General features: G+C 31.2%; 5 protein-coding genes across 41 annotated transcripts in view; 3 read left to right on the forward strand and 2 right to left on the reverse strand.

Moving 5' to 3' along the window:
- Positions 1–9,048: 9,048 nt before the first annotated feature.
- Positions 9,049–56,250, forward strand: LOC143068420 (spectrin beta chain-like). Of its 15 annotated transcripts, none has more exons than XM_076242444.1 (50): positions 9,049–9,189; positions 12,970–13,123; positions 15,178–15,329; positions 15,642–15,815; positions 16,196–16,371; positions 22,016–22,131; positions 22,896–23,008; positions 24,554–24,741; positions 25,170–25,352; positions 25,724–25,981; positions 26,660–26,964; positions 27,345–27,589; positions 27,822–28,022; positions 28,373–28,489; positions 28,764–28,841; positions 29,124–29,288; positions 30,018–30,220; positions 30,635–30,731; positions 31,323–31,451; positions 31,786–31,902; positions 32,094–32,369; positions 32,615–32,704; positions 33,047–33,124; positions 34,862–35,034; positions 35,951–36,041; positions 36,359–36,505; positions 36,918–37,181; positions 37,775–37,905; positions 38,313–38,499; positions 38,765–38,788; positions 39,915–40,115; positions 41,631–41,839; positions 42,155–42,359; positions 43,163–43,426; positions 44,136–44,246; positions 44,671–44,915; positions 45,378–45,516; positions 45,850–45,934; positions 46,362–46,453; positions 47,106–47,210; positions 47,645–47,754; positions 48,967–49,088; positions 49,686–49,748; positions 50,807–50,911; positions 51,458–51,550; positions 53,566–53,658; positions 54,065–54,158; positions 54,599–54,674; positions 55,005–55,151; positions 55,506–56,250. In XM_076242444.1, the coding sequence occupies exons 2-50, from the start codon at positions 12,994–12,996 to the stop codon at positions 55,662–55,664; spliced, it is 7,326 nt and encodes a 2,441-aa protein (XP_076098559.1). In that variant the 5' UTR covers positions 9,049–9,189; positions 12,970–12,993; the 3' UTR covers positions 55,665–56,250. The 15 variants fall into 15 exon arrangements, with proteins under 15 accessions (XP_076098559.1, XP_076098564.1, XP_076098565.1 ...); XM_076242446.1 differs by lacking the exon at positions 9,049–9,189 and adding an exon at positions 9,341–9,361; XM_076242445.1 differs by lacking the exon at positions 9,049–9,189 and adding an exon at positions 9,651–9,759.
- A 6,348-nt stretch (positions 56,251–62,598) lies between these two features.
- On the forward strand, positions 62,599–103,956 carry LOC143068422 (uncharacterized). Of its 4 annotated transcripts, none has more exons than XM_076242460.1 (29): positions 62,599–62,739; positions 63,546–63,640; positions 64,325–64,447; positions 65,347–65,420; positions 67,557–67,713; positions 69,560–69,774; positions 71,243–71,342; positions 72,252–72,317; positions 72,900–72,965; positions 75,543–75,722; positions 76,500–76,560; positions 78,675–78,708; positions 80,860–81,021; positions 82,284–82,382; positions 83,291–83,428; positions 84,113–84,223; positions 85,198–85,302; positions 89,145–89,234; positions 89,924–90,025; positions 90,962–91,060; positions 92,522–92,620; positions 93,250–93,354; positions 95,092–95,193; positions 98,281–98,352; positions 98,845–98,971; positions 99,174–99,246; positions 99,646–99,712; positions 100,767–100,925; positions 102,207–103,956. In XM_076242460.1, exons 2-29 carry the CDS (start codon positions 63,559–63,561, stop codon positions 102,300–102,302), a joined length of 2,964 nt encoding a protein of 987 aa, XP_076098575.1. In that variant the 5' UTR covers positions 62,599–62,739; positions 63,546–63,558; the 3' UTR covers positions 102,303–103,956. The 4 variants fall into 4 exon arrangements, with proteins under 4 accessions (XP_076098575.1, XP_076098578.1, XP_076098576.1 ...); XM_076242463.1 differs by having other exon boundaries at positions 100,767–100,896; XM_076242461.1 differs by having other exon boundaries at positions 83,291–83,413.
- A 2,177-nt stretch (positions 103,957–106,133) lies between these two features.
- LOC143068423 (apoptosis-stimulating of p53 protein 1-like) lies at positions 106,134–169,113 on the reverse strand. Of its 11 annotated transcripts, none has more exons than XM_076242466.1 (11): positions 169,009–169,113; positions 147,174–147,321; positions 146,256–146,453; positions 136,425–136,480; positions 115,292–115,565; positions 114,387–114,571; positions 112,011–113,771; positions 110,338–110,471; positions 109,034–109,200; positions 108,237–108,436; positions 106,134–107,867 (listed from the first exon to the last, which is right to left on the reverse strand). In XM_076242466.1, the coding sequence occupies exons 1-11, from the start codon at positions 169,033–169,035 to the stop codon at positions 107,823–107,825; spliced, it is 3,195 nt and encodes a 1,064-aa protein (XP_076098581.1). In that variant the 5' UTR covers positions 169,036–169,113; the 3' UTR covers positions 106,134–107,822. The 11 variants fall into 11 exon arrangements, with proteins under 11 accessions (XP_076098581.1, XP_076098580.1, XP_076098583.1 ...); XM_076242465.1 differs by lacking the exon at positions 169,009–169,113 and adding an exon at positions 162,482–162,830; XM_076242468.1 differs by lacking the exons at positions 146,256–146,453; positions 147,174–147,321; positions 169,009–169,113 and adding an exon at positions 140,077–140,589.
- Positions 169,114–176,338: 7,225 nt separating this feature from the next.
- Positions 176,339–193,118, forward strand: LOC143068425 (DNA polymerase eta-like). Of its 2 annotated transcripts, none has more exons than XM_076242476.1 (11): positions 176,339–176,428; positions 179,852–179,991; positions 180,543–180,677; positions 181,084–181,262; positions 182,715–182,884; positions 183,448–183,551; positions 184,186–184,305; positions 186,434–186,557; positions 187,715–187,780; positions 189,535–189,707; positions 190,570–193,118. In XM_076242476.1, exons 2-11 carry the CDS (start codon positions 179,867–179,869, stop codon positions 191,678–191,680), a joined length of 2,307 nt encoding a protein of 768 aa, XP_076098591.1. In that variant the 5' UTR covers positions 176,339–176,428; positions 179,852–179,866; the 3' UTR covers positions 191,681–193,118. The 2 variants fall into 2 exon arrangements, with proteins under 2 accessions (XP_076098591.1, XP_076098592.1); XM_076242477.1 differs by having other exon boundaries at positions 176,345–176,428; positions 179,864–179,991.
- Positions 193,119–199,597: 6,479 nt separating this feature from the next.
- LOC143068427 (ras guanyl-releasing protein 3-like) overlaps positions 199,598–288,358 on the reverse strand; it is a 102,167-nt gene continuing 13,406 nt past the window's right edge. Inside the window, exons 2-22 of one of the 9 annotated variants that reach the window (XM_076242482.1) lie at positions 282,885–282,978; positions 276,382–276,454; positions 268,870–268,923; positions 267,404–267,614; positions 242,440–242,616; positions 237,817–237,922; positions 235,111–235,224; positions 233,028–233,159; positions 231,468–231,618; positions 224,592–224,765; positions 220,001–220,117; positions 217,629–217,726; positions 216,440–216,617; positions 214,179–214,259; positions 213,318–213,419; positions 212,386–212,501; positions 211,166–211,304; positions 210,657–210,693; positions 208,378–208,482; positions 207,771–207,958; positions 199,598–201,954 (exon numbers count right to left, since the gene is read on the reverse strand). In XM_076242482.1, coding sequence (XP_076098597.1) covers positions 201,784–201,954; positions 207,771–207,958; positions 208,378–208,482; positions 210,657–210,693; positions 211,166–211,304; positions 212,386–212,501; positions 213,318–213,419; positions 214,179–214,259; positions 216,440–216,617; positions 217,629–217,726; positions 220,001–220,117; positions 224,592–224,765; positions 231,468–231,618; positions 233,028–233,159; positions 235,111–235,224; positions 237,817–237,922; positions 242,440–242,616; positions 267,404–267,458 — 2,241 coding nt within the window. In that variant the 5' untranslated portion in view covers positions 267,459–267,614; positions 268,870–268,923; positions 276,382–276,454; positions 282,885–282,978 and the 3' untranslated portion in view covers positions 199,598–201,783. The other 8 variants (XM_076242483.1, XM_076242486.1, XM_076242481.1 and 5 more) reach the window with 8 other exon arrangements.

A 288,358-nucleotide genomic window follows, 5' to 3' on the forward strand; every position in this document is an offset into this window, starting at 1 on the left:
ATTGAGGACCGATAGTTCATAAACAGCACCACAAACAGTGAAAACAAACCCTTTGTTGGATGGTACCATTGAGGATTGATAGTTCACCACAGCACCACAACATATTTGAAACAAGCTATTGTTTGCATGGTTCCATTGAGGATTGATAGTTCACCAGCAGCATCAGAACCCAGTGGAAACAAGCTGTTGGATGGATGGTAACATTGAGGACTGATAGTTTAACAGCAGCATCAGAACTTAGTGGAAACTACTGGTAGCTGTTGGTTGAAGGGTACCATTGAGGACTGAAAGTTTACCAGCAGCATCAGAACCCAGTGGAAACAAGCTGTTTGTTGAATAGTACCATTGAATACTTGTAGTTCACCAGCAACACCACAACAATTTTGAAACAAGCTTTTTGTTGAATGGTACCATTGAGGACTAACAGTTTATCAGCAGCACCAAAACCCAGTGGATGTGTAGAGATTGTATAATACTTATTTCAATATGCATAACATGTTTCTGTAATTACACACATAAGCTAAGCCCAATAAATTGAATAGAAGCAAAGCACAAAGGACATAAACTGAGCAGCAAAACTTGTAGGAAGCTGGAATGTGGTTAATATATAAATACAAGACGATTAGTTTCAAATGACTCTGTGGTTTTAGTTAAAAAAAAAAAAGGAGAAAAGATCCATGGGGTAATAAAATAAAATAAATAGCATGACCAAAAGAAGAAAAACAGATGAACAAAGAATTACAGCCACAATTTTTACACAGAGAAATAAATATCAAGCAAAATGTGGGAGTTCTGGAAGTGTAGCAAATTATAAAAGTTTGGTATGGGTGATCTAGAATGTATAGAATAATTCTTGCAGATTAATCATTGATTTACACCCAGTGGCAAGTATTTCGTGTATTATTCAGGACAAGGACAAGTTAAGATGGAGAGACCATTAGTCACTGGGTACTTCTTGAAATATAACAGCACCTCCATTAAATCAACTTCCTGGATGTCCTGAAATACTTCAGGACCTCCATTATTCGATTTTGAAATTTTTTTAATGGCCGACTTTCAAGGGTAGTCAAGGTCGCTAAACACCATCGGTCTTTGAAATATCTTGTAATATTTTAGGATCTCCGCAAATGATTAATCAATATAATTAGCAAAAAATTCAATGTCATGATATCCTTAAATGTGCATGGAGGTCTGTTGTATTAAATATAAGGATATTAAATGACGGAGGACCTCCACAATTCAACTAAAGGACCTTAAAAATGGCTTTAAAACATTTAAGGAGATCATAAATTAAATCGAATTATGGGGTCCTCCATAGTTTATTATCCTTATATCCAATGCTTTTGACTAAATCTGTGCCTCATCAATTCAGTCAAATCAACTATGTAATTACGTGATTGAATGCCTTCACAGTTTACATGTATAGTCAATAGACTGGAAAAACCATGATGGCAAAACACTTGCGATAGTCACGAACATTTTACGAGAAAGCTAAGTATGTTGTGCCACCTAAACATTTTTTAAACCTCTATCAAGCATGCTTACCTGAAACAACTTTCACAAACGTTTTACTACTTGACTAGACACTCTAGTTTGATAAATATAAAAAAGAAGATGTGGTATTATTGCCAATGAGACAACTCTCCATAAATACAAATGACACAAAAATTTACAACTATAGGTCACCGTACGGCCTTCAACAATGAGCAAAGCCCATACCCCATAGTCAGCTATAAAAGGCCCCGAAAAAACAAATGTAAAACAATTCAAACAAAAAAAATAACGGCCTAGTTTATGTTCAAAAAATGAACGAAAAACAAATATGTAACACATAAACAATCGACAACCACTGAATTACAGGCTCCTGACTTTTGACAGGCACATACATACAGAATGTGGCGGGATCCCAACTCTCCCCTAACCTTGGACAGTGGTGTTACAGTATACAACATAAGAACGAACTATAAAAATCAGTTGAAAAAGGCTCAACTCATCAGATGGGTAAAAATAAAAATACTACAAATACAACTGGACGTGGCCAGGTACTTGTATATCGCAACAACAAAAAGACACTAAGTACAACTCTGAGAGTACTCGCTGTTAGTTACTGACAGCTAGTTCAAAGCCACAAACAACTTATTAAAAAAATTATGCATCTAAGACTAAATTATCACTCAGTACACATCCAACATCCAATTGATTTAGTGTTAAGACGCCATAAACAGTCAAAGAAAACATTACTTTGTGCAATGCCAAGTATCGACAGATTGTAGATCCATGAATCTATAAGGGAGCTACCATTTGATTTTTATGGGGGGCTAGGATGAAATTTGAAAAAAATAGGCAGGACAGGAGTTTTGAGTAAAAAAAAAAGGCAGGATGAGCAACTTGGTAAAAAAAAAAGGCAGGATGACAATTTGTGTAAAAAAAGTCAGGATAAACTAGCAAAAAAAAAGGCAGGACCGAATAGAGTAAAAAATAAAAAGGCAGGACAGAGATTACAACTAAAAAAAAAAGCAGGACAAAATTTTTCATCCTAGCCCCCCCCCCCCCCCCCCCCCATAAAAATCAAATGGTAGCTCCCTAATACTAAAATTACGAGGTCCAATTTGTCAGCCGTCATCACGTAAAAACGACGAATCACAGAATTCAACTTTATATATAACTAATATAGTACAAAGGTTTAGATTAAAAATTACACACCTCCAGGCCCTTTTGTTTTCCACGTAATTAAGATTGCCAATAATTAAGAAGTTCCGTGTCGAGTCCGCTACCGATACCAATAGTATATTCACCTGTTAACTATTACCTTATCTGTACGTTCCGCATCTGAAGCGCACCACCAAACGTTGTATTCAGGATTAATATGCTATATACACGGGTCATAACCACAGGGTTGACACTACTAAATTGTCAAATAATTTTATTGTTACCTATTGTAGTATTTTAATCAGTAAGACTTTCTAAGATAACAATACGAATACTATAAATCTGGACTAAAAATAAGGCGTATAGGTACAGTTTTCTATTTGTTAGTGGGCATGACGTAAAACAGCGAAGCAAAGAATTCAACTTTATTTATAACTTATATAGGACAATGCTGTTGATTAAAAAAATAGTTCATTCCAGGACCTTTTGTTTTCCAAATAATTAATATTATTGTTTCAGTTCGACGGGTTCAAACAGAAAGACTTGAAAGCAGAGAAAAACTGTGTATCTTATAATCGACATGACTTTATCAGATGACAATACTAATACTAAAATAAGGCTTGCACATAGTTATATACTTTAATTCAGTCACGGACCTGTGATATCACGGGTGTGTTCTAGTGTATATAATTTTTATGTATATAACAATGATAAACCCAATCCTCCTATCTTACAAAGTAACGTCATTTTTTTATCATCTATATGCATGGCTTTTTCAAAATCAAATCCCTAATTCTATATCAGAGAACGTAACGTTGCAGAATTTGTTTCTCTATTTCTATACCGAAAACTGTAACTAGTAACTAATTAACAGCGCATCAAATATAAATGTGACAACTGGGACTAATACATTATACACGATAACAGAATGCAGTCTGGTCACTCTGGTGTCAGCTAAAATTAAGTCCCACACCTATTAGAGCTGATTTTCAAATGTTTGTAAAGTAGGACTTGGTTAGCTCGCTTGCTTTTTTGTACAAGTGTTTGCCCAAGCACTGTAAATAAGATTGACATCTTCAAACAATAAACATATGCAGATATATGCAGAGTTTTAAAACTTGTACTAGTATACATTATTCTTAATTTGATCGGATGTTTACTGAAGGTTAAGAATCTAAATATATAGTAATAACCATGTAAGAATAAGAGAATAACCCTAATCATTTGCTCAACAAAATGTAAGAAGCATCCGAACAATTACACATTTTAAGAGATCCAAGTACTAAGAAATGCTAGACAATCTATCCTGTCGTTATGCATTGGATGCAATCAACTATAATTAAACATAAAACATTAGATAACATTTTACTGTATACAATACACACTTTATCGTTATAATACCGACAGTATATATATATATATATATATATATATTCGTTGAATTAGTGCATACATTTTTCTTGAAATCCACCAAAATTCACGTCGATTGCAGTATTTTCAAAACATTTGTGATCATTTATGTTGTTCTACGGATTTAACAAACGAACATGATGTTATCGCAGAGAAAATTTACAGTTTTGATCTTCTCATCACAGTTCTTATAAGTGCATCGAACATATTTATCTTTCTCAGTTCAAAGAAAGGCTTCATATGAGTTACAAATCATAGGAATTTTTTGGCCATGGATAACCGGAGACCAAGTTTATCGGCATCGGTGATGCCTCTCAAAGAGAGTATATACCGCACACTGCACGTTAAAAAAACATTGCAACAATCGTTGAAGGGTTCTTGTGTGGCCTGATGCAATGCAACATATTTCTGCCTTTATAACATATACAATAATTTTCCAGTGTCAGTCCAACTTTTCTCTGTCCTCCATCCCGGACGGCCTTTGTTTAAGTAACTACCTATTGTATTTATTGTTAATGTATTATCGTCTTTGACATGCATGAAAGAAATATTTGCCCCTGGACGTTAAACAACCAACAATCAATAAATTTCGGCAATAAAGTTAATTGACAGTTGTATACAAACAATAGGTATTCCCATTGGTACTTAATGTGTCCCTTTAATAACCGACTTTATTCTGTATTGTTACGAATCACAGCATATGACCAAACTCGATGAAGGTCCGTCTAAATCTATTTGAATAAAACAAACTGGAAGATGCCCGCGAAATCGCGGTACAATTGTGTAAGTCACACTGTGTTGAAAAAAATGTAGACACAGTAAGGTTTTGGACATGGTAATGAATGCATTTGATTCTCTTTCTTTACAGAGAAAAAGAAAAAAATAATAACACTTGATGATATCAAGGATTTGTATAGTGTCACTATACAAATCCTTGATGATATTTTGGTTTTAAAAAGACCCGAGATGACAAATGCAAAACAATTCAAACGATAAAACAATAAGCCTTACAGTTCTTTTATAAAAGCATGCAAAACAAACAATTCATTAACTTGCTTGCTATATTTGTTAGGATGTTTGTAAACAACAGGTGGGTAGTCTATTTCAGTCTGTTTACTATTTACTGGAATATGATTGGACAATAAACATTAAATCAATTCATGTCAATTCTTATTGTCCAATCAAATCCCAGTATATATAAAAACAGACAGAAACTCCGCCTACCTATTGTTTGCAAACAACCAAGCAAACATAGCAAGCAAGTTGATCAATGCTTTGTTTTGCATGCTTTTATAGAAGAACTGTAATTGTTTTAGGAAAATTGTTGTTTTATTGAATAAAAAGAAATCATTAAACAACAACATTATGATTATATATTATATAGTCTTTGTCAATACCTCCCAAGGTTTGAATGGGGAATTGAAGTCTTCCCTTGGTCTTCTTCCAACCGACAGTAAAACGCTTTCCAAAGTGTGGCGTCCGTTTGCCGGCTGTGTTCGGTCAGAACATGAACGTTAAATCCGTGATGCCTCGTGTAGTGTGAAAGAGAGTGTGTACGGAAGACTGTAAACAACATTTGAGTGCCATGGTGTGTAGGTTGCCTGTTAGTGTAAACATATTTATTTATAGTGGATTGGGAAACAAGTTTTGCAATTTATATTTATCCCTTTCCACTTTGCGGGTGCGAGTTCTGCCTTGTAGCGGCATTAGCCTACTCTTTTCGAAATCTACATGGGTGTCTTTTACGTGCAAGAGATATGGCGCTCTCTTAACGCGGGTCAGCCATTTATCGTCCCCTTCCGACGGACTATCACCGTTTCCTCAAGACCATACTCGCAAATGGTGTCAAGGGAGAGCCGAAAATTCAGTTTCTGAAACTTTCATCCCGGAACGGGAATCGAACCAGGAACCTTTGTGTTAGTAGTCCGATGCACTAACCAAGGTTGCCTGTTGCAAGACTGCATTCCTATCCAATGTACCCTCATTGTCAATATTTGACATTGGACTCTAAAGCAAACTCGTGAAACTTGCAACACTAAACCTTCATCATGCAGGAAGTCTATTAAAGTCAACAGGAAAGATTTAACAGACAATTGTTAAAATGGTTGGCATTTTTTCTTTTAAATCCTGAATTATTTCAAGACTTAGATCTATTTTTTAAAAGTTGAGCGACACTTCCTTAAAAGGGGCATTAGCTACGTGAAATATAAAATATCACAATATGATTTTTGTTATTTGTTTGTTCAATCATTAATGAAAGTGAAATAATAATTCGCCTTTAGCATTCGATTAAGTTCAATTTCGTCAAAATAAGCTAAAAAAAAAAACCAGCACTATTGAATTTTTCACTTGCATAGAATCCGTATTCATGTGACCTTCAATGTAATCTCATAGCTGTAGGTGGTTACGCGTGTATTCAGCTATTTGAAGTTAAAAAAATGTCAACATTGAAAGTGAAACGATGAACCATTTAATTTACTAATTAAATCGACAAAATGTCATTTTCATATACAGGTGAAATTAATAAAAATAGATGTTAAATTAAGGCACAGTAGTATACCGCTGTTCAAAAGTCATAAAACGATTGAGAGAAAACAAATCTCGGTTACAAACTAAAACCGGTGGAAACACCTCAACTATAAGAGGAAAACAACGAAACAATAGAACACTGAGGTGCAACAAAATACAAACAACAATGCAACATACATAGAAACGAACCATTACATAACAACTGCCATATTCCTGACCTGGTACAGGACATTTTAAGAAAAAATGGTGGGTTGAACCTGGTTTTGTGGTTAGTCAAACCTCCGCGCTTTATGACAATGATGAATATACTGCTAACCTATATAAAATCAAACAGACGTAGAAAAGTTCAATTGCACGTAGTGGCTATCCGGACATATTATGTTTATATCGGCTTATATGTCCGTCGGCAGTCATTTCGATGTTCCATTAGATGACGTCTAGACAAAAATACACGGCGAAATGTTAATACATATAATCGATTCCATGCGTTTTTAATTTGTTATTTTAGACATTGTTACTTTAGACGTTTTGTAAAATGAGCTCGTAAAATTGGATATATAGTACAGTACGTTTTAGTAGTGTTATAAATAAAATATATGAGAATTTGAGTGAAATCGTTGAACATGACATCACTGTATGGAAACATAAACTGCATAAGTGTCCTTACAAACAACGGTATATTTCTGGGTCTTCCAAGTGCTCCACGAAACCTCTTTCTAAATTATTAACATCTATTTTATCAGCAATCAAAGACGGGTTTCAAAGTTATTGCGAAACTGCCTATTCTAGAGGTGGCGTGAATCAGATGTGGATACTTAAAAATTCCAAAGATCGTTTAGAGTACAATCTAGCTCTCTTTCATCTTGTAATAGTATTAAAACATTTGACTTTTCTACACTTTATACAAGTATTCCACATTCCAAACTAAAAGACAAATGGAAAAAGTTGGAATTGCTTTGTTTCATAAAAAAGAATGGCCAACGAAGATACAAGTATCTTGTCTTAGGAAGCGATAAATCCTACTTTGTAATGGATCACTCTGATTCAAACAAAAAAAATCTCTGAAATTGACATTATCAAGATGCTTGATTTTTTGATTGACAACATATTTGATACGTTCGGAGGACGTGTTTTTCAAACAGACTATCGGCATTCCAATGGGAACGAATTGTGCCCCTCTTCTTGTCGACTTGTTTCTTTATTATTATGAGGCTGACTTCATACAGAAACTTCTTAGGAAGAAAGATAAGAAGTTAGAAATATCCTTTAACTCTACTTTGCGCTAAATATATGATGTTCTTTCACTAAATAATTCAAAATTTGGTGACTATGTTGAACGCATCTATCCCATTGAACTAGAGATAAAGGATACAACAGATACAGTTAAGTCGGCCTCATATCTTGACTAACATCTAGAAATTGACAATAAGGGTCGATTGAAAACAAAACTAAATTTACGACAAAAGAGATGATTTCAGCTTTCCAATTGTGAACTTTCCCTTTCTAAGTAGCAACATTCCAGCAGCACCTGCATACAGTGTATATATCTCCCAATTGATACGATATTACCGTGCTTGCATTTCCTATCATGATTTTCTTGATAGAGGGTTGTTGCTCACATTACACAAGGAAGCTTTTAAATCAAGAGTTCCAAATGGTGAAGATAAAATCACCCTTTCGGAGCACCTGACATCACCCCTAGTTTTTTGATGGGGTTCGTGTTGTTTATTCTTTAGTTTTCTATGTTGTGTCATGTGAACTATTGTTTGTCTGTTTTCCCTTTTCATTTTTAGCAATGGCGTTGTCAGTTTATTTTCGATTTATAAGTTTCACTGTCCCTCTTGTGTCTTTCGTCCCGCTTTTAAGGATTTACCATACAAGTCATACAAATTCTTGACAACTAGTGCCCCCCCCCTTTTTTTTTACTAAAACTGCGCCGTATAGTTATATCTCTGTTTGATTCGAGAATTTTAATAGTAAAAATTCGTGTTTGTCACGTATTCAGTATGAAAATGTAAAAAATTTTGCGCAGGCATGTGAAATCTCGCTATTTATGGATCTATATGATATGGTAAAGGGAAAAGAACAAACGGTCTTTACGAAAATAAGAGACAGCAATAAGTATTTAAAGTTTATAAATTTAATGATATAAAAAAGATCAGAAAAGGACCGTTAGAGAACAAAATTAAATTCGCGTCATTCATATAATGTTCTCTTTTTACTACAAATACGGTAACAACCCATAATGTTATGAGATCATCCAGACGAACTATTTGTTATATTAATGCGCGCATAAACAAACTTACCTGTAAAGTGCATAAAATATTTCGACACAAAATATCTATCTTAAAAAAGTTTAAATATGCATATCTACACAGATTATACTGAAACTAGAGATTTGTACTAGTAGATTAAGAAAATGTAGTGAAATATCGAATTACAACTAACGCCGATCACGCACTATATTTCATTTAATCGGAAATTACAGAGTCGGTTCCCGCAAATCTTCAGCAGCCAAAAGCCGGTTGTGTTTACCTTGCTCTTGCGTATATTGAAAGGGATTTAAATTTTGCTAGAAGGGGACTTAGACAGATTATTCAGGTAATGTATAATGTCTTCTGTCAATTGAATTTTGCATCGTGGCTTGAATATGAAACTTGCAGCAGTGGGAAAACCGGTGCCAATATTTTCAACATGGCGGTGATGTATCGATGAAAAATGATAAACATGTTGACCCGAATAGTAGATCTTTGATCAGTTTTTCAGGAAGCAGGTAAAATTCACCCATATTTAATAGCTATACTGGATAGTAATTAAATGTGCATATTGCGTTTAATTAACGTAATCAACAAGTTGCATTCCGATACTTCCATCACATCACAGTATGTAAGATGTTGAATCAGCTTCACAATCAATGATTTAGTGGATGTAAGCTTCTGAATAGATAAAGTGTTAATCATAATTGAACCAGTCATTGTTACTAGTAATGTTGAGTGATCATATGCAAAAGGACTAACAATATTTTCGTGTTGTGATGGGTTTCTTTATTTCAACATCTGCTTCTGTGTTTTGATAGCTGGAAGAACTTCAGGATACCACTACCAGCGATTTATCTTTTGGATTGCATTAACTCTGGATATATTTTATCTTCTACATATAATCACCAAACGTGTGAGTGAAACTTCACTTTTGCAGTTGCATATCTTGTATTCATCTTGACCAAATCAGTTCAGTTTAGATCTCAATTAATTTATTATAATTGTAACATAAGATTAACAGTAGTCTCGGTCTTTGCCATATATTATAGTAATATGCATAATATATAGAGTAATCTGAAATACCATTTTAATTATTGTAAGTTTGTGGGTTGAACTAAGCATTTCGTTTACCTATAATGTTTAAGAAGGGCAGCAAAAATTGAAAATAAGAAACCTTGTAATATATCTAAAGCAAAATAATCTGAATCCAAAGAAGATACTAATCAGTTAAAGTAGATTGTAATCTTTAATAAAATAGTTAAATTGTAATTATTTTAAGCTGTGAGAAAAGAGCCTTCCATTTTAAGAGTAAAAAGAATTGTGTATTCAAGATTCAAGATGCAAGATCTGTATCGGTTTTAAACAAACTGGTGATTCCCAAACTTCCTGACAACACAAAGTAGCACGGAGTTTTGTCTGATTTTGTTAGTGAATTATGGACCCAGGATAAGTTTTTCAATGTGATTGGACTATTGAGGGCTTTGTTACAATAATGTACAAATGTATATTTAATAGTACATGTGCATTGGTACTTTACATCGCAATAATTACTGAAATATATTAGTAAATCGTTGTTTGTTTTCTTCAGCATCTGACAGTGAAGTATAGAGTTAATGAGTACTGACAGAACAATTATTACACCATGTACATGTACTTATTTAAAACCAAATATACATCTACATACAAGCATTTATTATTATAAGTGACTTGTTTTCTGTTTGATTGTTATTTTTAAGTCAAATCAACTGATCTTCTCCCTAAAATAGTAGAAATTTTATAAACTTTTACAACCTTTTTATACTGTGATTTTAAAGATATCATCTGCTTAATTACTTGCCTATTTTTGAAGACCCTACATGTAAATGTATGTTGAGCTCTAGACATGTTGTGTACATTTATCTCTCATGTTGGGTTGCTACATGTATATATGTTTAGATTTAATAATTGTATAATGTTGCCTTTATCAACATGTATACTTTGTAAGCATGAATAACAATACCTGAACTTGGTGTAAATTTTGTCACTTCATTTGTAAGAAATATATTTAACATATTTGGGGTCACCTTGACCTACCTTTAACTCCAAAACTTCTTTCTTTGCATTCGTGTTTAAATTAAAAGCAGACACCCTTAGAAGTAAAAATAGTGCAATAATTGATGTGTGTCTACAAGTACATTATCTTGCCTGAAATTTCATCTGAAACCTGAGCTGATGAAGTATTTTTGGTTTCCATAAATTTATGATAATTATATGATAAACTAATTCCGGGCTGCACTAAAAACTATTTTTAGCTACTGGTCCAATAAAAATTGGTTCAAATTTTTTTTATGTATATGCACAATGTATATTTATGTATTAAGGCTTGTTGTAATTACTTGTCTTTCAAAAATCTTGTTACTGGCTACAATAAGTTCACTGTCATTAACAAGTCAGCTCTTGTGTTTGGCTATTCAAGGAAGGATGCTAACTATTCATAATACTGCTACTATTGTTGTCATACTCAATTGTATATACAAAACGTACATGTATATGAAATACAATGGAGGTTCTTAATGGTGATGTCAGATGTATCTAAAAATAATTCCTTTTAGAATCAAGTGCTTTACTATCTTTTTTGCACTTGCATGTAGCTATACTGCTACAGCTAATAAGATTTGGATAACAATCCAATATTCCATTATTCAATGATCATATAATTTTTTGAGCTGCCTGTTCTGTTAGTATGAGTTAAGTGAAGAATATTTATGCAAGTTCTATCAAAAAGTCGGTGTTGAATTTCATATTAATATTTTATATTAAGGACATTTCTTTGAGAGGAAATTGAATTACAATCAAACATGTAATAGGTTACTTAATGTACTTTATCAGTAGATTTCCTGAAGTACTAGACATTTCCTGTGATGTAGTGTTCATAATTAGCTCCCTATAACTTTGATCTGAAGATTAAAGGCTAAACCATTTGATAATGAATTAATGTGTCACTACAAAGTATAAAGAACAAATTTTGTTAAAAAAGAAAAATGCTGTTTTTCTTTAAAGACAGAAAAAAAAAAATGGGTATGCATGTAAACTATACATATATATCTGCCATTTTCCATCCTGTATATATCATCATATCCTAGGTAATTTTACATTTTGTTCAAGATGGGATGGTTATAACCAGGTAATTTTACCTGCCTGGAATTAATGTTAGATGAACATAAAGATGATATTACGGTCCTAAAGTCATTCAGTTGCATATTATTGAAATTATCTCCTGAACAAGTTAAGATTGCAAATGACTTAACATACATTTTTATTTTGAAACACATTCACATGCATATAGATACATTGTATAAGAAAATGTGGTTAGAGTGCCAATGAGACAACTCTCCATCCAAGTAAGTTTTTAAATTAATTGTATAGATGTGTATGTTGTTAAACTTGATTGGGACATCATCACATGTACAATAAGTTGAGTCCATACAATTTGACTCCTTTTACACTGTGTTTAATTCTTGCCACAATAGAAGAAATCTAAAATAGTCAGTAACATGTACTCTGGTGAAAAATTTAGTCATTCAAATAAATACAGGTACTTTAACACTGAACAAGCAGACTGCTGTTTGGGTATATCAATATTACAGCTGAGTATATTTGATAAATGTATATGTACAGTACAGTACTTAAGGACAAATGTTAATGAGTTTCAATAATAAGTTGTACTGCACAAAAACAAAATGAATGTACAAATGTAAGTGTAAATGGTTGTGTACACATGTATATGTAGTATGTTTCAATTTCAATTTTGTGATTTCTATCAACAAAGTTTTATTTTGATATTTAACAGTTCATTTAACAACAAAGTCTCAGTTACATACTAATTTGAACTCGGAATAAAAGGTTCTGATTATGATCTAGATATACTGATCATTCATTATTTTGGCATATTTGACATTTTAAATTGTTTAAAAATTGATGTGTTTAATTAGGACACATACATGTAAAGTGTTATTTAAAATTTCATTCAATTGTTAACAAATTGTGAAGGATTTGAGTGAAGCAGATCTATGGGACACCTCAATTTAGTTAGATAAACTTAATTATAATTGATTTTGTCTAGATCATATGATTTTATTTTCAGGGAGTTGTGGCACCTTAAGCCACCATGACTGAAATAGAGTCCTACCAGAATAACACTGGTGTACGGTGGGACCCAGGCCAGATAGAAGATGACTTTGATGCTGCAAGTAATTCAGCAAAGTTGTTTGAGAGGTCCAGAATTAAAGCTCTAGCAGGTAACCTATTATTTATGATAAACTGATAAATGTTAAAATTCAAGAGATTTGTAGCAATACATATTATGTATGAGTTGTGGTACTGTTTTAATCTTACATGTAAAGTGCAAGGAAGTATTCTATTACAAGTCGTGTGACTTGTGTTGAATAAACTTTTGGAAAAAAATTATAGCTACAATGTATTTACATTCTGATTTGAATTTATAGGTGAACTTAAAACAATAAGTTGAATACCATTTGTATTTATGAATATTGTGTACACTTCATTGGCTGTTATTATGGTCTTCATAAAAAATCTCATTCATAAATTTAAAAGACCATTTACGATAACATTTACAAACAGGTAGTACTGATTACACTGTTGTATTTATAGTTATCGACAAAGGTGACTTTTCAGGTGTTCCTCCATGCAGAAAGGCTTGTGTTGTCAACTTACAAAATGTATTTTCAACAAGTCAAATGTCATTGTGTCTAGATCTGTAAAAGGAAAATTTGACCTTCAAAAATAAGTGTTTTTTTGATTGATATTTTTCTGTAATTCTACAATTTTAAAGTAGTTTAAATGTATGTATAGCGTTCCCTTGAACAAATTGTCCCAAGAAAGGAACAAAACATACTTTTATTTTGTTTTGATTTTTTATGGATCATTTAAAAAACATTTAAAATTTAATACTGAAGGATTTCGTTTTAACTTCGTCCTTTAACTGATGTTATAATTGAAGTAGTTTATGGGCCATTGCCTTTTTTTCAAGGTGCATATTTCTCACTTACTTCAATAATCATTTACATATTATAATAAACAAAAAAGCTCTCAAAATGTTCATTTGACATCTTAGTTAAATTTTTAATTTGTAGCAAAAACTTGCTTCTTGAAATATTTTAAGGTTAAATTTATGAAAAATATATAGCAAATCTGTAAAAAAAAAAAAATGATTTAGTTTTTTCCCCTTATGGATAAATCCATTTTGCTTTCATTTTTGTTGAAAGGTCCATGTGCACTGAATAAAATTATCATAATATAGCTTCATTATCAGGCCTTTCATTTAAAGGTGCTACCCATAACTTTACCAGTACCCCTTTCTAAACTTAAAAGTTACATTGTAAACCAAAATCAAAGAATTTTTTTAAAACAAAAAGTACCATCTACAGATATTAGAATATCTATAACCAGTCAACATAAAAGACATATAAGATGACGAAACCCTTTGTACACACAGACTAAAAATCCTAAATGTCACAGGATGTACTGTATTGTAGACCTGACTGCTTCTTCAAATGACGAAAACCATTATAAACAGATCAGTTACATTTGGTCTTTATTCACATGCTTATCCAAAACTCTGATAAGGGACATATTGACATGCATACATGTACATCCAAAATTGTGTACTTTGTATTTGTGTGAATTTTAATTTGTGTATCTACAGTAATAGGAAATGACTTGAGGAAAGTACTTGTATTATAATTTCCTTTTCCCACTGTCTAGGAGTTGTCCCTGATTTATATTAAGTAACTACACTTCAAAATTTGTAAATAGTACACTGACAGTAGCATATTGTATGGAGAAATACAAATGTCAGGTCAAATTATATCTGGGTTCCAGGAAAAGGAATATATCAGCAAGATCCGTCAATTATCAGGTAAATGTACATGTATACTTGTGTTCAAAGATTTTCCAAGTCTTTCAGATTTTGATAAATGCAGTTACTCATCCACTGTATACTTGGTCATTGGACACTTGAGGTCAAGGTCATTCAAGAAGATTTGAATTGTTTGTGTTAGATTATGTCTCATTGAGTTTTCCCACAAATATCTTTGTATTTATATGTAAATTTTATCTGAATTACTTTTAACCATGATTGGTCAATGAAGTTGTTTCTGAAATGCTCTTGAAATTTTTCTGCAATCCTGCAAGACATATATATGTTACTGCAAGATTTCTCTCCACTCCATTATACCCACCTTTGGTGCGTTTTAACATAACTGAAGAACATTTTCAAATTTTGCATTTAAATTTGAAATTGAAATTAATAAAAAAAACAAATTGTATTTAGATGAAAGAGAATCTGTACAGAAGAAAACTTTCACAAAATGGGTAAATTCCCACCTGATCAGAACAGGCTGCAGGATAGCAGATCTGTATATAGACTTGCGAGATGGAAAGATGCTGATGAAATTGCTGGAAGTGCTTTCTGGAGAAAGACTGGTAAGTTTGTACAGTCTACTGATAATATGTGCTAGTTTAAGAAAATGTGATTCTTCTCAGTATCTTACTGTAAAACCTTTTCCTTTCTGAAATGTCTTAACAGAAAGAAATGTTTTGCTTGTTTAAACCGCCATACTACAGTAAAAAAAAAAGATAACTATTGTTTATTTTTGACCACTACAGTAAAAAAAAAAGATAACTATTGTTTATTTTTGACCGTAACTTTCATTTAATTATTCACATTTTCTTGACAAAATTTGTATTGAATTGAATCTCTTTTGCTATTGCTTTTAATTATAACCTTTTTTGTAGCCAAAACAAACCAAGGGAAAGATGAGAATTCATTGTTTAGAAAATGTGGACAAAGCCCTACAGTTTCTGTATGAACAGAAAGTTCACTTGGAAAATTTAGGTGCTCATGACATTGTAGATGGAAGTTCTAGATTAACTCTAGGTTTAATATGGACCATAATTCTTAGATTCCAGGTATGTACTTATATAGACAATACTTAAAATAATGATGTGAACTCCAGTATAATATGTGGAGGCAGATATGTGATAACTAACTAGTGGAACATTGCATGTTATTTCTTGATGAATTATCATTTTACCTGTAAAATATTTTCATTGAACGCAGGGACCAAAGTCATTATTCAAATTAAAGCTTTTCATTTCTCGTTTAATATTTTATACAATAAAGTTTAAAACTAAAGCATAATTTAATTTATTTGCATCTTACAGAGTACATAACATTTTCAGTCACAGGGCCTTTTCAGACTATAATTGGTCAAATTACTAAAACGGTACCCAGCCATTCATAAACTTTATGGGTTTTCAATGCTGACTTTTAAATATTGTGTGTTTAGATCCAAGACATTACAGTAGAAGATGCTGGAGATACGAGTGAGACAAGGTCAGCTAAAGATGCCTTATTGCTGTGGTGTCAGATGAAAACTGCAGGATATCCCAATGTTAATGTCAGAAACTTTACAACAAGCTGGAGGGATGGTTTGGCATTTAATGCTATCATCCACAAACACAGGTAAATATGATTTCTATATTATGTTTCAAACACTTTCTTAGATGAAATATGATAAAAACAAAGTAAATGACAGTTCCCATTTGCCATCCATATAGGGACAGATAAACAGATCTGTTTCAACAGATGTCCTTTATTTGCATTGGCAATCAAATGAACTTGTCTGCCCATCTTTCCAGAATTCATTTTCACAGCGTGAGTCTTTAAAACAATGTAGTAAATTACTCAGGTGCTACTTGTAAAGGATTTTCTCTAATTCTTAGTGGATTTTTCATTTTTCTACCTGTCGATTATTTTTATGACCAATCTATGAGCATTATGTTTTCTGGTCTGTATTCATTCATTTGTCTGTCCCGCTTCAGATTCAAGTTTTTGGTCAAGGTAGTTTTTGATGAAGTTGAAGTCCTATCAACTATAAACTTAGTACACGTGTTCCATATGATATGATCTTTCGAAATTTCAATGCCCACTAAGGAGTTTTACCCAAATTTCATAATCCACTAAACATAGAAAATAATATGTTATTTAATCAACAGGTGGTTCATTTTGGTAAAATTTCAATTATGACTTCAAATATTCTTGCTTTCCTCTGAAATTCAGATGGGTTATGAAGTAATGGCGTCCATGCTAACTATTCAATGATTGTAATCTCCCCTGGGGCCATTTAGTATCATGTAAATATGATGCAACAGAAAATTAATTTTGTAAAGATTGTGCTATAATTTCTAGAAAAGACATTTATTTCATATTTACCCTGTTTACTGAGATGCTATATGAAATGTGTGTGTTTGAAGAACGCTACTATACATTAGCCAAACAAATAATTTGGATTGGATGTGCAAAATACCATTAGGTTTTTCAAATTCCCAGAAAATTTTAGATATTTAAACCAAATTGTGGTTCAGGGATCAGTGTCGAGATTTTGTGAAATACAAAAAATGATATCTTTTGAAATCAGATTAGATTTCAACTTAGTTGATAAGAAAAATAGCATGGAAAAACATAGTTCTTCAGTTCACCTGAAAGTAAAACATTTGGTTTGAACTTGTCAGTAAATGAGGAATATAAGGTCCCAGTTATGTAAAAAGTATTCTATTACTGTATTTCCCTAGACAATTGTTACATTGATCAATATGTTTTCCATGTATTGGATTTTTCTCCTTACTGTTAGTACAGTTGATGGGTTTTGTGATACATTTGATAGATGATAGGCTTGATCAGTGGGTTTATTACACATAAAGGAAATATCAACATAGGAGTTGTTGTTGAAGAGGGAAATCTTTGTTTTATCATCATTGTACTGACTCTTATAACTGTGATCTAATTCTGACATGGGTAATTAGTGATCTTTGTAAACATGGACAGGAGCCATTAATTGAATTGGAAATAGCAACATACTAATTTGCCTTTTCTCTGACAGTGTATTTTGAAATGCATTTATGAACATGTTGAAATATTGTAACCCCTTGAGCCTTTTCTACGAAAATTTGTTAAAAAATAATTTATCCAACAATCTTGATGAGCTAGGTAAAGGGGTATCTGTGTTGTGTTATAAATCTTTTGTAACATTTTTTTTCTAACTCTTTCACACATCTAAGAATGTTGGAGATGTGCCAACATTTTTGTGTACACATTTGAAGAAAATCTTCAGATGGTGAATAACACTGTAAATAAATTGAATGAATATTTTTCAGCAACCCTTTGAACTGAGGATACCCTTGTTATCGTAAAATTTTCAAACCAGATTCTTGATAATATTCTTTTTAAAGGGTACTTACAAGCATTTAAAGAGAAACTTCTGAACCCAAAGCAAATGCCTTTTTCATCATGACCTTCTCTTATACTGGTATTGCCTTTTAGATTACAGTGCACAAATTTTGCAACTTTGTCATTTTTTGTCTATGATCAATTTCATGTAACATTGGCAAACGGACATGGGAGAAAAGATATATGTGGGTGTTTGCATTAAGGGTAGCTTTATATTGATTTGAGTTTTGTTGAAACAGAATTAATCATCATGATCAGTGGGACAATGTACATGTAAATTCATGCAGGATGATTAAAAACGATTTTTGCAAATAAATCAGTATTGCAAGATTGAATGCTTTAATACATGTTGGACTTGAAAACTAGTTTTATTACTGTATGAAATTTAGAGCACCAGGATTAATTGTAAACTCTCACATTCCTTCCAATTTCTAGCAGACAGTCGGTAAACATGTTCAATATTTATAGATGTTTATAAACATGAGGAGTTGGCTACAGATTTGAGAGGTGAATTACAGAATGCCAAAAAGACGCTTTCAAATTATAACAGAAAAATCAATATTCTCGTAGAACAACAGTCAGATAATAGACTAACATACAATATTGATCATCTGGGCATATTCCCCTCGCTATTTTAGTCAGAGAGAAAATTATTGCTGACTAACTGAATTACAAATGAAGTGGAGGTTGTTTACTGTATAATCCTGTATGACTGTGCACTAGACTGTACATAGGCGTGGCTTATTGAAGCATGGAATCGATGTGCAATATTGACCTTGAATAAAGTACAGGAATATTATGAAATGATGATAGCTAAACAATTAGTTTAGCATTCGTAAATAATTCTGTTCATGTAAAGGTGTGGTCTGTTGAAGCGTGAAAATTTCAATGGTTGTTAGTATGCAAGTTGTCGATCACTTCAATACATAGAAATGTAAATTTGAATCTATTTCCTATACAGGATAAACTGTTCATTTATCACTTTGTATCTACAAAGATCACTGCATTTTTATTTCTATCTGTTTGTGTGTGTATGCCAGAGAGGTTGGGTTTTAAGATACTGTGGAATCATTTAGCTTTGTGGAGACTTGATTTCTAATGTGTTGTACATACAAGCGTTCAAAATGTACTGTGTAAAACATTAAAATTGGTTGTTCACCTGTACGCATGAAATCCATGAATATTAGTATCCCATAAATAATGATGAAACCATAATAGTGAAAGGTCATTTCCTACTGGTATTCAAGTCAGTCACCTGATCAAAAACCACTAAATGTTGTTTTATAAAAAGTGAATGGATGAATGGCCTGGGAGTATTTGAAGTGACAGGATAATTGTCAGCATAACATCTTAGACATTCATTTACCTTGTTCTATGACCTTATTTTACCTATAAACAATATATGTAGGTGTTAACTTATATTGATAGAATTTTTGTTGTAAGAGTCCAAATAAAAACTGGTTGATATACTTTACTTTGATTCTTATGTTTCAGGCATTTTCATACATGAGATAAAAATATATCTCAAGGGTTCATTTGTTGAATTTCCATCAAAACATTTCAAATAAATTTTTTTTGTAAGAGTCCAAATAAAACTGGTTGATATACTTTACTTTGATTCTTATGATTCAGGCATTTTCATACATGAGATAAAAAAATATCTCAAGGGTTCATTTGTTGAATTTCCATCAAAACATTTCATATATCCTTCCTGTTTGTAATTGTTTGTAAAGGATAATCTTGCAGCTGAAATAGACATTGTCTATTTCCCAAGTTACCATTCTTTTCAAGGATAAAAAAAGTATTAAGAGAAAAACATTTATTAAGTTATCCATAGCCTAGATAAACCTGTTACTGTAGAAGTAATTGTGAAGCACCTGATACTCTTATTAAAGTATGTAACATAACTCCACCCTTAAAACTTGTTCATAAGTCATTATTTACCATAAGTTAAGATATAAAAATATAGTTACTCCTAATATTTTGTTACAGAATGAATTATGATAGAAAGGTTCAACTAAAAATGTGCATCAGATTTTTGTAACCAATCCATTCGCCTAAAATAGTGTTTACATCTTCTAATTGTTGTATTAGAAATCAGTTTAAATGAATTTTTATCTTCTTTTCTTGAAGTCCACTTGTGATCCCATTCTTCTCTGATAAAGGGGTAAATCTGGAATCTATAAAGTAAACATATGCAAATCTAGCTAATAAAACAGTGATTTCCTAAGAGATTTAACCAAAGGTCAGCTTAAGTCTTGATCTTTATCTTGATGATTGACTAAAAGAATGATTCATTATTCAGTATTGATAGCTAGAACATTACATTCTACAACTATCCATGATCCCATGTGACCTGCTGAGCTCATAGTTGGAGTTTGACAACTTATGCCATGCCCCTTTAATTAACCTTGGCATGTAGCCCATATTTTCTCAAACTGAAGCCACCTGGTGGGGGATGCTACTGATAGATATCTGTGGAATGCTTCTTACTGTTTTGTAATTTAGTTTCCATGGTAACTGAATCATCCAGAGGGATGTGTCAATTACCAGAAATAGATGATTGTATCTTGTCTTGATACATGCCATCAGATTGTGTGCCAGATGTGGAGCTTTTATTTGATCTAATTATTTATCTTCCACATAACACCCAATAATAACACATAACTTTACTGATCATATATAATACCATAGTTGTGGTAATAAACTTATTAAAGGATTAGACATCATTTATTCAAGGAGTATTAATGAATAATGATATTAGAAATAAACCCTTGAAAGTTTCAATCTCTAAACCAAACATATTACATGTATCTAGTGGGTGAATAATTCACACTGTATAAATACACTGAATTTAGTAGTGTTTAATGGACTGAGACTACCCACTGGTGCAGAAATTTGACAAGTTGACGTGAAATATCAGATTTGTTATTTTGTAAATTTAAGAATGACATGTCAGTAGTGATGTATTTCTTTAGATGGAAGATTAAAATTAGAATTGTATAATTGAAATGAACATAAAAATGACAATGCTTTAGTTGCCAATTTAAGTTATTTTTTCATAACTTCACAATGCTTGAAAAACTGTGGAGGGATACCCATATGAAAAAGTTTATTTCATATATCTTGGTCTAATATCAGTGCTAAAAACATTTTGTTAAAGTTAAAAATACACCCACTTTTGTTAAGATCTAATAATTTCAGTTACAAAAAGATTGCTTTCTGAGATATTTATGATTTACTGATTACTAATAAATGCTGTGTACTGATTTACCACTTGTATGATTTCACATATTGTCAGCAGAACCTGTTACTGACTTAGAGGAGAAATATTGATAAATAACAGTTGTGATTCACTGCTAGGTTAATACAGAAATCATGTTGCTCAATTAACTTAATTTTAGAGAACTGAAGAAGGGTTTACAAGCAAGCCATTGATGATTTCCTTTGAAATAGATAAAATATATTGCCTTTACACACTGTTTCTATGATAATTTATTTTGGTTTGTAGATAAAAATCTATTGATAATGAGAATTAACTCTATGATATTTATGGAATGCTAACAATTAAATGTATAAAAAATCAGTTATGAGTGAGTTAGTTACACTGTTTGATTTATTACAATATGTTATTTAGATTTAAGAATATAAAAAAAAACAGTGTGTGATGCTTCAAAGAAGAAACAATAGGTTTTCTTTCTTTATGAGGTTGTAAAATCAATCAATGTGTCAGGCAACAAACTATACTGATGAATGAATCTTGGTAAGCAATTAAAATGATTAAATGTAAACAAAAAGGTGAGAGCAGAAAAATATACAGAAAGTAGACTACACAATTTAAATAAATTAGTGATTAATGTAAAATTTCTTTTATTTTCAGACCTGACTTAATCCAGTATGAAAAACTACAGAAATCTAATGCCTTGTACAACCTTAACAATTCTTTTGAAGTGGCTGAGGACAAACTTGGTCTTACAAGACTTCTTGACCCAGAAGGTAATTCAAAGTACACACTAGATAATACCTTCATGACAATAAATACATCTGGCCTAAATCCAGGGTTTATAAAATTATGACAGTTTGTAGTATAAGCAGATAGCGCTGTTTGATTTGACTGCAGATAGTCAATGTTGAGAATTTCAGATAAGCTGTATCTGTTGGAAAGGATTATAATGGTTAAATTTTCACCTTGAAATCATTTATCTTCAAATCAAAAGATTAATATACGAGTTCAATGCTCAATATTTCCGCATGAGGAGATTATATACATTTTCTATTACAATAAGTTGTAACAAGTTTATATACATCATGCAACCTGGTGCAGAAATCTGTGTATGCTGTAAAAAGCATTTACAAGTTTTTGCAGTGTAACAGGTGTTCAAAAATGTCCTTGAAATCAAGTTGGTGTATGAGTGTTCGTTTACTACACAATATATGTGAACAAGTAGCCAATAAAAATTTTAAAAAATATTTGTGCAGACACGAGATTGCTACTGTTTGACTTCTAAAATTGATTGATTGATAATTGTTGTTTAATGATACTCTCAGCACACATGGCTACATCATGAAGGTCATGTTTGCCTTTAAGAAGTTTTGTTATAATCCCAGATCTAATATTGATTGATTGTTGGTTGCTTAACATCCAGTGGCAAATATTTCATGCATGTTCTGGACGACCCAGATCTAATACATTACCATGCTAGTAGTTATATTTAAAAAAAAATTAACAGAAAAAATATAAATATTTAATTTCATTTCAGATATCAATGTTGAATTTCCTGATGAAAAGTCTATTATTACTTATGTTGTCACATATTACCATTACTTCTCTAAGATGAAGGCTGAATCTGTCCAAGGAAAGAGAATAGGAAAGGTGTGTGTCTACAGGAAGTGCAATACTTATTAGATTTAATCACCACTTGAGGTCTAGTTGAGATTTGCAGAATGATAAATTCAAATATAATACAGTGGAAATAAAGAGCGCCCCACCTTCCCCCAAAATAAACCAAAATTAAAAATATTGCATCATATTCATAAAAATTGTTAATGTAAATCACTAAATAAAATACTTAGTCACTGTAACACCACAGTCAAGATAAGAACTTTAATTGCAAATACCTCTGTTGTAGCAAAATCCAAGATAGTTCTAATGTCAAACGGAAATCACTTCTTAACATTTAATTAACTAACGGGAAGCGTAATATGGTTATCAATATTATGTAAAAAGGAGTCTTAACCAAAAGCATGATAAAGTTATTGATATAACATTATAAGGGGACTTAACCAAAAGCATGATGCAGTTATTACTATAAAATTAAAAGGGAACTATACCAAAATCATAATACAGTTACAAACATCACATAAAAGGTGGAATAAACCAAAATCATAATACAGTTACAAATATCACATAAAAGGTGGAATAAACCAAAATCATAATACAGTTACAAATATCACATAAAAGGTGGAATAAACCAAAAGCATAATACAGTTACAAATATCACATAAAAGATGGAATAAACCAAAAGCATAATACAGTTACAAATATCACATAAAAGGTGGAATAAACCAAAAGCATAATACAGTTACAAATATCACATAAAAGGTGGAATAAACCAAAATCATAATACAGTTACAAATATCACATAAAAGGTGGAATAAACCAAAATCATAATACAGTTACAAATATCACATAAAAGGTGGAATAAACCAAAAGCATAATACAGTTACAAATATCACATAAAAGGTGGAATAAACCAAAATCATAATACAGTTACAAATATCACATAAAAGGTGGAATAAACCAAAAGCATAATACAGTTACAAATATCACATAAAATGGGGACTAAACCAAAAGCATAATACAGTTACAAATATCACATAAAATGGGGACTAAACCAAAAGCATAATACAGTTACAAATATCACATAAAATGGGGACTAAACCAAAAGCATAATACAGTTACAAATATCACATAAAAGGTGGAATAAACCAAAATCATAATAAAGTTACAAATATCACATAAAATGGGGACTAAACCAAAAGCATAATACAGTTATCAATATTCATTAAAAGAGGACTACACCAAAACAAAACACAGATTTTTTTAATATTACATAAAAACGAATAACAGGAATCAACAAACAAAAATCACAGTATAAGAATTAGTCAACCACCACTACTCAACTCCTCAGGAAAAATAATGAACAGCACATGATCAAGGTACTAGCCTGACTTCGTGCATGCTCACAATTTGTTGTCGAACAATTTTAAGTAAACTATTAATTTACCTCATTGTTTATTAAGGATAGAATTAAAAAAAAAAATTAAAAAAAAATCATAGAATGAATTCCCTTTCCTATTTCACTTCTAAATTTGTTCAGCATTTAATAAATTTTCTGAACACTTTTTTTTTTTACAGGTAATTGATAATGCACTGGATTCTGACAGATCTGTCCAAGAGTATCAAACCTTCACCTCTGATCTCCTGGACTGGATAGAACAGACCATTGTTATTCTGAATGACCGACAGTTTGCCAATTCTATGTATGGTGTTCAACAGCAGTTGGCAGCCTTTAATACCTACAGAACCAGAGAAAAACCAAAGAAGTAAGAATGGTGTGAAGAGATGAAATTTATTAAAGCATAACTTTGTTTTACACATATTTATATTTAATAACAGCAGAAGTTAGTCATATAAACAAATCCTAACTATATTTTTGATTAGGTTATAATAGTATATGATTGGGAAAGCATCACATATGATTTTTAATTGTCCTCAAATATACTGTCTTGTTTATCAGTGCATCTGGTATTTAATTTACTTTGCCTGTGTTTTCTTTAGGAAACCAAAATACCAAATAAAAGAATGTTTATACTTGTAGTAGCAACAACTGGGTCACTGATCAAATTTGGTTAGTCCAAATTTTGAGATCTGACTTCCTTGGCTTACTAAATGGCATCAATTGACTGACATCAGTCACTTTTTGTTGACTTGTAAACAAAATTTAATGCATTTTCTCACTTTGTTCTTTTAGGTTTGATGAAAAGGGAAACTTGGAAATAATGTTGTTTACTATCCAAAGTAAAATGAGAGCAAACAATCAGAAACCTTACCTTCCCAAAGAAGGTAAACTGATCTCTGATATCAACAAAGCCTGGGACCGACTAGAAAAATCAGAACATGAAAGAGAACTGGCCTTGAGAGAAGAATTGATCAGGTAAATATTCATCTCTAGATTAAAATTTTTACATAATATATGTTTCTGAGCCTTGAATTCATATAAAAATATAGAGATTTGGTATGATTGCCAATGAGACAACTGTCCACCATAGTTCTAATGAAGTGGATAGTTGTTAGTGTGGAGATTATGTTATGGTTATAGGAAAACTCACTGAAGGATGGTTATAGTCTGCAAATTAGAATTGTGCCTTGGATCAAAGGTATCTAAGAATTACTCTTATTTACCATTAGACTTATTAGTGACGCTTCTAAGATGACATATAAGAAATTGATGAAGTTTTTGCTGAATGCAATCATTTAATGAATTTTTATCTTGAAAATTTAAATGAATTTGATTATATTTTTTAGACAAGAGAAATTGGAACAGTTGGCTGCCAGATTTGACAGAAAAGCTGGTATGCGTGAAACATGGCTTAGTGAAAATCAACGTCTGGTGTCACAAGATAACTTTGGCTTTGATTTGGCTGCTGTAGAGGCTGCGACAAAGAAACATGAGGCTATAGAGACTGACATTTATGCTTATGAAGAACGGGTTCAAGCAGTTGTGTCTGTGGCTAGTGACTTACAACAAGAAACCTACCATGATATTGACAGAATCAATTCAAGGTATATTACATGATGATAAATAGATATAGGAAGATGTGGTATGAGTTCCAATTAGACAACTCTCCATCCAAGTCATAATTTATAAAAGTAATCCCTAATTTAAAGTACGGTCTTCAACACAGAGGATTTGCTCACACCGACAGCAAGCTGTCAAGAGTCTAAAAATGACGTGTAAAAATTCAAACAGGAAAACCAACAGTCTAATCTAGATAAAGAAACGAGAAACACTTATGAACCACATCAACAAACGACAATTACTGAACATCAGATTCTTGACTTAGGACAGGAGCAAATAAATGCAGCGGGTTTAAATGTTTTAATAGGTACCAACCTTCTCCCTTATCTAAAATAGTAGTATAACATCACAACATAGAAAGATACTACACTATGAAATATCAATTGAAATGGCCTAAGTCAATCAACAGGTGCCATGTACAGTATTCAAACTGACACAATTACATTGTGCTGTTCCTCAAATATCAAGTATATGAAAATTCAAATTATATTACTCAAATGCTTTTTACTGAACCATTACAATTTTTTCTTTTGCGTAAGAGGCATTGGAAGAGCAGAACCGTTGTGATTGGAATTGAGCTACAATAGAGAGTTTATAGCTTTAGTGTATAAATTGACAAGAATCTATTGTTTTATGACCATTATTTTGAATTGCTTTTTCAGAAAGGACAATGTACTGAAATTATGGAACTACTTGATAGAACTTCTCAAAGCCAGACGTCTCCGTCTGGAACTTTCGCTTGGCATACAGAGAATCTTCCAAGAAATGTTATATATTTTGGACTGGATGGAAGAAATTAAGGCAAGGTTGTTATCTGAGGACTATGGTAAACATTTGATGGGTGTGGATGATCTGTTACAAAAACACAGTTTGATTGAAGCAGACATTCATGTTCTAGGAGAAAGAGTTAAAACAGTCAACACACAAGCTGACAGATTTGTTGATGGGGACTTCTCAGATGTTGGAGGTAAAAACTTTATTAGGTGTAGCTTAAATATGGAAATCCCTTTGTTTGATCCAAGTTGAATAAAAAATGAATATTCAATTTAGAAGCTTAAACTGAATACATTTCACAAGTTAAGGAGTAAGAGGAAAGAATTTAGGATAAAGCTCCTTATCATACCAGCATGATCGGAAAATAAAAGAAATGTTTCAGTATTCTACACATTTGATGATTGTTACAAATGAATAAAGCTAAAAAGATTAGAGAGGTAATTTCAATGCTAGGTTCATACAGAAAGACAATGAGCTGTTGAATTTAGTCACATATATCACTATTTGCCTTATTCTTCTATTCCATGAAAAATTGTTTAGACTGACATGAAATTTAAAAATATCTTTTTATAGGCTATCGTCCCTGTGAACAAGAAGTAATTAAGGAACGTATGAACACCTTAGACACTGCATATGATGAACTGATAGCCTTAGCTGCTGAACGTAGAGCTCGCCTGGAGGAATCAAGAAGATTATGGCAATTTTATTGGGATATGGAAGATGAAGAGGGATGGATCAGAGAAAAGGAACATCTCATGTCATCACCTGATCTGGGTCATGACCTCACCAGTGTTCATCTTCTTCTCAATAAACATAAGGTATAGTCAAGTTTTTGAATCAGAATGGAAAAATTATATAAGAGAAGAAAAAAATAGACACAATTTATTCAGCCAAAACTTAAGTGAAGTTTTCTTTTGATTTTGTTTTCAGTTTAAAATAATGATTGTAAAACAATTACTATAAATAAAATTTGAGAGTTAAGATGGAAATTTGTTTTTACTGGTACATAAGTATTTCAAGAAATTTTTAAATTTTGTTGTTTGATTTCAGGCCCTGGAAGATGAGATGACTGCCAGACATACCCACTTGGAATCTGTCTTACAAATTGGCAATGATCTCATCAACGCAGGAAATTTCGGAGCTGATAAGGTACAGCAGCGTATTGATGAGATCAACCAACAGTGGGATAGTCTGATGGATCTAGCTGCATTCCGTAAGAAGAGGCTTCATGAGGCTGTCGACTTCTACCAGGTAGGAATCAAGATGATAGAATTTAGGAAATTTGCATGTTCAATTACAGAACAAATACAAAAATTTACAACTATTTTCCTGACTATTTATTGATTGAAATCTTATGAATAAGTCTTGTTCACAGATAAGTTTGATAAGGTCAGGAGTAGTGTTATTCATAAAAGAAATATACAAAGAAATAATTAAGCTTTGATCTGCAATACATCATTGAGATCCCATGGTAGTAATCCTTTCATTTTCACGAAAAATTTAGGTTCAGGGGCTGTATTACATTATTTCAATAACATACCTCCCACCAAATCATTTGATAACTTGTTGCATCATTCAATTCCTGGATTCTTGTTTTGTAGTTCTTTGCTGATGCAGATGATGTTGATGCCTGGATGATGGATACACTAAGATTAGTATCCAGTGAAGATGTTGGCAAGGATGAAGCCAGTGTTCAGTCATTACTGAAGAAACATAAGGTTTGCTATTACTAAAGGATTTAATAAAAGTAACATATACATTTGTAAAAGATTGAGAACAGTACATTCTAACCATGTTAAATAGAATAAAACTTTTCAGTTGCTTATCTAAAATGAAATATAAGAATGATTAATACCTTTGTGTCCTAAAATCCATTTAAAGAATCTTTCTTGTCTGAAAAATAGGAGTCATCTTTATAAATGAATAATTTTATTCATGGTTATATATAGCATTCATATCATATGAATTCTAAGATAATATGTTTACTTTTAGGAAGTGACAGATGAGCTTAAGAATTATGAATCTACAATACAAGCCTTACATGAACAGGCAGCAAGTCTTGGTGAAGAGGTAGGTCTTATAACTAGAGTTATGAGTTGTCATCATTTCCCGTGTCTTAAAATGTTTAATGATTTTATTGGACAGATTTCTTACAAAATAAATACTTTTTAAAATTGAAAGCCACTTGCTTCTTATTGATATTAGAAAGCTTTAAAAGGAGTTTTTAAAAACTGACCAAAATAAATCGTTTGTAGATAATCCATTTTGGATTTTTTTCATGTAACTTCCATTGTTTATTGTATCTTAATATGTTTGCCTTGTGACTACATGCTAAAATACTAACTTTTGTAGGACTTGGAGAATCCTGAAGTACCAGCTAGATTAAGCCAGGTTGACAAACGATACCAAGAACTACTAGAACTGGCTAAACTACGTAAACAGAGACTACTAGATGCTTTGTCCTTGTACAAACTCTTCAATGAATCTGATGGTGTGGAAACATGGATAGATGAAAAGGTTTGATATGATTTGATCTATATTATTATATATTTTGATTTGGAACTGTTTAGTTAGGCTTTAAGCTTTATACAGTTGAGTATAACTTTCTTAGCGCCATAAAACTCCATCAATACTGTTGATTCATTAATATTTATTGGATATCAATTTTCTTGAATTTCCTGGGTACAGAAGAACCCAGATTTTAATGTTCAATGTATTACAATTCTTCTAAAGGAATGTATGCAAACTTTGCCAAAACCACGAAATTAAATATGGACGAATATGCAAGTTTTCCTCAAACCACGAAGATTGGTACCCACAAAGTTAAATGAATCCACAGTACACCAAAATGTCTACAAAGTATGTTGACAACATCAGTAATGTCTACAAAGTATGTTGACAACATCAGTAATGTTTACAAAGTATGTTGACAACATCAGTAATGTTTACAAAGTATGTTGACATCAGTAATGTTTACAAAGTATGTTGACATCAGTAATGTTTCCAATGTTTTGTGTAAACTTAATTCCTTATTACATAAGTGTCTAAAATACAGTAAAAGATCCAGTGAACAGTAAAACATATAGTCAAAAATAAAAACATAAAAATAGTTGTTAAATTTGTTAAAATCAGACTTTTTACCAATTTGAATAAGTTAAGTGTATTAATTGAATATTTATTTTTTTTTCCAGGAGAAATTCTTGACCACTATAATTGTTACAGATTTGATATTTATTTTTTTTCCAGGAGAAATTCTTGACCACTATAATTGTTACAGATGACATTGAGGAGCTGGCAATAATGAAGCATCGCTTTGATAGTTTCGAACATGAGATGAATGCTAATGCATCAAAGGTTGCTGTAGTTAACCAGCTCGCTCGTCAACTTCTCCAAGTGGAACATCCAAACGCTGCTGAGGTTATTGAGAAACAGAATGAGCTTAATGACAGGTTGGTTTATAGATAGTTCAATGAGATATATTTTCAGAGTTATGCAAATTAGAAATTCTTAGATGAATTTTATAGGGCAGATAATTTGAAAAAAGATAATTACACTATATATCATAAAAAGTAATTAGTGTTTAAGTAACTTGAAAATTTGTAATTCTAAAAGAGATGCCCTGAGACAAAACATATTTATTGTGAAATTGTTGGAATGCTTCAGATTTCTTAAATGGAAAATGTCTTTAATTTTGTAGCATATTAATGCATTGTTATTTCTAAATGATAAGGTATAGAAAGAGAGACCATCTTTTTCTAGTGGTTATATTATGTTGTTATTTTTTCATCATGAAATATTTGATCTTTTGTGAATCACAATAGTAATGCCAATCAACAATGACTAAGTTATGTATTTGTTAACAGTTGGAATGAGTTGAGAGATCTTGTTGACCAGAAACGTGAAGACATCAACTTAGCCCATGGTCTACAGAACTTCCACATTGAATGTAATGAAACTATTGTAAGTATAACATTTTTCAATCATTGATTTTGGTATAATTCTTATTTTCTTCAGAACTGATTTTGAACTGATCAATTTTGTTTAATTTTGACTGTCTTAGTTGTTTTCTTTTATTGCTAAAGTTAATTCAGTATTGTGAAATTAATCTTAATCAATTCATAGTTCTAGACAAGATATTAAATTCTCTATCAAGTAGAATTTTATCTTTTATTCACAAATCATTACTTTATTTGTCTGATGTAGTATTCTTTATCTACTTATCTACTAAAAAATTGTTACGTCAATCACAGAATGAATGAAAAATAAGCCTGGTAAAACTTCAGGTTTTGTTTACCTTTTTGATTTGTTGTTGTATTATATTTGATTGGCATATGTGTAAACAATTCTATGTATCTGTACTTTAGATTTGTCTGATGTTTTAATTAAATGATCTTCACAAAGTGTGATCTTTATGTTTCAAACAAGATACATATATACAAATTATCTTGTACCTGTGATGTCTGAAATAACATTGGAACTTAGGTCAACAGATGTACTGTGTTTTGGTACAAATTTACAAATGTTACTAATTAATGTGGTTGTCCTTTGCAGAGCTGGATCCATGAGAAATCTAAGGTTATTGAATCTACAGATGAACTTGGAAATGATTTGTCTGGTGTTATGACATTACAGAGACGTCTCAGTGGCATGGAGAGAGATTTAGCAGCCATTCAGGCTAAGGTATAGTTACTGACTTTGATACACATTAAAATAGCATGATTTTTTTAGCAGGTAAATACTTGCTTTTAAATATAAAAGATGAGGTTCTCAATATTCAAACAAAGGGAAATCCAGCAAAAGTCCTAGGATTTTGTTGTTATTGAAATTAAACTTAATGCTTAACAACATTTCTTCAACATTAGGACAGTTTTATGTAAACATATATGTAACCAATAGGTGTCACTTTAAAAATATGGTAACCATATAGGAATTTCTCTTTGCCCTTGGAAAACATGTTTAAAAATGCATTTTTTTGGAATAACATTTTAAAACCTTTTATTTTTACTTTTAACAGCTCGAGTCCCTTCAGAATGAGGCTGATAAGTTACAGGATGAGAAACCAGAGGAAGCTCAAGCCATCAGAGAAAAGATTTCTGAAATCAACAATGTCTGGATGGACCTCAAGGAAATGGTAAGTACTATCTTTTTCCTTTCTTTTGTTTCTGTCTTTATTAAGAAGTATTTTTTTATAAGTTCAAATTTCGTTCAAAAGAAGAAAAAAAAATTTTAAATGTTCTGGATGCTTTAAAGTTTCCAACAATTTGTATTTGTAATAACAAGTATATAATTAATCACTAATAATAATTACTTTGCATTTTCCAGTTGAAAGAACGTGATGAGAAACTTGGAGAGGCTGGTGAATTACAGCGTTTCTTGGGTAACTTGGACCACTTCCAACAATGGTTGTCGCGTACACAGACAACTGTGGCCTCTGAAGACATTCCTAACAGTTTATCTGACGCTGAAAAATTACTGAACCAACATCAACAGTTGAAAGACGAAATTGATGCTTACTCTCCAGAACACGCCAAAATGAAAGAATTTGGTGACAAAATCACTGAGGGACAAGAAGATCCACAATATATGTTCCTCAGACAGGTTCAAATTTTATTATTATTTGATAAAATTTAAGGAATCTTTGTTATTTGCAAACAATGAATATTAATATGAAAATTTTTTTAGTTAAATTTTAAGTTTCATATCAAAATGACAAGATTAGTTTACTTTGAAACAGGATTTCATCAAAATGGGAAATTTGTATTGTTAATAGTAATGGAAAACTGAAACAGCTAGAAATACTAATACTCAAATGATTGAAGTTTGAATGTTTATATTGTTTGTAGAGAATACAAGCCCTTGACAATGGATGGGAAGAACTTCTACAGATGTGGGAAAATAGACAAAATCTTCTGTCACAAAGTCTTAACTTACAGGTAATTATCAGTGTTACATTTTCAATTTATATATACGATGTTAATGTTTTGTTGTTTATTTAGACTTGAGACAGTTCCTCGTGTCGTATGCTTTTTAAGACAATGAAAAATTGTTCTTTACGGTACCCCATGTCATTGCAAGATTGTAGTTTATGAGAAACTTTCACTTAAAGGTAAAGACGATCTCAAAAATAAAAAAAATAAAACCAATCTAATCAGATCCTAATACATGATTATTAACCAATTTCTGATAATTTGTTTATTAGATCATTATAGATCTACACAAGGTATCATTTACTGACGTATATGCACCAACTTATATGTTGTGAATTTATTTTCTAGATGTACTTACGTGATGCCAAACAAGCTGAAGTCTTACTTAACCAACAAGAAAATTTCTTATCAAAAGAAGAAGTTCCTGTAAGTAGATCACCTTCAGTAATGCATGTATACCCCTTGTCAATGTCTCATCATATATCATTGAAGAGAAATTTGCTTGTCTACAAATATTAATTTAAATGAAAACTGATCTAATTTAATCTTAAGCTGGGGTCACACATTCACGATTTTTACTGCCGTCCTTGACAGGACCATTCCCGATTAAAATTTGTCAAAAGTCTGATCAAGATCCTGTGAATCGTGGATGGAAGTTCGATTTGTATCTTTCGCCAGGTAAAATTCGACCGAGTCTGTCACGACTGCGTCCCGATTCTACCGAATGTAATCCGACAGAGATCAGATAGTGGCAAGACAGTGAACTGACGCTGACGGAAGTTATCCGTTCGAAAACTGTCGGCATAATCGGGATGATCAGGTACTGTCGGAACGTAATCCTATCACGGTCCGCTCTATCGCATTGCAAACGGCTTTGTCTGGTCTCAGTCGTATTGTATTCTGTTATTGTCGGGACTTCTCCAGATCATTCCCGTTCTACAGGACACCGTCCCGAATACACAGAACATTGTTAGGAATTCGATCCGATACAGCAGAATCTGTCACGACATAGGCACGATTGTAATCCGACTAGACAAAATCGGCTGAGTTTCCCCGAATGTTACGGGACGCACCTAACTGTCGGGGTGCTTTGCCGAACTATTTGGACCCTTCCCGACCAGTAGGAATCTGTTACGAACTAAAACGACTGCGTTCAGACAATAATAGGACATTCCAGATAATTGAGGATACTAATCCGACTTTTTCACTTTTCGTGTTGTATCGCTATCTGATCTCAAACGGGAGCAATAATCGGCAATGTGTGAACCCCGCATTAGATTATAACCAGTATTATCCTACACAATTTTGTATTTCATAGGAGAAATGGACAAGGTTTCATCTGAAGTATTAGACAAATTATATGTATTGAAATATTAGAAAAGTTTTTTTGCTCAATTTTGTTTTCATCAGTTAAAAGTTTCAGACTTAAATTAAAGATTTAATATTTTTTACATTCTGTGATAAATTCATTCATGTTTCATGATCATTACATGTGAAGTAAATGTCTCTCATGTTCATTTCTCATAGACAACACTTGGATTGTTTGATCATCAGGTAATGAAGGTGTTGTCATCATATACATGTGTCTACATTTCTGTTGTTATTTTTGTCATATTCCCCCGTTAGAATTTAAGTATGAATAGTTACATGTACTGTAACATCTAAAGTGAATTGAGGGACTTCAGAATACATTAGTAAATGTAATTGTTTCAGAAATTATGAAGTTTGGAAATTCCCAATTTAATTATTTATTGGTGAAGGTTTTAAACTTTCCCTCATCCTGTTAATAAGTGCCTTCATTTTTACCAACTCCCTGTTGCTAAGTTCAGAGGACTGGAATTTGGTTTCATGATTCAAAATTTTAAAACTTTTTAATAGCTATTACTAGAATTGAGTACATGTGTAAGCACATTTTAAGAATTGCAAGTTGGAGAAAAGAAATACTCAGGATATTAGATAAGAGTATCAATCCATAAATGAAATCAGCTTGAAATTATATTGAAAAATACTTTTCAGAGTGAATAGTACATGCAACAGCTAATTTTAGGAAGCATAATTAAATTTTATGGCTGTTTAAGAAAATTTTAAAAATCTATTAGGTTATTTACAATCGGTATGTACAAAGGCAGTTAAAAAATTTATGTATTGTCCATGTTTTAACAGAATACACTTGAAGCAGCAGAAAACCTGATCAAACAACATGAAGCTTTCATCACTACAACTGATGCTAATGATGAGAAGATTAATGCAGTACTACAGTTTGCTAATCGTCTCATTGAAGACAATCACTATGCTGCTGACAAAATACACAAAAAAGCTGAAAACATCAATGAAAGGTGAGTTACAATGGGATTTTTGCCATATTTTGACTAAAATTCTGGCAATATTTGTGATATTTTAGATACTGTGGATTCATTTTTATGCCCCACCTACGATAGTAGAGGGGCATTATGTTTTCTGGTCTGTGGCTCCGTTCGTCCGTCCGTCCGTCCGTCCAGGTTACAGTTTTTGGTCAAGGTAGTTTTTGATGAAGCTGAAGTCCAATCAACTTGAAACTTAGTACACTTGTTGCTTATGAGATGATCTTTCTAATTTTTAAGCCAAATTAGACTTTTGACCCCAATTTCACGGTCCACTGAACATAGAAAATGAAAGTGGGAGTTTCAGGTTAAAGTTTTTGGTCAAGGTAGTTTTTGATGAAGCTGAAGTCCAAACAACTTGAAACTTAGTACACTTGTTGCTTATGATATGATCTTTCTAATTTTAATGCCAAATTAGATAATTACCCAATTTCACGGTCCATGTAATATGGAAAAGGATAGTGCGAGTGGGGCATCCGTGTACTTTGGACACATTCTTGTTTTTAGTGGGATATCAATTTTCGTGGTAAAAGGTGAACCAGGAATTCAAATGTTCAACGAAATACAAGTGTTTTATTGGCTTGTATGCAGAATTTGACCAATCCACGAAATAAGATATCCATGAAAAAGCAATTTTTACTGTATCCACGAAAATCCACAGTATATTACAGTTTAAATTTTGCACTTCTTCAATGATTCTTTTTCTCTCGGATAAATCACCAAAACTTCATTTTTGTAGTCAAAAAGGGCCCTTCTTGCACCTTCTCTTTTAGTGCTTACAAGTTTTAAAATGTAACTCTACTTAGAAAAATTATTATATTATGGTCATTATGTTATAAGAATTAATGCTTAGATAAATTTCATTAAATAAAATGAAGATTTAATATTTCAGACGAGATGTTAATAGAAATAGAGCTGGTGATCAGCTTGACAAATTACGTGACCAGTTGTTGCTGCAACAGTTCTTACAAGAATGTGATGAGGTATGTTAAATAAAAGCTTATATATATATATATACACAAATGTATACTCTAAATGCCATAAATTCCCTTTGAATATGCATGTAATATTTTCCTCTTGATAGTAGTCAAACATAATTCAATAACTTCATGAAATTTAATTTTTAAAAATCCACTTATATTGTTCAGGTCCATTACTTGCAAATTTAATCCAGTGGAATGCAAAAGTATCAACAAATATGTAGTCCTTGAAAAATACTTATTTGACCAATTTACTGCTGCTGAAAAAAGTATTTTTGAAGTTGTAGTTCATAGTAAAACATAGAATGTTGTTTTTACAGTTGAGAGACTGGTTACATGATAAGATGGCTGCAGCTCAGGACGAGACATACAGAGATGCTAAGAATCTACACAGTAAATATGTCAGACATCAAGCCTTTGAAAAGGAAATAGCTGCTAACAAAGACAGACTTATGAGACTGATGAAGGTAAATACAGTAAATCATTACTAATCATGGATTTTTTGGGGAAAGGGTTAATTATTTTAACAATACATTATAAGTTAGATTAATTAACCAGTATCATATAAATCTGGTATGTGAGATTTTAGATTAAAGATTCAATATTTTATTATAGTCTTACTACATACAACTACATATAGTTACACAATAAAATATTCATACAGGTACATATAACAAACATGCATAACAACACACTTTTAAATTAACATTGTATGTGCCAATCTTCAATCGGTCTTTAATAAAAAAAAAAAAATACAGGTTGGACTTTTTGATCATTATTAAGTAAAATGAAAGGCACCTCGTAGAGAAAGGATTATCTAAAATAAAAAATTACTGTCTTGCGTTAAATTATAAAACTTACAATAATTATGATTTCTAGGCTGGAGAAGATCTGTTACAAGATAAACCAGAAACACGAGAACAGATAGAACCAATTCTAGCCAGTCTAAATGAGCAGTGGGAGGAACTTGAACGTACAACAAAGGCTAAAGGAGAGAAATTGTTTGATTCTAACAGATCAGTACTGTATGAACAGAGTTGTGATGATATTGATGGATGGATGGACCAACTAGAATCACAGATTGTCACAGAGGAGGCAGCTAAAGATCTGACAACAGTTAATCTTCTCATGCAGAAACAAAATGTAAGTCTACTGGAGTGTTAGGTGTCACTGAATCCTCATTAAAAGAAATAATTGTCATATTTGTAGTTAAAATTGTTTCACTCAACTAGTACACGTTTTTGTTAAGGGGCCAGCTGAACCCCGCCTCTTGGTGCGGGATTTTCTTTCTGTGTTGAAGACCCATTGGGGACCTTGACCGTTTTCTGCTCTTTGGTGGGGTTGTTGTCTCTTTGACACATTCCACATTTCTAATTTCAATTTTATTGAAATAAGCAAAAACTTTCATGCAAATATTTGAAATGGAGAAGACTTCTGATGGACAAAAAACTTTTTTTCTCAAATTTCTATATTACATATTTTTGCACCATTGGTCAGCTTCTTTCTGGATTCATACCGGTATTTAAAAATAGTGACTGAACAAGCACATCATTCCATAAACAAAACATTCATTTGAAAGCTTTTAATAATACAAATATGACCATTTCATAATAAAAAATGAGAAAGTTTATTCTGACCTGTAAGTCCTTCCTATCGTTATTCTTATCATATGGAGTAACATTTTAATGTCTTGTTGGGAATGAAAGTTAATAAACTGTTTTATATATTGTCTACAGCTTTTGGAGTCACAAATGAAAATGAAAGAACAACAGGTGACAGAGTTAGATGAACAGGCTGTAATACTGAGAAAGATTGACCCTAAACAGGAAGCCATCATTGAAAAGAGAAAAGCTTTGGTTGCTGAAAGGTATGTTGGAGAGTTTTGATATTTCTGATCATACATTAATTTTGTGAAAGGTGTAACATAACTATTAATTTTACTTCCTTGTGTTCATAATCGTGTCAAAATTTTAGGTTTTTACTTCATACATAAGAAAAAATATTTTCTGAAATAGAATTTGGTTAAAAGGCTTTTAATATACAAAAATAAAGAGATGTGGTAGGATTGCTAATGAGACAACTGTCCACTGGTTACCAAAGGATGACTATGTTAAAACACTGTATGGACTTCATGACCACTTGAAGAATCTTCCAGTAATATTGCCCATTTTCTGAAGTAATTTAGGATTTTACCCAGACATAAATGTTTACAGATGCAATTTGTTAGTTATTTTACAATTGAAAAAAATATGAATATATGCTTTTTAAATTCAGATTTGCTAAGATACAGCAGCCATTAGTTCAACGTAGAGAGCAGTTACAGAAAGTCAAACGTATTCATCAGTTTGTTAGAGATGTAGAAGATGAAAAATTGTGGATCAATGAAAAAATGCCACAAGCCACATCCAGCCAGTTTGGCAATAGTTTGCTTACAGTTCAAATGCATGTGACTAAAAATCAGGTATGAGTAGTGGATTGAAAATGAATGTAATTCAAATATTTGTATCTCATTTGTTTGTATGTGGTTTATACATAAAATTTAAATTATGAATTTAATTTTGGAATCTCAGATATTAATAATTTATAAATAATTGATATAGTATTTGAAATTAAAAGAAAAAGAAAAATGTATTCTAGAAGGCAAAAAAAAAAAAAAAAGTTAAAATTTTATTGTAGGCTGTTTAAATTATATTGTTCTTGAATATTTATTATTATATTGTGTGTAGAACCAAAAACCAGGCGACAGAAAGGTAGTTCATTCAAGCTGCTATAGAAATATGTAGATATATATGGGACTTTTTATTTGAATCTTGAATTATAAATTATTAAACATTTCAAGTCTTCTAATACCAGAATGAAACATATCAGACACTTGTGTATTACATATAACTATGCAGAATGTGGTTACACAGGGCACAGATTTATAAATATATTTATATATAGTAATCTTTGAAAGAAAAAAAATAATACTGCTGCTAAACTGATAAATCTTGGGAAAATGATAATACATAATTGCTTATCCAAATAGATAAGTGAAGCTTCTTTGCTTTTTCAGCATGATTTTTAAAATGATTTATATGACAAAAGTAAATAGTAACCTTGCTGACCCAACTTTTTATTGCCAATCATCAAAGAAGAAAAAAAACGTTTGTTTTGCCCTACTCTTGTCACTAAACAGGATTTTAAAGAAACAAAAGTTTTAGATCTGGTAGACCGTCCTTGTCCGCAATTGATAGAAAACACTTGCTTCATATTTATTGCATACATTTTTATTTTACACTAGATATACACAAACATTGTGCATATATTCAGTTCCTATAATAAAATATGAGCAATTAATCCTAACCGATTTAAGGCTGCAATAATATATTTTTTCTGTGATTTATATAATATTTTACAATTTACATCTGTAGCTTTAAACACATCATTTTTTTGCTTGACTGTGATGCACTTATTAATTTTTCATTTAACAAAGAATGTTATTCATGAAAACTCAGTTAAGGTATATCCTGAAAGTTGCTATAGGCACAGACATCATATGACAACTATATAAAACTATTTACTCATATATCTTTATACTCATATGTGGGTTATATTTATGTATATCTTTCTTTTTGGCTTTTTTTGCACACACAGAAAAAACATCTTCATTTTCTGAAACAAAATGAATTAATACATTATTTTATTAAAAAAAAATCGGTGTTAAAAGTTGTTTTTATTTTCATAGACAAAAGAATGTTAGTTAGATTAAATCCGTTTGTCCTGTGTTTACATGAATATTTGTTATAATTCGAGTTTTGTTTAAGTGTTATATTAATAGAATAATGCTAACTAAAAAATGTATGATGTGAGATTAATTTGATCATTCAATTACAGTCATTACAAACAGAGATTGAAAATCATGAACCTAGAATTAAGACAGTGGTGGATGTTGGACAAGAACTGATTGATGAAGGACACCCACAGTCGGAGGAATTCAAGGCTCTTATTGAGGACCTATTGAATCACTGGCAAGATCTGAAGGATGCTGTTGTTAAACGTAATGAAAGAATCCACTTATCTGATATTGCACAACAGGTATGTAGATTTAGGCTTGACTTCAGAAAAAAAAATGTTTAGATATTTGGTTCTATGCCAAAGTGACCACCTTCTGATGACATCTAAACAATTTTTTTTATGCCCCATTTATGGGTATTATATTTTCTGGTCTGTGCATCCATTTGTCCGTTCGTTCTATCATCCTTCCGTCTGTCCCGCTTCAGGTTAAAGTTTTTGGTTGATGTAGTTTTTGATGAAGTTGAAGTCCAATCAACTTGAAACTTAGTACACATGTTCCTTATGATATGACCTTTCTAATTTTAATGCCAAGTTAGAGCTTTTTCCCCATTTTTACAGTCCATTGAACAAAGAAATGATAGTGCGGATAGGTCATCTGTGTACTTTGGACACATTCTTGTTTATCTCTTTACTGAAGTTAATGTTTGAACTAAAAAGGAGTTTCATTCATTATACTCTTGGGATCTAAAGATATGAAATAAGAAGATCTTGTATAATTGCCAATGAGACACCTCTCCACTAGAGAATGAATAACCTAGAAGTTTACAACTAAAGGTCACTGTATAACCTTCAACAATGAGCAAACCCATACGGCATAGTCAGCTATTGACAAATGTAAAATACTCAAACTTAAAAAAACTAACGGCCTAATTATGTTTTGTATGACCTGAATTTGAATATGAGTTATTATTATACCCCCGCTTTAAAAAAGGGGGGGTATACTGTTTTACCTCTGTCTGTCAGTCCGTCCGTCCGTCCGTCCGTCCATCAGTCCGTCCGTCCGTCAGTCAGTCAGTCCGTCCCATGAAACTTTCGTCACATTTTTCTCAGGAACTACACATCCACCCTTTCTGTAATTTGGTATCAACATTTATATATGTCAGCCACACCGTGTGATGCGTTTTCAGATTCATCACTTGACAACTTCCTGTTTACCGAACACTTGTCTGATTTTACACATGATAGCCAAGTTGAAAATTTTCGTCACATTTTTCTCAGGAACTACAATACAAGGATTTCTGAAATTTGGTTTCAGGATTTATATAAGTCAGCTATACCGTGTGATGCGTTTTCAGATTCATCACTCGACAACTTCCTGTTTACCGAACACTTGTATGATTTTACACATGATAGCCAAGTTGAAAATTTTCGTCACATTTTTCTCAGGAACTACAATACAAGGATTTCTGAAATTTGGTTTCAGGATTTATATAAGTCAGCTATACCGTGTGATGCGTTTTCAGATTCATCACTCGACTACTTCCTGTTTACCGAACACTTGTATGATTTTACACATGATAACCAAGTTAAAAATTTTCGTCACATTTTTCTCAGGAACTACAATACAAGGATTTCTGAAATTTGGTTTCAGGATTTTTATAAGTCAGCTATACCGTGTGATGCGTTTTCAGATTCATCACTCGACAACTTCCTGTTTACCGAACACTTGCATATTTTTACACTATTAATATTATCCACTTGCGGCGGGGGTATCATCAGTGAGCAGTAGCTCGCAGTTTCACTTGTTTCTTTCAGTATTATTATGATGCCTCAGAAGCTGAAGCTTGGATGAGTGAACAAGAACTTTACATGATGGGTGATGAACGTGCTAAGGATGAAATTGGTGCTCAGAACTTTATGAAGAAACATCAAGTATTAGAAAATGCTGTAGAAGATTATGCTGATGTTGTCCGACAACTTGGTGAAAAAAGCCGAGCACTTATTGATACAGACCATCCTGAAAGGTATTTAAAATCATTGTCATTTAATGAAATTGTTGAGTGCAAGTCTTTATATCCACGAATGACAAGTAGTTTTCCTATCTTATAAGTGTTGGTTGCTTAACATGACAAAGCCTGTAACTTCTTGTTCAACATGTGGTATGTTAATAAACAAGGCCTTTAAATGGGTTCAATTTTCATTGTTCATGTACTTTTGTATCTGCTTGTGAAGACAACCTTAAAACAAATGTCATGAATTGATTCAAGTCTGATCAATGCAAACCCTTGCTACTTTGAAAATCTTGTCTTTGTTTAAGTTACTTCTTTTCTCTTTTATAGTGACCAAATAGCAGTAAGACAGTCCCAAGTAGATAAATTATATGCTGGTTTGAAGGACTTATCCAGAGAAAGGAAGAGTAAATTAGAAGAAGTGTTGAAATTATATGTACTGAATAGAGAAATTGATGACTTAATGCAATGGATAGCAGAAAGAGAAATTGTTGCAGGATCACATGAATTAGGCCAGGATTTCGAACATGTCACAGTATGTATTTAATTTTTTATTGTACATTACAAAATTATTAAAAGAAAATGAATCAGAATGCATGCATTCAGTTAGAAGAAAGATTTGTTTCTCTAACCTGATTTAACTAATGTACACTAAATGTATTTGATGAACACACGATTTACCAAAAAAATGCTAGGAAAGGAGAATAATAACATCACCATCTTCTAGAGACTGTGGAGGGGGGGCTTCATTATTTATCAGATATATACTGCTCTGTACATAAATATAAAAAAAGAGTAGATATGGTATTATAGCCAATAAGACAACTCTCAACAAGGGAACAAATGACACAGAAATTAACAGCTATAGGTCACTGTATGACCTTCTTCAATAATGAGCAAAGTCAATGTTATACAGTCACCTGTAGAAGGCCACAAAATCACAAATGTTAAACAATTCAAAAGAGAAAACTTATCGCCTAATTAATGTACAAAAAAAAGAATGAAAAACAAATATGAATAGATATAGGAAGATGTGGTGTAAGTGCCAATGAGACAACTCTCCATCCAAATAACAATTTAAAAAAAAAAGGTAAACCATTATAGGTCAATGAAACATATATATACAAACAATAACCACTGAATAACATGGCTCATGACATGGACTGATAAAGCATTGATATAAAGTATTTTAATGATAATTAAACAAAGAAGATTGTCCAAAAGAAGTATTTTGTTCAGTTAGGGGAATCAATTTCACTATGAAATCCATTACTTGCAAAATTTTAATCCATGATATATGTTTATATTCCTATTAACAAGGTAATTTATTAATTTCAGATGTTAAAGGAAAGATTCAAGGAATTTGCTCGTGAAACAGAAAGTGTAGGTTCTGAACGTGTACAAGCTGCATATGACAATTGTGATCAGTTAATAGCTGCCGAACATTCTGATGCAGCTGCTATAGCTGAATGGAAAGACAATTTAAATGAAGCATGGAATGATTTACTGGAATTAATAGATACACGAACACAACAATTACAAGCCTCATGGGAATTACATAAATTTTATCACGATTGTAAAGATCTTTTAGAAAGAATATTAGTAAGTATTTATAATGTTATTTATAGGATGGATGAAGTGATATTAAACATTCAGTGGCAAATATCATATGCATATACATGATGGCAACATGGTAATGTATGAATATGAACTCTTCTCTAGACCTACTCAATAATCTGGAATTTTGAATTGATCCATTCTCAAGATGACTTCCCTCAGAAATGCAGAAACATGGCCTTACCTAAAAACTTTATTCTGACTCAGTTTTTCAACCTGGTTATACTCTTACTCCTAAACACGTTGTGCATATGAGAGAAGCAAAAAATACCAATTTTTAAAATTTGGTTTGTCACAGCTTAGGATTGAATCCATGACTTTCACACTGATTTTAAGTATTACTATAAATCAACAAAAAATGATAATAACCTTCAGGGACAGCTCAAAAATGATAATTGAAAGAGAAGACAGAAATATATATATTCTAGATTAAATACCACTCATGAAATAGAATTAGATGTAGATCTTTCTGATGAAAATTTACTCGGAAAGTTTGAAAAATGAATTGAAAGGATTATATGGAAATTTTAAAAATGGACAACTACTAGTCAGTGTTTGTTGGAATGTACCTCAGGGAAATATACATTTTGATTTTATTTATTGACAATTGTTCAAAAATTATTTAATTAATATTAGATTGGGATTACTTTGTGTTGTTACATGTCATGAATCAAGTAATTTCTTTTTTTCATAGGAAAAACAAAATTACATCCCAGATGAGTTGGGCAGAGATGCTCAGAGTGTTGCAGCACTACAGAGGAAACATGCTAACTTTGAAAATGATTTAGTAACATTAGGAACACAAGTAAGTTACCATGATACTAATTTGTGCATGTAGTTACAGAAAGAATGTTGTTAAATTATAGATTTATAGATAATATAGCCTATAAATCCAATATAAAATGGAATTTAGTTAGAGGGGAAGTATGTGTGTTACAGAATATCAAAGGAGTGTTTTACATGTTCAATATTACAATTGCAGTTGTATTGGGGGCATCACATTTTAAAGTACACAATGTAATAGTTGTTAAGTAGGTATTACTGACTTTCGATCACTTGCATGTACAAGTCTGTGATTTCACAATCTCTTGTTTAAACTGTTCTAATAATTGATACATTTTCTATTACTGTATGTTCCAAAGGAACCCCTTCAGTTTAAGAAAAAAATTGTTGAAATAATTGTCTAATAAGAATTAAAATAATTTATATGTCATATTCTCTTGTTTTAGGTGCAGTCAATACAAGAAGAATCGGTAAAATTACAAACAGGATATGCCGGTGATAGATGTAAAGAAATCAACTATCGTGAAGAAGAAGTTGTGAATGCATGGAAAAATCTTCAACTTAATGTTACATCACGTAAAAATAAACTTGCTGATGCTAGTGACTTGTATAGATTCTTTAATCTTGTTAGAGACTTGTTATTATGGATGGAAGATATCATCAGACAAATTACTACACAAGAAAAACCAAGGTAAACCATTTTTGCATCAGAAAAAATTCAAACAAAAATCAAGTGGTTGATTCAAATATAATAACAAGACCTCTTTTAAAGCAATGTTTGCTGTTTAAATCAAAGTTGGTCATATTGAACTGTTTTGAAAATTTTATGCAATAATGAAAATCGACAAATTAGATACTAACAAGCACAATGGTTAACAAAAGAACAATTGTAGTTTTCCTCCAAAATATTTACTAAGTACTATATAGTTATATGTTTTGACCTGTATATCCAACATTGTAACCATTCCTTCTCCTACGAAAATAGAAAAAAAAACATCAAAAGAGCAGTAGAATTCAAGGGAGGATAACATCAACAAAATATTGAAATCTTGTACAATTTCAACTGTTGATGAAAGGTAACACAATGAAAAAGTAGAACTTGACAGTCTGATTTTCATTACATAACTTCAAATATTTTATCTCACTTATTTAGAGATGTGTCTGGTGTAGAATTATTAATGAACAACCATCAAAGTTTAAAGGCAGAGATAGATGCTAGAGAAGAAAACTTTGCCATCTGTTTGAACTTAGGCAGAGATTTACTGGACAGAAAACATTACAGATCTGATGAGGTAAGACACAATTAAGGATTCTCTTAATCCAACAGAAGGTCTAATCGAAATTGTCTAAAAGCCTCATCGAAGATACATAGGCAAATATGGTGTTTTATTTGCATCTGTGCATGAATAAAATCATTTTGAAAGCCAAATCAAGTTCAAAGTTGTGGAGCTCTAAAAAAAAACATAAAATCTAAAACTCAGAGTTAACAATGTTGAAGTTTTGGATTGATTACATTCTAATCGGATAGGTAATACAAGAAAAGTGTACCTTAAAAATAAATGGTAATTGAATTTTTTTTATTTTTTTTAACATACACAAAATTAGACTTATTGTTTCACCTTCAGGTTAGAGAAAAATTAATTGCATTGACCACAAGAAGAGAGGATATGTCTGATAACTGGTCAGAAAGATGGGAATATTTACAACTTAGTAAGTATTGTCTCAAAAAATAATGTTAATATCATAATCTGCACTTAGTTTTAAAGCACATTTTCAATTTCCAAATACCCCTCAGTTATCCATACATTTGCAAACTTGTGAATAACCTCCCCATATCAATGTCACTAAAAAAGTCTGTTTATCCTTATCAAGCACTTTAACTATGTTCTGTTGTTGCAAGTGATTTAAAATTGTAATCAAAACAGACATTTCATTGATCCAAAATTACTTTGTGGTTTTGTGGAACACTGTTTTTAAACTTTTAATAAAGTCATCTTAATCAAACTCTTTACTGGACAATTTTGATTTCAACAACTCCCAATATTTTCAATAAAATTGGTTTAAGTAAAACAGATTTATTGAAATTTCTTTAACTGTAAAAGTTTATTATTTAAGTTTGTTATGTGTTTTTATTCAGTTTTGGAAGTATACCAGTTTGCCAGAGATGCATCAGTGGCTGAAGCATGGTTGATGGCACAAGATACATACTTAAATAACCAAGATCTAGGTGTAAGTTTACCATTACTCATCAACATGAGAGATTATATGTATTGTCTATACTAATGAGTTGGACATTGTTTGCTGTTGAAGAGAAAAATAAGGAGATGTGGTATGATTGTCAATGAGACAACTATTGACCAAAGTTCAAAAGAATTGGATATAAGCAATTATAGTCACATGAACAGCTTTCATGAACTTCAAAAATTTATTTTACTAGTATACTCCATTTATGGGCATTATGTTTCCTGGACTCTGCGTCCGTCCGTTCGTCATCTGTCCTGCCTCGGGTTAAAGTTATTGGTCGAGGTAGTTTTTGATGAAGTTGAAGTCCAATCAACTTAACTTAGTACACATGTTCCCAATGATATGATCTTCCTAATTTTAATGCCAAATTAGAGATTTTCCCCCATTGTCAAGGTCCACTGAACATAGAAAATGATAGTGCCGATGGGGCATCCATGTACTGGGGACACATTCTTGTTTGTTTCAAATTCTGTTAACGAACCGATTTGGAATTTGTAATTTAATGTAAACAGAAAATTATGGTTAAACACGCAAGTAGATAAGTACTCACAATATATTTACAGACATTAAGACATGTATTTTTTTTTTATACATTTAAATTTTGATTTCTATTATTTATTTATTTTTATTTATACAGCAAAATCTAGATGAAGTAGAGATCTTGATAAAGAAACATGAGGCATTTGAAAAAGCAGCAGCCACCCAAGAGGAGAGGTTTATAGCCTTAGAAAGATTAACCACAGTAAGTGTTCAATAACAAGAAGGCATTCAGACATGTGCAGATCCCTATGACTAGTTTCACAATTATACTGTTGGGTAGATGAATATTGCAACTCAGCGGTCCAAATATTTGGTATTAAAAAAAATGTGTGATCCTAAGCCTGGTAACTTTGAAAACTATTTACAGCAAGAATTTCCTTAACTTTTAGATGTGGTTTATCTTGTTAACTTGTACCTGTTATTCCTTACTTTATAAATAAATAATTTATTGTCAGAGTAAAAATCCTGAAATTCATAATAGAAATTAGAACTTTTTTTTTTTTAATTTATTTTGAGAATGTGCTAACTACTGGATACAGAGTATGAATCAGAACCAGTTTAAAAAACACAGTGACACTTACAAATCTGGTATAATTTGATAAATCAGTTTGAAAAATGTTTTGTGTTTCATTGTAGTTTGAAATGAAAGAGAGGGCAAAAGAAAAAGATGACCCAGAGAAATACAGATTAGAAAAGGAAGAAAGAAGAAGGAAGTTGATTGCAGAATTTTTACCACCACCAAAACCGTAAGTTGTCTTTATATTAAATGTTTTGTTCATTTAACTAATTTTATATAACTAGGAAGTCTAAACAAAGCAGTTGTTTTAAAAAAATATCTAAAACTAACAGTTTAACAATTACACCTGATTCCCAAGAATGACAATCTGGAAATGTATTACTAATGAAGAGAATAAGTTGCAAAATTTGTTATACATTTGCATTCTGAACAATAGCTTAATGCTCCTTCAAATACTGTGAAAGAAATTTAATTCGCTGGTATCAATTTTCGTGGTTTAAGCAACATTTACATGTTCCTGGGTTTTTAAATTCATGGATTTTAAGACATTATAAACAAAGGTTACAAATTTAATTAAGCCATAAACATGTCACCTAAAGAAAACAGTTGCATAAACAAATGCTATAAACGTCTCTTGAATGTTAAAATAATTCTTATAAACAGCAAGCCCAGCATGAAAATAGAATTGAATTATTATATCCCATACGTACGAAATTTATGAGGACATAAATGGGCACTTTTTCACAGCATATCAATACCAGAAATCTGACTCATATCGATCATTTTTATGATAAGATCAAAAGTGGTACAGTTTAGGTTTTTAAAGATTAAATGGTTATAATCCTGCCTGCAGTTGTATTTCATGGTGCGTTTGGCCTGTGACTACAATTATAGTATTCTCAAATTTGCGATATTCAATATATTCTCTAGATCATATCAGTAGCCATGAGAATCTTTCCATTTCTTATTTTGACAACGGTTGTTTTATTTCGTTGGACACTTAGATTTGTGGATAAGGTCATCCACGAAAACCACGAAAATTGGTTCCCAACAAATAAAAGTACTTTCACAGTAGATGGTATTTCCAGTTGTAATTCCTGGTTTCATCCAAAGTTCTTGTAAATTTTAAAATGTCTTATAATTAATAAGTTTTTATTGATCAAATTATTACTGATTTAAAAGTTATGTGAGGTATAAATGCCAATGAGACAGCAACCAAACAAGACATCTAGAGTTCAACATATACATGTAGTTTTCAAGAATAGAAAAGTATTGACAATATGTCAAGAACTTTACCAAGTGGAAATAGTTGTAGATGAATGTTAACACAGACAATCAAAGATCTACCAGCACCCTGAAATTCTTTTAAGTATTAAACTACCATTAAGATATGACCCACAAGATGCCTGATTTTAAGTTAATTTCATTTGACATCTTGCAGACCAACTCCAGAACCAATAGTAGAACCTGTAGTCACTGCTCCAGTAGAAAGTGAAATTCAAGCTGTATCAGATGAACATATTGCTAAAGCAGATGAACTAGATGGAGCTAAAGCTGAACCAGGTAAAATATTTAAGCATGTAAAATATTTGATGTGGCTTCTTGTATAGCATTGAGATTTGAGGGAAAAAAATGTTAATAAGAAAGAAGGAAAACATTTAGTAAAATATTACAGGTGGCATTATGACAGGAAAAGTGCCATCAACAGGAAACCATTCACCAAGAGGACTGGAATTTATATTAAAGAAGCATGATCTGTGAACAGGGGACCAGTTAGATTATCATTATTTTGTCCAAGCAATTTAGTAATTGCTGGTAAATGGTTGGAATTTAGATATTCTAGATGAATAGCCAAAAAAACAAAAATACCAGAGATTTCAGTGACAGATTGGATTCATTTATAATTCCCCATTCTGATATTTACACTTTAATTACAATCTTAAACTCTGTCTATTGTTCTCTTGCTTTTACTAACATTGGTCTTTATACTCTATACAATAAATGAAGGCGTTCATTTTATATAGTCTTTTTCTGCTATAATGTATATAAAGTTCATATATATGGCATTCATATACCCTTCTATGATGATCTAATGGATATGGTGATAACAAAGGGACTTGGAAATTGCTTATTAACCTTATAACAATTTGCCTTGTACAGGGCCTTCAAGGGAGCCACCAAAACAGACCTCTACTCTACCTAGAGGGTCTACTATTCCAAGAGGTGAAATAGCATAGTTATTAGTTTCCCCATCTATTTTTCAGACCCTTTGGGACTTGCATGAACTTACTTCTTGACAAACACTTCTATCTGAGATTTGGTACTTTTATCTTCGTGTGAATTTTACTTTGAGAATGTACTTTTTCTATGCATTAAAAACTAATTCTTTAATGAACAATTTGCTGGCTGGTTGGAGCATGTTGAATATTTAAGGCTGCTTGTTTGTTGAATGTGTTTCTTTTTTTTTGTATCATATTATTTTCTTTTCATAGTAAAATAAAACAATGTCATCATAGAAACGTTACATAATTACTCAATTTTGGAAGCACTGATAACTGACTATACAAATGACCTTGTTTTATTTATACTTGATGTTTTTATTAATTTGGTGGTTAGAGTGTCTCTTTAGCTTAGAGGTGTTGAAGCACATTGGGAATTATTCCTACAATTTTCAGTAATTTGAAGGGATTATGACTTTGTATCTGATTGATTCCCTGTAGTACAAATATATATGTTATGTTCTAATTTGTGTGCATTTAAACAGGTATCGCAAGAATATATAAGTAAATTTAAAATCTTACCATATACCTTTAGGATACATGAAAATATCTTCTGACAGATAATTGAAAGAACCAAATTTTTGTCATATTGAAAAAAGAAAAGAAAATGCAAAGGAAATTTGGTGTAGAGATAGATAGTTGTAATCTTGCAGACCTGTATTTGTGTTTTCTTAACTATGTTTTAAATGTGTTCTTTGTATTAATATTTGTTTGTTGTTCTAATCAACATGTTGTTAAAACCACATATGTGTTAAATATTTCTTAAAAATAATAAATTCTTGCATTTTAACATCTTTCAGAAGCTATGGAAATAAAATTGGCAAAATACGAGTTAATAAAAAAAAGAGAAGAAAATAAAACAGATTTTTATTTTAGCAATTGCTTTTGTGAGCATAGCTTCTGAGATGTTAACTTCACTGTCTGTTAATTGTTAAGCACTTTTGGGTTATGGTTGATGTAGTAGATTTTAGTTGTTGCATGAATGTTTGTTTGTGTCTATAGATGAAGTAGCCTTAAATTCAGAGGCCAAGAAACCTACTGTTGTCATATCAGAACCGGATATGCCAATGTCACGTACCGGTGAAGACCAACCACCAGTAGAACAGAGTATGTTTTACATAATATATTTCTTCCCTTACTTATATATTAACTTACTATTTAACCTTCCTCTTTTATTCTTTTATTTTCTTCTTCAAAACTATTTTCATCAGTCTTTTGATACATAATGTGTTGATCTGAAATACTACAAGTCAAAGAATATTACCAGCATTGTTTTCTAGGGGTGAATGCTATATGAAAATAAAGTTTCATGAAGCATTTTGCAGAGGTTAAAGTAAAAGAGGAAATGAAAGCAACTCAAATATAGATGTTGGTTGTAATGAAAATAACTCTTTTTATCTATGGTAATTATTTGAAGCGCTTAAACTGTTTCAAATAGGTTTACATATGATAGTAAAAAAAGTTGATAAAACAGTATTATGGTCTCAGTGTTGTTAATAAATATTTTCTTTTGAAACTTGTTAATGAAAGTTAGCTTTAAATGTTTGTCTCTTGTAAAATATAACTATGTTTACTTGATTCTTCATCTTTTTCTGTTTTTCTTTATTTAATTTGTTGTCCGTTTAGTTTGCATGCTTTGATTTGATGTTTCAGTACCAGTTACTGTTGTCTCCTCAAATCTCCAAGGAGAACCACGTCGTGCTGGAAGGGCGAGTTCAAAAGCAAGCCCAAAACCAAGTCCTAGTAGTAAGACTCCTAATACACAACCTATAACATATATAACCAGAGCTAGTATTGTAGTGGTGTATTATTGGTCTTAAACACAGTTCTAATCATTTTGAAGTGTTTTAATGAAGGAAATAAAACTTTTTTACAAAGTTAAAACTGTGTGCATGGGGGTCAATGTTAAAGAATATTCAAGTAAATATTTTGAATTTTTTTAAATACAAATATTTCTGTCTGGTCAAGACTATCAAATAAAAAGATGATACCTCTTAAAGTATAACCTGAAGTTTTTGATATCAAGAAACTTTATTAAGAACCTGAAAGATGCCAATACTTTTGGTAGCACAAAGTACCTGAACATTGCCTATACTATCGGTAGCACACTAAATTTCCCTTATCACATCACAGCTTTTTGTAAATACCCAAATGAACATGTTTGATAGGGTTGCCAATAACATTTTAGTTTCAGGGAGCTAATTTTCATAGCACATTTTTTAATAATTTTAGTTTTGACAAATGAATTAACACAACATATAACCATAACCTTTTATATAGTTATTTCATACAAATAGTTTATACTTTTGTTCAAAAACTAATAACATTATTAAAGTAATCGTTTACATTTGATTTTGCTTTAATTTTTACTAAGTTCTTTTCTATAGAATTAAATTTTAGTTTCCGAAACCAGAAAATTATCTTGGAGTATTTTAATTTAATTTTAGCTGCATAAGAAAAGTTTAAATTTGTTCATTTTTTAATGTATTGAACCATTTATGTTTGTAAGATATATATTTTCTTCTTTATATCTTTCAGTCAAACTTATATGTGTTTAAATGCTTGTATAATTTTATTTATTAGCTTCCTGCGTTTATAGGCTGATATATATTTTCCTTATTTTTATTTTAATTAACATTCAAATAAGAAACAGTTTTCTATAACAAACTTTGTTTCTTTATATTAATACTTTTATTTTGAGAAGGGAAGTTTTATATTAGAACTGCATGTTCACCAGTAATATGAATGAATTTTATCCCATTAAATAAGCAGCAATTAATTATAATCCAGCTTGTTTAGCTATAAAATATAAAATAGAAATTTTCATACTTTTAAAGGGTTTGGTAATTATATCTTCTAAATGGAATACAAATGCTTGGTTTTTTTTACACTTTTAAGAAAACTAGTGTGTTGAAAACTCAAACATTGTACATTTGTACCTGACTTAATTAGTGAAATAAAGCCCTTCTGCACTCTTGAATAATAACACAAAATTCCTCTGAGATTGATATTTTTTTTTGGTAATTCCATCTATCACATCTTGAATACTAAAAACAAAGCCTATGTTTTGATAATAAATAAATAATGAAATAGCATAGAACATATGATATACAATAATTTCTTTAAATCAAAATATGTTGAAGTGTCTGTGTTGTTCTGAAGATGTCTTCTCTTCTTTTTGTGTGCCATTGGGGTTCTCTGAAAACAAACATTGCCATTTATCAATATTTCGAATTAAAAAAAAACAAACAGTGTAAACAGGAGAGGCAATAGTTGTCAAAAAATAATAGCTCACTAAAAAAGAGGAACAGAAAAACCTGAAATAACCACATTCCAACTTTAATTGATAAAGGACTAATTATTTAAAATATGTCCACCAGTTTGATTTTAATAAGGGAAAAATGGGGTAATTTCGTCTGAAGACTTCTCTATGTAAATTTATCAACCTTTTGTTTCTTAGCTTGAAAGGAAATATGTAATGAAGCAAATGTTGACTGTTGAAAGATATTATGAAAAGCTCATCCTAGTTTCAATTTACCAAAAAAGAGTCCGATTTTATTGAAAAAGAACACATATTTTGGCAATAAAATCATAAACTGAAAGGCTTACGTAGATATTAGCTTTTATTACACAAAGCTTTTATTATTATACAACGACCAAAGCATGACAGGGTGACAGTTAGCTTAGGTTAGTGGCTTTATTGCTGGCACTGGCTGCATGATCTTGCATTTCATGCTGATAAATGTCAGTTTCTATGATAGAGCCAGAGAAGAAACGATCACGTTCCAAATCACCATTTGGGAAACTGTTTTCTCGTAAAAAAGATGATCCTTTGCCAGCTTTCCTAGGACAAGGTAAAGCGTCCACACTAAAAGTTGTTAAAAATAAATTTGCATGAGTTAAGGTTTATATAACCAAGAATACTTCTAAAGCAGATATTGTAGTTGCTAGATATCTAATGTAAATGTGTCTTTGTTGTTTGAAATGAATTCTTTCTATACATTACTTTTGTTTGCACTGTAAAATTCCTTTCTATATTCTTTGTTCTTCAAACACACACTTATGTATATGTGTGCAGTATAGATCTGCATGATCTTGTAAAGTATTGTCATGTTAGCAGTGTAGTCGTGCATTTTGTCTTTCTAAATGTAAAATGTGAATTATTTTTATAGCTGAAGAAATATTCAGGTAAATTTTACAATTCTTGTGTTCCTTTTAATTGATTTTATGTTAATATTTTTTTCTTCTGAACATTTACAGAACCATCAGCTAGTGCTAGTGAGGCTGTACACCAAGAGGGTACATTAACACGTAAACATGATTGGATAGCAGAAGGCAAAAGATCCCAGAGCAGGTAGGAATAATTTAATGGTGTATTTTGACATACATGTATATTGTTTGTTTGGATAATGTATCAGGAATTGCAGAACAAATAAACCAAATGTTCATTGAGCAAAAAATCATTATTTAATACATAAGAAATGCAATTTAAAAAAATTATATTTCTATAAGCATTTCTGTTTGTTAAGGCTACACCATAAAGAATATATTGAAGGAGGATGGGGAAAGTACTCTTAAAATCTGATGCTTGATGGTGATTACTCAAATACCTTTAGAAATAAAGAAAGTAACAAAAGAATGTTAGTATTAGAATTGAAAGCATATTAGATTATATTTTTAATATTTTTTATCTGGAAAAGCCATTATCATAATAATCTTTGCATTTGTACATTTGCATTGATTTGATTTTATTAACTATGAAAAAGAAATGACATATCTTTTGATGTTTTTCAGATCCTGGGACAAAGTACATGTGGTGCTACATGGTAATACAATATCCTGTTACAAAGACAAGAAGATTGCCAAACAGGTCAGTACATGCTTAGATAATACTTAGGCAATTTTCAGATGGTCAAACTAAATCTAGTATGCTTCAAACATGTCGTTGGGATTGATGATGTTTAAACTTTTCTGATTTGGCTGACTGCCAAATTTAAGAGAATTTGTACATGCCCAAGAATAGCCTCTTGCAAGTTGTTATTACTTTCAGATTGAATGGCTATGATATTTCAATTCATTCTTGCAACCCTCTCAATATGTATACATTTGTGAATCTTACACTTCTAGTGCAGCTGTTAAATTTATGTTCTACATCGCCTGTTAAATAGCACAGTAATAATTACATACTTATTTATTTCAGGACCCTGAAAATAGAGTTCATCATGAATCAGCAATACTTTTAAATGATGCTACATGTAATAGGGCTATGGATTACACCAAACGACCATTTGTCTTACGTGTCCACCTTCCAAATGGTGGTGAATATCTCTTCCAAGCTAAAGATGAGGTATTTAATTTACTATAATGTTGAATTGATAAAATAGTGCCTAAGAATTTTCTCTGCAGACATTATTTTACAGCTTGAAGAAACAGTTGTATTTTCAATACTTTCTACACAGTTTATGTTACATATCTGCAATAAAAAAAAAAAATGGTTATAAACATGGCATTCTACAAACCACTCAATTTGTGACTAGTGTGATAAGAAAAAAAAAACACAAATTTGAATTATAGGGAATGTGTGAAACTTGGATTTTCCTGTCTTAAAATATATCAAGAAAATTAGGAATTAGAAATAAAAAAAAAAATGATGAGAAATAAAATATGCATGCAAATAATTTTGTTTACTTGTTATTTTCAGGTTGAAATGGAACAATGGATACAGATGATAAGCCAAGGAACTGGTGCAGAAGGAACTTCCAGAATGCCATCTAAGTCTCAAACACTACCAGCTAGAATGGAAACAGAGAAGAAAGAAGAACATAAGAAGAAAGGAATATTTACATTAAAACGCAAATAAATTGAACATTTTGTTAACCGCTTTGTTAGGAATCTCACATCTTAATTGTTTATTCATAATTATGTTATAGGAGAATTAATAGGATCGGACCCAGAGAGATTGAGCCAGTAAATTTTAATATGTTATCCAAGAATGAAATTAAGAATAAATAAATTTAAGTAAATGTCTTTGCTCAAGATTTAAAGTTCCTATAAATGTTTATCTCTATAAATAGTAAAGTCCTAAGATGAGATTCCTGCCAAAGTAATGTGGTGGCCTTGTATGTAACGCTGATGTGGGATAGAACAATATCAAAACATAGTTTCTACATTTTCATGTTGATTGTTGTCTTTACAGAGTAGCTCTGTGCTTACGTTGTATGGAAGAGTGAGTAATTCACCCACATCATAAAGATCAAAAACTTGGAATAAATGTGAACAAATATTAGAGACTTGTCAAATCTTCAAGTGAATATGGGGACAAAGTGCATTATTTAGTTTTTGTATATAAAGCTTTTTTTATTTGTTTTGTATGTAGACGATGTAAATTAGTGTCCACTTTTAAGTTAAACTTGTTTTTATTGACCGTAGTGATCCCCCTTTTTAAAGATCCTAGATCCATCATTAAACCAATTTGTTATGTTTTTATTACTATTAAAATTTTTTAAAATCTATTTTTTTTTTCTGCTCTTTGCTTTAAGCCATAATAAATAATATATATAATTGTTAAACAAATTGTTAAATCATTATCATTTATATGTTAATCAGCTTATCAGATATGAAACCAAGTGTTGTGTCCTCTATCACTTGTGCAGCTAGTATGTCACGTTGTAGTCTGCTGTTTTTTTCTTCATTGGTGATTTTGTTTTTCTTTAAAATAAATTATTTAAATAAATTACTTTATAATTAATTCAGCAAAAACTTAACTTTTTACATGTAGCTGGGCATTTAGCAAACTATAATTGTAGTTCTATTATAATATGAATGTAATTGCTAGACCCCTATAGTGGCATGCTAAAATATAACTTGTTAACTTTTGGTAGGTTGTTTTGAGCAAAAATATTGTAATAGGATGAAATTAACAATTTTGAGGCATTTATAAATTTATGAATTATGAATTAGTAACTTTTACATAACAAAATGTTCTTTTTTTACAAAGTGAGTGTGTTCATATTAGGTGCACAATACAGAAATGTTTTTCCCCCCAAACTAAACAAGAAATATGTAAACAAGATGCTTTCCTGGGATGGGATGGATTCATTGCATTATTTATAGTTAAAAGGTTGTATTTGTAATACTAATCCTACATCACAGAAGGATGCCAGCTTCATGGGGTTTTGTATTGCTTGAATCATGAAAAAATAAAAGAATTACAATATACATTTTGTTCTTTGTATTTATTTTTTACACAGGCATTTAATTTCCCCTTGTGTTACATTGATGATATATTAAAAAGTGCCGAAGGTCATGGGTTTTTACAAACCAAATTCTTGAAAATAGGTATTTGCTGCATCTCCACTAACCACACAGTATTAAACTTTGAATTCCATGTGAAATGAGGAAAGGCCTTCCAGTCATGAAAAATATCAATTATAAGAGTAACCTTATTACTCCTCATGCAACCATTTCTTCAATGACATACTAAAGAATTGCATAACATTGGTGATGAGATTCGTTAAGTTTAGCATGGTCTTTTCAGAAAGTTGTTCCAAACTTTCGCAGTAATTCATTTTTGTTGCACAAAACTGAGGATTGCAATTAGAGTACTGTTTTGTAATACTGTGCAATTTTTGGCAACAGTAGCAGCATTAGTACCTTTGTGATAGAAATGAATGCGCCAATACAAAGTTTTCTGTATTTTAAAAAATCTCTTGTGGTATTCCTTTAGCTAACATCTAAAACATTGAAAGATTTAAACTGCATAGTTGGCGTCTGTTGCATTGAAGTATCTATCCACTAGAGACCAAAGGACGTGGATGTAAGAAACTAATAGGTCAACTACATGTATTTGTTACATTGACAATAGATATAGGAAGATGTATGATTGCTAATGAGACAACTCTCCATCCAAGTAACAATTTATAAAAGTAAACGTCTATAGGTCAAGGTACAACCTTCAACATGGAGCCTTGGCTCACACCAAACAGCAAGCTTTAAAGGGCCCCAAAAATTACTAGTTGAAAACCATTCAAACGGGAAAATCAACGGTTTAACTATATTAAAACAAGAAACACTTATGAACTACATAAACATACTACAACCACTGTCCATCAGATTCCTGACTTGAGACAGGTGCAAACATTTGCAGCTGTATCAAATTTTTAAGTGGCAACAAACCTTCTCCCTTTTCTGAAACAATAGTATAACATCACAACGTTAAAAGACCCACTATAAAATATCAATCGGAAGGCTTAACTCAATAAAAAAAAAAAAAACGCAAATTAAGGTAGTTTTTGAGGAAGTTGAAGTCCAATCAACTTAAAACTTGGTACACATGTTCCCTATGGTAGAATCTTTCTAATTTCAATGCCAAATTAGAGTTTTGGCCCCAGTTTCACGGTCCTCTGAACATAGAAAATGATAGTGTGAATCTTGTCACAAACTCAAGTACATACATGACACTGTGGAACTGTAACATTGAGTGAATACGGAGACTATGTGTCTCGGGTAAAGATTACATTGCCCTCTGAAAATGGCCCTAGCGTCAAATTCATTAAAGGGAAATTAGCACTTTATTTCAGTGGACAAAATGTCTTAATTGAACCTGTTTAATGATGCAGCAACCTGTAATTTCAGCTAAATTATGTTCGGTGTGTTATGATAAGAAGTCCTGAATTCAGCGTTCTCCCAATGACATTTTAGAATCATGTTCATGTGATTATATCTGAAATTCTTTACTCATAGATAGTGTTATGAAGTGATTCTATAGTTTATAGAACCAAGATAGTATTTAATCATTTCCTGTTTGCTATGATGATATAAGAAATTTCTAATCCAAAGGAGTACACAGGAATTCCAATATTTATTTCAAGTTCAACTCTCCTCAGAGCAAATCTCGATCAAAATCAAGACGGTAACCTACATAATTGAGCATCCTTGAGCAAATTCCAGCTCCAAACAAACAACTGGTAAACCAAATTTAACATAAGGCATATCTGTGTGTAAACTAAAACACAATCTTTGCAAGCCATACTTGAGTAGCAGGGGTCCATCGAACTTGGCGCTGGGATAAATTTGATAAAAGTTTGTCCCCAAATTGCTTGAGATGAATGACAAGTGGTAAAATTCCATCAAGGTCAAAACTCATGGCACATCTGAGTGCTCCAATGATTAAGGAGTGTGGATTAATTCACCTTCAATAAAGTCGTGAGAAAAAAATTGTATACAAAAATATACACCTGTTTATAAATTAACTGTTAACTTTTTCAACCAAAAGTTAAACTAACACAAAATAATTAGTAATTGTACATCATGTTATACAGAAAAGTTGACTTGGACTAGAAGAGATGGGGAAAACTTGAAACGCGTCGGATATATCGTATTTACATAGCCACGAATAGCCCCCTTAACGCAAAAGTATATCAATAGTTTCATCAATCTAAACATAGAAAACTGAACGATATTTTTTATTGATTAAATCATTTATGCTTTTATGTTCATCATGATTGTGAGGGGAAGACGAATCTAATATCAATCGTTTATTGCTTAAGCATAACCCCTCTATTTCTATGCCTTTTGGACTAACTCTGTAATACTGAAAGCGAATGTGTTAAATGGCCCATGTATGTAAAATTGAGAATGGAAATGGGGAATGTGCCAAAGAGACAACAACCCGACCATAGAGCAGAATATATCCATTTTAACCTCAACTGATATTCAATAATTGTAATTTTGGGCTGAAATCTATTTCTGCATTCCTGTGTATGTAAATTTAAATCTGATATCATTGTATCAAAACCTTGTAGTAGATTATTGCATAAGTGTATGCATAAAACGGCAACTTGATATAAACATCCCCTGACACCATTAAAATTGTTGCAGATCCCTACCCCTTTCTAAATATAAATGGATTCTGATAACAATGTCTGTCTTGTCAGATGTATGAACTGAATCAATGGTAGCTTCAAACTGCCTTGTATTTTTGTTAGAATATGGCTTATTATATGCTTTACTACAGATTTTGCAGATGTTTATATTAGCCCCAGCTGTAACCAAATTAAAAATATCGCGATCCGTCTTGCTCCAATCTATTTTTACAACCTCTTCTCTATACCAAGTTGCAGCTTTTTGCAGAAAACATGTTATGATAGTCGTAAAATTTATCTCCAAAAGGTTGCAGATATTAATGATGCCATCTTGATAGTCGTCCAATTCGGCACATCTTGAAAGGTAGTTGGTATGACCCTTTTATATTTTCCAAAAGACATGATGAATTCCAGCAAAGACAGTTTTCTGTTCAAAGGTGTATATTATATATCATTAGCCCAAGTATTATTATTTGTTTGGGGACATTCATATTTTGGTATAAACAGAGATACCAAGAAAAATCATTACCCTCGATGATCTGTTTTTGAAAAGTGAGAGAAATGATGTCCACATTGGAAAAAGAATCAGAACGTACTCCTTGGGGGTCCATGTTGAAAAGATGAGGCTCGAGAATCAAATTGGTGTAGGTGGAAGATGGATTCACTGAATCGTTTTGTGATCCTGTTTGGACCATAGGATTAATATTCCTAACTTGATCCATTTGATTAGATGTAGAGCTGTCACCTGTGTGTTTTATACCACTGCCTAAGGTTAAATCCACTGCTGCCAGTACAAAACCGATATAAACTTTGTTCAAAACCACTAAAACAATGTACCAACATGGTTGACATTGTAGCCATACTGTTGAAAAGGAGTGTTGATTAAATTATAATCCTGGCACCTTTGATACCTATTTGCATTGGAATGTCACTGTGAAGTGCACCTGGATTACTGCTTGTTGCTTGTTGATCAACGCTAATTGTGTCCTGTTCTGTAAAGGAAATATTGTTTATATCCATTGAAGATAATGGTGGCCCATTTAACGTACTCTCTGTAGTAACAACATGACCCGCACACAAAGGACCAAGGGCAAAGGGGATTGTTTCAATTATTTTGTACTTTTTTTTCAATATTTAAATATGTTTCTAAACGTCATTCTCTCTAGAAATATGAAAAAAATCACAAGAATGTTTATATCAACAAGTTTCAATTGAACCCCTTCCTGTGTATGATGTTTTCATCTTAATCTATTTGGTCAAGTTGAATCAACCTTGATATAAAAATGTTTAGGGGTTCGTAGTTCGGCTAACCAACATTCATGCACATTTTCAATTTGCAGCCCATTTCCAAAGCCCTTCACCCCGTTCGAACTATGATTTTTTTTAAATAATTGCTACTGGATTTATGGCAAACTTCAATTAATCAATCAATATAAGTGTGTAACAAGCAAATACATATTGTTCTATTATTGCGTTGACACAAAAGGCTTGGGAATTTCGGATTTCATATGGGCAAGCAGATGTCCAAGCAGGAGAGCAGGCATACTCAACTGTTGGTTTAACAAGGGAGATATCAGCCTTTTCTTTGATATCGCTGTTAGAGATATTGAGTTTTTTTTTGAGAAATCTGATTGTTTTAATTGCCTTGATACAGATGTTTCTGATATGGTTTTCCCATTTAAGGTCTGATGTTAAAGCTATCCCTAATTACTTTTGCAGATATTACGTGCTCCAAAGTGTGGCTATGTCAAATGTAATCCTTTATAATAGGTGTTCTGTTCTTTGTTACTGATAGTACCTGGCATTTATCTGGATGGAATTTCATCATCTATTTTTCTTCCCAGGCAGCCAACTTCTTGAAATCTTCCTGGAGGGTATTATCATCTGATGTCTATTGTCACAGTGGTGTATGCATGGTGTCATCTGCAAATAGCCTCACGGTCGATTTAATGTTTTCTGGCTTTTCGTGTATATAGAAGAGGAATTAAGAAGCTGAGTCCTATAGCACATATCCTTGTGGTATCCCAGACTCTACATCAATGGAGTCAGATGTTTCCCATTCTATAAGTACTCGCTGGGTTCTCTCACATAGGTATCTTTTAATCCAGTTGTTTGTTTTTCCTGTTATTCCATGGTGTTGAAGCTTGTGTGCGAGTAGACTATGGCTGACCATGCCTTCGCAAAGTCAATGATTATGCAGTCAGTTTGTTTGCCACTCATGATAAGTTTTTTTGTGATGTCGTCGGTGAATTCTATCAGCTGGGTTTCACGTGATAGTTTCTTCCGAAATCCATGTTGGAGGTCATAAAGGATGCTGTTGTTATCTGCATGGGCCTTTCTTCTTATAAGTCTTCTCATGTCTGTATACCATGGGAAAACCATCCCTTTTACGAGCTGTCTTAGTTGGTATATTTTTATTAACGCTATCTTCTAGTTTTGTTACAAAACTTTGATAGGTTCCAGATTTCATCATAGTTCACAGAGATGATTTGTTATCATAAAGTGGTTTGGATCTGGTATTGACAATCACGATCTCAATGACATTCTTACATATACTGCCCACATTGGCATATTTAATAATCTTCCATTATCATATACTAAGACTGCCATAAACGAAATTACCAAGATCAGAGACATATACTATTTGTATTCAGTATATGTCTTTGCCAAGATTCAAAATTCAACTCAGATTTTATTATCCAACGATGGATATTACCATATTCTATTACCATACCACAGTATTATGGTAATATCAGTTTACAATAGCGAAACTAACTATATCAGACACATTGAGTTCATTTTATGATATGTCTCTCACTTTATCAGATTCGGATTCATGTTTTTGAGAGTGTATCGTGATCTATCGTGTATATACCAAATTACGGAATTTGTACTATTCTGCGCCTGATTTGCATCTTTTTCTATTATATCTACTTTCGATTTGGCCTTTGTTTTGTTATTTCGAAACTATTTTGTGTATAAAAATATGTCTTATTCTAAAGAAATATTTGGAAATCTTTACAGCACACACAACGACAACGAGCAAAGACAGATATATGTTAGGAATTGCAGGTAGTAGATCAAATACAAAGTAAAACAAGCAACGTAAAATCTAGTTGATCATCTCTAAGGACCCCAGTGGAAATAAGTTTCTATAACGTTGTGGGTCATCCTAGGGTATTAGGTTGTGGTGAAAATCTAATATGTATAATAACTTATTAAAATCTAGTCTCATATCAAAATATCATGACAATTTCCATAATTTTATTCTTTAAACTACAATTATTAGTATAAACTGTATTTTAAATCATTTAAGTATCTGTAACTATTTATGCCTCAGTAGTACTATATATATTTATGCCATTTTAATTTCTTGTGTCTGTCAAAATTCATGCCTTTTATCTTGAAAAAAATATATATAGGCTAATTTGAATTATGTCTTAACCAAACATTCAGCTTAACTATTATAGTGTGTGAACCGAGATGTGAACATGTATTACACATTTACATTATATTTTTACCCATTGTTATGTTATTTTCTTGAACATGAACCCCTTTGATATATTTGCCCTTAAAAAAGTGAGTCATACCATCGGCTTGTCAGTGAAAAAATATGAATATTGAAAAAGACCCCCTTCCCCTGTGAATATTATAGGAAGAGATGTCCCTTTCCCCTGTTAAATAACAGATCATGTCAGAGTTTTATGGAGAACTGCACATGGAAAGTTTTAAATAAAAATATAAATAGATAACTGATTTACCATTTTTGTGGACTTTCAGTAGTTCAATTTTTCTTAAAATGGTCATTTCTGGGACTTTATATATTTAAGCAGTTTGTTTCATTTATATATAATTTAAATTATTTTTTTTTTTTACAGCATTTGATTATTCATGGCAACATCAAACCTATCACATTCTAGAATATCCAGTAGAGTAGGCCAGTATGAGAGACTTAGCAATACACATTCTAACTGTAAGTACATGCAACATACCAATCACGTTCCTACTTTAGGTAAGTGTTAATTACATATCAAAACACGTTCCTAATGTACATACAACAACTTCAGTCTAAATTGTTTGTTGGTAATGCCTTAAATTTGAAAGTTATAGTTTCCCATGTCCCAAATTGAGTATGAAATTAAAACTTAATAAGAGTTATTGATCTTTCTTGATATAACTGGTTTTCTGCAACAAAGAGTTAGTGATAAGAAGATTTCAATCTTGTGACTTTTTATTTTTGTTTGTATAAATTTGTTTTATTTTGCATCTGACATACTTGAACCATTCATCAAACTTCAAACTTATCCAGCTGGAAAAACCTTTATACATGTAAATTATTTAGATAACCACAATACTTTATCTCAATTAAAATATTTCACTACTGGTATATTTTTAATTTTTGTTTACATATTCATGTTATGCTGTTGTGACTTCACAAATAAAGGTAGTCATTCCTGATGACTTATCATGGGAAGAGCAATATTTTTAGAACACAGATAAGAAACTAAAATTTGCCTATGTTTTGTGTAAAAATCATTGGATAAACAGGATCCTTCACTTTATCTCTTCAATAAGGTATTTTATGCAATAATTTTATGATAATATAGAAATATGAATGTACCTTATTATAGAGCATTTCTATCATATTTATTTGTAGTACCAAGTAGAGGCAACAATAGCAGGCAGACTGGTCAGCGGGTTAATGGCAGACCGTCACAATCATGGTCACATAACTGGCTGAGTTATCACAAACCTGAGAATCAGAATGATATGCTTTCAGGTGATTATTTACTGGAATTACTTCTATAAATCTGTTGTAACTTCTTTGAGTGTCAAATGTTTTATTGTTACCAAGTTTAATACCTTGAACAGTTGTTAATTCAATACAAGAACCAAACTAATTTGACATTTTCTTTACATTTTGTCAAATTGATGTTTTTTTGTCATCCCACTTTTTACTTTTCCGTTAAAACATATAAATAATAACAAACACATGTGGTACATTTTTTTCCAAAAATGTTGATTCCTGTCATTTTTCAGTTTTTGCAATAAATGTTGACAAATGTTTCAAATGAAGTAAAGCAGATGTTTATATCTGCCATTGGAAAAGTACTCCAGTAATTCATAGTGTCAGATACTGCTTGTCTGTTCCTTCAGTTTAATTTGATATGTCATATAAATGAAGTTTAAAAAAATATATTCAAATGCCAACTTAGGGTTTTGATCCTGATTTTACAGTTCATCGATCTTGGACTTCTTTGTTTAATGTGAAATATCAAGAATTGTTTTACACATTACAATGTAGATAAGAAGGTGTGGTATGAGTGCCAATGAGACAAATATCGATCCACTAAGTCACAATTTATAAAAAAGATATCAATTATAGGTCAAAGCACAGCCTTCAAAACCAAGCAAGCTATAAAGGTCCCCCAAATGACTTGTGTAAAACAATTTCGGACAGGAAAACCAACAGCATAATCTATGTAAAAATGAGAAACATCTATGAACCACACCAACAAACTATGATCACTGAACAACAGGCTCCTGCATAAATATATTCTGGACCTTCAATTTTTTACAATTTCAACCAGTATCTTCTGATTTTAAAGGGTACAACAGGACGAACTACTGATAAATAAAAAAAAAAATAAAATAATTACAAATGTTATCTAATTTTAGTTGATACAATTGAAGAGGCTAGATTGCAGTCAATGCATATACCTATACATGCAGCTGTTTATGAAGGGAATGTGGTAAGTTTTCTGTTCAGTGTAAAGCTTCTCATATAACATAGCCTATGAATAAGATTAGATGAGTGATATACAATAGCAACCCATCAGATCAAATTTCAAAAGAATTTGTCTTCAACAATAGGCAAATATACATACTAGATGCAAAAAAGGTTATAAATAGGAGATACACGTACCAGTGTGGCAGTCAAAATACAGCTTAATCATAGAAGAAAGACATAAAGACAAACAACAGCCATATCACACAACACGGAAACTGATCAAACAATGTGAAGGGGTCAACAGTCCAATAGACCACTTTCGAGTTCATCCGTCACCGGAAAAAACTCGTCAATTATACGCGCCATTGTGACGTCATTTACCAGATAGAGGGGCTCACCTGTATCCCTGCACTATAAACGTTCATCAAGCGTCTTAGTGATCATCGTTGTGCAGGATTAACAAGAAATAAAGTTTGTTCAGTAGGTACTTAATCACATTTCCCTAATGACAGCGGTGCAGATTGTCAATTATGAGAATTTAATTTGCCGAATAATTCATGCAGTATAGCTTTATAGTTTTTCAACCACTCTCTCAACATTGAAACGGAAGGCATGAGTGACGTTCACTAAAACCAAATTTTTTGAAGGAAATGCATCGAGCTCGAAAGTTGTCTATAGGAGTAAGTTCACAAAGATTTTGATGCAGGTCATAATACTACAAATTTCACTAAGAAATATTAATGATATTACTATCAATACAAAATAATATCATTTTGGCACATCATATAAAAAATGATGAAGTTTTGACTCATAACGTATGCATTGTTTGCTTTGAAACATCAGTTTTGGGTAAATTTTGAATAATTCTTATAAACAGTTTTTCACATAATAAGTTTTGGGTAAATTATGAATAATTCTGAACAGTTTTTCACATTATAAGTGTGGGGTAAATTTGGAATAATTCTGAACAGTTTTTCACATGGTAAGTCTGGGGTAAATTTGGAATAATTCTGAACAGTTTTTCACACAATTTTATCACTAATGACATACCTAATAAAATTGAGAATGGAAATGGGGAATGTGTCAAAGAGACAACAACCCGACCAAATAAAAAACAACAGCAGAGGGTCACCAACAGGTCTTCAATGTAGTGAGAAATTCCCGCACCCGGAGGTGTCCTTCAGCTGGCCCCTAAACAAATATATACTAGTCCAGTGATAATGAACGCCATACTAATTTCCAAATTGTACACAAGAAACTAAAATTAAAATAATACAAGACTAACAAAGGCCAGAGGCTCCTGACTTGGGACAGGCGCAAAAATGCGGCGGGGTTAAACATGTTTGTGAGATCTCAACCCTCCCCCTATACCTCTAACCAATGTAGAAAAGTAAACGTATAACAATACGCACATTAAAATTCAGTTCAAGAGAAGTCCAAGTCTGATGTCAGAAGATGTAACCAAAGAAAATAAACAAAATGACAATAATACATAAATAACAACAGACTACTAGCAGTTAACTGACATGCCAGCTCCAGACTTTAATTAAACTGACTGAAAGGTTATGATTTCATCATATGAACATCAGGCACAATCCTTCCCGTTAGGGGTTTAGTATCATACCATCATAACATATATGAGAAGAACATAACCCGTGTCATGCCAACAACTGTTTTTAGAATAAATGTGTTTAGTTCCGATGCAAAGACCTTATCAGTGACTCAATATTAACGCCAACATATGCAATCTTTAATGACTTGACAACAGTATCGTAATTATAACCCTTCTTAATAAGTCTATTCAAAGGTTTTGTAAGTTTCTGAGGTGAATACTGACACCTTTGTGCTTTATAAAGAATATTACCATAAAAAATTGGATGTGAAATACCTGAACGTATTAGAAGTTATTTTGCACAACATAGAACAGACTCATAATATGCAGAAATTTTGATGCTATTGTAAATTTAGAAATTATTGGGAGCATTTATTATTTCAATTTCGGCATATTAAACAAAAATCAAGATAAAATATTGGAATTTCAGGAAAAGGTTTGATATTCATCTACATATGTCTTCAGGGTGTATTTTCATATTGGTTTTTGATATTGCCTTATTTTGCAAAACTATGCATCAATATGAATTACATAAGAACATTTCAGGAACGTTTGGAAGCACTAATAAATACAGGCGTTCATATCAACTTTCAAGCAAGTCAGCACAAATATAAAATAACACCATTAATGATAGCAGCTAGTAGAGGCCTTTTAGAAGTTGTGAGGTTGCTCATACAGAAAGGAGCTAAAATAGACCAGTTAGGTATATGGTTTATCTCTTTTTTTTCTGATTTAGATGGAAGTTTTCTGTCTATTTTCAAATTTTATCTAGAAATTGTCTATTTATGATAGAGGGACATGAGGGATAACAGTCACTGCTGTAATTGATGGAGAGGCACACACCATCTATTTTGTTTGACTGTGTAATTTCAACTCAATGTCATAACGTATTACATTAAAATTAATATAACAAGGTTTACAATAGATATTGTGTTGTTAACAATGGTAAAAAACTTGACAACTCTTAACATAGATTTAATGTTTGAAGTAAATTAAACTGTCTCTAAATTAATGGCTGCAATTATATAAGTATTGTTGCTGAATACAAAAATGTTTATATTCTAACAATTTTGCAAGATCAAAAATATAGAGAACCTACTTTTTGTAAGCACCAACATTTCTATGATGTGACAAACAAAATTACTTTGTTCCATGAAACAAAGTTTAAAATATGAAAATGATTACTGGATGATTGATTGACTGGTGTTTAACACTAATGTGCTATTTCTTGGTCCCAAATGATCAATGTAAACACAGCATGTTTCACATTAAACTTCCTGGTATTAAGTGTAGTATATATATATATATATTCTGAATGTAAATGTGTGCTATAATGTAATAAAAAGTTAAAGTCATATTTAGACATAGACTTTTTTTCAATACAATATTGTTTCTATAAAGGATTTTACCAGAGTCAAAATATTTTATGTAGGATTATTATGAAAACTGGCTTACAGTAAAATCTTAATATGCTTAAAGTCATATGAAACGAGTGAGTGGTGAAAAATAATGTTTATCCAATTCTTGAACCAATGCATGTATATGTGACGGGATTGCTTCCCTTAGAACATTTGGTAGATACTTAGTCAGCCATAAGCGGTTGAGCTAAGGAAGTACTTCTTGAGCTCAGTCGGTATACGCGCTGCCTTGTAACACAGAGGTCCCGGGTTCGAGTTCCGGTGGAGACAAGCAATTTTGTAATGAAATACGTGCTCTCCGGTTACATTGGCGCCCAACTAAAAACCCACGGTAGAGGAATTCAAGCTAGGGTATGTTTGTGTGAGAGTCATAATGGTATGATGACTCTTGAGGTGGGGGAAGTGTGACAGGATTGCTTCCCTTAGAACATTTGGTAGATACTTAGTCAGCCGTAAGCGGTTGAGCTAAGGAAGTACTTCTTTAGCTCAGTCGGTATACGCGCTGCCTTGTAACACAGAGGTCCCGGGTTCGAGTCCCGGTGGAGATAATCAATTTTGTAATGAAATACGTGCTCTCTGGTTACATATATATCATAAACTTAGTCCTCTGTGCACGAATTTCTCATTTTTTACGCAAATATATCGTTTAATCGTCAATTTTTTTTCTCTCTGTCTGTTATGATTTAACAAATATGGCTGCTCATTAAATGCCGTGTTTTGAAGCCGAAGTTTACCAATTGTCACCTTATAGTAAAGAAATAACAAAAAGCATGGGTATTGAGCACGTGATAAACATGTACAATCAGATAATTGTTTATTTTAATGACAGATTCATGCTTATTGCGACCACCAGATTTTTACGAGGAGGGTTACGCTCAGGTCACTATGCATACAGAAAATATGTCGGCGAATTGCTTCTGGGAAGGAAGCAATGAAAAATAAGTAAACTTCTTCTAAATGTGAACAAATTAAAGAATTTTCCTCAGAAAAAAGTATATGTACATAAGTTGTATAATGAAAACTATCCATTTAGTTATAAAAAACATATGCATAATTTTTTTTGATTTGAGGTTTCTTATGACTTTAATCTTTACATAAAAGAATTATGAATAACATAACATCTATTTGCAGACAATTTTAAGAGACCGGCTTTGATGTATGCTGTATTCAGTGGTAGTTTGCCTGTTGCATATTATCTTATACTTCACGGATCAGATGTAAACCATGTGGACAGTTCTGGATGTGCCCCAATACATTATGCTGCAATAAGTGGACATCTTCAGATTTTAAAGCTACTATTTCAAGAAGGAGGTGCTTGCAAATATATTCCTAGTCAGATCAATATGGTAAAGTTGTTTTTGATATAAACATAAAATGTTTTACCATTATTAAAAATCTAAATATTATAGATGGCAAGGTCTTTCAATTTCTTAAGATTTGACCTTGACTGCTGAAATGGACGAGGAAAAGCAATTTAAATACATGCTGAAATGACACATTTGTTTAATGTATTTTAATCTTCAAGGCATTCTTAGCATAATTTATGAAAGTGAAAGAAAAAAAACCCCAAATAGTTAAAATAATCTGCTTTCCTATTATTAAAGCTGGAAACTAATTTTTCCCATAAAGTGACATCCACAGACAAACATTTGTTTGAAGCGATTGATTCAAACTGCAACTTGTTAAAGAAGTTCAGAAAAATTGGTGTTGCGAAAGGACAAAGTCTTGGTTTTGAATGATCAAAACACAAAGAATTTCACAGGAAATATATTTGAATGTTATCCTGAAGCGCAGCAACATCGTTGTCCTAAAAAATATTTTGGCACCTTTATGATGCAATTTTGTACTTGAATTATGTAAATATGAGCTGTAGTTGTTGTTTGTTGATGTGGTTCATAAGTGTTTCTCATTTCTTGTTATGGCCCCGCAACGAAGTTGTCAGTGCCATATAGTTTTACCCTTGTCCGTAATTCTGAAATTCCGTAATTCCATCATTCCGTTATTCCGTCATTCCGCAATTCCGTCATTCCGCAACAAACAATTATACAGAGTTTTTTTCTAAACGCCTTCAGATATTGGGCTTATTTTTGGTATGTGAGTTAACCATGATGAGTTACAGAACAAGTTTAAGTTTTGTTCTGCTCGGCTAATTTTTGCCGAAATTACAGGCTATGGACTTTCATAAATTGTTGAAAATCATAGTTATATAGACTTTTTTTCTAAACGCTTTCAGATATTGGGCTGATTTTTGGTATGTGAGTTACTCATGATGAGTTACAGATCAAGTTTAAGTCTTGTTTCGCTCCACTAGTTTTTCCCAAAATTAAGGGTTTACAACTTTGAAAATTGTTGAAAGTCACAGATATACAGACTTTTTTTCTATACGCCTCCAAATTTTAAGTTGATTTTTGATATGTGAGACTACCATCATGTTTGAGTCCACATGTGTTATTGAAACTGCAGATTTTTCAACTTTTTGAGACGGGGCCATTCATGTCGCTTTGACACATCTAGTTTTTTATATAGATTAGACTGTTGGTTTTCCCGTTTGAATGGTTTTACACTAGTAAGTTTATATAGCTTGCTGTTCGGTGTGAGCCAAGGCTCTGTGTTGAAGACTGTACTTTGACCCGTAATGGTTTACTTTTATAAATTGTAACTTGGATGGAGAGTTGTCTCATTGGCATTCATACCACATCTTCTTATATCTATGTACTTTTTTTTTTGTTTTTATCAATTTTCCCTTAATTAGCATGGATATGATATGTATAAGATAATATTATTTTGTCAAATTAAAGTAACTATATTTTATAGGGTAGTCCACTAATGATTGCAAGGACAAGAGGTCACCAAGATATAGTAGATTTTCTTATGAAAGACGATACATCTGACAGAAATCCTACAACAAATAGCGGTAAGATTAATTTAATTCATAATGCTACGTGTTGAATATTGATATTAATTTAATTGAGTGATTGATTGATTGATTGATTGATGTTTAACGCCCATTTACAATTCTTTTATGCTATTTCTAATGGTAAGTCAATGATATGTTGTAGACTGACTCATAACTATTAGCTCTTCTCATTTCCATGTAGAATTTTGGCAGCACCCCAAAATTCAGGGGTTGATCCATAATTTTTTTAAAGGGGGGGGGGGGGGGGGGTAATTTAAAAAAAAACGAAAGAAATACTGGTGAGCATAGGAAGGAAAAATTTTTGGACAAATTTTTGTGGAAAATTTGATGCAAAAAAGATGACATATTTTCCATTCAAACAGGGGGTATGTCCCCATGAAGCCATCATTACCCTAATTTTTAAATATAAGCAAGATAATCTTGGTTTTAATTAATTTCAGTTTGAATAAAAATAGAACTAAAAATGTAAATGCCTAGGTAAATAGATCACAAGATATTTCTGGAGAGAAAATTCAGAATTTACTCAAATTTGAACTCTATTGTTTCCATAGTACTACATTTCGAGTGAGTTTATGTTTACTAGTAATCTAATTGATAAAGGGGAGAGATGTGTTCACTAATGAACTCAGAGTACCTACTACAGATTTATTTTTATTGTGGGTACAAATTTTCGTGGACAGAGAGAAAATTGGTATTTTCATGGATATTTGATTTATATTGATTTTTCAAAAAAATCTGGTTATCAGGTTACGGTATAGAAAATTTAACTTCATTTAACATTTAAATTTGATGTTCACTAATACCCACGACCACATAATCAACAAATGTCATCATAGAAATGATACTAAATGCACAGTATACATAAACATATACAATTTTTATGGTGTGTTTATTCTTTATTTGCAGCTTTACCTAGTGCTCCTCCGATTGACTCTGGAATGTCAAATGGCCATATTGAAGAAAATATACCAAGTGAGTAAATTATTGAATGGAAAAATATGACTTCTAGGTTGCACTTTGTAAATACAGCTGTTTCTCAAACCATGCCTTTTTTGGGGAGATATAATATTCATAGATAATTTGTTTTTTTGACATACTGGTTCCCAGATATAATCTCTATTCATCTAATAGAGACATATAACTTGGGAATGTTACCAGTATTCTGAAGTAAGCAAAAAGTAAAGGTAGGGGTAGCACATTATTTTAGTATAAGTTTAAACTCTAACAAGTTTGGAGCATATAAATGTTGAAAATATGCCTCACACCCCTACGTTTTGACCTTTGAATATAATAGTAGTGCATATCAACTTTCCCTTCTAGGATATAATTTTTTATGAAACTTCATAGTATAAGTGGCATAGGTTTTAGCCACAAATGAGAGTTCCTATGGGAAATTGCATTGTCTATATTTACAGAAATGCAACCTCTAGACTCAAAGGAAATTTACCTTGTGTTTTACATTATTCATCATTATTGAAATTGAAAAATATGACCTCTAGGAATAATGAATCCACAGTATACTGAAGAATATTGTATGTTTTCTTTTATTTGCAGCTTTACCTAGTGCTCCTCCGATTGACTCTGGAATGTCACATGGTCATGTTGAAGAAAATGTACCAGGTGAGTAAATTATTGAATGGAAAAATATGACCTCTAGGTTTAAAGGAAACTTACCTGGTGGGATACAATTTTTGTTAAACCCCCCGCCCCCTTTAAAAAAGTGGCTGTCTACTGTTTTACCTCTATTTACCTCTGTCTGTTTGTCCATTCATCCATCCATCAGATTGTCAGTCTGTCTGTCCATCCGTCTGCCCATGAATATTTTTCGTAGCATCTTTCTCAAGAAGTATGTTACAAAGATTTCTGAATTTTTGTTTCAGGGTTTATATAAGTCAGCTATACATTGTAATGGGTTTTTAGATTCAACACTCAACAACTATCTGTTTACCGTATATTTTTAGCGGGGTGGGGTATCATTAGTCAGCAGTAACTCACAGGTTCACTTGTTATTATTGTAATTGAATAACTGGATCTCTAGGTTAAAAGGAAACTTGAATTGAGGGTTTACATTATTCATTATTATTATAATGGAAAATATTACTACTAGGTTTAAAAGAAATTGAATACTGATACACATTATTCATCATCTAGCACATTGCTTATCAGTTAAAGAAAACCCAGTTTGCTTTGAAAAAAAGGTAGTTTACCTTTGTTTCTCAACTAGAGAGTGAATAGCTTCCTATTGGAGGTGATGACTAACTGTAACAACAATAAATGTAAAATAGAGAGTTATTTGGAAAACAATTTCCTTGTTTTGATGGTAGCATGTTCAAGGATTTTGTCTCATCCTCATTGGATATTGACAGAAAGCAAGACATACATAAGGCTTTTCTGACATCATTGGTATCAAGAATAAACTGCTGGTAAGAGCAACAAGTAACACATTCTGAGAATTGAAATTTTTTTTGGTAATAATAGCAGAATCTTTTCTGTTTTGAAAGGGAATAATTTTTAATGACATGAGGAAGTAATAGCACAGTTCTTTTTAGCTCACCTGGCCCGAAGGGCCAAGTGAGCTTTTCTCATCACTTGGCGTCCGTCGTCCGTCGTCCGTCGTCCGTCGTCGTCGTCCGTCGTCGTTAACTTTTACAAAAATCTTCTCCTCTGAAACTACTCGGCCAAATTAAACCAAACTTGGCCACAATCATCATTGGAGTATCTAGTTTAAAAAATGTGTGGCGTGACCCGGCCAACCAACCAAGATGGCCGCCATGGCTAAAAATAGAAATTAGGGGTAAAATGCAGTTTTTGGCTTATAACTCAAAAACCAAAGCATTTAGAGCAAATCTGACATGGGGTAAAATTGTTTATCAGGTCAAGATCTATCTGCCCTGAAATTTTCAGATGAATCGAACAACCCGTTATTGGGTTGCTGCCCCTGAATTGGTAATTTTAAGGAAATTTTGCTGTTTTTGGTTATTATCTTGAATATTATTATAGATAAAGATAAACTGTAAACAGCAATAATGTTCAGCAAAGTAAGATTTACAAATAAGTCAACATGACTGAAATGGTCAGTTGACTCCTTTAGGAGTTATTGCCCTTTATAGTCAATTTTTAACCATTTTTCGTAAATCTTAGTTATCTTTTACAAAAATCTTCTCCTCTGAAACTAAAGGTCCAAATTAAACCAAACTTGGCCACAATCATTGGGGTATCTTGTTTAAAAAATGTGTGGCGTGACCCGGCCAACCAACCAAGATGGCTGCCACGGCTAAAACTAGAACATAGGGGTAAAATTCAGTTTTTGGCTTATAACTCAAAAACCAAGCATTTAAAGTAAATCTGACAGAGGTTAAATTGTTTATCAGGTCAAGATCTATCTGCCGTGAAATTTTCAGATGAATCAGACAACCCGTTGTTGGGTTGCTGCCCCTGAATTGGTAATTTTAAGGAAATTTTGCTGTTTTTGGTTATTATCTTGAATATTATTATAGATAGAGATAAACTATAAAAAGCAATAAATGTCGGCAAAGTAAGATCTACAAATAAGTCAACATGACCGAAATGGTCAGTTGACCCCTTTAGGAGTTATTGCCCTTTATAGTCAATTTTTAACCATTTTTCGTAAATCTTAGTTATCTTTTACAAAAATCTCCTCTGAAACTAGTACTGGGCCAAGTTCATTATAGATAGAGTAATAATTGTAAGCAGCAAGAATGTTCAGTAAAGTAAGATGTACAAACACATCACCATCACCAAAACACAATTTTGTCATGAATCCATCTGCGTCCTAAAGTTTAATATTCACATAGACCAAGGTGAGCGACACAGGCTCTTTAGAGCCTCTAGTTTAAATATTGTTTGTCCTTTAGACATGAAAAAGACATAGTTGGGAGAGATAGTAGGATGACCCAAAGTTTATGAAATAGGAATAGTGATAAGTATGTATCAGTAGATTAGATTAAAGCTTTTCGCGGTTTTACATTTATAAATTAGTAGTAAAATTACTTTTGACGATAAGTAATGCAGCAAGGTAAGGATTCACAAGTCCAAACTTAAGTAGAAAAGGTTTGATGAGAGAAACTCATCTTCCCCTTCATAAGTAAATGTAGATGTTTTTGCCACAATGAGGTTTATTTTTGTGATTTTTAACATTAAATTCACATAAGGGCAATTAGTATTTTCTTTCTGTAGGTATGACAAGACCAAGTGCGCCACCTTTTGCAGAAGTATCACAGACATCACTGACTGCACCAGTTCATGATGGAATTACACCATCAGAGTTACCAACATACAATCAAGTTGTTTCTCCTAGAATGCCACAGGGAGTATTGAGTGGTCAGAATGTGCCAACTGCCAGTTTACTTGTCACTGGTAACTTAGAATTTTTTTTATAATTATGAGACATATTCCTTTTGATAAAAACAGATATCTTTAGACGGGGAGATTTTCATTTACATTATTAGGGTTATCTGTTGTTTTTTTCTTGATTATTAAGTTAAAAAATAAAGTTGACCTAGAGTGATTTGCAGTGATATCCTGTTGAATTATCTCCTCCTGAATAATAAAAGGCTGAATTTAAATAATTGTGCAATATTTCCCCTTGTACAATCACAAATTTTTGGATACATTCTTATTTATTACTTAAATTTATCATTAGAAAATCATATTTTAGTTATATTATAAGCAGTTGCATCTCCAAGAAAAATGATAAAAACGTTTTCAAATGCTGTTGATTCTAGGCAACTAAAAACATGATGAGGTGGAAATAAAGTTCAACTGAAATAGGAAACTCATAAATGCACAGTTAAGCACTGAATTGAAAGTGATTTATTAACTTTAAGGAAAGAAATCTTAGATTTCAGGCAATAACTTTTAAATGCATAAATGGATCTTGTGGTCATTTACTTGAATGGTTTCATATTTAAGTTGTAATTTGTGATTATTGTTTGGCAGTCAGATAACTATTTTCTGTTTTCCGATATTTTGTAAATTCTGGATCATACTTTATTACAAAATGATATCTGACTAGATGTGTAATGTCGCAATTATGCAAACTCAGATTTATTTAGATATATTTTTGTGCATTTTCTAACTATTTGATCAGACTTATGCCACGCCTAATACATGTATATATATAAATTATTATAGGTTATTTGCCACCACCCCCTACATACCAGGAAGCAATAACCAACAGAGTAACTTATGGAATGTAAGTTTTATTTTTTTTAAAGAATGTTCAATAACTTGTAAAAAAGAATATAACAGTTTTTTTTTCATGATGTACTTAGGTGAAATTAAAAATCCAAGAATTTAAAGTTGATGCTATAAGTTGGAAGTTATAAGTTAAGGAAAAAAATAAGCAAAAAATATTGATAGGTTACGGAACTCCTTTTAGTGATATTTGTTTTTTTTTTAAATGGTGCGACTCAGACTTTAATCTTTTATTTGCATTTGTATTATTTTGGTCACAAATTGAAAGAATAGAAATCAAGAATCTGCTTAAATTTTGGTTTATGACCTTTGAAGAGCTTTTTGTCGAGCCTTCGACTTTAGTCGAAAAAGCGAGACATAGCGATCCTACATTCCGTCGGCGTCGTCGGCGGCGGCGGCGTCCACAAATATTCACTCTGTGGTTAAAGTTTTTGAAATTTTAATAACTTTCTTAGACTATCCTTGAATTGTACGAAACTTGGACAGAAGCTTGTTTATGTTCATAAGATAGTATCCAGAAGTAAATTTTGTAAAAATAAAATTCCATTTTTTCCGTATTTTACTTATAAATGGACTTAGTTTTTTCTGCCAGGAAACATTACATTCACTCTGTGGTTAAAGTTTTGGAAATTTTAATAACTTTCTTAAACTATCCTGGAAATGTACAAAACTTGGCCAGAAGCTTGTTTATGATCAGGAGATAGTATCCAGAAGTAAATTTTGTAAAAATAAAATTCCATTTTTTCCGTATTTTACTTATAAATGGACTTAGTTTTTTCTGCCAGGAAACATTACATTTACTCTGTGGTTAAAGTTTTTAAAATTTTAATAACTTTCTTAAACTATCCTGGAATTGGAAGAAACTTGGCCAGAAGCTTGTTTATGATCAGAAGATAGTATCCAGAAGTAAATTTTGTAAAAATAAAATTCCATTTTTCCCGTATTTTACTTATAAATGGACTTAGTTTTTCTTCCAGTTAACATTACATACAGTCTGCAGTTAAAGTATTTAAAACATTTTTAAGATTCTTAAACTAGCCTGGATTTTTACCAAACTTGGACAGAAGCTTCTGACAATCAAAAGATAGTATCGAGAGGAATAATTTTATTGATTTTTTTCATTATTTTTGATGAGTGTGTGATTAACAGCAAAAGTAGGCGAGACACTAGGTTCCGCAGAACCCTTACAAATTTTTTATGAAAAGAAAAATGGGAGTTTTGGGGCAAATTATTTTTACCCTGTATTGCAGGAAAAAAAGCAAAAAAATGACACAAATTCCTAAACCTCACCTAAGTACATCCTCAATATCACTTTTAAAAATCAAGCATTATGGAGTGATATATTCACAGTCAGGATCTTGTGGTCTGTTACTTGAATGATTTCTATTTGGCCAGCAGCTTGACAATGATGAGTTTTAATGTGTGATTATTTTTTAGACAGTAAGATATCATTTCTTGTTTGCCGATATTTTAAATTTTGAAATTATTAATAAACTCTTAATTTTGGTCACATATTTTTCCAATATTATTTAAGAGTTTGATAAGCAGCTCAACAGTGCTGAGTTGTAATGTTGTTTGCTTTTAGATCAGTTAGACACCTGCTTCTTAGAAATACTAATAAAACTGAGAATGGAAATGAGGAATGTGTCAAAGAGACAACAACCCGACCATAGGCCAGTCAACAATCGAAGGCCACCAATGGGTCTTCAATGCAGCGAGAAACTCCAGCAACTGGAGGAGTCTTTCAGCTAGCCCTTAAACAAATATGTATACTAGTTCAGTGATAATGGACGTCATACTAAACTCCGAATTAAACACAAGAAACTAAAATTAAGAATCATACAAGACTAACAAAGGCCAGAAGCTCCTGACTTGGGACAGACGCAAAAATGCGGCGGAATTTAACATGTTTTAAGCATGAAACAGAGTGTGTTCTTGTTTGAAATTTCTTTATTTTCAATTTGAAAGATAAACAGTTATCCAGTTATCTGTGCTGTTATTTGATAACTTCCCTAAGTAAGCCACTTGATTATTATAGAAGTACCATGTACCATACTTAATATTTATTTGTTTATAAATGTTTAGCTATTTTGTGTATCCTTATTTTGCCAGAACTCCCTGGATTGGTGAAGAAGAATCTAATTCAGTAAGTAATAATATTTGACAATTATATTCGAAATACAAATTATCACTACTTTTGAAATTGTGCATCTCTTGATTCATCAATATAATATAAATGTTCTTGGTGATCAAATTAAAACAGAAGAAAAGAAATAAGTACAGTCACCGATATTACAGTGTAGGATGATGTGATTTCTAATCAGCATGTTATTAAATTACTTTGAGTGTACTTTATGCTCTTTTATAATGTTTATGTATCTGTTGATTGAGGTTTATAAACGAAAGGCTGAGATAAAAAAAACCATGTTTAATCCCACTGCATATTCATGTACCTGTTCTCATTATTTGGAAATTTGGGTACTTATTACAGATCTCCTGTCGTTTCTGTTGAATCTGTTCACAGCTTTTATAAACCTGTAATGATTAAAAGCTAGACATATGATATAGACAACTGTCTATTGTTGGCGACTTTATGTTGCCCTCAAGAAGTGGTGGATCCAGAACTTCTCATAAGGAGGGGGGAAAGGGCACTGATTGACCGAAAGGGGGTCCTGCTCCAGTCATGCTTCAGGGATTTTCTAGATAAGCAGTAAAGCAACCAAATATTGCCCACAAAAAAGGAAAAAAAGGGGGAGGGGCTCCAAGTAATCCCCTGAATCTGCCTATGCTAGGGTATGGTTTCAATATTTTTGTCTTTTGGCCAATGTCTCTTTGACATATACCCAGTATCTCCTTTTATTAGCTCACCTGGCCCAAAGGGCCAAGTGAGCTTTTCTCATCACTTGGCGTCCGTCGTCCGTCGTCCATCGTCGTTGTCGTCGTCCGTCGTCGTTAACTTTTACAAAAATCTTCTCCTCTGAAACTACTAGGCCAAATTAAACTAAACTTGGCAACAATCATCATTGGGGTATCTAGTTTAAAAAATGTGTGGCGTGACCCGGCCAACCAACCAAGATGGCCACCATGGCTAAAAATAGAACATAGGGGTAAAATGCAGTTTTTGGCTTATAACTCAAAAACCAAAGCATTTAGAGCAAATCTGACATGGGGTAAAATTGTTTATTTTAATATTATCCAGCTACATGTATACATGTGTCAATGAAACAACGGCAATCGTATCCTTCAGAGCAATCTGCTCTTTGATTGGTTATTATCTTGAATATTATTATAGATAGAGATAAACTGTAAACAGCAATAATGTTCAGCAAAGTAAGATTTACAAATAAGTCAACATGACCGAAATGGTCAGTTGACCCCTTTAGGAGTTATTGCCCTTTATAGTCAATTTTTAAACATTTTTAACTCACCTGGCCCAAAGGGCCAAGTGAGCTTTTCCCATCACTTTGGGTCCGGCGTCCGTCGTCCGTCGTCCGTCGTCCGTCGTCGTCCGTCGTCGTTAACTTTTACAAAAATCTTCTTCTCTGAAACTACTGGGCCAAATTAAACCAAACTTGGCCACAATCATCATTGGGGTTTTTAGTTTAAAAAATATGTGGCGTGACCCGGCCAACCAACCAAGATGGCCGCCACAGCTAAAAATAGAACATAGGGGTAAAATGCAGTTTTTGGCTTATAACTCAAAAACCAAAGCATTTAGAGCAAACCTGACATGGGTAAAATTGTTTATCAGGTCAAAATCTATCTGCCCTGAAATTTTCAGATGAATCGGACAACCCGTTGTTTGGTTGCTGCCCCTAAATTGGTAATTTTAAGGAAATTTTACTGTTTTGGGTTATTATCTTGAATATTATTATAAATAGAGATAAACTTTAAACAGCAATAATGTACAGCAAAGTAAGATTTACAAATAAGTCAACATTACTGAAATGGTCAATTGACCCCTAAGGAGTTATTGTCCTTTATAGTCAATTTTTAACAATTTTTATAAAATTTGTAAATTTTTACTTACATTTTCCACTGAAACTACTGGGCAAAGTTCATTATAGATAGAGATAACTGTAAGCAGCAAGAATGTTCAGTAAAGTAAGACGTACAAACACATCACCATCACCAAAACACAATTTTGTCATGAATCCATCTGCTTCCTTTGTTTAATATTCACATAGACCAAGGTGAGCGACACAGGCTCTTTAGAGCCTGTAGTTCATATTTAATTTCTTGTTTTTAGCTACATGTACATTACAGTTTGTATTCTGTGTATACTATATGTTTTTAGTCACATAATGCCCAGAAACAGGAGAGATTTGATAGGTTTATGAGAAGATTTGATGAGTTGATGAACTTTGTAGCCAGCATGTTAAGAGAAATAGAAGATGACTTTATCCCCACAGATTTACATGTAGCTGAAACCTTAGTTAAAACACATTTTGAAAGAAAGGTTTGTTATTCAAAATAGATTTTTGTAATAATTTCTTGGGTGAAAGATTTTCCATAAAAATTAGTACATTCCTTTCAAAAATGTCCACCAAAATATAAAGCATTTTGATTTCGACAAAACTTACGGTAATATTTATTGAAAGCACAACCTGAATTATAACCCCAAACCAAGGGTCCGGAAACGGTCATATATGCCAGACATGACTGATTTGGAAACTCAAAAGTCCTAAATCATTTATTGGGATTTAGGTCAAATTTTATTTTTCAACAGAAATAATTTCGGTCATTTCGTTGAGATTGAGTTTCAGATCGCCATTTTAAACATATTTTGTTTTGTTATCGATTTTATGTAATTAAACTGCCACTCCAGTAAAGTGTTATAATCCTGAGGGCCCTTCTTAATGCTATATTAGTGCCTCGGGGAGCTATTGGCTAATGATCGCTAATCTTTTTACCTGTGTTTTTAATTCACACCTGGCTATTAATCACAAGCTCCGGACTAATATTATAAAGAAATTAAAATTCAATACCAACTGTCTTCATTATTTAATTACTTTTCAGCTAAGACAATTGTCAACTTGGTTTAATTTACGCAGAAAAAAGTTTTTTTCACTACTAACACACGTGCTTTGTTTACTATGATACGCATGCCTAAAATTCTCTTCCGCAGATTTGACACTAAATCGTAAATTTAAAATGATTTCTTGCTAAATTAAGCAAGTGCAACTATTTTCATTAATATTCTTACACTATTAAAGGTAAAATATTAAAAAAAAACGATGTTTTTCCTGTGAATTTGATTTATAAACAAAACTAATCCCGGGAATAAGTCCGGAATTGTTCGTTTTAGTATTGTCGCATTACATGGCCCGCATTACATCCGGTTTGAATTTCGACTTCAGAATCGAAAGAAACGTAAGCGATGACTGAGAAAATTACGATTTTGAGTCATTAAAATCATTTTATTCTTAAACTGTTGCCTTCCCAAAATTGCTCTTGATCGATTTTAGGAAAATGGTAGGATAAATCATGAAGTAAACGCGATGCAACAGTTAAACAAGTTCGTTGATTCTTCGAGTAGGAGCATACTAATGCAGTCATGAGATTTTGACAATCTGTTTTTGAAAAGGGGCACCAACTTTTAAGTTATATGAAAATGACCGAAATTAGGTGAAAAAATTTCCGGATCCTTGCCCCAAACTGACACATCAATCATTATTTTAAAGGCAATGGCTGCTTTTAACTTAATATTTTATTTTTCAGGTGAAGATAGAGAAAAATTTTCACAGATTCAAAGAACATCATAATGAATATATCACCAGTGGCAGTGGTAATATACCGGTAGATGATATAAACAAAAAAGTATGTTGTATTTACTTTGGGTCTGTGTCCTTACATTCATTTTGACAGAATCTTCAAGTTTGAAAATGATTGAGTATCTACTGACGTCATATATTATTTAGTTTTAGAAGTGTTATTATGGATACATTGTCTGTTTTGATAAATTCTATTTCATACTTTGTTGAATTAGCTGTGTGTACTACCCCTGCATGCAATGTATTCTTCCCAATATTTTAAAGGTGAATCTGTTAGTAAAAGTTTATTTCAAGAAAGGACAAATTAACATACTGTAAAGCAGCTTTTTTTTTTTTAAAGCATTTAAACTTTAATAGTCAAAGTGAAAATATGAAAATAAGACATGTGGTATAATTGCAAAGGAGACAACTATCCCCCAAGGACTAAAGAAGTAGATGCCAGCAACTATAGGTAACATATGACAATCAACAATGAGCAAAACTCATACTACATAGCAAGTTTTAACGGTCAATTACATTGTGAAATGTAAAATAATTCACACAAGAATAAACCAGCATCCTGATTTATGTACAGAAAAGGAATAAAAAAAAAAATACAGAAAAAAATGACAACCTATGAATAGAATATTTTTATTTATGTATTTGAGAGGGTGGTAAAGCCAAAAAGGGTTATTTTCGTGCAATGTGTTTTGACATTTTTATTTTACATGCAGCTGTGAAAAAGATTCGTTATTCACTGTGATTCGTGAAATTGGTAAAAAGATCAACATGCAAGACATTTTTAATTGTTCGTTCATCATGAAATGGCAATTTTATTTCACGTTCTTTCGTGAAGATACCCCCCCTTTTACCCCCCTCATTTGAGGCTCCTGTTTGTGAGATGTTGTTTGTAGCTTGTGCTTTTGAATACAGTTTTATTCTATCACACAGTACAAATATAAAATATTTTTGTAGTTGAATGCTGTTGCAGAAGTAGAGATTACTATGATGAAAATGTTTACAGTTTACATGTATGAATATGATATTTGTGTGAAATGTCACAGAATGTGGATAACAATAGATACCTTACTAGAAAAGGTAGAAAAATTTGAGGTTTGTTTTTGTCTCAACCTACTGTATAACAATTTTCAAAATAAAGTTTTGAATATTTTTTGAATTTACAGAACATTTCAGACAATAAAAGATTAATAGTATAAGATTAAAAACATTTACTGAAATGTAAACTGGACTAATAAAGAGATATTTAGAGACCTCCTATGTTAGTATACAATTAATCTAAACTTATCTGATCTTTTCCACTTACAAAAGAATCCTTGCTAATACCTGAACTTGATGAGCATATGTAATACCTGAATTACATACCAAAGATGTCTAAATTCTTTAACACTGATGATTAACTTTTAAAAGAAAGTATGGAAGACTTAAATAAAGTCATGTAAGAGTTACTAATTGTAAAACGATTAATAGAGAAAACTCATGAAAAGGTACTCACTACAACTGACCAAAGTTGTGAATAATAGAAGTTCACCAGTTATTCAATCAATCAAATTCATGTTTGGTTTTTATTTTATTTTTATTTTTCTGCCAATCATACAAGACTTATCTTATGAAAATGTTGATTTGAAATATATAAAAACAGATATCTAGAGTTAGTGTAAAATTAAATAAACAACCACCACAAACAAAAAGTAAGTAAAATTGAACATCTTCGGATCAAGCTTAACAGTTATTAAAATGTGTCATTCATATATTCATTTAATGTAGTTATATTTGCAGAAGTTATTTACCTCTATAGTTCTTGGTAAAACAGGTAATGCATTACTGGGCCAGAGACAAATAATAGCTGAGCTTGATGAAAAATTTATTTCATTAAAAAATGAAGAAAAGGTTTGATTTCAATTTATGATATTTTATCAAGTCAAATGTAGATATGCTGGTGGTATTCTTATAGTTAATGGTTTTATGGGGAAAAAAAGGTAATAAATAATGTCATCCATTGGGTAAGCCTTTATTAACATGATTAAAAAGAGTTATGGGGTATATTTAAATAAATCAATGTGATTGCAACCCTAAAGATAATTAAACCAGAAAATACATTTAGAGGGCATCATACAGTCTGCAACCTCTAAAGTTAGTCGCATTGGGGTTTAAGCATGATGATGGATTGACTGATTTTTTGTAAGCATGAGACATTATTTTACATGAAAACAAAGTCAGATGGGACACAGAAAATTACAAGCACTATTATTACAAGGATAAGCAGGATTCAGGATTCTGACAAAACAATAAGTGGAATACAAAAGAAGAAGAATTAACAAGTATCAATTCCTCAAAATATGTCACACTTATCCTAAAATAGAATTAAGATAACAGATAATAAACAATGAAAAGCAGACATCAGTATCAAAAGACTCAAAACAGAGGCAAAAGATACCAAGTGGGACATTTAAAGCCATAAGTAAAAAAAAATGAGAATGTCATGGCATAAAAACCAACGACACAAAACACCACATAGAAAACTGAAGACTAACTCTGAAGGACAAAAATGAAAGAGATACATGTATAGACAAAAACTGATGACTTGTTGTTGTTTTAGAACTGCACAGTTCAAATTGCTTTTCTAGATTCTGCTGGTTTTCTTCTTATATGTCAATGTTAAATTTTCTACAGATGACATTTAAATGGGAAAAAAATTGAGTGACTTTTTACATGATATATGCATTTTAAGAGTAACTGTGTTTGTGGGATTGAAGAAAACACAGGAGTCCTCTTATTGTGTTAAAAATAATCATTTTTTTTAAATTGTGATAATATTTCAAAAGATACTTGTTTTAAAGAACATACTGGTATTTCTATTTTAGTTACTAAACGAAAATTTTCAACAAATAAACCGAATCTTGGATTATAAAACTAGGAAAATCGACTTTGATGTGTTGTCATCACAAATAAGTAGTCAGCTTCATCAGGTAATTATTTTAAAATAACTATGTCAATTAGTAAATGCCTCAATCTAGAAATTTTTCTTTATGCCCGCGTCACACTATCCCGATTTTTACGCCGATGGCAACACGATTATGGAAATTTTCAAAATCGGGACTGATCGTATCCAGATCGGGCTATTCGTAGTGCCATCTTTAACCATCGTAGAACCATCGGCCACTTTTTCTAGCCTTCTGGGACAACTTCGGGAAGGGTTCTAAATTTTTCAACATGTTAAAAAATCCCCGAAGGTGCGTCCGATGTTGAGGGTTTGTATTGAGTTCGTATCACCATCCTCACCATCGTAATGTCACCGGGAATGCATCTTTGAACATCGTATTGCATTCGTGTTTCCATCGTTTCCATCGGGCAGTTTTGACATTACGATGTCTACACGAATGAATCACGAAGCTACCCGAAGGTCTTACGATGGCAACAGGACTTCGTGAAGACCTCGTAATCCCGTCATGATGCCATCGAATAAAAGTACGAAGGTGACAAGATGGAACTACGACGGCAATAAATCCAGCTAAATGTAAGTTAATTTTCGCGCTTAAATACATTTAAAGTGCCATGCGCGATATGCACTGGTCAGTCTAATACGACAGTTAAGAAAGACGTTCACAAAACATGGAGCTCATATCATATGATTCTATGAGAACAAGAAAGGCGACAGCGTTGTTTCTATTAATTCAAATGGAACAAGAAGAGCAGGTATTACAGGCTCAGGATTTACTTTTACAAATAAAATATTATTTTTTGTCAATTTTTCATATCAAATAACATAATGAAAATCATAAACGCGCCTCTTAAACCAACACTGCAGGTACACGTATATAGGGAAACCAACTTTTTCATCATTATTCTGATTTTTTATGTATTGTCTGAGATGTTGTCACACGAATGTTTACTCCATAAACAGTTTTCTATTTCAGTTTTTGTTTGATAGTTTATTAGAGAAAACTCAGCCGCAGAAGACTGCGTAACAGGAGCATATTTATATACACAATATTAATTACAACATAGTTCATAATACAAACAGAATACATTTTTAAATTATACATCTTCAGAAATAAGTTTGTGTTTATAACAGTTTTAAATTAGACAAGCATCTTTTCTACCTTTTGAATAAAAATTGACAGCTTAGACAGCACATTACTATTACTATATTTAAGCATGCCAAGTACTTTTTTTTCATTTGGATATTTTAAATAATATGGAGGTATGAACTTCCCCCTTAATTCCTTAACTTCACAGTTGGTACATTTACATATATAGTGGTATACATCTCCAAGACCAGCTTTACAGAGTGGACAAATCCTATCATTTCGTGGTACATTTCTCCATCTTCCTGTTTTGATGGGAAACTTTGTATTACATACCCTTAATTTACATATGTTTACTCTATGACCCCGTCTTAATTTTAACCGATATGTTTCTAAGCAAAACTCTTCTTTAAAGTGTAGATACCCCCCCCCCCCCCCCTTGATGAATTGTTTATATCTGAGAACCATTTTTGAATAAACTGGCCCTGGAGACGCTGCCTTACATTAATTTTAATATAATTATAATCAACTTGCTCCGGAAAATTATATAGTTCGCAAAAGCCACAATCATTAAACACAGATTTTACATAGTTAAACCACTTAAAATTACTACCTTCATGCTCATGCATGTACCAAAGTAACTTATAAAGTTTACCCGATAGTTTTTTATCATTTGTTGCTAGCTTGTGCCAAAAGCATACCATTTTTAACTTGATCTGCAGTTCAAGTGGAAATGTTGCTTTCCCCACATCCTTCCTTTAGTCTATATTATTATGATATTCTCCTGGAAAGAGCTCTTTTTGAATAAAAGGGATCAACGAACCCATTACCTTACCTTTAAGATAGATCAGTAAACATGGGCATAATTATGGGTGATTATTCAGACTAGTGCACACATATTACAGTTCAAACAAGGCAAAGCCGAGCGTGGCATCCCCTCGTATGTAACATATTGGGGACAAATATGGACACTATATTTGTATATGACACATGCAGAAAATGGTAAATTGAATACGCATATTTGATACATAAACTATTTTTTTAGAAATCAACCAAATTATTCAGTAACTGGAAATACCCACGGTCTTCCGTCTTATGATTAAACCAAAAATTAAATGTACAATATAATATATATTCAATATTGATCAAACAATTTAAAACGCGTGATGCCTTCGGCATATAATTTAAATGCATCGTAAGCTGTACAGACATCGTATGGCCATCGCGCCATCATCGTAATCCATCGTGTAGCCTTCGTGATCCATCTTGTAGGCTTTGGCTGAGATATGAAGCTTAAATACCGTCTTCGGTTAACCTTCGTATGTCCATCTTTTGCTATCGTATATACTTTCGGCACCCTCGTATAGACTTCGTTATTCTTCGTACTTGCTTCGGTCACTTTTTGGTATTTTAACGAGATCGGGACCAACTTCGTACGAACTTACAATTTTCGCATTCGGGTGTCCATCGTATATAAAAATCGGGACAGTGTGACGCGGGCATAAGCAAATTTGTGTTCACTATGAATAATTGTTACATAGATAACATGTTTGGAGGAAAGATTTTGAACTCCAGGGGTTGAAGTCATAAAACCATGAAAAAAAATCATGCTCCAAACGTTAAATCAAGCATTTTGATTGTTTGAATCTTGAGTCTGAGTACAAAAATCGTACTCAAAAGTTTTATGACCGCAAGGCCTGTTTACTAATAAATTTTAATGCTAAACAGAAACAGATGCACAAATGCGTTTTTTGCTGAAGAAGACATTAATTTAGACATCAATACCAAATTGAAAAAAGATGTGGTATGATTGTCAATGAGACAACTCTCCACAAGAGACCAAAATAACACAGAAATTAACAACTATAGGTCACTGTATGGCCTTCAACAATGAGCAAAACCCACACTGCGTAGTCAGCTATAAAACGCCCCTAAATGACAATGTAAAACAATTCAAACGAGAAAACTAACAGCCTAATTTATGTACGAAAATTGAACGAAAAACAAATATGTAACTCATAAACAAACGACAACCACTGAATTACAGGCTTCTGACTTGGGACAGGCACATACAAACAGAATGTGGCGGGGTTAGAAATGCTTGGAATTTCAATATTGTCACGGCCCTTACAATTTGTGAAACTTCATTTAGGTAAATATCAATGAATTATAACTTGATAGAAAATATATTTGGTTAGTAACCCCTAACCAGACTACTTTTTATACGCCTGTTTACAGGACGTATTATAGTAAACCGATTACATCTGTCTGTCCGTCTGTTTGTTTGTTGGTCTGTCTGTCCCGCTTCAGGTTAAAGTTTTTGGTCAAGGTAGATTTTGATGAAGTTGAACTTGAAACTTTGTACAAATGTTTCCTATGATATGATCTTTTTAATTTTAATGCCAAATTAGAGTTTTTATCCCAATTTCACGGTCCACTGAACATGGAAAATAATAGTGCAGTTGAGGCATCTGTGTACTATTGACACATTCTTGTTTAATCATGAAATGGTTTTGTTTTTCCAGAATGATTTTTGCTTCATTCAATCACAACAGCTGGTCTTAGTACATGTAGTATAGGTTTGCTTTGATTAAAAAATGTCCTGAATTTCCAAATAATTCCTAACATAGGAAGGCATTACAACTGTACAACTTTTAAAAGATATTGACAAATATAAATCCTTCCTATGTTTAATAAAACAAGCAGAGAGCATGACATAAAGAAATATTTCTTCTATTGGTATTGCATGTAATACATGAAACTTTATATTTTTTATATTTAAGGTAGCTGACTATTTTGAAGATATACAGAAAAAATTAAAAGAAAAGCAATTGCTGTTTGAAGCCAAAATAAAAGCATTCACTCAAAATAAGGTACAGTAGGGCTTTTTTAGATACACTTGAAAATAAAAGGATGTGGCTATGAGACTACTATACACTACAATGTAAAAGGCATGTATGTTTATCATTGCGAGTAACTGTACATCTTACAACAATGACCAAAACCTGTATAGGATACCTGTAGTAAGCTATATAAGGCACCTGAAAATGCTTTTATTTAGTAGTAGTTTACTAGTCATCACTATGTACAATACAAAAAAAGGACATGTGGTATGATTGCGATGAGACAACTGTCCATCAAAGTTCAAAGAAGTAGATGTATGCAATTATAGGCAACAGTACAGCCTTCAACAATGAGAAAATCCATACTGTATCGTTGGCTATAATTGGCCCTGACATTAAAAATATGAAACAATTTAATTGAGAAAAATATGGACACATTCTTGTTTCCTATTATCTCAAAAATTAGATAAGATATGTAGATACTGTTTAAGAAAAAAATGTCAGCAATACAAGATTAACAAAACATCTCTTATGGCTTAAATCATAATGTAAGAAAAAAAATGAATAAACAAGTATTAGATTTAGCACACATATTCTGAAAGTTCTTTCTGCACATTGATTTGCATGTGATTTCTACATTTTCTATATTCTATTTGGTACATGAAGTGAGCTATTCTTACAGTAAGTAAATTTTGAATATTTTCTTTCTTTATTTTCAGACATGGGTTCATGGATATTTCTGCACCACTGCTGAAACAGGTTTTTGTGATCAAATTCAGATGTGCATAGACAGTGGTGTTGACATAAATTTACCAAATCAGGTTTGTTTTATTTTTCTTAATTCTGATACCTTCCCTGACCAGATGATTTTTTTTTCTTTAATCAATGAGTGGTTTTTTGAAAACCAGCAAAATGAGCTTTATCGCTTCTTGGACAATATACTTTTAGTAAAAGTCACAGATATTATATGATGGAATTCTCGACTGTCATACAAGTGAGATGTTTAGAAAGCTATAAAATAAGGTTTTATTCACCATTTTCTACGTAAGGAAATGCCTGTACCAAGATCATTTTGTTTGATGTGATAAACTTTGCAATTATTTGGAAAACAAAAGGGAGTGGAATGGAGTAATTTTAAATAAACAACATTATACTATATAATTTATAAATAAAGTTGAATTCTTTAATTCGCCGTTTTTACGTAATGTCGGCTAACAAATTGGAAACTGTACCTATGCCTTATTTAAAGACTAGATTTTTAGTATTCCTATTGTCATTTTATAAAGTCTTGCTGATTCAAATACTACAATAGAAACAATGTGACAATGATTGAATTTAGTCGTGTCAACCCTGTGATTATGACCCGTGTATATATAAAGCAAATCCCAAATACACCGTTTGGTGGTGTGCTTGACAGATTCGGAATGTACAGATAAGGTAATAGGTAACACGTGACATATAATGACATGACTAAAAGGAAATCGCATCGGAGAGTTCCAGAACTTATTAATTTGTCTAATTGCTTATTGTTTGAAACAGTAATCAATGTAAAAGGGTAAAATTTTCAGTATACCATATCAAGTTTATATACCCTTATATAAGTTTAACTTGTAGGTTTCTTCGGTGATACGTTTATTAGGTGAACAAAAAAAACATTCTTTAGATTTAGTAGTATGGATTTCAATGAGAAAAATTGTCATCATAATTGACATGTATGTTATTGTGATATACATATTTTCATTTGTATCATTTTGCAGAAGGGGATGGCAGCATTACATATAGCAGCATCAAAAGGTCATCTTAATTTTGTCAGAGAACTTTTGGATCAAAGAGCTGACATCAACTCAGAAACAACAGTTAGTCCTTTTTACAAATCTTAATATTTTTGAAAGACAGCATTTGAAGTTCAAAATTCTATCTTTTGATTTGATTTTTCAAAGACTTACAACATATCATAGTCCTACTGTCAATATTTCTCTGGGCACTCTGGGTTTCTCCACAAAAATGGTCACAATAACAGATCTAATAGTGCTTAAAGTGGCATTAAAACACCAAAAATTGATATGCTCAATGATTTTAGATTTTTACTTTCACATTTCTCCATTACTACTTGACATTAAGATCTCATATTTGGCTAGCAGCTCAACATTGATAAGTTGTAATATGTATGTCCTTTTCAGTTTTGTCATACAATGATTTTCAATACTTTGAAGTCTGTGTTGGATAGGCTTAGCACAACAACACATGCATTCTTGTTGAATAAAACTTTTTTTATACTGGTTATACTAAAATTTATCATTGGAACACAAGAATAATTTGTCACCCTAAGAACAGTTTTATTTTACCTCATTTAAAAATCTATTTTTTTTTATGCTAGTATTATTGTCGAGCCTGCAACTTTTGTTGCAGAAAGCTCGACATAGGGATAGTGATCTGGCGTCTGCGGCGTTAGCTAACTTTCTAAAAGCTTTATATTTTAGAAGGTGGAAGACCTGGATGCTTCATACTTTGTATATAGATGCCTCATGTTACGAAGTTTCCGTCAGTCACATGTCCAATGTCCTTGACCTCATTTTCATGGTTCAGTGACCACTTGAAAAAAAGTTCAGATTTTTTGTGATGTTGAATTCTCTCTTATTATAAGTAATAAGATAACTATATTTGATATGTGGGTACCTTGCAAGGTCCTCATGTCTGTCAGACAGTTTTCACTTGACCTCGACCTCATTTCATGGATCAGTGAACAAGGTTAAGTTTTGGTGGTCAAGTCCATATCTCATATTCTATAAGCAATAGGGCTAGTATATTCGGTGTATGGAAGGACTGTAAGGTGTACATGCCCAACTGGCAGGTGTCATCTGACCTTGACCTCATTTTCATGGTTCAGTGGTTATAGTTAAGTTTTTGTGTTTTGGTCTGTTTTTCTCATACTATATGCAATAGGTCTACCTGTTTGTTGTATGGAATGATTGTAAGGTGTACATGTCTAGCGGGCAGATGTCATATGACCTTGACCTCATTTTCATGGTTCAGTGGTTAAAGTTTAGTTTTTGAGTTATGGTCTTTTTATCTAATACTATATGCCATAGGTCAACTATATTTGGTGTATGGAAATAGTTTATGGTCTTAATGTCAGTCGCGCAGGTTTTATTTGACCTTGACATCATTTTCACGGTTCATTGGTCTTTGTTTAGTTATCTAATGTTAAGTTTATGTGACAGTTGAAATAAAGCTTTATACTTAGGACTATCAACATAATATCAATGATTAGTATAGAAGGCGAGACATTTCAGCATGTGCACTCTTGTGTTTTATAGTATGGTTCTTCAGTGTTGTGTGAGGCTTCGAAAAAAAACCAGATAGATGTGGTCAAACTTTTACTGGATAGAGGAGCTGAAATATCAGCAAAATATAAAGTAAGTTAATATGACTCAAAACAGGTTTTGATGTAAATGTTGCATGATAGAAAATAAAAAGTAGATGTTGATGAAATTATTATTGAAAAAAAGAAATTACCAAATGTTTGTCTGGCGTACTGAATTAAAAGCCTGGAATCGAGGATGACTATACACGAAATTAAGAAATTTAAAAGTAAAGGGTAAAGCAGCATTTTGTAAAAAATCAACAAGAAAAACTGTTACGTCATTTTAAGTGTCATATCTCATATTAAAACTGATGTCATTTCAGTTTGATTTGATTGAATCTGAATCATTTGTATATATTTATTGAATATTCTAGTAATTAACAAATACTGTAAAAGCAGAAATTTTTGTGGAGAATTAAATTTCTTTTATTTGGTGGAAAGAATATATCCACAAAATTAAAAACCCCACGAGAAGTAAACCTACATATAATATCCCTTCCATATAATGGAAACAATGAGATTGAATCCCCATGAAATTTTATAGAGACAAAACCACAAAATTTTAACCCTACAAAATTTTATGTTTCTACAGAAGTTCATTAAAACTCCTTGCATCTTTTGTTTTATTTGGTATAAATTCCATATGCTTTTATGAAATTATATGAAATATTTTTTCAACAGATGACTGGAAAATCAGCTTTACATATAGCTTGCCTAAATGGATACTGGGATATTGTGAAATTAATGGTGGAAAAAGATAAATCAGTTATAAATGATGCACCAATTGTAAGTTTTTATGCCCCACCTAGGGGCATTATATTTTTTCGTTTGTGCGTATTTTCATCCAATTGTCCCAATTCAGGTTAAAGTTTTTGGTCATGGCAGTTTTGAAGAAGTTGTTGTCCAATCAACTAGAAACTATGAACACATTCTTGTTGTTAAATATTTTAGGAAATATAAATTATTCTGGATTGTAACATGTTATATTGCTATAATCAAGAATCCTGTCCGATTATTTACATGCTAGGGGTAAAGTAGCATAGGTAGACATGTCACCTTACCTAAACACATAAATTTGGTTCTGAGCTGACCAATCTTAGCTCTTACTCATAAATAAAAAATCTAATTATGAAGTCTTTGGTTTGACTTTGATGGAAATCAAAGACCTAATACCTATGATATTACCCTGGTATTGTCGAGCCTGCAACTTTTGTTGCAGAAAGCTCGACATAGGGATAGTGATCCGGCGGCGGCGGCGGCGGCTACGGCGGCGGCGTTAGCTCACTTCTTAAAAGCTTTATATTTTAGAAGGTGGAAGACCTGGATGCTTCATACTTTGTATACAGATGCTTCATGTTACGAAGTTTCCGTCAGTCACATGTCCAATGTCCTTGACCTCATTTTCATGGTTCAGTGACCACTTGGAAAAAAAGTTCAAATTTTTTGTAATGTTGAATTCTCTCTTATTATAAGTAATAGGATAACTATATTTGATATGTGCATACCTTGCAAGGTCCTTATGTCTGTCAGACAGTTTTCACTTGACCTCAACCTCATTTCATGGATCAGTGAACAAGGTTAAGTTTTGGTGGTCAAGTCCATATCTCAGATACTATAACCAATAGGGCTAGTATATTCGGTGTATGGAAGGACTGTAAGGTGTACATGTCCAACTGGCAGGTGTCATCTGACCTTGACCTCATTTTCATGGTTCAGTGGTTATAGTTAAATTTTTGTGTTTTGGTCTGTTTTTCTCATACTATATGCAATAGGTCTACTATATTTGTTGTATGGAATGATTGTAAGGTGTACATGTCTAGCGGGCAGATGTCATGTGACCTTGACCTCATTTTCATGGTTCAGTGGTCAAAGTTAAGTTTTTGAGTTATGGTCTTTTTATCTAATACTATATGCCATAGGTCAACTATATTTGGTGTATGGAAATATTTTATGATCTTTATGTCAGTCGCCCAGGTTTTATTTGACCTTGACCTCATTTTCACGGTTCATTGCACAGTGTTAAGTTTTTGTGTTTTGGGCTATTTTTCTTAAACTATAAGTAATGGGTCAACTATATATGTTGTATAGAAGCATTGTTAGCTGTACATGTCTGCCTGGCATGGTTCATCTGACCTTGACCTCATTTTCAAGGTTCATTGGTCTTTGTTTAGTTATCTTGGTTAATGTTAAGTTTATGTGACAGTTGTAATAAAGCTTAGCTTTATACTTAGGACTATCAACATGATATCAATGATTAGTATAGAAGGCGAGACATTTCAGCGTGTGCACTCTTGTTTTAAATCATGTACTATTTTCACTGAATGAATGATAGAGTTCTCAAATAAAAAAAATCCAACTACCTGGTATAAATTAATTGGTTTGACCTCATGGACCCTCATTTCTTTGATAAATCATGCACTATTTCTACTGAATGAGTTATGGAATCTGCAAAACAGATAACTCGTATCGGAATAAATCACAAAGTTTATTATCACAAAAGCAATAACATAGATTTTTTTACAGAATGGAAATACACCTTTACATTATGCAGCTGAAGAAGGAAATATAGCTATGATGAAATATTTGCTAGATAATGGTGCAGATGAAAATTTACTTAAAAATTTTGTAAGTTTTTTATTTATTATGCAGATCAATTACGTTTTAGTGATACTTTAATAAGAAATTTATTTTACTTATATGGTCATAGTTATTCTGAATGAATAATTTATTATCTTACCTCCTAGACATTTCTAGAAATATGATTGGTTAAAAGTAACAGTGTGGAGACTGTATATATTCCATAATAGGTTAGTAGGCGGGGCTTATTTCAATACACAGTAAGTAGAGGTGTTATGTCCCTTTATACAAACAACGAAGTGTTGAGGAAAAATCTTAAAAGTTTCAACAAACAATGAAATTAATAATGAGCGATTGAAATAAATTCATAAAACAGATTTAAAGCTAACAAGTTGTTATTGTTGACATTTGTTTTTGTATAGACCAATGGAAGAAGGTTGCTAATACTAACAGTATTAAACAAATACCACATGTTAAGATAGTCGGTAAGTTAAATTCGTTATGTAGTGTGCTAGTGACCTAATATGATATATATGGGGTCAGTTAGTTCCATATGGGGATTTGAGCTTTGCTCTCACCTCATACGGAATTTACTGACCCCATATGTAATGGTATTAGGTCACTAGCACACTATGTAACCAATAATATCTGAATGTTATAAATACGTTCTTTGATTATTAGCCCATTTATACTATTCATGATAAGGTTAATAATTTTTTTTTTTTATTGTGATGTTTAGTTGATATCAGTTGTTCATTGGTCAAAATTCAATAATGACATAGATATTTTTTTAGTTCCTCTGATTTCTGATTTTGCTTTTGTGATTCCAGAAAATTTTGTACTATGTCTGTTGATGCTGCATAGAATGAACATGATCTTTTTTCATATCATTGCATACATATTATATACCGGTAGTAATCATTAGAAAAATATAGATTCTAACACTGCATCTAGTGCAATACAATTTGTCTCCACTCAAGCAAGTTAGAATTTAAAATCAATCATGCTAGGCTTGATGAGTGATTTTAATATTTAAGATGAAAATTTCCAAGTCAGGATACATATCTTATTGCATGAAATATGGTTGTGGAATCAGTTTCTCTATGATTTTTAACCGGATTTTTGTGACAAAAATGTCGGTTATTGAATTGGGGATGTACGGCGGGCGGGTGGGCGGGCGGTCAGGCGGGCGGCAATCAAATGTTGTCCGTGCATTAACTCATGAACCGTTCAACCAAAGCTTTTAAAATTTTAATATGTTGTTACTGACAACTAAATGAAGGTCAAGTTCAATAATGGCGATTTTGTGACTTTTACCGTTCAGGAGTTATGGTTCTTGAAAGATTGAAAAATGGAGTTTCCAGTCGTGTCCGTGCATTTACGCATGAACTGTTCTACCAAAGCTTCCCAAATTTTAATATGTTGTTACTGACAACTAAATGAAGGTCAAGTTCAATAATGGCGATTTTGACTTTTACCGTTCAGGAGTTATGGTTCTTGAAAGATTGAAAAATGGAGTTTCCAGCCGTGTCCGTGCATTTACGCATGAACTGTTCTACCAAAGCTTCCCAAATTTTAATATGTTGTTACTGACAACTAAATGAAGGTCAAGTTCAATAATGGCGATTTTGACTTTTACCGTTCAGGAGTTATAGTTCTTAAAAGATTGAAAAATGGAGTTTCCAGTCGTGTCCGTGCATTTACGCATGAACTGTTCTACCAAAGCTTCCCAAATTTTAATATGTTGTTACTGATGACAAAATGGAGGTCAAGTTCAATAATGACGATTGTGACTTTTACCGTTCAGGAGTTATGGTTCTTGAAAGATTGAAAAATGGAGTTTCCAGTCATGTCCGTGCATTTACGCATGAACTGTTCTACCAAAGCTTCCCTAATTTTAATATGTTGTTACTAATGACAAAATAGAGGTCAAGTTCAATAATGACGACTTTGACTTGTACCGTTCAGGAGTTATGGTTCTTGAAAGATTGAAAAATGGTGTTTCCAGTCGTGTCCGTGCATTTTCTCATGAACTATTCAACCAAAGCTTTTAAAATTTTAATATGTTGTTACTGATGACAAAATAGAGGTCAAGTTCAATAATGACGATTTTGACTTTTACCATTCAGGAGTTATGGTTCTTGAAACATTGTAAAATGGCGTTTCCATTCACGTTGTTGCATTTACTCATGAACCATTCAATCTAAGCTTTTCAAATTTTAATATGTTGATACTGATGACAAAATGGAGGTCAAATTTGATATTGACGATTTTCACTTTCACCATTCATCAGTAATGGTTCTTGTGATATTGCCACGACACAAATAAATGTTAATAAATCCGGTTTGCTGTCGTTGTGACAGCCTCTTGTTAGAGGATATACTGTAGATTCATTTATTTTCGTGGGTACCAATTTTTGTTGATTAAGCAAAATTTACATGTTCGTGGATATTTAATTTCATGGTCTTGTCAAAATCTACATACACGTCTTTAGGTGTAACACCACTAATTCGGGCCCGGCCAGAAAGCACATACCAGAAAGTAGTACATATTTAACACAAAATAGTTCCTACGCATGAGTGTAGCTTTCAAAATATGTAGAATATTTAGGTATTTTTGGTATCAAATGAAAGCTGAGGGACTGGTGATCATTTTAGAACACTTATGGACTTTTAATTTTGAATATTGAAAAAACTGCACCAAATTTTAAAAAGAGGGTACATTTTATCTGTTTGTCAGATCTGAAGTACCTGTTTTGGTACATCAGAAGTTCCGGGAACCAGTTCTTTCTTATATGCCATTAAAGGTATGTTGATTTTTTTGTGTACAATACACCATAAAGTGTTGCTTTGAAATGCAATGATTGCCACTTTATTTGAACTTGAAACAAAAGAGGTGTGCCTGCTTGAAATGGAGGAATTGAACATAGAAAGCAATGGGACCATGAATTATTGGTGTACTTCCTTTAGAAAATTGTTATTGTTGAACATTTGATTTCATGGTTCTCCTGTACCCACGAAATCCAAGAAGATTGGTATCCAACGAATGATTATGAATCCTCAGTATACGGAAAATTTTATCTTTCTTTTTCAATTATCTGCGAAAAGACGTGTTCTTTATAATTTTTTCTTTCAGAATGGCGAATTTCCTTATGAGGAGGATATTGTTAGTTGTTTATGTATCAATCAATCAGAAGATAAGGATGATGTGAGTAGAAAATTTAGATTTTGCAGATAGCTTACAATGCAGTATGGCATTTGCTCCTTGTTAAAGTCTGTACAGTGACCTTTAGTTACTTTCTTCTTTGTAATTTGCTCTAGGATGGAGAGTTGACTAATCAGCAATCATACAACATCTTCTTATATTTATGTGTTATATAATCTGGAATTCTGAAATGGGTACATAGTTCAGAGGAGTAATTTCTAAGCTTCCAGTTTGTTTGACTACAGGACATTTATATTTTTAAAAGATCTCATTTTTATTTCACCCAAATTTTATTTATCTCTCAAGTCTTTCCATACATTTCTCTCTATCTTCTTACTAATCTAAGAAATCTGGCAAACTTGTTAAATTGATTGTCCTTTTTGGTGGGGATATAGCTGAATACCAAGAAGTTAAGTGTCATTGTATTTCTGTATTATAATTCAAATGTAATTCATTATGTTATTTTTGTAAAAAAAAAAAAATCATATTTGATAGGCTGATTCTGACGGTGCAAGAGGAACCTCTTTAAGCCATGATAGAAATACCCATCAAAGTTCAAAAAGTGCAGTGGGACAAATAAAACCTGTATCTTTACTTCTCAGTTCCAGTCCTCTGAAATCAGGTATATAATGATATATGTTTATTATTGCAAGTAGTGGTATGCTTAACACAATGAAGTGAACATTCTTGTTGAAAACGACTGTTTTTATATCACCAGTATGCTAAAGTTTACAATTGGAACCCCAGAACGATTGGTCATCATTACCACCATTTTGTTTTACTTCATTTAAAAGTATAACTCTAATTTGTATTAATGTTTTTAGACGAAGTGATTCATAAAGGAATACTACAAAGGAAACATGATATGAAAAGTAAAACTGTGAAATCTCTTGCAAGGTAAGCTAAGATTAGATTTCTACTTTATATGCAGAATACATCAGGCTATGCTTCATACATTAGAAATAAATTGTTTATGCTTTTTATTGAAACCTCAATTAGATTAAAGTTTTTTTTTTTGTTTTTTTTTTTAATAGTTTTTGGAAAAATCATCGAATTTAAATTTGTTGTGTCAGATCTTGCAAATCATACTAGTAGGATTTTTATTGGTTAAAATTGTGTTTTTCAATAATCATGAAATATATAAAATTATGGTACCAATGAAAACAGTTTTTTTTACTATAAGCTGCCATCCAAGAGTACATTTGAGTTATGGATAGATATATCTTTTCATTTTACAAATATTTTTTGCATGTTACTGAACGATGAATAAAATATAAAATGTCTATATTTTTGTAGGAACTGGGTTCCAATGTATGGTAGACTTATAGGACATGAGATGTATTGCAGGTCTTATGAGATTTGTGTAAGCATACTTTATTAAAGAATTTGTAATGTATACAAGAATGAATAAAGTATACAAGTTATTCAAACATAGGATTAGGAAACAAGAACAGTGTTCTTATATGAGGGTCGTAAAAGAGGTACATTCATGAGAATAACAGTAAAAATTCTTGCCAAATGACGTTAACAGTAGATTTTGGTTGATGATGATAAAATGTTATAACAATTTTTAAACAATAAAAGAATTGACTGATTTTGATGAATCACGTTAATTTTTTTCCAAAAATAACAGTAACGATAATTATTTGAGACCTCTGACGAATCATGATAAGATTACTTTGATGCATCACGGTAAAGTTTTGACAAAATGTCAAACGATGGCATATTGTTTGACGCCTGACAGTAAAGGGCATTCCTACCCTCTTCTATGTATTCAATTTTCTAACTTCGAAAATGAAACTACAAATGTATATTTAAATGCCAATAGGCAGATGAATGTATATAAAAAATTCAAATACATGTATTTAATTATTTAAACTAATATAAGATCATAATTGGATGTTATATACTGTGGATTTATGTATTTTCATGGGTATCAATTTTCATGGGTTGCTGAAAACTTGCATATTCGTGGATATTTGATTTCATGGTTTTGCCAATCTATGTATGCAAAGCCTGTAGAAAATAAGATATTTGTTGAACATTTATACCCACGAAACCCACGAAAATTGGTATCTAACGAATAATAATGAATCCATAGTATATGTATGATTATATATCTCAAAAATTTTGGTGAGGGGGGAAGGAGAAAAGTGTTTAAAAAAGTGACAGTGTCATTACAGAAGGGACAACATTTCTTTTGAAGGGATAGGTAAATAGAGCCCATCATCTTGAACAGTACTAATGTGTTAAAGTATAACAAGTATTTACATTCATGGTTTCCCACATTCAAATAAAATTAAAAGTCCATGAAAGTTGAGATATCTCAAATATTAATGAATCCTATGTTGGATTTCATCATGCATGTAGTGGATACATCTATTCCATTAACTGTGTAATGTTTTTATGTTTTGTAGGACTTAGGAATATATGAAAAACTGATGTTACCTCATCATCCAGTAATATCATTGAAAAATGCTTATGTACATCATGTAGATAATTATAAGAAGAAAAAATATGTGTTCAGAATTATACTGGAAAATGGTGGTGTGTTCATGTTTAAAACACATAGTCTGGTTTGTTTATTCATTATTTTTTTTAAATAGTTATAGTTCTAATGAATTCATAAAGTGTTGTTTTTTACCTCACTTTCAATTCATTCTTTTAAAATCCTGGAACAGCTTTGTTGGTTTTATGTTATAAAAATAAGAAGATAAGGTATTATTTGCTAATGAAATAACTCTCCATCAGAGACCAAAATGACATAGGTCACTGTATGACCTTGAACAATGAGCAAAACCCATACTGCAAAGTAAGCTTTAAAATATATACCTTGAACTGACAAATGTTGAACAATTCAAACTGTAAGATAACTAACATGATTTAAGAAAAAAAACAAATACAATATACAGCAACAATGACAACCACAGAATTGCAGGCACCTGACTTGGGATTCAAGAATGCGGTGGGATTAAACATGTTTGCATGTGCCAAACTCTCCCTTTTTACCAGGGACAGTTGTGGAACAGTAGCACATAAGAACAAACTTTGTAAAAAAATAAAAATAAAAAGCTTTAACTCCTTCTTGCAATGTTGACATCAGATTGATATGACTATTTATGATGTCCCTTCTGGGCATATAGCTCTTCAACTGTTTCTGTTTTTATACATCTTTGGCTTTCTAATTTTTGGCACCGACTGTGTGAGGGCTGTATAGCCAGTCAAGGTCGTTAAACACTTCCATATATATAATTTTTGGCTTTGAGCTATCCTGATGAAGGTACATCCAGAAAAGTGCCTTAGCACATGAAATTTAGAAAGTGTTTGAAAAAAAAGGAGAAATTTACATAAGAGTTATTCTTTTAAAATTGTCATAATGCATAAATGAAGCAGCTAGAAATTCCTTCTATGATTGATCATTGTGTATTGTAATGCAAAGTTTGGGAAGACAATGTATTAGAAATTTTAGAATTATTGAAATGGCCATCATATTCAGTGGAAAGAAGTGGAAGGAAGTAAGTTTTTTCTGAAATTGTTTATTAAAATAATTGAAAATATAACAAATAAGACTCTATAGTTCAGTTTTGAGCTTATTTGGACCCCCTTTTATTTTGACGATCAATGCATTTGAATGGGGACATATTATTGAAACCCCCTTTTATCCTGGGTTGGGAACCCCCTTTTTTCAACGGCTGGGTCTGCCTCTGTAATCTCTACTGTTTAAACATCATTGGACGTAATAAGAATTGACAATGCTTACTATAATTACATGATAATTTAATGTTATAATTTGAAACAGTTATTAAAGTGTCATTCATAATCTAACTAAAGAATGATAAAAGAATTATTTTTTACAGGATGATATGAAATTATGGTTGAAAAAGATTCAGGAAGCTATAGATTTTTCATGTATCAACAGTGGAAAGTATAACATTAAACCAGACATGAATTAGCATTGTGAAGGACAGAATGTTCAAGGACAGGTTATAACAATATAATATCATATCAGTGATAGAGTAATGACAAGAGCTGATCCATGCATATACTGGTCAACATTTCATGTCCTAATTGAACAGTTAATCTAGTTGTGTTCAAATTTATCTACACTATCACGTTAGATGTTAGATGTTTTACATGTAGCAATTCCCCTTTTTAGAATCTAAAGGACTATGGGTAATCTCATTGTTCCTACACCAAAATGAAAATAACATTACGTCATTGGTTGAATTTCTATTGCGTATCACGTTTTCAACCATCACAGCGTTTTAATGTTCACTTTTGAAAATATTACCGGTATCCAGAATGCATTAGATTATGAAACAGCAAATTAGCAGTATCGTTGACAATGAATAAAGACAGAAACTCTTTTTTATTGTCATAACAATTGTACAAGCTAAAGCTAAGCCAGTGTATCTGAACCGTATGTTGTTTGTTGTTGTTGATCTAAGTTTGTATGTTTATTTTTTCTTGAGGGAGCAAGTTATTGTGAGGGCCTGAAGCCCATAACATATAGATTTGGGGTACAGACATTCAGCTGGGGTTAAAATCCATCCCTTTCGTAAATTGAATTATGCAAAAATCCCTATTCATTAATATATTTCATAAAAAAAAATCACAAACCATTTGTATATTTTCCTGTCTATCATGACATTTAATTAGATGTCAACCACATGGAATCATTCATAGTATTCAAGAAAATGATCAGAACACAATATTTATCAACATCTTAACTGAAGAAGAACAGTTATGACCAATTGACATATATTTCCAGCCATTGTTATATTACCTTTGTGAAATACATCCTGTTGATATATTTGACATTCCAAAAAGGGACCCATACCAGCAGCACATCCATGTTTACCTTTATGTAAAAGGAGCCTCCCCCTCGTGTTTGTACTTTCCAATATTTTTAATAATTCCAGTTATCCTTTTTATGGATAACTTGTTTACTGAATGAGATTGGTTAAGATGATTCAAAGTAGATCAATTTGTTGTTACAATGTATCAGTAATAAGGAATGGGAATATTTTTATACATGTATATCGGTATCATATTTTTTTGAAAATTTATTATGTTTATACATCTGCAATTTTTTCACTGCTGACTATTTATTTTTAACTAACTTTGTCATAATAAGCAGGGAATGCATATGAAAAACATGTATTTTTATACATAAAACTCAATATATCTGTGATATTTACAATGTACTATTACTTTATTTTCTTGTTGAATTGTTAGATTGGTATTTATGATATACCTTGTATGTATTTTTTGATAAATGTTTGTTTTAATGATGCCTTTACCTTTTACAACAACAAAAGCTGAGCGGAAAATTTATTTTCTTATTTTTTTTTTACATTATTTGCATTTAATAGGTAGTTCATCTGAGACTTGATGGAAATTTGAGGTTTCCAAAATTTTGCATTGACCACTAGATATTTAATAAGTAGCTACTTGCATTTTTTTTTACTATATATTATTCTCTTGCTCACTGTTATTTTTATTGTTGTGTATTTTGATTTTTATTTATGCTATACATGTATTATTTTAATAAGAGTTTGTTATGAATGATGCTTTTACCTTTAACAATAAAGACATAGAAAGTTGTGTTTTTGTGTATATATGGAAGTGTATACCTAAATAATACAGACTTATAATGTTACAAAATCTGCATAAAAAAAGACATATATTGCACCTGATACATCAATTAAATTTCTGGTGAAATAAATTTCAGAGGTTCCTGCATATACCTCCTAAAAACTATCAATTTCATTTATTTCAGAGATACTTTTTTATGTGGAGATTGTTTGACAATAAATTGAATAAATACATTTGTACAGGCATGAGTTGAGTTGCATGAACCTTTGTATGAAAAGTCAAGATATCTATAGCTTAACTGGTTTTCTTAACATTTTCAAAATCTTCTGCCGTTTTAATATATAACTGAAAAAAAGTAAACAATACCTATAAACAAGGACATAGTATTTGTGATAGTAAGTTATATAAAAAGAAATAATTTTGACCCAGAAAAAAGTTTACATGCACTTCCTACAGTCCTACAAAGGATTATGTTCGAATGTTGTATACATCTTTGATAGACATCATAATCATTATTTCTAACAAGGACCATATCTGAACATCAAACATGAACTACTTAGTCAAGTATAAATAGCTTATTATGGCAGATGTTTCCTTTAGAATTAAGGTACAATATTCAGATTGGTCAATTGAAGCTTATTTTTAGTAATTGCTGGCATACTTAAACAGTTTTTCAAGTAATGATTTTCTTGCCGCTATTTTTGTCTCCTAATTTAATATCTTAGTTCAATACTTTTTTTGTTTATAGTTCATGTTTATAGGTGTAATTATTGTGGATCCCTCCAATATATTGGTAAATTTGCATTTTTTGTGGTGGCTCTTTGACATTCACTCCACATCTCACTGAAATAATATTATCAGTATTAAAAAAAAAAGATTTGTATGATTGCCAATGGGACAACTCTCCACAAGAGACCAAAACAAACTATAGATCACTCTTTTGGCCTTCAACAATGTGCAAAACCCATACTGAATAGTGGGCAACAAAAGGTCCAGGAATGACAAATGTCAAAACAATTCAAAAGAATAAACAAATGGCCTAACTTATGTATAAAATAAAGAATGAAAAATACATATGATATACAGCAACAAACTATCACCACAGAATTAAAGGTATCAAATCTTCAAGCATGGCAAAAAAAAGTGAGGAAACTGATTATTTGAGTTAATTTTTTAAGTCCAAGGACCATAACTCTGCACAATATCATCAGATTGGAACAAAATTTGAACTTGATCTGTAACTTGTCAAGATAAAGCTATAAACCTATTATTAAATCAATATCTGCAAGCATGACAAAAAAGTGTGGAAAACTGATTATTAGAGTAAATTTTCTAAGTGCAAGGACCATAACTCTGCACAAAATCAACAGAACAAAACAAAATTCAAACTTGATCTGTAACTTGTCACGATAAAACCATACATCGAATATCAAATCAATATCTTCAAGCATGGAGAAAAAAGTGGAAAACTTATTTGCCTTACTGAAAGATGGACAGACAGACGGAATGTAAACCTAAAGTCCCCATGGACTTCTTTGTTAGGGGACTAAAAAACTATGGTGAAAAGTACACATAAGCTGTTTATTTGTACTATTGGTTTTATATTAATAACGTGACCAAGTGATGAAAATATTTCATCATTTAAGTAATTGCAAATTCCATGCCTCTCTTACAATGCTCTTAATTGCAATCAACCACAATAATTGGTATGAGCATGATGTCTCACTCTTGTCTTTTTACAAAAAATATCTGAGGAATTTGCAATGTTGTGACCTTTAGTCTTTTTACCAGGCAATCTACTGGAAAGATGATATCTGATATGTTCCTAGTGTCATAGCTACAATCACGTTCCCTCTTCCAGAACATATCAAATAAGACTATTTACCAGATTTGTAATAACATGAGGAACACAACAGTGCCACATGTGGAGCAAGATCTGCTTAACCTTCCTGAGCACCTGAGATCACCCCCAGTTTTTGGTGTGGTTTGTGTTGCTTATTTTTTAGTTTTTTATGTTGTGTTATGTGTACTATTATTTGTCTGTTTTTTTCATTTTTAGCCATGGCATTGTCAGTTTATTTTCAATCTATGAGTTTGACTCTCCCTCCTGTCTCTCTGGTATCTTTTACCCTTCTTTCTTGATCATAGGACAATTCAAAATAAATTGAAAAAAACACAAGATAAAAATATTTTCATAAATCTATTCTGACCAATAAAAATCTGGCACTTTTCTGACAATCAATAACAACCTAACAATATGTTCTATTGCATAGACAATATGATGATCCTTTGGTTACGTTGATAACCCTGAGTATGATAATGATATACATGATATAGATATCTTGGTTACTATCACACCTGTCCTGTTACAGCTTATTTCTTAATGCTTTCAGAGTAAAACTTTGGTTGGCTTGCTTGCTTGCTTGTATAAGCGTTAACTCAAGCTTCATGATTAAGAATGACATCTTCAAACAATATATAGTGGCATAAATAAATCATATATTTTATATTTAAATTTGATTGAACCTTATACCAATTACAATTGTACAATACACAAACAAAGCCAGCAAGTTAACCAAAGTCTTGTTCTACATGCATTAGGAAATTACCTCTAAAATGAATGTCACACTATATGTTCCAAAATACAATTGTTTTTATAAAAAGTATGTTGAACCTCTGTGTATCAAAGTGACATATTTACTTTCATTGTCTATTTAAAATATTACTGAAGATATGTTTTCTTAATATTTTTTTGTTTATTACAAACGGCACTGCATAAATATTTGAAATAAAAAATTATAAAAGTATTAATTTATTCAATATCCAATTTATACAGTTTTGTTTGTCAAGAAATGAGGATCTTTTTTTCACACATACCACAAAAAAAAAACCAAAAAGATTAGTTCTATGAAAAAAAAATGATACTCCTCCAGGAAGTTTAAAAACCAACACAGTGGATTGCTTTACTTGAATGGATAACACGTTTCTGTTATTGTATCAATACACTTATTATTAATAATATATTTTATCTACCAAGTTTTTGCATCTGTAGTTTTATTAATTTTACTGTCAAAATTCAACCTTGATATGCAATAATAATGAAAATTCACAATTTATAAAAACTCTGAACACACTAAAATAAAAGTTGTGTTTACGTAAATGTTTTATGCAACAATATAGAAGATCCAAGATACCTGAAGATGTGACAGTTGTAACCTACATGTTTTGTTATATTTAAGTACAATTATAGAAAGGTTTCAATATGACTTAATTTCAGTTTGAGTTACTTCCCTTGGTCACCTTTTTTGGGGGGTAAATGGTTTATTTTCATATTTACCCAAATGAAAATATGGGTTACAACAAAGTCTGATAGGAGATCATAACTATAAATCCAGCAAGACTAAAAGAAATTAAATTGTTCAGAAAACAGCATTTCTTTTTTTAAAACTAGCGGTCAGTATAACATGTTAAAATTGGCTGATTTATGAGTGAATTTGTGCATGTAGACCTCCAACATGGTGACAAAAGGGAAATAACTCTTGCTTAAATTCTGTCAACAGAAACCCATCTACTAAGGAACAATGAATAAATGATTAATGTTTCACTCAAGAAATGATTTGACATACAAAATGATACAAACATAATGTAAAGTATATAAAACAATGATATATAAAAATCTATTTTACAATGCCTGTGTATACAAATTTGATCGTTATTGCACAATATTTTCAACATCCATTCGTCACTGTCTCTCATCAATAAATACACTCTCTCACATGGAAATCAGATCTACTAAGTCTCTGGAGCACCGTTTATAAATCTGATAAGGCCCTATTGAATAGCACTTTTTTTCTGTCTGATAAATTCTACAAATCTCAGCTATCTGAAGAGGACTGGTCTGGTAATACTCTTGGGTATAACTGAAAATATTAAAAAAAAATCAATAAGCAAATAAAACAAGTACAATGTTTCAAATAAAGAAAAGATTTCTTAATATAATTGAAATTTAACAATCTCATGGTAAATGGTGATGATTGTTAAAAGCATGTAAATTTCTCCTATGGCTATACAGCTAAAAACAACTGTATGTGATAAAAAATACATCTACTAGCTTTGACAGATATTTACATACAGTAATAAGATGCACTTTAATTAACAATGCATGGTAGTTTATAGTCAGTAGCTTTCTTGGCATATTATAGAAAAATTTTAAACAGATTTTTTCATCAATACTATTAAAAAAAATTTAAAGAGATAATCATATTGTAAGGAAACTGAATGGTACCTACCCCTACTAAATTCCTGGGTATATATCCTTCCATTTTTGAGATTTTGGACCACCACCATTCCTTTTCATGTTCATCTCCCTTTTTGAGGACTGTTATTTCATCTCCAATAGTAAAGCTAAGTTCATCTGAATTTAGGCCATCATAGTCAAAAACAGCATACACTGCACCGTTATTTAGGATACCCAGTTTTTCTTGTATACCTACAATATCAATAAATATTAAATTATAAAGGGAAATAACTCTTGTATACTTCAACAATCAAATATCTTTACATTTGAACTGTTTTGCTTAAAAAAAAGTGTGCATATTTTTAAATAAATGACCAACCAGACCTAGACAAAATGTCTTCATGTATTTTTTGGAATAAATATAAATGTCCAAACCTAGAGTGCATGTGTTCACATTTCAAACTCTTCTATGCTTTATTCAAAGCAACAGTTAACTGTACATGTATTAATGTATTGTTTTAGACGAATCACTATAAAACAAAATAATTTAACCAGATCATGTGTATACTTGTGTCAATGTCTCTCAATCTGTCTCCATGTTTGACATTTTAATTTGATTTCCCAGTAACTGTTTTGAGTATATTGTGATGTTGAAAAAGCACATTCAAAATATCTTTGTTGTTAAAAACATTTTTAAAATTACCTAGAAAAACTAATTAGACATACGGTAGTAATAAGAATTTTCGATGTGATGTTTATCGCCACCCTGTCACTTTCCTCATACAAATTTTTGTACTCATGGAATGTAACCCCCCCCCCCCCCCCCACATATACTTAGTGAATACATACTATAAAGATAATCAGAACAGTTATCAAATCCTTCCTCTTCCTCTTCACATTTCTCAGCTGCCGTCTCCTGGTCACTGATTGTTGTGGCGAAAATACATGCTCCATGCTCCACTAAGAATTTAACCATCGGTAAATTGTTACATGAAGCTGCACAATGTAAGGGAGTCCTGAAAAAAAGTAGGTTTAATTGATAAAAAGGGAAAGGAATTTAAAAGTATTGGCCCATTCAGTACCTAATTTCATAAAAACAATATCTATTTTAAAAGCCTAATTTCTAAAATAAGAAAATTAATGAGAAAACTTCTGAAAGGTAACATCTTAATGAACAAATATTTCAATTCAAGTATTTAACATTCATGTACAAATGCTAAGATGGATTGTAATTTATATTTAAGAATACATATTTGATCATGTTGTACTAGTATACCTCCCAAAATCATATTTTATGAATGAAACAATTGTTTCAAGATTAGCGATCAATCACTTCATTTTTTTCCTCGAACAGTACCATGCATACTTAGTACAGCTGTTTATTTGTTATTATGTTTAAAACTTTTATCAAATCAATCATAATTACTAGATGTTATAATTTTTTGTCAGTTTCGTAATATTATGATAAATATATTTTTTCTGTTTTGATCTTCAGCAAAAAAATACAACCCAAAAAACTTATATATAAACAAATTTCTGGCCGCATGGATTGAATTTCTTTTCAGACTGATGAACTGTTACAGTTGCAGTATAAAGCTTAAATATCCACAATGAAAAGAAAGGCACAAAAGAGTTTATCATACCTGAAACTGCCACACAAGCCATAAATAAATTGATTGCAATTTTCAAGAGTTACAACTCCTAAGCACTAGCAATCATCAGCTTATGTATATATTATGTTACTTTTTGCCTATTACAAAGTTATTGGATAATGCTTACAGCTAATTTCCTAATGCTTGTAGAGTAAAACTTTGGTAGGCTTGCTTGCTCTGTTTGTATTAACGTTAATTCAAGCTTTGTAATTTACATATACATCTCAAACAATATATATAGGCATATTTTTAACCTGTATATATTATATTCAAATTTGATGGGATGTTATCCCAATTACAATTGTACAAAATACAAACAAAGCTAGCCAGCTAACCATAATCTTGCTGTACATTAATTAGGAAATTAGCTGTATAAGAGCAAAAAAAAGTTTTCTTTGGTAAATATTCATTAATTATGGGAAGTCTGACAAAAAGTATGAAATTTTCTTGTGGAATATACAAATAAGTTTTGTGTAGTGCAGCTGTACATCAATAGCTTACCATCCATCACTATCAGGAGAATTAACATCACAACCAAACTCCACTAAGAAAGTGACAATATCATAATGACCAGCACATATAGCATTATGTAATGCTGTTATCCCCTCATCATTTGACTCACTAACATTAGCTACCTGTAAATAGAAAACAATTATAGACTTGATGTCCAGTGACAAATATTACATGCATATTTAGGGTATGACAAAATTTATTAAATTCCAAAATAAATGGTACAAGGGGTATTCATTGTGTAACAAGTGATATGACGTCAGGCAAAGTTAGGTTATAAACTCTCTAAGAAGTAACACTGTACTATCAACCCATCTACCACTTTTACCATCAACTTTACACTGAGTGGAATGAGGATTATTTTCAATTTCTAGATATAACATAGAATCTTAAATGCATACTTAAGTTTCAATTAGGAATCTACTTTCACTGTTAGAAATATTAGTCGGAAAGTAGTGTGGTATTTCCCCCATCTTAAACTTGAATCAGGAAATTCATATTTAAACATCAAGGTTCATGAGTGGAAGTAAGTGGAAGTAAGAAAATATTTTTTATCAACCAGAAAAGCCAGACTCGTGGCAATAGTTCTCTTTATATGGTTTGCTGTTTTTTCCATGTGTCTACTTAAAGGAAGAAGTTGTAACTAGTATTTACTAGTTTTGTGCACATCACATTAAAGTTATTACAAAGTTTCTGTTCAATAAAAGGCTTTAAACAAATGTACTTCACAAAATCTGAATTTTAAAATATGAATTTCAAAACTTTACTAGTTAAATTCATTCAATTAGGCATGCAAAATTAGAAACTTTATTTAAAACTCCTTTTAAACTTTAATTGGTTGAAACATTTTGCAAAGATGAAAATATTACAATTTTAATCATTAAATCATGCTTTAAGGGCCTGGGGAAGCATTGTAAAATGAAATGCCTTCATTGAAATATATCCTTCTGTGTGAGAATAAAATGTTGAATGTGAGAAATAAAATTATTATACAAATGTAATGTTTGTAGATTCAATTTAATATATAAATCCAGGAGATTAAGTGCTTTGAACTCCATCGAGTTACTGCAACATTGCACAAGATAATTAAAAAAACTCTCTGCCCTACTTATGTCAGGAAAACTATGACAATGCAGAAAATCTTTAGTGTTTATACATGTAATACTTTATATAATACAAGTATGACATAATTGCTTCTGGTAATTTTAATGGGTGTAACTGTATAACCTAACTTTTACACTAAAATTCAATTTTCAGAAACTCCTGAACTTGACCTTTTTTTTTGGATAAATTAAAGAAAAACTTTAATATGTTCTAAAGAATAAGTGATTTTACAGCAACTCATCACTGTGATTAGTGGAGTAAAATTTTGCAGTTGTCTGTGAAATTTATGACATCAGCAAATAGTGAAGTATAGAAGAATGTATATATTATACATGTATACAAAAAAAAGCGTATCCGTTAAATGTCAATTCATATTTATATTAGTTGAATGGGCATGGCAGATATAAACAATATCTTATACAACAAATAAAGAAAAAGAAAGAAGCTGAATTTTAATACAATATCAATTGAAACCAACATGGTCATTTCTTGCATATATATGTAGATTCCAATGATTACATTGAATTTCATACTATACGGGAATAAAATAATGTACAAACCTGACTAGCACATCTTTTCACCAATTCTAATTCTCCTTCCAAAGAAGCATCTAACAACAAGGCTAATGGATCAAAACTAACACGGTTTGAATTTTTTATAGAATTAGCATGTTTCAAATTTGTTTTCTTCCTCCTAACAACTGTGGTTTGTTCTATTTTTGGACTTTCTACTGGCGAAATGGAGGAAGAAGTATTTGAATCACTATTCTTTTCATCAGTCATTTGAACATCCACTAAATTTCCTAAATCATCGACAGGCACTTTTTCTGGAATTTGATCCATAAATGAAGTAGCCTGTGTTTCATGCTGCATATTATTGAAATTAAATGCATTTTGTTGATGTTGTGGAGAATGAACATTATATTTATGAAGTAATTTAGTCATATCTTCATTTTCACTGTCAGAATGTCTCCGTCTTATAGTCCTTGGTGTATTCCGATTGTGACTGACTTTATCTGATGCAATGTCTGTGTAATGTGGAGATCCTGGAGAATGTAATCCTTGTGGATGTTGATGCCCATGCCGTGTTGGTGATAGTGGACTGCCCTGTGACGTAACATTGTCATTTTTATTTTGATCCTTTGTTTCTGAATCTTTTTTATTGTCTGTTTTCTCACTTGTATCACCACTATATAACATATTAAAATTTTGTTGATATTTTTTCATGGCTTCAGGTCCTAAACGACCCATGTAAGTGTTAGCTATAAGATTCTTGGATGCATACCTTAGCGGTTGTTTTGAGATATTCGTTGATGTGCCACCATTATTCAATGAATTGTCTGAGCCACCAGAGTTTGAATTCGGTGGTGAATCTTTTGATGATGAATGTCCATTTTCTACCTTATTTTTAGTACTGATAACACGAGAAGAATCTACTTGATCATGTGATTTTTGCTGAGAATTATTTTCCTGTCCATGTTTAACATAGACAGTGGGAGCACCAGTTGGTTGTAAAGGATCATTTATTAACGTTCCATGCATATCATGTGGTAATTCTTTCTGAGAACCTTCACTCGATGCTGGTGAACTTTGTCCACTACCACTTGTTCGTACTTCCTCATTTACATTGACGGAAGACACAGGGGCATGTATCCTGTTTGTTAACACATTTGTACTGTAAGTTGTACCAAATGGTCTGGGTGCTAAGTATGTCAGATTTGTTGTAGCTGCTCTAGCGGGTATCGGTGGGGGAGCAGAATACGATTGTGAAATACTGTTTGTTGTTGACGTTGTTGACATGCTCTGATGACGCTTAGCAGCTTTTATTATAGAACTTGATAACTGATTTTGAGAAAATCCATTTTGCACAGATTTGGAGTCTGAATTAACATTTACACTTAATGGAATTCTCATCTGTTCTTGTTTTGTTGTATTATTATTTTGTTCTTTGCTCTCGTTGTCTTTTGAAATTTTCGACTTTTCAGGTAAAGCAAACTTTGTATTTGTTGGAAGAGTTTGATATTTTGGATCTTGCTTTGCAAATTCTGATTTTAAATCAATATCACAATTTTCTTGCTTGTTTGAGTATTGTAAGTATGGCTCAATGGCCGCAATATTTGATCCAATTGGTCGATTTGATCCTTTGTTTTGATTGGCCATTTGTTTATGTTGTTCTGCTTGCTGTGCTTTCTTTTTCTTTAATCTTTGCTGAAGTTCTTGAATTCTGTTATCCATTTTGGATACTTCGTCCTTTCTTTTACTTAACATTTCCCTGTGAGCATTCAACTTAGAATTCTGTTGTTCATTCATTTTATTTCTCAGCTGAAAATAAAATACAAAAACAAAATTTATTACTAGAATATTTCATAAAACTCTGTATGCATGCATTAATAGATTTTTTTTGTGTATTTTTTTGTAATGCCTTCAAGAAGTTTTATGGAAAATGAAAATTAAATTTTGATTAAATACAGTGTCATCATATTATCTGTATTCTTAATCAATATATACTGTTTTAATTATATGACTTACAAATTCAAACAAGTTTTTTTAACTTGTGTATAAATAATATAGTGTTTTTTTTAATTCAATGATGAAGGTACTACATTGTATTTTGTCTATGTATGTATGTTTACAACTCTTGCAGAAACATATTTAAATATCAATATTTTCCTATTATAAATAAGAGATGATTGTATGAAATGTGACAATTTTCACAGCTTGAGCGAGGTATCCTAGTCATAGTCACAGTTTTTTTTTAACACATTCTAAAGTTGTACTATGCCATATATGAAAAAAGAATAATTGATTTTATTAAAGGTACATGGAAAATGAAACTTTGAAGATGATGAATTGATATGTTATGTCCAGTGGCAAACATCACATGCATATAAGGACAAGAACATGTTATTAGATTGATTGAAGTATAGTCTCACTTACCATCAATTCTTGCTTCAGTTTTTCTAATTCAATTGCAGCAGCACTTTTTTCTCCATTTTTCTGATTTGCTCTTTCTTTTTTTATTTCTTCTAATTGTTGTGTTAATTGTTCCACTTTGGCTACTGCCATCACTAATTCTTTTTCTTTTTCTGTAAACAATGCTTTAACACTATCCAGCTCTGAATCTGAAGTAATTAAATTTAATACCTCTAAAAATACTTATAGAAATTTCTTATATATATATGAGAATATCAAATGATTTTGAATCATGTCAAGTGAATTCTATATTTAAAATATAAGAAAGTTTACTCTCTATATATAGAAATGCTAACGAAATTTGTCTACACTATAAAAAAATGTTTCCGCTAAACATGACAATAATGATAATCCTACTTTACAACGTAACATCCTATTGGATTACTATATTCAGTCTGTTTTTAGGAAAGTTAGTGGGTAAATAAATAACACCACACAACGGAAGTTATAAATTTGAAATCATAATATATCCTGATTTTTTGCACATTCAGGTTAAATCCAAATAACTACTTCACACCTATTTTTCCTGCTAAAGGAATGATATGATATTCGTTGATCAGTGCTTAAATAAATTTCAAATTGAAAAGTTCTATTTTTGGAAAGCCTGCATGTATAACATCTGCTGAAAGCTCTTGACAACTGGCTTTTGTTTCAAAGTAAACTAGATGCACCAGAACAACAAATTTGGTAATTTAGTTCATCAAAAACAAAACTTTTGGATTTCCGAAAGACCAAGATTTTTTAATAAATAATATGCCCAGCAATTGACTGAACTAGCCAGGGGTTCCATGCCAAAGCAGAGTAAGACTAAGAAAATAAGATCAAATAAGATTCAATTAGTTTCAGATTGTCCCTTAGTCTGTACTTACTTAAATTTCCATTGTTACTTTGCTGTTTTTCAACCTCTCCTCTCAGCTCTCTCAACTTTCTGAGTTTCATTTCTTGTGTTTCAATCTTGTCTCGTAACTTTTTCAATCGTTCATTTTCTACTGTTATTTGCTGTTGTTTTTGTTCTTGTTGTTTCAAAAATTTAAGTCTTTGCTCCTTAGCAACCAGGACTTGCTGCTGACTTTCAATCTGATGTTGTTGTCGAGCAGCCATGTCCTGGAGCTCTGTCAAGGTCAGATCTACTCCACCTGGTAACTGAAATGACAGAAACAGAAAAAATATTATTAAATATGTACTAACAGTACCAAATTCTTAGATATTTTATCTGTTATACATGTATCTGTATCCTGAAAAAAAGGTGCTCTGAATACAAATATTGATTCAAACTTTTAAAATCCAGTCATGACAATCAGCGTTCTTTACTGTTAAGAGAGTGACACTCTCCTTGCACTTGGCATTGAATTTAGTCCCCATTCTGACTGAATGTAGCAGTTTATTGGTACATCCTACATAAAATGAAGACAAAAGCCCTTTGAAATTAATCTAACTACCTGAAGAGAGATATCCAGGTGAAAAACATCCCAATACATGTAACAACAGTTAGGTTCACTTTTGAATCCAGCATTTCAAATTTCGACAAATAACAACAATAGCCAGTTTAAATATTTCAAATATTATTACAATGCCTCTTTTATCAGAACATGCCATTTATTAAGACTATGAGGGGAAGCAGATTTTTTTACAAAGCATGATACAATATACATAGAAAACACTTAGTCTAGTATATTGTCCTTTCTTCACAAATACAGAAACTTAATCAATTATTACAACTTTTTAGAATGGCTGAACAAGTTGAACAATGAATTCTTTCACAAATACAGAAACATATTCAAATATTAAATGTTTTAAAAAATGTTGGCAATTATAATTTTAATAATACATTTCATATAAGCCAAAAATCTAGATGAGATAGAAATCAAACAGTTAAAATATTTGGCCTTATAAAAATTCTTAAAATAACACATTATATAAGTCACGCAACACTTACGTCAAGAATATTCATAACAATCTATGTGCCAAATACAGAATATATAAAGGTGACAACTCAGGCTGTCACCGCATACAAAATCTTAACAAAAAACATAAACACGGATTATAGAATTCTTGTGTCATAAAACTACAATCATAAGAAATAAATCACAAATGTAAATATCTGCGTCTTTTCATAATACAATAGGAACATTGCTTATCCTGTTTATGGAAGAAAAGTTGACTAGACCTACAATAATAAAAATCTGAATTGGTTATCAATTTTGAAAAATACGCCCATTAAATGCACAAATATAAAACGAATGTCTTTCGGTGATAGTACATAGACAGCTCTAAGGTTGGTGACTCCTTCGTCATTTAAAATCGTTTATATAAAATATCAGTCTTCAACTTTTTACCCTAGACATCCAATTTAAATGGATATATATTCTCAAATTTCAATCATATATGAATAAGAACACAAGAACTATATAAGAAACAATGCTTCATTCCTTGTTATATTTAAATTATAACAACATTTAAACAAAATAACATTTATGTTTATCCCATGAACAAAAGAGAAATAAAACACCAACCTTTCTCCTCATTGTCATGAGCAAGTATAAACAAAGTTATCTTTCCAAATAGCTTTATCACAAACAAGTCATTGTCTATACACTCCAAAATATCTAAGAAGATTAGCCCCCTTCAAGTGGTTTTCACAGGTTTAAGATAATGTGAGGAATATTGACATTCTAATTATAATTACACACCTTCCTTTGTTACCTGAACACACCTGTCTATAATCAATAATCAATCCATCTTGTAGGGGGTTATGCTACATTTACTTTTGGTAATTAGCATTAAGGATATCTTTGATCTACACCTGCAACCATCAGGTATAATCAGGTAAAATCATTGTTAAATATTGACATTATTTAAGTATATGTAAGTATTATATAACAGGTAATCATCTTCAAAAATCAAAAGTGCAAATAGGATAGATCTAACCATTCTTCTTTTTGAGAGGCTACATTCACAAAGTGTGCAATGCAGTGTTAATTTCCTGTTGGAAGATCAAACAAGAATCATACAATGAAACCAGCAAACTTCAAATTACCAATCATAGTTAAAAGTACAGGTACTTAACACTACACATGACCTAGCTCATTCACTTTCGATATCAATAGTATTTATAATTTGTACAAAATCCTAGACATTTCCTTGATTCTTTTTACTTCCATGATCAAACACTGAACCATTTTAATTGTCAAAAGTAGGTTAAACTTGGTAAAGAGTAGGTTAAACTTTCCCAATTGATAGCTTTTAAATGTTTGCAATATTGTATACAGGAGATTGTCATATTTATTGTTTTGTACAAATCAGTTAGCTGATAATAAAATAGTTTAGGCTATACAACAATATGTATGAGGAGATCTCCACAAAGTGTGTCCAAAAATCTATAAATAAGCATCAAAGTAGGTTAAACATACCCAAGTACAAATCAATATAGACAGTTAGCTGATGATAAAATAGTATAGGCTATACAACAATATGTAGGAGGAGATCTCAACAAAGTGTGTCCAAAAATCTATAAAATGACCATCAAAGTAGGTTAAACAAACCCAAGTACAAATCAGTTAGCTGGTAATAAAATAGTATAGGGTATACAACAACATGTAGGGGGAGATCTCCACAAAGTGTGTCCAAAAATCTATAAATGACCATCAAAACTACAGTTTCTAACTATAAATCAGTATATTATGTACTACCTCCATACACCTACAACCTCAGGCTGATTTATGTCCATAAACATTGTGACATTATGTCAATTAGTATATTCCCTGTAGATATGTAATGGTCAAAGTCAATTTAGCCACAAGTAGGTCATACTATATACATACAAAACAGTCCACCAATACACAAATTATAATGTTCAATTGCTTCAATTAGGCAAAAGGGAAAACACATGATTGTGTCCATTTGCAAATTTCCAACTGTCCCTATATACATTTATACATACAAAATTTTCCACTGACCCTCATCCGTAAATATTTTTTTCAAATAGCAAGCAAAGTCTGATACTAAATAAATAAATACAATATTTAGTACTTAGTAAATGGACTTATTACATTTGAAAGGAGTGGAAATCATAGTTCAGCCAAAGGATAAATTCGAAGACATAATAAAATTTCAAAAATGCAACCAATAACATATTTGTTTATCAACACTAGCATTAGGAACACCATCCCACCTTATTAAGGTACCAATGCCAAATTTTTATTTCAGATTAACATTTCTTATACACCTTAAAAGTCTGACCTTGTTTGTTTAACCATTTTTAAAAAAGTTTGAAAGACCATATTTCATATCAAGAAAAAACAAAATTAAAAGAAATGAACCTTTTCCCAAATCTTCTAGTCAACATTTAATGAATCTTTTTCAAACATTATTTGTTTAGCCTCCATAGAATGAATTTCTTTTTTGTTCAAACATATAAATATAATCTAAAACTTTTTAATTACACAAAATCTTTAGAAATCTAAAATTAAATATTCTAACTTCAACTTCTTACCCCATTGAGTAAATATTAGCTCAAGAAATTGGAGTGTTGACACCAGTTTTAAATTTACTGGTATCTATAATGGGGTGATTACTTTTACATCAAATACATTAAAGATATGTGATATTTATTTATCTATTTATAAAGGATTTGATGCACTCCAACTAAAGAATTTGATGAATTTAGATTTCCTTTATGGTGTCATTGCCTTAGTAATAAACGAATGTTTCAACTTGAATTTAAAAATTTCCTCATCATTTGACTGCCATAAAACCCTAATCTTCAATTTTAACCCACTTGTCTCTTGTAAGTCTTGACAAGAAATCTTGACCTATCTTTCTCCTGTCCAAAAATATCTCTGTATAATGTTAGGTTATAGTTACCTGCGGCAAGTCTTCAGGAATATCTTATGGCTTTCAGTTAAAAAGTAGACACTTTAATTTTCTTAATCAAACAAGACTTAATTCCCATTCTTCTTCCTTTCTATGTATATGATAATAAAGAAAATGTGGCCATTTGGGATTAATATATACCAGACAATTACCAAACAAAACGGGTTTTCAAAACCTTCTTACATCCAGACATTTAGTACCAGACTCACACCATGTATGTAAGTAAAATATCTGAGGTTGATTGTTAATCTGATCAACACAATACATGTTCCACTGCTTCCGTAGAGCGAAATAGCATTGCTTGTAAAAATATCTAGAGACATAGTCAGTCATTGGATTGATTGTTGGTTGCTTAACATCCAGTGGCAAATATTTCAGGCATGTTCATTGGAATTGCTACAGGTATATATAAGCACAAAACCTTTCTCTAGCAATGGGCTGAAATGTTGATGTTTAATACGAAAAATTAATTCACAAAGTCACTTGAATTTTGTTCTAGAACGTTTGCATTGCAAATGAACAAAACCACTTAGATAAGTGCAGTTATTGAACATTTAATCTGAAATTTTCAGATTTAAAAAATCTATAACATTTTCACTAGTTCACTGACGAGAATGAATACTGGTTTAGAAAACACACTGACCTATGATTTTTTTCAATACACACTCATACAAACCGGTTATGGCAGAATCGTGTAGATTTCTATCAGTGCATTTTGATTATGAAAATGTTTGATACTGCCTTGAGCAATTAAAGAATATTGTAATTTTAGGATGACAACTTTTGAGATAAAAATCTTGTAAGCTGTCAAACTGTTTTAACAAGATATCTAGTCTACCAGAATTGACTTCTATGCAGTTTAGTAGACTGTAGAACATTTGTTTTTTCAATATTCATGAGACTATAATGTACTGTATACAATAATATCTTTGTTCATTTAGTACAAATATGCAAATGAGCAGCAAAGTTTATATAAGAGAGAGAGAAAGATAACATAGGGAAATTGAAACCCATAAGTTGAAAATAAACTTACAAAGTCATGGCTAAAACAGAATAGGGTCAACAGACAAATTGACAACCCCATGGATACAAGAGAAACAGACCAACAGACAATCAACTGTACACAAAACACAACATAGAAAACTAAAGACTGAGCATTATAAGAGGAGGGTAGAAAAGAATTGTTTTTGTTGCCAGTATTTATTCTTTGTGTTTTTAGCTAAAAAGGATATTAGCATTGTTTCATGCAAATAAATAAAACACATTTCACCACTCAAACCTAAAATGATTTCCCCCTTCGGTTCCTTTTTGCATATTATGCCTTACCACCTTCCAAGTTTGTTACCTAGAAGATTTTTTTAAGTATAAATATTTTTGATTAAAAAGCAAGGTGATTTCATGTCATTAATCATATTACTACAATAAACCAACAACTAAGCCCATTACTTAAATCTTTTCTATAAGGACATGGTACACAATAACATGAACTTATAATGAGGTTTAGGCCTTTTTTGTTTTGCTACCACTATGTGGTTTCTGTTTTAAAAACATGTCTGTTCCCTTTACAAATGTTAAATCATATCTAATGCAAAATCTTTTATTAAATCATATTTAAATTTAGAAAATAATCTTCTTGACTCAGGAGTGTCATGATAATGATAAAAATAGACAAATTGAATGGATGCACAATCATTTGGAAAAAAATAAAAGAAAGAAAGCAAAATTTTTTATTGAACATTTCCAATTGAAAAATATCTGATTTTATATTAACACCCTTTCTTACTCTTACTTATTTTATATAATTAGCTAGAATTTGTGATAAATGAAACTTACATTATATTATATAAGATTATTGATTCCAAACTACACAAGAAAGCGAATGACTAAAAATGTAATGATAGTACAATTTTGATTTCCTGACCTTGCAGAGACTAAACATTTCTTATGAAAAGCTATAAAATAATGATTGTCTCTACAGATTGTTAAACAAGCATCGCTACATACATTTTTGACGTTGATCATGTTTTTATATAGCAAAATAGTTGTTTTCTATTTCCGTCGTACATATAAACAAACATTACAGCCACAATGACACCGATTCTCCTGATAATTTTTGTACCTACCATGTTGACGTAGCTTTCTAACTGAGAATTTAGAAACTGTAAAGTCGTAAGATCCCAGTCTTCTTCGTTACTGTCATATGAAAATTTCCCATTTTGTCGTTCCATGATGTCAGTTTGTCTAACATGTTTTTATGATATGAATACAGGTAGCTTCCAGGTAAGGTCACATTATAATACCAAGTTTAAACACAAAAAATAACAGGAAATGAAAGATTTGATATAAAGTCCTTAGAAATGAAAAATTCTCCTCAGACTACTACAGGTAGATGAGTTATCACACAATATGGCTGACAACAGGTATTCATGGTCTGATCAATGGAGCATGCCGCCATAAATAGCCTAAAGGTAAATCACAAAAGACCTGTATGTAAAGGTGTATTGTAATCCCCAGATTAATTAAACAAAGACTAATTATCAACAAACTGCTAGATAAGCTTCATTCATTGAAACATGACTATAGGTATCAACAAATGAATAAAATCTAGATACATGTATGTAATTAAAATTTTAAAATATTTGGGTCATATTTTTAATAAGTTAGCGTCCTATCTGTGGCGGGAATCTTTATGAGATAAATTATTATACCAGGTATTTTTACCTGGTGCAAAATTTCAAAGTTATCTTTTATGGATGGCTGGCCCAGGATTGGCCAAGGCTGAAGGTATCCAGTTTGAGTACTGAATAATGAAAGCCTGTATTTGGTTATAGTGATAAGCATTTCACTGAAACCTGATCTTTAGAAATTTAAAAGATCTAAGGCATCGATAGTATTTCATTAAAACATGACCCCAAAGGCCAACAACTAGACCCAACTTTAGTAATTCTTTCACTGATACTTTTTTTTGGAGGCTTCATATGTCATTGGTGATATGCCAATTAAATCAAGTGAAATATTTTATAGTTCTTAGCTTCTAAAACTTTCCTTGAAGTTACACTCTAGCTCTTTTTTCAATACTGGTTTTCCTTATTTGGCCATGTGGAAACAAATAGCAATATTTTTTAAAAGACAACACATCACTCTCTCTGCCTTCTTACCAAACTTGATAGGTTGCAACTACTCATCAAGGTTGGATACACTGGATGCAGCAGCGAGTTTAACATAAAACAGTGCAAAAGTTCTAAATGAATAACATAGAAAATTCTGAAATTTCCATACAAGTTGTTTCATTCCTTGCCTTACTTCTACAATACATACAGATAATCATATGGATTCATTTAAACTTTTGATAGAAACATAACAAAGAAGTACAGTTGGAAAGGAAAAGTGAAAGCAGCCAGAGTAAATAAAAGAACTTTATAGAACAACTATGGATAGCATGAATAAGATATAATATTATAATCTATCTTTTGACCAAACTCAATAACTTGAATATGATACAAAGCATACACATAAAATGGTTACTTGTTTTGAAAAAATTATTATCTGTTTTCATATTTAATTCATTTTTTAAAGTCAGAAGTATACCATAATTTCCCCCTAAACCAATTTTGCTATTTTCTTCAATTTATGCCTATTGCAAGTAATACAGGAAACATCAATTATTTTTTTAAACTGAACTTTAAAATCAGTTTTGCATTTAAAATTATATGAGTCAGAAAGATATACATGTACTAGTAAAGTACAACAGTAAATTAAGAAACTATTCTTTGCAAAGATAGATTTAAATTCTTATTGCATCATATTTCAATGCAGTCTGGTCTGAAATTGTATTAGTAAATCCAACATTTTTTGTTCTTGGTCAATAATAAAAAATGCCCACAATAATTGCTGACATAAGAATTTCTTTGAACTCAACATCACCCATTTTTAGCTAAGCATGAGAAATTTCAAAATCATAGAACATTCCTCTGATGGAAGCATTGATACTGTTTGTTTGTTTGTTACAAGTCGAAATGTGAAGGACACCACATATTCACTGATTTGTACTGAGTTACCTTTACGGTAAATTACCCAGATTACTAGAGGGTGTATCAAGCCATGATCATAACAAATAAAGACACCCAAAACCCACAATTATGTTAATGTATCCAACCATATTTGAATGCTACTAGCTCGACATAACTTTGTCAATAATAAACGAGTTGAGAGTCTGAAGAACATAACACAATCTTGTCTGTATTATGTTTTTCATTGTCATAAATTTTTCAATAAAAAAATTTTCATTCATTTTTTCTATGTGTATCAATTCTTGGATGTTTTTTTTTTCTTTTGAATTTAGTAGGGGTAAACATTATTGATACCAGCACCTTTGATCAGATGACAGAAGACTTTGAGCTAGAGGCTTAAAAATATGTGTTAACTTTTAATTGATTATATCACTTATATCTGTCAATTTCCAGTTATCTTTACAACAAAATAAATGAATATCTATTTTATCTCCCAAGTTAAGGAAATAATCTGACATATCTGACCTATCTACCTGCTTACCCATTGACCAGTCCTTGATCTGGTTAAGAATTACTGATTTAATACTTCAAAGGAAATTCAAGGTTACACCTTCTGAAAATCAACATGAACTAGATATCATTGAGATGGGAGCCATCTCTGTGGGCCCCGCTGTGAATAATGTGCATTAAAAAATTGTATCTTTACCATAGGACATGGGTTTGTCAACTGAAATCAAAGTTTTTGACCTTGACCTTTGACCTAGGAAGTTGTAAATAAATTATGACACACCCTTTGGTGTTGGTTTATAAACATGTCAAATATAAACTTTGAAATGATAACGGTTCTCAAGATATAGAGCGGACACGATCTTTACCATAGGACATGGGTTTGTCAACTGAAACCAAAGTTTTTGACCTTGACCTTTGACCTAGGAAGTTGCACATAAATTATGACACACCCTTTGGTGTTGGTTTATATACATGTCAAGTATAAACTTTGAAATGATAACGGTTCTCAAGATATAGAGCGGACACGATCTTTACCATAGGACATGGGGTTGTCAACTGAAACCAAAGTTTTTGACCTTGACCTTTGACCTAGGAAGTTGTACATAAATTATGACATACCCTCTGATATTGGTTTATATACATTTCAGGTATAAACTTTAAAATGATAACGGTTCTCAAGATATAGAGCGGACACAATCTTTACCATAGGACATGGGGTTGTCAACTGAAACCAAAGTTTTTGACCTTGAACTTTGCCCTAGGCAGTCATTCATAAATTATGACACACCCTCTGGTGTTGGTTCATATACATGTCAAGTATAAACTTTGAAATCATAACGGTTCTCAAGATATAGAGCGGACACGATCTTCACCACAGGACACAGGGTTGTCAACTGAAACCAAAGTTTTTTGACCTTGACCTTTGACCTAGGAAGTTGTACATACATCATGACACGCCCTCTGGTGGTGGTTAATAAACATGTAAAGTATAAAGTATGAAATCATAATGGTTCTCTAGATATGGAGCGGACACAAAGTTAAAGTGTTACGGATGGAAGGACGGACGGACGGACAGACTGATCACTATAGGGCGACCCACCTTTGGCGGGGCCCTAATTATAAATACATTGTTACTGAAATTTTGAGCAAGACCGCCAAAAAGTTACATTGAGCATCATATTGCACATATCAGCAAATTATTCAATTGTCAAAAAAAATATGTCTTTGGGTAGGTCAGCAATTGAATTAGCTAAGATTGACTTTTAAAAGTACCTCTTTCACTCCTTCAAACACAAACAACCAATGAATTGAACAACTTTAAAAATTTATTTGAAAAAAACTCTTACTTGCCTAGCTTAAGAAAAGTTTTGTGAATACAAATCATACGATTCAACTAAATTTATCATGATTTAAATTGAGTTACTCCCCTTTGTATATTAAAGCATTTTGTTTTTGTACTTTAGCTTCAAAGGTTGTTTACATGTAAAAAGATATTTTTTAATCTGAAATTGAAATGCCAACATTTCATGAAATTTACATTTGTATATTGGATATGTTTACAGTGTGAGAAAATCAACAAATAAAGCATACATAATTGGACAACCTTTGATCAAAAACCAACATTTAAGGTATCTTATTCAGGTAGAAAATTAAACATATTGAAAGTGATAACTTGTTATGGCATTCCGCCAAATAAACAAGACCTCAAACTTACCTGAATTTGTTTATCTTTATATAAAACACATCTAACTTTAATTTTAAATTTATTGAAAATTCAATAAGTTTTTGACATGTTACAAATACCTTATCTTTCATACCACAAAATGAAAATAAACACCATTATAGATTGTGATATATTAAATTATTAAGGTAAATTTAAACGTGTCCTTTGGTAACATAGAGTACCACATAGAAAGTTCAATATGATTATTTTCTGTAATATTGGACATAACATTAACTAGTCTGTCACAATGGCTGTCTAATTCTGACACTTTACCTAGTTAGTTTATATTAGTACATGATTCACTGAATACAAATATTAACTTCTGTTAAAAAAATATAGGCTCCTGTGTGACTATACTGCTTTTAAATAGTCTGAGGCTATGGTGCAATGATTGTTTTAAAATCTAAGGGTGTAATTTCCAGGACTTCAGTTTGAGCTTATTCCTTATTCTAAAGAATTTTGATTCTTTAGCTTCATATTGAAAATTGAAGATAAATATTTTATCAAGATTTCTTTTAACACAAATCGAAAAGATCAGGAGTCTAAGATTTCTTGGACTGTGGGATGAGAAAAATTCAAGATTTTCAGTAATAAAAAAAAATCAATCTCAAAGCTGCTTTTTTGATGCGGTGAATGAGTAATTGACACATTTACTTTGATTTGAACTCTGTATTCATACTACTTTTAAACATAAAATGTACTTACAAAACATTTCTTATTGTTGTCATCACAGTTATATTCCTTGGCCATTACTAAGCAAGCTATTATGAGTATCTCAAACTTTCCTTCACAAAAATGTATTCAAATATCATACAAACTGCGTCAGAAGACCTCCTGTCGTTATTTTAGACAAAAGTACGGAGCTGACTTAAAATCAAAATAGAGTCAAGTAGAACCTCTTCAAACAAAACTACATATTAAACATTTAGTGAATGGTCCCCATCCTGTCCTTCTTTAAGAAATTCCTCCTACTTGGGTCCATGAAATTGACAAGCTAATAGTTGGACGTCACTGTCTGCGTTCGAAGGGGTATATTACATCAATTGTAACAAATCTTTTACGAAACTATTTGTTTTACATATTGTCTATTTCAGGGTTACAATTTTAAACATGTTCTTTTACAAATGATGTTTAAAGGTTAAGGAATACCTTGGAAGATCATTTACTTTTTAAATCTTTAAAAAAAAAAAAGATAAATGTTCACCCACGATGTCAGGATTAAATTTCTTCTATATCCTGGTTTCTAACAATAAAGAAAAATATCCGTTGAGGAAACAGTCAGCCTATACTTGTCAACCTTCTAATCAAACAATACGATTTCTTAAATTGACTAGCATGAATACAATACACATCATTCATACATTGACATATTCAAAATAATATGCTTTGTTGCTAATGATATATTAATTTCCTTTTTTATGTCATTTTGGGAATTTGTTGTGGAGGCAGATCTTTATTATTTGTCCCTGTAATATATTTCAAACTATTCTAGAAATTGGGTGATTTTGTTAAATATTTGGCTATTGATGACCTCTTGGTGTTTTCCTTCACATTTACCTACATCCCATATTTTAATTCTTAATACCCAAATCTGATATCAAAATAATGAGATCTGTATAGATTGCAGATGAAACAATCATGTTCTAAAGACCTAAGGATGAAAGGGTAATTATCTACAAGTCACTGTACAGTATCCAATAATGGATAAAGTTCCAAACTGTAAGGAAAGCTATAAAACTCCTACTTTCTATATTAAAGAAAAATCAGAAAGAGATTCTCAAAACACCAGTGCACCCCCTAAAAAGAACAATAAAATAACCCCTTAAAAATACAACTATAAACTCAAAAATCAATGAAATAATATAATCTCTTCCTATCTGTACTATAATGAAAACATTAAAATGAAAATAAGAGAAATGTGTTAAAAAAGAAAGTCTAAGCTTTTTTCATCTATATGGTATAACATATCTATATAAGTGACAAGAGTACAATATGTAAGCAGTAAACTTAATCTATCATAAAACCATTTAACCACAAGATGAAGACTTTAGGTGTTAAATCTGACCACAAATATTAAAATTTGAATCATATCCAAATTATAACTCATTACCACTTGACTCAATTAAAATGTCTTAAAACTGACCTCAACTAAAGGACTAAAATATGCAAAACTACATTCAACATTGAGGTACTGGTAAACTGAAAAATGTTTTTATAAAAATTACCCATTTCAAAATATTTCAAAAGTTGTAAGAATTCATTGGTTGATTCTGAAAAGATCTACCCACTTTGAACACCTAACACCGGATCTTCAGCAACCAAACTGGTGGTCCTAACTTCAGGAGTAAGAATTACGCAACAACCATATGGCCTACAGCATACCATGTAACAACATTCAATGAATTTTCATTCCAGCGGAAAAATAAGGATAGGTTCCCTCCTTCAATTACCAATGTCATACAAAATGTGATTTCTTTCAAGTATGGTCAATTTCACCTTTAAACCTAATTAAAGTGATAAAATTCAGTTCATAAAGGTAATTTATTTATGAATCAAAGTACTTCTGGACAAACTAGGCTAATTATAGAGTGACTATTGATAGTAATTAGAGGTCGGTGACAATGTCCACCCATAACGGCAGGTAACTCAAATGTCTTACATCATTCTGTCTTCCTGTACCCACCTACCAATTAGTTTAATTTATGTCTTTTAAAGTCAATCAAAGAAACATCTTTTTAGTAGATATAAATTTTTACCCTAATTTGATACAATATGTATGTTTTTTATATAGATTAGACCGCTGGTTTTCCCGTTTGAATTTATTTGTTTATTTATTGGTCCCTGTAAAGCTAGCTTTTCGTTAAGAGACAAGGGTCTCCGTTGAAGACCATATTTTGATCTATTTTACTTTTACAAATTGTGACATGGATGGAGAGATATCTCATTGGCACTCATACTACATTTTCTTATCTCTATATAATATAAAAAGTTGTTATGAAAACAGAATTACAAATATGAAAACTATTCATAAACCCTTGAACAAAAACAAATTTTATAAACGATTTACCTTTGCTGAAAGCTAAACACATATTTCCAAAGTTTTACCACAAAATTTACCTGCATGTTGCTACTGCTTACACAAGTCATACTTTATGTTTTCTGCTTCAATTGCTCCAGGAAGATGTTATTTAATTAATTTCCCAAAATTTTATACAATCCAATATGTCTTGCATGGTTTGTTTTAATTGTTGAATGCAGCTATTAGAAACCGCAAGGTCAACACACTTTAATATAAACCACTATTGTATGACATAATTATAGCTCTCTGTTTATTAAATTTTATATCTGGCAAAAGAATCAGTAAAAGGATTATAAAATGTGAAGTGTTTGATCAGTTATACCTATCTAAATTAAAGGTATAGCAATATCCAAGTAATATAGAATTCATACAACATTATTAAGTACCATATATTCAAATCATATTCAATTCAACTTTTTTTTTCAACATGAAACATTTCACTATGAGGCATTCACCATGAAACATGAGATATGCCCTGTGAGATCCACAGTAAACATGTATTATTTAATTACACCAGGTATTTATAGTATGAAATTAAAAAAGACAACAACTCAACTGCTGAATAAAACTGAAGACAGTATAGTCAACACATGTTGGGATACATAGACTACACGAGGGGGAAGTGTCTGCAAAAAGGTTGAGTTCTATCATAACATCAAGATTGATCTTGGCTAGTTACAGAATAATCACCCAGCAATATAATATAACATTCATTGCAAAAAGCAGGTTAACAGATTCTGAAAGCTTCAAGTGAAAAGCAGGTAAGTCAATTCAAAAATGCACATCAAGAAAATTACCTGCAGAAAATTACAGAGACTAAAATTACAAAAAAAACAATGGTTGATTGAGTTCTCAATGCTCAAATCATCTATCCTCTTTCAGAATCCTTTTGTTAAAAAATTAAGACAAAATCATCCAAGGTACAAAAAATGTACACTAAACCAGAAATGAAAACAAATAGGGAAACTGTTCCTTTCATAAAAGAAAGAAGAAAAAAAAACACTCAAATAAAAATGATAGAATAACAATAAAGTTTAGTGCACCTTAATATGATTTTTCAACTTAACTGAGATCTTCATTTCAGGAAAATAATAGTACTATGTGGGGGTTCTTAATGACAAATTTTCAATCAAACGACACATTTTTAAGATGTCTTTATCAAAAGTGAAGTATATACTTGAGGCAGTATTTTATTACAAATCCTTCCAGGTGATTACTTATATACATTTATGACGGGTACTGACATGTTTCTTCAAAGTAATTTCAAATACAAACAAAATGTCCATCATTTACTTAAATAATAGGAATTCAGTGGTAGACTGTTCCAAAATTGACAACATCCCCTCAAAAATCTAAAAAAAAAAGGCTGTATAGCCAGACAAAGTCGTTAAAAACTTCCATTTGTTGTAAAAATCTAAAAACATTATCACATAAAAATTTGAAAATATTTTTTTTTGGCTCACCTTTACTGAAGTTTTCATAGCACACTAATAACTAGACTTTGTATTCCTTTTGGTAATCTAACTATAACTATAACACATGCATGTCCACTAAATCAGGGTAAATTGTTTTCAACAAGAGTTAACACGAGCTACAGTAACATATACGTTTTCCTGGAGAGCCCTGGTAAGGAAATTAATTAAACCATGCCAAAAATAGCTAAAATGACAATAACAAATTATCCCAAGGTAAAAGATACAATGTTATGTAATCATATTAAATGTCAATTGTTCCAAAAACATCATCCCCTGCTTAGGTGTCATGACAAAAAAGTGAGTCAGAACTAGTATGTAAAACCGTGCACTTCAGTACTTGTACCTAGCATTAGTGCATTTCAACTTTAGTCTTTGAAACAGAATTAAAAAAAAAGCATGTATCTGCCTAAACATTCAACTTCAGCATTCAACCTTTACCAAGAAAATAAAACAAGCCCATTGCCAAAATAAACAACCAAAGAATAACAAGCTGCACTGAAAATTAGAGTACCAGGTACCAACATTCATACAATGGTACAGCTATTCAAAACAACATTTCAGAACTGATCAGAATCAACCACACCTTCTTTACATGTTAAACAAATTGGTCAAGAGGTGAATATCATGAAATTGTTTTTATAAAACTCAAGCTGTTTGCGCATACCTCTTGATAAGATAGATGCAAGTATCTAATGAAAACCACTTCATTCAAAGATAAAGATAATGTAACATCACAGAAGAGTACACAGAATACTTCAGCAGAGAATTAAAAAAACATCACCCCTAGCTGCGACAAGAATGTAAAGTGATCTACAGACGAGACCTGATATAGTACTTCTAAATATGGTACATTATCAGTACAAAACAATTTGTAACTGATTATACATGTATAACTAAGTATGTTGCTCTATCTGGAAGGTTAATAAAGGTCACATACTTAAATAACAAGTTCTTTAGTTATCAGGGGATTTTGTACTTATATGCCCTACCAATAAATAGGAACAAAAGGACAAATGAGATATTCCTTTAGTAGTATTTAAATAGTGGACAACAACCCAACAACACAAAAAAGTCAAAAAGACATTACAATAGTCAACATAGTTACAGTCTTCAACATTACTAACGTCAAAGCAATATTCAAAGCTAAAATTTTGTTATGGTCTAAAAATGGATATATTTACTTGCTACAGAGGTGGAAATTTAATTCAATTAAGAATGTGATGAAATTTGACACATTTTTCATTTGACTTTGTTTATGACAATATCAAAAATTTCTGGACTAAATGACAATTGTGCATGTATTATGAAAAATAATTTTGTGGTTCTGTCTTTAGTTCATAGACATGTTTACAGACTTTGTCATAAAATAGCACATACCTTCTTATATGCTTATCTTAGGAATAATTCTTGAAAGCTTTTCCTAACGCAGTACTTCAGTTAATTTCAAGTGAAAGATCTTCCTTTACAAATAAATACTTAACTCTAAAATGATCATAGTAGGAATTTTTCTGCATCCTTTTCAAAAAATCCTTAAGCTACTTAAACAATGTTCTATTTGTGTTAGCTTTGTGCTGTAACATAGTTATTTCCATAATAAAACTAACACAGTATCTGATTAATTTCTGTGAATCATCAGAACCTTTCAACATCCCCCCTCCCCCTTTTTTCTCCAACTTCAAATTCTTTTTATGTCACTTATGAAGTCGGACAGGATTCTTCAGACATGTAAATTTTTGAATCAATCAAATGAAATAATCTTTAAGCAACCTATTGACCTGAAATAAGAGCAAAGCATATTTCATGCTTGACCTACCACTTTAAATAAGTAATTTGTAGAAACACCAACGAACAATGTTAAATAGACAAAATTTGCCCATAAACCACAAAATAAAATATATTTCATTTCCTTATAAGAGGGTAGAAAATAAGTCTTTTATATGATTTGTAATAAAAACATTTTCCCATTTACTTTATAGTGATTACATATAAGAATTCATTTATCCATTAGATGCCATCAGGTTCCCAATTATCACAAACTATCTTTATGTCCCTGTAAACCAAATGACAATGTAATGAGATTGACCCTGGTGTGAACTGAGTACATCGAAATTTAAATCAGTTTTGGCTGGATTTGATTCATTTTTTTGAAATATTTTAACTCAATCCAATTCACTCTTTTTTTCCTTTCTGTGAACTCGAAAAGTTAATTGTAATTTTTTTTTTTCAAAAAGGAAAAAATGTGGCCTGAAGAGGATTATAAAATTATTGTATGAAAGTACAAATTTTTGAATGAAGTTATTTCTTATTGTTGAGGTTTTTCAAATCATGCAGATGTTGTCACTTAAAAAAACTGAACCCTGAAAATTAAATACAATCAAACTCTATTATTTAACAAATTTTAATCTACTATGGTATTAGATTGAAATAATCTCCATCGCTGACCTCATATCTTCCATACAGGCTTCTCAAATAAATCTCAATGCTTTTTACTAAGCATATGAAACAGGATTGAACTCAGCACTGGAGATAAAAGTAATTCAATCAAGAACCCAGCAAGTCTACCCCTAAAAACCCCAACTCTTTTCCAAGATTATTACCAAATAACATCTTGCAAATGGAAATCTACAGTCAATTTAAACCACTTTGCTATAAAGCCTCTGTTGGATACTGTTCCTAAAGCCTTGGATCTACAGAAGGTGTAATTACATAGTCAAAAATCTTCACGGCTTCATTGTACTTTATAAAAAAATGTATCCTGTTATTTTTATAAAAAGATAAACATATTTAGATTTGTCATTTTAAGACAATTAAAAATAGAATACCACAGGATTAAGTACAAAAAATATCTTCCTAAATCAAAATACTGTTATTACCAAACTGCTCTCTTATTTAGATATGGGCCATTATTTTTCTGACTGATTACACGTAAATTCAAAGATTTACCTTAATATATTTTATCAAGGATCTTTAGAAAATCAATAATATACTTTTTCCTGCTTCACAAAATTTGATTAAAAGTTTAATGAAAAAACATCATGTTTACTTTAAAAAACACTCACCTGATTGAAGTTGATGTTTTTATATCCTCAGTAAATAATAAGCACACTTTAATCATTCATAAAAAACGAAAAATTGTAAAACATTCAATCAAAGAAAAGTAAAACGATTTGTGGTATTTGTGGTTTTTACCTGCATGTGTCAATTTCTGTCCGATTTCTTGCCAGTATTTGGTTGGTACAATAAAACTACCTGGTGCAATACAATCAATATGCAACCAGGGTCGTCACATGATCTCCCAATTTAAACTATCTGAAGCCCACAATAATTTGAAGTGCATTAATTCATTGCAGGTATAAGTACTCTATATATAATCTTGTTTGTATACGAACAAAAGGGAATCGTAAAAGATATGTTACTTTTTCAGAAAACCAAAAAAATTTTGGTTAAAATTTATCACAACTTGTCAGATTTACACAGTAACTAAGCTGTGATACAAATAGAAAATTTGATAACATTTTTCTGACAAACCTTTCAGTGATCCAGTTACTCAAGTTGTTTTTAAATAAATATTTAATCAGATCTAAATGTTTTTATCTCTTTATAAAAATAACAGAATAAGTTTTTTTGTAAAGTACAATAAAGACTGTGAAGATTTTTTATTCAAATATTGTAAAGCCTTGAGCTGAATGATGACTTTCTATTGAAATAAACATGATTGTTGTTGATTATATATCACCATAATAATGTGTTCTACATGACCCGTTCAAATCTAAAATTCAAATTAAGCGTAAATAAGATTCGTATATAACATTCTGTGGGAAAACCTCTTCATAGCAATTTTCCGTAACAAACACACGTAATCTGGTAAAAGAATTCAGTATCTTGTCAAGGAGATACAGCGTTGCATTCTTCAACTAATAGCCTTGAGACAAGAACAGAGGTAGAAAAATATATAGTTCAATAATTATGAAATATGAAAAACTATCAGTAATAATGACAAATAATGAAGTTTCATTCATTTTTGAAGAAAAAAACTGAGAAAACATTACATTTAATAACAAAAAGCAGCCCTTGAAGCTGTAAGAAACCAAATTTATCATATTGAAAAAAACTTCATACATCTAAAGTTGCTATTTTCAGATAAGATTGAAAAGGGTTCATCACACATATGCTAATTTCTTCTTTTACATATGCTTTTCTCAAAACCAAAAGCTATATCAACATGTTCTTTGTACAAAAACCTCTATCCACAAGTTGTTTACCTATATATGTAAAGTTCTGAAGTGCACCACATATATCTCTTTCATACCAAAGTAGACCACTTAATTAGAAATGGACAATCAGAATAGTCCTATACAAAAATACTAAACAAAGAAGTAATTGATAAGGTCACAAATTACATTTAATATAAAGTGTGACAGTTTTATCACCTTTTTATTCTGATACATGTCAGATAAACAGTCAAAAAGGAATTTATTCCAACACAAGATTGGGTCACCTTATGACCTGCTATTTAGATTATCTCCCCTTAAAAACAAATCTTAACAGGACAATAGCCTGATTAAATGCCTTCTGTCACAAAACTGATAATTTTCTTCTTGCATGTCAAAGTCTATCAAATGTTTTTAAGATTACAATTCAATGTTTTTATTATAAGGACATCTATTGACCTCTAACTGATTTGACAACATAATGGGTGACCTTAAAACTTTAGTAAAATGTTTATCATGTAGGTCTTACTAACTGAATACTTGCAAGTTTTAACTTTATGCAGCCCATGTTTTGGTAATATGAATGAAAATTTGGTTGCCTAAAAGTACACCAGAGACCACTAGCTCACACTTTGAAATAATTTATAATTGCAGCAGGGGTCCTTTACATTATTTACTGTAAGATAATAAAAATAAATATTTTTCAACATTTACTTTAAAAACAATGAAAATTCATGTTAATTTAACATTGGTATGTTTGCTTTTATGAGCAAATGTTGAGAATAAACTATATAGTCTCTGTTTACTAAAATATTCAATCGATAATTTGTTATGATAATATTATGTCAGATTAGTAATTTTAATACGAATTTCACCCCTCACGGTAGCTACCTCCTAGTGCTGTATCTATGATTATTGTCATACATACAATGGAATGTCTGATGTCACAAAATTAAATGTTCTATTTACAAGTATGATTGTTAAAAATCTAAGGTTAAAAATGACATGAAAATATTGGACAGTTACATATAGGTGTGTCCCCATAAATTTCTAAATACAAATTGATTAAAACTGAGTATGACAACCCAAAAGAAATACATCCTATTCCATATGTTTTTATAAAAGCGATATCTCTATTCGCATGACATTTTAATAACCTAAGTTTGTTTCATGCATTCAAATGAACACTACAGGTCATCAACAGTCCATTATCAACAACTCTGATTAACAGCAATAAATTGATTTTTCAATATTTTTCATTAATGACCAGTACCATGAATTGTAAGCTCATTCAAATTTCAGGAAATTTCATCCATCAATGAATGAACAACAAAGTAAAAGGCCAATAAACAGGCAACTGGCTACAATAAAATTACATTATCTACCACTCATAGGAAATTTACAAATAGGACTTGTCCTTCAAACAGAATAAATGAGTGATCAAAATTTATTCAATAAAATTTGATTACGATTCAATTTTGATTTCGAGATAAATGTCAGCTGGCAGCACGCACATATACAGGTGTTTGCCATATAAAGTGGGTACTCGATGACGATTAAAATCTTTGATCCCTTCATATCAAAGTAGTATTAATAACAGTTTGTTTTAGGGATTATAAAGTATTGTTAGGGCTAAATGAAAAGAAAAATAATATAATAAATCATAATTCGATCATTTTGGCCATATTCCATGTTGTACGATTGAAGCAGTTACAATAAACTACAACAAAAAGTATCATGTTTTGTAAACAAAAATACTTTGCAACTTAACAAATATCAAAACAGCTTTATCGTAATTGAACAGAACATTACTTTTATAGAGTGTATCGTTTTAAATTTTGTTAACCAGGGTCTTTAATAAATTACTATAAGATGAGGATTATTAAGGCTGTATGCTTAACTGTAGCTTTCATGTCTCATAGGCAATCATACCACAATTCCTTATTTTTAAATTGATATTGTCACAACAACTGAATTTAATAGTAATATGCTTTACAGGGAAATACAAGTTTATTTTGTTAGATGTGTTCAAAACTACCATTGCAAGATATCTAATTTGTTGTCCGTTTCAAAGTCACAGGACAAATGAAATTATTTATACAGATATAGTTTAGCTACATACCACATTCCTTGAAGATGGAGGACCTCTCATGCCATTCCTAGATCTGCTTCTTTGACCTAAAAGTAGACATCCAAAAAATATAAACTATCAATTCTAGTCATTTGCAGCATAACTGCTACCACAGTTAAAACATTTGATAATAATTGAATACATCATCCATTAGTTTACCTCCAAGGTTTAACCAATAAGTAGTTCTAAGGTCTAAAATCCTAAGTAAGGTCTCATCATTATAGAAAATAGAATCATTTAGAGAATCATCAACCATTGTTATTCAAAAATGAAGAACTACACAATAATTCAATTCTAACTAAAAAAATAGCTTTATATCAAAAGTTCAAACCTTGAGGGTACAACTGTAACCAAAAAGTCAACTTCAAAGGGTTTCAACTTACATCACAAAAGATATATTTTAAATCTCTTCCTTATTTTAAATTTTAATCTGGTCAAACATGTATGTTAACATGAGATATTGAACTAATAAACTAACACTTTCAAATTTATCCCCAGGACAAGATCCCTTTGAAATTTGCTATTCTCTGACAGGTTGTTAAAATTTTAATATTTTTAAACATTAAAACTACATGTACATTGCATGTTATTAGAAATTATAAAACAATAAATGGGTCTAAATCATCTATAAGACTCTTATCACTTCCACATGATTACAAATACTATAAACAACTTTGTTTACTTGTACTTGTGTATGAGTCAGAAAATTTTTGATTTGAAGGTATTATCCCCAATTAGGGTAAAAAATCAAATGTCAAGAAGTTTTCATGTAAACTTCTTTAAATTTCTTTTAAAAGGTAAAAAGAATGAAACAAGACACTCTTTGTTCGTGTATCAAATTTCTCAAAAGTTTGTTACAAATAGATTTTGTTTTCATCAATGGAATTTACAAACCTTTTAATTCTGACAAAAACATAACCAAAGAAAGGTCATAACAATTTAAGCAATTGTTGTAAAGCAATTTGTGAATTTTTGATAATGTTTTCTCTCTCTAATTTTTATTTTAAGATCACATATCAAAGGAGTAGGTTCAGTAAGACCCATTTTTGGCTCCAAAATATAGCAGTTTTACAAAATTGTAAAAATGTAAACCTTTAGTTATTTATTGGACAGTAGAATGCTTCTGCTACATAAATATGGGCAGTTTTTGACAATACAATGCACATATATCCGGTACTAGCACGATTAAGTCATGCTAAATTACTGAAATCCTCATAATTCTAGCATTTTAGTTGAATTTTAGACGATTTCCGTGTAAAACGAAAGTGGCCGCATTCGTGTTCATCCTTAATATTGAAATGTAAGTTGTATTTTATGATAATACATAACATATATAAAGGTTGAGGATGAACACGGATGCGGCCACTTTCATTTTTACCAAAAACCATCTGAAAAGTGACATTTTTCGGCAGATTAGGTAGATTTTTCATATTTGAGCTTGAATCGGATCGTTTTTAATGACTAAATCTGTTAAAATCTTTCACATAAACTAATTAATTCAAATAAAATAGACACTTAAGTGTTTAAAAAGTGGTCAAAATCTTTTGTCAGATGAACCTGAAATTTGAGGCCAAAATCGATCCTTACCGGACCTACTCCTTCATCTAAACTGAGCACTGGTTATACTTTCAGCATATTTGTTTTATATTTTCAAGGTTGTTCCAAAATACATTTGTACTTTGAAAAATAAGGTATAATATGCATGTAGATGTTCATAAGACAAAGTCTCATAAAACACTGAAATCAAATATATACACTACCTATTGTAAGCTGGTCACCCTCAAAGATGACTTTTACATATCATGTCAAAGTGATATTCGTCTATCAAAGGTTTGAAATCTTACAAAACTTGAATGTACTATTAAAGGGAATATGCTATTAGTGCTGTTCATAATCTTGAATACTTTCTACCCAGAATTCTTTCATCACATGACCCTTCCTTGTTTTTTACATGGGCAGAATTTCTATCTTTGACTATGGTATTTTCTCATTGATCTGTTTTCTTTAGTTTCTAACGGATGGATGATAATAAAATTGAGAATGGAAATGGGGAATGTGCCAAAGAGACAACAACCCGACCATAGAGCAGATAACAGCCATTCATATATGAGACAACAACCCGACCATAGAGCAGATAACAGCCATTCATATATGAGTATGTCATACAGTCTTCTGAGCCTTTACTTTATACATACAGCACAGTTTTAAACCATTTTCTTCCCCCTTTCAAAATAATTTTTAATGCCATACACTCAAATAAAGATTAGCATCATATCTATAGTATTTATAATGAAAGATACAATGAAAAATTATGGCATTCTTACTGACTTTATAAGAGAAATTTTGTTAAGCGGAATGACTTAAGCTGATTTCATCAGATAACAATATTTGATAAATGAACAATGTCTAAAAATTTTGACATGTCATGCAACTCTTTATTTCATGAAAATCCATCTGACCAAAATCTAAGCTGAAGGTAAAATGAATCCTTTTTTATTTTCCAATGTTAAACGAATCCTTTTTATTTCTCAAATAAAAAGAACGTGAATCTTTTATCATAGAAATTTATGATTTTGTAAGCAATGTTTGTGTTTTCGCCCCTGAAATAAGCCTATTAGTAATTGTATAAGATTGATGAATGAAGATTAAAGTTAACCATCAAGCAATCTATTTTATTCTCTGTAATACTGATTTATAGACAGATGGACTTTTTACATGAGAGGTTAGAAAGCCAATAGAAGATATTTTCAAAGGACCTTGGGTCATTTTTTATGACTTAGTAGCATATTGTCAGAACACCTGGGACTAATAATGTTAAACATGGCCATTTCAAGCTTTTAACTTTATATGGACAATTTAATTATTAGATATTACTAGCAACAATGTAGCATAACAAGTATCAAAATCAATACCATGTAGAAAAAAAAATATTCAGTGACTATTTTCACACGAAAAATCAGATCATTAAAATTAATAGTAAGTTATACTGAAATGTGTATGACTTAAGAGTATTTTTACTTTTAAGATTTTTTGCGAAAAGAGCCCCAGATGGATAGAGAAAGTTTAAATAATTTGGAAAGAATATATAAAAAAAAATTTCTTTCACAAGGGAAAGCTAGTTTTGCTGCTATTTTAGCCTGTTCTTTATAAAAATTCAACAATTATCATAATTTTCTCTCTGGTTTCAATTAATTTTTTTAGGAATCACTGATATTAGTTAATCTGAATACAGAGATTTAAGACTATGTATGCTTTTATACCTTGAGGTTTTATCTTTCATACTTCTCAAAATCTGATTTGTAATTACAAGATTTGAGTTTTGTTAAAAAACAGTAAATAAGCAGTTGGTTTTCAGAGTTATTATTCAAAGATAAACTTGCTTTTTATAGTAACAATTATATATTTTTTCTGTTAAATATTTTAACTTGCATTTCATAATAACAATTATATATTTCTAGCAAAGAATTTTTTAGCTTATCCCCAACTATTATCTAGAATTTATAAATAAACATAAGTCTTAAAAATCTATCATTTTTCACTTGAACTTTTAAAGTATATTCAAAAGACATCATTTTCTCACAATTTACAAATCAATATTTGTAACAGTAGCATAGATCAATGGTGATTTCGACCTTTTCCTTACCTGGTCGCATTCTTCAAATATCTTATAAAAACCACAAAATTTAAATAATCCAAGCTCAAGTAAATGTAAATCCAACGGAAAATATTTGAACCATCCGACTAAGGAAACATTTGTCAAGTTCTAAATGAAAACAATCCACTCAATGAAAATAAAACGGAGAAATTGATTAATCCTAAGCGTAGCTTTCTGATCAACAGAGTCAGCTGACCTGTACAGGTAAATTGGTCATTTCTCAGGTATCTCCCACATACCTTGGCTATCTTTAATATTCAAGTACATGTACTTCACTAATTGGTGTTTTCAATTTTTAAGTGATGTTTGAATGTCTACCATATGACTGATTTAAAATCCTTCTAAATTGTATCTAATAAGTGGACAAATTCTTGTTAATCCTATTAATCAGTCAATATTGATGAATAAACATGAGAGGATAAAAATTCCAAGCTCTGAATGGATTTTTCTATCTTGACCGTGATAATAAAAACACATCCATAATTTACCTTGATTAAAAATATTCTGGATGACTAATCTTCATAATAGCCGATCATGTTATTACCTATCGTGACCTGCAATTTCTACGTATGTGGCCTATACAATAAATACAAATGTTTTTACAAATTGTATTTCTTGGTTGTGTACACAAATAATTGCATTTAAGAAAAACTTATTATGTTGACTTAGCAAAGTACATTCATAAGTTTTATCTTAGAGATTTGGGACAAATTTTTGATTTAAATTTTTGCATGCAGGTGACATTTACAGAGAGTATTATATAAAAATCTCCGTTAAAATCTTACAATTACCGAGGGATAATAGGGTATAACTAAGGAATTTAATTCTCACACTGATTCAGAAAAAAATCTATTTGGTAAGTTGATGGCAAATTTTGAAGCCACATGAAAACATATTTTTTTTAACAAAAATCACTTATTTCGAAGTATAAAATATCCTTTATAAAGGAACCGATTATTTCATTTTACCTTGGTGCATCAAGCAGGTATATATAATGAAAATAAAACACAGATTACTATTTGACAGGTGGAAATTGATCAATTTAACAGGAAATCTAGTCAGATCTAATATCTTTTGACTAGTGATCAATGGAGACCCCTGAAAGATACAAGGTCTCTCCGTAAAATATTTCACTGGGTATTGTGTTATATTTAATACTTATTTGCCAATTGTGCATCAAATACCATGTATAATATGCCTTCATATCAAAATCCTGTATAGACCAACAGAGACTTTTCAAGTTGGTCATTTACATTTGAAAATTAAAAGGATACCTTGTTTAATTTCATATTACAGTAAAGAATCTTACGTCACAAATTTATTTGCCTTGAAATTCGGCCAACAAACACTTGTATTGCAGATTTCAAAATAAAACAATTTTGTAAATATGAGTAATTTTATGACATATTTTGCCAGGTAACAATGCATACCAGTACAATATCAGTGAAATATTCATTAGACATTATTAACAGTCATGCATTTATCATATTAAACATTGCTTTGTAAATAACTATGTTAATTTCTTTGTTTTCTAGTAATATGAAATTACCAGTGTGTGCTTTTCAGTTATGTAATCCCATAATATTATATAGATACTATTGGGTCATTTATTGTTTGATTAAGGGACGAAATCAAAAGTTCAATGAAGGATAAAAAACTTAATTCACATAGTTTTTCACTGACCCCCACACCCCCCTCTTAACTTAATTTGGGAAAAATTGATTGACCAATAGGGATATATGTAAAATTGATTTTAGATTAACAAAACTTGCAGCCATGTTGACCTCCCCCCCCACCCCCAAACTATTTGATTTAAGTTTTTTATCCTACATCGATCTTTTGATGTCGTCCCTAAGACAATTCACTTTTTAATGACCAAACTCCTTGTTCTACAGAAAATCTGTTACATTTGCTATGTACAGGGAGTACATTGTAAATATTGATGTATAGTACAGTTTTTTTAAGCCCAAAAGTCTGAGGTTCTCCATATCAATTAAAAACAACAGGGCCACTTGACTGGAGGAATAACAGAACAGTGGAATAAGACATACAGGGTACATTGATAAATGATGCCATGATGCAAGATTTTTATCTGATGTGCATAGCATGTCTCTCTCTTGACAAGAGGGCATCAGTATGGGACACCACATTTTACAGAGATAACACCAGATACAAAGCACTGCAAACGGAACAGATAAACTATCAGAATGATTAGGGAAGCAATGAATTTGAAACACATGGAAAAGTGTAAATGTCTGTACTAGGTCCCATACAGAAGGACCAAAATAATATTTTGATGTCTGTACTTGGGCCAATTTATAAGGTCCAAAATAATATTGTGATGTATGTACTAGGTCCCTTACAGTAGTATTGAACTAATATTGTGATTTATCTGTACTAGGTCCCATACAGAAGGACCAAAATAATATTGTGATGTCTAAATAATATTTAGATGTTTTAGTACTAGGCCAAATACAGCTAGAAGTACCAAAATAATATTTAGATATTTCAGTACTAGGTCCCTATAGAAGTACCTACATAATATTGTGATAAGTCTGTACTAGACCCCATACAGAAAGACCTATATAATATATAGATACATGTACTTCAGTACTAGGCCCAATACAGAAGTACCAAAATAATATTTAGATATCGATAAATGTTGTAAATCCTAGTTAATCCCTGTACCTGGATATTACGACACCAATCCCAAATGTTTATATACTAATCTACCTTTGGTCTAGTTAATCAGAATACCTTATTTAATCAGGTGAAGATAAAGAGACTATCATTACCCAATTTACTACATAAACCTATTGACACTGTCAGTTTTATGTTGATTTAGTCCAGTCAACTATAAAGGGCTGGGTAAATATGGCATAGACATGTTATACTGTAAAATAAATGAGGGGCAGGGTATTTGTAGAACAATATCTAAATACATCGTAGACATGTTACATTTAAATATGTCAATGTTCCGTAATTAGGGACGGGATATGAAATTAAAACAAAATATTCAAAAAATAACAATACATCAGAAGGTCAATGAACAGGAACAGATATTATCTGTTATAATTTAAATTGGACCACATACATAAGGTACTTCAATGGAATGTTTTTCTCAGAGTACTTGAAATATCAGTATAAGTTCCTGGCAGGATAATCACGGCGGAGGGCAATTTAGCAAATTGATAGGACATTTTGGCAAAAAAAAATCTGCCCAAGGTTATCAACTCCTGGCACTAGTTTGTTACAGTGTTCTGTGAAAAAGGTTTTTTTTTTGTTTTTAAAAAATCAGATTGAATCATATCAATTTTAAGAAATCACCTAAATGTAATTGTTTGTTCAATATATGCACTAAGATGTTCATGTACATAAATTTATATCCCCTACCCATTGAATCACAGACCTGGCAACTTTTGAAAATTGATTCAAGTAATAAATGATGTTTGGAGAATTTATCAAATGAATTATGACACCTTTAAGATACCACTAATACCAAACTGAGAACTAACACATTGCAAGTGATAATAAGTACAAAACAAACTATGAAACTAAGCTTAGTCCTGACTCTAACACAACAAAGGTTAATATCCCTCTTTCACAGAAAAGTACATGCTTAGAAAATAACAAACAATACAAGAAGAAAGAAATGTAAAAACACTTTTTTAGGTGTTTTTTTTTATTGCAGCGTGACAAATACCATATCTGAAAGTTTACCGCTTGGAAGACAACTAAAAGAATTCCTTTTCTAAATCATTCAAAATCATTTCTTATTCATCTCTGATTCCACCTTCAAAAATGACTATGTAACTGAAAGCATTCACATATATAGAATTATTATATATGTTATCTTTGTCAAGACAGGAACCTGAGAACTGTGATTCAGCAAAATCTCACATTTAAACTAATAAATTTCACATTGTTTCGTTAAAAGAAAATTCCATCAATCGTCTCAAACAATTATTACTCAAGGCATTAAGTTCACTTAGAATTTTAAGAATTCAAATAGAAGCTCAAAACTAGTAAAAAGATTTTGGTACATATCCTGTTTTAAGTGGGTGATATTGTGTATATGTACCTAGGTCAACCCTATTATCATCTATGATCAAAACATTAATTATAAAACATTGCAAGATATTTTACTTTGTGACAAGAAATACGAACCTATTTAATTCATAACATCTTACTCAATACCGCTCAATCTGGCTAAGGATTTCAGACAAGATTTAGTTTTCACAGGAGAAATGGACTAAAGATTGTTTATTCCCATAAAAGCAAACACTGCAAAATGGACATTTAAAATTATCAACCCTTTGTGATACAAATTTTTAGGAGCTATTTTCATCTATAACTGCTTTTTATAACAGATTTCATGTGAAATGCCCTACCTATTTGATCATTAAAAAGTTTAATACAACATGGTAAAATCTTAAGTCACAAAATGTAAGTCTTTCTAATGTCTCCAAGGTGTCTCAGGAATTTGGTAATAACATAAATGATTGACCTTTGACCGGACTACAATTTAAAATCAATCGTTGAAAAAATAGGTACATTTATGACATCCATCATAGCTGTGGGTTAATTAAGGCATACTGTCAGTGAAGTAATACAGAAGACTTCCTATGCCTATTTATATACAGTGTAACCTGCCTAATCCGATACCTGAATATTCCAACATCCTGCTTTAACCAACACATTTCAATGGTCCCAAAATATGTCTATCCTTGCAGAAAAAAACCTGAGTATTCCGACACCCTGCTTAATTCAACATTATTTTCTTGCCCCCCAGTGTGTTGGATAACACAGGTTGCAATGTAATTATTTTGTGTAGGGGTGAAATCTGAGAAACTTCATTCATAGTTAGTTTAATTAGCTTTTAAAACATGTATAATTAACATTTATCATGTGGAAGTTAATATATGTCAATAAATGTAAATTTCATTAAGAAGCATTTATGTAGTCGTAAAAACCCTGTAATCACTTCATTAAAAGCTAATTATAGAATAAAATTAGTTGTCTTTTGTTGTTGGGTTCCTGACATTTTCTGAACTTCACATAATTATCAAAGTTGTTGAAAATTTGATATTATTAGTTTGTCATGGATATCTAGTTTTCACATATATCTCTGATTTCACTGTCATGTTTTTTATTGGTACCGGTAAATAAAACTAAATCAGACATGAAGGTTAAGAATGGTCTTCAACAAAGAAAGGTGTATATTGTTCTATGTCTCCCAGAAACTATAGAAGATGTGAATTTCTCTGAAAGAGTTCTGCAATTACCATCAAACTACTTAAAGTAAAAAGATAAAAAAAAAAATACAATTACCACTGAGGAGGTTCTCTAGAAAAACAAATCAAAATTTGGTTGGTTTAAAAATATTTGACTAGGAATAAAAAAAAATGGTCCTCAATGAAATAGGTGTTCTTTATCATTTGAAAAGTTTTAAAAGGATGAAACCAGAAATAAATCAATCTTCACATCATCAAGGTAACAGATTCAAATGTATATGTATAATAGATTCAAATGTATATGTATAACAGATTCAAATGTATATGTATAACAGATTCAAATGTATATGTATAACAGATTCAAATGTATTTGTAGAACAGATTCAAATGTATTGTATAACAGATTCAAATGTATATGTATGACAGATTCAAATGTATTTGTAGAACAGATTCAAATGTATATGTATAACAGATTCAAATGTATATGTAAAAACAGATTCAAATGTATATGTATAACAGATTCAAATGTATATGTATAACAGATTGTTTGTTTGCAGGTGCTTAATGCCACTATCAGCAACCTTAACCACAACCCTGTAGCCAGTTTATTAATGAAGGAAGCCAGAATACACAGACAGACACCCCCTCAATATTTGTAAAAATTGTAGTGCCCTTTTCAGTACTGTAAATTCAGAAATTATTGCATGCATTTTTTATTGCGATTTTGTCATTTTAAACTTAAATGCAATTTTAATTTTTGCGATATTCAGAAAAAGTCTGTTTGATTCATATTATAAATTTCAAATTGCAAGTTTTAATTATTGCGATGATAATCCTGTCACATTTTTTGCAATAATAAAAACATTTCAATAATTTCTGAATTAACAGTTATAAAAGCAATGATGAAAAAAACAAAATCCCGTTCTGACCTACCATCTACTTCTAACATATAATCTTCTTCACTGACTTCAGAAGAAAGGTCAACATTGGGCGGTTCAGAAGGGATCTTATCTGTGTACTCCTCAGGAATGTTCTTGTTGTCATGTCGTAAAAAAAACTTTACTTCTTGTCTATCATGTTCCCATTCACTTAAGATCTCATATAGTTTCTCATGTTCTCCAAGTCTATGTTCTGAAAATATCCCTTTTCACAATAAATACATTCTAAATTAATTTGATTAAATATTAAAATATCATAACATTACTATTAGTCAAGTGAAACCACAGATGCCACTAGTGGAGCAGGAGCCAGTTACTTTTTTGGAGACAACAGGTTCTTGTTGCTCAATTTTAATTGCTCAATTTTAAGTGTAATGTATATTGTTTTAGACTGTTATTTGTATTATTGAAAATCTTTTGACTTTGATTTGTGCTTTCGTTTCATTTGTTTTGGTGCAAAAACTGATTTTGTTATATATATAATTTTTTTAATTTCCTAATCATTTAATCAAATTTCCTTTTGTGCTAGCTAAAGCCTGTAAGGACATCCTTTATTCCAACTCTTTCAGGTAAAGCTGGCAATAAACCATTCTTATTTTAGGCTTCTTTTGGTAACATTGCATATTGCACTTCATACACTTACTTTCAAAAATTTGCTCTGAGCATTCATGATGAAGTTTAAAGCAAGAAAGATGAAATTGATTTTGACTTGCCACTGCAAAACACCTAAATAGTTCTCCTTTTAAAGTATTAAATGCTTTAGCAAATACAAACATAAAATCTCCAAACATGACACCAATTCAGTATGAATCTATTACAGTATTATAACAACATCAGACAATTGTAAATAGTAATTGCTGTATACTTTTGTCTCTACTATAATACTTTTCTCGCTTTGATTTTTTAAACATACCATGACCATTTGCTAGCTGTGTTAAAATGGCTGGTCCTTCCCCAGATTCCTGAACACAGGCTAGTACATCTTCACATGTAGAATCTGGATTTACTGGGAATTCCAAGCACCTTTCTTCACTGTCATCTAGATGTACTTTAAGAATTATCTGCAAAGAAAAATTATCACATGAATTTTTACTCAATGCAATGTAAGGGAGATAATTCAAATGTATTTGCAGACAAATTGTTTCACATGGGAGATAACATGATTAGATATGTATCAATTTAATTTGATTTTAAAGATAAATCTTATTGTTATATTACAGAAGATTTATCTGATAATCATAGAATAAAAAAAAATCTACTTGTTCAACTCTCTCCCACACATGTTCTATCTTTTATTTCTTTAAATCTTTAGATGGTTTGAGGCGTCAACATAATTCCAAATTAGAAGTTTATTTTTTTACAAAATTTAAAAGCAATTATTTCTTTGACCCATCACTAAGCCTTTTTGGTTGAATTTCCAGTGTATGTCACTGTATGGATAGCAGTTATTTTAGAGAGAAATTACAGTTTTCAACTACATGTATCATTCTTATATAAGATCATACAATGTTTTATTGTCAAACATTGTTTCATTTAATTTCTAAACATTATCAATGTATATTTACAGTAACTGGTCCGTAACCCTTAAGCATGGTGGCCATGTTAATTGGCCAGCAAAATTACCAGACACCAGCTAGATACCTTAAGGATGATTATGGTCAAAATTGGTTAAAACTTGCCAAGTAGTTGCAGAAGAGATATTTGTAAAAAAGTTGATGGATGCTGACACCATATGACGACAGATTACAGACACAAAGTGATGACACAGACTCACATTGGCCCTTCAGGTCATGTGAGCTAAATTAGGAAGAAAAGTTAGTCAATAGATATCCTGATCTAACTTAATATATATAGTTACAATAAAATACTACATTTTACATGTTTCTCGTTTTTAAATACATGTACCGGTACAATATTTGTGAGTCAACACTGTAAACATTAAGAGAAAACATCCCTTTTTACTTAAAATGTGTTCAAAATAGATTTTTGTAAAGTAAATGTTTGTCAAAAATATTTCTAGCTATAAAGCTATCTGGAGTATACAGGTTAATCTTTTTATATGAATATGATTTAAATAAACAAAGCATTTAATTTTTATGATAAATAAAATATTAAAAACAAACATAAATTGTGCACCTGTTCAAACATTTGATAATCAATTATGTGAAAAAATTTCACATGCATGAAATAAACCATTTGTGCAATGAAATAAACCATTTTATTTATCTATATATATCCAACACTTTTCAAGGATGTAAACAAAATATTTCAGCAAAGGTCAAAATGAAGAGCTTTCATCTGAACTCTTAATCAAACATAAACAAATGCAAATATTTAATAATCATGTAATGGGCCTTTGTTTTATCTTTATCTGTAAACAGTATAATTTATATATTTCAAGTGACACCAGATAAAAATATTTTTCCTATTTACCTCAATTATCAGTACAAATCTTTGAACAAAATTTACTGTACAAAGGGAGATAATTCAATAATAAAACTTTAACTGTTATCAGCTATTTTTTCTTTACACAATTTGAAATCTAATAATTATCTATGGAAATAGAAAAAGGCAGAAAATGCATCAAAATTAAAATAAAAAGTCTATTTATTTTGAGAATTTACAGATCCATAGTATCATGATCAGCAAATACTAGTTGTAGAAGGAAAAGTAAAAAATAGATAAATGAACAAATCTCTGTTAACTGTAAGTACATTTATACATATTTATATCACTTAATAAATATATATCCTGTTGGTGGGCGCTTTTATACAACAAACAGCCACAGTTTGTAAAAAATCTAACTTATTTAGCTATCTAGAGAAAATAAATATATCAGAAGTCATTCTCAGCATAAAGAATATAATAAGATTTTTTGGTTTCCAAAAAATATGACATGTTGCTATCAAAGGTATATACATGTATATAGATAATTTACATCTATTCTTACAATTAAGAGATTATGAAATTAAGAAATATCTTAAAATGTTTTCTATTGCAAGAAAAATTATGATATAGCTGTTAACAAACACCATTTTCGGACTATCATTGACACCATTTGCAAGTATAGTCTGTTTGGAAGGGGACGATAAATGGCTGACCAGTGTTAAGAGTGAGCAATATCTCTTGTACATAAAAGACATCCTTGTAAATTTAAAAAAAGAGAAGACTTATGCCTCTACAAGGCAGCAATCGCACAAGCACTCCCAACCCATTGTAAATGAATATTAAACTGAAACACCATTCAGTAAAAAGAGTAAGAAAGTATTTTCCATAGTGAAAAGTCCCTCTGCAAAAATAACTATCTGACTAAGAGTATTAGGTTGTTGTGTAGGCTGTTAAACGCACACAACTAACTAACCACTTTTATACTAATTGGGTGTCAATGACAATGTATCAATTACATTATCAAATGATTCATAAATCATAGTAATACACAAAACAAAGACCTTTTACTCGTTAATTAAAAGATAATCATATGACTGACACATCCAAGAATCAAGATAGTTCCAGTTCTTGGACAAAATGTGAAAGTTTATATTGTTTGGGTCTATATTATACAGAGTATTGACTTATATCATAATCAATTTATTGTTCTATAGTAGTATAAATATGAAATATGATAATTTTAATCCATATTTTAGGAAAATGGTGAAATTCAATATTTGTCTTATTATAGTAATCTTTTGATCTTTTTCACTCAGTTGTAAATAAGGCTTTTAATTACTTGACAAGTTTTTTGTTTTACGTCAATGATGCAAGGCCCATTACAGAAATAACAGTCAGAGTTGTCAATAGCAAAAGCTGAAAATACCGATTGAAAAAGTACTTTTAATCTATGAAGAACTGTTAAGACTTGCATGAAGTTTATACATAATGCAATACCATTGTGCACTGAATAGGTAATTCAATATATAGAGAAAGCAGATCTATCCCCACCCAACATTGATCTGACACTTACAAAAGATTTAATTCAATTGTTTAATTATCTCATCAACTCATAAAATCATGACCCACGATTTTCAAGGGCAGTCAAACATGTGTACAAACTTGCACTGGTTTTGTTTTAAAGTAAACAAAAAAAGTATATGAATGTATTAATGTACTCATACATGTTTGTACAACCACTTTAGTTCTGATCTAAGATCTTCTCAATTTTAAGGATCTCTGGGGTCCTGAATCTGTGTTTACAAAACATCTTGTACAGAATATTGGATGAATCTATGTGAAGCAGACAGTTTTCCACCTATTCCAACTATTATAAAATTTTGAACATGGTGATTTGGTAATAAACTAATTAACAGTCTACCAGGACATAGATCAGGACATAGATCAGCCTATATAAAAGATGAGTTATCCCAACTCTGAGCAGACTAGATCAGTCCGCAACCCAAATACACATGTTAACTCAAACTGAAGTCCACTGTTTGCTCTTGTTCCTAAATGCAGCATAATAGCCAAAAAACAGAAAAGTACTATGATTATTTTTTTTATAATGAACATGCTTGTGTTTTGTTATCTATTATGTCTAAGCAGTTTTCTATTCTTCTCTTTTAATTGTATGCTCTTCTATGTAAAATATGCTTTCTCTATGACCCGAGAGTTGATGTTGTAATTTAAAAAATTTCTTTAACCCAGTCACATTGTTCATATCTCGTTCCTTATCATCAGTGGTTGTCTTTACCTAAATGTTTTATGTCATTTAAGGGCAATTTTGTGTCAATGGTATCTGCTATATTTATCCACAACTATTTTAGACTTGTCACTTATCTATTGTTGGAGAGACTGTATGCTGACCTCAGATTTCTTTTGTTTTTTGTGTCATTGGGTCATTTTGTTACCAATGTGTACCTTACGTCTTGTTTTATTTGTACCAAAAAACCAAAATGTTCTGACTATGTCAAGTGAAATTAGACCTAATTAAGGTGACAGATTGACATATCAATTAGCATGTAGAAAGTCATTAACATACATGTAATACAATTGAATCTATGTAAGGAGGATATAAATAGCATACAATCTGAATTCATAACTGAGAATGACGGAATAAAATTATCAAACGTGTATGATTCAGAATTTTAAGAAACGATCCTGTCAAAAGAGTATAATTAGAGGAAATACATGGCTTCATGTAAGACTTGCTATAATGTCAAAGTCTTAAAAAATTACCTAGGAGTGACAATTCCAAAAAATATTATAATCTGTCAAAAATTATAGAGAATTTGATCAAGAATGACAGAATAAAATTATCAAACTTGCAAGATTCAAATATTTAAAGAAAATGATCCTGTCAAAAGAATATAATGTGCAAAAATGTATGGCTTCCTGGAACTTGCTGTAATGTCCCAATCTTACAAGAATTGACATAAATGGTCACAATTCCAAAAATATAATAATCCGACAAAAGTTATAGAGAATATGATCATGCACAAACAAAAGTAAACAAATCCACCCAATATTTAAATTAGGTTTTGCCTACAAATACAAGTATGTTATTCACGGAGTGAAACAAGAATAACATTGTATTATAATTCAAATGTACAAATCTTGCTCACACAGGAAACTATCATACCAAATGCAAACTGGAAAAAAGATCACTAAAAGGATAATGAAATGCAGGGGAAAAAAAGCTTCTTTGTTGTAAAGATAATTTAGTTTTCTATATGTAATTATAATATATCTCTGATTATATATAGCATGAAAAACAATCAAAACAAATAGAAATGATAAAATTTTACACAATATTTTAAATTTTATAATCGAAAAAAATCAAAATTAAATTAAAGTCATAAATGTAATTACCATGTGATGGTTTATCAGATCTTGTTTTCTTTATATCAGATATCAGAATTCCAAGTTCAAGAAATCTTTAAGACTGAAATAAACTTTTACAGAAAAACAAGCTGTATCTATAGAATGAACTTGTTGGTTATTTTGCACCCCTTCCCTAAAAGAAAAGTCAGCCTGGTGTAAAACAAACTTTGTTTACAGTACAAGAGATAGAAGATCTAAACAAATTGTGTAACGACTGTTTTCTACATCAGTGAAGGAATGTTATCTGTAGAACTATGCCTCTATCTAATGTGTTTTTAATGGTTTTAAAGAATGATCTATTCCAATGGTAATTATAGTAATTAGCAGTAAACTAGCATTGAATCAATTAACTTCTACACTCTGTTCTACACCTATGATAATAACTTAAGTTATTGTCCTAAACAGGTCAATTTGTTAATGCTAGGATGACATAGCTCAAAGAGATACTCATCCTTATTTATTAAGAAAATTCTCAAAGGTATTAGGTGTAGGTTGAAGACATGAGATCTATTTCTATCCTTTCTAAAATATGATATATTTGCAGACCCTAGGAAAGTGTGTACCAGTGCTATGCAGCAAAGATTTTTCCACATTGGTTTTTCCAAAACTAGAAGGCAGTATCAGCAAAATAAATTTCTACTGTGTATTACATTTTTGAAGCTAAAAAATGGAGATGAGCAATATTTATTTTCCAATGTTCACCAGATGCTCCACAGGGCGCAGCTTTATACGACAGCAGAGGTTGAACTCTGAATGGTTGGGGCAAGTATGGACACAACATTCAAGCTGGATTCAGCTCTAAATTTGGATTGTGTTTAAATAGTTGACACAGCATAGGTTTCTGACACAGAATGAACTAAAAATTTGTTTTTTGCCTTTGAGCAATTCACTATGCTGTTGAATATTAATCCTCTCAAAAAATGTTTGAAGAAATTTTCTTTTTATTTATGAAATCTGAAATGAGAAAAATTGATCCCCCCCACCCCCCCACCCCCAATTTTTTTTTCACATCCCCCTTTCCCTAATTCCAAAACTGATCTCAATTCAAATTACTAATGGAGTTTGCAACAATAACTACTCATTTAAATACATCATGAAATATTTTAAAAAATGTAAAAAAAGTGCTTGTTATCACTGAGTGGTAAAGATTGTTTTAATTTATCAGTTGGTAGTAAAAGTGAATATACATTGTATATTGTATAAAACAATGATTTTAGTTGATTCAACTACTATTCTGGACAAAGAAAGATAACTCCAATTGAAAATTTTTTGCTATTGCCCAATATTGTGCAATTAGATATTTCTTGCTATTGCCCAATACTGTGCAATTGAAAATACTTGCTACATGTATTGCACAATACTGTGCAATTGAAGATTTCTTGCTATTGCGCAATACTGTGCAATTGAAGATTTCTTGCTTTTGCTGAATACTGTGCAATTGAAAATTTCTTGCTATTGCACAATACTTGTAAGTTTCAACATTATTTTTTTTTGGGCGATTTTGAGATGACCAGCGTATCCCAAGGCCTTGATAACCTTTAAAGGCCACAAATAAGACGAAAAAACATCAAAATTGGACAGAAAACTGAAAAAAATGGTTTCTGACATCAGGGTTCTTAACCCTTACCATGCTGAGTTGTTTTCAGAAATTGTCTAAATTTAGAGTATTTGCAAAAATATGCAAATGATATGCAAATGAGCTGTACCCTGATGCTGATGCATCCTGATTACAATAAATCTAAAATAGGTGATCACGGGGTGGGGTGGTCGGGGTGAGGAGGCGGAATTTTTTTGTCGGGAATTTGCCCCAAAGTTGGTCCTCAGGTACAAAAAGCGTCAATTTTGACCTTTTTTCGTTCTTTTTCTCGACCTGTAAGTCCGAGAGATGCTAATAGATGCATCCATCTGTAGTTTACATGTAGCGTGGACACCAGTGAACACTTTTTTCACAACAGTTGTTAGGTCGGAGTGAAACTGATCTGGGTTCATCAGTGTAAAGAAGGTCATTTGCACCAAAATTCACCAAATTTCGGAATTTTTCCAATTTTGAACTTTAACTGGACTTGCAACCGGAAGTAGTCCTTTCCTCGGCGTATTTTGATAATAGACACGACCAGTCGTTATGTGCCTTTAGGTTAACGGTATTTGTCAAGGTTTCAATCCTCTGAACTCCGTGATTCAGACCTTGAAGGTAAGCCCACCCCTCCAAAAAACCCAATTTTGTCCGATATCAAATTTTGAAGTTCGTATTTGAGCTCAAAATGAATATTTAAAGTGAGAAACATGACATGAATAGTTTCAGATTGAGGAAACGTTCATACACTACGAAATAAATGGTATTACGATGACCTCTAAATGTATGGAGCGCCATGGATGCCAAAATAACGGTATTCTGGGAACGGCCGTAATATTACGGCCCCCGCACGACAAGGGTTAATATAATAATTTTGGATCCTGATTTGGACCAACTTGAAAACTGGGCCCATAATAAAAAATCTAAGTACATGTTTAGATTCAGCATATCAAAGAAGCCCAACGATTCAATATTTGTTAAAAGCAAACTTAGTTTAATTTTTGACCCTTTGGACTTTAATGTAGACCAATTTGAAAACGGGACCAAAAATTAAGAATCTACATACACAGTTAGATTTGGCATATCAAAGAACCCCAATTATTCAATTTTTGATGAAATCAAACAAAGTTTAATTTTGGACCCCGATTTGGACCAACTTGAAAACGACCAATAAAAAAAAATCGAAGTACATTTTTAGATTCAGCATATCAAAGAACCCCAAGGATTCAATTTTTGTTAAAATCAAACTAAGTTTAATTTTGGACCCTTTGAACCTTAATGTAGACCAATTTGAAAATGGGACCAAAAATTAAGAATCTACATACACAGTTAGATTTTGCATTTTAAAGAACCCCAATTATTCAATTTTTGATGAAATCAAACAAAGTTTAATTTTGGACCCTTTGGGCCCCTTATTCCTAAACTGTTGGGACCAAAACTCCCAAAATCAATCCAAACCTTCCTGGTACGGTCATAAACCTTGTGTTTAAATTTCATAGATTTCTATTTACTTATACTAAAGTTATGGTGTGAAAACCAAGAAAAATGCTTATATGGGCCCCTTTTTGGCCCCTAATTCCTAAACTGTTGGGATCTCAACTCCCAAAATCAATCCCAACCTTCATTTTGTGTTCATAAACCTTGTGTTTAAATTTCATTGATTTCTATTTACTTATACTAAAGTTATTGTGCGAAAACCAAGAATAATGCTTATTTGGGCCCTTTTTTGACCCCTAATTCCTAAACAGTTGGAACCAAAACTCCCAAAATCAATCCCAACCTTCCTTTTGTGGTCATTAACCTTGTGTCAAAATTTCATAGATTTCTATTTACTTAAACTAAAGTTATAATGCGAAAACCAAGAAAATGCTTATTTGGGCCCTTTTTGGCCCCTAATTCCTAAACTGTTGGGACAAAAACTTCCAAAATCAATCCCAACCTTCTTTTTATGGTCATAAACCTTGTGTTTAAATTTCATAGATTTCTATTTACTTAAACTAAAGTTATAGTGCGAAAACCAAAAGTATTTGGACAACGATGACGACGACGCTGACGCCAACGTGATACCAATATACGACCAAAAAATTTTTCAATTTTTGCGGTGGTATAAAAAAACTAGAATGTGTCCATTGTACACAGATGCCCCACTCGCACTATCATTTTCTATGTTCAGTGGATTTAATTTTCCATTTAAATTAGAAAGATCATATCATGGGGAACATGTGTACTAAGTTTCAAGTCCATTGGACTTCAACGTCATCAAAAACTATCTTGACCAAAAATTTTAACCTGAAGCGGGACAGGCAATACCAACGGATGGACAGACGAACGAACCCACAGACTAGAAAACGTAATGCACCTTCTATCAAAGGTGGGGCATTAAAAATGCTGAGAAACCCCATTTCCTAGTTAAAACTATTATTAAACATATTCTTATTTCAATATATCAAAGAATGTTAGAAGCAAGCAATAACTTTCTCATTAGGATGAAAAAAAGGAAAACGTAGACAGTCTAGCTACAGACCTCATAGGCGGATCCAGGGGGGCCCTGGGGGCCCCGGCCCCCCCTTTTCGTGGGAAAAATTTGATTGATTATATAGGGAATCACTGAAGCATGACTAGAGCGGGCCCCCCTTAGGTCAGTCAGCGAGCCCCCCTTAGAAAAAGTTCTGGATCTCCCACTGGACCTATAGCAATTGCATGTGTTTAATGTTGTTGTTGTTTAAGAATTAAGAGAGCAGTTAAGACTAAACTGCACTTGCACTGCACCTGTCTACATCAATAAAGAGATGTAAACCATGTTCCTATTTTTCCTATAAAAACTATGACTAGTCTTTTAATGTCCAAAAATTTGATGATTTGACATTAAAAAATACAATTAAACTGATGTTACATTACAATGCAGAAAGTGTGACGCTATCAAAGTCAACTAAACCCCTGTCTAATGATTAAATCTACACTGCAATGGGTTTCAAGTGCACAAACCTTTGCCAAATTTAGATAGAAGATTTAAAAAGTTAGGTAAAGAATTCCATTCATTTCAGTACTTATGTGACAATCAGGAATAAAGTATTACCTGGCTTGGTTACCTGTCTACTTAACAGCTGACAATTTTACATCTACCGTTGATATATTAGGTGTTATATATGCATAATTTTTACTAGGAAACATCTAAAAACACATAACTGTGATAAAACTACTAAAGATTTATAACCAGCTGCACATATTACAAGAAAAGAGATAAAACAAGGCTCACAAGACGATGACTTTTAACTTTTGAATTATAAAATAATAAATTTCTAATAAATATGGAAATGTGGACATTAACTGAATTCAAATACTTTAAATCTAGCTTCTTCCTGTTATAAACTTCTAACATTTTAAGTCCAGCATATAACTATGTACTAAGAAAAATTACATGTATCATAAAATGATCTCACTCTGGATTTTCTGCTTAATAGTTTCTTTGATCATGTAGTAAAAAGTTGATGCTGTTAAAATGATGAAGGCTGAATGTTTTCCATAAAATAATTTAGGTAAACTGAAATTGTGTGCTCTTCATTTTTAAAATCTTTTTGATTAAGGAAAACCATAAACTTGTCTCTGTTAACTATTTGCTAGAGGATAAATGCAATAAGTTCTGATTTACAACAAATTTCCATATATATAACAAGATATTTTCCTCAAAAACTTTAACACAGGTTGTGCTTTTAATGTGAAAATATCTTTTTAAAACATCCAATTCCAGTATACCTTTTTAGATGATTGCAATTTTTACAGAGAACCTTTATTCTTAAAATTAAGTGAACTTAAGCATAATTTATATAAAGAGTGGAGTCTAAATCTTTTAATTAGGACCTTAACCTCTACTTAACAAACATCTTGTTGCATCAAAATTATTAGCAAGGTTTCAATGAAGACAAGGTTACCTGAATTTAAGTAGAAGGACCAGTTTGCCTCTGCAGTGGACATTTGAGGAATGCCCCCTTTGCACCACCCACATTTATTTGATAAAAATAATGACTGTAGGATACAAAAATCCGTGAACATTTTCAATAATTTCATCTAGTCCTGCTGGATGCCTGAAGGTCATAAATATAGACTTAACACAGTCAATAGAAAGAACAGGAAATCTACCCAAGAAATATTGATCCAATGGATCAAAATATTTCCCATTCATACATACCTTATCTAGACTATTATAACATTGATTAAACTGTTTATAGCACAGTATAAATAGAAAATATTTAATTTTAAAGAGGGTAAATTTTAACATCGCTGATGATCAGTTAGCTAACTGGCACCTGTTGTATATCTTTTATATTTTCATTTATTTTGGTCTTCTCTTTATCTTTTTCCTTCTTCATTTCTCAATCATTTTTCCCTCTTAATTTTTTCATTCTTTTTTCCAGAGATTACAAATATTTTTTTTTGCAATGTCCACCATTTCATGCCTATCATCATTAGGCATCACCCCTTATCCCTTTGCAATCCCTTAATCACTCTTTTTTTCTCCTTTTACTCTCTTCTCTTTCCTACTAAATGCATTTCTCCCATTTTTTCTCATTTCTTTTTAATATCTTGCAATTTCCTCATTGCCTACCTATCTTTCATTCAATATCTTTCTTACTGTCTCAATTGTCTGTCCATAACAGGAGTTCATAGGTTGTATCCCAACGTGGGTCATATAACTTTAATATTAGAATTTGCTGTTTCTGCAGCAATTACGTTAGGATTGATTGATGGTTGCATAATATCCAGTAGCAAATATTTCATGTATATTCAGGTCTCATCTCATAAGGAAAAGCAAAGATTGGTTTGTTCAGAGCGAGAATAGCATGTCTGACCATGTTAATTTGTCTTCATGTAGATTGTTACCTTATAAGTTAGCACATCGGAGGTCTGACTCACCATAATATTTAGAATGGAAAGAGAAATGTGTCAAAGAGACAACAACCAGACAAAAGAGTAGAAAACAGCCCATGTCTACCAATGGGTCTACAACACAGCGAAACAGTCCTGCACCATGAAATGGCCGGGCTTCTACTGGTCCATAAACAAAAATATGTACAAGTTCAGAGAAAACTCAGAAACATATAAATGAACCAAAGTTAAAAGAAACAAACAATGCTAGACTGCAGCTAGAGGTGGGAATGAAGCCAACAATCAAACTTCCTTTCCTACTTTCAATACCTTATAAATTGCAGCCTTGATATATCCCCTTCCTTATTCTTCCACTTATAATTGGTTTCCCTTACTTATCCTTATCCTTGCTATCATTTTATCTTTTCAAATCATTATTCTCCATTCTTATGAAGATTCCCATTTCAACAAATAAGTACATTGATAATTGATACAATAGAGGAGAATAAAAACAAGGCAAACTTCAAATGACATGTCAATATTTCAATTCTTTTTGAAAGTTATTATGTACCAGTAGCTTTATTTTCAATTGGGACTTGTTTAGATCTACATGTGTTTATACACTTCAACCAATACAAATGATGATTAAATAAGGTACATGAACTTTAGGACTGCAATCAACAACCTAGCTACTTAGGTGGTCTAAAACAATGTTCATTGAAAAGTAAAATTGAGATACTAATTAGAACGTAAGGAGTTTATCACTACCTGCACTTGATTTAGTAGTAGGTGTATAACATATACTGTAAACCCTTAACGATAACAAAGCAGTTAAGAAAGATGTATATATGTATACCAGATGAAATCTAAACTCTTTGATGATAATTCTTAAGTTTTATATAACATGCAAGAGAGATAAATTACATAAAAATGCATACATGTAGACCTTAACACAATAAACAGACACCTGTCTATCTTGAAGACTCCTGACCTCTATACATGTCTTTTGGTTATTTTTGTAATAAGGCTGCAGTCTGATAGACATTGATTTACCTCCTATTTATTCATATATATTATAATGTTAAATATACATGTACCATTATATAGGTAGTTTTATGTTTTATAAATGAGCCACATTTGCTTTTTTATTAGGAGAAAACAAAAAGTTGACATGAAAATATACGTGCACTTGGTACACTGCTTGTAAGAGAATGTCACTTGTCATTTAAGGACATACAACAAGTTACTGAAATAAAGAACAAATTGATCTTATAAACTGAAGATTGGGCATCTGCCAGGTTTCAAGTTTCTTTAGTACATGTATGGAAATATCTACAATACTCTATATCGCTTTCATGGTACATGTTCTTGTATGACAGGTTTTGGATTGCACAAAAAGAGACAAGAATATCGGTGCAATCAAGGTGTACAGTAAATGCACAAAAGAAAATTCAAGAGTCCATGTATTTTTTTTTTAGATCCTTATATGTTTATCAAATCCTATTATGCAAGGACTTGTATTTCTTTATGGAAAAAAACGTGATACATGTATAGTCTAAATTTGTTTTCTCTGAAATTGTCTTACATGGAAAATGCTGTTTGAAATTTTTGAATCCTGATATCTCTTCTAAATTGATGCTGATAATTCTGAATTTTTGCAGGTATTTCTAAATCAATTAGAAATTGTGTACACAGAAAGGCAAGATTCCAGACTGTAACTAATACATGTTGTAAAGATGACATAATTGTCTGTTAAAAGATTGTAATCAAATATATGTACAAATGTATCAGTAAATTAGACAATTTTTGAAATAGATAAAATCAGTTGTAAATAAATGCTTTTAAAAGCTTGGTATCTCATTCAAACATCTTCCAGGAAATGATATTTGCAAATTCAGTCAGTGACATCCAATGCTCATATTTCATTTATACCATCTGCACATTGAAATTGTAACTTAATTTTTCCTGCACCCTCTGAAAACACAAACTATTTTTGCCAGTTAGTTGGTTTGACTCAATTTTATTTGTGATTATTGAACAAGTGACAAAATTATGAGATTAGTTTTAACGATTTCAGAAAATTCCCCATACAATTAATGCTATCAAAATTTACAAAGCAAGTTTTTTATTTTGCAGAATATATTTTGTCACAGTTTGCGCAATAATAAAAACTTTGCCAACATTTGTGAATTTACAATAATTGGATTGATGTTTGTCATTCAAATATACCTTTTTTCTTTAAAATGGAGCAATCCAGAAATGGTTAGCATTATGGGAATGACACTGTTTTGGAAACTCTGACTTGTCCTGGCAATGTCATTTATGAAAACTTTGGAGTCAAGATCTTTGTAATGTTTAAGGATAAAAGTTAAATATTTGAATTGCTCCATTGAAAACAGGACACAGTGAAAGTGTTTTATCACTTGTAAGACTAACTGTTGTAATCAAATGCATTTTTAACAGATATAAAAATTGTGAAAAAAAAAATTGTATTGCGTTTATCCCTTAAATAAATCACATTTAAAAGGTTGTGCAAAAAATGATAATATTTCATGGAACTGAAAACCCACCCGAAATTGGCAAGTGCGCAAACATTATTAGAACAGTTCAGGAATGTTCCCATACTGTTATTTCATTCTAACAAAGCTAAACTTTAACCATGGTGATGCATATATTTTGTGGTTAACATATTTTTATTAAGGAATATACAAATACAATTAAATTGATATGGAAAAGCCTTCATACAGCTTATGTTAATCGATCTCCTGCATAAATTCTTGGGCTATCTCACTTTGATCAGCTTGTATAAATGCAAAGCTTGACATAAATTTAAACACAAAATCTTCAGTCCACTTATTGTACATGGTATATATATTTAAGATATGAGATGTATGAAATAACATGAATTCCCTTTCTCATACAGTACTAACAACAAAGGCCAGTTTTTTCTTTCTCTCAAGACATTTCAAAATCAAAACCTTTATATCAGGGTACTCTGATACTAATGAACAAATTAATTTTAATTGGAAATTTTGTTTTCACTGTATCATTCAACTTTTTGAACAAACAAGAAATTAATGTAATATCTGGAGAGAACACTATAAGTGTAGAGTTGAAGTATTCATAATAATGTTGCGATAAAAGTAAAATGACCAAAATCAAGAACTCCGAGGTGAATTCAAAAACCAAAAGTGTCTTACTAAATAGAAAAATTAAAAGCTCAAACTCTTAAAACAAATGGAAAAACATTGTCATATTTCTGACTTGAGACATGCATTTCCTTGTGTAGAAAATGGTGGATTTAAACTTGGTTTTATAGCTATCTGAACCTGTAAATGGCATAAGCAGGCCCGTAGCCAGGAATTTCCAAGGGGGGGTTCGTTGGACTCATAAACTCGACTTTAACAGTCACAATTTGAACAAAACGTTGACTTTAACAGTGCTTATTTGATTTCAAGGGGGGGGTTCGTCCAAACCCCCGAACCCCCCCTGGCTACAGGTATGATAAGAAAGAAAAAGGAACCTTTTTTAAAGATAGGAATCATTTACTTATGAGGCTCTGAGGTTCATATCTATTTATTGTGGTTGGAGTAATAGTGGAAAACAATACTTTATCATTAGAACTTTTTACTAGCAGAGAAAACAAATACCGTTAATAGTTATATTAACAGACAAAAATTATAACATTTAAATAATAACATTATCATGATTAAACCAAAACATAAATTGCTCCCTAACTATCACTTAAATTGGTAAAAGCTCACTTCCCTTCCCTATTCAACAGTCTATGTCAACAGATTAAAAGAATAAACATTGATAAAATTCTTCAAAAATAATTTTAAAAATTATAACAATCACAAGATAAATATCAAAATCAAATTATACTATCTCTTTTTTAAAAATGTATCTCAGTTAGAAGTTAAATAAATTTTCATAATATTAATTATGTAATATTAAGTAAAATACTATACCTCCTGAGAATCAGGTGCTGAGATCAAAGCGAAAAACATCCCGACAGCTTAACGAAGAAGTATTACATCCCAATTAAATCCTAATTAGCACATTAATGACATAAACATTCCTGAGAAGTAAAAGTGTCGACTGGTTAAATCCCTCAGACAGACAAATACTAAGTCTCTAGACAGGTAAAAACTGATAGTACATATAATATAAATCTATTCCAACAATTCAATCAGTCAGCCGGTCAACTGCCAGAAATGATAGCAAAATGTCCCTTTTCACTCCATTTCATGCTCAGTGAAGTGGACAGTATTTATTAATTAAGTTAAAGTGCATGTACTATATTAATCCCACGACAGGTAAAAACGAAACAGGTATGAAAACTGATACTATTTAAAACAATTACAGGTGTGACATCATCTCTAAACTTATCTGAGCTTTAACGAGTTTTGATACACAGATCATATATGATATGCCTCAGATCAAAGTAAAATAACTTTCATGTATCTCCTTACACCTGTTAAGAACATAAGTCTTATATACCTGTAAAAAACTAATTAAGGAACAAGTTCTTGTACAAATTCTACACAACAAATGTTATGATGTCTAAAACTTTTTGACAATATTGATCAAGGTTACGATTCTCTTTTAAAACAGGAAATGAGTTCTCTATGAGACATGTTTATTGTTGTTCTAACAGGACAGAAAACATGATCGGCCAATTATTTGATTTATATATGTCATAATTGTGTATAATAATGATTACTTTGAAATTAGTAAATAAACTAATAACCTAGGATATTATTTATAATATCTCTGAGTAAATATGTATTGAATGGAAATTGAGATAAAGACCTTTAATGGGAGACATTGATCCTATAACCTGTTATGTTTGTTTAAACTCAGTCTAACAGAAAGTAAAACAAACACCTATTCACTGCCCAGCTTCCCCCACATTCAAAGTTCTATTGTAAAATATTCTACATCTTGAACTTATTTGTATCGATAAGCTGACTTTATTTTAGGTGCCATAAATCCAGTGACCAATATTACATAATAAAAAATGGAAACTATAAGGAAATTTAATATATCCACTTACAAATTTCTCAAGAAAAAAAGATATAGTATCATACCAAAATCAACTAAGAAACTTGAAGATAATGTTAAATGAAACCATGCCAATATAACTTCCCTATACATTTACTGAACTTTCAATCTATATGTTTCCTTCTAAAGTGTGAGGAATTCTATCGTTATTTTATCTTGTAGATAACAATGCAAAAATGTATAATTTCTCCAAAGTTCAGGCTTTAATTCTAATGGGCATACCCAGCAAAGATTGTAAAGGTGAACAGCACTAACCAACAAAGGTTGTAATGGTGACCAGTCATAACCAACAAAGGTTGAAATGGAGACCAGTCATAACCAACAAAGGTTGTAATGGTGACCAGTCATAACCAACAAAGGTTGAAATGGTAACCAGTCATAACCAACAAAGGTTGAAATGGTAACCAGTCATAACCAACAAAGGTTGAAATGGTGACCAGTCATAACCAACAAAGGTTGTAATGGTAACCAGTCATAACCAACAAAGGTTGAAATGGTAACCAGTCATAACCAACAAAGGTTGAAATGGTGACCAGTCATAACTAACAAAGGTTGTAATGGTGACCAGTCATAACCAACAAAGGTTGTAATGGTAACCAGTCTTAACCAACAAAGGTTGTAATGGTGACCAGTCTTAACCAACAAAGGTTGTAATGGTGACCAGCCATAACTAACAACGGTTGTAATGGTGACCAGCCATAACCAACAAAGGTTGTAATGGTGACCAGTCATAACCAACAAAGGTTGTAATGGTGACCAGCCATAACTAACAACAGTTGTAATGGTGACCAAACGTAACCAAAAAAAGGTTGCAGTGGGGACCAGCAAATAACCAACAAAGGTTGAAATGGTGACCAGTCATAACCAACAAAGGTTGTAATTGTGACCAATAATAACCAACAAAGGTTGTAATGGTGACCAGTAATAACCAACAAAGGTTGAAATGGTGACCAGTCATAACCAACAACGGTTGTAATTGTGACTAAATATAATCAACAAGGGTTAAAATGATGACCAAACATAATAAAAAAATGTTGAAATGGTGACCAAACATTACCAACAACGATTGAAATGGTGACCAAAGACATTTCCTCTGTTGAAGTAGTTTCCATTTTGCATAATTATGCACATGATGAACATTGCACTTTAGTAGCGTTTCAAAGGAAAACTTACTGATTTAGAGCAAAAGGCAGGAAAACTTACTGATTTAGAGCAATAGGCAAACAAAAGATTTAAACTCAATCTGGTGTTTTGAAAATTTGAAAATAAAGTTTAAAAAAAAAGGAAATCCTGATTTTGCATCTAAGATTTCTGTTGCCTGATTTTTTAGCCTCATAACCTATTTGTCAGTTTTGTTTTGTTTGTCTTAAAGTCTCAGTTCTATCATTTTAGAAACTATTATTGATATATTTAAGCCTTAGGGAAACCTTTTTGTACAGTTTAATAGCAATTCAACATTACAGATCAGATTACATAAGGAGATGAACTTTTACACTTCCTGTGAAAGTATGTGCAATTTTGATTGATATCAGGAATAGCCTGGATTACGGAAAAGAAAACCATGTTTCCATGTTTCCATGCAAACCCATTTCCATTCTCAATCTTATCATCTTGATCACTCATTGCTATATGTTTGTTCTAGCTGTGATGCTATAGACACGGAAACTGTCTACATGTCCGTTTTGTCAGCAATGGCTAACAAAAACAACTACAAAGATCAAGATTTTAAGAATTAAACAGAAAAGTAGTTATGACCAGACTTAAAACCTTATACGAAAACCACAATAACTCACTTTAGACAAACTATTTAATCCCAATCTCTTTAAGCATTCAAGATTAACCTAGAATTTAGTCAAGTAAAAATATCTAATCTCTATTACAACATAATCTTAACCTTGGATTACTCGGAATGTAAACATTGAAATTTCTCTCAAGTAGTGTTTTGATAAAGGTGCTTCTTCAATTTCCCCATAGTTATGATTGTCAAATGAAAGATTGTATGTTACTATATACATTTGTTCAAGGTTTACAATGGAAGTAAGTTTGTAGAATGCGGAAACTTTAAACACAAGTGTTTGGCCAAATTTGAAAAAGATTACGAAATTCCAGACATCACAACCAAAAGCAAAGCAAAATCCCAATATTATCTAAAAATATCCATTAAATTTGGTTCAAGACCAAAAAATACATTAAAACTTTCTCCAGTTTTAACAAAACAGATTACATAAGGAGATGAACTTTTACACATCCTGTGAAAGTATGTCCAATTTTGATTGAAATCAGGAATAGGATTCTGGATTTCAGAAAAGAAAACCATGTTTCCATTCAAACCAACAATATTGTTTTTAGACATTCTACTTCTTAACTTGTTTTATTATCCATGATCAATTTGTCGACTAGAGAGGCAATTTCATGATCTAACCACAACACAAATGTGGCTTGCAAAATGTAAAATGCCATAGACAAGAATTAAAATAATTTTTTTGGAGTATGGAATAACATGAATATGTACAGACATTCCCCATATTTCTTGTAATGTCTTATACAATGAATGTAAAATTCATTTCACAAACTTGTGTAAAAATTTTGCTCTATTTTGTCATTTCTATTTGTTAACAAGTCATGGTCTGTTATGACATTATCAATGATTACTTGGTGCTTATCTCATAATTGTCTCTCTTTCATACATCTTTATAATAAACGATATATAATTAAATCTAAAACCCACATAAATTCAGATTTTTTTTCACATTTAAAGTATTTCATAACACCTCTTCATAACTATCTCCATTCAAATATTAATTTCTAAAGATAATTCATATCAATGTTAAAGACCATACCATAAAAACGTTTTTTTTATTGATAATTAAATGTTGTTAAAATATAGTTATGTAATCAGATCAGACAAAAATAGACTACCAATACTTTTATATTATAGATTTTATCAAAGATCAAACTTCAAGGCAATTAAAGAGCCATGAATATATTCTGCTGAAAATCATTTATTGATATGTTAAAAACATGTAATTTTTAAGAGAAAACTATAACATGTGTTGGTCTTTTTCTCTCTTAGTTAGCTCTCTCAGGGTTTGAACATAAGGATAAGCATAAACTATCATGTTCATTTATCATTTTCAAATGTTCTTTATTATTAAAAATATTATTAAAAAAATGTTTATCTTGAATACCAAATGAACATTATTTCTAGTATTATTCCCTATCTGCATTTTAAAATCAAAATACACCACATGCACAGCTTTTATGTATAAATCAAAATTGCATCAAGTTTTATAACAGAAATCATATAAATATTATTCAAATTTCTTTCAAGTGCCAATCTTCTGTTGTTTTTTTTAAATATATGATATTGAAATTAAGTTACTTAGCTAAGGTTAACATAATAAATTCACCTGTTCCTGTTTTCTAGAACTGGTAAAAAGAAAATTTGTACACATTTGTATGAGATTGAATGTAAAGTCAATTTAATATCAAAACAAAAAAAGGCTTAATTCTGATCTTTGGATCAAAAGTAAACCAAAGATAAGATAACCTTCATCTGTTACTCATCATTTTACAAATTTACAAATAAACTAGGGCAGAGACTTTCTATAGACTTCCCTGACTAGGGGAATTGCCTGCAAAGTTGACAACACAGTATCCCCTCCTTTTGCCTCAACATAAAATAATGACTAAAGTATTTGATTTGCTTTAGGAAACCATTGCAGTAATTTGGAGAAAAGATATGATAGGAATTGCACAATAGCCAATGGCATATATATTGCTCAGATTCTGAAAAATTTCAATAAATTCAAATAAAGGATTATTAATACAGAATGGCACCCCAAACCTCCCAGTTAAAGTCCATATGTTGCTACCGGAAACCTAAAAAAGAATGGATAAAAATATAGAAGTTGCAAAATGGCTTTATACGATTTCAATTAAAAAAAAATGTCTAAATAAGTTCTTTAGATCTTTAGGTTTGATCAGTTCTGCAACAGTTTTATTTTGTTTTAAATTTCAAAATATTTGGCCCTGATCATCATTGAGACATTAAAATTTAAAATTTATATCTTGTGCAGTAAAAGTGGTTCTGTTTATGTCATTACTACCACTTGGTTGATACCTATACATATGCACTGTTAAGGGACGACATCAAAAGTTCACTGTAGGATCAAAAAAAATAATTCACGTAGTTTCTTCACAGACCCCCCTTCCTAACTTTATTTGGGAAAAATTGATTGACCAATATGAATATATGTAAAATCAATAAACAAAACTTGTAGTAATTTTTAACCCCCTACCCCCAAACTATTTGAATTTAAGTTTTTTTTTATTCTACATTGATCTTTTGATGTTGTTCCTAAGTCTCTAAGGGTATCACCAGTCCAGTAGCCAAGTACTTTGATACTGCCTTAAAAATCTGTTGTAAAATTTTGGAAATTATTTTCAATTTAGAAATACATCATCCTCACGCATCGCTATGATTCCTTGTCCCAATTAGGTTATACTTTGTCATTTGGTTTTATCAGCAATTGAACATTAAATTTTGGATTATTTTGGTTTGGAGCATAAATAAGGAGCCATTAATTGTCAAACTGTGCAACTATGACAGTGAACTTGTTACTGCTAGTTATTCCAGGTTTGCTTCAACAATAATTTTTACCCAATATCTTTTTAATTTCATAATATATATAAATAGTTAGGGAGCCGTCTTTGACCTTACATACTTGACACTATGAGTGTTGTAAATACAATTCTAATTACAGTTTTATGTTCTTATTTGTCATTACATTAGATCTATCATACGTACTGTGACATAGGTAATTTCAGGTAACAAACTGTCATTCCTTTTGATCATTGTCAAATCAAACCATTATTCATTTTACAATCAAAAAGTCAGTTTTGTTGTAAATAGTACTAAAATTTCTAAAAAGTTAGAGAATGTAAAAATATAATAATTCATAATATTTTCACAAAGTACAGGATAAAATTGAGAATGGAAATGGGGAATGTATCGAAGAGACAACAACAGGACTAAAGAGCAAAAGAACAGCTGAAGGCCACCAATGGGTCTTCAACACAGCAAGAAAATCCTGCACCCGATAACAATTTACATAAGAAATCTTCATTAGGAACTCTGAATAATGTTTTATACAAATTGCATATGTGAAAATTACCCTCTGTTAACTAAATTACTAAATAAAACTGTTAAAAATCTCTTGCCACAGAGCAGTTATAATCTTTCTAAGAAAACTTCAAGTTATTTTCAGATTATTCAACTTGATAATTAAGCTTTATTAACAAATTGTAATTTCAGAATGATCTTAATATCGCCACTCACTTTTCAATACCAATAATCAATTGATTTTCAATACATTCTAATTGAAATTTTAATGAAGATCCGTTCCTGACTAAAAAATAATTAACTAACCTTTTCACCGTCCCCATCTTGTAGCATCCTTATACAATAACATCCTGACTTTCTTATTTTGAATTGTGGCACCTGGATCAGTTCATCTTGAGGGATATAAGCTTCATCTGTTTACTGCACCTGTAATTAGGGAATAATCTTTTTTTGAAAGAATTCCAAAAGTATGTGCTTGATTAATTTAAAACATACAGACATCAGAACCACTATTATCATAACTCACTTACTATTCCACATTCCAAACTAAAAGACAAATTGAAAGAGTTGGTATTACTTTGTTTCATAAAAAAGAATGGCCAACGTAGATACAAGTATCTTGTCTTAGGGAGGGATAAATCCTACTTTGTAAAGAATCACTCTGATTCAAACAAAAAATTCTCTGAAACTGATATTATCAAGATGCTTGATTTCTTGATTGACAACATATTTGTTACGTTCGGAGGACGTGTTTTTCAACAGACTGTCGGCATTCCAATGGGAACAAACTGTGCCCCTCTACTCGCCGACTTGTTTCTTTATTATTATGAAGCTGACTTCATGCAGGAACTTCTTAGGAAGAAAGATAAGAAGTTAGCAATATCCTTTAACTCTACTTTCCGCTATATAGATGATGTTCTTTCACTAAACAATTCAAAATTTGGTGACTATGTGGAACGCATCTATCCAATCGAACTAGAGATAAAGGATACTACAGATACAGTTAAGTCGGCTTCATATCTTGACTTACATCTAGAAATTGACAATGAGGGTCGGTTGAAAACAAAACTTTACGACAAAAGAGATGATTTCAGCTTTCCAATTGTGAACTTTCCATTTCTAAGTAGCAACATTCCAGCAGCACCTGCATACGGGGTATATATCTCCCAATTGATACGATATTCCCGTGCTTGCATTTCCTATCATGATTTTCTTGATAGAGGTTTGCTGCTAACAAGGAAGCTATTAAACCAAGAGTTCCAAATGGTGAAGTTGAAATCATCCCTTCGTAAATTTTACGGACGCCATCACGAGTTGGTTGACCGTTATGGAATAACCGTTTCACAAATGATATCGCATATGTTCCTTACGTCGTAACTACAATCCCCTTCCCTTTCATGAATATGACCTACCGAATTAGACAATTTACCGGATTTGTAATCACATAAGCAACACGACGGGTGCCACATGTGGAGCAGGATCTGCTTACCCTTCCGGAGCACCTGAGATCACCCCTAGTTTTTGGTGGGGTTCGTGTTGTTTATTCTTTAGTTTTCTATGTTGTGTCGTGTGTACTATTGTTTTTCTGTTTGTCTTTTTCATTTTTAGCCATGGCGTTGTCAGTTTGTTTTGGATTTATGAGTTTGACTGTCCCTTTGGTATCTTTCGTCCCTCTTTTACTAAGTTATCAAACAGATAGTTAACAATTTTTATTTATTCCATTTGCTTATCATATAGTAAGATTCAACAGAGATAAATATTACTATTCTAATACATCAAGGAAGATACTCATATGTAATGTTATCAGTGCTTTCCAATTTTTTTAAAGTAGATGGCTGATTTAAAAAAAAAAGAATGATGCACATTGCTAGTATTAAAATCATTCTATTGATATCTTTATTGAATTATTGGTAGGAAAGGAAAAAGATCAAATCCATAAAGTATAATGCAATAAAACCAGCTTTCAGCATTCTAGGAAAACATTCGAAAAAAAAAAAAAAAAAAATTGAGAATGGAAATGAGGAATGTGTCAAAGAGACAACAACCCGACCATAAGAAAGACAACAACAGAAGGTCACCAACAGGTCTTCAATGTAGCGAGAAAATCCCGCACTGTTTGCATGGTTTGGAGATTTTCATATAATTAATGGTGTTTCCAATTTTTACTTCAACATATCAAGAGGGGGAAAGCTAAAACACTTAAAAACAGCCTGTAAAATGTTACAGTATCTTCCTTTAAGATTATCAACTATCAAAACAAATTGTGCCATCTAAAACATCTTCATATTAACATAAAAAACATAAAAAGCAATTGAATATTTTGATAAACTCTAAAGAAATTTCATCCAGCTTTCAGACACTAAAATTTTGAGGTTTCAAACAAACTAAAATCCACAATTTTGTAACCTTTGACCTATTGTTTCTTTCTTCTATTTTCTATTGTATCAGTTTTGTTAAAAATCTAACAAGTGTATCCAAAGCAGTTACAAAAAAAAAAAAAATTGTACCATACAGAAACTGATCTATAGAAAAGGGATTTTTTTCCACAAACAAAAAAAAACTCTTGACCAATAAATATCAATTAATTTGAATTATGTAATTAAAGGTTAGGTATGTCTCTAACATTGTGTAAAATACAACATTTTAAGGATTTTGTACATTAGTACGTAGACTATCATTAAAATAAAATGTATAAAAATAATCTTTAACAGTTTATTCAAATATTTAATTATATCTAGTAATATGTATTTCATTGTCCATGATGTCATGTAAAATTCCCCAAAATTTGGTCCCACCAACTTAAAACCTTCTATGAACAGCAAAATTTTCATATAACAAGGGGAATTACTATTCAACTACCAGTATTTATTTAACAGAAAAAAAATCAGGAGACCAAGAAAGATTTGGTCAAGCTGTAAATAATTGACCATCAAATAAAGATCATCACTCAAAGAGACGTAACTCCTGACTGATAATTATCAAATTTGTAAAAGTGAGGAGGCTATGGGATAAACATCTAGAAACCTAAAATTCTGTACTATAATAATTCAATTCACATTTTACATAAAGATATAATTTAGGCTTTCTAAAGCAAAACAGAATACATAGCAAGCTGCTTGATTGTAAACTAACATATATTTAATACAGTATACACATATTCATTTATTATTTATTGGGACCAATAGATAATGATTCTTATACAATATGACTTATTACATTTACATCCCTGTTCATTGAATATTGGTTCCCTTCAACATCTTGGTGATTGGTCTAAGGGAACTAGATTGCTGGCAAACACAGTCAATGTTTCCAGGTTATTTAGGAGCATTTAAAACATGTACATTTTGAATTTTAATGTGCGTATTGTTATGCGTTTACTTTTCTACATTGGTTAGAGGTATAGGGGGAGGTTTGAGATCTCACAAACATGTTTAACCCTGCCGCATTTTTGCGCCTGTCCCAAGTCAGGAGCCTCTGGCCTTTGTTAGTCTTGTATTATTTTAATTTTAGTTTCTTGTGTACAATTTGGAAATTAGTATGGCGTTCATTATCACTGAACATATATTTGTTTAGGGGCCAGCTGAAGGACGCCTCCGGGTGCGGGAATTTCTCGCTATATTGAAGACCTGTTGGTGACCTTCTGCTGTTGTTTTTTTCTATGGTCGGGTTATTGTCTCTTTGGCACATTCCCCATTTCCATTCTCAATTTTATTTGCATTAGAAAAGGAATTTATATTAATCTACTGCATCTGAGGAAGTGCCATTGTCATTAAATCAAGTATCAGTCCAATGTATGAATTGTTTTCAGATAATGTCTAATTGTTTGTTTGCAAAAATATGTCAATTACGGTATCAGGTCCGTTCGCGCCAAATACACTTTCGCACCCTACACGTTCGCACCTTGCACCCAAGGTCCATTCGCACTCTACACGTTTGCGCCCAATTTTAATTCAAATTCCAGTTGAATAATTGGAAAATCATGATTGTTGTTTTAAATTGCTTTGGTGTAAATACTGAATGTATTTATAGCTTGGTATGAGTAAAACATTGAAGATTTTAAATGAAAAACACAAAAGACAATTGTTTTTTTTAAAAACAGCTTGATCCCTTTGATCTGAATAAATGAAACAATAAAATATAGCAATACACTATTATAACCAAAACATGATGAAATTTATTCAACACACAAAAAAAACGTAGTCAGAAACTCACTTCATTTTGAAACAAGTCAATGAAACAAAGTTATAGCAATACACTAATCAAAACATGATTAAGAGTTATTCAACACAAAAAACGTTGACAGAATCCCACTTTATTTAGAAAGGATTATTATTTTTTTTTAACAATACACTATTCAAAACATGATTTATACATGAATAACTAATCGAAGAATTCAAATAGAGAAAAAATATTCAAAGAGTGACCGAATAACACATTAATGCATGAATGCGCGTACCGCATGTGTTAATTATCAGTGTTGTTCAGTCACAAATTGAATATTTTTCGATATTTCAATTCTTTGATTAGTTATTCTTTTTATTACATTTGCAATTGGCTTTTTTTAATGAAAATAATGTAGAAAATGTAAGGAACTATATATTTTTCCTATGCATTCACAATTTGTTTTCATCCGATGTATCGGTGCCTTTTGTTGTATGACGTCAGGGAGTGAAATAACCACGTTTATTTCACATGTGAAATTATCAGTTTTTATTTAACTGGGAAATCAATGTAATTCATTGCAACCAATGTAATAATAAGATTTATTCAACACAAAATAAAATGTTGACAGAATCCCACTTTATTTAGAAAGGATTATTATTTTTTTTAACAATACTCTATCCAAAACACTATTAAGATATATTCAACATAAAAAAAAATGCTGTCTCACTTTATTTTGAGACAATGACAACAATTATACTTATAAGAATACACTTGCCAAAACTTGATTACAAAGTTATTATTAAACACAAAACCAATTAAAATTGGGCGCGACCGTGTAGGGTGCAAACGGACTTTGGGTGCGAACATGTAGGGTGCGAAAGTGAAAGGGGGCGAACATGAGTGGGTGCGAACATGAATGGGCGCGAACGGACCCGGATTCGTCAATTACATGCAAATAAGCTATACCCTTACCAAAAAGTGCTAACATGTTGCACATAAGTTGCACATAAGATGCTCACGTTAGAAACTAATATGATTGCACACGAGTTTTTTAACATGCAAATTAGGTGAGCATTTTGTGAGCAAAAAAATTGCACATATGAAACTAACCTAATTTGCATGTTAAAAACCTCACGTGCAACTGCTCATATGAGCTTTTGTTTCACATGTGCATTTTATTAGATTGCTCATATGAGCAGTTGCTTACGTGAATATTATAGTTGACCAAAACAAAATGGCTGCTTTAAAAAAGGAATATTTTTCAAATTTAAATGAAAATCTTAAATAATTCAGTTGAAAATAAAATAACTGATACATCATGTTAAAAGAGTTATTCTTTAATTATTTTCAGTTAACTATGATTTTCATATGATTTTTTTTTTTTTTATTTAAACAATAATCATGATCATGACTAAAAACATAACATTACATTATAAAACTAATAGAGGGACTTGCAAGTTTAGTACGCAATGAATGTCTTTGATTAATAAGTACTGTATTTCAAAAAGTTTAAAAAGGAAAAATCTTTATACATGTAGTACTTATTTTGAAGCAACCTGTATATATATTCCCATAAAGGACTTAAAATTGTAATATATTTCAAAATCTGACACAAAAATGAAAATAATGAAATAGAAATGATAACTTACAAATAATTAACCACAGCCACACTGGTTTTATCAGATTTCAACAATGCCTTTCTTCAAATAGCACAATATAGGACTTAACATTTTTCATATCCATCTACCTCCATTTATTGCATGCTTTTCATGAATTTGAATTTACAGGAAGTACATGACTGGGCATGTCATTTTGAAAAAGCTCATATGAGCAATGATGTAGGTTAGTTTTGAATGGTTAGAAGAATGGAAAAACTTTTCAAAGTACAAAACTAACATAAAACTAACATGTAGGTTTTGAGGTTTGAATTGCACATGTGAGCATTATGTTAGATTTTTGTGGGCACATATGAACTACCAAACTGCACATATGAGCAACCTGATTTGCATACAATTCTTACTTGCATCTCATGTGCTTCACATGTGAAACTTATGTGCTTTTGTTAGCAATTTCTGTACGGGTACCCAGCTACTCTAATGCACTTTGATTCCAAAGCTTTGATACAAGATCACAGGGTGGGTGAAATTTTGCCCAAAAGTTGGTCATCAGGTTCAAAAAGCATGCAAGTTTTTATGATTTTCATTCTTATTCTTGACCAAGATTGCAAGAAGACCAAGTGATGCTGAGAGACCTTTAATTATCTCCCATTTCAATTGTCAAAGTGCTAAAATCAAAGTTATTTTATCTGAGTCATAATTACTTATATATAATTAAAATGGCATTAATATTTATATGAAAAAAAATGCAGCAAATTTTCCAAATGATGAATAGCCCTAACCTATTACTATACTGAGAGATTATAAGCCTATGAAAACTAAATTTGGAAGAAGTAGATCCATTTTCTATGAATTTGTGTACTTTTAAGTAAAAGGATCACTCGAAGGATCAACATGATCAAGTTGAGAAAAAAAATCATTTTATGCACTATCAAGTCAGACAGGTGCAGGATTTTTTTGCTGCATTGAAGACCCATTGCTGGCCTTAAACCGACTGTTATCTGCTCTTAGGTCAGGTTGTTGTCTTTTTGACATATTCCCCATTTCCATTCTAAAATTTAAATGATAACTCAAATGAGGGATTTAACTCATTAAGATAATTGTTCACAATTTGGGTAGTTTGCTCCGGACCGTTTGCTCCTTGTATGAAGGCATCACAGAAAAAAATCAAAATAGCCTTTCAAGACATCATAATTTCTTGGACTAGTTTGCTCCAATCTGATGAAGATTGGGCCATGCATGGCATTGGTGATTTGCCTGATGGTTCTTTTTTTGTTCTTTGGTCAGTTGGTGTTTCTTTGACACATTCTTTAGTTCCATTGTCTATTCTAAGACCTTGTCATTGTCGGACGAGGTGCATAATATATCCCAAAACTAGGGACATACAGTCAACAGCAAAAGGTTATTATTGGTAACCAGACTTGGGGTAACACTACTTGAAAGGCTATTATACTTTTTTGCTTTGACGCGATGTCACTGTAAGGTGTCAAAGCAAAAAAAATAAAAGCCTTTCAAAAAGTTATAATTTTTTGGACTAAGGGTTAATCCAAGGATTTGTATCAAAAGTAGTAAAAAAGAGTACAAATCTATTTCAGTTTTTTTTTAATGAGGTACAAATCATCATCAGATATTAATTAAATATATGAGTTTGTTTTGATTGATATTATGATAACCTGGAGGACAAAGTTTAGACTGTCATGCTTGTCATTGCACCATAGCTGATGCATTCTGCTTCTGCATTCAGAAAACATTTTATGACCCTCTCCAAATTATAACTCTTTAATGTGAAGGGATATTTCTCCGTAAACTGGTATCGTCACATCTTTTCCCCATTCGATGACTCCACACATGTTTCCCAAATTAGGAACCAGAGAATATAGCGGGAGTTTACATAATTTAGAAATTTAAGAAAGAACACACAATTTACATCTAAAGCAGATGTTTATGTAAGTCCATCACATCGTGACCTCTAGATTTGATGTCGATGTTGTCAGTTTATTTTCGATTGATGAGTGTGAATATCCCTTCGGTATCCAGGTATCTTTCGCCCCTCTTTTCGATAAGTGTCATGAAACGAAAACAAGATGTTTTCTTCAGAAAGCATTGGCAGATTTAGAACTGTTCATCAGGGGGACCACTGACTGACCTGAGAGGGTCCCGGTCCAGTCATGTTTTAAGAATTCCCTATTTAATCAATCAAATTTTTCCGACGAAAAAGGGAGGGGGGAGCATGCCAGAGGTATCAGGTTCCTTCACGCCCAATACACTTTCGCACCCTACAAGTTCGCACCTCCCACATTCGCACCTCTCACATTCGCACCCCGCACATTCGCACCTCACACATTCGCACCCAAGGTCCGTTCGCACTCTACACATTCGCGCCCAATTTTAATTCAAATTCCAGTTGGATAATTGGAAAATCATGATTGTTGTTATAAATTGCTTTGGTGTAAGTAAAACATTCAAGATTTTAAATGAAAAACACAAAAGATAATTGTTTTTAACAGCTTGGTCCCTTTGATCGGAAACAATAAAATATATTGCAATACACTATTATAACCAAAACATGATAAAATTTATTCAACACACAAAAAAAACGTAGTCAGAATCTCACTTTATTTTGAAACAAGTCAATGAAACAAAGTTATAGCAATACACTAACCAAAACATGATTAAGAGTTATTCAACACAAAATATAAAGTTGACAGAATCCCACTTTATTTAGAAAGGATTATTATTTTTTTTAACAATTCACTATCCAAAACATGATTTAGATTTATTCAACACAATAAAAAATGCTGCCTCACTTTTTTTTGAGACAATGACAACAAATATAAAAATGGCAGTGTCTGCACGTACCCGCATGCAGGTACGAAAAGTCAAATTGCCGGTCTTGGCTGCGCGTACCCACATTTGATTTTCTATTAAACTGCCATCGGATCGGAATGAAACGTGAAATATATACGATAATCATCGATAATATGGGGATTTCGTGTAGAAAGAGTGAAGAGTATGAAAAATAATATTTTCAAATTGTATTTATTAAATAATGATACATAAAAAAACATTGCAAAATTAAATGCACAATGATGGAAAATGAAACTGTACAGTCCCTGTAAAAGAAAAACATGATAGAAATTAATACTATTATAAAATTTAAATGAAAATGTAAAGAATAACATTTTAATAATTTAAAAATATACCCATATGATATTTTAAAATAATCTTTTAGTAAAATGTAAAACAGAAACGGAAATTTTAAAATATATAAAACTACTAAAAGGTTAAAATGAACAAAATTATAAAAAGATAATCAAGTAAACTATAAAAGAACCTTTTTTTTTAATCTATTATGTTTTTTCACTTGTTTGTAATGCAAAAGATAAAAATAAATCATTTTTTATTTTTAAAATAAGAATTCCATGACAATGTTTGATGTTTTATAAAGAAATTATAGTTAATATTCAAAAGAAAAAAGAAAAACTAACCAGGCATGTTTCTCATTTCAGTCAGTAATGTTGCTAATGTGCCTACATTTGATTGATGCGTCTTAGGCTTGTGTATATTGTGCAGGTCTTTTATTTTAGCGTCACTACTTTCCCAGTTGACGATATATCATATTGGAGGAGGTTTTTTTTTGCCTTCATTTTAAGCATGTTTTTGACACCTTCTAGTGTATGGTCATCTAGTTTCCTTTGTCTAGTCAGATGCTCAAATAGACATTTATTGATCTCATGATTGTGAAAACTGTGTGATTCCCTCACAATCAGGTTTTGTCCATCTTTAGTTACGCCAAGTTTTAATGTGGAAAGGACATTAAAAAAACTTAAATGAACGCGGCAAATTCGAAAATACAATTTAAAACAAATACCTTGTATTAGGCCATTTTCCTGTCGAATTTGTTTGGAATTTTTCCCACCATGAATGCAGGAAAAATTTATACTGTTGTACTTTAAATCTTCTTTAATTTTTGTGCTCCCGGTTCTTCTTTTCTCTGCGGCTGCTATAGATTCCTAATTTCTTGTATACAATTGTATGAAATTTAACGCCTGATAGTTCTGTACAAATTTTTCTAATTCATGATAAGTCTGAAATGTATTCCCCACAGTTATAATATCACTCTCTTCCATTTTAAGAATATTTACTTACTGAGAAAAAAACTGTTCACTTACCTATATATAAATGTGTATATTTATAAAAATTCTGAGTAGTTTAATCAGTTTATTCACTAATTGCAAAAACTTCCGTTTATATTTCAGGTTTCATTCCCGATCCGACGGCATTTTATTATAAAACCGGACGTGGGTACGCGCAGCCTAGAACGGCAATTTGACTATTCGTACACGCAGACACTGCCTATAAAAATACACTTGCCAAAACTTGATTACAAAGCTATAGTTATTAAACACAAAACCAATTAAAATTGGGCGCGAACATGTAGGGTGTGAAAGTGAAAGGGGCGAACATGAGTGGGTGCGAATGTGAATGGGCGTGAACGGACCCGGATTCCCTGCCAGACCCCTGCCAGTGCTCTTGGTCTTGGATCAGACTATGGAAATTAAATTGCATTTATCATCACACGACAAAACTTAACCCCCTTACTGCCATCAGTTTTTTAAGGTTGCATATCATGACCCAGAAACTGAAAATACGACAACACATGTATGTCTGTGACGCTACATGACAAACAATGATGTCATTCAATATATGACGTCACACTCTTATGACCATAACATTTGGAATCCATTGAAGAAAAACATTAAACTATTAAATCTTTTGAATTTACGAATGATATGATTACTTAAAATGTTTTCCCTCACAATTAACAAATCGTTATTGTTCTACCAATACACGATTTTTTACTTTCAGTACTTAGTTTTTGATTTATTTTTGTGTGTTTAATTTTGGCACTTTCATTGGAGGCACCAAATAAACAAAAATAAATCTACAACCAAAATAATCCAACTTACGGTACATACATGTATCATGAAAACTTTGTGTGAACAGACTAACAACAAATACTGACATTTTCTGAAACAAGGTTGAAAATGTGTTGCCAAATTATATATCAGTCAGTTGAATATCAGAACATGCATGAACATGGTGATCACTGTTTCATTTTCACACTGTCCAATATCAACAGTTTATATGCACAGCTAATAATTTTTTTTCACTCAAAGGGATGCTTAACATTACGGATTAAAGCATGCATTTGTTTGATGTTGAAAGAAGGGGTTCCTTATTGTATGTTTTGTCCTGTCAATTTATTATGAGTTTTACCAGAAGTTTTATCGTTATTGTTGTGGTGTACATGTGTTTTCAGAAATATCTGTTGATAAATATTTATTTTGACATTATTTTTCTTTCAGGATATATTACAGACCATGGACAGAGTTATAGCCTTAGTAGATATGGATTGTTTCTATGTACAAGTGGAACAAAGATTACAACCAGAATACAAGGGAAAGCCATGTGCTGTTGTTCAATACAAAAAATGGAAAGGAGGAGGGTAAGCAAGTTTTCTGCTGTTTATATAGATTTAAGATTATTATAATGTTTCACATGTACCATCTCTTACTGACAATCATGAAAAATTGTACACACATACACAGCTACACAATAAACATTGTACATGTATCTTATAATTATACCTGTTAAAATGTTGTGTTCATTGAATCACTCAACAACATCATTGATAGGTACTTCATGAGCCAAATTGTTTGCCAAACACTTGTTTGTGTCATGAACAAGAAACATGATTAAGTGTAAACCATGATAAATTTTGTCAAATGTAGGCCTGACTTATAGATGATATCTGAAACTTTTTGATAAGTTTCTTGTAACAGTCTTAAAATAGCTAAGTGTACAGTTAGGTCAGGATAAGATTTATTGTACAAATTTTGTAATTGATGTGAATGCAAACTTCCAGTCAATCATAGAACAAAGGATTGACATGTTGCTGTAAAAAAAAGAAGCCAGAAAGGTTTGTGAAATTCATGATTTAACCCGTTGACTGAAACAACTTGGAAGTTTTCTATAGTTTATTTTTGTTATTTGTAGGATAATAGCTGTAGGATATGAAGCAAGAGCTTGTGGTGTAAACAGGAACATGTGGGGTGATGATGCTAAGAAAGTGTGTCCAGATATACATTTCTTCAGAGTACCAGAATACAGAGGAAAAGCTGATCTTACTAAGTATATTGTTTTTATTTCAATCGTCATGAACTTCAGTTGTTTAATAATGTGTATTTTCAGACTACTTGACTATAAGTCATCTACCAGTAGAGTACTTTGAATTAAATGAATCTTATACGTCTTTTGTAGTAGATACTATCTCTTGTCATTAAAAAAAATATATGAGTTTGATGAATCGTTTTAAAGCAAATTGACTGTGGAATTAAAGGCTGATCAATTATAGTGCTCTTAAAGGGTAAGCAGTTTCTGCTTCAAAAAAGTCACCTGGCAATTTTTATGAAAGTAAAAAGTCACATATGGAAGTTTTATTTGAGCCTATTATCTCTGTTTTAGCTAGCCCCCTGTATCTTGTTGTTCTTAAAGTCATGAAAAACTGCATTTCAAATATTCATTATATCTTTTTAAGGTTTAGAGATGCAGGTAAAGAAGTGATTAATGTTCTGAGTAAGTTCAGTGACTGTGTAGAGAGAGCCAGTGTTGACGAGGCATACATTGATCTTACAGAAGAAGTTAAAAGAAGGATGGACAAAAGAGCACAGCCAGAACTGCTACAGAATACACACATTGTAGGCTTTGAACAAGAAGGTATTTTAAAATGTCACCTTTTCTACTCGATAGATAATTTTTGTGGAGGACATGCTACTTTTATAAATAAAAAAAAAAGATGTAGTATGACCGCTAATGAGACAACTCTCCACAAATGACCAAAATGACACAGAAATTAACAACTATAGGTCACCGTACAGCCTTCAACAATGAGCAAAGCACATACCGCATAGTCAGCTATGAAATCATGAAATGACAATGTAAAACAATTCTAACGAGCAAACTAACGGCCTAATTAGTTTATCATTACACATTACACAAGTAAAAAAAGTTAAAAAGTATGCAGCTTTCCTGAAATCATTGTATCTAACCTTGCATTTATGTTCACTAATCACAATAAAAAATGCACACAGAAATTTCTTTGATTAGGCCACACTTAAAAATATTTTGGTTTGCCCAAACCCTACCCAAAGGTTGAGAAAGTGGGTAGGTACGTAGGAATTTTCTTTTTTTTTTCAAAAAAAAGAAATTGAAGTATCAGATGTTTATTAGTCTTCATGCCTATTTGATTAAAAAAAAACTTCTTCAAATCAGGACAATAAAAGAATTTGAGTAGGGAGCTTTTTTCTGGGTAGGTAGCGTTTGGGCAAACAAATCTATTATTTATTATGGCCCTACAGTATTCAACATTGACTTAAAGGAGTAGGTTCAGTAAGACCCCTTTTTGGTCCCAAAATATAGCAGTTTTACAAAATTATGAAATTGTTATCTTTTAGCTATTTATTGGAAAGTAGAATGCTTCTGCTACATAAATATATGCTGTTTTTGACAATACAATGTACATATATCGGGTACTTGTATCATCAAGTCGTGCTAAATTACTGAAATCTTCACAATTTTAGCATTTTAGTGTAATTTTAGACGGTTTCCGTCTGAAATGAAAGTGGCCGCATTCGTGTTCATTCATAATATTGAAATGTAAGTTGTATTTGATGATAATACATAACATATATAAAGGTTGAGGATGAACACAGATGCAGCCACTTTCAATTTTGACCAAAAAACCATTTATAATATAAAAATGTTTTTCTGTTACAAATCATGATGTATTGTTCTATGTATACATGTTATGCTGCCTATCAAGGGCCCTTGATTGGAATAATAAAAAATATTCTATTTATGCTTGAATCGGAGCGTTTTTTATGACTAAATCAGTTAAAAACTTTCACAAAAACTAATCAAATCAATTGAAATAGACACTTAAGTGTTTAAAAAGTGTCCAAAATCTTTCGTCAGATGAACCTGAAATTTGAGGCCAAAATCGACCCTTACCGGACCTACTCCTTTGTTTGTTGATTAGCTACAGCTTCAAAAAATTAGTTAAGATTACATTATTTTCAATCTAAAAATCTGCATATACATGTAATTACATAGAAAGGTTGATTTGCTTGTCATTAGTGACAGCTCTTGTTTTGATACTTTTTCTCTCAGGCAGGAAGGAAGGCTTGGAATCCTGGTTAGATTCTGTCTATGAAGGAGATGATTTTAACAATATTCAAGACAAGAAGCTAGCTGTTGGAGCAATGATCAGTGAAGAAATGAGAGTAGCTGTTTATGAAGAGACTGGCTTCAGATGTTCTGCTGGTATTGCTCACAATAAGGTGGTACATTTATTTAGAATTGTATGAATAAAAGGAAATGTGGGTATACATCAATGAGACATAAACTTGAGAATGGAAAGGGACAACTTGACCGAAGAGCTGGAATCAAACCAAGTCTATTAAAAGGTCTTAAACACAGCGAGGAAACAAAATCTGTGGGATTCAGCTTGCCCCTAGACAAAATTTGTACTAGTTGAATAAAAATGGACATTCCACCAAACTCCAAGACAGTATGACAGTAAACCAACAAGATTATGGCTTAAATAAAGTTAAGTTTGTTAAGAGTGATTGTTATTAGAGAAAAATTGTATATTATTTGTTAGAAAAGACATGAAATAATTTTTAGCATTGCAAGATAAATTGAATATCCAAAAAATGACAAAAAGGTGATATTGTTGAAAGAGTCATTTTAATTGAATTGATTATCTTTTCATGCCTTTATCCCTTGCATATAAAAGATATAAGACATTTGCCTGTTTCAAATATATATTTTAATGTGTTTTACTTCTATTTACAACATTGCTATATGACTAATATTGACCAATTTGTTTTTGATATTTTAGATGTTAGCCAAACTATCCTGTGGTATCAATAAGCCAAACAAACAAACAGTTACACCACATGGCTCTGTACAAGGTCTGTTCAGTACATTACCTGTCAGGAAAATGTAAGTCATATAACTTAGATAATGTCATTTTTGTCGAGCCTTTGTCTTTTGTTGAAAAAGTGAGACATAGCAATCCTGCATTCTTTTGGCAGTGGCAGCATCCACAAATATTCACTCTGTGGTTTTGAAAATTTTACAACTTTTTTAAACTATCTTGATTTCTACCAAACTTGGACATACGATAGTATCCAGGATTAAATTTTGTAAAAATATATATTTCCTGTTTTCTGTATGTTACTTAATTATGTACTGAGTTTTCTTCCAGTTAACATTACATACTGAAGCTAATAAATGTTTTAGGAACTTTAACTGCAGATTGTATGTAATGTTAACTGGACGAAAACTCAGTACATATAAAGTTCCTAAAACATTTATTAGCTTCATAAAGTAGGCTAGACACTAGGTTCCACGGAACCCTTTCAATTTTTTTTTCATGAATAAATCAATATTTATACTTATTTTAACTAACCTTTGTACTTATTTTAACTAACCTTTGTACTTATTTTAACTGACCTTTTTTAAATAAAAACTTAGCAATTATTGTTAACACTGCTTGTGTTTATCATATATCTCTCTATATATAAGTACAGAATTAGGTTTTAACAGTTTGCTATCACAATATATGTATTTTCAGACGAAATCTTGGAGGCAAGTTAGGTGAATCCTTGGTGGAAGAACTAAATGTTGAATTTATAGGAGATTTGGTTAAGTTTCCTTTAACAGAACTACAGAGTAATTTAGGTGATAAGACTGGGTAGGTTTATTTAAGAATTGATAGAGTATTGATTGCATTTATATACTGTGGATTTATTAATTTTATGGATACTAATTTTTATGGATTTTGTGGGTATAGATGAATCACAAATTTTCTGTAGGGTTGGGTTGTATAAATATATAAAAAGATGTGGTATGAGTTCCAATGAGACAATTCTCCATCCAAGTAACAATTTTTAAAAGTAAAACCGTTATAGGTCAAAGTACAGCCTTCATCACGGATCCTTGGCTCAAACAAATAGCAAACTATAAAGGGCCCAAAACATTACTAGAGTTAAATCATTCAAATAGGAAAAAATAACGTTCTAATCCATATAAAAAATGATAATGAGAAACACTTATGAACCACATCAACAAATGGCGACCATTGAACATTAGATTTTGAAAAAAATAACACAAAATCAAATATCCACGAATATGCAAGTTTTCCTCAATCTACAAAAATTGGTACCAGAAAAATAAAAGAAGCCACAGTAATACTGGTATAAGTCATGTTTTGTTCTGAATCTGAAGCTTGTTAGATTGTATAAGTTCAAAATCACTGATGCTACAATGCCTAGGCTTTTTTGTTTGGCAATTCAATCAGGTTTTTCTAATAACTCCTCAATGCTGTATAGTCCTGATCATGATAGTAAGTAGTAAAAGTGGTGATATATGTACTTTATTAAATATAATCCAGGTTTTGCACACAATAATGAAATGTATGATAATTCTTTAGAATATGACAAATTTTGTGACACAAGTCAGATATATATTAATTTTTAATCAAATAAACAAATTATATGTTTTTTTTCAACTTATGTTAAGGAAATAAAAAAATTACAGAGACTGTGTTAATTTTGTATCTATGTCGTATTTTTAGCTCACCTTGCCTGAAGGGCCAAGTGAGCTTATGCCATCACTTGGCGTCCGTCGTCTGTTGTCGTTCTCCTCTGAAACTACTAGGCCAAATACTTCCAAACTTTAACTGAATGTTCCTTAGGGAATCTAGTTTATAAATTGTATCCGAAGTTTTGATCTATCAACAAACATGGTCGCCATTGCTAAAAATAGAACATAGGGGTCAAATGCAGTTTTTGGCTTATATCAAAAACGAAAGCATTTAGAGCAAATCTGACATAGGGTAAAAATGTTCATTAGGTCTAGATCTATCAGCCCTGAAATTTTCAGATGAATCAAACAACCCATTGTTGGGTTGCTGCCACTTAATTGGTTATTTTAAGGAAATTTTGCAGTTTTTGGTCATTATCTTGAATATTATTATAGATAAAGATAAACTGTAAACAGCAAAAATGATCAGCAAAGTAAGATCTACAAATAAGTTAATATGACCAAAATTGTCAATTGACCCTTTAAGGGGTTATTGTCCTTTAATGACAATTTTTCACAATTTGTTCATCATATTTGCTAACTTTAAAAAAATTTCTCCTGTAAAACTACTCCACCAAATTCAACCAAACTTCAACTGAATGATTAGTAGGGTGTATAAAATAAAGTTTGTGTTTTATTTTCTATTTTGTCAAAAAAACATGGGTGTCATGGCTAAAAATAGAACACAGGGTAAAATGCAGTTTTTCAAGAATCTTCTCCTCTGAAACTACTAGGCCAAATACTTCCAAACTTTAACTGAATGTTCCTTAGGGTATATAGTTTATAAATTGTATCCGAATTTTGGTCTATCAACAAACATGGTCGCCATTGCTAATTTATATAGATTTAGTTATTTTTTTGGTTTCTACACACTGACTTAAAATATGCAAAGAGAGATAACTCTAATTATTATTTATTTTAAATGTTCTTTCATTTCCTTTTACTTCAAGAAAAATAGCCAATGTTGCTAGGGGTAAAATGCATTATTTTTGCCTGTGAAGAAAATATGACAGATACAAAGAATGTTTGAATGGCATATTTTAGCACACACTGAAAAGCAAAAATAATCATTGATGAATGATTTAAACAAAAAAATTGAAGGTGAGCGATTCAGGCTCTTGAGAGCCTCTTGTTTATTTATTACATGGTGATGATACAGATTCCTCAATTTGAACTTTTAAACATGTGAGTCATCATGCCAACATTTCCATATTTGAAATAGAATTGATTAATTTCAGCCATTGGATCTATGAACTATGCAGAGGAATAGAACAAGAGGCAGTATCAGCCAGACAGCTACCTAAATCTATTGGCTGTAGTAAAAACTTTCAAGGAAAAACTTGTCTTGATACAAAAGAAAAGGTAATTGTACATGTATAATATATGTATTAGATGCTGCAAATTAATTTTTTTTCACCTGATTAATAGGTAATTTCATCCAGTTACAACTATTTGTTTAAAGCTTTATATTTTAGATAGTAGATGTCATGGACACGTCATATCTTGCATACAGATGCCTCATGTTAACAAGTTTCCATCTGGCTTAAGTCAGTTTTTCTTTTTCTCATTTTCATGATTCAATTGCTACTTTAATCAAATGCTTGTGAGCACTATATTTATAAATTTAAAATATAACATGGAATTGTATTTTACTGGGCAATTTAAAAATTTCAATTAGAGTTATCTTCCTTTGTCCCTAATTGTATGTTTGTAGTTGCAACTACTTTTATAATTTGTATTTTTTAATAAAAAATATTATGGCTATTTAAATACACATAATATTGTAACTTAGATATCTAAGTATAACAGTTCATCAATAAATTGCATGACATTGACTGGATAGAGTCAAAAGAATGCTCACTGTTTTGTTTGAGCTATCAAAGGTAATGATTAATCTTGAAATACATTTATATCAAGTCAGTACCATAAGGGGTATGGTATTTCATGCGATCTTTTTACACTAAAAACTGTTTTGCTTTATACTATGTGAGTTTTTCAATTATGTGGTAGGACAAATATTTTAGATACAAGTCTGTCTGTAAGGATTCATCTAACCCTGCCCTCATTTCATAGTTCATTGGTCAGTGCTTTCTGTTGGATTCATATATGGTCAGCAGCTTGACATTGCAGACTTGTGCTTTTCATGTCTGTCGCAAACCTACTTGCTTTTTTCTGATACAATTAAGGTATCCTCAACCTTTAGGGCAAATTTTATTGTTAATATTACAGTCAGTCAGGTGCAAGCTTTTTTTAAGAAACCAACGCAAATTTCTTCAACAGTGATAAATAAGGCTTTATAAGGAAGTGAAACTGAAAAATAGAAATTTCAAAGAAAGTATAGCTAACAGTAGTGCATGAGTAGGATATGATTCAAACTACAATTTGACTATTGCTCTAAACAATCTATAACTTTTTGTTAGCTCAACCATATTAGTTTAACTTAGAACACAAGTTGACATGTAGACTGAAAAAAATTGCCATTATACTGTGACTACCTATTGTCATTTGATTTTCTTCAGGTTCAGCACTGGTTGAAAGAGTTGTCTGAAGAAGTTGTGGAAAGATTAGAGAAAGACAGAGAAGATGTAAGATAAATAGATAATCTAAATATAATGAAACTATCTTTGTAATGCATTTGAATAAGCTAACACAATGTTGCTAAGGGGCAATTAGTTTACAATTGGACCAACAGAAATAAGTAACTAAAGGAAATGTGCCAATTTCAACCTCGATCCTGAATCTGTAAAGAAACATTAAAATTGTTAAGTTTTAACCTGTTACTATCAAAAAGCTTGAGCAATTTTTCATCATTTTCAGCAAAATTTACAAAAGATGATATCAATTCAACATTATAAAATCATCTTAAAGTTTTCAAACAAATTAGTTGAACTTTATAGAAATGATTTATACAAATTGATTGATTGATTGTTGGTTGCTTAACGTCCAGTGGCAAATATTTCATGCATATTCAGGACGAGAACAAGGTCACAATAAATACAATAGGTAGGTTGTTGTAATAGAGGCCATCTAGGATGATGGTTGGGGAAATTTGGACTGCCACTGAAAAATGAAGGTATATTGGATAGGGACAGAAATTTTGCCTTGCAACAGGCCACCTACGAACCCCTCAAAAAGTTGTTGCAAGGGTTCTTAACGTGCAAAGAGCGTGGCACTCTCTTTACACGAGGCATCAGATTTAACGTCCCCCTTCTGACCGGACGTGACTGCGAACTTGATACATCCCGCACAGCCAAACGGACGCCCCACTTCAGCAAGCGTTTTACTGCCGGTCGGGAGAAGACCAAGTGACCATATTTCTATACCCCAGTCACCCTTTACAAATTGAAGCTGTGCACCTCCTGTTACAGAATTGTTAAAGGGATTCATTCTCATTTTTGTAGACTTTTGTTGAATTTTGGCATTCTGGTAGCAAATTTCATAAGACTTGAAACTTCACCCGATGTTTACCTTCCAATTTAAATTATACACCACCCATTTTCCCATTGTGCTGTTGTTTAAAGATACCCCTCCATTTTTAGCTCACCTGGCCATATTTGTTAACTTTTACAAAAATCTTCTCCTCTGAAACTACTGGGCCAAATGAAACCAAACTTGACTACAACCATCATTGGGGTATACCGGTAGTTTAAAAATCTGACACAGGGTAAAATTATTGATCATGTCATGATCTATCTGCCCTGTAATTTTCAGATGAATCTGACATCCCGTTGTTAGGTTGCTGCCCCTGAATTGGTATTTTTTAAAGAAATTTTGATGTTTTTGGTTATTATCTTGGATATTATTATAGATAGAGATAAGCCGTTAACAGCTTTAAATGTACAGAAAAGTAAGACCTACAAATAAGTCAACATGACCAAAATGGTTAATTTACCCCTTAAGGAGTTATTGCCCTTCATAGTAAATTTTTAACAATTTTCATAAAATTGTAAACTTTTGTAAATTTTTACAAAATATTTTCCTGTGTAACTATTTGACCATGTACATTATAGAAAGAGATAACTGTAAGCAGCAAGAATGTTTAATAAAGTAATCTACAAACACATTACCATCACCAAAACACAATTTTATTATGAACCCATCTGTGTCCTTAGTTTAATATGCACATAGACCAAAGTGAGCGACACAGGCTCTTTAGAGCCTCAAGTTTTCTTGTTTTTTTTCATACATATGTGAAAGTTTATTATAGACCATTTACCATTGTTTGATAAACATTCTCTTCAAACTAGCCCTTTGTGGTTGCATTCATATTTTTAATGTGTAGCATTAATGCAGGAATATTGAAATATTCTGATTAAATTGTGATTTGTTTTTTTTTCAGAACAACAGAAGTGCTAAGTCATTAACAGTAAGTGTGAGGTATTTAGCTAAACCATCATCCATCTCCGTCTCAAGAGCTTGTGCTGTAGTAAAATATGATTCTCAGAAGTTTGCTAGCGATGCCTTCACATTGATACAGAAGCTTAACACACTACCATTATATCAATCAGCTTGGTAAGACATTGTTTTCTTTTTCTTTATTACATAAACCAATTACAAAATTTGCCTTAGCATCAGTATTTACATGCAAATTTAAATTGAAAGAAAAGTAAAAATTATTGTTTTGCCACACTCAATTGATTCCCTGATTTTCTAGACATTTTTTTCAAAAACAGTTGAGGGCGACATTCTTTTCCAAATGTCATCAGATTTTATCATAAAAGGAGGCATTATCTGTCAAATTTAAGTTCACTGATTTGACTCAAAATCAATTTGATTATTGCCTACTTCAAATTCCATCCAAATTACAAAAAGTCACAAAGAAACAATGCATGAATATTGTTACATTGTGACAACATTCTGTGTGAAATTTTGGACCTTGTTGGCCTAGTGGTCTAAAGAGTTCAACTTTTATATCACTTACTTGTCAACTGTGAGGTTGTGAGTTCATTTTTTGCATGTTGCATGTACATTCAACTCCAATGTTAAATGGCTTGGATTTTCCGTTTTTCATCAAAGGTCATGTTCACTCTTGAAACTCTGGCTTCTTCTACCTAATGAAAACTGATCATTATTAAATAGCCTTTAGTGCAGGAAGTAGTGTTAAACACCAATCAATCAATAAATCAACCAGAGGAAGATGTATATCAAAATAAACTCCATCAAATTAACCATTGAGATGAAATCCAAAGAATTCTATAGGTGGTATGACCTAATGTAAACATACATTTTAATATAAATACACAAGCAAGCAATTGCAATTATGTAATGACGTTTTTTCTAAAAATAGTTTGTTTGATTTCATGTTATAAATTATTATTAAAATAATGTTTTATGTATTTAATACTAATGATAATTTTATAATTGTTATTTCCAGGTCTCCACCCATTACTTGCTTAGGTATATCAGCAGGAAAATTTGTAGAATTTCAGGATAAAAGCCAGTCAAATATATCTTCATTTCTTGGAAAGAAATCTGAATCAGTTACCAAATCTCCAATTTTGTCTCAAACAAACAAAGAATCATCTCCAAAGGGTTCAATTCAGGCATTCTTCAAAAGTAAAACTCTCAAAGAAGAATCCCCAAAAAGTGAACCAACTAGTTCAAGTGGTACATCATCTAAAAACAATAAACCACCGGAAACAAGCATACAGGCTTTGTTTAGGAAAAAACAGTCTATTGGTAAAAGTTCAGAAATAACTTCACTGAAAACTGACTCATCAGAAATTTGTGTGGATCTTAGTCATGAAGCAAAACCTATCGATTTAAGTAATGACAATTCTGTTGATATAAGTATTGACAAAGGATCAGAGACTATTAAAACAGAATCAGTGACAGGTGTTAATTTGAATAAGAAATCAGGCTTTTTTGTTTCTAAACTCAGAAAAAGTTCAGTGAACTCCGCTGTTATTGATGTAAATGAAAGCTCATGTGATAGTATAAAGTCAGCAAACAGTGATGACTCAACTAGCAAGGGAGATAATTCAGAAGTTGTTCATTCTAAAGTGATAGCCATTGAAACATCCTGTATTCCTAATGATGGTGCTCCTACAGATAACGGTGTTCATTCATCAATAGATAATATGGATGAGGACGTTTTTATGTCATTGCCTTTAGATATTCAGCATGAGATCAGACAAAATATGAAAAGCAAACCTAAAGCAAATTTAAAACAAGAAGAAAAGAAACGATCAAGTCTTGACAATTTTTTTCAGCAGTGTACACAAGAGAAAACAGACAATATAAAAAATCAATCAGATCTGACTTCATGTGAGAAATGTGGGAAAGAGATATTAGTTTGGGAACTTCCAGAACATATGGACTTTCATTTCGCTCAGGAAATACAGAAAGAGTTTAGAGAGGAAAATATACAGAGTAATAAAGTTTCTATAAAGAGAAAGAGTGCTACTTCTCCTGCAAAGCCTAAAAAGAAATTGAAGAAAACAGAAAATGTAAATACACTCACAAATTTCTTCTCAAAGAAATAATAATGTTGACTTTGCCTCAATTTTGACTGTCACCATAGTCATGATAGTTCATCACTATACTTCAGATACCTATAGAATGTTCATCATTTTTGAAAAAAAAAATATTTCAGTTAGTGTCTTGATTCTTCTAAGGGATGACATCAAAAGTTCAATGAAGGATAAAAAACTTAATTCAAATAGTTTTTTCACTGACCCCCCTCCCCCCCTAATTAACTTAATTTGGGAAAAATTGATTGACCCATATGGATATATGTAAAAATCAATGTCGGATAACCAAATCTTGCAGCAGTTCAACCACCCCCCACCCCCAAACTATTTGAATTAAGTTTTTTATCTTACATTGATCTTTTGATGTCGTCCCTAAACCTGCAAACATTTTGGATATATATTTTTTTAGATTACGAAAATGTTTTGAGTGTTTACTGTACCTCAGAAATTATCCAATATCTAATAGATACACTGTTAATTGTGTTATTTAAGGTCTGGCAAAATGAGGAAAAATAAAAAGGAAAGTTGGAATTGTTTAGACTGTTTAAACTTAAAATAGATATTTAAGAAATATTTTTTATCAAATATTATGTACGGGTGTAATTATGCATGCAATGTGTTCAATATGTAAACATTTATTTATGAAGATGATATAAATTTTGAAAATTTTATTATAAATTCTTAAATGTTATAAATCATATGTTTTTCATGTTATGTATAAATACATTGATAAAATAAAAGCAACGTGTACATGTCTTATAGATATATATAATTCTTATGGGGGGTATATTTTTTACCACTGTGTATACATGTTTATCTGCCTGTAACACATTTTTGTTGCTTTTTCCCCTCAGCAACTGCTTGTCAAAGCTTTCTAGATATAAGACAGCAATATTCTGTTTTCAGTTCCTTCAAAATTTGAAATTTGACCAATTAGAATTAAGCATTAAATAATTGATAAAAAATGTTTAAGGCATGTCACAGATGACACTGGTGGAAAAAATCAACCAATCACAGATGCCTCAAATATTCTAATGAATAAAGAGGATATTTTTCTGTACAATAAATAAACCCGCTAAATAAGTATCTAATGGTGATGAAACTTGGGTAAAATGTATTTGTTTTTTCTCTGACCTTTAACCTTTACTGTCTTATTATGGAATTGGTACTAGTAGCTCATCTTTATCTTTGTTTTCGTAGTAACTATCTGCTTGCAATTACTTTATTTCTAGTTGACTGTGAATTCAAGGATATTTATCACAAAATAAGAGTTGGAGTTTGTTTTTAAGCTTATGTTGTGTAACAACCTGTATTTTCTGTGTTTACATATATAGTGTTACCCTCATGCATAGCTGTGTTTTGTAGCAGAATTATGTACATTTAGATTTGTAAACTTGTTAGATATTACTTTTATATATTTGTTTAATTTATTAAAACTTATTTTAATCAGTTTTTCTGAAATTTCTTTGTTCATAATATACTTCAAAGATGAAAACTTAAAGAGGAAAAAAAGTCAGAACAAATTTTACACTAATCTTCTTCAGTCTTTATATTTGAGATGTTTTTGGTCCTCTGGAGCTCATCATCTAACCAATGTCTGTCCTGTTCAAATTTTTCGAAAAACTAAGGATTTTCTTGTTACAGGAATAGATTACCTTAGCCGTATTTGGCACAACTTTTTGGAATTTTGGATCCTCTATGCTCTTCAACTTTGTATTGTTTGGCTTTATAACTATTTTGATATGAGCGTCATTGATGAGTCTTATGTAGACGAAACGCGCGTCTGTCGTACTAAATTATAATCCTGGTACTTTTGATAACTACTTCTATAAATCTAAAATGGAACTTTGCCTCTAGATTATAAAAGAGAGGTGGAAAATAACAAAGGGATATTCAAAATCATAAGTTGATGACAAACTGACAAAGACATGGCAAAAAAACAAAAACAATCCCCAAAAAACACAGTATACAAAACACAACACAAAAGTGACAAAACCCACCATGATCAGGCACCAGGTTGAAATGGAACTCTATAGTACTAAAATTGAAAATGAAAATGGAGAATGTGTCAAAGAGACAACAACCCAACCAAACAGCAGAAAACAGTCGATGGTTACCAATGGGTCTTCAATACAGCCAGAAAATCCCCTGAGGCATACTTCAACTGGCCTCTATTATTAGTAGGTCCATACAAAAACACCTTTTATGATTGGATAAAGCTTTCCTGCCATTACAAAATGAGAAGCCCTGGATTTGGACAGATCAATTAGACTTCAGGGATGTTATGACATCAGTCCAATCAAGTTTACATGTAAACATATAAATAGAAGGGGCTTTGTAATTCTGGTAATCTAGAGACTTTACTCTTCCAAATTATTTACTGTACATGTGGAATTCGAGTCCGAATTCTGGTTCCAATCGAACCTGGCCAGGGATTATTCTCAGGTTTACAAGAAGGGTAAGCAGTTTCTGTTCCACTTGTGCCCTCCGTCATATTGGTGATGTAAATCAAAGCTCTGTGATAAACTTAGTTTTCAGTAATTATTATGTATATAATGGGGAGTTACAGATGGTGTTAGTGTTTTGTTTTGGATGACTAACTTTTCATGGAATAACCACTCGTGGATTGCACATTATGATATACTGTTTTTCTTGGCATGTACAATGGAGCAGACTTTTGGTTCATGTGTTCAATGTTGAGATTTAAATCTTCTTTTATGCTTCATTCTGGACAACATACTTTTAATGTAACTATATAGAGTCCTTTAGTCAATTTGCCTGCAACCAAGCCAATAAAGAATTTATACTTTGTTGAACATCTATATTTGTGACCAGCCTTTTCAAACAAAATCAATGAAAATTGAGATACTCTGAATAATAATGAACCCACAGTATATCCTACAAAATAACAAGTGTCTATTTATATTTCTTTTATTTGATCCTTGTCTGAAACAAGTTTTGCACATCAATAAGATTTTCACTTAATTTATAAACATTTGAAAATTTTGACTTTTTTTTCAAAAACAGATTACAATAAATAGATCTATAACAACAAATATTGCTTTTAATTTTACATATGTTTCTCTTTGATAATACAACACTGCTTTGAGCTCATTCAGATACATAAAGATGGTTACATTTATACCTCCAAATACACACATTTACACTCAACTCATTCACACACACTTTTCCAAACATTCACTACTGCTTACATGTTCATAATACATGTATTTTGTATACACCATTTCATTGTTTCTCCAGTTCTACATTTATGATAAAAATAAGGGCCTCTTATTAATATAAGTTTGTCTACTTGTAATCATGGTTGGTTACTCATTTTAACGGAATGTGTTATTTTGCCATACAGTGTATTGTGGAAATAAAAGGGTCTAAAACACTGGTTGATTATTCTATAAGTAAAATGATGTGTTCCTTGGTTTAAATATTTTCTTTTTTTGGAAAATATACTTGGTGCTACCATATTTTATAAATTAATTTCTTTTTTGAACATTTTGATTGATTGTCCACATATTGTTGTAAACTACTAAACTATTATTCACAACTGACTAATTTTTTGCAAGAAAAATTATGCAAATATAAATATTGGCAAATATGTCAAGCTTGGAGTTTTTAATTGGCCACACTAACAAGTTTAGAAAACTGTGGATGTAAATTGCAGCATAATTGGCTTAAAAGGGCCAAAAGTTTTACTGGAAAAAATGAATTTTCTTTCAAAAAGTGCTAAATTATTTTTTATTTTAGATTTATCAATTGACACATTGCCTCAAAGAGAACATTAAATAAATAATGTTACTGTTAAATAAATACATGAATTGCTAAATGTTGGATGTAGTGCTTAGAATTAATCATTACCAAAAACAGACAAAAAATATGATTTAATATTAGAATGCCTTAATTTCTAAAATGCTTGTACTTGCATGAATATTATTTTGTAATTAATATATGTTAAGAGTTCCCTTGGAAGAATATTAGTGCAGCCTTGTTTGTTTAACATTTTACACCAATACTTATGTAACTGTTAACTATTTTACAATTGACTCTTTTAAACAAAATTTGGATACTCAAGAGGTTCAGGTGAATCTGTTTTTTTTAATGTTAAGTTACCTGAAACAAACAGTTTCAGTAGAGCAATATTGATCTTAATCAGTAATGATTATCAGGTGTTTCAAAAGCTCTATGTTAAATTAAAATTAACTTTACCAACTCCAAGAAAATTACATAACACCTGGACATATTTAAGGTAACTGAAATGTGTTTGGTTACAAGAACTGTATAATACAACTTCGCTGTTTAAACACATTCAGGATGTCTTAGCTTGGTCAAAGTATGTTGGTCTTATTCTGTTGAATACATGTACTTACTTTCAAGATGAACAACAGCAATAAAAGTGCTATTCGTCTATTTTATTTCCCCCATTTATGTGAACAATCTACAATGTTATACCTCATACATTTCCCAATTTGAAATGGCAAGTTATATTTATCTGTTTCTATACAGAATGTACAATTTGTTTGTGATTAAACAGAAATGTAGGGTTTTACATCAATTGAACAGCAACCCAAAAACAATTAAAGCAAAACCAGACATAATTTGGTTAACATCTGATCTTCACTGATTGACAGGCATCTGTTCTATATATCAAGAACTAAATCAGCAATAGTCACTATTCTGAAAGAATTTAAGTTCAGCACCCTACTTGGCATTCATAAACAGTATAACTTTATTCTTATATTTTATTTTGAAAAGTCAGATTACTATAGTTTTTGACTGATTTATATATTAACAAACCTGAATATGAACACATATTAAATAATCAAAATTGCACATATTTTTTTGAGAGAGGTCAACTGGTCACTGCAATTTTTCTGGAATGGTTCTACACACTTATATACAAAAAAAAAAGATACTGATCTCACGGAATGTTTCAAATGGCCATTGTATGATTTTTTACAAATGATAATAATATTTACAATCATAATAACAAAATAAACATATAGCATGAGATTTACAAGTGTATAAAAACATCTGTAATGATATATATATATATATACCAAGGGATCCAGCCCCTTTTGTCAGCACTAAATTCATTTGTACATATATTAACAGTGGTACTGTCTAGTATAGTTTACATAAAACTGGTTATATATTTCTATGGTTTTATTTTTATGCTCATGAATCACAATAATCTGAAACCACATTGTAATGGCTTTGGTTTAACCTGGACTAGTTAGTAATTTATATGCACATCAATTAACTGAATGTTGAACCATAACGCAATGCAAATTACTTTTTCAATTAGGTTCAAAACTGAATTGCAAATTTTCTTATCGAGCAGTTGAGGAGTATTGCATTTAGTTGATATGTAAAACTTGTGCAAGTCTTGATTTGGACTCGGTAAATCTGCTTAGTAAATTTTTGTTACCATCAAATTACAGATTTATGGTCACAATTCAAAACCTGCCCTTTAACAATCTGACCCGAAAGTAAACTAGTGGATAAAATATTTCCATACATCAAAGGGGAATAATAGGTTTTTTCATTGTTCAAATGGCCTCAAACTAAAAACTGTCAAACAAAATCTCACAATGCAATTTTGAAGGAATGAAGTTTTAGATTGTAAATAAAACTGGTAAAATATATTACACAGAATGAAGAAAATATGTTTCTCATTGTTCAATTTAAAATTTAAAAAAAACATAACATAAAACTAAATAAATTATATTTTACTCATAAAAAATAAATAAAGCAATATTTGTGCAGTAAGATAAATTGACTAGAATTATTATCTAAAATATTGGTTCAACAAAGGTTTTATTTTTATTCATCAGTAATAAAGTTTCTGACATTAAAAGTAAACAACTATAAATAAATAATAGGAAAAAGATCATTGAAAAAAACTTTAAAACAGGGTCAACAGAAAAATATTAAAGTCGCACTATATATGAAATAAAAATCAATTTGTTCATAAATAGATAAACAATATCTCAATGGTTATATAAACAAAGTAAATCCTTATATATCATATATCTAAAAGGTTTCTTTTAAAAATCTGATTTTATAATAAAAAAATCTTAGTAACTTTCTTCCAGGCAACTGGACATTGACATAAGTCGGTTTTATACAACTGTTGTTAATCATCGATGATAATTAATTAATACCACAACCACTGCTAGATTGCCTGGTCCGACATTGAAATGAGGCAAATCTGCAAGCAACGACAAAATTAAGGAATACTTCTTAATCCTATATCATTTAAGTACATGTTCTTGAATGCTTCTTTGATTATTAATACATGTACCTCTTTCTACCTAACAAGTATATACCAAACTGCTTCTTTGATTATTAATACATGTACCTCTTTCTACCTAACAAGTATATACCAAACTGCTTCTTTGATTATTAATACATGTACCTCTTTCTACCTAACAAGTATATACCAAACTGCTTCTTTGATTATTAATACATGTACCTCTTTCTACCTAACAAGTATATACCAAACTGCTTCTTTGATTATTAATACATGTACCTCTTTCTACCTAACAAGTATATACCAAACTGCTTCTTTGATTATTAATACATGTACCTCTTTCTACCTAACAAGTATATATACCAAACTGCTTCTTTGATTATTAATACATGTACCTCTTTCTACCTAACAAGTATATACCAAACTGCTTCTTTGATTATTAATACATGTACCTCTTTCTACCTAACAAGTATATACCAAACTGCTTCTTTGATTATTAATACATGTACCTCTTTCTACCTAACAAGTATATACCAAACTGCTTCTTTGATTATTAATACATGTACCTCTTTCTACCTAACAAGTATATACCAAACTGCTTCTTTGATTATTAATACATGTACCTCTTTCTACCTAACAAGTATATACCAAACTGCTTCTTTGATTATTAATACATGTACCTCTTTCTACCTAACAAGTATATACCAAACTGTTAAACAAGTTCACTCATTTCTTGCAACTGAAAAATTCTATTTTTTCCCATTTAATAACACTATAAAAATTGGCTCCTTTGGCTTTTCCTAACCTTAAAATATCTTTATAATAATTAATAGTATGTTGGTTTGATATAAATAGTTTATGGAAAAAAAGTTTTTAAAACATTTTATATATATTTTAGTGTTGGAATGTAGTTAATCACCTTGGTCTGAGCAAATTAACATATGGTGAACAGCCACTGATTTTGAATGATTCAATGAATGGTAATTTACAATGAATATATACACAGCACAGAGTTATTTCTTATACAGAGACCAATTGTATTGGATGAAGTGTATGTCTATGGTAAATCAGAACTGTTTTCCTCCAGTAATTACTTAAAAGTCTATATTACACAGAATTTTGGTCCACTGATGGCGAGAGTCAATATAAATGTTGTCAGTTTAAGCACTAACATTGTAAATTTTCACTTAAATTTGTCAGTTTCTCAATTAATGAAATTTAAATTATAATGTTTGATCAAAAGGGTGTTCAAATTACCAAGACAATATGCTTCAATTGCTGCTTTGACATGGCTTTTTAACTATTGTCACCCAAACTAAAACTTATAGAGCCTTGGCAAATATCTTATATAAAAAGAAATTTTTGTTTTATCAGTGGAACAAAAAGTACAAATGTATATGAAGTCAATATTGCATCACTTCATTCATACAATTTTGCCCTTGTAAGGACATCCATATTTCATTCACTCAAACTTTTTGATTGAGTAAATATTAAATTACAACATATTTATTTATTTGTAAGGAGAAATAACAACTGTTCTGATTTACCATAACAAAATTTAGTACATGTGAGGTATATTTTATCAAATTTGCTTTAAGGGGAGGTAATTATGAAATTCCTTTGTGCTGATAGTTGTTCATTATACACAAAATTGACACAACTCCGTAATCTGGAATGCTATATTCATATATAATACATTAACAGAATCACAGCCATAGGTTTTAATTACGTTTTATCATTAAGGTGTCTAGTAAAATTGGACCTTCATGTAACAAAATGACAGGGCTTCAAAAACCTAGTGAAAATATCCATTATAAATATAAATATCAGGCATGTAAAACTGATTATCTAGTTCTCAGGTACTAATAGTGTTCATTAATTTTCTAGTATATGAACATTTCTATTTAAATGTTTTGAGTTACTTGAAAAATAAATATATATGGTACTACTGCATAATGCATTAAGTGTGTAGATAAGGGTAGAATCTTTGGTTAGCAGATGGGTTAGCTTGCTTGTTAGGTGAACCGTGAAGTCATTATTATGTATACTACCCACCTTTCAGAGTAGAATAAACCAAAAGATAACCAATGTATCTATCTGCAGGACTAGATTACTCCAAAAGGAGGGTAGTATACATAACCTAAAAATGACTTCATGGTTCAGCTAACAAGCAAGCAAACTCAAGACTCTACCCTTACTTTCACACTTGATGCATTCTGCTGTAAAACCATCATTGCTTTGGTGGAACAAGAGAATTGTTGGTCTCATCACCTAAAACCAGCTGTTCCATCTAAGCAAAATTCATTCCAATACATCACTATTTATTTTCATAACAATTTATGGTTAAAAAACAAATTGTGAACTGACCAAGAGCAAGGAAACTAATTTCCACTTAATGAGTTTGAATAAAAACATGCAAATTGTATTGTTTCAGTCTATACATGCCATTTACTTCAGGAGTTTCTGATTTTATTTTATATGTTTGTGAACTTTTGATTAGATTTCAGAAAAAATATTCATACAACAAAGACGACTGAGTGAAAGACTCGTGCAATGAAACATTTAAGTTTGCACTGTAATAACAAATTCTGATTAGAAATTAAAATGTCTTGGTATGAAATTGATGTTATCATTTCATCTCTAATTGGTTGAGACCATCTATTTTAAATAAACAAAAACATGTTTTCTTGGTTGCATCTTTATCCTTAACAATGATTGAAATATTAACATTGCATCAAGTTTAAACAATTTTGATTGCATTTTATAAAGACTGAGTATTGTTTTTTAAATGACAAATGATAAACCTGAGTTTTTAAAGAAGAAAGAAATTTTAGAATTTATAAAGATTAATCAGAGTTATTTAATAATTGAACCTTTCCTTCTTTAAAGACTATTTACCTAACTGAAAATCGCTGTCAATCATTTAACAATGAATACTGCTCTACCTTGATAAATTTTCTTGCAACTTGTCATTTCTTTCATATTGCTACTTCGGCTTGTTTGAAACATGATACAGTTGTCCTGAATTCAGTTGACTTTGCAAGTTAACAAAGTTCTATGAGAAATTCTTTTTCAAACTTTTTTTTTGCAGTTCCAGTGACAATTATGAATAGAATAATTAATCGCAGACAACATACATAAGGTAGAGCAGTTTATGCTATAAACATGGTTTTGTTACTTGAAAATAACTGAAGGAAGCACCTGTCAAAATGACTGGACTGACTGGTTTCTGTATATGTTTTGTAAATCAATAGAAAAATACAAAATATATTTTGTAATGTGGTAATAGATATAACATTATCCTCCCTTTCAGAGGTCATCACTAACTAGAATCAGTTTCCATTCACATTAGGAATCATTTTCTGGAATTGGAAATGTACATTTTTCCATCTGGACTTGGAAATGTTTTGTTCTCTCCTATACACACTTCATCTGTTTTGTAGCACAGAAAACACAATTCATTTGTTTACTCTTTTGCAGAGAACAAGTGTTAAGGTCAAAGTTCATCTTCACATAGTCATCACATTGTTTTGATAAGATTTGGAAGATCTGGACCTTACACATAATCTGAACACAATATAAGGATGAATGGTATTCCTCTATCACATGGGAATAGTGCATTATGGGTATTGTAAGTTTTTTGGCAACATACTCCATGGTGTACTAAAATGAAATTTATGATTTCAGACTGGTTTCTTACTTTATAAAAATCATTTCTTTAAAATGTTTGTCCTTAAAAAAACTATAAAAGAGTTGTTTGATTGTTTAGAAGATTCAACAGTAACATATCATTTATTGCTAATTCGTACTTCTGTACGACATTTATATTATAACAATTCCTGCTGTATCATACTTCTGTATGACGCTGGGATTTTAACGAGTCCATCTGTTCTAGGATATAAGTCAGTGTATTGTTCCTTATACTCCCCATTTGTGATTTTAAAAGTTTGATTTTCTCATCTTTTGCTATCAACTTCTTTCTGAGCTTTTCATTTTCTTCTTTCAACTTGTCACGGGCCTGAAAAATATAATAAATAATGAATTTTCAGCACTTGCAATTCTGATGAATAACAAACCTAATTATCTAATTTATATTATATGTTTCATGTTTTTAAAATCACAATTCATGATCTCATTGTCCAATATTGAAATATACCTCGTTCAAATTTTGTAGTAAAAAATAATGCTTGTTCTATATAGGTTTTATAGTAAAGAATTTTCATTTGAAGCATGACCACAAGTAACTGTACATTATTTTCAATTTATTGTTTTTTGTTGTTTCAATTTTCTACCAAAGCATTATTTTTAGCCCTGTTTAAATGGTAATTTCATTATATTTTAGGGTTCACGATACAATAAAATGGCTAGAACCCTTGATAAAACTTATCCCTGGAATCTGGAGTATTGACTTAAAATATTTCATATGAAGCAAACCAGTTTCCCTTGGATGAGAGAATTTCTGGTTTTGGGAAGTACAGACATACAGATGGACAAGAAAAAACTTAATGCCCCCTCAATAAGGGTGGGTGCATAAAAAGGTTTTGCACAGTTCACTTATAGTGAAATCTTTTTCCTAATTCATTTTTTTTGTAACTAGTGACTAATCACAATTTTACTAGTTCAGATCTGTTCAGTTACAAAATTATACAAACATATTCTAAATTCACATAACCACTAATGGCATTATTGTCAAATTCTGAATACTTGTTATTTCATATATGAAGCTATTTTATTTTTAAATAACTAGTTGTATTACAATAAGGTTAAAATTTAAATAAAGCACAAATATTTATTTGTTTATTAAATATCACAGTTAACATTTATGTTATACAGAACGTGCATTACAAGAACTTGTTATTTGTATATTTATACATGCCAATGTATGGTTCTATTAGTAAAAGAAAGAAAAAAGATTCAACTGACTGAAAAATTCCTAATCATATTTTCTCATTTACATCATTTAAAATACCTACATGTAATAAATCTCGACTTTTAATGCTATAAACCAGTACTATCTCCAAGCAAGGAAAATTGTTTGGATTATCATTATGAAAATGTGCTTCAGTTTAAAAATATGACATATCGTAGATGATGAAAATTATGAACTAGATGATGAAAAAAAAACCAGTTGGGTTATGCTAATATATTGAACACTCTGTAAATGCCTATCCCAAATCAGAAGCCTGTAATTCAATGGGTGTCTTTTCTTACTGTATATCATATTTGTTTTTGGTTAATAGACAACTTTTGAGTTCGATGCATTTCCATCAAAAACTCTGGTTTTAATGAACATCACTTTCATTCCAATGTTGAGCAAGTAGTTGCAAAACTACATTGCTATATTGCACAAATAATTCTGCAAATTAAATTCTCATAATTAACAATCAGCACTGCTGTCATTAGGGGATTGTGATTAAGTACATTTTTTTGTACTTACAAAACAAACTTTACTTCTAATTAAGCCTGAACAATGACGATCACTAAGACGCTTGATGAACGGTAATAGTGCACGGATACAGGCGATCCCCTCTATCTGGTAAAAAACGTCATAGAGGCATGCATATTTGACGAGTTTTTACCAGTGACAGATGAAGTCGAAAGGGGTCTATTGATTTGTACATATATCAGGTTGTTAGTTTTCATGTTTAAATTGCTTTAAAATTTGTTGTCTTTTTTTGGATAGCTTTCTATGCAGTATGGGTTGTGCTCATTGTTGAAGGCGGTACAATAGTCTCAAGTTTGCCTTCTTAATTAGACCACCTCTTCTTACCTTTATATTTTTAAAATATGTGTGATTGTTTTTTTTTTTATATAAAATGTGCAGTTTGACTTTTTTCCCAAAAATTTAAGTGTTTTATTCATACACAAAACACTACAAATAAAAACGATTATTTACACAATCTTAAATTTGAAAAGATAACAACAAGTTGTTTTAAATAACAATACATATACTGCTCATATATTAGATTACAGAGAAATAAAGGGCTGCGCTTTAGCGCATGATACGCCCGTTGCTCTTTTAACTTGTCTTTTATTGGAAAATCCCCCCTTTTTTAAGCATTAAAATTCATAACACGGAAATGTAAAATCTGAAAGGGAGCTTACATCAAAAGATATAAACAATTCACCAAAGTTTCAAGGACATTGGTGAAAGCCTTTTTGAGTTATTGTCCGAAGTGTTAAAAATCCCCTTTTTTTATGAATAAAGCCCCATAAATCCAAAACTTAAAATTTGAAATTTATAAAAATTGAAAGGAAGCTTACATCAATAGATATAAACAATTCACCAAAGTTTCATGGACATTGGTGAAAGACTTTTTGAGTTATTGTCAAAAGTGTTAAAAATTCCCCTTTTTTTATGAATAAAGCCCCATAAATCCAAAACTTAAAATCTGAAATTTATAAAAATTGAAAGGGAGCTTACATCAATAGATATAAACAATTCACCAAAGTTTCATGGACATTAGTGAAAGCCTTTTTGAGTTATTGTCCGAAGTGTTGAAAATCCCCCTTTTTTTATGAATAAAGCCCCATAAATCCAAAACTTAAAATCTGAAATTAAAAAAAAAAGAAAGGGAGCTTACGTCAATAGATATAAACAATTCACCAAAGTTTCATGGACATTGGTGAAAGCCTTTTTGAGTTATTGTCCGAAGTGTTAAAAATCCCCCCTTTTTTATGAATAAAGCCCCATAAATCCAAAACTTAAAATCTGAAATTAAAAAAAAACGAAAGGGAGCTTACGTCAATAGATATAAACAATTCACTAAAGTTTCATGGAAATTAGTGAAAGCGTTTTTGAGTTATTGTCCGAAGTGTGGACGACGGACAGACAGACGGACGGACGGACGGACGGACGGACGGACAACGGTATACCATAATACGTCCCGTCCCGGGCGTATAAAAAGACACCACATCTTATTACTTTCATAATAATTAAGCAATGCCCCATGAAAAAGCGATAACCAATATTGTTACTAAGCTAGAAATCTAAAGCCATTTACGAAAATTACAAAATAATAATGAAAGTAAGGGGAAAATTAAAATATCCAAGAAAATTAAAGACAGATTTTATTTTCATGATACCAAAAAAAAATCTACTTCTTAACTCTGTAAATTAAAATATAAATTTGATAGCAATTTATGCAGTGGGCCTCCCTTAAATAATTAGAAAAAATATTTTTTTAAGAAAACTATTTCAAATCTTTTTGGGATTTGTTGGTATTGCAATCTTTTTGACTGTGCTGTATTGCAATACAATACCAGTAAATAAAAACTAGAATATAATTAAAATGTTCCTTAATCAGGTATTGGATAAATTGGTTTAATATGTATAATCTTTTTGCATTACAAAGGTAAACAGAACATGCTAAGGAAAATTCATGGAGATGGAGTTTCATTTTCACTTTGAGGTTCTAATTATTTAAGTCATGTTACAACAGAAAAAGTAGCATTCAGTTGAGGTTCTATTTATGTCATGTTACATCAGAAAAAGTAGCATTCAAATGACAGACTTGTTTAAATAAGGGTCAGGAATGAAACTATGAGATTTTATCTAAGATCATCTAACATGAGGGAGGTAACAACATACATATAAAAACATCCAACTTATACTTCAAATGCAAGGTTAACAAAGTTTGATTTCAATTTCAACAAATTTAAAGAACTATTGATTAAAGTGGTACATCATTATATGAGCAGTGTCGAATAGAAATTGATCTTGTCAAATAAATATCAAAACATCTATTATATTATTTTGGATTTAAAAATCTATATGCAAAGTTTGTAACTGATTGAATATTGAGTTTTTATAAGAACCCAACAAAACAGCCCAAAATTCATCTTTCATTTCTTTTTTTTTAATGTTCCAAAATCAATTTAAGTCTTAAACATTTACTTGAATATGTGCACTTGCATAAGGTCAATTTCTATCCAACCGTTCATATCATAAAAAAAATAATAATAAAGAAATATGTAACATGCAGTTACCTCTAACTGGTACAAAAACACTTTGTATAAATTTGTTGAAAATAGAAATTCTGAGACAGCTGAGCAACTGAAGTAAAGTTAAGCAAGTGGGATGACAACATTTTAACACTTACTGATCCTCCTCGCCTGTTGTCTGAGACTAAAATATGGATACTTCAATAAATATATAACCAAATACAAAATAACCTCTAAAGTCTTGTTGTTGGAGACTAAAATATGTATACTTCCATAAATATATTACCAAATACAAAATAACCTCTTAAATATTGTTGTCTGAGACTAAAATAGGTATACTTCAATAAATACATAACCAAAAATAAAATACCCTTTTGTGTTATATAAGACTGCAGATAAAACATATATAACCCAAAAAATAGATAAAAAAGTAAATATAGAATAAAAGCATTTTTGTTTTTATATACAAACTTTATTTTGAAAATCTGCAGTTTTCTGAAACTACAGATGATATTATATGTACCTTTTTACCATCTGCTTTATGTATTATTCTTTCCTCCATTGCCTTTTTTGCATAGGACATTTAAAACATACTGATGAAAATAGCAAAAGCTTCGAAAGGATAACAATGGAGATTTAAAAAAAACATCACATTTAAATAACCATGAGAGGCAAAAAACAAAATTCATTAAAGAAGTTCATATCAGATATTTACAAGGATATACTTTTTGTATTGACATCAAAATTTGTCATTATAAAGTAAACGGTGAGGTTTTAAAAGATATCAAATGGAGTATAGAGGTAAGAACTTGCTGTCATTATGGGGATAAAGGGAAGGCATCTATATGGAGGAATGGATTAAGGATGTTTGCTACAGATATTCATTCACTTTTATCTATGTACACTTTTTCTAATGAGGAAATAATACAAAATAAAAAGGATATTGCGTATTTTGAGATACGAGATTGTGAAAAATGAATTTGATTTAAGATGATATCTTTTTTAAATATAGTATTCCTTTTGTTGATAATTCTCCAGAACAACGATATGTGACAAACAATTTTACACATATCAAAGAAACATGTAACCCCTATACTCTAAATAAGTACAATAAATCCTGTGTTTGCAAAAGTTCACCGTACACATTTCAACTTGTATTTTAAAGTACTATTTGTAATCATCTAGTTGCCTTAGATTATTTCTTTTATTTGATTTAAAATTTATTGAAATTTTTATGGCTGTTACCTTGTGGAAACAGTTATCTAACTCAATCTAAAGACCTCACCATAACTTTCAGAATTAAAAACAGCAATAAATGAGGTCTGATCTAGCTACTGTGGACTAATTTATTTTCGTGGGTACCAATTTTCGTGGATTGGGGAAAACTTACATGTTTGTGGATATTTAATTTCGTGGTTTTGGTGAAATTTGCATACAAGCCAGTAGAATTTTGGTATATGTTGAATATTTAATTTTGTGGTTCATCTGCTACCAAGAAATCCACGAAAATTGGTATCCAAGGAATAATAATAAATCCACAATATGCAATTGTCTCATTCCTAGTCAGGTCTAAAGTACATTTACCCATTAATTGTTTGATCTTTTTACAAGCGCGTATTTCAAATAAAAGTTGTGTTTAGTTGAGGGAAACAAACAAAATAAAATTGAGAATGGAAATGGGGAATGTGTCAAAGAGACATCAACCCGACCATAGAACAGACAACATTACATTATTTTACTTTAAGTTTCTTTCTAATTAAAATTTTACTATTTCAATAAGTTTAAAATATCAATAGACTTAGAGCTTCATTTAATCCCAGATTTTCAAGGCAATCTCAGGAGCCCATACAATCAGCTGACATTTTACACATGTAAATAAAGGATCATCACCTCTTCTGTCTTTAACAACCGTGTATATAATGTATTGTGCTCATCATAAAACTCTCCTTCACCATTCATTTGTCCATAATCACTAAAATATATCTCCTCCGTCTGTGTTCCCTGGTGTACTCGCGTCTTTTTCTGTCGTTGAGACATTTTACGTTTTGTAGAGTATGTGAGATCTTGATGTCCAGGACCTACATAAAAAGTATGAACTATTATTATATAATAAATTAAATGAATTCCATTACCATGGAAATGTGTGTTGTCATATAAATCGCAGCAGGACTTAAGAATTTATCAGATCCAACTTTCAAAACTGACATATTTTTATGTACCATTTTCTTTTAAACTTAATGCATGCATATATCTTAATTGTTCAACTTTTTGTTTAGTTAGAACATATTTTTCATATTATAACATGCTATTCTTTAACTTAGATATCAGAGTTCTAAATCAACTGTTGCAGAAATTTTCCCAGGTCTTCATTGATTATATAATGAATTACAAGTGTTTCATGTTTAGTTTTCAATATATGTTTTATAAATCTATATCACAAACTATAATCGGCTTTTTCAATCAAAATTCCCTTTCCTATCTTTATATAGATACAAACCATTTGATACAGAATCGACGCGCCTATTACATCCTGCATGTTGTTTACTCCGACATTCCATCACAACCAAATCTTTACAATGTTTATGTGCATTTATACCACAATCTGAAAAATAACCGTACCTATAATTGTCGTATTCCTATGGGTACAATTGTGCACCCCTTGTTGTTGTTCTTTCTTTACTGTTATAAATCAATTTTTATTAAAACAAACTGGACAACAAATATATGTGATAACTTATTGAAAGTTTTCCAAAGTTCCTTACCTGATGTGCTAACTTATAATCTACAAACTTATAATAATCTAGAGTTCAAATATGCACTTTGAGTATATATATCATAAAGGTACCACTTTTAAGAGCATCTCTTGGTTGTTTGCTTTAGTTACTGGTAACTTAATTGTAAGCTTTATAATCCCGAGTTGGCTGGGTAATAGAATATTGTACCCAACTAAATAATACCATTTAAATTTTATTGGAAATTGACACATTTTAAATCTGCCCATTTCGACTAAACTTTATGATAAGACTTCATGATACCTGGTATTTAGTTTCAGATGTTTTTTCTTTACTTGAGTACCATTAACTAACAAATAGCTAAAGCTAGCTTCGGGAAGCTTGAACCTTACTTCTTATATCATGTGCTGCTTATTATTTTCATGTTCAAGTTAAAAGTCAACTTAATCATTGCTTCATTATGATAGTTTATGATTGTATGTTTTAGTTTTATGATTTATTGCCAAGTTAAGACAAAGAGGGAAAGTTAGTGCTCATATGTAACTTGTTAAACCCATTTTGCACCTGTACAAAGTCAAGATATTTGTAAATTGGCTTTTTTTTAGTTATATTTGTCTGCTTTGTTTGTCATTTTTTTTCTCAATGAGTCAAATATATATAAGTGGTTGGTGTGGTTTTTGTTGTACTATTTAGTAGTTTTGGTAGATCCTTTTTCCCTTTTTATGTTTTTCACGACTGATGTTCAATTATGGAGAAAACTATCTAATAATCTGACCACACTAATTCAAGGAAATCAACCGGTTTCAAGCAAATTTATTCATACTCAATACAAAAATAACAGATAATTCTTCTCTCTCAGATTTTTTCGTGTCATGCAAGTGTAAGACAATGACTCACCTTTACATTTCCAACCTTGTTTAATTAAACCCCATAACTGAAACAATGACTCACCTTTACATTTCCAACCTTGTTTAATTAAACCCCATAACTGAAACAATGACTCACCTTTACATTTCCAACCTTGTTTAATTAAACCCCATAACTGAAACAATGACTCACCTTTACATTTCCAACCTTGTTTAATTAAACCCCATAACTGAAACAATGACTCACCTTTACATTTCCAACCTTGTTTAATTAAACCCCATAACTGAAACAATAACTCACCTTTACATTTCCAACCTTGTTTAATTAAACCCCATAACTGAAACAATAACTCACCTTTACATTTCCAACCTTGTTTAATTAAACCCCATAACTGAAACAATAACTCACCTTTACATTTCCAACCTTGTTTAATTAAACCCCATAACTGAAACAATGACTCACCTTTACATTTCCAACCTTGTTTAATTAAACCCCATAACTGAAATAATGACTCACCTTTACATTTCCAACCTTGTTTAATTAAACCCCATAACTGAAACAATGACTCACCTTTACATTTCCAACCTTGTTTAATTAAACCCCATAACTGAAACAATAACTCACCTTTACATTTCCAACCTTGTTAATTAAACCCCATAACTGAAACAATAACTCACCTTTACATTTCCAACCTTGTTTAATTAAACCCCGTAACTGAAACAATGACTCACCTTTACATTTCCAACCTTGTTTAATTAAACCCCATAACTGAAACAATGACTCACCTTTACATTTCCAACCTTGTTTAATTAAACCCCATAACTGAAACAATAACTCACCTTTACATTTCCAACCTTGTTTAATTAAACCCCATAACTGAAACAATAACTCACTTTTACATTTCCAACCTTGTTTAATTAAACCCCATAACTGAAACAATAACTCACCTTTACATTTCCAACCTTGTTTAATTAAACCCCATAACTGAAACAATAACTCACCTTTACATTTCCAACCTTGTTTAATTAAACCCCATAACTGAAACAATAACTCACCTTTACATTTCCAACCTTGTTTAATTAAACCCCATAACTGAAACAATAACTCACTTTTACATTTCCAACCTTGTTTAATTAAACCCCATAACTGAAACGGGATAAAAAAGACAATGACTTACCTTTACATTTCCAACCTTGTTTAATTAAACCCCATAACTGAAATGGACAAGAGAACAACTATCATCACCATTTCAGAATTAGTACCATGTTATGTAAGTTGAACTATTTTTTTAATCTTTTTTATTCACATTTAAAAAATGTTAAATTGTTTACATTGTTTTATTCTACTAATTTCAAAGAACTTTGAGTCTGAATGTGTAATTCTCTAAACTTTGCATTTCAATTGAAAATGTATACTAATTGAGCTACAAAATTTATACAAAGATCTTTATTTTTCCTATTTTAACTTAACTTATTTTGCCTCTAGATTTCTTCAGGAGAACATTAGTTTCATTTCATATACAAACTAGCAATTGTTAAGAAAATGGAGAAGTAAAAATGACATGAATGTTTTCCTAGTGCTAGTTGAAAATGCTAACACATATCCAAATAATATAATTTTCGTATTTATCTTCAACCCTAACTAGTTTTGTTTTTTTAAATAGTTAAAGACTAACAGGATACTTACCAGACCCGTACAGTGTATACAGAAAGTAGGCTTAAAATATGTCGTCTCATGGAAGTCATGTTTAAAGCTGTTTCTTAGAGCATGACAATTAGCTCTAAAAAAGTACGTCTTCATTTCTGCTTTACTTATTTTACCATCCCTGAAAAAAACATATAAATTATATAATTGGTGCTATAACATCTAATTTGTTTACATTTTAACCACCTTTAGTACCAAATATTTTGCTTTGACCAAATTTAATTTACATGTTTCTAGCTTTTTTTACTGTTCAGATGACTTGACTTATAGGGTGAATCTATTAAAGAAAAAAATGACATCAATGTCTGTTTATAATTTAAGTGATTTAGTTGTTGGTCCATTGTCTTGATTTAATTCAATAGAGAAATATTGGCCATCCAATACACATGGAAATTCATGTTCTTTTTCCTATGAACCGTCAAAAGAACAAAAGGAAAGTATACTGGGTAAATATGTTTAAAAAAAACCATTGACATAGTTTTGAAGACAAAGATGTAGCTGTAAATGATTTGAAAAAAAATCAAACGTTTTTTAAGTTTGTACTTATACTATAAGTTACTATGTACTATTAAAATTCATTTCCTTGTTGATAATGTCATAAGGAAAAAAAATATGAACAGCTGACATTCCATACATAACAGCTGACATTCCAAACATAACAGGACATTAAACTGCATCTTTGTACTATGAAAATAAGAAGATGTGGTATGATTGCCAATGAGACAACTCTACGTCAAAGACCAAATGATGTAAAATATTGCACCAGTAGGTCTCCAAATTTAAAGTTTAGGTTTGGTTTTTGACTTCCTCTGTATTATCTACTGGTAACTTACTGTTTCAATAGTACATTTGTACTGAGCATTGTCACATGTTTTATATCTAGGACAGTTATACAACAATATTGAAATATGACGATCAGATACGTGTACCAACATATATCTAATTACAAATGTGCAGACATTACAGCTGTTACATTAAAACCTTATTATACACATGTCAATGACTTTTGTCAAGGTTGTGCATACTTTTATTCAAATGATTCCAGTTTAAACAGAACTGGTTGATTGAGTTATAATTGTGAGTGAAAAAAAACTTTTGCCTACTACAACTTTTTTTGAAGAGAAGACAAATACCAGTATCCTTAAACAGGGACAAATTATTATTGTTGTCTGAATGTTGTTATTATAACAAATAAAACTTACTGATCAGCGTCAAGGACAGAAAATGAATCAATAAATGGAAAATTCCCTGCAATAGCCTCAAATTCTGCATGTGATATAAATCCATCTCTGTCATGATCATAATTTTTAAACACAGCCTGAAAAACAAATAACATTAGAATATTTGCTGATAATTATTCATTCTGTAAATATTTAACTTTTGAATGTAAACACATTAAAAGTCCCTGGATGTCATTAAGTTTTCTTTTTTTGTTAGGTTGCTGTCTCAAAGAAGTATACTCGATTTCAATTTTCATTTAAAATAAGTTCCTAACTATTCTTTCTTGATTATTATTACAAAAAAACGTAATTATTACCCAACCGCACGATAACCACTTCAGGTGTTGGTTCACAATTTTTCAAGTATTATTACAAATGTAAGTTTTTATCATAATTGATAAATATCATATTAAATATCTTTTCTACCAATAGGCAACCAAATGTAGCAAAGTGATTCCTGGGGGTAGAAAAAATGTGGGAAGTTCTTGTTCATTAAATACTTTTTTTACATATAGGTTACCTTTAAGTAGACATCCAAAAAGACCCATAATTCCTAAGTGATCTTCATGCTAGATCTGTTTACCCTTCATAAGGACATGAGATTGCCTGAGGTTTTGGTTGGGTTTCGTGATTCTAAAACTTACGATTTCTATGATGTGCTTTGTAAACTGTTGTTTTTGTTTTAGTTGCTTTTAACTCTTTGTCACAGCTTTGTTCATTTGCCATTAAGTTTCTATCTTGTGCTTTGTACACAGTTGTATTTTTTTTTAGGTATCTTTTTTTTTTGCCATAGTTTTGTTAGTTTTGTCATCTAGTTTTGAGTTTGAACATCTCTTTGGTATCTTTTGTCTTTCTTTTAGTCAATATAGAGCCATCAGCTTCTTCTACTTTCTCATGTGTAAAATTAAACATACCTCTACCATATCGTACACATGTTTGTTGATTGTATTTGGATCAGGGGGACTAACTCCTGCCAACCAGTCAGCAAATACTACTGGCTTGGTAGGTGTGGAAGGCTGTAAAAAAAAATCTGACTTGGAAAATACATAATTTCTTTATTATATATTTTCTTATAAATTGCAAAACATTAAGGCTTACTGACTCAACATTCAAATTTTATAGAATCATGTTAAACAAGGAATACCCTGGTAATTGTTAACAATTAAGACAAATTTGAAGGAGAGTGCATGCTACCACCAATCTGTATGAAATATAGATCCAGAGTCCACACTTATAGTACAAAGACCTACAACCTTTTAATCTACTTTCTGTTCCAGTAATCAATACATCAGGAAATGTAATTTCTGTTTTCAATCTTAGAAAGTGTGTACCATTACAACATTATAACAATATCAGAGAATCCTAAAAGATCTTTAAAACAGAAACAAGAGTGACAGTGGAGTGTTGTCAGATTCTTGTAAGAGAAGCATGGATGCAGGTTCTGTATTCGGTCAGATTGAACAATCACACATTTGTTAACAACAAGCACAGATTTGAACCTGGGCCTGTCAATTAATTAAAAAACAAAAACTAAAAGTTAGAAAATGCTATTACCATATTTCTTTCAAAAGATGTTTCTAGATTGGGGCCTAAACACACAGAATATTTTTGCTATTATTTGTCTCCATTTAGATGAGAAACAAATGATTATAATGTATACCTTTTCAGGCACAAAGAAATTCAAAGATGGACAATATCTAACAAATATAAATTTATGCCTATGAGTTAAGAATAATGAGGGGCGCCTGTATTTTTATAAAGAGTTGAATACTTACTGAAGATAATGAGTTTCGTGGTTCTCTAGCTAATGACAATTCATAAATTTCATCCTCTGTGTAGTGTAAATCTAATGATAGCTATAAACAGAAACAAAAATGGAAATATATGATATGTGTATAACAAGTACTATCTTTTTGAGGTTGCTTTACTTATCTAGTTGATTTTGTTGTTGGGTTGCTGACATACAACCCATATCTTTTTTAATCTATATGTAAATCTGATAAAAAAAATGCTAAATCAAAATAAAAAGAAATGGATTTTAACTGACACAAATTAAAATCACACTTTGCTGTGAACAGAAACAACTCCTTACAGTATCATATTGTTGTAAATTTCTGAGTCATTTAGTTTCTTGTGAAGAGTTGTCTCATTAGCAATCACACCACATCTTCTTTTTTATATATGTACTAACATTTTAAACAAGTTTTCTGACTGCTTTAATGTGATTTCATAAGGATATCATATATCAAATAACAATAAATATACACAATACAAATGAAGTACCCCAATTCTGGGATCATTCGATGGAAAGCTTGTTATAGGACATTGTGACATACAGACATTTGCTTTAAGACGTCAGTTATTTCCAGGGAAAAGCACCAATTGAAAAAGAAAAAGAATGTGATAAAAAAATAACATAATTCAGGACTTAAAAATGTTTAATGGTATCATATAGGTCCTCTACCAACCGGCCATATTTTTCAATTAAACATAAACCCTGTACAAATATTTGTTATATTTCTTAAAAAAATAAATATCAAATATTTTATATATGACTCTCAAGTAAAATAAGTGCAAGACATTATTTTTTCAAAAATCATCAATTTTCAACAACTGTTAATTCCTGTTTAATAAAACCTTATAAATCTAACCATGCAATTTTAATGTTCATAATAAACGACGATTTGATTAATCTTGGATCATTACATCTGACGGTGCATTACATTTGCGCACAGCTTTTGATTACATTTGCATGCATTTTTTTGACAGGTAAACTCAGGTAAGATACAAGTAAAAATATTTGGTCTCTTGTGGACAGTTGTCTCACTGGCAATCATACCACATTTTCTTTTTATACTTCTCTATTTATTAATTTGTTCAATTTTTTACAAGTAAAAGCACCTCTTCCATTAGTCTAAGTCTCCTGCTCACCTACGAAGAGGTGGAAGTGGGACTTCGATTATTAGTTTTTATTCTGCATTTGCAATCCTTAACAGTGCATCTCGAAGATGTATCCCAGACTTCAGTGTTCTATCAGTATGGAAAATAAATCCATTGTATATTTATGATATTTTTCCCTCAATTTGTTTCAGACAAACAAAACTCTATGTTTGTGCCTTGGTGTAATTTTACAAATTAACTTAAATTATTTCTATTTTTTCTATCACATGAAATATAAAAAAAATACAGACAATTATGATTTAATTTAATTTTTATTTATATCTTTACCTGAGTTTACCTGTAAAATGAATGCGCACAAAGGTAATCAAAAGCTGGGCGCAAATCTAAAACGTCTTAATCCCCAAATGCGCGCAAACGTAGTGCGTCCACATCTGAACATGTGTGAAGATTTTTCCATTGATTCTGAGATAAGTGCATAAAGTTCAGTTAGTCATCTCCTCATTCAAAAGAACCATTCCAAAAAATTTTCGTAGAGTTTTTAGGTGACTTACTCCACTACTAAATGAGTATTTTCCATATTAGGCCCTGAAAATTTACTCCTTGGTCTCAAGATAAAACATGTTTCAAGTTGACAAAAAGACTATGCTCATTGTTTGAGGTTGTAAAGTGACCTATAATTGTTAATTGTCTTCTACTGTTTAGAGTTGTTTCATTGGTAATCATGCCACATCTTCTTTTGGTATGTAAGAAAGTGAAATAGAACTTTTTTGTCACTTTATCTGATAAAGTGTTGACATTTTCACACCAAAAAGTTGGCAAAATTAACATGTTTCAACTAAAGGAGAAGGGAAAATGATGCTGTATACTGTGGATTCATAATTATTCATTGGATACCAATTTTTATGGGTTTCATGGGTACAGGTGAACCACTAATTCAAATGTTCAACAAACAACATATTTGCAATAGGTTTTTGAATACATACCGGAAGATTGGCAAAACCAAGAAATCAAATATACACGAATGTGCAAATTTTCTCAAATCCACAAAAATTGATACGCACTAAAATGAATGAATCCACAGTATGGCCAAATCATTAGTGGAAATTATAGGGTTGGCACATTCTTATATACTTACTCGTAATGTGTTTACAAGATCCATGTTGGCACATACAGGTATACTCTCTTTTTGTAATTTGGTCAATTCTCGTAGCGTTTGAGACAACTGTGCCATTTTTCTGAAGTTAATTAACTTTCCCTCGATTTTATCTGGTACAGCTGTGTGAAGCAGGATCAGATCTTTTAAGTGAACCCCTCTGTAAATAGAGGAAACATTTTTAAAACATTAAAGCTTAATTCAGATATAATTACTTAGATACATATTCATTCTTGTCGATCTCTGTTTTCATAATCAAAAGCAGAAGAAAGTTGGTTTGTTTTATTAGATTATAATATACAACCTATGGTTTATATCTTGCAATAGTTGTTTTTTTAAATATCCCTGTTTTAGAATAAAATGCTTTCTGGTAAATATTTTCAAAAGCATACACCAAAACATGATAGGCTTAAACAGTACTAAATAAAGGAAATTTAACTATAATAGCCTAATATTTTTTTCATATAAGCGTATGAAAAATGAGATAACAATAGTCCTTCAGATTCTAAAAAGGTGAATTAGTATCTTTTAAGTTTTCAATGTAAACTTCCTTCATTTTCTTTATTTGGTGTAAGGAGGTAGATTTAAAAAAAACTTTGTATAATAAAAATGAAGAGTTAAACTTTAATTTCAAAAACTGCCAAACCACAAAGCTTCTATTCTTCTGATTTCATAATCCTACATGTCAAGTTATATAAATAAGACATTATGATTCTTTAATAATATTTCTTTATCTTTCTTTGCCACAGTTATGTGAAAAAGTTTTTTTAAGTAAGACAGAGAAAGGATAAGGGATTGAGAAAAATGCAGTTATGCTTTAATGACAGGTCACACAAAAAAACAAAACAATACTTGAAAGAACATATAAAGTCAAAATAGTTCTTCATTTTTGAGGGGCCTGATGGGTTATTTTCGTTCTTCGTGATCCGCACTTTTTTGCTATCGTGATCTGTTTTTCTAAAAAAAAATTGTTTTACATTTTCGTGATCCGTGATCATGGAAATTTATTTTCTGTGAATTGTGGTTGACAAAAAACTCAACTCGTGAATCTTGATGAGACCCCTTCCTCCCTTCCCCCATCAGGCCTCTCATATTTAAATAACTGCATGTGACTATTTTTTCATATTCTTAGTTAGAAGCATAGTACTACCAGTAGTAAGAGTATACTTACAATATAGGAATCTTAAAATGAGTACACTGATTAAATACTTTTCTGTAGTTACTGAAGTTATTACTGGATGACAATAACTCTGTTAACTCCATCAAAGTCTGAAATGAAACACAATGTCATCATCAATTAAAATGTCCTGGTTTTGTGACAAGAGCTATTGGAAATTTTTAAAACAAGGACAAGAGTTATATACAAATAAGAAGATTTACCATAAGACAACTGTCCAACAGAGACCAAATGACCTAGATGTAAGCAACTATAGGTCACTAGTTTTTTTTTTTTATATGAATAGGTGTACACTTATAAGACAGCAACCAAACAATAACAAATCTAAACGACAGTGAAACATCAACATAGGGTCACACAAAAAAGTCCATTGTGTACTGATTTCTCCTTAAAATTTGTATATTATTCTGGACCAACACAGCCCTTGTTAGTTGCTAAACATAATGGTTGGAAGGTTTCCTATAAACAAAAACAATTAAATCGTATGGTGACCTATAGTTGATAATTTCTGTGTCATTTGGTCTCTTGTCTCTTGTGGAGAGTTGTCTCATTGGCAATTAAACCCCATCTTCTTTTTTTATATATACAATTTGTACTTTGGGTGATTTTTTGAAACTAATACCCATGCTGAATTGTCTCCATTTGACTATAAAGGATGATTTTTTTCATATACATTATTTTTTTTAAATAGTTTGGAGAGAAAAATTTCCTACAAACCAATGTGGCTTCATTCTTGTTATATGCACCTTATCAGACCAAAATAAGAAATCTTGAAATAGGTTCTCTCAAACCATTATTCTATTGTACATGTACAAATAAATCTAAAAATTAACTGATCAAAATATAAAAATTGGCTTCCATATTTTTCCAATAATTCTTATTTTTTTAATACATCTTCCATACATTATTGCAGTTCAGTTAATAAATCTTTTTTAAGATAACAATATAATATTCCTAATAGGATTAACCTACATTTTTTTTCTTTCTATATAGCTTTTTATGACCTAAATAGCTTTTTCAATTTCGAAAGATATATCCAAGTCAACATGTTTTGAAAGTCACAGTTCATAAATGTACTTCATTAAAGAAAATAAAAGCAACAAATATACTCTTTCAAACCAAATTCATTGTTAATGTCTGTGACCTACATAGAATAAATATACTTTCTATAAAAGAAAATTTCCTAAAAAGTATTGAAATGAATTTGGAGACAGAGTCTGACAGACACATTAGCCTATATATTGTATAGCAGTTTTTATTGGGTAAATTTAGAAAAGATCTTGCTGGATGCTCTTTTCCATATATAAACCATGCACAAATGGTATGATCATTTAATGATTACTCTCTTGAGGTCATTATTAAACAGATTCAATATTCATATATTATTGAAAATATAGGTCAAGCCACATCTTAAATGAGAACTACATTAGTACAAAAAGGTCATAGTCATTGTGTACTTAATTAAAATTAACCACCAATTAACCCACATAGAGTTCAGAACAAGTAGCACTTGCACTTTATGTTCCCAAATCTAATAATATAAATTATTAAATGTAATTATTGACAAATTACTGTGAATCTGCATAATCAGGATTAGTCATCTTTTAATGATTTTTTGAGTTTTTTTAATATCATCATTGATAATAAATGAATGTGGTACATAAGCTAGACAATAGGTGTTTTTGTGACGTCAACTTTTATAGGTCATTTTCATTTCAGGTACAAAAAGCAGTGACAAAACTTCTTCAAACTGCTGAAGAATTTTTGTATTTGAAACAGACTATATTGCAAGGACAAACGTAATGAGAACCATATAATAAAGCTCAAAACCAATGTGAATAAACAAAAGTTAGATATTGTACAGTGGATCTTGTTTGTACACATTATCATGGTTTTAAGAAAAATTGTATTTTCATTGATAACTGACTTAGATTAGGGATGTACATAATATTTTCACAGTATATCAATGTATGCATCAGAGTTTTATAATAAGATATCCAATATTCTATGTACTCCAAGTATTGTATTTCGTGGCTGAGAATTATTTGCTGTATATATTTGTATATTTACCATTGGTTACAAGCTAACCATCTTATGTATAATTCTTATTTTGAAAAAGTAAGCTAGCATATTCACTTATGACTTAAAATGTTAAATCATTTAAGGACCTTATACATTGCACCATGAATATAGGGAAAAAACTAGTATCTAGATTCTTCTAGTAAAATTAATACATCTGATTGTCATAATATTATTGTGTTTTGATGTTTTTTTTAAAACTATACAAAATTCCTGAATTTTATACTAACATCTATGAAAAGAGTGTCATAATAAGAATCATATTTTGTTAAATACTAATGATTTACCTTTTGTGTTTCACTAGGTATGCAGGCATTTGTCTTGGATAACCTTGCCAGAGCACTGTGCGTCAGACCACCAACAACTGACATTAGTGTGTTAAAATTTTGTAGAATTCGAAGTTTCTGAAAAATAATGTATAGTGTTGTGAAAAAAAGAATGTTCCTTTTTTGATTCCAAGATATTTTAAGATATCTACTATACTAATTCTTCAAGGACGGCAGTTCTAAACAAGAGTGCACACACTGAAATGTCTCGCCTTCTTTACTAATCATTGATATTATGTTGATAGTCCTAAGTATATAAAGCTTTATTACAACTGCCACATAAACTTAACATTAACCAAAGATAGCTAAACAAAGACCAATGAACCATGAAAATGAGATCAAGGTCAGATGAACCATGCCAGGCAGACATGTACAGCTAACAATGCTTCCATACAACAAATATAGTTGACCTATTTCTTATAGTTTAAGAAAAACAGACCAAAACACAAAAACTTAATACTGTGCAATGAACCGTGAAATTGAGGTCATGGTCAAATAAAACCTGTGGGACTTACATATAGATCATAAAATATTTCCATATACCAAATATAGTTGACCTTTGGCATATAATATTAGATAAAAAGACCAAAACTCAAAAACTTAACTTTGACCACTCAACCATGAAAATGAGGTCAAGGTCAGATGACATCTGCCCGCTAGACATGTACACCTTACAATCATTCCATAAAACAAATATAGTAGACTTATTGCATAAATTATGAGAAAAACAGACCAAAACACAAAAACTTAACTATAACCACTGAACCATGAAAATGAGATCAAGGTCAGATGACACCTGCCAGTTGGACATGTACACCTTACAGTCTCAAGTATCTGAGATATGGACTTGACCACCAAAACTTAACCTTGTTCACTGATCCATGAAATGAGGTCGAGGTCAAGTGAAAACTGTCTGACGGGCATGAGGACCTTGCAAGGTATGCACATACCAAATATAGTTATCCTATTACTTATAATAAGAGAGAATTCAACATTACAAAAATTCTGAACTTTTTTTTCAAGTGGTCACTGAACCATGAAAATGAGGTCAAGGACATTGGACATGTGACTGACAGAAACTTTGTAACATGGGGCATCTATATACAACGTATGAAGCATCCAGGTCTTCCACCTTCTAAAATATAAAGCTTTTAAGAAGTTAAGTAACGCCGCTGCCGTCGTAGCCGCCGCCGGATCACTATCCCTATGTCGAGCTTTCTGCAACAAAAGTTGCAAGCTCGACAAAAAATGATAAAGTCAATACATTTTCAATAGCAACAAGAAATTAAATCAAATGTTACTTTGATTATTTTCAGATAATCCTCAAATGAAAATTTTTTTCAAACAGATTCATTGCATGTGAATACCAACAGATGTTTCAAATTTAACAAAAAAACTAAGATATATCATATAGAAGCTGCCAATCATAATACAAATGTATAAAATCATTCTTAATCCAATTATCTGTAATCTGAAGCCATTATTTGGTACAATGTATTGATATGTTAAAAACTTTCAATTTGAATTAGTTCAATAACAAACAGACGGTAATAACATTTAATACCTTTGCTGTGAAATCTTGATGAATTTTCAGCTCTTAAATATTTTATTGAAATATGTATGATAAAATCTCTATTCTAAATTCTCACATTAATTTTCAATCATAACAAATGGATCTCTCAGTAAGCTAGTGATGTTATTAAACTGGCTTTTATTGCCATGATAAATGTAAGAAGAAGCTTAAAGGGGCACTAGCTGTCAAATCCATGGTCACCGTATTGACTCAAATTCTCATATTTGATTGATAACAATGTAAAACATTTATTCAAACTACCAAAAGTTTAAAATAAACAGTCTACAGAGCATGGGGTAGATAATATGTAGATTCATTTAGTGTGTATTTTAGTGCTGACGCCATCTAATTAACTTTCGATTTGACCTCAGATGACCATATAAGCGATGTAAACATCGCTAGAATAGATTAAACCAACACGTGCAATTGGATTTTTATAGGTCTGTTTGATTTTATTTTATAGATTAAAAATATATGCTACTCATTGTTTAAAACCGTATAAGAATGATTTTATATGGATCGAATCAGTAATCAAAAGATTTATTGTAGTTTAACTTTCATTGTTGACTTTGTTTTTCTTTAAATAACAAGTACACGTACAATGCATGCGTTGGCAATCTCTAGCTAGGGGTTAAAATAAAGTTCACATGAATACAGATTTAATGAGGTTGAGTTATTCACTTGCAAGTGAATAAGTAATTAACAATTTTTCTTCGCTTAATTTGACAAGATTGAACCATTTTGGCTGCTAAAAGCGAATTATTATTTCCCTATTTCATTTTCATTATTGATTGAACAAAAAAAAATCTTACTTTGGATTTTTTGTTTATCTCGTAGCTAGTGCCCCTTTAAAGTTTTATTTTTGTCATAAATGATAACACAATATCAGACTGATGTTTTTTTTGTGCAAAATTCAAGATTTTCTATAAAAAATATTATAGGTACAGGTATTTATATTATTGAACATAAGCTGGTACATTTAAGTATATGGACCAAGACAGGTGGTCAGTAATCATATATTGCAAAATGTCCTCATAAATATTTTTATTTTAACAAAAAAGATTTTGACATTTAACTGAAAGATTTATATTTTTTAAGTGTCAAGGTTTTTTAAAGTACTAACAGTTGAAATTTCCATGTTTTTCTGAGCTGTTTTAGGTTTTGAAAAGACTATTAGGACAACAAGAATTGGGGGGTCTCAAAAACTAACTTTTTTTTGAAAATTAAACAGTTCCTTAAAACAAAAGATAATTTGTGTCTTAAAGGCAGTAAATGGATTGGTCATCTTAAACTCTGTCCTTTGGTACATTCCTTTTTGAGAGATAATTGCCAGTACCTTTAACTTCCTTATGACCCTAAGCGCCATGAATTATATCTTAAATAGCTTTTTAAAATGTCAGAATTCATGGTTATTTCAGACTTTCCTTGTTGGGTAATACTGAAGACACAAGAACAATTAATCTCAACTGGCTGATTACCATGATTAGATCTTTAAATAAGAAAAAAACAACTGTATCAATTAAGAATTTATTTCACATAAAATACCAAAGGTCATTTCATATGCTGGATTGATGTGAACTTTATTAAAGTCCGATATTAAGCATTGTGATTTTCACAGTAGCCCATTAACTATGGTCATTGAATCATCAACTTTTGTAAAGGTCAAAGTGATTATATTTGCTTCTGTAAGCAGTAAAGTTGTCAGTTTAATAGTAGTAACAGACATGCATCTAACATTTGACATTCACAAGAATCAATATCATCGGTCTTATATAACTTGGTGTTTTCAGCATAAGGTGAAAATAAGAATTATCGCCTCCTCCCAGAGGAAAACATTAAAAATTATCACCCTCTTTCATGTAAAATACAAAAATGATTACCCTCCCACACTTATAAATATACTTATTAACACCTAGGTTCCATTCACCTCTTTAGTCAGTATTAAGTACAGGTACAAATGTAGTGTAACAACAATATGTCATTATTTTTCTAAAAATAGAAGTTTAAGTGCTAGATAAAATCATTTCTTTTTTCCGTTTTCTTCTATTGTTTTCTTTTTTTTTTTATCTTTTATTTATCTTAATACTGATTTCCTTTACATACTGAATGAAAGCAAGACAGGAAAAAGTGAAATTATTTAAATGAAAAAATGAAAAACAACTTTATGCACTAAAAACCTGCCATATGATACGATCTGAGATGAGATATAGAAAGCAATTAAATTATAAGAAGTTCGCTGTGTATGAGAATTGATTTTTGATCGACAAGAGATGTCCCTGTTTTTATCGATTGACCCAGTGACACACAACATACTGTCAAATCTTAGGTAGGATTAATCTTAATTTAAAAGATGATTTTGAATTCATACCAATATTTTGTTTGAAGTTCTTTTAATTAAAAATATCCAGGGGAAAAAAAGGATGCTGAGAAAAAAAAATCCCCATAAAATCACATACAGTAAAGGAGACAACAATCCATGTGATGTATGATTGATAGAAAATTCATCATGTCAAATTATAGGATTTTGAAGTGACTGCTGACTGGTTGGTGACACTGACCTAAATATGAGACACAGTTAATTACCAACATTTTCATCTCCACAGACAATGGCCAACAGATATGGTGATATAATAAACATTCATACATGGATTAGGATAGAAATCTTTCCTGCAACTCTTTGAAAGACTGTGGGTGCATCCTATAGATTATATTTGGAAGTAATTCTTTCTCTTAAGGATGAGGAAGATGGAATACAGAGGGGGCATTTAGTCCACAACTTTTTAAATAGAGAAATAAATGTAGCTAAACCATCATTTTACATTGTTTTTACATTAAAAGTTTAACAATATACCTTCTCTGATTTTTTTTTATTATATATTTTACATTATAACTATTATTGTCCTTATTAAAGGGTGGTCAGATTTGTTTCTTTCTAACAATACTGTACACTAATATGGCCTACTTGTCTAAATTACCAACCTTTGCTACATTAACAAACTTGACAATGACATCAGCTCGTTGCTGTGGTGTGGTTTTACTTAGGACCATACACTGTATCCACTGTGATAATCCATTAAACAAAGCTATGGACCTCTCTAATTTGGCATTGTCTTTCAATGAAGCTGTGATTGCATAGTTTTTGAAATCTGTAAACTGAAATTAAAGAAATATTGTTGATATATTTATTCTTGTGGATAGAGTTAAATTGTATTTCTGTAGAAATCTATTTTCCTGCAGGCTAGGTTTTATGATAGTTGTACCTTTTTGTATTTAGCTGAATATTTGATTTTTTATTAAACCTACATAGATAAAATCTAGGAACACTAGAACTGTCCACTAAGCTAGGCTAAAATTGATAAGTAAGAAAACTCCATTTTGTAATAGTATCTGATATCAGCAAGTTTTGTAGAAAATATAAGTACTGATATGCAATGGGAAAATCATAGACGATTGATAAAACTGAAACTGCATCATGCTATAACTAAAATTTCTTCAGGGTTACAAGTGCAAGAAACACTGGCCATTCTGACCGAACTTCTGCCATTTAAAATCATCAAATGCTCTTCAACTTTGTACTTGTTTGGCTTTATAAATATTTTGATATGAGCGTCACTGATGAGTCTTATGTAGACGAAACGCGCGTCTGGCGTACTAAATTATAATCCTGGTACCTTTGATAACTATTGAAAGTCAATGTAGGTAATGCCTTGTCATAATTTTCAAATGACCTTACTCCCTACAAAATATTTCCACTGACAAAATATATACAGCTTTTATCCTGTCACTTGTTTTGTTGAACCCAGAGAAGGTATTACATATATTCCATAAATAGTATTGACCTGGAGTGAAAAAGTGTCATATACCATAACTAACCTATATCTTGACATCAAACAGGAAATAAAGATCTTTTCTAGTTGTTGCGATAACAAAAAAATGACGTAGATAATTTAAGTGTGTATCACATTCAATCAAAAATATCATAACAACATTTTCACTACAACATAAAATTGAAGGCCTTTTTAAACACATTTCTGTAGTTTGTTCTCATGTTTTACTGTTACACCACTGTCCCTTTAAAGTTTAGTTTAGTTTAAACATATTTATTTATAGTGGATTGTGAAACAAGTTTTGCAACTTATATTAATCCCTTTCCACTTTGCGGGTGCATCAGTGTTGCCTTGTAGCGGCATTAGCCTACTCTTTTTCGAAATCTACAAGGGTGTCTTTAACGTGCAAGAGATATGGCTCTCTTTTAACAAGGGTCAGCCACTTATCGTCCCCTTCCGATGGACTATCATTGTTTCCTCAAGACCATACTCGCAGATGGTGTCAAGGGAGAGCCGAATATTGAGTTCCTGAAATTTTCATCCCAAACGGGAATCGAACCAGGAACCTTTGTGTTAGTAGTCCGATGCACTAACCACTACACCACAGCTCTCTTTAAGTGAGAGCAAGTATGTGGCACCAGCAAATCTGTTTTCCTCAGCCTAAATCTGTTTGTAATTGAGGGTTGCTGTTTGTTATGATCATAAAGCTGGTGGTTAGTTTTCTTGTTTGAATAGTTTTACAATTGTCTTTTCAAGGCTTTTAAAAGCTTACTATGCACTGTGGATTTTGCTCATTGTTGAAGACCATACTGTGACATGTAGTTCTTAACTTCTATGCCATTCAGGCTCTGGAGAAGAAATGTCTATTTGGCAATCATAACACATTTTCTTATTTTTATACCTAAAAACTTTGATAAGTCATCCTGGATTTATGAATAATGTCAACCATTAGCACTTTCCAAGCCTATTACAAATCCAATAGTTATCACCAGATTATAATTTAGTACGCCAGACATGCGTTTCGTCTACATAAGACTCATCAGTGACGCTCATATCAAAATATTTATAAAGCCAAACAAGTATAAAGTTGTAGAGCATTGAGGTTCCAAAATTCCAAAAAGTTGTGCCAAATACGGCTAAGGTAATCTATGCCTGGGATAAGAAAATTCAACCTTCCTTAGAGTAGGCACAATTAAATGCCCTATCTATCCATTTTTGAATTTTAAAACTATTTAAAATTATCAAATAATAATCTTTATTGCCATATAAACAAATTACACATGTTGTGTGACAATTAAAGAGTATGTTGGAAGAAGCATTTATTCAGGTGTCTTATATAACATGAGAAATTTTCAAGAAAGCAAGTAACAGAAATTCTATGTGGTGCATTTCATTTTAAATTTAGCTCAGATTGGCAAGGTTAAGTTTGTCTTTTTGATATTTCATCTGTACCCAAGTAATCCATTAAAATTGGTATCCCAAGAATAATAATGAATTCACAGTTATGGATCTCATTATTTTCAATTTTATAAAGTTTAAAAACAGTCGGCTTTGGAATTTATCAAAAAAGTTTGAAAATTGACCAGCAAAATGAAAAATGTTTCAATAGTAAAAATTTCATCCTATCAACACAAAAGATAGTGTTAAGCAAACACCCATCTTCACATTATGACTGGTCGATTTGGTTCAGATTAGACTTTTTTCAAGAAAAATTTCCTATTAGGTTCAATGATATATTCATATAAAAGACCTTCCATTTGAAAATTAACCAATCAGAATCAATAACTGCCTCTGTCGGCCATATTTTAGTTCAATAAGTACAAAACAAAAATTTGAAAAAGAACACTTCCATTTCAGAGAAGTCAACAGATATGAGAAAAGTTAACAGAGGACAGACAATAAGTGAGGACAGTTCACACAGACATTTGACAAGATGAAATACTAGAGGCTCTAAAGAGCCTGTGTCGCTCACCTTGGTCTATGTGAATATTAAACAAAGGAAGCAGATGGATTCATGACAAAATTGTGCTTTTGTGATGGTGATGTGTTTGTACATCTTACTTTACTGAACATTCTGGCTGCTTACAATTATCTCTATCTATAATGAACTTAGCTCAGTAGTTTTAGTGGAAAAGGTTAGTAAAAATTTACAAATTTTATGAAAATTGTTAAAAATTTGTAAGGGTTCCGCGGAACCCAGTGTCTCGCCTACTTTTGCTGTAAATTGCAGGATCAACAAAAATGAGGGAAAAAATCAATAAAAATATTCCGCTTGATACCATGTTTGGATTGTAGGAAGCTTCTGTCCAAGTTTGGTAAAAAATCCTGGATAGTTTATGAATCTAATAAATGTTTTAAAAACTTTAACTGCAGACTGGATGTAATGTTAACTGGAAGAAAAACTAAGTCCATTTATAAGTAAAATACAGATACACAGGTACAAAATATTAACAAAATTTCCTTCTAGATACTAGCTTTTGATCATAAACAAGCTTCTGTCTTAGTTTGGTACAAATAAAAAATAGTATAAGAAAGTTATCAAAATTTTTAAAAATTTAACCGCAGAGTGAATGTGTTGTTTCCTGGCAGAAAAAGAGTCTATTTAAAGTAAAATATGGAAAAAATGGATTTGTCATTTTACAAAATTTACTTCTGGATACTATCTTATGATCATAAACAAGCTTCTGTCCAAGTTTGGTACAAACCAAGGATAGTTTAAGAAAGTTATTAAAATTTTAAAAACTACAACCACAGAGTGATGTAATGTTTTCCCGCAGAAAAACTAAGTGCATTTATAAGTATAATACGGAAAAAATGGAATTTTATTTTCACAAAATTTACTTCTGGATACTATCTTATGATCATAAATAAGCTTCTGTCCAAGTTTGGTAGAAATCCAGGATAGTTTAAGAAAGTTATTTAAATTTTAAAAACTTTAACCATAGAGTGTATGTAATGTTTTCCCGCAGAAAAACTAAGTCCATTTATAAGTAAAATACGGAAAAAATGGAATTTTTACTTCTGGATACTATCTTATGATCTTAAACAAGCTTCTGTCCCAGTTTGGTAGAAATCCAGTATGGTTTAAGAAAGTTATTAAAATTTCAAAAACTTTAACCACAGAGTGAATATTTGTGGACGCCGCCGACGACGACACCGACAACGACGGAATGTAGGATCGCTTAGTCTCACTTTTCGACTAAAGTCGAAGGCTCGACAAAAATTGACTATAAAGGACAATAACTCCTTAGGGGTCAATTGACCATTTTGGTCATGTTGACTTATTTGTAAATCTTACTTTGCTGAACATTATTGCTGTTCACAGTTTATCTCTATCTATAATAATATTCAAGATAACAAAAAACAGCAAAATTTCCTTAAAATTACCAATTCAGGGGCAGCAACCCAACAACAGGTTGTCAGATTCATCTGAAAATTTCAGGGCAGATAGATCTTGACCTGATAAACAATTTAACCACGTGTCAGATTTGCTCTAAATGCTTTGGTTTTTAAGTTATAAGCAAAAAAACTGCATTTTACCCCTTTGTTCTATTTTTAGCCGTGGTGGCCATCTTGGTTGGATGGCCGAGTCATGGGACACTTTTTTAAACTAGATACCCCAAAGATGATTGTGGCCAAGTTTGGATTAATTTGACCCAGTAGTTTCAGAGGAGAAGATTTTTGTAAAAGATTACTAAGATTTACGAAAAATGGTTAAAAATTGACTATAAAGGGCAATAACTCATAAAGGGGTCAACTGACCATTTCGGTCATGTTGACTTACTTGTAAATCTTACCTTGCTGAACATTATTGCTGTTTACAGTTTATCTCTATCTATAATAACATTTAAGATAATAACCAAAAACAGCAAAATTTCCTTAAAATGGCCAATTCAGGGGCAGCAACCCAACAACAGGTTTTAAGATTCATCTGAAAATTTCAGGGCAGATAGATCTTGACCTGATAAACAATTTAACCCCCGTGTCAGATTTGCTCTAAATGCTTTGGTTTTTAAGTTGTAAGCAAAAAAACTGCATTTTACCCCTTTGTTCTATTTTTAGCCGTGGTGGCCATCTTGGTTGGATGGCCGGGTCACCGCTCACTTTTTTAAACTAGATACCCCAAAGATGATTGTGGCCAAGTTTGGATTAATTTGACCCAGTAGTTTTAGAGTAGAAGATTTTTGTAAAAGATTACTAAGATTTACGAAAAATGGTTAAAAATTGACTATAAAGGGCAATAACTCATAAAGGGGTCAACTGACCATTTCGGTCATGTTGACTTACTTGTAAATCTTACCTTGCTGAACATTATTGCTGTTTACAGTTTATCTCTATCTATAATAACATTTACGATAATAACCAAAAACAGCAAAATTTCCTAAAAATGACCAATTCAGGGGCAGCAACCCAACAACGGGTTGTCAGATTCATCTGAAAATTTCAGGGCAGATAGATCTTGACCTGATAAACAATTTTACCCACTGTTCTATTTTTAGCCATGGCGGCCATCTTGGTTGGTTGGCCGGGTCACCGGACACATTTTTTTAAACAAGATACCCCAATGATGATTGTGGCCAAGTTTGGTTTAATTAGCCCAGTAGTTTCAGAGGAGAAGATTTATGTAAAAATTAACTACGACGGAGCCCGGACACCGGACGCAAAGTGATGGGAAAAGCTCACTAAAAAAGATGCAGAATATCAGTAAAGAAGAATGTGTTGTTTTTAAAGCACTCAATAGAATTGAGCAAACACTTAGCATTTATACTCCTACTCCAGTTAGTGGGGAAATATCTATATCAAAGATATAGTTTTCCACCTAAATGGAAATTGGACCATTTAACTATTAAATATGACTGTGACAGCCTACCATCTGTGTTACAGGTCAATAATTTTACACTTCAGAACAAAAGACAATATCAAAAGAATGACAATTTCTATGCATTCCTTCCTTAGTGAGATAAAGGATTCATCTTGTAAATATATATGCTTGATTGGACAATTGTTTGATTATCTGATGAATAATAGCTGACTTACGTCAATTTCAGCAAATTTTGAAGCCATATACACATTAAACTTGAGACAGTGACCTTTATACACTTTTATAATCTATAATTTAATCAATGACTCTTTTTATTAGGACAAACAATCACTTTATGCTGTTGACCAAACAAATATTTATTTACACCAGTGAAGTGTGCCATCCTAAATGATCAAACACCCGGTATAATCTTCATCACAGAGATATAACAATAGCCATTTTTACATCAAATTTAAATGTCAAATGTAAGATAAATGACATCAAGTCACATGTGTATTGTAATTTGACATTATAAAAGCAATGGTAATTCCTTTAGTTGAGATCATCACAATTTTCCAATACTAGAAAGTTTTGTACAACATGCATCACCCGAATGATACAAAATCCCTAGCCTAAATATAATATACATCAAAGAAATAGTAATAAAGCTTTCATCATTATTCATAATATTTATCAATTACTAAATGTCTTGTATGGGTATAGTATAAATAATTGATGTTATAAAGGTAGAAGTAAATAATATAAAAGTAAATAAGGACAGTAAGATTTAATGAAACCATCTTAAATTAGTATACGCTTGTATTTGGTTTTGTTTTGTCACCTCTTTTATTTAAACATATAACACAATCTTTAATTATTGTGTGATTTGTTTAAGTCAATGATAGATGGTTTTGAAAGTACTGTCAACATAGGGTCTCACTAAGGTGACGCGATGAGTCCAAGACTCACGAAAATCAGTCTGGACTCATCATTTCCAAAACTGGTGAGTCCAAAGATGCAACAAGATTGTAAAATGTTGTATCTATGAGCACATATACCATCATTTCATAACAAAAGTTATATAAACTTAATGTCATTTTCTTGCTCAATTTGGTCATTGAGATCTAATATGATAAAATTTCATCTTTATGTTAGAATAGCCATGACCAAATATGACAAGTCCCTAGACTCCCCCTTCAAAAATCTTCAGTCAATAAATAAACTTACATATATCCTCCTGAAAGCCTTGTATTCCAAAAAAGTTAAATGTTCTGCTAATTCCAACGGTTCTAAATGATTAAACACCAAGGAAACTTTACGGTTATGTCGCATTGCAGAACTTCTCACTGACATGTTTCTCATCCAATCATAGGAGGGACTGAAAAAAAAGACCAACATTGTCATGAAAACATCAAACTGCATGAAAACATTCATTTGGTTACTATTTTTAAATAATACAAAATGAAGTATACATACTGTTTGAGTGTCTTACATTTATATCTGGTCTGATTATATGCTATTAGGTGTGATCTTGTCTAAAGGGGAGATGTATCTGGTCTGATTATATGCTGTTAGGTGTGATCTTGTCTAAAGGGGAGATGTATCTGGTCTGATTATATGCTATTAGGTGTGATCTTGTCTAAAGGGGAGATGTATCTGGTCTGATTATATGCTATTAGGTGTGATCTTGTCTAAAGGGGGGATGTATCTGGTCTGATTATATGCTATTAGGTGTGATCTTGTGTAAAGGGGAGCTGTATCTGGTCTGATTATATGCTATTAGGTGTGATCTTGTCTAAAGGGGAGATGTTTCTGGTCTGATTATATGCTATAAAGTGTGATCTTGTCTAAAGGGGAGATGTATCTGGTCTGATTATATGCTATTAGGTGTGATCTTGTCTAAAGGGGAGATGTATCTGGTCTGATTATATGCTATTAGGTGTGATCTTGTCTAAAGGGGAGATGTATCTGGTCTGATTATATGCTATAAGGTGTGATCTTGTCTAAAGGGGAGATGTATCTGGTTTGATTATATGCTATTAGGTGTGATCTTGTCTAAAGGAGAGATGTATCTGGTCTGATTATATGCTATTAGGTGTGATCTTGTCTAAAGGGGAGATGTATCTGGTCTGATTATATGCTATTAGGTGTGATCTTGTCTAAAGGGGAGATGTACCTGGTCTAAATCTAATTTGCAGATCACTTTAGTCTATCATAGTCAAGGAAGGATTAATTCAATCTTTGTCTAAACATGTGCATTATGACAAGGTGAATATCTACATGTATAGGATATAGTAGCATGACCAATGTCCTCTTGCTTTGTATAAACATGTGATGTGGACTTATGTCTCCCTAAATGGAAAAGGCTTACATAGGCTCTGCCTGTTGCCAAATCCAATTCTATTTCTTTGAATAAAATAATGTTTAAACTAGAAACTAATTAAACTGTGTAAATGAACCAAATATTTTGGTTCAGTTCTTCCATGTGTCTTTTTGTTGTTGCAATCTGTTGATTAAATTTTTATATAAGTTTCCAAAACAAGAAAGGAATCAGTAATTTCAAACTTTTTACATAAATTTAGCACAAAAGTCATTAGCTGGGTACTAATTTACAAGTTTTTAGAAGCAGAATTCAAGTTTTGGGACTACTGAGCTCTTGTTCTGTCCTCATCCCTATCATAATGACCTGAGTATTAAAGTTACTTGCTGTAGAATATTTCTGGTGTTTTATTTCATAAGCATTTCTATCACACATCCAATCTTTTTTAACATTTATATAATACTTACACTTTTGAAAGATCAATGAGTTCTTTAAAGCTGGTGTTTCCTTCTGACAGCAAAAGAGATCCTAATCTCTTCACAACAGTTTTTAACCTATTATCAAGGTCAAAATGCACAGGAAAGTGAGTTATCCAGTATCTATATTAAAAAAAAATAACAGGAATTGATTATATCAATGTTTAATGAGTGAAATATTTGTTCATTTTTACATCAAAATGACTAAACAATATGTCCTCTATAACAAAATTTTACGACATTATTTTTTTTTGTTGCTTATATTTGTGTTTTTACTTTGTTTTAGTGAGAAATTAAAAAGTTCATAGCTGCCGACCCGTAGCTCATAGGTCCTTATGATATTATTTGGCAATTTGTAGATCTTTGGTTAATAAATTCACCAGTAAATAGGGGAAAGCAAAATTAAGTGGTAAATGTTCAGAAACTTTTTAGCATTGATTTGGATCAGGATTTCTGTAAGAGCATTACTTTTTATACAATTTTCATTTTTCGCATGTAACATATGTATAACATGTACTAAAAAAATATAACTTCTTTGAATAATTCTAAGTACAACTGTCCTCTTTATGCATGCATGCAGCATCAAGATTTGACCTGTAAAATTGCTCATTTAAATCTCAGATGTGATTCTAATTAATATGTAGGTAACTTTCATGTGAAAACTTGCATAACATGTTAGATAAGCATGAGTGGAAATAATAACTAATTTATAAAAAAAAAAAAAAATCCTTATAATATTTATTTTTCTTTCCAGTCTGCTAGTTCCCACTTTTGAATTATTTATGATTGCTTTTTTTTCACAGAGCATCTTTCATATTTTATTCAACCATGGCTTAATATACCATATGTGGAATCTTCCTAGCAAGGAACACATTTAAATATATAATTTATTGAAATCCCTACAATGAGCTTGGAAAAAACAACAAGTGACAAGCACATTTTACGTAAAAGTCAATATTTCATGTTTTCTTTTGTTCAGATGTATTAAGTCCCTTTATTAAATGTCTGTCGCATTAATTTGCACTATTGTTTTTTACAACATAAAAAAATATATTAATGTCGTTTTTCACACGGGCAATATTGATATTTTGTCAATGCATATTTAAAATTTATTGATATTATTTTCCTTGTAAAAGAATACTTGAGCAAATCTAACAAAACGCAACAGCATCATTTTGACGTCAATCAAGTCTAATCTGTCGCTGATACACAGCCATCTAGAATTGTCAATATAACAACAAGACTCAGCCTTTTTACTTCACACAAAAAATCAATTATTGAGCTCAAATTCTAAACAAGATTATGAAATTTTCTAGCTTGCTACTAACTGGTAGATTGAACTGCTGAGTAAGATATAAGAGGGAATAAGAAAATGATTTCTTCTTGAATTGACCTTAAGGTTTCATCTACGTAAAGAGTATTTATTTTTTGTTATCTATTTATGTTTTGTTCTAAGTATAGATAGGAACTATGAATTAATTATTAGTAAAAGGATTTATAAGTAAAAATTGTCTCGAGAGATAGAAAATCTTCTGAAGACTACTTTTTAGTGCATGAGAAGGGATGGCTTTCTTGTTTGGAAGAATTACATGTTTTAGAGAAACTTATTTTTTGTGTAATCTTTGTTATTTCAAAATAATAATAACAATTTGCAAAACAAAAACAAAATAGCTGTGTTTTAAATACTGTCAATTTTTGTCTTTTTGTCTCCATAAGACTAATCCTTTAAAATTGAAACTGAAGGTACAATAATGAAACCACAGTATATATATCCTAAGGCACTCTAAGAACTTTGAAAATACACCTTGCCTCAACCTATTCTATATCATATCTTTGAAATCATCTTAGATAATGCTCCAGTATTATTTATATCTATTTGTTTCAATAGACCTATATGCCAAATTCTATATCGTTAAAATCAAAGAGGGGAATCAATTGTTTGGCATTTTTTTCAAAACATCAGACAAATTTAATCAATATAAACCAGTCTGAAGCTCCTTAAATAAGCTTCTGTACTTATTCTTGGATAAGTATCTGCATGTGCTTCTAAACCTAGTTCTTATTTCTTCCATACCTTACAGCATAACAGATTTTTGCCTTGTAAATCTGTATTTCACATTCCGCATCCGAAGGCAGGTGGTCACACACATCTTTAGTACATTCTATGGTTTCGTGACAATTTTGGTAGCTGGTTATAGTTAAGGGCAAAACAACTCATGTATTAGAAATAACAGCATATTGCACTAGCAAATACATGCCCTTTAGTAAACCTCTTGTAATGATATGAACCAAAATATGCACACCCTTCAGCGACCAATCAAATTCATTAAATATGGTATTTTGATATAAATGTCATTTATGATTAATTTTTTCAATATTAATAAAATTCACAAAATTAACTTAAGGCATACATTGTAGGCTCCAGAAAGGCTGTGGTCTCAAAAACATTTATAAAGTTCACAATTCAAAAATCACACGTTATCTACCATTGGCAACAAATGGCCAGGGCTTGATTAAACTATAATAATACAAACAGTTCTTTCAGTAAAATTCAATTTCAGAGTGAAAAAAAAACCAACTGAACTGTCACTAAGCATCTTACAATTGAACTGAAGCATAAAATGTAATCCTGACCTAATAATATTTAACACAGTTGTACAACCTAATTATACTCTTATGCCATGTTACTATATTGTGGCTCACTGAATATCTGAGAAATTATCCCAGACATAAAACTCAATATAAGTAAATAGAGCATAACATGTAAATCAGAATCATCTATGTTTAGGAAGAGTATTGTATACTCCCAGTTGCATTCTTACACATAGTTGTATAATGAAATACATGGGATCTGTAAAATGAACTTTGAACCTCTAGCTTAATGTATCAAATGAAGCATAATATGTAGGTCAGAATTCCCATATTTTCACTGCATGGATACTTAATTAAGTGAGTACAAATCACTACTCAAGTCTATGGTTTTAGGTCACTTATCACAAAACAAGGACATACAAAAATATAGTTCTTTCAAACTCAATCAAAGGCACTAAACTGTGAAACACAAGTAATGTGACAAATCTATATACAAAATTATAAAGCTATAGGTCAATTATATTGAGAGGCACTAGCTCAGATTCACTTTGAAAAAAATGGAAACCTATACCCTATGTAAACACATTTGTTTAATGACAATTTGTTCTCTACATTCTATAACAGAAATCTGCAGAAAGCAGATAGCTTTCTAAAATTACATACAATTAGAAAAAAGGCAAATCAAAACCATAAGTTTAAAAAAAAAAATTCAACATCTTATTTCCAGTAGCAGCATTCTTGCAAATTACTCAATTAAATGTTAATTTCAAAATGTTCTTAAATGTCAGCTTTGAAAACATTGTAATGCTAATAAATCTGTCATCACGTTTCGTCAATAAATTCTTCCATTTCCTCATGACATACATTAACTATTAATGTGAAAAATTCATCAGTCTGTTTATAAATGTATAGACTTGCCTCATTGCAAAATTGATATTGAGAATCAGATGTAAATACCATCAATAAAAACATGAAACTAGTTGATAAATGACTATGGTATATTGAACAATAGTAACCACCCTGATTAAGTCAGTTAGGTAGTAATTAGAAAGTGAACTAGGAGAACCATACCAAGAAATCCTCCTTGAAAATTCCAGTGGACCTCCTACAGTACCCATTAGTACATGTAGTTAAAGATTTATTAAACTGATAGGTTGTAATTAGAAGGTGGATTATGCAAACTTGACAATGGTAACCTCCAGTACTGAACCATCATAATCAAACTACATGTATTAGGTTTTAACTAGAAAGTGGACAAGGAGAACTTGGCAATAGTAAACTGCAGTACTAAACCACCCTAATTCAAGAACTGAAGGTGGATTTGGCAAACTTGACAATGGTAACCACCAATACTGTACCATCATAATCAAACTACATGTATTAGGTTGTAACTAGAAGGTGGAAAAGGAGAACTTGACAATAGTAAACTGCAGTACTAAACCACCCTAATTCAAGAACTGAAGGTGGATTTGGCAAACTTGACAATGGTAACCACCAATACTGTACCATCATAATCAAACTACATGTATTAGGTTGTAACTAGAAGGTGGAAAAGGAGAACTTGACAATAGTAAACTGCAGTACCAAACCACCCTAATTCAAGAACTGAAGGTGGATTCGGCGAACTTGACAATGGTAACCACCAGTACTGAACCATCATAATCAAAATGCTAGGTTGTAATTAGAAGGTGCATTAGAAGAACTTCACGTTAGTAGCCTGTAATTGTATCCCTAGTAAAATAATACCTTTTTTACAATTTTCTGAAGTCTAAGGGAACCTTTCCTTATTATATAGCACAAATTAATAGTTTATGTCAAACTTATAGCAAAATAAACCAACTGAGCCCTTTTTCCTTTTCAGTGATTCTCATTCCTTTCCCCAATGTCTGAAATCTTAATATAAATCTATATTTAGTTTACTCATAAAGCATTATTTCAACCTATTCCCCAATGATGCTATTTGCTGCAGTTGAACCTAGCTTATCCTTCACTAAGATTTTAACCATATGACTTAAAAATTCACATTTTTTTTCTAAGAAATCTGACAAGCTCTGAGGTTCTTTTTGAAAAAAAAAAACAGAAATGAAATTGAAAAGGAAAAAATTACAAAAAATGAGCAGAGAGTATGGATATAATGTGGAAACTAAAAGTGTGATGTCAGGTTAACAATATGTCTAACGAAGGATACAGATCAATAAATGTTTCTGCTAAATCTTCTGAGGAGATGAACCACGCATGCATCAGATACATCACATTAGGGTATTCTGTGTCCTCTATCAGGTCTCCTTCTTTGGCTGGAAATATACAAAATGTAATAATTAGAGTACAGTGTCAAATCTTGTGTAAACATACACAATGTAATAATTAGTGTACAATGTCAACTCTTGTGTACATATACATAATGTTATAATTAGTGTACAATGTCAACTATACACAATATAATATTTAGTGATTTAGTGTACAATGTCAAATCTGGGGCAAATATACACAATGTAATAATGAGGGTACATTAAATATTTTTAAATCAGATTTGTTTTTAAGCTTGAATTTAAATGGAGGAGGGGAGAGATGCTAAAACGAAATACCCGTACTAATATAACTTCAAACCCCCAGGGGTGGATCCAGCCATTTTCAAAAGAGGGGTTCCAAAAAAAGTTGGGAATTCCAAACCCTTCAACCCAACCCCACCCTGAATCCGCCACTGACCCCACACCTCCTTCTTCCACCTAATTGAGATGCAGTGGGTACAGCACACATTGAACATAATCAGGATGATGTTTCTAGTAAGAAGAAGCAAGATAAGTATGAATGTAGAACGCATGACAAAATATTAAAATGCACACAAAACAAACCCATTTTAATGAAGATTAAGAACTTCTTAAGACAACTGTTTTACAATATCAAATATTTTGTCATAAATGGAACAAAATGTGTGAACTGTTTTGCTAGATTTACTTTCAAAAGATGTGTGTATTGATTTTACAGACATAGACCTTTTGTATGGCACTGCAATGACAAACTATTTAAAAAATACTGAGAAATGACTGTTTTGTGGTAAAGTACCTGTGATGTTAAATATACTATTTCTAAAAAGAAGGGGCCAGGGCACCTTAACAAAGCAATGTTTGGAGTGGGAAATGTAAAAAGTCTAAGCATTAACCATGTATGTAGATGCATATGGGAAGGCTTGAGCACCCTGCCTTTTCTCAAATCTGCCTCGAATGTCTTTATTCCTGGATCATGTCACTATTTTAATATTATGCTTTATAAAATAACGATATAAACAGACAAAAGTAATAACTTTCTGTTCACATATAAAAACTGTAGGAGACATTATATTATTCACCATTTTACAATTAATAAAGATGTCATAATGCTAAAATAACTTCTTCATGTCTGCATCAGTTGTAATATATCAAAAGTACATGTATGTCTCAGGACTTTTTCAGATTTAAAAAAACGCAAAATAAACATCTACCTAAAACTAGTAGATACTGGTACATCCTGCTTGTTATATAGATTTTAAATTAACATAGTAAAATTAAAATAACTAATCTAAAAATTATTAAAATATTAACAATTTGTTACTACCGTCTAAATCTGGGTCAAAGTATTTATAGCAATTTTTTATTGCATTATATATCATTATTACATACATATCTCATTACTTTATAAGTTGATTGAACTGATAAAATTGAACATGATGAGGTTTAAGCTTGAATATGTTCCATTAGAGTTCAAGGTTATGTAGAAAATATTATAATCAAGAAAAAAATCTTCATATATACAATAATAAAACAATCTTTTGTCATGATATTAAAGAAATAATATACATTACATGTATAAAAAATAAGGAAAAGTTGTGGGGTAAAACCAACATGGATAGAGAGTTAAAAAATAAGGAAAAAGTCTGTGGTTAAACCACAATGAATAGGTTAAATATTAAACTAAAAACTAACAAAAAAATCCAAATGACAGGAAATAGTGGCCAAATATATTTATCAGTCAAGTGAAAAAAAAAAAACAAAAAATTAAAAAAACAACACCCATCCATAGTGCATTAGGACAGTACGGTTATTAGGTATAAAGTGTTCACTTGTCCTGAGACATACATGTACTTTTATAACACATTATATGTCATAAACACTTAAACACTGATGCAGACATAAACAAACTATTTAAGCATTATGACATCTTAATTTATTATAAAAAGGGTGGATAATGTAATGTCTCCTACAGTTTTAATATATAAGTGAATTTAACTTGGAATGGTATGTTCATGTTGTTTTAACATTTGTATTCGATGTACACTACATCTCTTTATAATCAAAATATTTGCCCATCATCTCTGATCATCAAATTAGACAGCAACCCGATTACAAAAACAAAATTATGGACATTAAAATAGAGTCTTCAACAATAGATATGTGTATATATACCAAATACAAAATAAGGAGAAATTGTATAACTACCAATGAGACAACTATCCATAGACCAAAGGACAAAGATATGTCCGTCATGTTCAAAATTGTTCCAATAGTAAGAAAAAAAGTTATGATACATAAATTAAATATACCAAAATCTTAAATCAAGCCAAATTTTCAAAATGGGCATAAAACCATTAAAATGAATAAACAAAAGCAACCACTTATAAGGTTCCTGACATGAAACATGTACATCAACATGCAGACAAATATAATTTTGCGTGAAATTCTGTGAATGTCCACAATGCAGTTTTCATGCATTTTTTAAAAATATTAGCTAAATCTGTAAAAGACATTATAAAATGTATATCATGATGATGACATGTCAAATTATTGATTTCTCTTCAAAAAAAAAAAATTAGTAGAGGATCAAAGTAGCCTACATCAGTCTCACACAGTCAAGTTTATCATTATAGCCTAATTTGTAAAGCTGTCAAGTTAGTACTAAAACCATAAGTGTTACAGTGGATTCATTTATTTTCGTGGGTACCAATTTTCGTGGATTTAGCAAAATTTGCATGTAGTGGATATTTGATTAAATGGTTTTACAAAAGTGTGCATACAAGCCTATAGAAAATTTGTCTTTTGTTGAACATTTTATTTCTTGGTTCACCTTAAGCCTCGAAACTATGAAAATTTGTATATGATGAATAATAATGAATCCACAGTATTATCTGTTTATCTAAACATGAAAATAAATAAAGAGACAATGATTAAGTAAAATTTGAAATTTGAAGTAAAAGAAGATAAGCATCACTTTATCTTCGTTTGTCCATATTCTGTTGAAAGATAGTAGGAGGAAGTTTTTGCTTTCAAAATGTTATATAACTATCCTATAATAGAATTATTTGGTTTGTTGATTATCAAATTTTTTGAAAAGAAAGCCAAATTTTGAAGGAATTGAGTATGATTGTTTTGACTCTTGACTTTTGACATGAGACTAATTTCTGAAAGAAAACTTTTCCCCTATAACTATATCACCAAAAAAATTGTCACAGCAAGTTTAGGAGATATTAACATCACTGCTTGAATCCCCCCTTATTTTCCAATTTAGTAATGATTAATGCATGTCATGTTAAATCTCTGCCAAAGTTTGGTAGCTAGAGCATTCAACAATAATTCTAAATGGGGACTGTAAATTTAAAATGTCTGTAATTTGGAAGTGCATAATCCTTTCATTGTCTTCATATCTTTTTTATTTTTGTCAAATTTTCTATTGGAAGTCATGTTAAATAAAAGTTTGGGTCATCAATCATAGCTTGGGAGGAGATCTGTTTGCAATTTATTCTGATTTTTCATATTTTTCATAACTATTTTTAAGTCATTAGACAAATTTTCTACTTAAGTAACAGTAAACATCTGTGTTGGATGGCAGGCAAGGTTATCAACCGTGATTTGTTAAGAAGATACCCCAAACTTAAGTTACAATATGTCATCTCAATGATGTAACAATTTTTCTGTTTTTCTTTTAACATTTGCAATAGTTAAGTAATGGTGCTCCAATAATTGGATATAGTTTGGTTGATCAACTTTAATTCTTTTAAGTGAGCATAAGAGGTGTATTTAATCAAGTCTGGTAGCTATTTGCTCTCCCAATAATTTCAGACATCTCAATGCATACAATATACTTGTATCACATACTGGTATACAACTTACAAAAGCTCTAAATACAAATATGGACATATATATTCAACTAACAAAAGCTCTACATACAACTATGGACCAATTTATCTACATATACAACTTACAAAAGCTCTCAATACAAATATGAAACAATTTATCTGCATATACAACTTACAAAAGCTCTCAATACAAATATGGACCAATTTATCTGCATATACAACTTACAAAAGCTCTCAATACAAATATGGACCAATTTATCTGCATATACAACTTACAAAAGCTCTCAATACAAATATGGAACAATTTATCTGCATATACAACTTACAAAAGCTCTCAATACAAATATAGACCAATTTATCTACATATACAACTTACAAAAGCTCTCAATACAAATATGGAACAATTCATCTGCATTTACAATTTACAAAAGCTCTCAATACAAATATCATGAAATATGGACCAATTTTTCTACATAATATATAACTCACAAAAGCTCGCAATACAAATATGGACCAATTTATCTACATACTAGTCATTGCTAGTATACAACTTACAAAAGCTCTCAATAAAAATATGGACCAATTTATCTACATATGCAACTTACAAAAGCTCTCAGCACAAATATGGACCAATTTATCTGCCTATACAATATACAAAAGGTCTCAATATAAATATGGACCAATTTGTCTACATATACAACTTACAAAAGCTCTCAATACAAATATGGACCAATTTATCTGCAGTTGCAGCTCTAACAGTGACTCCTGGTATAAGTGGCTTATCCTCCTCCATATAATCTAGGTTAGACTGAATAACCGGCATGACCTCCTCAGCAGGCATTGATTTGGGCAAATTACTCGTACACTCTGGTTGACAACATCCTACAACAACATAGTAATCTGTTAATATTCATTTGAAAAGATAAGTAAGAGTTACGATAAATTGCAAATAAAAATAAGGGAATAGTACAAATGTAAGATTGTCAATCCTTAAGAATTTGAATATGCATATCTTCAAATCTACTTCACATAATTTTTACTCTGAAGCAGAAAAAATACCCTGTCACATCACTCTGTATAGGTGTCAGACCACCAATTAAATATCCCTATCTGTTCAACCAAATTTTGCAATTTTCACAGCTTTCTAAATATTTTACCTTAAGTTTAACTTCATAGAAACCAGGTATATCATGAATTGTACATGTATAAGCTTACTGCATGCCAATTTTCAACATACATTTAAAGCCTTCTAAGAAAAAAACTGACCTTCAAAAAGAGGTACTCCAAAAATAACCCCTGGTTTTCTGGAAATCTTAAATTAGTATACTGTGAAGCGCATTAATCTTCAATTTTTAATGCAAACTCATAGACAAGTAAATTTTTACTCAAAATGTCTAAATATATTTCTCTTTCACCAAAAGTTTCATTTTTGCAAATTTGTTGGTTAGTTTAAGTAAACAAGAACATCAAAAGCACTATTTTGTGTCAGAGTAGGGCTACTTTTACATACGTTTTAAATCGGAGGGAGTAATTGGTGATCCTATAGGGTACTGCTACAGGGAAACAAATGATGGCCAAAATCAGGGACAGTCTGAACTTAGTTAGTATAGACTGTCCCTTTCAAAATATAGCAGAGGCAAACTAACAACATGCAATTCAAAATATATATCAAATTATATTTTAAGTTACCAGGAAAAGTTTAATACCTTGTATATCTCACAAAAAAAAAAAATGATAGTCAAGAACAGAAAGTCCAAGTCAAATTCAACAAATCTGTCATTTCAAACAAAATAGTTAAGAGGTTCTTGGTCATCAAAATTTGAAAAAAAAACACTAAAAAGGTTGGTGGTATGATTGTTATTTGACACAGCGACAAATATTTCATACAAATTCAGGATAATAAAAACATTTATAATTCAGGACTGTTGGTGACCTGATCCCTTGTATATATCCATATGTATTCCAAGTCAAAAATAAACATTCTAAATGGAGGCATGAAACACACATTCATGACATTCATGACATTCCTACCAAGTTTTCATTAGCCTGGCACTTGTTTCATTGGCCTACTGTTGTCAGGCAGTGATTTTCAAACACAATCAAAAATACATTATACGAATATAGTATATATATCTATAAATAAATTTAACCATCAGAGTGTTTATCTGAATATTGTATGATATGAATGAAGATGAGAAATTTTAAAGTAAGAGAGTTTTTTATAAATCTATGACACTTCTGAAAGTTTTATAGACTAAAAATAAATTCAGAAGCTTAAGCATTGCTTGTTTGTTGTCTCAATTTGGCAAAAAAATATAAAAATAAGACAAACCTCAGATTTGGTTCCTTATTATCCTTAACAGGTAAGACATGTTTGACATGTAATGATTGATTATTACCTGGCTGACGAATATTACATATTCATAACATCCAATCAATTTCAATTAACAGGTGTCAATTTCAAACATACTTGTTTACTAATGTTTTTATTTCGAATCAATGCTATCTGAGAGCATTGTTTACATCATAGTTTTTACCCTTCAGACTGCTGAAAGGACTAGAAACAGCACCAGGTATTTCACAACAAGCAATTATCAAGGAAACCACATAAAACTGGATCCAAAACATTATACCGAAAAAATATTTTATTATATCACTATTTTTTATCTTATTTTGACAAAATAAATATAAAATGTATAAAGAGAAGATAATAAAGTCCTCCAAACAGCATTACACTTCTCTAAAAGGTAAATTTTGAGGTCCATTCCCATCACAAACTTTTGAGCTTAGTTATATCAAAATTTTTATTTTGACACTATATTATATTCATACCAGAAGAAATAAGTTGAAAATAACACTTACTTACAAATAAATGATGCCTTCTGAAAAATATGAACACAACTAAACATCACTGTTAAAAGTTTCACCAAAATCCCAAGAGTTATCCTTTCCAAATTGTGCAGTGTCTCTCCCACAGTTAAGTTTTGACAGACAAGATCACTGAGAAAATAAACAATAACTGACACAGAAACAAAAAATGACATCAAATTGTTTTTAACTGATCTTAAGTGTGTTTAGGTATAACAACTATTCAATATTCTATTGTTTTCTATAAAAATCTAACTGGTGTTTGTTCATAACAACGGACAATGGGAAGAAAATCTTAAGTAAATGTTCTCGCTGTTAGGAATATAAATCTAACCTTATTTCATGACACACCATCTAGACAACAATAATATCAAGTATCATTAATATTCTTCAAGGTCAAGGGAATCAAAAGTTTTGAACTTGGCACAACTTGCACAAACAGACAGAAGGATGAATGAACAGAGGAATGAACCAACAGACATAGAGACAGACAGACAGACAGACAGACCAAGTGATTCATATATAACCCCCCCCCCCCCCCCCCCCCCCAGGGTTACTGGTTTATAGAATGCTCAGTGACCTACTAAGAACTGTTAGCATTGGTTCCCTTAGTTGCTATGTTATGTTGAAGAATATAGTTTATAACAAAAATTAATGAAGCATTAAATGCAAGGTATTTTAATGTCTGTTTTAATGAACAGATGACAAAGTCCATTATGGTGTTACTTGATTAGTTGTGATCAATAGATCTTGGATGTTAAGTAAAGAAAGCATAAATTTTAGGTTAGGGTGACCAACTTTTAGTTATTTGCTGAATAAACCTCTCTTATATGCATCCCTACTGCATGCTTTGATCTATTGGTATCTTTATTAGAACTTATTTTTTACATAACATAAAATTAAGTCAAGTTAGATGGAAAAGAAAATAAAAGCTAGTAATGTGGTATACCAGTTGCAGGAAATATTAGACTTTCAATTATCTATCTATCATCAATTTTCGTGTCAAGTTTGTAGGCTTTCTGTCCGCATTGTATAAAGTGACCTCGATAGAAGACTTTCCAAGAACTTATTCTATTCTTAATACAGGTATACCTAGGGTGCTATAAACAGTTTCGTACTAAAAACTAGGGGTATTTCCCCAGTGAGATTTACATACTGATGGAATTCCCTGCTATTTATATACCACTAAATGAAAAAGTTGATTGTTTTTTATGTTCAATGTGAAAAACATATATTGAAGTTCAATTAAAATGCCACTTTTGTCAAGATTTAAAAAAAAAAAATGTTTTTGTGACTTCCTACTATATGGGAGGCAACTCCATAAACAGCTGATTTTCACCTGTTGCAAAAAGCACTTTGATTTGTCAGGTAAGATAGCTCCTTTCGGAGCAGGCGAACGTAGGCTGAAACTACATTTTCTTAAATCAGCCGGATAAGCCCTTCGAAATGCATATTATAAGAAATCTCAAATATATGCACAGGTTACTGATCCGTGTGTCCAAAGGTGGTCTGTTTTTAAGGTTTTTTAGGGGGAAAATGCCTAATTTCCAGCTGATAACTTGTACCAATTTGCATGTTTAAACAAGAGATGTTGGATTTTTTTTTATTTATTCAGAAAGTTCATAGAATTATCTTTCCATTGATGTATAGATATCTATATAACTATGAATATCTGACTTCTGCATGATGGGTCCACTATTACATGCCCTGTTACAGAATGACGTCACGTAAAAAACTGTTGATTGCACCCCTAGCTGGGTTTCAAATGACCTAGTGATTTAAGATATAATCTTGTTATGATGTCAAGTGATGACAGTATCTCTCTGGTCCTCAAATGGGACAGAAAGCCTACAAACTTGACACGAATAGGTAAGATAGATAATTGAAAGTCTAACATTTCCTGCAACTACATTGTAGCAACTATTACATTAATCCTGAGCTTATTTACCAGGTTACTTGACAGAAAAACAATAGTACCTGCTTAACATTGACAAAGGTTTAAGAAAGTCTGATACATTAGTTTATATCATGTGGAAAAACAAGTTTCAGCCCATTCATAAATCAGTAACTCCCACATGATAAATATTTACATCTGTCAAACATCCATTTAAAGTAGGTAATTTAAGTAGTCAATAAACAATAGCATTGAACATCAAATTGTTTTACAAATTTATTTTTTTTAATCCATGAATGCTTCTTGTTTGAATGAAAACTCGGTGAATAGTAAAAAAAACATAAGCAGTTCAGCAGAAAATACTTCCTCTAAAAGAAAATCACTAGGTTCGAAAAGTATAACAATCAGTCCATTCTGACCATTAGAAATAGTAAAGGCATTGTTTTTAGGTTAAACAGAATTTCAATGTTTGCAAGCCTGTTTAATAATAGCCAAATCAGATATATTTGTGCAAGGTCTTATACAAATCATTAATACATGCAATATTTTATAACATCTTGATCCTTTATGATAATCAGATAATTAGAATCAAATATTTTTATCACTTTATCTATCTTGATATGATAAAGAATCGTGTTGAGACAATTGAGCATGGCCAGGTAGTTTGTAAAAAAAATTATTTTCTTTTACTTACAGTTCATTGTATACACTTGCATCTAAATTTTGCTGATACAAGAATCTAATATTCCCATCACCTTATCTAACCTCATGAAATAAAGAATCTTTGTAAATCTTTCCTTATAGTATCCCTGCATTATTATCTAAGCTTGATCAGTTAGTTCAAAAGAAGAATTTTCTGGGTAAACAGTAGTTCACCAATAAATTTTAGCTTTTAAACAAAATAGTTTCAAGGAGGGATATACAATTGGCCCAAATGATATAAATTTTATAATCTGGGTGAAATACTACAAACTTTACATAGTAATAGTTGTGATATAACTATTAAAACAAAATAACTTCTTTTTAGCACATCACATTATAATATAGAAGTTTAATTTTAAATTACATAAGTTGAAATCAGTTCGATCCAATTTTTCCATAATTCATAACAGGTTTTTAGCATATTAACATGGTAATAATGGGTTGCAACCACAATTTTGACAACTTCTGTGTTAAGGGACTAAATATTGATTATGGCACCTTTGGGTTACAGAACATTTTCAGTATTAGGTGCAGCCAAGGATTTTCTGAACCTTTAAGGTCTAAAAAATGCAAAATCATTTTTGTATAGATCAACTTAATAACCAAATTGTGTCCTTTTTTGATATATTATGATAAAGTTGAAATTCAAGACCATATTAGTTTTGTCAAAAGATAACCTTGACCTTAAATATAGGCTTATATGAAGAACTGATCAAAACTATGAAATCAAATATCAATCAAGATTTGCATCAACAAAAATAAAGAAACCCACAGCACTTTGGTACCATGAAGTTCTACAATATGACTGAAAACTTTGAACCTGACATTCTAGCCTAAGCAAATAAAGCAGGACTAGAGTAATACAAGCAGAGATCACAAAATAATAATAGTATTTATCTTATTAATGTACAAACTAATGACAATGACCTTGTCGACTGACATTCCAACCTTATTCATAATTAATCTTGTCATGCATTGCTAGTTTGTTTATGAGTTTAAGTGTCCCTTTGGTATATTTCTCATCTCTTCTATGGGTAGGCAGTCAGACCCAATGACGGGACCAGGACATAACAGACTGAACTTCAGAATTTGTTCTTTCCATCCTTCAAAGCATTAAAATTTCTTAGCCAGACACAATTTTGTTTGTGACCTTGACCTTGCAGACAAATATTCCGTCCTTACTAGTGACACACCCTCTGATGGTTGGCAAAAACTATACCAAGTATGATTAATATACATCTAAGAATTCAAATATTCTGAACTGGACATTACTTGCATAGATAGACAGAAAGGTTGATACTTCAAACCAATAGCTAACATGAGTCATTTTAGCTAAGACAAGTCTCTGCTTAGTAGGATATAAGCCATGAACCTGATATTGGTCACATGGCAATTAACAGAGTACAGATAACTTTGGCAATATATTATGTAGGACTATTAGGCCTTTCTGTTTTCAAAAGTAACTTATTTTTTTTAAATCAGCTAGCATCATTAAATTTAATGGAAATGTTGGGTATACATCAATACAACAGCAACAGAACGAAAAAAAAGAAGACATCATGATCTAGAGGTCAATACATGGTCTTCATTGTTGAAGGCTGTACAGGGACCTATAGTTGCTATTTTCCCAGTCTTGAAAAAAACTGTGAGTAAATCTAACAGACTATTAAATAGGCCGAAAGAAAGAAAAATGTATTCTTGAAGAATAGGTTAAGGTAGGTATGTAAACAATTATTAAATATATAATATATATACCAATTAGCAGAATGTTCTGGACTTCAATTTTGCTCTATCTTAAATGTCAAGACTTCAATGGTGCTTCAACAAAAATGTCCACTTTTATGTAAAGGTAGGCAAGAACATTAAGGGTAGGAAGGCAAGAACCAGAGCAATATATCTTTTGGCCACATTCTAAACTATATATCTTATCTTCACATCCACTCTAAGGATCCCAAATATTTCTGTCAGTTTCCTCAACATTATGTAAACAAATAAATTATCCTTGTACTTATACACTATCGAGACAAAACAATCAGCCAAATCATCTAATAAAATCTGTTTTTGTGAAGAGTTCTAAAGATAAGAAAACAAACAAAGCGAAATGAAAAACATAACCTTTCAGGTCAATAAACAGGTAAAAACATTGCATTTGACATGCATTAAGTTTTCCTATCGGCAGTGATAATGATGTTGAGATAAGAAAACTGATTTTTTGTTGAAAGAAACGATTTGCTTCAAATTAAAGACATTTGGTTTTTATTATCTATAATAAAAACAACAGATTGTGTGAAGTCAAAATATGTGTTCAGTTAATTTACATGAAAACGTAAAATTGTTGCAAACAATTCTCTTATATAAAATACATACATTACTCAGTAAATTTAATGTTAACACAAAATATATTAAAGCAAATGGTACTTTCAACCAAATCATCAACATAAACTAATCATATGAAGTTCTATTAAATAATTAATTAAGATCTTTTTTGTTATTTTTTGTGAGAAGTGCTGTGCAATATAATCAAAATGATTCATTCAGTTTTTAATTCAATAATAAAGAGGCTGCATTTTTTTCAAGTGACGTTCTTTACAGTCAGACGAATATCTAGAACAAGCTAGTCAATACACCCTCATAGTCATTTCAGTCAAAAGTCATAAATCTCCAATATTTGTGAGTCTTATAACATTTATTAATTGATTGGTGTTTAAGCCACTTTGAGCACCAGGGGCGGATCCAGAAATTTTCATAAGTGGGGGCCCACAGACTGCCTAAGAGGGGGCCCGCTCTGGTCATGCTTCAGAGATTCCTTATATAATCAACCAAATTTTTCCTAGAAAAGAGGGGCCCAGGCCCCCTGGGCCTTCCCCCTAAATCCGCATCTGAGCACTATTGAGTCTCTTAGCACAAATTATGTTATTTTTGATGGTTTTATAAGGGAGAAGTTAAGAACGACCATTTGTTTGGTGGTCACAACATACAAAATAATTATACCTGAATCAAATACATAATTGATAGGGACAAATACTTTTAAAAATCATAATTGTGAATTCATATGTAGTTATTAAAATTAAACTTAACCAAAGTCATTCATGTATAAATGAAGGTTAATATGAACTCATTTTTCATTAACTTTCAAGACATGTACAATTACAAAACTATGTCAGTTGTCGTGTGGTAGGGTGCCTATCTCCAGTGGGGCTGGGGAGGTTGTAGGTAAAAAATGTCCCGCTAACGTCATGTATGACAAATCAAAGATTTAAAACTTGTTTTTACTGCTTCTATGCCAATTATGTATAATTTAAATCCAAAATAACGTGTTGGAAATTTTTGTCAGTAGGGACAGTTTCTTTGGGTGACCTAGCAACTGTTTCTTTGGGTGACCCTAACAACTGTTTCTTTGGGTGACCCTAGAACCTGGCTGTTGGGGTCAATCTAGTACAAAACATATCTCATTATTATGTTACCATACACAAACTAAACTACCTTACATCCATCTTCCAAATCCACAGAGAAAATATCATACATCTATCATTAGTAATTCTTTTTATCCAAACCTTTGATGAAGAACAAAGTTGTACAAACATGTATTCCCTCCCTATCTCTGATGGTCAGGGAGATGAGTTCTTAAGATTATAGTACATAGTTGCTTTACATTCAAACTGTGTTCTCAGCATATGATACAACCATTAAGACCTAGTTTTCTTAAGCATTAGGTTATAAAACAATCAATTACAAGTTCATACCTTCAAACATTTTCAATGATCCACAAAACGATTTTCATCATAATTATTTTAGCCTAATACTTTTGTTTGTGTTAATATATTTCATATCATAATACATAATAATTATTAAATCAGGATATGGTCTGTTTACATGATGTTTACTCACATTTCTATATTTATGAGTGTGAAATTTAAGACAAATATTATTCTAAGAATTGAGGTGGATAATTTAAAGAGGTTAGGATGTGCTTTTAACAAAAGCAAACAAACAATGTCCAAATCTCCTTAAACTTTACATTCATATCTTCTATGTCGTGATGAAAGTCAATGGAGTATTTATGTTTAGGAAATCTATGTATAGATTTACAGATATTTTGGGAAATTTGTTAAAACACTTTCCTCCATGGATTTTTTTCTTCACATACTTGATTCGCATAAGGATTTTTTTCAATAAAAAAAATCATCAGGTTTAAAGTATTAATGCATTGTGAAAACGAATATTTCATCAATGAAATTCAAGTCAGATATTCTCATAAATATTCTTTTCATATTGGGATACAAACTTTTTTAAGTCTGATGCAGACATTTTGTAGTCAAAGCATTTCAACTGAGGTACTACACAGGCGTCAAAAGGCGTCATTATGGAGTAAAGGGGGTGGCGTCAAAAAGCATCATTATGGAGGAAAGGGTTAAAGTTTGTAGAGTTGTTTTGATTTTTTTTTGAATTTTTGTGTTAACATATGTTCAAATTAAAAGTCAAAGTAGTTCTTTTGATGAATTAAAATTATTTTCAGCAAACAAGCAGTAATTCTTGTAATTAATTCAGCTACTATTTAAAATCTAAAATTTTCTGATGAAAGTGACATTATTTCTACGAACATTGATAATCACATGTACATTCCAAAAGGATACAAATGACCTTATACTGACAATAAATATGGATTTGATTAACCTAAGGGGATAGAAAGTTGGCTCAGTACAACATTTTTCTCTGTAATCTTTATTTTATAAAACAAGTTCAGAGGTATTCAAAGAAATTAACATTTTGTTTGTTACATAACAGAAGGTCACTGACATGACATGTACATGTATCTTAAGTTTTTGCAAGTCCAAAGTTGTCTTGTGATTACATAATTTTGGGTATCTAAACAAATAATCCAATTAAGAAACTATCAATTTAAGTACCTATATTTTTGCACAATTGTAATGAATTTCAATAAAATTATACTACAAATTTGACAACCTTAAAATTTATGTTCTACTATGCCAAAAAAGAAGAAATAAGAGAATAATTTTGAAGGGTTGAAGGGACATTCCTATATCACCAATAACCTAGGACAAATGTAGGAGAACATTTATTTACTATTAATTACTATACTACTTGTGATACATTATTAATAGATTTTACCTGTCTGTTTACAATCAAATGCACAAATCAAATCTCTTATCAAATATTTTATCAATACATAATATCTCCAATACCTTCTTCAAATTCCTGATTTTGTTCCAAAGCCATGATGATAATATTATATATCCTATACAGAAACCACTCATATTCAATCACTTGACCACTGTCCACTGTTTTTTGTGACAATCGTAAAATGTCATTGTAGATCAATCAAAGCAATGAGCTTCAGAAACATTTGTAATATATCATTTACTATAAATCCAACATTACTGTAATAATTTGCATAGTGCCCAGAGGTAAACAACAGTTGTGTGTGTAGTGATTCACTTCCTAAAGGAAATTAGAATATTGTGTGATCCACTCACCAGCTTCTGCAGATAGGACAAGATAAAATGATTTGCTACTATAATATGTAAAGTCGTCCATTTCATTGTTGAACTTTGATTAAGGAAAAAAGTATTTAAATCAGCTGTATTAAATCTGCTTCCTTGTTTAACACTTGGTCCTCTCAGTAAATACTAGCATCTTATTGGTTAAGTGTTTAAAGGTAAAGGTTAATTTTATCACTGAAACACTTAGCCTATAATTCATTAGTAAGTCATATTTAAATCTGGTTGTTATTATTATATGAAGGACTTAACATTGTTTTATACATTTGTAATAATATTGTGGTAAGGAAATTAACTGACGGGCAATAAAATAAATATAATGGATAATTATGATCACTGTTTTGAATACCATGAAATATTATATAAATGTGTCATTGAATCTAAAAGTCCACAAAAATCATGAATTTTTACACTGTAAATAATGTTTACATTTTTAATACCTGCTCATTTTTTTCATGCACAATAACTATTTAAATATTATTTTTTTAATAGGAACAAAAAATTCAATAAATGTAACTGTAAATTTTTCACTTGACATAAAAAAAAAGAAGATGTGGTATGATTGTCAATGAGACAACTCTCCACATGAGACCAAAAGACACAGAAATTAACAACTATAGGTCACTGTAAGGCCTTCAACAATGAGTTCATTTGAACATTTTTAATTTGGCTTCATATATATAAACATACAAAAGTCTATGGAAAACAACTAACCAGCAAATTTGATACATATGTGTCCGTCTAATAATATATAAGGAAGAAGATGTACTTCAAAAATCTTAAGAATGTAAAAAAACGTATTATCACATAAAAGGTAATTATTTAAATAAAAACTTGTGTTGAGAATTACGTGTGACATTTGCTCATTGTTTATATATGGTAAATGTCAGATATATTTATAGTCCAAAAAGTCAATGTTTCAATTTTTTCATACACAGCTGTAGAGTTGTAAACGCAATAATTTAAACTTGCATTTTGAAATATTTTATATGAATTAAACAGGATTTTTCTCAAAATTGTAAAAATTAAAATCGCATTAAAGTATAAAATTACCAAATCGCAATAATAAATGCACACATTAATTTCAGAATTTACAGAATTTATTTTTAATACATGTATGAAAATATTGAAATAAACCTCTAATTATAAGATAAGGTGTAGTTAAGTGGTACAGTATGTAAAGTTCTAATTATCCAGAGTCCAGAAAAGTCAATTTCACATTTTCACTGTAGTTAAATGTATCAACTTTGACTCTTTCGATGTGGTCAGTTCAAATCTGTTCATATAAGTTAAAAAAAGATTTGGCAGATGTGTCAATGTATTTGACCTTATATCATATTAAAGGAGCATTACATATTATCGAATCCATGCCCAGTAAATTGTTTTATTTAGACTTTTTAAAATTTAGATAAATGTTTTACATGGTTATAAATCTAATATAAGAATTTGAGTCAAATCGGTGAACATGAATTTGACAGCTAGTGCCCCTTTAAAAAACATCGTCTTTAACTGACATAAATCATTTATAGTAACTCACCCCAAACCTAACAAGAGCTATTCATGCATGTTATGTAGATGACTTTAACTTATTATTAACACAGACCTTAATATGTTACTTCTGAACATTTTTGTACTGACAAAACATTATTTCTATTGCACACTTATTGTAAAATTGCAGCATTTAAGCATGAAAAAATGTAGGTCATCAATTTAAATCAATATAAAAGACATTCAGGACCACATATAGGATCATTTTAACTACACATTTCTCTTAAATCCTGATGATGTAGCCTTTTATGAATACCAGGGCCGCGTTCAAAATCGTAGCTGCTACGTAGTGCTGCGTAGATTTTGACTATTGAATGTGTAGCTATATAGACTAGCTGCTACAGACATATTGATAGCAGCTATGTAGCTGCTACGATATTGAACACAACCAAGTATGTAGCAAAAAACAATGAAAATTTTTAAAAAAAGTAATCGAATAACTAGAACAGTAATAGAAACCATTGAATGAAAACAAGAACAACACATACCATTTTATGTTTAATTATGTTTACAAAAATTGTGGTCATATAAAAATCTAAACTATGAAGGTTTCATAAGTATGTCAATGCATATGCAGTCTTTGAAACATTTGACTGGCATTCACAAGACTTAATTGGATCAATTAACTCTACTTTGAAGTAGTCCAGTTTAAACTGACCCTAATTGTTTAATGATTTTACATTTCCATTAAACAGATGACTATATATTGACTATATGGTGAAAATAAAGTTCTTTAATTAACCTAGAGTCTAAGAATAGATTTTGGAACACTCAATCTGGCTCAAATATATAAAGATATAGCTTTACTAAATCATACAAAGCCAATATATAGATCCTGACCCTAAAATGAAGGCCAATATACATTTATAGAATCTAGTACAAGAGCCTGTATCCTTAAATTAGAAACTAATTTGAATCAATTATCAAAATTGTTGTCAAATTATGCATGTAATCATTGTTAGTAAATGTAATATGAACTTTCACTGGCTATAATGTGCCTAGATCAGAATAATATTAATTATAACTTTGATGTGTTGCTCTGATGTCAGTTTTCTCAGGAATTAGTTCCTGCACTATGTAAAGATAAATCATCCCTTAAACTTTTGATAAAATTCTGAATATTTTTATGTACCATGTAATTAACAATAAATAAAATTTTGTATTTAAAATACATGTAATAATATAGTTTTTTATTAGTTCTTTGTTACAGGAATTCGGTTCCAAACATGATCTCTAGGGAGTCCCTGTGCAAAATATATGTGCACATTACAAAACAGACATGCCTGCTGTTTACCATCTCTTTGTGAAGCAAAGTAACTGGGTAAAGATTACAGACATGCCTGCTATATACCAACCCTTTGAGAAGCAAAGTTTCCCAATTCAGCACCCATCATCTTGGCCTATAGAAGTAAAAACATTGTACAATGTAAAGTCCTGTTGTTGAATTCTTTGATACGCTTACCATAAAAAAATAAGTTATAATTATTAAAAAGAGGTGAAAGATACCAAAGCAGGGGCTAATCAAGCCATTTTCAAAAGGGGGTTCCTACTAACCCAGGATAAAGGGGGGTCCAACCCCCTCAACTTCCCCCTCGTGGATCTGCCACTGCAAAGGGACAGTCAAAAATGCCACATTTGGCTAAAAAAGAAAAGACAAACAGACACACAATAGTACACAAAATACAACATAGAAAACTAAAGAACGAGAACCTGAATCCAACCAATTAGGGGATGATATCAGGTGCTCTGGAAGGGTAAGCAGATCCTGCTCACATGTGGCATCTGTTGTGTTGCTTAAAGTTAGTAAAGGGCATAACTCTGAATGATTTGGTCAAGCAGTTCTTTATCATTTGAAAACCAAAAGTGTAAAATTGGACAACATAAAAAGAGACAAGCAGTGAGACATGTGTACTACTATATGAACCCACATCAATGATTATAAGATAGAATACAATCTATGGTGACAATAGAGAAATATTTGACACGAATGACAGATTTTATATGAACAAGGAATGCAGAAATGCATATTAGTCAGGATAGTAGTTCTGTTAGAAAAGAGTACAAAAAAATATTCTAAAGGATAAAAAGATATGTTTTGGAGAATATGAGTACAGTACAAATGACATTCTACAAATCTTTCATGAGCTCCTTTATATTTAAGCATATATTATGAGCCATTCTGTGTAAGAATAAAAATATGATGGAAACCTGTGGTCACATGTTATACACAACACCCTAACTCAAAACAATACATGCAATACATGACGCCCTACTTAAAATAATACTTGACACTCTAATTCAAAATAATGCAAAAAAACATTTTCTGCTTAATAAAAAAAGCACTCTTTACTGAAATTGAAATGTCAATGCCATCATCTACAGACAAGAATACTCTCTAAAGAACCATGTAAACAAATCACCTTTTTCAGTGAAAAAAAAGACTACCAGTTAGTACTGGTAAAGGCAAAACATTGATTCTACAATCAGTAACCCTTTTTGGTCCAATAATTAATATAATTCAAAGTTTTCCTTATTGATGTTTGTTCTATCAACAATTTAATTCTTATTCATATTGTCTAAACGATAATCCAAGAACGGAGATCATGTATCAATCTATTTATAACTTTATATTTTCATATCATGATTACCGTTATGCCATATATAAACACAAACTTTAACATAAAATTTAGTTTCTTAAAGAAGCCTATGGCATATTTTGCAGAGAATATTGGTCAGTGAACTTTAACCTATTCTTCATCCTTTTATAAATGAATGGTTAACCACTGGGTGACAATTAAAATCCCATCATGTGACTCTCTATAATTGGTTATAAATGGTCGAGGTTAACATAAGAATCTTTCAATGATGAAATAAAAATCACACTTGGTTTTCTGCATAATTGCTACAAAATCAATCAAGGTATACATCTTGAAAAGGAATAAGAAGATTTGGTTTCAGAAATTGACAATTTCTCTCTACTTCCTTCAAAAGACTGCATAACAAAATGAACTCAAAAAAACATAGCTGTTATTGATTTGTTTTGAATTAACAGATCAAATTGTGTACAGGAGAAATATTTTACATATAAAGACCTTTCTTTATTAAATATTTCTACGAAAATCTTATAAATTGATGAATGTTAATTTTTCCGTTTCTTTGGATTTATTTTCGTTGGTACCAAGGAACAATTGTATTTACATGGATACTTGATTTTATGGTTTAGCTGGAGTCTGCATACAAGATTATACAACATTTGTTTGTTTGTTGAACATTTAAATTTGTGGTTATCCTCTACCCAAATTCTTTGACAAAATTGAATCCACAGTAAAAAGCTTGATCCTAATTAAGGAATGACTGTAATATTTTTTCTGTCTATGAAGAAATAGCATAAAAAATTTGGTGCACACTAAATAACGCGTGTAGCGAGTTATTTAACAGTGTGCACCACATTTTTTATGTTATTTCGAATAGACAGAAAAAATATTACAGTCATTTCTTATAATTCAATTCTAAATTCCATTTTAAACCGTAGAAAACCATGAAAAAACATTGATGACATCACGATCACATGACTAAATTATGTCTATGGGCTGATAACAAAATAACATCAGCCAATCAGAAGACGTGTTACATCCAAAATCAAATTATAAACAATTAAAAAATAAGTGGACATATTGAGTACTAGTACATTGAAGGAATCTCAAGAAGCTTAGAGGAAAAACATAACAAAAACATCCAGTTACAGTCAATTTTTGAAGACTTTAGGTTAACTCCTAGATGGTTATTTATGCTGGTTCATTGCCATTCCATTGGTATTTACCTACCTCTAGTTTAACAGATATCTTGTTGCTTTATTTTACAAAATGTCCAGGTTTTAATATAACAAATAGTATATATTTTTGCATCTGTTTCTTTGATAAAATGTGTCTTAACCTAGTGTTTCATGAAATATTTATGTCTCATACATCCAACCTATATCCTTCCTTTTGCTAAATTTTAACCAGGTGCTTCGCAGGGTGCAGCTTTATACGACCCCAGTGGTTGAACCCTGAACAGTTGGGGCAACTTGGTCACAATATTCAAATAAAGGCAACAGTAGTATACTGCTGTTCAAAACTCATAAATCTATGGACAAAAAACAAAATCGGGGTAACAAACTAAAACTGAGGGAATCGCATTAAATAATAGAGGAGAACAACGACACAACATTAAAATGTAACACACACAGCAACGGACTAAGCATTAGACAAAATCTGATGAGAATAACCAATATAACATCAAGCTTGATTCTATCTGAATTTGGATTGTGATCAAATTTTTGACATAATATAGGTTTTTGTTACAAAATTAATGTGGTCAAAGATCTAACAAATCTATTGCACAATACTGTGCAATTGAAGATTTCTTCTTGAACTTTTCAAAATTTGAAACACAAGTTATTGTCATGATTGTTTGGAAACTAGAAACATGCTTCTTTTTGGCCCTTTTTGGCCCCTAATTCCTACGTATTTGGGCAATTAACCCAAAACTTAATCCAAGCCTCCCCTTTGTTATATGGTACATTGTGGTACAATTTCAGAGAGATCCATACAATTACACATAAGTTATTGTCTTGAAACTAGAAAACTGTTTGTTTTGACCCCTTTTTGGCCCTTAATTCCTAAACTTTGTCCCCATAACCCTTAAAATGAATTCAAACCTTCTACTGGTGGTTTTGAACATTGCAGAATGATTTCAGAGCAATTGAAATACTTCTACACAAGTTATTATCCTGAAACTAGAAAAATGCTTGTTTTGGGCCCCTTTTGGGCCCCTATTTCCTAATCGGTTAGAACCATCATCCCCAAAATCAATCCCAACCTTCCTTTTGTGGTATTGAACCTTCTGAAAAAAAGTCATGAAGATCTATTCACTTAACTAAAGTTATTATCCGGAAACCAATGCGTCTTCGGACGACGACGCAGACGACATCATACCATTTTGGGGTCATATAAAAAAGAGGCAGAGATACCAAAGGGAGATCTTTAACTCATAAGTCACAGGGGGATATATGTCATCAAGGCAAAAATGCCAAACAACAAAATGATAAACAAATGCTGAGCAACACCAAGTCCACCAGATCACTGGGTGAGATCAGGTGCTCTTACAATCTAATTAGAATTGACCTTTTGTACAAATGGATAAAGAAATGAACAGCTCCTGTTGTAGACCAGTATGCTTCTAAAGTAAATCTTGATTTATCTGTATTGTTCAGATCCTAATCCATGCATTATAGTTACCAAAAGTCCACATTGTAAAATACCTATCTTGCATTACTGATATGATGGAATTGCATATGATGGAATTATATGTTGAAAGTCTTTCACAAAAACATTGATCAATGAACTATGATATGTAGCCAAGGTCAGATGAACACTGTCATATATACATAGATATAGGAAGATGTGGTATGAGTGCCAATGAGACAACTCTCCATCCAAGTAACACTTTATAAAAGTAAACCATTATAGGTCAAGGTACAGCCTTCAACACAGAGCTTTGGCTCACACTGAACAGCAAGCTATAAAGGGCCCCAAAAATTACGAGTGTAAAACCATTCAAACCATTCAAAAGGGAAAACCATCTGAAATCACTGAATACAACAAGTATAATAGAAGATAATCAATACTGCACAAAATAATTTAGGGATAACTTCCATTTGAAAATAATATCACAATACTTCCACCACATCAAAAGTGAAGTACTTTTGATCAAATATCAAATAAGGTCTAAGTCAGATGAACCCTGTCAGATATGCAATTGAGAATCATTATATAAACCAAATAGTGTTGTCCTATAACTTAGTACTATATGGTATAACAAAATTAAAAAGAAATCTATTAATTGACCACTGAATAATGAATATCAAATCAAGGTCAGATGAACTATGTCAAACAGACAGGTATACTTTACAATTATTCTATAAACCAAATATATTGACCTATTAATTATTGTATATGAGAAGCTTAACTCTGTTAGTCAGCTGGGAAACATGATTTATTTATTATTTGTAATTAAGGTCTTTCCCCTACATGGGAAAGACCTTATTGTTTTTCTAATGTTTTTTTTTTTTCTTTTTTTTCTTTTTTTTCTTCCAACATTTTTTTGACATGCCCGCCCCTTCTTTCTGTTAAAGTTACCAAGACCAAATATGGACCATTGATAGACCTCATCATGCAGTTTTACCAAATGACCCTGTTAAGGATTTCATCATCCTCTTTAGAAGTTATCTCCCATTTATTGATTTTTTTCAACACGGCACCCCCTCGTTGTTTTTAAAGATATCATGACATTATTTGGACAATAGGTAGATCTCATCATGATTTATTACCACATGAGGTTGAATAGGATTTCATTGTCCCCTATGAGAGTTATATCCCCTTCAAACAATTTCTTTCCTTTGCATTTTTCTCAAAAAGTGTAAGAGATAGAATTGATTTGAAAACGGCAACATGTACAGGAACAGATGGCAATGTAAATGAACATATACAATCATTTTGTTATTAACCCTTATAAGGAGTTATTCCCCTTGAAAAATTGTGTACAATTTTTGAAAAATTGTATTTGCAGAACCGGAAATCGTAGAGACTTGGGACCTTCACCAATAATCTTTAATTCATGTGACCTTTAATATGCAGTCAAGGTCAAAGGTCACTGAGTGCAAAAAAAAATTACGCTGCAATTTCAAGCTTACATATTAGGAAAACGATAAGACTTTGCTGCATACATACAGCGTATAAAATGTTCCTCTCGACGAGGTCTACATTTTATATGATCAGTCCAGAAATGTCCGACTGTCTGTTCAAAAGTTACAACGGGATGATTCTTAAAAGTATAGTATTGTGTGTATATCTTTTTAAAGGTAACAGATATCAACCTACTATAAACTGCAAAGATGATCAGTAATTCAAGACCTTCAATTTGAGGTCAATGTCAGGTCATGATGAAATTTCACCTTGACCTTCACATTATACTATGACCTTGACCTTGTGATATTTGAAAGGTTAAGTGGTCCTGAGTTGAATGGTGGTAATCCCATGTCTCTACGACTCCCGGTTCTGAAGTTTGGTATTGCATCATATATTTGATGATTAATTGTGACCTTGGTGAACTTTGAAATTGTCCCAATTCTTTTTCTATAATGTTGTCCTTTAACTGTAGATCATTTACCATTTAACAGATTTGAGATATCTATTGTCGTTTTAGAGATAATGCAGTTTGAAGTTTTGCGAGCGGAGGCATGTATTTCTGAATCATCAAGAGCTTACCACTTAAAATGTTTTAGAAATTGAAGAGGTTGACATAGTTATATGTTTGACCAAATACCAAAATGATTCCATGGAAAAAAACACCACAAAATCAGTTTGAAATTTTCAAGTTTTTCATTGACTTTGTAAGTTTCATAACTTCTATTTATATAGTTGATATTGCATCATTATTTGCACTTTGTCAAATGGGGTCATCTGATATATCAAATTGAAGGTCTTAATAAACTCTACTTAAAAATGAAAATTTTAAACCCCCTTTTCATTCCAGGGGGACGAGTGGGGTCATTTAGTGCAAACATTCAAATTCCTCAGATGGTAAGGTTGTCGCATATCAAATGAAAGAACATTAAGCGTACATTTCAAATTTCAAATTGACGTCTCCCAAAAATGGGTTGGATCGGGTCATTGAGTGCAAAAAATAAATGTTCTTTTAAGGTAGGGTTGTTGTATATCAAATGAAAGGTCATGATGTGTACATTTGAAATATCAAATTCCCGACCTCCAAAAATTAGTTGGATAGGGTAATTAAGTGCAAAAATCAAACTTTCTAGAACATGGTGTTGTCGCATATCAAAGGAAAGCTCATCTACCCTGTGTTACATATATCATACTTCCGATCTCAAAATTGTAGGCGGATGAGGTCATTAAGTGTAAAAAGCGAAAATTTTCAGAAGGTATGCTTGTCGTATATCAAACGAAAGGTCATACAAAGTACATTACGAAAACATCACTTTTGTAGGAAAGACCTTTCAATTGTTTTACAAACAATTGAGATACTAGTTGACTTTGAACTAGCTTTCAGAAATTGTTAGTACTCTTGGATCATTATTTTCTGTCATAGCGCTGGATTTGCAAGTTATCAATCTGTAAATATTTGCAATGTAAAATTGAACATAACAGTCCTTTCAAATGGTAGAAAATCTATTATACCCAAAACAATACATATTTCTCGTTAAGTATTTTGGCAATTTTCATTGTTAAGTATTTTGACAATGTTCATTGTTAAGTATTTTGACAATTTTCATTGTTAAGTATTTTGACAATTTTCATTGTTAAGTATTTTGGCAATTTTCATTGTTAAGTATTTTGACAATTTTCATTGTAAAGTATTTGGCAATTTAATGGAGGAAAAAACTTGTACTAGTCAAAATTAAATAACTACAAACCTGACAAACAAATTGGACATTCAAGTGAAAGTCTCAAAGCTGCAGATTTATTATTGTATTTTTTCTTTCTATTTTCAGAATTTATCATAATTATTGTCTATTTTCAACACAACAAACTCCATTCCAATAAAAAAAAAATTAATTAAATTTATTTTGGTTCCCTGGTTAACCATGTTAAGAGCAGCAGAATCCTGCATTAAGTTTTTATTTTTTTATCAAGAAACACCTTTAATACTATGGGGTAGCATATTGCATGAAGATTTCTCTTTACTTGAAGCAAATACTCATGAAATATTAAACATATTCTAAATCAATGGATCTCAAGTGTTAAAAGACATGTATAAAGACCTTGGAAAGATATCTTAAACAGTTTTATTAATAGTTTTATAAAGAATAACATAGGAGAGCTTGGCCAGAATAAAAAGATAAACAAAAACAAGACAATTCAATTCAAACACAGATCTGATGATCTACCTTAAGGTCCAAGTAATTGAAGCCTTCATTGATAGCAAGCATACAGATAACTAACGTGCCATCCATAGTATTCCATACATGGAAACAGTTATGACCATCACATTTAACAACAGGCATATCCAATAGGTGAGAAAAATTTGGTTGATTATATAAGGAATCACTGAAGCCTGACTTAAGCAGGCCACCCCTTAGGTCAGTCAGAGCAGGGGCCAACCCCTATGAAAAGTTCTTAATCCACCACTAAATCCATTTCTAGAATCTCAGTGATTTTGTAAATAATTTTGGACTATTACTGGACTTAAAAGTTAAAGTAGCCATTCCAAAGCAGAAATGCACCTTTACCATATGCTAATACAGTAGGCTTTGCTCTTTAGCAAAACCAAATAATTTCTTTAAACTAACAAACAGCTTAATTTTAAAGGCCAATTGTGTGAAAGATGTTAGTCACTTTGAAGCAAAAGCATTGAAATGAAATTGTCAAACCAAAATACACTTTTGACTTATATAAGAAAACTTCCAATATTATGAAAATTTAAATGTAATTCATTCTTTAAAATGTTTCATTGCAGTGGTGGATCCAGCCATTTTAAAAAGGGGGGTTCCCAACCCAGAGTAAAGGGGGGGTTCCAACTATATGCTCCCATTCAAATGCATAGATCGGCCAAAAAAAAGGTGGGTTCTAACCCCGCAACCCCCCCCCCCCCCTGGATCCGCCATTGCATTGGTGCAAATTTTGTAAACACTTGTATAACAAGAATGTGTCCATAGTACATGGATGCCCCACTTTCACTATTATATTTCTTTGAACATTCAGTGGACCTAATACTTGGCATCAAAATCAGAAAGATCATATCAAGGGGATCATGCATACTAAGTTTCAAGTTGATTGGACTTCAACTTCATCAAAAACTACAGTGATCAAAAACTTTAACCTTAAGTGGGTCAGACGGACGATTGGACCGAAAAACATAATGCCCCTAGTTAGGGCATAAAAATTTAATTATTCTATTTTACCGTACTTATTTTTATTTTTATTCAGAGGTAATTGTGATGATTATCACCTGCAATTCTTTAAAGGGATGACAAAATATATTTCCTTAAATATGGAAAGCCATGACCATTTACAAATTTCTGTCAATGTTACAAAACAAATCTCTGTCAATTGGTCACAGACTTTGACAAATTAAAAAAAAATATATTGTTATTATTGTTATCAGATGTTTCTCTTGTAACACATGTATCATACATTGTATGTTTTAAGTGGCTGTTGATATATGGGGACCATAGAATATAGGGGCACATCAGAAGTAGACCATAGAACAAAATAAGCACAGCAAATGTGGACCATTGAACAAAGGGCACAATATATGTGGACCACAGCAAATACTTTATGGTGTTCTATTTGAGTCAAAGATATGCATAGAATAAAAAAGAAAAATTGAATCCAATTATAGTACCACAGAGTTTGGGAATTATGGCTGATGACCCCTTACTGGCATCTTACAAGACTTGTTTTTTTGCTAAATAGATAAAATCAAACAGGAATTATAAAAATAATCCTTTAAAGATTAATGATTCTGGAAAAAGGTTTTGAGAAAGCTTTTAGTGTTTGTCTGTACCGGGTCAGGCTGACAAGACCAAGTGTTATTTGTTGTTGTTTCCATGACATTTTTTTTAAATGAGTTGGTTGTTGGTGGTTGGTGTGGTTTGTTGTAGACATTGTACAGTCCAATATCTTTTGTGAGTCTGTTTAGGAGATAACTGTATTGTATTTTAAGCTCCAACGGCATCAATTGGGGATTTGATGGTCGCAAATTAAGTTTACTGGCGACGCGTTAGCGGAGACAGTAAACGGGTATTTGCGACCATCAAATCCCAAACTGATGCCGTCGGAGCTTAAAATACAATATTATTATCTCCATTCTAATGAAACTGACAGAAAACAACATTAAAACATGTATTTAAAATCTGTCATATGCCGTCTGCGCTTGCGCGTACGTCCCATAGTATCAATTGTCAATTGATGCCATGTTAGAAAGTGACGTTATCCAATCAAAAAGAACGTTACAAACGTTGTTGCATTAGAATAATGAATTCTATTGTTCAAATTCTAAATATGTATTTTACTCATATGCATTCTTAGTTGCTTTACTCTAAACAAGTCCATCAAATTAAGTATGTTCATATCTTTTTTCATGTTTTTTATCATGTAATTCATCAAAATACAAATGATATTTGCTATTTTAAGTATTTATCTATATTCACATAAAAGAATTAGAAAAAAAACCTGACAAATATTTTTAAATTTTACAATTTAAATTTTAAAAAAAAAACATGAATTAATTTGAAGCAGAAAAGCTAAATTGTTCTTATGATAACAGTTATTAAAAGAGTTGTTAAAATTTGTTGCAACTTGATTATGATTATCTGACATTGAATTCTCTGTAGTGTAAAAACCATAACTCATATGCCTTTGTATTATTATGCAAGTGTTTTGAAAATAAAAATGAAAAAAAAAATTCAACACATAAAATACAGTTCAAATAAAATTCCATGTAAACAGCTTCTAGATATTACACTTTACATAAATGTTATCTATCATATGCCCCCCTGCAGCAGGTGTGACATATTAATATTTGATAAAACCATTGGATAGGAATATTGATCCATGTACATAAACAACAATAAAATATGGACATACAGCTGGTAAACAAATGTTTGACAAACAAAGGGCTGTCCATGTAGTTTGTCACACTTTCTGTCTGACATATAATATCCCATTATAAATTTGTGACCCGGGTTTTTTTCTATCATTACTATCCTACTTCTTGTTTACTAACAATATTCATAAATAATCAATATCATAAATAAATAACAATTAAATTGCATTGAACTTTAAGCGTAACCTGTAGTGTTTTGCCTTTTTTTACTATAATTATTATAATAAATAAATCCTTGTTAACATAGTTTTCATAAATAATCAATATCATTATTAAATTTAAAATAAATAGAATGCACTGTTTACAATTTATTTTATAGATTGAACTTTTTTGGTGTTTTTTTACCATTATTATCATCCTACTTCTTGTTAACAAAGTCTTCATAATTAATCAATATCATAAATAAATAACAATTAATTTGCATTGTTAACAATATACTTTAAAAATTGAACTTTTAAGTTTGACCTGGGTTTTTTTGTTTTTGCTTTTTTTTTTTAACAATTATTATCCTAATCCTTGTTAACATGGTTTTCATAAATAATCAATATCATAAATAAAATTTAAAAAAATGCTTTGTTTACAATTTATTTAAAAAATTGAACTTTAAGCGTGACCTATTTATTTTTCTAATGTAATTATTATCCTAATTCTAGTTAACACAGTATTCATAAATAATCAATATCATAAAAAAATTACAATTAAAATGTATTAGATACGACCTGTTTTTATGTGTTTTTTTTTTACTATTTTTTACTGTAATTATTATCCTAATTCTTGTTAACACAGTGTTCATAAATAATCAATATCATAAATAAATAACAGAATGCATTGTTTACAGCTAGCAGGCTTTTGGATTAATAAAAGAAACTATGGATCGAGGTCATTCTTCGACTCTAATGGATGGTAAAAATACACTAAAAACAGGTTGCAAAAAATGCAGAAAATAATTCATAATTCCTTCATTCATTTATCATTAAATCATTTCTAAAAATGACCCAAAAAAATATAGTCTGGTAGTACAAAAGCTAAGGTTCATAATCTAAATACATCATTTTTACAGAATTTCAGTTTTAATTGTGTGGTTTCTCTCTTTTTTTCAATTAATACATTAAAAATTTCTTCACATTTAACACAGAAAATTGCTTTCTTTTAAAAAAAAATTTGCAAATAAAATTAAATCCATTCTCCATTCAATAAAGTATAAAATATCCCATTTGTTAGATGGATAGACTTCATTCACTGTTCAAATTTAACTGTCTTTTTAGAACTTTTCCATTTTATATGCATAAATTTATCTTATATAAAACATAGAATGTAAAGTCTAGCTATATCAATTACAGATTCAGCCACACGAAGAACAACATCTTACAGTGGCCTTAACCAATAACTGAACTACATCCATGTTCATGAAGACAGTCCTCCATGATTTTTCTATACTTGGAACTGACAATTTGACTTTAAATGTCCTTACCTGAGCCATCACTGCACATCGCTGGGTAATTAGATAATATGTCTGCAGTGATCATCAACACCTGATCACGTTTGTTTATACAACAGCTGTCCTGGTCCTCAACACCATCTACACCATGTCTAATTACACGACAGGAAAGATTTTCCTTCAATTTATGATTATGTGGGGATCTCCTAATCACGTTCACTGATGCACCATTTACATAAATATGCTGCAGAATAAAGTCAAAATAAAGGTCTCACATATAAAACCATATTTGATATCAAAAATATATCCTTTCATTTCAGAATCTTTGATTATGACGACATCAAAGTATATTTAGAGCATCTCCCCAGAAAGATCACAATTCTTTGCGTCAGACTTGGTATTGATTTTTTTCCCTAGCTTGTCTACCTTCAGTTTGTCTCAGCCAGCTCTCTCAGTCCAGGTACACAGAATACTGTTTGATTGATTTGCCCAAATCTATACCCAGATATCTAAATGATATTGATCATATTCAGCCTTATATAAAACACCTATAAATAGATTTCTCTTAGAAGTAAATGCTTAACTGACATTTAATCATTATATTAATTTATGAGGAAATTTTAAATCCAATATTTCTATTTATGCATTCACTGTTTTCTTATAGCTACATTCAGATAAGGGAATGTGTAGTTGGCTGAGGCTCTTATGTAGGTCTTGCGACTGAGTATCAGAATATATTAAATTAATCTTTCATTTCATTAATCCTTGACTGATAACTTGTAATGTATCAATAGAAATAGGTGAATACAATTTTTACGATATAAAGCCAATTATACAGGAATATTATTAACCATGGTTATTGTTAAGGTAAACATCAACCAAACAATGTCAAGGTTTTAAAATCATCTCAAAACTTAAAATTAATATTGAATGTCCCATTAACATTTATTCACTTTTTACATATATTTCCTTTAATAATCAATTTCACGGATTATAAAAATATGGAGATCAGGTAGAATTGTCCATCAGTCAACGATTCACCAAAGACCAAAGAACGAGGGTCTACACAATTATAAGGCACTTATAGGCCTTCAACAATGAGAAAAACCCATACTACATAATAAACTATAATAGGCCCTGCCATGACAATACGTGATACAATTCAAAAGTGAAAACCAACAGTCTGATTCATTTTTAAAAACAACAAAGGAAAAACAAATAAGCATTTTGAAAATGGAAAATTCATATGAACCAAACAAATGACTTAAAAAATCATACATTAATGGTTACAAATACATCAAATCAAACCTGCATAAAAAAAATTGACAAATGAGCCATAAAAATGGGAGTTTTTGAATATCTAAGGATCATTAAACATTAAAATCATATTAAAAGTTAACGATTTAAATCTATCAATCTTCTTCAGTCACTACAATTGATGTTGTACCAACAAATTACAATTCATGTCACAAATTTCTTTCTTTCTAATCTGTACTTACATTCTCAAGTGTCTTTCAAGAATGTTATAAGATCTTCATCAAAGGGAACTAAATCTGTCAAAAAGAGAAAGCAGCCATTACATTTTATTAAAAGTTTGATTTTGATCAGATATTCAAAACCTTTTTGATGTTTTTACTACCAATAATTATTTAAATAGATGAGATATTAAAATATAAATTCTTGTATTCCAAGTCAACATATTATCGTATGCATGACAAATTTAACATATCAATTAAATGTTTAACTTTTAAAGCTTTTTAGTGATTTCCTACTGCACAAATTTTTAAATTTGGAATTATTCCAAATATAAGAAATATTTGGTAAAGGGATGATGATGAAAAATGAACTAGAGGCTCAATGAAGCTCCATGAGTGTTAAAATTATAAAATGTGCCCAGTAAAACCTGCACACAGACCCTTTTGGTGAAGTGAACTAAAAATATGATACAGATAGTACATGAATAACCAAAGGTTATCATACTGACTAACACAATTAGCAATGAAATAAGCCCAGGTGACTCCTCAATCATGTTAGCTTATAAATACAGTGAATGGAGTAATATAAGTTCCAGATTTACTGAGAATGCAAACAGGACAACTTTTTTTTTAAATCTAAACTTTTGATATACTTCCTTAAAACTCACCACTTTTTTACAATTTTTATATAATCCAACCTATGTGTAAACAATTTGGTTAAAACATGATGTATATGGATAAATAGTAAGATATTCAACCTTATATATAACACTTTCATGCATCAGGTGTCCCTTATATTATGCAGGACAATTCCTTTTAAGTGCAATGATTTGTTTACAAACAAATATTTACCTATCCAACTTACAAAAAAAAAATGATATCCATAAAATGTCTACCAGTACATATTTGTTTCTGTACTTTATATTGAATTTCATAGACCTGAAAGTTCTACTGCACTTTATAAACTATAAAAAAAATATCATAACAAAACATTGAGATTGTACAGCAATCACTTTATAATTTTTACAACCATAACAAAAAGTAATTCTAAAAGATAAGAACATGTTACTGTAGTTTATAAAGCTATTTATACAAAATTTTGATTTATGTATTAAAGATATCATTCCCTATTCAGTTTACATATTTTCACTTAAACAATTCTTCAATATTGTGTAAATTTATGTTTTTCATTATTCATATATAAAAGTACTTACTTACGAAAATGTGATTTCTCACATTAGAAAACAATACATGATTTTTTTTTTAAATGTTTTCAAAAAGGGATATATGATACAGTACCAAGTGGTTAAAAATAGTTTAAAGGTATTGTTTAAATAACAGTGTTAGTTACAGGAGGTCCAAAATTCATAGGCAGTACACTGACATCACCAAAAAGGATTGTCAGAATTTTTAACCAGTAGTCATAAAAAGTAGTCTAGTTTATTACGACTTGTTTCACTTAAAGTGCCAAAAAGGATAGTTGTATTGTTTTCCCAAAAGGAGTTTTCACAAGGTAAACAGACAAATGAACCCATTTCCTATTATAAATTAGTCTCATACTATATCATGTTATGTTTGCCAATCAAGACCTATCTAAACCTTATTAGTGGTACAGTGGTGGTCTAAACTTGTATCTTAATGTTAAGACCTTTAGGTAATAATTATGTTGCACTTTTATCTTTGCTGTTTTCACTTGTTGATCTCACTTTATATTGTCATAAGTGGTTTTTATCACTATTTTGAGGACAATATCAAGGTTGAAAGATGCAAACTAGGGAAAAAGATCAATAGCAGTAAGTAAAATATAAAGAGCTAGAGCCTCATAGGAGCATGTAGAGCTCACCTGGCATGTTTGCTTAAAACTTATACAAATCAACAAGAACATTTGTTTTCAACTGAAACTGGTTTTTACCAAAATCTTGTATTGCTGATTATAATTGCTGTATAGGATGTTGCACTCAGTAAATACAGCTGTATCACAAACCATGCCTATTTTGGAGAGATATATAATATTCTTAGATATCTTGTTTTGTTTACATACTGGTTTCCAGATATAATCTCTATGTTTCATCTCAGAGAGACATAAGTTGGGAATGTTACCAGTAAAGATAAACTTGGTTGCGGTGCAATCTGAATTCTGAGAAAGACCCAAAGTGAAGGAAGGGGGAGTACAGAATTTGATTATAAGTTTAAATTCATAGAAGTTCGGAGCATATAAATTGTGAAAATATGACGCACAGCCCTAGATTTCGACCTGTGATTAAAATAGTAGTGCATATCACCTTTCCATTCTAGGATATAATTTTCATGAAACTTTGCGTTAATTCATAGTAAAAGTGGCACAGTTTTAGCTGTTAGGGGAGTTCCTATGGGAAATTTCATTGTCTATATTTACAGAAGTGCAACCTGAAAAGAGTTGTTGTAACTTGTTTATCCATTATGATATTCAAGATAAAATGTAATAATGAAATAAGAGGCTTCCAAGAGCTACAATGGCTTCCCTGTAAACATTCTGCTGCTAGTTTGTAACTATCTATATAATTTTCAAGATAAGGCAAAAGGTGCATTTTTTTTTATTTTAGATCTGCATTTAAGGCCAAAAAACTGGATTATGGGTCTGTCATCCAATGATATCTGTGATTTTGTAGATCATGTTTGCTGTTCACAGTTTCTAACTAGTCTTTTCAGTTTTTGAGACAATAGGGTAATAAGGAGTCAACTGACATTTTTTTGTTATTGGACCTACTTGTTGATATCATTCCACTTAATATTTTTGCCATTTACAATTCTCACTATCTATAATAATATCATCAAATAAAATGCTCTGCAGGGCAAAGCTTGATACGACTGCAGAGGTCAAACCCTGAACAGTTGGGGCAAGTATGGACACAACATTCCACCTTGATTCAGCTCTGAATTAGGATTGTGATTAAATATATACAGAGTATAGGTTTCTGACACAGAATGAATGTGGTCTAAGAACTAAAAAACTTTAAATTGGACATTTACCTATAATGGTCCAATATCCAGAATCTAAATACATGGTTAGATTCAGCATATCAAAGTACCGCAAGTATGCAATTTTTGATGAAAGCAAACAAAGTTTAATTTTGGACCCTTTTGACCTCAATGTGAACCAATTTGATAACAGGGACCAAAAATCAAAAATCTAAATACATGGTTAGATTCAGCATATTAAAGAACCCCATATATTCAATTTTTGTTGAAAACAAAGTTTAATTTTGGATCCCGATTTGGATTAACTTGAAAACTGGGCCCATAATCAAAAATCTAAATACATGTTAAGATTCAGCATATCAAAGAACTCCAAGAATTCATTTTTTGTTAAAATCAAACTAAGTTTAATTTTTTACCCTTTGTACATTTATGTAGACCAATTTGAAACCATGACCAAAATAAACGAAAAATTAATACACAGTTAGATTCAGCATATTAAAGAACCCCAAGAATTTAAGAATAAAACCCCATTGAAACTGGTCAAGGAATAAGCAATTTATACAAAGTATTAGAAAAGATTTTTTTTTGCCCATAATTCCTAAACAGTTTGGGCCATAACCCCCAAAATCAATCCTAACCTTTATATTTTGGTATGGAACCTTGTGGTACAATTTCAGAAATATCCATACACTTCCACACAAGTTATTATCTGGAAACTAGAAAAATGCTTATTTGGACCACAAAATCAATCCAAACCGCTCATAATCAAAAATCTACATACATGTTAAGATTCGGCATATCAAAGAACTCCAAGAATTCATTTTTTGTTAAAATCAAACTAAGTTTAATTTTTTACCCTTTGTACATTTATGTAGACCAATTTGAAACCATGACCAAAATAAACGAAAAATTAATACACAGTTAGATTCAGCATATTAAAGAACCCCAAGAATTTAAGAATAAAACCCCACTGAAACTGGTCAAGGAATAAGCAATTTATACAAAGTATTAGAAATGATTTTTTTTCGCCCATAATTCCTAAACAGTTAGGGCCATAACCCCCAAAATCAATCCTAACTTTTATATTTTGGTATGGAACCTTGTGGTACAATTTCAGAAATATCCATACACTTCCACACAAGTTATTATCTGGAAACTAGAAAAATGCTTATTTGGACCACAAAATCAATCCAAACCGCTCATAATCAAAAATATACATACATGTTAAGATTCGGCATATCAAAGAACTCCAAGAATTCATTTTTTGTTAAAATCAAACTAAGTTTAATTTTTTACCCTTTGTACATTTATGTAGACCAATTTGAAACCATGACCAAAATAAACGAAAAATTAATACACAGTTAGATTCAGCATATTAAAGAACCCCAAGAATTTAAGAATAAAACCCCACTGAAACTGGTCAAGGAATAAGCAATTTATACAAAGTATTAGAAAAGATTTTTTTTCGCCCCTAATTCCTAAACAGTTAGGGCCATAACCCCCAAAATCAATCCTAACCTTTATATTTTGGTATGGAACCTTGTGGTACAATTTCAGAAATATCCATACACTTCCACACAAGTTATTATCTGGAAACTAGAAAAATGCTTATTTGGACCACAAAATCAATCCAAACCTTCCTTTTGTGGTTTCAAATCTTCTGTTTTAATTTCATACAGATCCCTTAAACTTAAGTTATTGTTTGAAGCTAAGTGTTTTTGGACGGCACTGACAAAGCGGACAACGACAACAACACTGTGATACCAATATACGACTGCAAATTTATGCGGTCTTAAACACAAATTATCGTAAAAATTGTCTCCAAGGGCAAGAACTCATATTTAGGTCAAGAAGCTAAAGATTCAATTTTGATGAACATTAGGGATCAGTTAACCCAAATAATTCAGTCATTATATTCTGCTGATCTACGATGGCTACATTATCCAAGTGTGGAAGAAAATTGGACACGAAGAGGGATTGAATTATTCAAGTTAGAGATCAGTTGACAATTTCAGCCAGTTTGACTTATTTTGAGATCTTATTATGCTGAACATTTACATGTAAACTTTTTAAATCTTCTCTTAATGCATCATAGATGTGCAGAAAAAGCTAAATAATTGGGCAAAAATCATCTGTCAAGGACAAATAGGCCTATAAGGAGTCAATTTGAGGATTTTAACCATATTGACCTATATGAAGATTTTTTGCTGATAATTTTTCCAATTGCAAAATTTCACCTTCTACAAAATTTGCTCAGAAATTGGTTTTCTGAAATTTCAAAATTCAGTGGAGCTATACTATGACCTGTTCATCATTTAAACTCTATGTCAGTTTTGCTTTTATTGCTATAATTTTTAAGATATAAGCAAAAAAAACTACAGTTTTACCCCTTTTTTCTATTTCAAGCAACAGTGTCCATGTATGTTGATGGATCAAATCCCCAGATACAATTCTAGGAACATTCAGATAAAGTTTGCTAATGTTTGGCCAAATAGTTTCACCCTAAAAGTTAACAACCAAGGGCAGACTACTACAACATATGCCAACTGGTGTCAATAGTGCACATATCCTTTATTCCATTTGCGCTTAACAAAACAAAAGAGTAAATGTTGTTATTTAGGAGCAGCATCTGGATAATAGTTGATTAATAATTTAATCATTTGACCTAATATATAGATCTTTTAGAGCCGATTTTTTAATGTTCAAATTTTCAGTATATCTTTTATAGTTTTAAATATATATCAGACAGAAATACTGAAATAGTAAAAAAAAATTATCGTCATTCAAAGCAATAAACCCCTTTATTATGTTGACTTACAATTTTGACCATTTTTAACTTATTCATGAATGACTAAGGCTTTACTTTGATTTCCCTTCTCAAGTGTACTGCAATTTTACAAATTTCTCAAGTTACATGACAAAGATTAATTAGTCCGATAATCTAAAATAATTTTACGTTTTTCCCGTATTGACTCACAGAAGTACAATTATATGACAAACATATGAAGAAATTTACATCCTGGACATCTGATACTTTTTATTATTCATATGCTGTACACTCTTTATTCATGTTTTTAGAAAAATCTACTTCTACAAAATAAGAACGAAAGAGGTCTGTCCAAATTCCCTGAATTAATTCCACACTGTCAAATTTCAAAAAAAAATTAATCTTTACTATAATCAACAGTTTGAAACAATAACATGTTAAATTTTCAAATGTATTTGTACATATATTTTCCATATTTTTTCGTGCACACATAAATTTTTGCTTATCAACATGCTAAATCATTATCAATCATGGTAAGTATGAAATGGTCTTCATGATCATCAAATGTTTCCCTCTTTTCATTACAGTTTCAAGACAATAATTATCAATCATTTCACTTATTTTGCAGATCACTTTTTGCATCTTTATTTTCTATTTATCTTCAATAATTTCATGAGAATTGCAATAAAATGCTTCACTGAGTGCAGCCTGAGACAACCGCAGCCTGATGCGACCGCAGAGGTCGAACCCTGAATAATTGGGACAAGTTTGTTGTTTCAATGGAGAAATAAAATGCAAAATTTAAGAGTTGAAGGACAATGGACCCCAAGTAACTAAAATAACTCTGACTGGCCCTAAAGGTCAGGTGAGCTAAAAATTGAATATAAGTATTATAAAGGCATAGGAGTATATATATATTTATAATATACTTAGACTAAATAACATATGTTTTTTACCGTATGATAATAGCATTAAATTAATGTATATTCCATATTTTTCGAATTGGTGCTTAGCGGGCTGACATGAAAAGTTAATTACGTTTCGATTTTTATCACATGCCTTTCCGTAACGTTATCGCATGGCATTCCGGTGATACTCAGCAAATTCCGGAAAATACACATCAATGGTACGTTTTGAGTGAAAAACATTACAAAGTAGTGTACTAAACAACTATTTGGATACTGGAAAGTATATTGTGTACAATAATAAAAAAAAAAAAAAAATGAAAATAAAAAAAAAAATAAAAAAATTATTAAATAAATGCATTTTTTAAAAGTTTCAATAATAATTTAGAAAGTTTCTTTAAAAAAAGTTGACTTTTCCAAACAATGTTCATTATGTATATTGTTGAATTATTTTTTTGTCGATTCGTCCATATTAAAATGTGTTTTTCTCTGTTGAGGCATATGATAGAAAGATTTTATATCAAATGCATCAAATTTGGGGTCTGACGTCTGTGAACTTTTCACTCTTTGAACTTCTTTTCGGTAACCACGTAAAAGGATCAATATATGAATCTGTTATTTTTCTCCATTGTTGAAGCATATGATAAAAAGATCATAACATGTCATTTCTCATATCGCATGTATTATCAGCCCTAGGTCAATATCAGTCCTCGAGCCATGCAGCTCTTGGGCTGATATTGAACCTAGGGCTGATAATACATGCGATATGAAAAATGCCATGTAATAATCTGATAATATCTGCTGACTGGGTTTTATATTATATTAAAACAATTATTATCTGGAGAAAGTGGCAAAGGATGTCATCAAACAAATTTATCTACATGAAAACATACTATTAAACCTTACCTTCTGATAAAGTAGTCAGCCCTCCAATTATAATCTGATAATTCATTATGTTATAATGACTTATGTAAATATTCTGAAAAAGTAAATATTTGATTACTATCAGTAAGTCCATATGTAATATAACTAATTTAAAAAATACATATACATCAGATAAGTGGTAACTGTCTTAGTAGTATAACAAATTTGTTTATCCTTGGGATAATACCAGATTATAATTTAGATAAAATTGTAAATTTGTATAAACAGATCATCTACTTGAAATGATGCCTAGAAGTGGAATATTCACCCATTGAATACCTTTGGAGATATTTAAAATATTTTCATCAGGTACTCTTGGGACCAAATACATAAAACAATTTGGAGCATTAAATTAAAAACGGACTTGTGTAGAAAAGAAAAAACAACTCAATGTCACATAAGGTTTATACTGTGTGAAGGAGTCCAAACTGAGAAAAGTGGATCTTTACACATTGAATAAAGTTGTTCACCTCTATAATGATTTAATTAAGGAATTGTCTTAGTACCATTTAAGACTTTCAAACAGAGAATATATTTAAGGGTCCAAGCTGACAGTTCTGAATAAATTTCTTAAAATTTTAATCTTAATATTTATAAGTGAAAAATTTACAAAACAAAGATATGAGTTCTTCTTGGAAGACATATGATGCCTACTGTGCCTATTAACTGAGGTCACCTTGGTGGTTAATTAGATGGAGTCTAGACTAGAATACGCAAGAAATGCTGACATATATTATCAAGCCTATGTATTGTAGATTGTTTGCTAAAGACTTTTATAATTTAGATATAAGTTTTAGTATGTTATAAGTCAAATGAGAATTTATATGGGCTGTCTAATAATTGAGCAGGGTGCATAAATTTGCAGGGAAATTTAGACAAACCTTTAAGTAATTTTTTCCTTAATGTCAAGTTTAAAAACAAATAAAAAAAGAGGAGTGTACCAGATATATAGTAATTATAACTAGAGCCCGTGTCGCTCACCTTGGTCTATGTGAATATCAAACAAAGGACTGTGCCTATTAACTGAGGTCACCTTGGTGGTTAATTAGATGGAGTCTAGACTAGAATACGCAAGAAATGCTGACATATATTATCAAGCCTATGTATTGTAGATTGTTTGCTAAAGACTTTTATAATTTAGATATAAGTTTTAGTATGTTATAAGTCAAATGAGAATTTATATGGGCTGTCTAATAATTGAGCAGGGTGCATAAATTTGCAGGGAAATTTAGACAAACCTTTAAGTAATTTTTTCCTTAATGTCAAGTTTAAAAACAAATAAAAAAAGAGGAGTGTACCAGATATATAGTAATTATAACTAGAGCCCGTGTCGCTCACCTTGGTCTATGCGAATATCAAACAAAGGACACAGATGGATGGATACATCACAAAATTGTGTTTTGGTGATGGTGATGTGTTTGTAGATCTTACTTTATGTAACATTCTTGCTGCTTACAATGATCTCTATCTATACTGAACTAAGCCCAGTAGTTACAGTGAAAAATGTTAGTAAAAATTTATAATTTTTATGACAATTGTTAACCAGGTGCTCCGCAGGGCGCAGCTTTATACGACCGCAGAGGTCGAACCCTGAACAGTTTGGGCAAGTATGGACAAAACATTCAAGCGTGATACAGCTCTGAATTTGGATTGTGATCAAATTTTTGACATTACATGGTTTTTTTTTACACAAATAAAATGTCAAGATTTTACAAATCAATTAAAGATTTCTTCTTCAAACTTTTTAAATCTAAAATTAAATAGTTGACACAGCATAGGTTTCTGACACAGAATGAATGTGGTCTAATGAACTTAAAAGTTTTTTTTTGCCTTTGAGCAATTCACTATGCTGTTGAATATTAATCCTCTCAAAAAAATGTTTGAAGAAATTTTCTTTTTATTTATGAAATCTGAAATGAGAAAAATTTAAACCCCCCCCCCTTTTTTTTCACATCCCCGTTTCCCTTTTTCCAAAACTGATATCAATTCAAATTTCTAATGGAGTTTGCAACAATAAATACTCTTTTAAATACATCATAAAATATTAAAATGTAAAATAAAGTGCTTGTTATCACTGAATGGTAAAGATTGGTTGGTAGTAAAAGTGAATATATATATACATTGTTTATTGTATAAAACAATAAAAAAAAACTTCATCAGCAACATTTTATATTGGCAAATTTCCAATGAAGTTATTTACATAAAGTAATTGGCAAATAAAAATAGAAAATGACATCATAGTCATGTCTGGCAAATGTCCAACATACATTAATTATCTAAAAACATTTTAGATAAGATAAGGAAAAAAAGCTTCATCAGCAACATTTAATATTGGCAAATTTCCAATGAAGTTATTTACATAAAGTTATTGGCAAACAAAAATAGAAAATGACATCATAGTCATGTCTGGCAAATTTCCAACATATATTATCAACTACTATTCTATACAAAGAAAGATAACTCCAATTGAAAATTAATTGCTATTGCACAATATTGTGCAATTAGATATTTCTTGCTATTGTGCAATACTGTGCAATTGAAAATTTCTATCTATTGCACAATACTTGATATGGAATCCTGATTTGGACCAACTTGAAAACTGGGCCCATAATCAAAAATCAAAGTACATATTTAGATAAAGCATATCAAATAAGCCCAAGAATTTAATTTTTGTTAAAATCAAACTTAGTTTAATTTTGGACCCTTTGGACCTTAATGTAGACCAATTTGAAAACTGGACCAAAAATTAAGAATCTACATACACAGTTAGATTTGGCATATCAAAGAACCCATTTATTCAATTTTTGATGAAATCAAACAAAGTTCAATTTTGGACCTTTGGGCCCCTTATTCCTAAACTGTTAGGACCAAAACTCCCAAAATCAAACCCAACCTTCCTTTTATGGTCATAAACCTTGTGTTTAAATTTCATAGATTTCTATTCACTTATACTAAAGTTATGGTGCAAAAACCAAAAATAATGCTTATTTGGGCCCCTTTTTGGCCCCTAATTCATAAACTGTTGTGACCTCAACTCCAAAAATCAATCCCAACCTTCCTTTTGTGGTCATAAACCTTGTGTTAAAATTTCATTGATTTCTATTTACTTATACTAAAGTTATTGTGCGAAAACCAAGAATAATGCTTATTTGGGCCCTTTTTTGGCCCTTAATTCCTACACTGTTGGAACCAAAACTCCCAAAATCAATCCCAACCTTCCTTTTGTGGTCATAAACCTTGTGTCAAAATTTCATAGATTTCTATTCACTTAAACTAAAGTTATAGTGCGAAAACCAAGAAAATGCTTATTTGGGCCCTTTTTGGCCCCTAATTCCTAAAATGTTGGGACCAAAACTCCCAAAATCAATCCCAACCTTCCTTTTGTGGTCATAAACCTTGTGTTAAAATTTCATTGATTTCTATTCACTTTTACTAAAGTTAGAGTGCGAAAACTAAAAGTATTCGGACGACGACGACAACGACGACGACGCCGACGACGCAGACGACGACGCCAACGTGATAGCAATATACGACCAAAAAATTTAAATTTTTGCGGTCGTATAAAAATTGACTATAAAGGCAATAACTCCTTAGGGGGTCAATTGACCATTTTGATCATGTTGACTTATTTTTAAGTCTTACTTTGCTGAACATTATTGCTGTTTACAGTTTATCTCCGTCTATAATAGTATTCTTGATAATAACCTAAAACAGCAAAATTACCTTCAAATTACCAATTGAGGGGAAGCAACCTAACAATGGGTTGTCCAATTCATCTGAAAATGTCAGGACAGATAGATCTTGACCTGATAAACAAATTTATCCCCCTGTCAGATTTGCTCTCAATGCTTTGGTTTGAGATACAAGCCAAAAACTGCTTTTTATCCCTATGTTCTATTTTTAGCCATGGTGGCCATCTTGGTTGGTTTTGGGGGTCACCACAATCATTTTTTAAACTAGATACCCCAATGATGACTGTGGCCAAGTTTGGTTTAATTTAATAACTGGCCCAGCTGTTTCAGAGAAGTTTTTTGTAAAAGATTTCTAAGATTTACGAGAAAATGGTTAAAAAAAGGCTATAAAGGGCAATAACTCCTTAAGGGGTCAACTGACCATTTTTGTCATGTTGACTTATTTGTAAATCTTACTTTGCTGAACATCATTGCTGTTACAGTTTATCTCTATCTATAATAATATTCTAGATAATAACCTAAAACAGCAAAATTACCTTCAAATTACCAATTCAGGGGAAGCAACCTAACAATGGGTTGTTCAATTCATCTGAAAATGTCAGGACAGATAGATCTTGACCTGATAAACAAATTTATCCCCCTGTCAGATTTGCTCTCAATGCTTTGGTTTGAGATATAAGCCAAAAACTGCTTTTTATCCCTATGTTCTATTTTTAGCCATGGTGGCCATCTTGGTTGGTTTTGAGGGTCACCACAATCATTTTTTAAACTACATACCCCAATGATGACTGTGGCCAAGTTTGGTTTAATTTAATAACTGGCCCAGCTGTTTCAGAGAAGTTTTTTGTAAAAGATTTCTAAGATTTACGAGAAAATGGTTAAAAAAAGGCTATAAAGGGCAATAACTCCTTAAGGGGTCAACTGACCATTTTGGTCATGTTGACTTATTTGTAAATCTTACTTTGCTGAACATCATTGCTGTTACAGTTTATCTCTATCTATAATAATATTCTAGATAATAACCAAAAACAGCAAAATTTCTTTAAAATTACTAATTCAGGGACAGCAACCTAACAATGGGTTGTCCGATTCATCTGAAAATTTTGGAGACAATAGAAATTCATCTGATAAACAAATTAACCCCAATGTCAGATTTGCTCTAAATACTTTGGTTTTTGAGATGTAAGCCAAAAACTGCTTTTTACCCCTATGTTCTATTTTAAGCCATGGTGGCCATCTTGGTTGGTTAGCACATTTTTTAAACTATATACCCCAATGATGGTTGTGGCCAAGTTTGGTTTATTTGGCCCAGTAGTTTTAGAGGAGAAGATTTTTGTAAAAGTTAACGACGACGGACGACGATGACGGACAACAGACGCTGGACGCCAAGTGATGAGAGAAAAGCTCACTTGGCCCTTTGGGCCAGGTATGCTAAAAAGTAGAAAATGTTAATTGGAATTCTAAGAACAGATTAACATGATGTTAATTTCTACAATTTTTTTGACATTTATTGCCCTCACATGTACATGATGTATGTGAGTAAATATAAATAAAATGTCAAATCATTAAAAATCAATTTAGTATAAATCACCATCAGACACACATTCTAGACTTCATACTCCAAAAATGATTGAGACCAAGTTTGGTTAAAATTTGGCCCATTAGACTCGGAGGAGAGGACACTAGTAAAAGTTAACAACTAACAAACAAACAACAGACCCTAAGTGATAATAAAAACTCCCTTTGCCTTTCTGCAAGGTGATCTAAAAATATATAATTGAGAAGCTATTACTGCAATGAACAACCTTGGATAAAGTCAGTAACCTTCTAAACATATGTCTGTAGTCTAGCTATTAACACTATTAAAATGACTTTTTAATATTTTAATATCAACCTGTTCAATATATGTCATAATATATCACCAACTCTCTACAATTCAACAATACACAAGCTGTTGCCTATGTAACTTAATTAAAAGCCTCTACATCTCATAAAGTTTTACTTGTCTGATATTCTGTATATATAAGCATAATGAAGTATTCAGTTTATAGATTTGTAATTTTGTTCCTATTTATTGACATGTAAAATAGTTTGTGTAAGTTCACGCAACTAGAGCTAGCTATAGGTGAGATAACAACTATGTGGATCATGATACCAAATTTGCATCTGCAGTGCTTTTACTGTTCATTTGACAAATATTCTTTCAAGTGGCAATTCCTTTCAGACAGTTACTACTGTGTAGCATCCAAGGGTGGATCTAGCCATTTTAAAAAGGGGGGTTCCTAATCCAGGACAAAAGGGGGGGTTCCAACTACATGTCCCCCTTCAAATGCATTGATTGTCCAAAAAAAGGGGGTTCCAACCCCAGGACCCCATCCCTGAATCCGCACCTGGCATCAACAACGAGTACCTTTATCAGGTAATGATGTGACATTATAAGCAAGGTTCAACTTTCACTAAATCCATCTTATAAAATTCAACTAGTACAAATATATTCATTAGACTTTTCTCAATGCAAACTGATTACTATTATAAACATTTGCATGCAGACTCTGTGATAACAAACAAAAACAATGTTATTACAGTAGATATATGAAACATTACTTATTATCAAGCCTTCAATGGTTAATTTTAATAATTGTGACTTGGGTGGAGAGTCGTCTCATTGGCATTCATACCACATCTCTTATATCTTACATGTATATTCTCTCTATTATACTGTGTAACTGTTCATGGCATCTAAAGGAATGAAATGAGTCTCTGTGGCACACTGACATCACTGTAACACTGTACCTGAGATAACAGCCCTTCACTGGTGGAACATCATTTAAACATTGTCTCTGTGAATATGGTATATGTACTAGAAATGCTTGCATCCAATGTTCATCTGAAACACAAACAGATATATTATGTTCAACACTTGATAATTTGATTTATACTGCACTCGTTCTATATATTTGAGCAGTCAAAATGCCTTGAATGTATATTTCTATGTCATATACAGTCACTGACCCGATATCACTTATCCTCATGTATATTTAAATAGAAGTTGCCAAAACTATATTTAATAATTCATACAACCTCTTCAACTATTTCTTGTTTCCTATGTATACAACGAAGTGTGGAACAACTCAAACTTATTTCTTTTACCATTTTTGGAAAAGCATATTTCACTTGTTAAGATTTTTTGTTTGAAACCTATACCATTTTTTAAATCATTATGTTTTATGCTTATTGTTGATATTTTATTCCATACTCAATAAATTCGTTCACCATCGCTTGCAGATTTCAACAGGTGATGTACATTTCATTGTATTGTATATTTCTCCACCTGATATGCAGCCTTTTCAAAGGGGGATTTTTCTCAATATATAAATCAAATAAATAAAATTTACACATTAAACAACAATTTCAATTAATTTTTTTTTTCTAGATTGCAGAATAAAGACAATTATAGTGAACTGACTTGACATATCAACAATATAAAGATTCTGCCTGAAACAGGGAAAAAGTTCGGCAGAATCTCGCATTTCCCCGTTTCTAAGCCTCATCCTTATATCATTGATATGTCAAGTCAATGCACTATTATTGTCTATATATGTATATGCACAACTCATCATAAAATCATTTATCATTCTCAGAATCTCTTTTACATAAAAATCATAAGAATGGCAAATAATCTTGAAAATTTGGTAAAGAATAGGGAAACTTGGTTGACAAAATTTTAACCAAACAATTGGAAGTGCATTTGGCACATTTAAAACGAAATTTTTTTTCAGTGATAATTCCAATTAGAAAAAGAAATTGTTGGTTGCAAAAAGTTTTGACAGTCCTATCTTAAAGAGGAAATCTAGATCAAATTCAATTCATATACCAGTGACTAAAATATTTATCAAAAACCTATCAATATATTGTCAAGCTCTAAAACGCTAAATTAATGTATCTTTAACCTTAAGAAAAAGTTATTCCACAAAGATAATTTAATCTAAATCACACCATGCTTACAGAAGTATAAACATTTATTTCTAAATAAGGATACTAAATTGACCACATCAGGTTAGAATGATAGATAATCAATGTGTTATCAACATTAATGCTGCTATAAATAGAACAGTTTATTCCAGATATAGTCACATAGAATAATGTATTTGCTTAATGGAAATTGCACATGGTAAAATTCTCAAGTTTTCATATCATATATCATGCTACCTGACTTTTGTCACAATAAAAAGTTACAGATCAGGACTATTTCCATGCATATTTATCGTTGAACTTTCTATTTTCATGGAATTTGCAAAAAAGGTTGATATACAAAATTGTATTACATGTAATGACAAAAAGAGACCAAAACGATTTATCGAATATAGAATATCATATCTATCAAATCCAAATATAAGATATAAAATAGTTTATACTCATGATAAAATACATATTCTAACATGACGTCCTTCAAACGCTTTGAGTACACACCCGTGGTAAAATATGAATATATTGTTTGGGCTGTTCGGATCATACCCCCACGTCAAATGCTTTTTTATGAATGAGTAACCCGAGGTCAGAGAACGTTGCCATCAGAATGTAAGCATTTTACGGGAAAATACACGCTTGTGAAACCGAAAATCATCACAACAAGGAAACGTAAACCAATGATGCTAAAATATGTTATAAGCCATTTTTTAATATACATTTAAGACGTATAAGTAAATTATCATTTAAATTCATCCAAAACTATCCAAATACGTTACTGTAAATCGTTTAAGCATGTAACTAATTCAATTTACTCAGTTCTTTTACGCCAATTTAATAGTGCGTTTATTTATGGGAACAGCAAATATTTGCCTCAACCTAGAGCGCTTCGATCCATATTTGTCCTATTAGAATCGAAATAATTCATTGAATATATCTAGATTTTACCACGGGTTGTCCCTTTATGCCGATATTTTACCCCTTGCTATCACTCAGGGTAAAATATTTGTCATAAAGGGCCAACCCGTGGTAAAATTACGATGTATTCAAGCCCCCATGAATTATTTCTTAATTTATGTAAATAGTGAGCTAGACCCAATGCCAGTTGCTAACCAATTGACTATGCAATCTTGAACAATATTATTCTTAATTTACACCATCCTCTCATATATTAGTTATCTTGGTGCAATCCAGGGGGTATGGAACTTTATGTTTTAAATTTATAGTATACACCTAAAGGTACAGACTCTACTGTAGTCTACAGTATCCTTAGACTGATTTTTACTGGACCATGCAAATATGGCCACCACTTTAAATTGTTTATAAATCTATGATGAATTCATTTAGATCCATGTTGATATGTTTCTAATCAAAACACTTTAAACTTTATCATTTAATCAAACTTTAAATAGTAATTTCAAACAATGATAAGAAAACTTTTAAAATGGACCTTAACACTAATCAAAACTTTTAAACCAAAACTGAAAATTATTTTGTGGATTACAATTCCCCATTCATAATATTGAACTCTCCCTTTCAGTGGAAATTCATACACTATCCAGTGGTGTTTGGGCAGTTCAGAGAAAACCCCCCTTGAAAAAAAATAAGCACTATTAAAGTCCATGTTCTGTTTGAATTATGACTGTTTAAGTTGATTTTTAACCCCCCTTGGCCTAAAATTATATAATTTTTCTAGCTTGTAACTGTCCTTAATCGATTTTGCCTTGTTATGTTTGGCAGTATTTCTTATAAGTTTTATGCAATAACCCCCCCCCCCCCTTCTTTTTCAAATCCTGGATCTGCCCCTTGCAATGATTAATCTATTGAAACTAGTTTTCATTTTTGTAGGAATATCTATTATCCCTGACATTCTCAAAAACAAAAATTACCTGTAGGAACATCAATTCTGAAGATTTTACCAAATTTCATTTTTTAACACCTTCTGTCATGTCTGTAGGGATCAAACAGGGATCAAACAGGGACAGATACAGCCATTTTTAAAAGGGGAGTTCCTAACCCGGGATAAAAAGGATTAAAGGGGGGTTCCAACTATATTCCTCATTCAAATGCATTGATCGTCAATTAAAACTAAAGGCTCTAAAGAGCCTGTGTCTCTCACCTTGGTCTATGTGAATATTAAACAAAGGAAGCAGATGGATTCATGACAAAATTGTGTTTTGGTGATGTGTTTGTACATCTTTACTAAACAGTCTTGCTGCTTACAATTATCTCAATCTATAATGAACTTGGCCCAGCAGTTTCAGTGGAAAATGTTAATAAAAATTTACAAATTTTATGAAAATTGTTAAAAATTGACTATAAAGGACAATAACTCCTTAGGGGTTCAATTGACCATTTCGGTCATGTTGACTTATTTGTAAATCTTACTTTGCTGAACATTATTGCTGTTTACAGTTTATCTCTATCTATAATAATATTCAAGATAATAACCAAAAACAGCAAAATTTCCTTAAAATTACTGATTCAGGGGCAGCAACCCAACAATGGGTTGTCCGATTCATCTAAAAATTTCAGGGCAGATAGATCTTGACCTTATAAACAATTCCCCCCCCCCCCCCCCCCATGTCAGATTTGCTCTGAAGCTTTGGTTTTTGAGTTATAAGCCAAAAACTGCATTTTACCCCTATGTTCTATTTTTAGCCGTGGCGGCCATATTGATTTGATGGCGGGGTCACCGGACACATTTTTTAAACAAGATACCCCAAAGATGATTGAGGTCAAGTTTGGATTAATTTGGCCCAGTAGTTTCAGAGAAGATTTTTGTAAAAGATAACAGATTAACAAACAATGGTTAAAAATTGACCATAAAGGGCAATAACTCCTAAAGGGGTCAACTGACCATTTCGGTCACGTTGACTTATTTGTAAATCTTACTTTGCTGAACATTATTGCAGTTTACAGTTTATCTCTATCTATAATAATATTCAAGATAATAACCAAAAACAGCAAAATTTCCTTAAAATTACCAATTCAGGGGCAGCAACCCAACAACAGGTTGTCCGATTCATCTGAAAATTTCTAATCAGATAGAACTTGACCTGATAAACAATTTTACCAGGTGTCAGATTTGCTCTAAATGCTTTGGTTTTTGAGTTATAAGCCAAAAACTGCATTTTACTATTTTTAGCCATGGCAGCCATCTTGGTTAATTGGCAGGTTCACCAGACGCATTTTTAAACTAGATACCCCAATGATGATTGTGGCAAAGTTTGGTTTAATTTGGCCAAGTAGTTTCAGAGGAGAAGATTTTTGTAAAAGTTAACGACGACAGAAGACGACGGACGACGACGGACGACAACGGATGCAAAGTGATGGGAAAAGCTCACTTGGCCCTTCTGGCCAGGTGAGCTAAAAAAGGGGTTCCTGGGTTCTGGATCCGCCACTGCCAAAGATTTGAATTTATAAAGTATAAATAGATAGGTTTAGATTGACACCATCAGTGCAAGAGTTACTCCCTTTTGTTGGAGGTCTAGGTGTATAAACCTTTATTAACCAGTCAACTTCCTATTGTTGTATTGATCACTTGAAATTAGAAGAAAGGTTTTTCTAATCAATTTTATACATCCTTTAGGCTTGCTTTATTCATCACTACGATCAGAACATGTCTTTTATCAGACTTGCATGTATCAAATTTTTAGCTCACCTGGCCTCATCTGGCGTCGGCGTCGTTAACTTTTACAAAAATCTTCTCCTCTGAAACTACTTGGCCAAATTTAACCAAACTTGGCCACAATCATCATTGGGGTATCTAGTTTAAAAAATGTGTGGCGTGACCCCGCCAACCAACCAAGATGGCTGCCATGGCTAAAAATAGAACATAGGGGTAAAATGCAGTTTTTGGCTTATAACTCAAAAACCAAAGCATTTAGAGCAAATCTGACATGGGGTAAAATTGTTAATCAGGTCAAGATCTCTCTGCCCTGAAATTTTCAGATGAATGGGACAACCGGTTGTTGGGTTGCTGCCCCTGAATTGGTCATTTTAAGGAAACTTTGCTGTTTTTGGTTATTATCTTGAATATTATTACAGATAGAGATAAACTGTAAACAGCAATAATGTTCAGCAAGGTAAGATTTACAAGTAAGTCAACATGACCGAAATGGTCAGTTGACCCTTTAGGAGTTATTGCACTTTATAGTCAATTTTTAACCATTTTTCGTAAATCTTAGTAATCTATTACAAAAATCTTCTCCTCTGAAACTACTGGGCCAAATTAATCCAAACTTAGCCACAATCATCTTTGGGGTATTTAGTTTAAAAAATGTGTGGTGTGACCGGTG

Source organism: Mytilus galloprovincialis, chromosome 3 (assembly GCF_965363235.1).
Source record: "Mytilus galloprovincialis chromosome 3, xbMytGall1.hap1.1, whole genome shotgun sequence".
Lineage (NCBI taxonomy): Eukaryota > Metazoa > Mollusca > Bivalvia > Mytilida > Mytilidae > Mytilus > Mytilus galloprovincialis.

What these genes read in the sequence shown, in the direction of transcription:
- LOC143068420 (XM_076242444.1), top strand. Translation starts at nt 12,994, where the DNA reads ATGACTGAAATAGAGTCCTACCAGAATAACACTGGTGTACGGTGGGAC. An exon ending in CAGAATTAAAGCTCTAGCAG is followed by an intron (nt 13,124 to 15,177) that starts GTAACCTATTAT and finishes AATTGTATTTAG; the next exon opens with ATGAAAGAGAATCTGTACAG. An exon ending in AGGCTGTCGACTTCTACCAG is followed by an intron (nt 28,023 to 28,372) that starts GTAGGAATCAAG and finishes CTTGTTTTGTAG; the next exon opens with TTCTTTGCTGATGCAGATGA.
- LOC143068422 (XM_076242460.1), top strand. Translation starts at nt 63,559, where the DNA reads ATGGCAACATCAAACCTATCACATTCTAGAATATCCAGTAGAGTAGGC. An exon ending in AGCTAAAATAGACCAGTTAG is followed by an intron (nt 67,714 to 69,559) that starts GTATATGGTTTA and finishes ATCTATTTGCAG; the next exon opens with ACAATTTTAAGAGACCGGCT. An exon ending in AAAAGGTAGAAAAATTTGAG is followed by an intron (nt 83,429 to 84,112) that starts GTTTGTTTTTGT and finishes TTATATTTGCAG; the next exon opens with AAGTTATTTACCTCTATAGT.
- LOC143068423 (XM_076242465.1), bottom strand. Translation starts at nt 162,520, where the DNA reads ATGTTTTTCGCTTTGATCTCAGCACCTGATTCTCAGGAG. An exon ending in ACAGCTAGCAAATGGTCATG is followed by an intron (nt 146,454 to 147,173) that starts GTATGTTTAAAA and finishes GGATATTTTCAG; the next exon opens with AACATAGACTTGGAGAACAT. An exon ending in TCTCCTGATAGTGATGGATG is followed by an intron (nt 109,201 to 110,337) that starts GTAAGCTATTGA and finishes ACTTTTTTTCAG; the next exon opens with GACTCCCTTACATTGTGCAG.
- LOC143068425 (XM_076242476.1), top strand. Translation starts at nt 179,867, where the DNA reads ATGGACAGAGTTATAGCCTTAGTAGATATGGATTGTTTCTATGTACAA. An exon ending in TGTAGGCTTTGAACAAGAAG is followed by an intron (nt 181,263 to 182,714) that starts GTATTTTAAAAT and finishes TTTTTCTCTCAG; the next exon opens with GCAGGAAGGAAGGCTTGGAA. An exon ending in TAGAGAAAGACAGAGAAGAT is followed by an intron (nt 187,781 to 189,534) that starts GTAAGATAAATA and finishes TTTTTTTTTCAG; the next exon opens with AACAACAGAAGTGCTAAGTC.